General features: G+C 40.8%; 2 protein-coding genes, 1 non-coding gene and 2 pseudogenes across 9 annotated transcripts; 3 read left to right on the forward strand and 2 right to left on the reverse strand.

Annotated features, from left to right (window-relative positions):
- Nucleotides 1-24,045: 24,045 nt before the first annotated feature.
- Nucleotides 24,046-129,741, reverse strand: ZPBP (zona pellucida binding protein). 7 transcript variants are annotated; one of them, XR_015766720.1, is made up of 10 exons: nucleotides 129,532-129,722; nucleotides 127,492-127,572; nucleotides 117,155-117,280; nucleotides 108,596-108,745; nucleotides 97,411-97,629; nucleotides 83,031-83,107; nucleotides 61,224-61,401; nucleotides 40,965-41,079; nucleotides 40,142-40,203; nucleotides 25,960-26,047 (listed from the first exon to the last, which is right to left on the reverse strand). XR_015766720.1 is itself a non-coding variant. In XM_028108959.2 (8 exons), the coding sequence occupies exons 1-8, from the start codon at nucleotides 129,659-129,661 to the stop codon at nucleotides 25,953-25,955; spliced, it is 1,056 nt and encodes a 351-aa protein (XP_027964760.1). In that variant the 5' UTR covers nucleotides 129,662-129,741; the 3' UTR covers nucleotides 24,046-25,952. The 7 variants fall into 7 exon arrangements, 5 of the variants coding, with proteins under 5 accessions (XP_027964760.1, XP_027964762.1, XP_027964763.1 ...); XR_015766719.1 differs by lacking the exon at nucleotides 40,142-40,203 and having other exon boundaries at nucleotides 25,958-26,047; XM_028108959.2 differs by lacking the exons at nucleotides 40,142-40,203; nucleotides 40,965-41,079 and having other exon boundaries at nucleotides 24,046-26,047; nucleotides 129,532-129,741.
- A 2,714-nt stretch (nucleotides 129,742-132,455) lies between these two features.
- SPMIP7 (sperm microtubule inner protein 7) lies at nucleotides 132,456-202,002 on the forward strand. The gene is made up of 9 exons (XM_028108884.2): nucleotides 132,456-133,014; nucleotides 140,554-140,651; nucleotides 160,731-160,807; nucleotides 166,760-166,898; nucleotides 168,843-168,910; nucleotides 181,868-181,909; nucleotides 183,222-183,329; nucleotides 193,178-193,285; nucleotides 198,583-202,002. Exons 1-9 carry the CDS (start codon nucleotides 132,456-132,458, stop codon nucleotides 198,704-198,706), a joined length of 1,323 nt encoding a protein of 440 aa, XP_027964685.2. The 3' UTR covers nucleotides 198,707-202,002.
- On the forward strand, nucleotides 158,340-159,242 carry LOC114213639 (2-hydroxyacyl-CoA lyase 1-like; annotated as a pseudogene).
- LOC148162486 (uncharacterized) lies at nucleotides 195,577-198,062 on the reverse strand (annotated as a pseudogene).
- A 68,255-nt stretch (nucleotides 202,003-270,257) lies between the features above and the next one.
- Nucleotides 270,258-270,394, forward strand: LOC114213716 (small nucleolar RNA SNORA7). The gene has a single exon (XR_003610258.1). It is a non-coding gene; the product is annotated as a small nucleolar RNA SNORA7 (small nucleolar RNA).
- The last annotated feature ends 17,964 nt before the right edge of the window (nucleotides 270,395-288,358 follow it).

Consider the following 288,358-nt stretch of genomic DNA (forward strand, 5'->3'; position numbering starts at 1 on the left):
CGTAAGAGACAGAGTAGAATTTGAAAGATCGCCCTGTATTAGCCATCCTTCTGGAACAGAGTGAGCAGCATCCCAGCCAGTATGTGAACACAGACAGTGCCAAAACCCATGTGTGCTCGGCTACTTTTGTGTAGTTACCTGTCATCCCAAACGGATTTTATTTCCCCTCATTTGGACAGGGAATAAAAGAAGCCACTGCAAATCCTAATCCTTGAGCAATGCATATTAGAGAATATTTCTGCCTTTAGCAATCACATTGACTCCCGGCACACTGCTGAGAAAGGTAGTCAGTCTTAATAGGCGTACGGTGAAAAAATAATGATAGTCATTAACTGAATCTTTAAAGGTTCTTTCCCCATATTTTTATTTACTCCAAAATTTTGAATTAAGCACCTATTAGGCACAAATCATTTGATGACAAAAAAGGGAATAAAGCATGGTTTCTTGACTTCATGAGCTTTTGGCCCTACACCTAACACGAGTAAGAAATTACAGTGCATTGTGGCAGGAGGTCAATTCAAGGTTGACAAAGGGAAGTTCTTTCCTGAAAAGAGCAGAGAATACCAAAATATCATCCAGTATCTAAGAAATCATTCAAGCATTAAAGGTTGACTAATCAAGAAAAATTGATATATTTGTCATTATTGAAAACGTGAACCACTGTGTACCTTAATAAATGTACAGCCAGCACTAACTGAAGCCTCCAGAACTTTACATATGCTTACATTTAATTTGAATCTTGGTTATCAAGAACCACCTTGGGCCAAATGGGCTCCATGCACATAGATTTTCAAGAAAATGCTCAGGGAAAGTATTAGCTAGTTACTTTCCAAAACTTAACCTTTGGTACTAAAGGCTACTAGACATTGGCCATCATCACTCTATTATCCAAAGGGAGATTTTTTTTTTTTTTGAGACAAGGTTATATATGTTATGGTTTTGCCAACAGTGGGCTCGAATCCCCATGGGGAGGTGGGTCATTAGCTATCGCTAACAGTCCACAAAGCCGCCTCTTCTCTCCCCAGCAAACATGCTGCAGTGAGAGACTCAGAGGCCCAGAGTCTCCCTGCCTCCCTTGGTGATGTAAGTCCCTCCCTGCATGGGTGGTGAGCTCTGCAGTAATTGCAGTGGGACCTATGAGAATTTCAGGAAACCCGGGACTTTGGTCATATACAGAGAGAGTGAACAGGAGAGCATCTTGGGAAACAGACTTTCACTTGCTCTAAACGAGTGTGACCCATAACATACCCCAGGCACAGTCCGGAGCTGGAACACAAGGGCTGTTCTCACACTAAAGTAACTCCCTGTCCCTCTCTGGTTCCAAGCCTTCATTCCTCTTTCCACGTAAGAACACTATGTAAACCACACATATGGCCAAACTTGGGTTAAGGACACTGCATATCCTTAATGTAGAATGATGCTATTTGCACTTTTGTCTAAGAGAGACTTGTTCTTCTTCATGAAGAACTTGCCATGAATGTAGAGTTTCATGTCTATAAGGTTGTAGCACGTTGAAATTTTCATTTTCCTCTTCTTTTTTTCCCCATAGAGTATTTTGCAGAGATTTTTAACAACGAAACTGTTCTATTCATTCAGACTTAATAACTGCATTATAAAAAGAGGAAAATACATGTCCAAGTTATTCGATTGCAAAATATTCTGGTTTGGACAGAGTCCTGAAAAAGGAGCCTCAAAGTTCACATACAGACGTGTTTGGAGAGCCATAATTCTTAATCTTCCAATCGGTCTGCTCCATGAATCCCTATAATTGTTGCCACGTGACTTCTTCAGGTTGAAAAAGGAAATCATACTTACAGAGGTAGCACATGCACTTATTTCAAATATTCAACCTATAAATCTGCCCATACGAAGCAATGTGTATTAAGCAACAGGACGATTCTGGAAATTATCTAATCTGACGTTTTAGACTTTCAAGTGAGATTTGTTCCTTCAGTCACAGGATTATTTCCTGTGTCGTTGCGTGGATCTGTCAGTCCTTTTACATTTCACGGAAGTCTTCAGTAATTTCAAAACCTTGAGTTTTATTCCTGCACGCAGCACGCCTTAGATGTGTCCCCGCCATGCGCCACACGGAGCTGCAGCTCCAACCGATGCGGAGGTGAGAGCATCCTTGACAGCAAGGAGATTACATGCCTCGAAGCTATCTGACATCTCAGTATTTTTCTTTCAACTTTTTGATACTTTCAATTTCTTCATCTCCTTTGTACAGTAAAACAGGTTTAAGAGATAGTCTTACACATTTAAAAATTTTTAGCATCACGATTATGTTTAAGAAACTCTCCTCTCTCTTCCCCCAACACAAATGTTGTATGTTTACAATGTTTAAAAAAAATCCAAACAATTTCAGAGAATTCAGGTGTCTTCTATTTTGTTTTTTGTTTTGATTTTAAGCAGTGAAAGCAGTGAAAGTGAAAGATTTTAAAGTGAAAAGTTTAGTGCATCCATTATTTAAAATGTGCACAATATATTAACTAGCTCAACCGAAAATTGAAAACTATCCATTTTTTTAAATATAGATAGAAAACAGAATTATAGACACAAGCCAAATTTAACAAATATCAACAGTTTACTATATTTGCTTTTAGTATATGTGCTGCCGAAGCGAGCACTACTATATTTGCTTTAATAGGCAAGACATCAAGTCTGCTCTTACTGATTTTTAAAAAAATCAGATGCTTTTCTGCAATGCAGTGTAATAAGGAGAGGTGAGGGTTGCCTGGGTGGCTCAGTAGAGTGTGTGACTCTTGATCTCGGGGTCATGAGTTTGAGCCCCACGTTGGGGGTAGAGTTTACTTAAAAAACAATTAAGGAAAGGTGATTAGGTGCCATCTCATCCATGTAATGAGGCCAGACAGGCACCTATGGTTCTAGGATCTGGGCTTCGTTGACAACATATTGTCATTACTAGACTTACCCCCACAGTCCCGACTGTTCCCACTAGCAGCCTCTGTGGGTGGCTGGTGTGGTCACTCTTCCTGAGTACTCAGATTCAGAGAGAGCAATCACTTCTTCTGGAATAAACGAGGGTTTACAGCTCATATGTTCTATGAGCCAGAGGCCACTTCTCACTGTTCCACGTAGAGCTGGTTCATCCTTCCCATTCCCACCTGCCTCCCCAGTCTACCAGTTTAGTTTCCTGAACACAGATGGTGTCTTTGACTGAATGAATATGGGGCAAGGTCGAAGCCCACACCCTGCCCGGGTCTCCTATTGGCCATGACAGTCTCAGGCTTTGGGTGCCTCCGACCACGCTTTGAACGTGGTCTCTGCTTCCCAACTCCCTGCTTTTTCAGCACTTGGAGATATTCACCATTTTTCAATCTCCAGCTCAAGTGCCGTTGCTTCTGAGGAAGCTTCTTTAGTCCTATGTGGACTGTCGCGCTGGGCCCCTGCCATACTGTCCATTTGGTATTTTACGCTAGCATGATTTAGAGATCATATCATACTTGGCGTTACAGTTCAGTTTATCTGTTTGCTCTACTATTCATGCTAAAATCTCTTCATTTCAGGCTATGGAACATTCGGTCCCTAGAATATCTTCCAATACCTTTATGCTGAAGGCTTGTTGAATTGTATTCAATGTATTAATTCAGAGGTTTGTTTGGTTTTTTTTTTTTTTTTTTTTTTTGCTGTCCATGTTTAAGGCCAACGACCATCTTGAAGAGCAACTCAAAACTTCCATGACTGTTTGCCCGACCTGTTGTCTCCTGCTTTCTCAGCTGATTTGCAAACCTCAATGCCCAGGGTTCAGCAGCCCAAAACATAGCAAATCCCCACCACTGCAGAGTTTATAGCAAACAGCCCTTAGACAGGCACTGGCTATTTCTGATACAAGTCAGGAAACACATGGCTTTTGGTGTCAAATTTCTGATGCTGAAAATAATTTCTTATGTTGGGGAGACACTGGTTCTTAGTGATGATAAGACAAGTCAAGTTTATAGCTTTGGTCTTTACAGTATTTATTTACTTAGTTCTGACTTCAGAATATAAATTTCTTGTCTTAGATTTTCACAGACCAGTATGTATGCATGTTTTCATCTTTTTACATAACATAAGTACTCAATAGGTATCTAATAAAGTAATAAATCAATGAACTCAAGTCATTTCTGTAGGAACACACATTTCCACAGGCTGTTGGGAAAGTGTTAGAAGGTGGTGGTTGTCTACATTTCACCACATGTCCAAGTTCACTCTGAGTTTTGCAGAACACCTGGTTTTTGTTTTTTGGGTTTTTTTTTTTTTTTGCACCTGTTTTAACTTTAACACAAAAATATAGAGATTAAGTCCAAACACCTAATTTTTATTTTTTATTTTTTTACATTTCTATTTTAATTCCGGTTAGTTGGCATACACTATTATATTTGTTTCAGGAGTGCAATACAGCGATTTAACAATTCCATGTGCTCATAATGACAAATGTCATCCCCAACACCTGTTTCGCCCACCCCCTCCCCCCTCCCGCCTGGTCACCAGCAGTGTGTTCTCTAGAGTCGAGAGTCTGTTTCTTGGTTTGCCTCTCTCACCTTCTTCCCCCTTTGCTCATTTGCTTTGTTTCTTAAATTCCACATATGAGTGAGATCATATGGTATTAGTCTTTCTCCGACTTATTTCACTCAGCATTATACTGTCTAGGTCCATCCATGTTGTTGTAAATGGCAGGATTTCATTTTTTTTTTTAATGGCTGAGTAACATTTCATTGTTTATTTATACCACAATCCTCCTTATCTATCCATCAGTTGATGGGCACTTGGGCTGCTTCCATAATTTGGCTCTTGTACATAATGCTATTTTGATGTAGTCCTAGTGGTTTATTTTTGATTTTGTTTCCCTTGCCTCAAGAGACATATCTAGAAAAAAGTTGCTATGGTCGATGTTAAAGAAGTTACTGTGTTCTCTTCTAAGATTTTTATGTTCAGGGTTCGCATTAGGTCTTTAATCTATTTTGAATTTATTTTCATGTGTAGTGTAAGAAAGGGGTCCAGTTTCATTCTTTTGCATGTTGCCGTCCGGTTTTCCCAACACCATTTGTTGAAGAGACTCTCTTTTTTTTCTATTGGATATTCTTTCCTGCTTTGTCAAAGATTAATTGGCCATTTAGTTGTGGGTTTATTTCTGGATCTTCTATTGTATTGATCTATGTGTCCATATTTGTACCAGTAGCATAGTGTTTTTTTATTTGTTTGTATGTTTTTGTCAGTTTCAGGGGTAGAACTTTGTGATTCATGAGTGCTCATTACAGTACCACAATGTTTCGATCACCACAGCTTTGTAATATAACTTGAAGTCTGGAAATGTGATGCTTCCAACTTTGCTTTCCTTTTTCAAGATTGCTTTGGCTATTTGGGGTCTTTTGCGGTTCTATACAAATTTTAGGATTGTTTGTTCTGTGAAAAATGCTGTTGGTATTCTGATAGGGATTGCATTAAATGTGTAGATTGCTTTGGGTAATACAGACATTGTAACAATATTTGTTTTTCTGTTTCATGAGCATAGAATGTCTTTGCATTTCTTTGTGTCACCCTCAGTTTCTTTCATCAGTGTTTTACAGTGTTCAGAGTATAGCCCTTTTGCCTGTTTGGTTAGGTTTTATTGCTAGGTATCTTATTACTTTGGGTGTCAAATGCCTAATTTTTAAGGAAATAAATCCTGTTGAACATTAAGTCACGCTGACATTCATGCTAGGCATGCTCACCCAAAGTGTCAATAACATTAGGAAGATTTAAGTGAAAATGCACTCTAAATGCTTGACACATGGGCATTTGATGGTCCAAGAGATGAGTACTGTTTAACTCCTTCCGGTGAGTTCAGAGAAGTACACAAAACCTATGACTTACACGTTATACAGGTACAGAATTACCAACAATAATCAAAGCGTACACCTAAAGTCATTTTAGTACATCACTGACACATTCTGATGAGTTAAATCAATTGTAAATATTGCCTCCTTAGTTTCAAATTCAATTTTCAGGAAATAGAAACATTTCTCACTCTTATTTAAAATTTAATAATATTTAATGATTAACTTTCTTTGTTTTAAAAGATTGTTTATTTGGGGCGCCTGGGTGGCTCAGTCGTTAAGCATCTGACTTTGGCTCGGGTCATGATCCCGGGGTCCTGGAATCAAGCCCCGCATCGGGCTCCCTGCTCCGCAGGAAGCCTGCTTCTCCCTCTCCCACGCCCCCTGCTTGTGTTCCCGCTCTCGCTGTGTCTCTCTCTGTCAAATAAAAATAAATAAATAAATAAAAATATTTCTTATTTATTCATTTGAGAGAGAGAGCATACAAGTGAGGGCACAAGCGGGGGCGGGGAAAGGGCAGAGGGAGAAGGGGAAGCAGACCTCCCCCTGAGCAAGGTGCCCAACACAGGGCTCAATCCCAGGACCCTGGGATCATGACCTGAGCTGAAGGCAGATGCTTAACCGACTAAGCCACCCAGGAATCCTTGATTAATTATCTATTTTAAAAATTCCTGGAATTTAAATTTTAGGCAGAACTGTTTTCAAATACACTATGGGATTCCTTTTCCCATTTTCCTTTATTTATTATATTTACATTACCAAATGAATACAATTCTATTTTTATTTGATTTCAGGCTTTTTCCCTTCCTAAGCATGTATTTCTTACAATTAGAACTTTAAAAGTGAACAGTATCCAATAAGTAAAGTTCTTCTATAAATCTATTGATGTTTTATGTATGTATATATAAAACAAATGTATATATAAGTATTTATATACAAATTTAATAGTCTTAAAAAATCCACTGTTAGGCAATCAAGAAACGTGATTTCTAAGCCAAGAATTATGCTAGGTGCTTTCATTTATTTATTGATTTATTGATTTATTTATTTAAGCTTTACTTATTTATTTGAGAGAGAGAGTGAACAAGGGGAGGGCACAGGGAGGGGGAGGAGAGAAGCAGAGCAGACTCCCTGCAGAGCACAGATCCTGATGCAGGGCTCCAACTCAGGACCCTGAAATTATGACCTGAGCAAAAATCAAGAGTCAGAGGCTTAACCGACTAAGCCCCCCAGGTGCTCCATAAGTGCTTTCATTTATTATCTCATTTAGCCTCAGTGTCCCCAGGCAGTAGTTAATATCCTCTCCTTGTTTGCAGAAAAGTCAATGTGAGCTTGGGGAAGTTCAGAAATAGGCTTAAATTTCAGTCTAGTGAATGATGGGGTTAAGAACCAAACTCTGCTTTACACTAGAGCCTGGGATTTGAAGTCTAATCATTCACTTTTAGAGCAGGGGCCTCTAGATATAAGACCAGATTTTCAAAATGCTCTTGTGTTCTACTCCTCACAAATACCAGGAATGAACAGCCTCCTGAACCCCTAATTCAACTACGGTGATCTTGACATTTGTTAAAGTGAAAGGTAGCTCCTCACAAAATATTGTGACCTCCCTTGTCTAAATGTGTGTCATATATTTTGATTCCTAATTGAATGAACGATATCTAGATTTTTTGTTAAAATAGTATTCAAGCATCAATGATGTTTTTTATGTCTTTTTTTAGGTACGGTCCATCCACTGAGATTTACAAAATATGGCCAAATGTTATGACCCAGTCTTCCCGAAGCCAAGTGAAACTAACTGCCATTTATTGCGTGCCAATTATATGACAAGCATTCCAATAGGCATTTCAAATTCTTTCATTTGATTTCTTCCTTTTGTCAACTCTGATGTATCGATGAGGAAATTAACACATGGTAGGTAACTTGTTCAATGTCAGGGAGAGAAGTGAGGCCATCGCTCCATCTGGTTCCATTTTCCTGCATGGGGCATGGTCAGGGCTGGGACGGACCACACCACCTGCATCAGATATTCTTCCGTCAGAGTAGCTGCTGACCCTACCCGGTCATTTCTATCATTCTACAGATATTTACTGGGTGTATGCGGTGTCACGAATGGTTTAGGCCTCAGTGACTAGGAAATGTATGGCCTTGGGAACCATGCAGCTCTTGGTCAAGTATACTACAGAGGCGCAAAAATCAGCCAACACAGGGATGGCATCAAAGGCCAGTGTGAACTTGGGCATTGAAGTCATTAACTTGCATCAGTAACACCATTTATAATTTAAAACAAAATTTCGCTACCTCCTGCTACACATTAGCTAGTGATGGAATGATGAAGCTCATATTGTGTGGAACCAATGACTTTTATTTTTTTAATTTTCCACAGTGTGGCTTTATTGGTATTGAAATATTCGATGACCAACACTGGTCTTTTTTTTTTTATTATGTTATGTTAATCACCATACATTACATCATTAGTTCTTGATGTAGTGTTCCATGATTCATTGTTTGTGCATAAGACCCAGTGCTCCACGCAGAACGTGCCCTCTTGAATACCCGTCACCAGGCTCACCCATCCCCCCACCGCCCTCCCCTCTAGAACCCTCAGTTTGTTTTTCAGAGGGAACCAATGACTTTTAAAAAAATTAAGTGCCTTCTTAGGTTAGTTATCCTCTCTCTACAATACACTCTGCACACATTTTCTAGTTCAGCCTCACAAACTCCAGTTTAATTCAGATATACTATAAATTAATTATAAAGGACTCTGCTCACGTTACATAATGTTAAATCTGTGATTTCAAAGCACATGCTATTTCTCAAAACAATCCCAGAGGTGGTGGAAGTGGTTGGAGGAGAAGGTGCCCCCAGCTGCCGGCTGTGGACCGAGGGCCAGGTGGGCCCTCCCACTCCTGTTTCCTCTAGAAGAAAATAGTCCCATTTAAAAATAGACATCATTGCAATAAAGGGGCTTGCTATAAAAATATTTCCCATCTGTCTTTTTGTATGTTGTAGATGAATTATGGCATTGATACCATAAAAAAATAGAGATCTTACAAATAGCAACACTGAAATGAGAATCAGAATGTGCCCTTTACAAAATACTAAATGTCTTTAAAAGAAACACGATGGGTTTTTTTTTTTTAGTACAATAAACAGCATACCTACACTTCAAAGGACAAATAATTTTATATAATACAGGGAGTGATTAATTTGGACATGGAACTCAAAATGGAAAGGTTGAAATTTAGAGTAATACAAATTTTAAAAGATGTTTTATAAACCTTTCAAATACTGAGGTATTTCTTAAAAACTCAAAATTATATAATGAGCCCCTTTCTTAAGGAAGCAAAGAAAATAACAAGAGAAAAGTGGTCTATGGGTGAGATAATTTTCCTTCACTTTATTCCTCAAAAAAGCTGGAAGCTCTCTTTCTATACATGCATGCATACAAACGGATAAAGTTACCTTCTGAATTTACCAAGACCTAAAATATAAATATAAGTGGGATATGATGTAAACAAAAGACAAAAGAAGCGATGCATCATTGGCTTGACATTCCTTTTAAATCAGATATCAAAGCAAGCTGGGTTTAAGCAGTAACAGGTGCACTGGAGTAGACCAAGAGAGACTCTCTTCAGCCGATTGTGCCATTTGTCTGTGTAAATACAGCTACATAAAGCCTGTAACTATTTCTGCATAGCTATAAATATAAGCATGTGTATATACACGTATGTACTCAATGGTGTTATTTACTACTTCTAATTTGAATTTATCTTTTCAAAGAATTTTAAATTCTTTTTCTATGGACCCAGTATTTGAAAGTGAAAAAAGATTTTAAACAGCATCATTTGCAAATATATGTGATGCTTTACAAGGTACCAGATAATGAGAAGACCATGTCTTTGTGTTTTCATTTCTAACAGACTGTTGTGGGAAAAAATATACTAAAATGTTGCACTTATTACATTTATGAATTACAGACAGTTTTCTGTAGACTGAGAACAATGATATATTTTTATAGGTTCTTTAGTGAAAGTGAGTCTGCCAGTAAAATGTTCATGTTCTGGGTACAACAACATCAATTTTATCTACCAAGTGTGACAACGGAAGAATCCCCAACCACCATTTTTCCTGTTTATCTGACACATGAAGAATATCACAATCAGTGCTGGAGATAACCAAGGGGAATTCCAGTCAAGGATAAAGAGGGGAGGACCTTGATCCAAAGGGAATGCCCGTGACGCTTTTAGGGAACAAGGACTGGCACGTGCTGGTTGGAGGGCTGCAGGCATGTGGTTTCCACCCCTGACCTGGGCCTTCGTCCACATTGACAGAATCGCAATGGCTAAAATCCAAGGCCAAAGCATCCTTTTAACATTTACAAGTATCCTCAATAAAAAAGAATATTTGCAATCTCTCTGCTTTATGTAATTTAGCAGTAAGGCCTTTGGCCATTGGACGTCTGGTTCTGAACACTGTCCTACCATTTACTGAGTACTGATCAGGTACATGATACCCTACCTCTGCACTTCTGACTGCTCTTCAGTAAAGTGGGGACAGTAGTACCAAACCCTACGGTAATTACATGAGTTACTATTTGTAAAACACACAGGCTAGAAGAGATTAATAGTCATCAAGCACAAGGTCCATATAAAGGTGTTTATTACTTAATACATGGGAAATATGAGAATATTGAAATTAAAACATTTTGAAGATTCAAATTCAGTAAAAGTGAATGTCTAATTTGGGACTCATTTTATTCCTATGTTTGAATTAAAAACATAACTTACATGCTATCATAGCTTTTATCCCATTTATACATAATATTTTCCAGAAAATTGTTTTGTAATAACTTAATATTATGTGGAGCTGAATTTATATGGTTAGGCCCAATCTGTATGTGTTGTTGCATGGGTATGTGTGTTGAACTGATTTATAAAATAAACTATTTATTAAACTGGGTTTTGCCCTTCTAGACAGAGTCACATTTAAGAGAATACGTCTAAAATATTTCAGCCTTTTGAACTAAACAACAATAAAGTGTGTATCATTAAAAATACTCAAAATTCTATAATTATTTTGAGTTATTTGAATATAATCCTTGAGGCTTATTCAAATATATATTATGACTTTCACTTGTGTCATTTAAATGAAGGATGGACACTGCTTTACACTGAAGTAGTACCTACAATATAACCGTGTCCCATAGCATAGGTGTGATGATGGTACATTTTTATTTTGTCATTTCTAAAAGTGAATGTAATGCTCCTTAACAAAATAACTAGAAGTATGGACTAATGGTAAGTAAAATATCTTGAATTCAGATTCTTTTCATGGACCCTCACTAGAGTTTCCTTTGCTGTGGCATGAAGAAAGGCTTCTTCAAAAATTAATAAAAAACAGGGGCACCTGAGTGGCTCAGTTGGTTAAGCGGCTGCCTTCAGCTCAGGTCATGAGCCCAGGGTCCTGGGATCGAGCCCCACGTCCGGCTCCCTACTCAGTGGGGAGCCTGCTTCTCCCTCTCCCTCTGCCTGCCACTCTGCCTGCTTGTGCTGTCTATCTGTCGAATAAATAAATAAAATCTTAAAAAAATTAATAAAAAACAAAAATCTTTTTAAAGCTAAGAACTTCACTCGCATTCCTGAGTTGGCACATTTAGGTTAATTTGGAAAATTTTTCCAGCCAAAGTCAACAAAATAAACTGGACAGAATATATAATCCCTTCTGAAGCATTTGGAGGCCTAAAAACCTAGGAAAAACATCAGACCAAGAGCTGGAAAAACTCATATACAGAGTGTAGCCTGGCATTCTGAGCATTCCTGCCCCAGTATGACTCCTATTTGGAATACTGAGACACTGAACAGCACTTTTGAGATCTCATGGGGTGAGTATGTAGGGCAATATGTGGAGTCTGGGTGCACCAAAGACAGGGTTCCTGGTAACCTCCCTACACTTCAGTGTGTGACCTGACCCCAGTGGGCTGCATGCAAGGTGCACAGGTGATCTGAGGGTGAACAAGGTGCCATCTTAACTACCGCTCATCTCTGAATCATTGGATTACTCCAGAAAATCACAGCTGCTGAAACTGGGTTAAAGTGATCCTAGGTTATTGCAGTCTCTGGCTCCTCTCTGGGAGTCAGTGATATCATCTTTGCCCTAAACTATGATTACAAACATTTCCAAACACAAGGCATATGGTCAAAGCTACAGAGGCATACAGGGCTGAGAGAAAACATAAACACAGAGGAGCCGAAACCCAGAACAACCTGTGCCGATCCACAGGTTGTCTAATGATGGAATAATCAGATCCAGAATATAAAGTCAGTCTGTTGCACTCAAGCAGGCACAGGACAAAATTACAAATTTCAGCAGAGGATTAGAAACCTAATGTAGACCAAGCAAAACTAAAAAAAAAAAAAAAAAAAGTAAGAATTTTGGAACTGAAAAATTTAAAGATACAGTTGAATGGGTTTCACAGTGCATTAGACATAGTTTAAGAGAGAATAATGAATTGGAAGACAGAAGAAAAGAAGCACAGATAGAAAATGCCTGAAGAATACTCTTTGGTATTTCTTTTAGTGAATTTCTACTGGTGATAATTTTTTCAGTTTTCATTTGATTGAAAATATCTTTATGGCAACTGCATTCTTAAAGGATGAGCATATGGGGGGCACCTGGGTGGCTCAGTCGGTTAAGCATCTGCCTTTGGCTCAGGTCATGATCTTGGGGTCCTGGGATTGAGCCCTGCATCGGGCTCCCTGCTCAGCGGGGAGTATGCTTCTCCCTCTTGCTCTGCCCCTCCCCACACTTGTGCTTTCCTCCCATCCCACTCATGTTCTCTGTCTCTCAAATAAATAAATAAAATCTTTAAAGAAAAGGATGAGCATATAAAATGGTAAGAGGACCAATAAATATTAGGTCTTGATAAAAACAGCATAATCTACAGGGTAATATTTTTATATGTAACTGGTGGAATAAATAGGAGACATAAAAGATACAGATGACCTGGATACCATAATTAATAAAGCTGACCTACTGGACATGCACATAATTCTTCCTAAAAAGTTTACAGAATATATGTCTTTAAAAATACATGTGGAAAATTTAGAAACAATGATTTTAAACTGAGCCATAAAGTCTCAACATATTATAATCTGACATGCAGATTATAAATCCTGACAACAGTTCAATTAAACTATAAATCAATAAGAAATATTAAAACAAAAAGTCTCCAAATGTTGTAAGTCAAGAAACAGAATTCCAAGTATCCCATAGGACAAAGGAGATGTCACAATAGAAATTATAAATCTGATGTGACTGAGCAAGAACTAAAAGAAAGCATAAATAACCCATGTCAAGAATGGGAAAGGCAAACTCACCACAGATTCTGAAGACATTAATGAAGTTAAAATACAGGTTCTGTACTTGGTTCTGCCAAAAGGAAGTACCCGCAGTCCTCCAAGTTTCTCCCTCTTACTACTAAAAATCCTTGACACCACAAACAAGCTTAAGAAGTCTCGGGAAGCTGGAAAGGAGGAGAAGGCTGCCTAAGAACCTCAGGAGTTGAGGGATACCACTGCTGGAGTTCCCTGGTTTCCTTGCTGCCTCCCATATATCCTAGGCCCACCAACAAAGACAAAAGATTGGATGGGAAAAAGATGACGTAACAACAGAAGACCTCTCTGGCCATAAACCCGTCCTGCCAGGGACACAGCACTGCACCCCTGGTCTCAGTGGTCCCGGGTGGGGTAGCCCTCTCACCCACCCTCCACCCCACAGAGGCACAGGGCACTCCCATGCCCCTGCTGGGTGGTTTCGGGCCCATTCCTGCACCTCCTATCTGGTGAAGTGGTCCAAATCTTGGCGGGATGCTCTTCTGTGCAGGATTCCATGCCTGGGGGGGGGGGGGGGGCGGCGGTCAGGCCTTTGTTAGCCTGGGCAGCTGTGCTGTACATATAGTGGGTAGGCATATATCCCTGAAAGGATGAATCACCGGAAGGAGCTGGATAGCCTCGGTTGGCTACCACATGGATGGCTGGTGTCCTTGTGGAATAGTGCCCTATCAAGGACTCACTGTTGGCCTCTGTTCGGGATAGGTTTGACATTCAGAGGTGGCACTGGCTATAGGAGCCTGGGGAAGTGGAAGTCCATGCTATTGGGCCCATACGTAGCCCCACTGCTGTATCCTGGCCATTGCATTTCCGTGTCCATACGGAGTGCTAGTGCAGCTGATGAGGAAAGCTGGCTGAGACACTTGAGCTACTTGGTCATTCAGTAGTTCTTCTAAGGACACATGCTTTTTGCTGGATGCCAGTATGTGATTAAAAGTCTTCACACTGTTGGGGCGCCTGGGTGGCTCGGGCAGTTGGGCGTCTGACTCTTGATTTCAGCTGAGGTCATGATCTCAGGGTCGTGGGATGGAGCCCCGTGTTGGGCTCCGTGCTCAGCGCGGTGTCTGCTCGTCCCTCTCCCTTTGCTCACCACCCACCCCGCTCTCTCTTTCTCAAATAAAGTCTTCACTCTTTGTACCTCTGCCATATGTCCCTCCATAGGTCCCTGCCCCAGCCCTGCTTGTCTCCAACTCCCAGTCTCTTTTCTTCTAGACTCCTGGCTCCAGCCAGGCTATTGACCACTGGCTAGGAACACTCTATATTACTCTCTTCAGTCTTTCAGGGCCACCTCTGAAATAGGATAAGCACTCTCAAATTCTGGCTTGCAACCACTGGCAGACCCAATCCACTCAAAAATCAAGCTTGGGATTTTTTCTTATCCTTCAGCTGTTTGAACTGATGTGAGTTTAGGGCAGAGCAGTACACTTGGGATAGGTGATATGGAGGTCTGGATTACCCACTCATGCAGCTTACTGACTTGGCCCTCTGGTCCTGCCTGGACTCAGTTCTCAATGTACCATCTCCATCTAACAATGGATTGCCACTGGGTCAGTTAAGACCCAACATACCCATCAAAATGGACAGTTCTGGGTTCATGGCCACTTGGTGCCCCACAGTTAGGCATTCCATCAGTCCTGTATTACTTGTATGGCTCTGGCTACCTCTCCTCCCATTACGGGAAACCCACCAATACTCAGACCAGCACATCCCTGATGGCCCCGTGAATGGTGTGTCCTTGAGTTCTCTTGTGGAATATAAAGCTGTGTTGGGTTTTTGTTGTTGTTGTTGTTGTTGCTGTTGTTGTTTTAGCATTTTTTTTAGCACATGCAATTCCAGCATTTCTTCCTCTACCATCTGCTGGGGCAGCTCTGGCATTTCTATATTGCTCAGTGTGGCCCATCACTTTTTCCAGGCATCTAAAAACCCCAAGCAGTAAGTTTCCCCATAACCTAGGGGACTTGTCAGGGGGTTAAATATCATATCCCTCGAAAGTGTTACTAGTCAATTCTTACATAATCAGTTTTATATTCTAACTCCTTTGGTCAAACGTTCTCAAACTCCAATTCCCTGGTTCCTGCCAGTACAAGTAGTGGGGTCTTTCTGTAGGCTACCAGGGAGGCCCTTTGGCTCTCACACATGGTCTTCAACTGCTTGTGAAGACCTCCACTTCACATTCTTCTTTTCAAAGCATCAATCTGACTTGACAGTGACCTTTTGGCAACACTGTCCCCTTATCTTTTAAAGACCTTAATCATCACAACCTGAAGGATACGCCATTCAGTAGAGCACTCCCTCTGCCCACTGGGTGATCAGTGAGCAAGTCCCATCTTAATGCCTGTATTCTTAGACCAGCTCCGGGCATTACTTGGATTAGTTTGGATCTTCTGGGAAAGTTACAAAAATAGGACTGGATGTGTGAGATTAATCTGGGCATGTATCTGTGAGAGAAAAAGGAAAGGAAGAGAGAACATGTTAATGATGCAGGTCGGACCCCAGGAGGAGAGGAGGAGGGAAGGTCGTGGGTAGAGTTGTAGACTGTGTGAGTTGATGAGTGGTTCTCAAACCCCAGCTGCCCATCAGGAAACTCCCAAAGACCTAGATCATGGGCCTGCATGCTGACCCCGGCCATGCTCAGCCGCTGGTGGCAGCAGTCTGTGGGAAGCATGGCATCAGTGAGAGCAGAGGTGGATTCAGAGGGCAGCGGAGGGGCCGTCAGTCCGTTACTCCTGTCGGTAAAGACTGTCATGGCTGTCCATGCCTATACCGCCGGGCACACCTGTACTGGGTGCTGTAGTCTTCAGTTTACTTTTACCACAGGACAAGGAAGCACTCAGACCTGCTCTGGAGGACCACTAGCATCCCTCCCTGCTCCTTTGTGTTATGGCAATCCAATTCCCCCTTGATGATTCGGGTCAAACAGTCCACACCAGCACAGTCACCAGCTTTTTACCGTTGGTTCAAGAGCATGGGGTAGAAGTTCCAGCTTACAATTTAATAGAGGCATTCTTCCCTAGGTAAATAATACCTCTAAACTATCAGAATCCAGAATTGCAGAGGCAGGAAGCAGTGTTTTCCTAGCGGATAGACAAGGCATTCGTGAGAAGCCAGGCCCATCACCTACACCCAACACACCCACAACTCTGAGACCTATGAGTCTTAACTCTAGCGGTGACACCAATGATACATTAATGTCATATAGGCAGTTACAGTTCTAGAGTCTGCCACTATGCCGATCTTACAATACTCACTGCTAACTCCACAGGCACAGAATCAATGAGGGCGATGTGGCTAGCTGCTAATACTTGGTGATTTGGGGCATAAATCATCACACCCAGGAAGACATTACTCTAGCCCCAGTAAGTGATGTCACTCAGCTGGCAACATACAAGTCTTCAACTTTAGTCCAGATGGCTTTAAGGCCAGTGAATTACATGAGCATGAGCTCGTGGCCACACTTCATTTCCTACAAAATGAGTTCCCTGGTCAGCAGCAATGCTGTGAGGAATATGACAGCAATAAAAGCATTTGGTAAATCCACAGATGGTGGTTTGGGCAAAAATACTGTATGCAGGGAAGACAAATCTATAGCCAGTTCCAGTGTGAACCAAGTGTGGAGCCTTTCACGATGACCTTGGTCCAGTGTAACCAACCTATTAGGGTGGCTGACTGTCTCTCTGGTAAACGTTGCCACGTTGGGGGCTCATAGCTGGACTCTGCTGTTGGAAGGTCAGGAGCTCAGAGGTGGTTGTGGCCAGCTTGTTACTTAGTAGCCAGCCGACTCTCCATCTATGTCACCGTGACCACTTCGTTCATGAGCCTACTGGCAAAGAAGAGAGAAGCTGACCATTATCCATGGATGGATGGGTCTTCGTGCCATCCCACTGGATTATTAAGGTTCTCTGCTGATTTTCTCGTTAGTGTGCATTCCTTCACACTTTGTGCTCATTTGGAGAGATTATACACATTTTCCAACACTCTGTCACCAAATTTGCAATCTTGTTCCTTCCAAGTGTCTGATCAGTGAGCTAAACTGCTTTCTGCTGCTTAAAAATCTACACAGACCTATACGGCTAGTCATCTCCCATTCCTGACAAAGTGGAAAAATAGGTACACTGCTCAAAGTTCTACCTATGGAGAAGACCCCCCCTTTACCACTTCAGGATCACCCCTGTGAGTTAACTGTAGCTGTCCACTTTTGGATGCTGCCAAAATATGGTGCACGATAAATTAGGATCAAATTTCTTCTCCCCCAGCAAATTTGTGATGGAGAATACCACAGGAGGTCACAGGTGCAGGGTGAAGTGAGAAGGCAGGACTAGGAACCATGACAGTCTGAGCCACTCCCTCTGCAACTGAGCCCAGCCCACACACAGCTGTGCACCACTCCCACTGGCGGACAGAGTGCTGCTGTGCACGCCCAGCTTCCCAAAGGTTCACACTGTGATTCACCTCACCCCTAGAAACCTGCCCAAGATTGCACACACTACCTCATCTGCTGCAACATTCCCGGTGTGCTTGGACTGGCTAGGTCACGTTGCCCACACGGGGAGCAGCTTATGCGGTGGCTGCAATGGTTGTAGGGTTGTCTCTTGCTCTGAGCCTCCTTCAATACTGGTGGCCTCTCATGTTACTTAGTAAATGAGGAAAAACAACACTCAATTGAAATAAATGCTGTCTTCAAACCCCAGAAAACTCCCCTCTTAGGCAATGTGCTTCTTTATTTGTGGAAGAAGCCAGATAAAGAAATCCATCATCATACCCCAGATCACAGGACCCCTAGAATTTTTACCAGGGTGGCAGGCTCCTGAATTTTTGTGGGGGCTTATATCCAACCCTCTGACATGCATACGTCTCACAAAGTTGTGTGAAGAATTTTATAATTCCTGTGTACTGGATGCACTTATAATGGTGCCTTTAATGTGGTAGATCAGCATGGTGCACGACAAAATGGAAAAATGGTGAAATTACCCATAGCCAAGATTATGACAGAGGCTGGAATACAACACAGCCCTGCAGTAGCACAGTGAAAGTGTGCTTCTGGCCAGCCAGCAGAAAACAAACTGCTTCTGGTGGCCTCTACCTGAAGTATAGAGAAGAAACTATTCACCAGATCCGCAGCTGCATTCCATATACTGAGGACTCTTATTCTAGTAAATAAACAATATCTGTAAAAGAAGCTGTAAGTGGAATCCCACCTGGACAAGTTGGACGGTCATTCTCTGAGATCCATAGCTATCTTTTGCAGAGGCCAAAGAGACGGGATATACAGTGATGTGGTAGGAATCACTATCCTTTCCTCCTTCTAGCCTTTGAAAATGCCACTAGCCTCTGCAATCCCTCCAGAAATGCAATATTGCTATGGTTTACTGTTTTGGTAGGTAGGGATAGTTTTAGGGGCTTTCACTGAGCCTGTCTTACAATAGTCACAACTGCACAGTTCATAGAACCAAAAAGAGGAATATGTCCAGCTGCTATCCCAACTATGCATTCTGGAACTCACAGTGGGCCAGGAGGTCCATCCAACCCATAGTGAGATGACCCTGACCCTAAACTCCTTTATTAGTCTGTACCCTAAGCACAGAGGCATTTTGGTTCCCAGCAGCATCAGGTGAGAGCCAGAGTCCAGTAATCTCCAAAATATTTGCTAGTTTTCATAACCCTTTATGCAGTCCCCCTACCCGATGGCTGTGGGTCTCATTAGGGAAGGCCAGAAAGACTTGCAAGGATAAATATTTGGCAGAGTAGTGGATCCTTCCTCAAGAGTTGCCATGAACAGCCCTTGCTTCACCCTGTTCAAGGTATAAACATCTTTGGGCCTGTGATTCAATTCTCATAAAATTAGCTAAGAAGTCGTGACTCAACAGTCGTGACTTAAATCGGGCTCCTTTGAAACAGGCCTGGAACTCTATCAAATAAACTTAGATTCTAAAACAATGGTGGTTAGGATTGCCATCCATTTCTCTCAGTGCTAAGGACACCATGAACAACAGACCCATGCCGAAGATCCCTGTGGATTGAATTGTTCTGATTACTGCTTCAGCCCTGATGCCCACCTGTCTCTGATCTCCTGTTGACACAACTACTAGATGCCATCATCCCCATTAGACTGGTGCAGTCCATTTCAAAGACAGCATCCGAATTCCCATTACGGGATCACAGAGAGCTTCCATTATTAGATTTTGAGAAAGCCAGCACTCCACTCACCAAGAACTCCTCCAAGCTCTGGTGAAAGGAGTTCCTAGGCCTTTAGACCTATCAGGGGCCAGAAATAGGGGAACGGGCAAGCAGTTATTACATGGAAAATCCATTTCAGCATTCCAGTCTTCTCAGCCTTTGGATACCTTAATCAGCATGCCAAGTAATTACAGCCTCATCAATTCCATTGATGCATAATCCACTGCTGGATTCAGGTTGATCGATGGGTTCCAAAGTCAATCAGATGAGCAAACTCTTGTTAGTGCTGTTCTTAGCTGCTCAAGCTAATACACTGAATCCAGACCACTGATAATGCTATCCATTTCAGTTAATTCAGTCCAGTCCAACATTACTTTCCTTCCATTCCGAGTATCCCTGGGATCTACTCCCATATGAATCAGTTAAAGTTTTCTATTGCTGTGTAACAAATTACCACAAATGTTGTGACCTGAAACAACACCCATTCATTCTCTCAGTTTTCTGCAGGTGAGGAGTCTGAGCGTGGCTTAGCTGGGTCCTCTGTGTAGGACATCGCTTTCGTCAAGGTGTTAGCTGGGCTGGGTTCTGCTCTGAGTAGGGACACCTCTTCTAAGCTCATGTGGCTGTTGGCAGAGCTCAGTTCCCTGCACTTGTAAAACCGAGGCCCTCATGTGTGTTAGCTGACAGCAGGGGCTGCTCTCCATGTGCAGAGCTCCCCAGAGGTACTTGCCTCTTGGTCCTCTTACAGGTCCTGTCACAACATGGCAGCTCATTTCTCCGGTACCGGCCGGAGACTCTCTTGCTCCAGGCTGCTGATACAAAGTCTTATATAACGTAAGGGGATCACACAAGGGACCGTCGCACCTTTGACATCTTCTGTTGTCTGAAATCAAGTCAGGTGCTTCCCTCACTCCAGACAGAATTCCACAAGATACAACTCACTGGGGACAGGGTCCCCATAGGCTGTGTCTGACACAGCATGTATATCTCAGATATCTTCTGATATAAACTGGCTATTCACTGGGCACTGCAAGGATTCAAATTTAAGTATAGGTTGAGAAGCAATGAAAAATCATGATGGCTTTGGGAAGGAGGTGAGACAACTATTTTAGGAGAGACGAGAGGTTCTTCAGACAATGGGAAGACTAACCTCCTCAGGGGTGGGAGGGCTGATTCTACTGGCCAAAGCAGCCTAGTCCAGTGTTGGGTTTAATGTGCCCGGCTTCACTGGCATCTTCCCTAGGCCCTCATCTCAATTTTGATGGTCTTTCTCTTTCCCAATCCATGTCTTATCTCTAGCATGAGAAATATCATTAGGTTGTGATTCAAGTTGCTTGGTAAATCAGCCCACTGTCTGATTAGAACTTATCAGAAATCTGTATGGCCACAGGAGAAAAGAGCTACTTTCATGACAGTCATAGAGGCTTTCTGGTTCTCCAAAGCCCTCAACTCACCATTTTCTTTCACCCGGTCCTCAACACTTCATTGTCTTCGTTAAAATGTATTATTTCACCTGCTGCTTGGAGGCCAAAGCCTTGTCTTCTACAGGCACTTGACCCGGGGTATAATAAGTGTTAATTTAAATGGTATTCTGCCACTGAAAGCTGTGAACCACACCAACAACTGAATCCATCTTGTCTCTACATCTGCAAGAAGACAGATCTGTGGAAAGCGAGACGTCTGGGGAAGCGCCTCCTGTGTACACCGATCAGTGGGCGGCATGCCTGAGGTCACTGGTGGCTAGCAGAGCCAGCCATCCCAGGGCGAGACACAGGCAGAGCAGAGTGGGGACAAGCTGAGCCCTTGAGGCACCCCTGCATCTTGTCAACACACTTGACCATGATGACACAAACCCAAAAGAACTCAACACAATGGCCCCTTGGATACTGAAATCTGACCAGTGTCAGCCTGAGTGTCATGGGTCCCTGACTTCCAGTAGAGAGTGAACTGAAATCAGAAAGTGGAATATAATGCATAAGAAGGATAACCACAGGTTAGAACCAGAATCAAATCAAAGAATTTAAACCAGTTTGATGGTGGGAAGATCTCACTGTATCTTGTCCACCTGAATGGGTGACTGGGATATTTCTCTTTCCTCTCTTTTCTGAATGGATATTTTTAATTACCCACTTCCTTCTCACCCATTTTATATTGCGAAGGTTGGAGGCAAATGAACTGTCCAGACCCCAGGGGCCCTGGACCTCACGTAAGCTTCTATACATCACCCATGAGTGTGAACTTCAACCTGGTTGCAGTAACTGGATGAGAGCTCGAGGCCCTACTACCTGGGAAAGGGAATGAGCATATCACATATAGAACCAATAATGTGAAGGGTGCGTATTGATGCAGCCTAGTTAAAGGGATGATCTGTATGAGAAAAAGACACTGACCCACTAACACCCAAGTCCATGTCTTTTATTCCTTTTTTCTATTAATGAGAACAAAACCTGAATATTATCAGCCCACTATTGGGGTCCTTGTGACATTATTCCATTCAGTTTAATTTAGAAGTCTTGTATTGGGTTTTCATTTTCATCTTTTGTTTCTGAACGGAAGGTAAACTCAAGGCCTAGAAGCACATCAGCCCCCAGCAACCGTGAGGACAAAAGCTGCACTAAGGAGGGGGCGCACAAAGGATGAGTGGCCGGAGGGGACGACGGCACCATGCTGCCACTGCGGCAGCTCTGAGCTGACCTTGCTGGACTTGAGAGAGAAAAGAAACCACCAAGTCGGGACTCTCTGTGACTTGCAGCAGAACCCAATGAAAACTGGCACACATCTTCACACTTACCAGCTGGGTAAGCTGGGAAAGTTACAGAATTACTGTGACTCATTTTTCTCATACAGAAAACGAGAATAATAGTAATAAGCCACAGAGTTGGGAATATTAAATATGAAAATCTACATGAAGGATTTCAGAGAAAACCTCTCACATTGTGCGGAGTCGGTAAACAAGCGATTACCAGCAATAGCAGGACTACTCTATGAGGAAAGCCCTCACCCATGCTCAACATAACTAATATATGGGAAACTGTTCCATGTATCAAAATAATGATTTAAAAATTGCTGTCAGAGAGGGTGCAGTGAAGTGTGTACTTGGATATATTACTCGTGGGAGTATAAATTGGTACCTTCCTTTAGGAAGGAGACTGGCAAATGGTCCAGAGGATTAGAAATACCCAAATCTGGGGCGCCTGGGTGGCTCAGTTGGTTAAGAGACTGCCTTCGGCTCAGGTCATGATCCTGGAGTCCCGGGATCGAGTCCCACATCGGGCTCCCTGCTCAGCAGGGAGTCTGCTTCTCCCTCTGACCCTCTTCCCTCTCGTGTTCTCTATCTCTCATTCTCTCTAATAAATAAATAAAATCTTAAAAAAAAAAAAACTTAAAAAAAAAAAAAAAAAGAAATACCCAAATCTGGCATTCTACTTCTGGCTACTTAGCATAGAGAAGACTTCAAAATACCACAGAGTATTAAGAAAGAAAATGTTAGCTGTCATGCTGTATGTTAACAATGAAACTTTGGAAAGCAATAGAAAACATCCACAAATTAGAAATACTTAGCCATATTAATTTTGCTAAAGTGTACCAAATATTATAGTAATTATAATGATGTTAATGAAGTAAAAAAAAAATAGCATGGAAAAAACACCGTAATATTAAGGGAATACTGGTATCTGTAACATGCATAAAACACTCACCCCAAAACAGGAAATGTTAGCATCGCTGACATCTGGGTTCTGAAATTGTAAGTGGTATTCCCCGCTACTGCAATGAATACTCTATCAGTTAGGATCCTTGTGGCTGCAGGTTAACAGAAAACCTAGCTTGCTGTGACACAAGGCATGTTCTCATCTCACACAACTGGGCAAGTCCAGAGCAGGCCGGGGCTCAGACACAAGTCGGGCAGTGGTTCAACACCATCATCGAGGCCCTGATTCTTTGGATATCTCCACTCGGTGTCCTCAAGTCGGTCCGCGGTTTCAACATAGCAGTTGCCAGAAGGACTCTCTCTGGAGTAAACAAACTTGGTGCTCTGCTGGGAAGAAGGGCAGAAGCGAACTCATACTGGAGAGGTGAGCAATAATGTCTTCTGCCAACTGTGACTATTAGTTTTTCCAAGTATGTTTATTGCTTCCCAAGATTTTGAAAGTAACTTGTTTCTTTGTAGGAAATTTGAGAAACAGAGGATACCAAAAAAACCTCCCACATGATCCTGTTACATAAAACTACTGTTCATTTGATTCAAAACTCTTAAGGAATAGTACAGAACATTCTATCCTATGGAAATAGCACAATTTACTCAACCACTTCACTCTTGTAGGTCATCGATGTTAATTCCGTTTTCGTTGTTATATAGAATGTGGATGTCAATACCATTGGGCATAACATTCCACCTGATTTCTGATTTACTTTGATTTACTTTAAGATAGTTTCCAGTAAGTGACATTCCCGGATCAACCTTGTTAAGGCTCTTTTTACATATTACCAAATGAATACACATTTACACATTTATAGTAAGAAAAAGATCTGATGAATAAAATATAAAATGGGAATCAAATTTGCCCTAGCTTTGCAGGTTGATGTAAACATCACATTGTTTTAAAGTTAAAAAATGCTTTGTTAAAATTAAGGCATTATATAAATGTAAGATATTATCCTGATGCAAACAAAAATAACAAACACTTGAAACTGCATTATGACAATAATCTCTCTCAGGGATTAGTTTGTAATTTTTACCCTACGCACTGTCATCACTTAAAACAATTTCCAACAGTCTACGTTATATGTTAATAGAGGCAACAGTTATCTCAATTACTGAAGTATGTATTTATACTCCTAGGGCACTTCCATGCCTCACGCCCACGACTCCCCTATTGTTTGTCTACTCTTAACCCAGACCACCTTCTCTGCTGGACTGGATTCCGGTCTCCAGTATTGCACCACCATTATAACTCTGCTCTGCTTCCCCAGGCTGACTAGCTATTGAGCTGATATTTGTTCATCCCTAGGACAATGTTTCATAAGTTAAATTCCTCAGCATTTTTAAATACCAGGAAAAAAGTTAATCCAAACTCAGGCAGTACTAAAGAAAATGTATTTCAGTTCATCTTATTACACAATTAAGAAATCTGGAAAGCTTCAGAGGCTGCACTGCTTTTAGAGATGGAGACTTAGGAGGTCTTTTACTAGTTACAAAAGACATGTACTGTAAGAACCATAGCCCCCCCAAACAGTATAATGGCAAATATGTGACTTATTCCACTCCAGCAAAGAAAGATTTTTAAAGGAAAAAACCTCTAAAAACCGTATGAAAACAATTACATCATGATTATGAGTTACAAGGAATTTTTTTAAAAAGATCACCAAGGCTAACAAAGAAATGTCATTTCACTTCCCTTTGTACTTATGTGAGAATTCCAGGGTAATGTTTGTCCACAGCATGACCAAACGGGAGACTAACTTATTAACTGGTCAATTTTAAAAAGTCAAATAGATCCTAGATACAAGTAAACTTTTTCCCTGTCAATGCACAGTTGTGCCTAGATACCACCTGTGTATATTTGCCATTTACAAATGTTTATGTCTTAAGAAAGGAAATATGAAGGGAAAAAAACAGGGAATGTCCAAGAGAAGATAAAGTGTTACCAGTACAAATGAAACAATAAAAAAATTGAGAAACTACTCTTCTGTAAGTGGCTCATGTATTTTTCTGGTATTTAAACCCTTACATTATCAGTAATTTTTCATATTCAAATACAGCACCCCACTGTGAGAGAGGGTATGGTGGTGGTGGCAGAAGTATCTGTGATGTAACACTTTAATGATAAAGGAAATGCAATAAAAGATATGATGATCGTTTGATACTTTTCCCTAGAGGTGTCTTCGGGGCAAGAAATTGCCTAATTTCTCTCTCTCCACACTGTGAAAGTTCAAAGGTTAATTTAGGCACATACAATGGTTATTCCATTCTAAAATGTCAGAAAGGTAATTTAAAGGCCTCTAAACCAAAAAGGTGAAGACTGCCACCCTGAACTACATTAAAAACCCATCGAGTTGTTGGGACCTGGCCTTACACTGAAGTGGCTAAAAGTTGCAACCATAAGATGCAAAGGCTTTTTAAAAAGTGACCTTCAGCTATGAAAGGTCACACCAGAAAAAATAAAATCTCATAAAATTAAAGGAAGGAAACAAGCTGGAATTAAAATGACTATGGAAGAATATGGTGGCCTGAGACTAGTCAACATACTGTAAAGAGAATGGGCTGTTTTAATATAATCCTGAAAAATCTTTTGGGCTAACACCAATAGAGTATATTTGAAACCCTTTTTAAAAAACAGCGATCCAAGAAATATTCTGAAGTCAGATGTAGTTCTGGCATTAATGTATAAAGATCAGTGGATGGTCCATTCGTAAAGCATTTGGACATGTAATGTTTCAATTAAAATGATGACACCGTATTTTGTAAAATCTAATATATTTAATTTTGGCATAATAGTGATTTATTATGTATTAATATTTCAAAAATATACTTTTGTGTTTAACAAACCACTAGAGATCTCAAACTCATGGCCTATACGCATGCTTTTGCTCCAAACGCCAGGCTGCTATTGCATTGAAGGCAATGGGTTCCATCACGGGGGTTGTAAGACCCAGGGCTGCAGATCACTGTGAAGAAAGAATAAGTTAATAGGCAACAGTTTCCTCAACTGCCACATCAGTTAATTTTACATGGAGGATACATCTTCAAAAAAGACTCTTTTTCCTTTTTATAATCTGTTGTTAATCGTGGCAAAATATACATAAAATGTACCATCTTAACCATTCTTAAGTGTACAGTTCAACACTGTAAAGTATATTCACGTTGTTGTACAACTAACTTCCAGAACTTTCTCATCTGGGAAAAACTGCAAGTCTATATTCATTAAACACCTCTCCATTTCCCCCTCCCCTAATGCCTAGCAGCAACCCTTCTACTGTCTGTTCCTAAATACCTCATATAAGTGACAAGTTGTAACTTTTCACTCTGACACTGGCTTAGACCAAGACTGTGACCCCACACGGTTTTACTGATCACGTAACGTTGGGTTGAGAAAGTCAGCTGGATCCTGGTGGGCTGCAGCAGAAACCACAGCGCGAAAGAGGGCCCACGCTAAGAACCACACCTTTGATGCACAGATAGCCCTAGATATGGGAAGATCTTCCACTTTATTTCTAATAATCTCCTGACCTCACATCCTATTTCTGTCACTTGCTGAATGTTTAACTTTGGAAAAATTACTAACTTAACTCAGTTTGATCATCCCTAACGTATGGATAACTGTATATGAGTATGTTACCAGAGTGATCTCTGCCTGACAGAAAGTAAAGAAGGGCAGAAAGATTCCAAGGGCAAATACATCCTTAGTCATTGACTGACTTTGGGATTCAGGGTAAGTGATCAACTCTTAGTTCTAGCTTCCTCATTTGTAACACAGGTGCAGTAACAACCAAGTCTGTACTATTATGCGAGGACTGAAATCAGATGATTTAGATAAAAACGCATCCAGAATACCGCAAGCCTTCAATAAATGCTCTGTTGTCTGTGGAACCGCCTCCTGCCACGCATGAAGGCCACGTGACGCCAAGCTCTCTAACTGGGCTGGGGTCTCTGGTTACCCTGGTCCTCCTTTTCCTACTGCAAATGTAGTCAGCCAAGGCTTCACAGAGATGTTCGTTGCACATCTAAGGCATGGTTGTTATGGGCCATCAGAGAAGATTCTTTTTCTGGCACCATGATCAATAATATGTGCCACTGTTTGGATCTGGGTCATGGTACATTATTCAATTTCATATCACCCTTTCAAAAATATTCTTTCAAACTGGGAAATATTTTAACTGTTACTCAGAGAAGGTATTTTTCATTGTTTTCTTTTTTAAAGGATTTCTTTTTTTTTTTAAGATTTTATTTATTTATTCATGAGAGACAGAGGGAGAGAGAGGGAGACAGAGAGAGAGAGAAGTAGAGGGAGAAGCAGGCTCCCAAGGAGCAGGGAGCCCGATGTGGGACTCGATCCCAGGACCCCGGGATCATGACGTGAGCCGAAGGCAGACGCTTAACCATCTGAGCCACCCAGGCGCCCTTTCATTCTGGTTTTAATAGATATTTTGGGGAATAATGTTGCAGATAAAAAATACTGGTTAAACAAAGTTAAGTAGGTTTTTTGCTGCAGTAACAACAGTATTTAAAGTGGTGATGTATAGGGTAAGATTGTCATGATGTGACATTTTTCAAAGGTGTGTGACCATGGTACTCTTTCTTTCAAAACACATATTAATATTTCTTAAAGCACAAATATGGAAATGCTGAGAAAAGGTATCAGTGTTAAGTCAATACACAGGGAGAAGAGAAACATAAATCTGCAGGCAGTCCTTACACACATACTTTATACCGAGGATCACCAGCAGAGCTGACACTGGCATCTAAACCCAAGTTTAAATAAATATGATCTTCTAATAAATGTCCTTAGAATTCATAAATCTTTATAACACAGTATGTACAACACCTCAGAGTCCTTACCTATAGCACTCTCTCCTACGACATATCCTAAAATGTCATGTTCTCTTTTATGTGGAATGGAGGAAAAATTCTCAAATGTTATTTAAATTTAAAGTAGAGGATTAGCAAAATTATCTTCTAGTTTTTAGTCTCACTGAGCAGAATGGTTCCCAGCTGCAGTTTTGAGAGCAACCTGATTAAATCTTGGTAAGAGGAGCAGGAAGTACTGATGACTGATCAGTACTGACATACAAAGAAATGAAAAGCAGGCAGAGGAAAATATCTTCATGAATTTAGGATAGGGAATACTTCCTTAAAAAGGGAAATAACTAAGCATAATATAAAACATGTGATACATGTGGTATTAAAATTAAGAACTTAATTAAAAATGATAAAAGTAGGAATAGTCAAGCAACAAAACTGGGTCACAGTTGCAGCAATAACCAATAGAATACCATCCAGAATATACAAATAATTCCTATAAATCAATGAGGACAGAAAACCAATTTAAAAATAGAAATAAATGAGAAAAAAATGTCTGACTAATGTCGTTTTTATTGAGACACACACACACACACACACACACCAAAACCGCTCAAAGAAATTAAGAATTTGGGAAATGCAAATCAATAGCAAACTCTAATATACTGACAGTGACTTCAGCAAAAGGACAGCTCCAGGCCCCCATGGAAATATTAAATAAACAACTAGAGACTGGCTAAAATAACCTTGTAGGAGGTCTGAAAATTAGTTGAAGATCAACAGCAACCAAATGAACACAAAATCGAGAAGTCATGTTCCAAATGGTACAAAATTTGTGGCATTTTTTGCTCGACCTTGTCCCGGCTCCTCTCCAGGGCAGACCCACGGTTTCGGGGGCGGGGGGGTGGGTAGCAGCCCAGTGCTGGGTTCCATCCCACACACCAGAGAGCAGAGCAGATGGGATCGGCCACCTGTCCGATGGCCACCTGAGGGGTTGGTCTCAGTGTTGCTCCTTTCAGAACTCGTTCAAATCTCAGGCTAGGGGAAGTCCTGGGCATATTTCTGAGAACCACAAGGTGATGACAGACCCCCAGATACCTGGGGCCAGAGACTGGTGACTGAGGAATACGACAGAACACCAAAGGACCACAGAAGAATCAGCGCGCGGACTCTCAGGAAAATGAAGATATTAAAAAACAAGCAAAAAAAAAAAAAAAAAAAAAAGGCAGCCAAGTATACAGAGGAATCAGAAGAGAGCACAAAGGACCAAACATATGAGAAGGTTCTCAACGTCATTAATTATTAGGGAAGTACAAATCAAAACTAGAGTATGGTATCACTTCACACACATTAGAATGGACACTATCAAAAAAAAAAAGAAAAGAAAAGAAGTGTTGGTGACGATGTGAAGAAATTGGAGCCCTTATGCACGGTTGGTGGGAATGCAGGATGGTGCAACTGCTATAGGAAAAATATGGAGGTTCCTCAAAACATTAAAAATGGATGTACCATATGATCAAGCAGTTCCACTTCCAGATACAGAGACAAGAAAACTGAAAGCAGGATCCTGAAGGGACATCTCTAAACCTTTGTTCACTGCAGTGTTGGCGAAAAGAGCCCAAGAGTCCCTCAGTGGGTAAACGGATAAAGAAAATGCGGTATATATACACAGCAGCATATCGTTCAGCCTTAAGAAATAAAACCTGCAACGTGCTGTGTTATGGACGAAACTTGAGAATATTATGTTAAGTGAACTGAGGCCAGTTATAAAAAAAATAAATAGTACAAGAAGTATCTAAACAAATCCAACTCAGAGAAATAGAAAGAGCTGTGGTTTCTAGGAGCTGGAGGAGGAAGAAATGGAAGTTGTTGTTCAAGAGGTTATGGAAAACATAACATAATAATAAAAAGAAAAAAACAAAAAAACAAGAGGTTATGGAAAGTTTTAGATATCTGCTGTACAACAATGTCAAGTTAGGGCTACTGAACTGTATACTTAAAAATGGTCAAGGTAGATGATTTTATGTTATGAGCTTTCTAACTACTATTAAAAATTTTTTAAAAATACAACAAAACGTAAGATAACCAAAACCTTCCAACAAATAAGAGGCCAAGTCTATATGTCTTCACAGATGAATTCTACCAAATATTTAAAAAAAAAAAAAGAAAATCATTAACCCCAATACTTCTCAAACTCTTTTAAAAACTGAAGTGGAAGGAAAACTTCTGGACTCATTCGGTAAGGGCAGAATTGCCCTATTACTAAAGCCAAAGATAGTACATGAAAACAAACCTATGGACTAATAAACCTTCTGAATATTGATGGAAAAATCCTCCAAAAAATACTAAACCAATTTAACAGCATATTAAAAGGATTATATACCATGGTCACGGAGGGTTTATTCCTAAAATGCAAGGACAGTTTGATATATGAAAATCAAGGACAGTTCCTTATATCACATTAACAGAATGATGGGGGGAGGAATACCATACAATCATCTTAACTGCACAAAAAGCATTTGACAAAATTCAACATCATGTTACAGTAAAAACTCTAAGCAAATTTCAATTATATAATGGGGTATTATCAACCATAGTTACTATGTTAGATCGTTAGACTTTATCCATCTTATAGCCAAAAGTTTGCACCCTAAGAAAGAAGAACTTAAAGGTTCTCATTAAAGATAAAATCAAATCAAATCAAATCAAATCAAATCAAATAAAAAAATAAATATGTGAGGTGATGGGGGTGTTAATGAACCAGATGGGAGAAATCCTCCCACCATGCATACATATATCACGTCATCACAATGTACACCTTGAATATCTTACAATTTTGTTAATTATACCTCAATAGGTATGAAAGATACCACAGGAACATAAGTAAAGGAGCACAAGGCAAAGTAGTCAAATAAAAAGGAGAGGAGTTTTGTAGTGAGTCAAATTTGGTTTCAAATTCTAATTTTTCACTTAGTATCTTTATGAACACATGCAAGTACCATAAGATTGCCGAGATTCAAGTTCCTTGATTACAAAATTTGGATACTTCCTGCATCAAAATCTTTGGTGTTTAAGAAAACACTGGCCAAACTTTTAGCAAAGCTTCAGTTATTATTATAAAGAAATGAGTGAAATGTATATTTCTGTGGGGTAAGCAGAGCTTAATGCACTGACTGAAACATACGCAGCACTCAGGATACCATGACAAAACTCAATCTTGTGTTCTCCTTATTCTTGAGCTCCTATAGCAAATCTGTATCACCCATGTGGCCCTTACTACATTTAGTCATTAACTGCTACGTAAATTTTCATATGTTCAGATTTATATCCCATTAGATTACACATTCCCTAAAATTCCCACAAGCTAAAATTGTGTGTGTTTTTGATAATTCCCTCTCATATCACTTAAAACCATGTTTGGTAATGGATAATATAATAGATACTTATTTAATGTTAAGAAAAAACACTTAAAAGAGAGGAATAAAATGGATTTTCCTCAACCTGATAAAGGGCCTTCATGAAAACCCAGTCAGTATCATAACCATAAGAGACTATAAGCTTTTCCTCTAAGATGAGGAAAAAGACAAGGATGACTATTATCTCTGTTTCTTTTAATATAATATTGGAAGTCTTACCCAGGGCAAGGCAAAAAAAAAAAGAATTCAAATTAGAAAGAAGTAACGTTAGCCTGTCCACAGATAGTATGATCTTCTATGCAAAAAGCCCTAAAGAATCCACCAAAAAAAAAAAAACCCTAATTGACCTAATAAACAAATTAAGCCAAGTTACAAGACACAAAATTGACATGCAAAAATCATCTGTGTTTCTATACACTAACAATGAACAATCCAAAAAGAAAATTAAGAAAAACAGTTCTACTTACAAGAGCATCAAAATATACTATTTAGGGGTAAATAACCAACAAGGCATAATACCTGTATACCAAAAACTACTAAAAATTACTGAAAGAAATCAAAGACACAAATAAATGGAAAGACATCTCATGTTCATGGGTTGGGACATTTAATATTGTTAAGATGTCAATGCTACTGGAAACCATTCACAGATTCTCTGCAAATTCCACCAAAATCCCAGTGACAATGTTTTCAGAAAAAGAAAAATCCATCCTAAAATTCACTGAAACTAAAGGGATGAAGAAGAGCCAAAACAATTTTGAAAAACAAACCTGTAAATTTCATACTTGCTGATTTTAACACTACAAAGCTACAATGATAAAAATGGTCCGGTCCTGGCATAAAGATAGAGCTTGAGACAAACAGAATAAAATAGTCAAGAAATAAACTCTCAAATGATTTGGAACAAGGGTACCAAGATCATTCAAATGAGGCAAGGGCAGTCTTGTCAACAAATGGTAGTAGGTAAGGGGGATATCCACATGCAAATGTATGAGGCTGGACTCCTACGTTAAGCCGTATGTAAAAGTTAGCTCAAAAAGATCAAAGATACAAACAGAAGAGCTAAAACTGTAAAACTCTTGGAAGAAAATGTAAGATAAAAGATGCATGACATTACAATTTTCAATGGTTTGTTTAATATAACACCAAAAGCATATGCACAAAAACATAAATTATTTGCAAAGGAGGTTAATATGCAAAATAATAAAGAACTCTAATTCAACAACAAAAATTAAACAACCCAATTAAAAAGTAGGCAAAAGCTTTGAGTAGCCATTTCTCCAAACAAGACATACAAATAACCAATAAATACATGAAAAGATATTCAACATCACTAATCATCAAGGAAATGAGAATCAACAGCACAATGAGACCACTTCACACACATTAGGATGGCAAGTTATTAAAAGAAAAAAAAAAAAAGTAAAATAACAAGTGTTGGCCAAGATGCAGAGAAACTGTAAGCCTTGTGCTTTGTTGGTGGGGATGTAAAATGGTGCTGCCTCTGTGTATGGTGGCTCCTCCAAAAATTAAAAACTGAACTACCATATGATCCAGTGATTCTACTTCTGAGTATAAGTATATGGACTGAAGGTGTATGCCTCTCTAAAATGTGTATGTTGAAGACTTAACTCCCAGTGTGGCTCTCTCTATAGATGGGGCCTCTTAGGAAGTAATTACAGTTAAATGAGGTCCTAAGAGTGGAACTCTGATCTGATAGTATTAGTGCCCTTATAAGAAGGGAGAACAGAGTGCCAGCTCTCTCTCTCCTTCTGTACACATTAACCAAGACCATCTGAGGATATAATGAGAAGGTGGCAGGCTATGCCATCTGCAAGCCAAGAAGAAAGCACTCATGGGAAACCAAAACCTTGAACCTGGACTTCTAGACTCCAGAATTGTGGGGAAAAAAAATTGTACTGTTTAAGCCATCCAGTCTGGGATTTTGTAATGGAAGCCCAAACGGACTGATACAGTATTTATCCAAAAGATCTCAAAGCAGGATCTCAAAGAGATATTTGCACATCATGTTTGCTGCAGCATTATTCACAACAGCCTAGAGGTGGAAACAACCCCAATTTCCAATGACAGATGAATGGATAAAAATTAAATGTGGTACATGCATGTGGATAGAGAAGGTTTAGTACAAGTCACAGGAATAAAAGACACGGCATAGGGAATATAAGCACTGATACTGTAATAGCATTGTATGGGGACAGATGGTAGCTACACTTGTGGTAAACATAGCATTATGCATAAGCTTGTCAGATCACTATGTTGTACACCTGAAATTAATGTAACATTGTGTGTCAACTATACTCAAATAAAAAAAATTATAAAATAAAAGAAAGAAGATGTGGTATATACGTGTTAGGTGAACTAATGTGAAACAAATGTGAGAATGTGAAACTATGAAAAGTAATGTGGAATGAGTTGAAAATGTGTCATGGTAACCTACCACACATTTTAAAGAGAATGGGAATGTGGTCCATCCATACAATGGAATATTATTCAGTCTTAAAAAGAAAGGAATTCTGACATATGATACAAAAGAGATGCTAAGGGAAATAAGCCAAGCACAAAAGAACAAATACTGTAAATTTCTATTTATATGGGGTACCTGTAGTAGTCAAATTTACAGAGACAGAAGAGTGGTGATTGTCAGGGACTAAAGGAAGAGGGGACTGCAGACTATTTAATAGGTACAGAATTTCAATGAGGAAGATGGAAAAAGTTCTAGAGATGGATGGTGCTGATGGTTGTACAACAATGTATATGTGCTTAATGCCATAAAATTGTACACTTAAATATGCTTAAAACATTATTTTATGTATATTCTACCACAGTTTAAAAAAATGTGATGCATTACACAGGGTCATCAGATTGCAAATATGTAAAGTGTGATTGATTATGCCAAGAACTGCATACAGGATTTCTCCTATGTTGCTATTGTAGAAGTGTTAATTAATACACCAAATTTGGAAAGCATGCTGATATATTTTAATGAACTGCATGTCTTAAGACCCAGTGTTAGGTAAAGACGTTGAAGAATCTTGGAGACTAGGGTATATAAACAAAGATATTCATGGCAAAAAACCCCAGAAGTACGAAGCAATTTCAAACAATGAAACAGATATATACACCTTTATATATTCATGATAGAATATTATGTAGAAATAGAAATTTTTAAAGATAGTTTTATAACCACAAAAATATGAATGAATCTCACAAATACAGTCTACAATAATGTGAATCAGTTAAAATGGCCTACTATTAGATTCTCAGGCTGGATTTTTAAAAATCCAACTTTATGCTGTGAAAGCAAAAATGTAAATATTAACCCAATTAATTTATACCAGCAATACACTCAAATAAAATCTCAACCACAATTTTCTTTTATGTAACCTGACGAACAATTCAAAACTGGTAGCATTTAAAAAGTGTAAAGAAGGTGGTTTATCCCCTCTAGACATCAAGACACTTAATAAGTTTAGTAATTACCACAATCAGTAAAACAAAAAAGAGGACATTTTAAAAGACATATATATGGCATGTACCCTTATTTTAGATCTTAGGGTAAAGAAAATTTTGGTATTAGTGGAATAAATTACTAGAAAACCTTTTTTTCATAACTATGAGGCAGGTAAGCCTTTTCTAAAAAGAAAGAAAGAAGCAGTAAGACTCATACTACTATACAAACAAAAAATATGTACCAAAAACAAGTGGTAAGAACTCCAATTCTAACTTGTACCAAATTAATCCATCTGCAGTAAAAGTGATAAAATCTGGAAAAAGCAGTACACACGATTTCACAGCACTGAAGAGGTAGCAAAAGCAGGCAGATACCGAAGGCATGCTAACTCCTGAAAGGGGAACTTTACTGGGTAAAATCATTGTTTTATCACTGCAGTGGGCACTCACCTGTCTATGTGGCCCATGGGTGGGTAACACTGAAGCAGAAATTCAGTCTCACTGGTTACAAAAAATAAAAGGACAGACTTTTAGGCCACCAGAACAAATGGAAAGTGATGGGAAAAATTCAGTGAAACAGAATCAGGAGCTCATTTAATCTGCATATAAACTCCAACCCCAGATAACTGGCTAATGTATAACCTTCACATGTGTCAATGACGTTGCAAGCAGCTCAGCAAAAAGCAAGAGTTGGAAGGCTGAATAAACAGAGATGATACCTATGCTGGGGGAAAGAGTTTAGATTTTGAATCTGTCATATTATTAAAACATAAATCAACAATCTTCAGAAGAAAAATAAACCAGAAGACTCTACACAGTACTATCCATAAAGTTTAGTATATCATAAACATTATTAGATTTTCAAAGACACAGAAAACTGTGACTCATAGTCAAGAGGAAAAAGATCAGTAGAAACAGATCCAAAATAACACAGATGTGGTAATTAGCTATAAAGACTTTACAGCAGGTAGCATAAATGTATCCAAGGACATATATTACCATAATAAGTGAGCAGATTGGAAAATTGCATCAAAGAAATGGAAGCTCTAAAGCAAATAAAATTCTAGACCACAAAACTAAAATATTAAAAAAAAAAAAACCCTAGATCTGTTTAATAGCAAAATAATGACAAAAGTAGAATATGTCAGTAAATATGAAGATATACCAACAGGAATTGCCCATTCTGTAGAATAAAGAGAAACAAAAGTTTCAAAAAATGAATAGACAGTGATACCAGCAAAAACACTGGTAGCTCCAAAAGGCTGTCCCAACCAAAAAGATACGAAAAAAATCAAGCAAAACTCTCAGAGTTAACTCTGAAAGAACTCTGGAAAACAATCAACATACCAGAAATAATAATGTGGCAGAAATAAGTCTTTTCCTATCTGTAATTACTTCAACATAAATGGATTAAATTCCACTACCAGAAGTTGGAGATTGACAGAATGAATAAATAAAACATGATACAACTATATGCAATCTGTAGGAGACTCACTTTAGATCAAAAGAAACAAACAGGTTGAAAGTGAAAGAATGAAAAAAGATATTCCATGAAAATAGTAATGAAAAAAGAGCTGGGTTGCTGTACTAATAATATACACTAAAGAGAATAGTCAAAAACTGTTATTAAGAGGAAAAGAAAGAAACTACATACTTACAAAAGGGTCAATTCACCAAGATATAACAATTATAAAAATATGTACAACAAACAATAGGTACACAAAATATATAAAGCAAACTGACAGAATTAAGGGAGAAACTGACAAAGCTTTACGGTAATAGAGATTTCATTACCTCACTTCAAATAATGGATAGAGTTTTTATTTATTTTTTTAAAGATCTTATTTATTTGACAGAGAGAGAGCAGGCACAAGTAGGCAGAGTGGCAGGCAGAGGGAGAGGGAGAAGCAGGGTCCCTGCTCCCAGGACCTTGGGATCATGACCTGAGCCCAAGGCGGATGCTTAACCAACTGAGCCACTCAGGCGCCCCTGAATAGAGTCTTTAGACAGAAGATCAGTGGAGGGCTGACAACACAATAAACCAATTAAACGTAACAGACATTCATAAAACACTCCACCCACAGTGACGGAATACCCATTTTTCTCAAGTGCACATGGAATATATCCTGGGATAGAGAATATTTTGGGCCAAAATACAGACCCTAAAAGACTGGCATACAAATTATTTATAATCACAACACGATGAGGCTGGAAATCCATAAAATAAGAAAAAGTGGGAAGTTCACAAATATGTGCAAATTAATTTTCTCTTGAAAGATCAATAGGATAAAGAAAATATCAAAAGAGAAATTAGAAATGCAAAGTCGTTTCGACATTAGAAAATCAATCAATGCAAATTTCTATACTAACCTAATAAAGGACAAAAACCGTATGATTATTTCAAAAGTTGCAGATAAAGTATAGGACAAAATTCACTAACTATTCATGATTAAGGCTTCAGAAAACCCAAGAATGGCAGGGGACTGCTTCAAACTGGCAACAAGCATCTAAGAAGATCCTACTGTTGATACCATACTTGAAAGTAAAAAGTTATTTATCTCTAATATTGGGAACAGGGCAAGAATACCTGTTTTTATTTCTACTCAACACTGCATTGGAGGAGCTAGCAAATGCAATAAAACAAGTAAAAGAAATAAAAGGCACAATTATAAGACAAAGAAGTAAAACCGCTATTACTTACAGATGGTATGTTTACTCATGTAAGAAAAATATAGAGTACAAAAATAATTTTGAGATCTAGTCAGTGAATTAAACAGAGTCACATGATCCAGGTCAGTATTTCTGCCCATGAATGCCACTGAACAAGCATCATTAAAGTCTCCCCTTCCACTGCTGTCATGCCTAAGTCAAAGTCTCCCAAAGAGCCCAGGTAACTGTGGAAGCTCTTCATCGGAGGTTTGGTCTTTGAAACAGCTGATGAGAGTCTGAGGAGCCATTGTGAGGACTGGGGAATGTTCATGGACGTGTAGTACTGAGAGATCCAAACATGAAGCACTCGGGAGGTTTTGTTTGTCACGTATGCCACTGAAGAAGAGGTGGATGCAGCCATGAACGCAAGGTCACACAAGGTGGTTGGAAGAGTAGTGGAACCAAAGTGGGCTGTCTCAAGAGAACATCTGCAAAGACCTGGTGCCTATGTAACTGTGAAGAAGATTTTTGTTGATGGCATTAAAGAAGACACCAAAAAAACATCACCTAAGAGATTCGGAAAAGGATGGGAAAATTGAAGTGATTGAAATCATGACTAAGACAGTGGCCAGAGAGGCCTTGCTTTTGTAATGTTTGATAACCATGACTCCGTAGACAAGATTATCATTCAGAAATACCCTACTGTGAAGGCCACAACTGTGAAGTAAGAAAAGCCCTATCTAAGTGAAAGATGGCTAGTGCTACATCCAGCCGAAGAAGTCGATGTGGGTCTGGAAACTTTGGTGGTAGTTATGGAGGAACTTCAGTAAGTGAGATGGCTTTGGTGGCAGTCAAGGTGGTGGTGGATATGGAACCAGCAGGGATGGTTATCATAGACATGGTAATGATGGAAGCTATTCTGGAGGCGACGAAGGCTACAATGATTCTATTAACTACAACAATCACTCTTCTCATTTTGGACCCAAGAAACAGTGGAAATTTTGGAGGCAGAAGCTCTAGCCCCTAAGGTGGTAGAGGCCAATGTTCTACCAACCAACCACACAACAAAGGTGGCTGTGGTGGTTCCAGCAGAAACAGGAGTGGTGACAGTGGCAGAAGATTTTAATGAATGCCAGGAAAGAAAGCTGAGCAGGAGAGGAGAGCCAGAGAAGTGACAGGAGAGCTACCGATTACAAGAGATTTATGAACTCAGCCATGCACACTGGTGGCAGGTCCTAGCTGCCACAAAGAAGACACGTTTTAGACAATACTCACATGCATGGACAAAAACTCGAGGACTGTATTTGTGATGAACTGCATAACAGGTTAGTTTAGTTTCTATTCTATGGAGAGTGTAAAGCATTCCAATGACGGGTTTTAATGTGGATTTTTTTTTTTTTTTTTTTTTTGCTCCCATGCTATTGATTGCTAAATTTAAAGTCTGATCATGATGCTGAATGAATGTGTCTTTCTAAAAATGTAGCTTAAATTCAGTCTACTCTGAAGACATTCTGGTAAACTACCCCAACAATGTGAAGTTAGAATTCCTTCAAGATGATTCCAGGTTGCATCTGAAATTTATATACAACCTGCGTGGGCACAGGAGCCATTGTCTCCAGAAACACTGATATAGTTGAACTGACACCGTAAGTTCGTTGTGACCTGGAGTTCAACATTAAAAGATCACTCAAGCAAAGTCAAAGAGTTTATTTGGTTATTAATATGATTGTTGGCATAACCTTTATAACATATCTAAATTCAATTATATTATCAGATAAAATTATAAATGGGAATAAAGCCTGCGTATCATACAGTATCATGTGCAATCAATACATGATTTAATATCCTCTTCAAAAAAAATTAGCTGTACTCTTGGGGCGCCTGGGTGGCTCAGTCAGTTAAGCGTCTGCCTTCGGCTCAGGTCATGATCCCAGGGTCCTGGGATCAAGTCCCACATCGGGCTCCCTGCTCAGCGGGAAGCCTGCTTCTCCCTCCGCCCACTGTTTCCTCTGCTTGTGCTCGCTTGCTCTCTCTCACTCTCTGACAGATAAATAAAATCTTTGGAAAAAAATAAAAAAAAATAAAACACTTCAAAATTCTCCTTTAAAAAAATTAACTGCATTCTTATATGCTAACTGGAAAATTAAATCATTAAAAAGAATTCTATTTACATTCCAAATTATTAAAAACAAGAGCAAAAAACCCTATGCCATCCTTCAGAATAGTCCAAGAAGAATATGCAGACTACAAAACATCCTTGAGACAAATTTAAAATAATTTACACAGACGATGGATAACCATGTTCACCATCAGAACTATGTGTTTGGGATTACAATTATTATCAATTTTGTCTCTAGCATCAATGCAGTCTATTCAAACCGCAGCAGGCTTATTTGCAGAAATTGGCATGCTAATTCTAAACTGTATATGGTAATTCAAAAAGTAGAATAATCAAAGCAATTTTTTTTAATGCAGTGTAATAGTTACTATGAAGTTCCAGCAATCGACACTTCGGTATTGCTGAAATAAAAGATGTGGATGGATGGAGCAAAGTCAAGCCTACAAAAGGACAGTCCGCTGAATTTCGACAAGAGGTACCAGGACATTTTAATGGAGAAAGAGAAGTTTTCAACAAATCATGCTAGACCGCCAGGACAGGGTATCTGTATGGTGTAAAAAAAAATAAAAAAGATCATCAACCCTTACCTTGTACCAAGTAGAAAATTAACTCAAACGGACCACAGACCTCAGTGTACGACCCAAAAGTACTAAATGAAAATCACAGGAGAAAATCTTTGTGATCTTAGAATATGCAAAGGTTTATTAGAACACAAAAACACATGAACCACAGGATAAAAAATTAGTAAATTGGACTTCAATGTTTTCGTTTGAAAACAAAAAAGTAGGCCACAGTCTGGGAGAATACATTCACGCACATACAGGTTCTCCTCACTATCTGAAAGCAGAGCATTCCTAGGAAACATACTGGAAGCTGAAATGTTGCAAAGCAAAGAAGCAACTACCACTTCATAGAAGTGGAAATCCTCTCGGATTTTCTTTAGTTAATGAAAACTAAGGTAGGTCTTTCATAAAAGTAAAGTGACATGAAGTGAAACTTCAGACAGTGGGGAAAACCTGTATATTGGAAAGTGACTTCTGTCTATACTATATTAAGAACTCTTACAACTCAGTAAGACAAAGAACCACTTAAAAAATGGGAAAGATATTTAAACATATACTGTGCAAATGAAATACCAATATCCAATAGGAACCTGAAAATATCTTTTTAAAAGGAAATTTAAAATTAAAACCACAATGAGATATCACTACACACACACACACACACACACACACACACACACACACACTGAAAGTGCTAAAATTAAAAAAGAGTGACCATACTACGCTTTGGAAAGGATTTAGAGTAACTAGAACTCCCCAACTTTGCTGGTAGAACATGAAATTGTACAGCCTTAAGAAAATAATTTGGCTTTTTTTTTTTTTTTTATAAAGTTAAACATACACTTACCGTATGACCCAGCAATTGCAGTCATAGGTATTTTCCCAGGAGAACTGAAAACATATGTCCACACAAAGACTTGTACAGGAATGTTCATAGCAGCTTTATTTGTAATGGCCTAAAACTGGAAACAACCCAAATGTCCATCATCAGGTGAATGGATAAACAAAATGTGGTATATCCATACAATGGAATACTACTCAGCAATAAAGAACAAACTATTAATACATACAATAACACTGGTGAATCTCAAAATTATTCTGCTGAGTGAAAGTATTCAAACATTATATACTGCATGACTCCACTTATAGAAAGTTAAAAAATGCATGACACAAGGTATATCAGTATTTGTTTGGGAATGAATGTGGAAGTACTATCAATTACAAAAGGGCATAAGCAAAATTGAGCATTGTGGCAAAGATCTTTTTCTTGATTGTAGTGATAGTTTCATGGATATATGCATGTCCAAGCATTAAACTGTATAATTTTAAAATGAGAAGTTAATCGTAGGTCAATGTTGAGTCCAAACAAAGCAAATTACAGAAGTTAAGGAAGACAATGTGTATTCATGCAAATCAATACTGTCATTATTGATTACTGCAATAAAAAAGTTAAAAGTCAAACATCCTGACTTGGGATAAAAAATACCAAATTCTGATAACAGATATATCTGAGCCAAAAGGAAAGACAATGGACTGTGGAGGCCTAATTTATAGGAGGTTTCAGCTGTTTCGTATTTAAATTGCTTTAAATCTTAGAACATGAAGTGATAATATAAAATGTTTTGAATAGATGACATACTTGTTTATTTGCTGGAATGATATATGTACATACTTCTTTACAGTATCATTTTCTGTATTTCTAAATGTTTGAAATATACCATTTTAAAAAAGAGATTTGTTTCCAAACAGCCATAATAAATCTCTGCCACACACACACACACACACACACACACACACACACACACACACACACACACACACACACACACACCTTCCCCCCATTACCCCCAAAGCAAAACCAAACAAAAATAAATGTGTGGGTACAGATAGCGTCAACGAAGAATTAAACACTGGAGAAAATTATATAAATTTTACCCAAACTATTCAGAAAAAGCAAGAAGAGGGAGATTCATTTTTTAAACAGCAGTGCCCTAATACTAAAATTTTATAATTACAAAAGTACAGACTGAAGTCTCTCATGATTATAAATACAAAAATCCGTAACTGTTAGCATATAAAACCCAGTGATATATAGAAGTTATAAATGATGATCACTTGTAGTTTACATTAGCTTATGCAAGGTCAGTTCAACATTTGTGTATCCATCAATGCATCATAAAACATAACAGATAAAAATATATACGATTTTCTCAACAGTGTGTAAAAAACATGACAAAACTCAATCTCATTCATAATCAAAAATAAAAATAAATAGGGAATAGAAGACAATCTCCTTCATCAACCAATGGCACCTCTGAAAAGCCTCCAACAAGTATCACATCTAATTGGGAAAGCCCATGGGTCGTGACAAGGGGAAGAGGAAAAAGATGCCAACTCCCACCACTTCTGTTGAGCCCTTTTCTGAACGTGCCAGCCAGACCAATGGGGCAATAAAAACAAAGGGGATGGAAACTAATTTAAAAAGTGAGACTGTCTTTATTCCTATGTGACATGATTAAGTATGAAAAAGAACCCTAAAAATAAAAAACTCAGCACAATAACTGTGTTTATCAAGGCCACATTAGACAAAGTTAGTATTTCTAGAAGAAAATAGGAAAAATGCTTTATGAATTTGGGGTAAGCAGAAATTTCCTATTTAACACAATTTAACACAATATCTTTGGGCCATTAAGAAAAAAATTGAGAAACTTAGTTTTATCAAAATTAGAACTTCTGATATTTGAAAGATACCATTCAGAAAGTTGACAGAGAATATACATGGATTTATTTCCAGAAAATATAAATAAACCTTTCTAAGTCAATGTTTAGAAGAAAAATAACCTGATAAAAAGGGAAGAGGAAACTATCTGAACAACAATTCACAAAAGAATATGTATGAGTGCTCACAAAGAACGTAAGAAGATACTTGGTACCATTAGTTGTATGGTAACTGTAAATTATACTACAAATGAGATAGTACTATACTCTGATTGAGATAGTTAAAATGTGAAAAATGGGCAATATCAAGACTGCAAGAATGTGAAACAAGTAGAAATCTCATACATTGCTGGTGGGTGTGAAAATCACCCAACCAAAACTCTATAAACTTTGGGAGTTTCTTGACAGGTTACACTTACCTTACCATATTACCCTACACCTTAACTCTCATGTAATTTTACCCAAGAGAAAAATATATAACTCCACACAGAAACTCACACAGAAATGTTCATACAAGCTTTATTCACAATAGCCAAAACTAGAAACGACCCAAATGCCTATGAAGAGTTGAATGTACGAATAGTTACATTTATTAAGTAGCTGTGAGTCATTATGAAGTGGCATAAGGGAACAATCAGGGAAATAGAAATTTATTTATTTTCATAGTGGTATTGGTTAAATCATGAATAGACATGTCAGAACTCATTGGACTGTGCAATTAAAATGTTTACACTAAAATTAAAATGTGTGCATTTATGACACCTTAATAAAGTTGATTAAAAAATATTTTCCTGAGGCACCCAAGTGGCTCCATTTGTTAAGTGTCTGACTCTTGATTTGGGCTCAAGCCATGATCTCAGGGTTGTGAGATCGTGTCCTGCATCAGTCCCCACGCTGGGCATGGAGCCTGCTTGAGATTCTCTCTCTCCCTCTACCCCTCCCACCTGCTTGTGCACTCTCTCTCTCTCAAACATATATATATTCCCCACAAATAAAGCTCCCAGCCCAAATAGTTTCATTGGTGAATTCTATGAAATACTTGAGGAAAAAATACTATTATTACATATACATACATGAACATATGTATCATATATACACATTTATATACATAATACATATGTATCATATATATGTATACATATACATGATTTTTCAGAATACATAGAAAGAACATTGCCAATTTTTTTAATGGCTGGCATATTCATGATTGCTAAAACTGAGAAATTATAATAAGACACATAATATAAATAATACAATTCCTTAAAATATTAGCACATTAAATCAAACAATATGTAATGATGAAGTGGAGTTTGCCCAAGGAATGTAAAGTTCAATAAATATTTTTAAAGATTAAATATAATTCATTGTTTTATTTTAATGCAGAAAAGCAGTTGGCAAAATCCAACTCTCATCCATAATAACTCATAATCTAAGAATAAATAGGAATTTCTTAATCTGATAAAGGACATGTAAAAAACAAACCATACAGCTAGCATTATACTTCAAGGTGAAATGCTGCATATTTTCTTCCTAAGATTAGAAACAAGATAAGCATATTTACTCTCATAATTTATATTAAATATTTACTCAAGGCCCCTGCAACAGGAAAGAAGACACGGGGGGTACAAAGATTGACGGGAATAAGTAATACTTTATTTGCTAACCCAGATGATTGTTTACATAGCAAATCAGAGGGGTCTACAAATTATCTGCTATAAGTAAGTTTAGTAGGTCATAGGAAATAAATCCTACATACAAAATAAATTTATATTTGTTTTTTAACAAACAGCAATTGAAAATTAAATTAAAAAATCCAATTTAAAAGAGAGTAAAAAACGTGTAAGGCATTCTCACCAAAAATGACAAAATACTGATGAGAAATTTAAGAAGCCCTAAAGAATCAGATACCTTCACACTGGTTTCCATAATAGCTATAGCAATTCACATTCCTGCCAAGAGTACACAAGAGTCTCTTTTTTCCACATCCTCACCAACACTTGTTATCCCTTGTCTTCTTGTCTTATTGATAATAACGTGATGATATCTCATTGTGGTTTTGATTTTCATTTCCCTGGTGATTAGTGATTTTGAGTACCTTTCCACGTACCTGTTGGCCATGGGCATGTCTTCTGGAGAAATGTCTATTCAGGTCATTTGCCTGTTTTTTAATTGGATTACTTGTTTTTATGCTATTGAGTTGTAGGAGTTCCTTATATGTTTTGGGGATTAAGCCCTTATCAGACACATGGTTTGCAAATATTTAGTCAAAATATGGAAACAACCTAAATGCCCATCCACGAATAAAAGAATAAAGAAAATGTGATTTATATACACAATGGAATATTATCCAGCCTTAACAAAGAAGGAAATTCTGCCACTCATGTCAATGTGGATGAACCTGGAAGACATTATGCTAAGTGAAATAAGGCAGACACAGCAAGACAAATACTGCATGATTTCACTTACATGCAGAATCTAAAATAGTCAAACTCAAAGGAGCAGACGGTAGAATGGTGGTTGCCAGGGGCTGGTAGGAGGGAGAAATGATGACATATTATAGTTTCAGTTATGCAGGATGAATTAATTTCTAGAGAGCAAAATACAGCAATGTAACTATAATTAATAATATTAAATTGCATACTTGAAATTTACTGAAGGGATAGATAGTAAGTGATCTCACACACACACAAATGGTACCTATGTGAGATAATGGGAGGTGATGGATATGTTAATTAGCTTGACTGTGGCGGTTATTTCACAGTGTATACATATATTAAAACATCAAGTTGTATGTCTTATATATAATTTTGTCATTTATACCACAATAATGATGAAAAAATAAAATAGCTCATGAACACAAAGCCACATTCTCTCCAAGTCATAATTCTATCAGGCTTACTAAAAGTAGAAATTGGCCATGCTGATTCTAAAATGTATATGGAAATAAAAAGGACTTTTCCAAAGGTGGCAAACACAATATATCCTATCCTAAACATTCTTAAATTGCAAACTCAATGAGCAGTAGAGTCTGTGTCACCTCCCTTTGAACTTGAGTAGACCTTTGTGAGTATGGCAAAAGTGACACAAGGTGACTTCTAAGGCTAGTCATAAAACACACAGCTTTCCATTGTCTTTGTAGGACATGAGCTTTTAGATTCCATTGCCATACTATAAAGTAATAGTCCTCAGTGCTAATGTAGAGCTGGTTTTAGTGCATAGTACCATGAGTCAGGATGGAAACCCTCATGAATGATAGGCATATGGCCAGAGTCAAGAGACAATTGTTGCAATAGCAGGGAATAATTAGTCTAGACTGAACTCTGGTTCAGCCTAATAAACCTTACAAGCAAGATCAGAAATGGTCAGTTTCCAAACAACTTATCTGTGTGTGCCAGAACAAAATTCACTAACAAAAAAAAAAAAAACACAGAAATACAAAAATATTCAACAAGCAACAAGACATGTATAATGTCTGGCGTTCAGTGAAAAATCAACTATATGAGAGGCAAGAAAATAGGACTCATAATAAAAAGAAAAATAAATTAATTGCCATCTCCTCTGAACAACCATGTGAGAACCAGTAGAAAACAGCATTAAAACAATTAACATAACAATATTCCAAGAAGTTCAAAACTTAATACATGGAAGATTAAAAAGCACTTAAGTTATCTGGAGGTTAAAACCAAGATGTGTGGATGGGTTAGCCTGGTGATGGGTATTAAAGAGGGCACGTTTCATGGAGCACTGGGTGTTATATGCAAACAATGAATCATGGAACACTACATCAAAAACTAATAACGTAATGTATGCTGATTAACATAATAAAAACAAAAATAAAAACAAGATGTGTGAGATGAAAAAGTACACGGGGTAAGCTTAATGGTCTATGCAACTCTGCCAAAGAAAATACAAGTGTGAAGAGATGACAATAGGAACTCCAAGATAAAACACACAGAAAACTTTCTCTATGAAGAGATCAACAAAGAGCTGTGAGAACTTTAGCCATCAGGAAATGACAGATGTTGGTGAGGATGTGGAGAAAGGGGACTCCTCTTACTCCATTGGTGGGAATGAAACCTGGTGCAGCCACTCTGGAGAACAGTAAGGAGGTTCCTCAAGAAGTTAAAAATAGAGCTACCCTATGACCCAGCAATTGCACTACTAGGTATTTACCCCAAAGATACAAATGTAGTGATCTGAAAGGGGTACCTGCACCCCAATGTTCATAGCAGCAATGTCCACAATAGCCAAACTGTGGAAAGAACTCAACTGTCCACTGGCAGATGAACTGATAAAGAAGATGTGGTGTACACACACACACACACACACACACACACACACACACACACACACACACACAGGAATATTACTCAGCCATCAAAAAGAATGAAATCTTACCATCTGCAATGACATGGATGGAACTGGAGTGTATTATGCTAAGTGAAATAAGTCAGAGAAAGACAATTATCGTATGGTTTCATTCCTATGTGGAATTTAAAAAACAAAACAGAGGATCATGGGGAAGAGGGAGAATAAAATAAGACAAAATCACAGAGGGAGTCAAACCATAAGAGACTCTTTAACTCTAGGAAACAAACAGGATTGCTGGAGGGGAGGTTGGTGGGGGGATGTGGTAACTGGGTGATGGACATTAAGGAGGGCACGTGCTGTAATGAGCACTGGGTGTTATATGCAATTGATGAATAACTGAACTCTATATCTAAAACTAATGATATGCTATATGTTAATTATTTGAATTCAAATAAAATAAGATTAAAAAAGCTGTGAGAAAATGTCAGTCAAGCTCACAGGCTTTTAACTGGAATCTCTAAAGGAGAAGGGGTTAATAAAAACTATTTGAATAAATAAAGCAGAACAATTTTCTGAATTTGAAGAGCACCGAGTGTCCACAGATCCAACAACCTCAAAGCCAGACTCCAAGCACAAGAATCACGAAGAAAACTGCACCGAGGTCCATGACATGTACGTTCCTCACAAGCAGGGATAGAGAGAAACTCTTTAAAGGATCCTCAGAAAAACAGAGATGACAGCAGACTTCCCACTGGAAGCAATTCGAGTTAGAACACAAGGGGCAACAGTGGAAAATGTATAAAGAACAGAAAAACTGTCAACCTAAATTTCCATATTCAGTAAACAAAATAGCTCAAATGAAGAAAAAGAAAGATTTGTTTCGGAAATTAAGAAGATGAAGTGTTTTCAGTAGCAGAGTCACACCAGAATAAATAAATAAAATCCTTCAGGCCACTGGAAAACAACAGCAGATAGATGTGGGTCTACCCGAAGAATGAACACCACTAGAAATCGTAATTACATGGATAAATACATGAGATTTTCTTATTATTTACATCCCCATAAAAGATAATCAGCTAATAAAAATAATAACAGCGTGGTGTGAGATTTGTGATATACATTAAACTAAAGTGGATGTTGGGGCCCTGGGTGGCTCAGTCAGTTAAGCATCCAACTCTTGATTTTGGCTCAGGTCATTATCTCAGGGTCAGGAGATCGAACCTGCATCAGGCCCCATGCTCAGCAGGGCATCTGCTTAGGAATCTCTCTCTCCCTCTCCCTCTGCCCTGCCCTGTACACTGGGGCACGCGTGCTTACTCTCTCACACGTGCGCACACACACACTCTCTAAAATAAATAAATAAATCTATTTAAAAACAAAAAACAAAAAACACCTAAAATGGATGTCAAGAGTAGCACAAAGGTCAAGAGAAGAGAAATGGAACTATACTATGTAAGATGGTTACAGCTTATGTGAAATGGTATAGTATTAAAGGTGTACTGCAATAAATTAATGATATACATTACAAGCCTAAAGCAACCACTAAAATAAAAACACACAGACTTGTCCTTACTAAGTAAACAGCAAGATTAATGCAATCATAAACGATGTTCAATTGATTTAATCAAACGAAGAAAAATAGAAAAAAAAAGGAAAAATAATGATGGGAAAGAGAAAACAGTGAGATGATACGCTTAAACCTAACAATATCTACTGTCACATTAAATTGGGTTTGAAGATCCCAGTTAAAAGGTAGATATTGTCAGATTAAGACTTTTTTGTATGTTGCCTAAATAAATACATCTTAACTACAGAGACAAATTTAAAGTAAGGAAATAGGAAATGATATAGCATAGCCAGTGTAAGTAAGAAAGGTTTAGTAAGGTTTAGTAAGAAAGGTAAATACTCCTCTCTAAATAATTAATTAAAAAATAGAAAATCAGTAAGGATATAGGAAATTCAAATAACATCATCAACCAAACTGACGTATTTGATATTTAAAGAACATTCTATCCAATGAGGGAAAAATACGTATTTTTTTAAAGATTTATTCATTTGTGAGAGAGAGAATGAGTGAGAGAAAAAGAGAGAGAGAGAGAATGAGCAGGGGGAGAGGCAGAAGCAGACTCTCTGCTGAGCCCGATGCGCGGTTCAATCCCAGGACCCTGAGATCATGACCTGAGCTGAAGGCAGATGCTTAACCAATTGAGCCACCAAGGCATCCCATCTCATCATGTACACGAGATCCTACATATGACTATCAGCTTCTAAGCAGAAATTTTGTAGGCCAGAAGAAAGTGGCATGGTTAACACTTAAAGAGCTGAAAAAAAAAAATGTCACCTGAAAATGCTGTATCTGGTAATAATGCCCTTCAAAAATGAGGCAGAAATTAAGCTATTCCCAGATAAAGAAAAGCTGTGGGAGTTCATTAACACTACACCTGCCCTAAAGGAAATGTTAAAGGGATCCTGCTGGTAGAAATGAAAGAATGCTAGACAGTAACTCAAAGCCAGGTGACCATTCAAGATCTTTGGTAAAGGTAAATACATAAGGAGAATAAATGTGGGTATTATTACTATTTTGATTTGTAACCACTTTTTTATTTTCCAAAGGATTTAGGAGACAAATGTATAAAAATAATTATAATCTCTGTTTTGGGGCACACAATTTGGGACACAAATAATTTAAGGGGGGTGTAGAGCTTTTATAGTTGAACAAATTTAAGTTGGTACAAATTAAAACTAGACTGTTATAAATGTTAGGTTGTCATATGTCATCCCTATTGTAACCACAGAGAAAATAGCTTTGCTATACATACAAAGGAAATAAAGGCATCAAAAAGTGTCACTATAATAAATCGACTAAACAGAAAAGAAGGTATGAATAGAAGATAAAAGGAACAAAAAAGTTTTAAGAAATACAGAAAACAAATCTTAAAAAAACTGAAGTCCTTCCTTATAAGTAATAACTTTAAATGTAAGTGGATTAACCTCTTTAATCAAAAGATAGATACCGACAGAGTAGATAATAAAAAATGATGTGACTGCATGTTACCCATGAGAGACCCAAATGGACCGAAGATGCGGACAGGCTCAAAGTGAAAAAAAAAAACAGAAAAAGTAACAATGTGCAAATAATAACCAAAAGAAAGTCGGGGTGGATATCCTAGTATCAGACAAAATGGACTTTCAGACAAAAACTGTTACAAAATAAAAGGATGGGACATTAACATATTGATGAAAGACAATTCAGTTCATCATGAAGATACAATTATAAACAAATATGCACTGCACCTAACAAGAGAGTCCCAAGATATATAAAGCAAAATGACAGAATTGAAGGGAAAAAGTTATACAAAATAGTGACTTGAAAACCCCACTTTTAATAGTAACTAAACAAAACATCAATACAGGGCTTGAACAAAACTATAAACCAACAGGACTTAAGAAACATACATAGAAGCCTGCACCAGAAGAGTGAAATACACATTTTTATCAATTGCATATAGGACATTCTCCAAGACAGACCATATGTTGGATGACAAAAAAAGTCTTAATACATTTTAAAAGATTGAAATCAATGAAGTATCTTTTCTGATCCCAACAGAATAAAGCTAGAAATGAGTAAATTAAGAACACTGGAAAATTCACAAAAACCTGGAAATCAAACAATATATTATTAAACAATCAATGTATTGGTTAATAAACACAAAGGAAACAAATATGAGACAAATAAAAATGAAAACACAATATACTAAAACTTAGGGGATGCAGGAAAATACGTGCTAAGAGTGTTACTTATAACCCCTAACACATACAACGAAAAAGAAGCAAGATCTCAAATTAATAAACTAGCTTAAGGAACTAGGAAAAGTGGAACAAAACTGAACACAAAGCCAGCAGAACGAAGGAAATAATAAAGCTTAAAGGTGAGGTTAATACATATATTATATACATACTACATATTATACAATAGAGAAAAATCAACAAAAGATCCCCAAAATTGACCACTTCAGGTAGACTAAGATTAAATGAGAGAAGACTCAAAACACTAAAATCACATTAGTGCATGTAGGAACATTACTACTGATTTTACACATTATATAAGTCATATTATGAATAATATTACACCAACAAACTGAACAACCCAGATGAAATGGGAAAATTTCTAGAAACACATAATCCACTAAAAATGACACATAAAGAATTAAAAAATCCAAATAGACTTATAACTGGTAAAAGAGTGGATCAAAAACCTGCCCCTAAGGAACAGCCCAGGATCAGATGGCTTCACTGGTGGATTCTACCAAAGAAATAACACAAATTCTTTTTTCAAACTCATCCAAAAGTTTGCAGATGAGGGAAGACCTCCTAACTAATTCTATAAGGCTAGCATTACCCTGGTATCAAAGCCAGACAAAGACACTACAAGAAAAATACAGTCCAATATCCCTTATGAGTATAGATGCAAAAGTTCTCAACAAAATACAAGGAACCAAACTCAGCAACATATTAAAGGACTATACACCATGACCAAGTGGGTTTTATTCCCAGAATGCAAGAATGATTCAACAAATGAAAACTTGATCAATGTAATACACCAAATTAACAGAATAAAGGAAGAAAAAAACCCAACACATGCTCATTTCAACAGATACAGAAAAAAATATTTTCCCAATGTCAACATTCATTCATGACAAAAATAATCGACTATGAATGGAAGAAAAGTTCCTAAAACATGTTGAAGGCCATACATGAAAGACTCACGGCTAACATCATATTCAACAATGAAAGACTGAAGCTTCCCCCTCCCCAAGATCAAAATCAACACAGACATCCACATTTGCCATTAATACTCAACATACTGGAAGTTCTAGACACAGTAATCTGGTTAAGAAAAAGAAATAAAAGGAATCCAACTGAAAGTGAAGAATAAAATTATTTCTGTTCATAGATACGATCTTATGACTCTAAGAAAAAAAAACCCCTATGAATCCAATAAACAAATTCAGCAAAGTTGCACCATATTAAGTCAATATACTCAGTCACATTTCTAAAATCAGCAATGAACAATTCAAGAGGAAATTTTAAAAATCATTTATAATAGCATCAAAAAGAATAAAATGTTCAGAAATAAATTTAAGCAAGGAGGTAGAAGACCTGTACAATGACAACTACACAACATTGATAAAAGTAATTAAAGAAGACATAAATAATTGGAAAGACAACTGTATTATTGGACTAGATGACTTAATATCATTAAGGTAAAAATTCTAATACTACTCAAAGCAATCTATAGATTCAATGCAATCCCCATCAGATAAAATCCCAATTGTGTGGGTTTTTTTTTTTCAGAACAAAACAAAACAAAACAAAACAAAAAAAAAACACCATCCGAAAATCCATATAGAAACTCAAATATCTACAAGTCACTAGAAAATCTTGAAAAACAAAGAGGAAATTGGAGGAATCACACTTCCTGATTTCAAAACTTATTACAAAGTTGGGGCATCTGGGTGGCTCATTTGGTTAAGTGTCTGACTCTTGATTTGGGTTCGGGTCATGATCTCTGAGTTGTGGGATGGAGCCCCCTGTTAGGCTCCAACACTGGCACCTGCGCTGGGTGTGGAGCCTGCTTGGGAGTCTCTCCCTTAGCCCGTCCCCTGCTCTCTTTAAAAAAAAAACAAAAACAAACAAACAAATACCTTATTGCAAAGCTACAGTTATCAAAACAGGTGGCACAAACACAAACACACCAGACCAATGGAACAGAGGAGAAATCCCAGAAACAAACCTTCCCATACATGGTCAACTGATTTTAACAAGAAAGCCAAGACCATTCCATGATAAAGTACAGTTTTTTTAAACAAATGATTCTGGGAAACTGACTATCCACATGCAAGTGAGTGACACTGGACCCTCACCTTACACCATCTACAAAATCAATTCCCAGAGGCCCCACCACCAAATACCACCACACTGGGGATTAGGATTCAGCCTCTGAATTTTGGGGGGGGATACAAACATTCAGTCTATAGCAGTAAGTTTGGTGAACGGTACCCTGAAAAGCTCTGTATATTTTTCTAACTTTTCTGAAGTCAACTACTATATCAAAATAAAAAGTTCTAAAACTATCAAGCACCTAGATATAAACAGAAGTAAAATATTTATAAGACCTCTGAGAACAATTATAATTGGGACACATTTAAATAAAGACGTAAAGGAAGACTTTCTTAAATGAAGATGCACAAACACAAATCCATAAGCACACAGGCATGCACCCACGCACATTAATTAATTTGGAAGATACAATATTGGTAGTGCGGCCATTCTCCCAAATAGATTTACAGATTCAGTGAAGTCACAATCGAAATCCAATAGCCATGTCTATAGAACTTGACAAAGCGACTGAAAAATTTAAGTGGAGAGGCAATGGCCTCATAATGCACAAGGACTTGCCTTACCAGAAATCAAAACTTTTGAAGTTACACTAATTGGTGAAGAGATAGATCAGTATTATAATGAAAAGAGAGAGTGCTCAGAAACATATCTACCTATACAAATACAAGTGAGCACTGAGTAAAGCACGAACTTTTATGAATGGGCCTGAGAAACTGGGCATTCTATATGAAACAAAATCAGACTGCAACTTTACATAATACAAAACAATCCAACTGAGAGAAGTTATACCACCTACTCCTGCTTACACGTAAGTCACACTTCATTCCTCCTGTCCTCCTCAAGCTTTTACAACCCATGAATAATTTTTTTTCTTGTGTCTCTTAAACGTGCTAAATCTACCCATATTCTCTATGGCCATGGCCAGTAGTGAGTTATTAAGCATGCTATGCTCAGTCTGGCCTTTGTATGTGTTTTCTCTCTGCCAGGAAAACTCAGTTCACAGATCTCTGCATGACCTGCTTCTTACCACACAGGGCTCAACTCAAGAGTCACTTTTTGAGTGAAGGCTTCCTTGAAATCCAATTAATGTAGGCTTTTAGTCCTCTGTCCAAACCCTACTTACTCTCCCTGATGGTCAGTCTCATTTGAACCCACAGCCTGGTGCATTTCCCACCCTTCTCTGCCCTGTTCTACGTCTCTTAGAACTGACATCAATAGACTCCATCACACGGGTCCCCTCCCTTTGTATCTGGCCAAAGAGTGGTTCCATTAGAGGACCGCAGGGCAGGGCATCTGTTGCCCTGTTGCTTACTGCGGGTTCTCTGGAGTTACTGCCTCGTCATATGCCCACAGCCTGCACCAGGCAGCCCATCTCCTGCACCAGCCCTTATAAGCTTCTGCATCTTCTCATCCTTCAAGCCTGGGGATGGAAAATGCTTCAAGGTGTTGCAGTCCTAGCTGCCTCAACATACCTTATTGGCCTCCTTCACCCCGCCCAAACCTCTAATAATGGCACTTTCATTAAATGCTATTCAAAATACTAGTGAGTAGGCCTCTGTTTTCCGTTTGGACCTGACTGATACACTAGAGTATATGACATCACCTTGCTGAAAATTTTTACTGTGCCTATCACCATGTGCAATGATTTTATTCACTCCTGTTTGAGTTGTTTGACCTGATAAATTTAAATAACAGAGAAGCAACTTTTTACGTCAATTATCAATGCATCCCTAGGGCTTTACACTTAGTAATAAGTACCATATATATTTCTGGATTCTAACACATTTGTGGTTGGATACAACCTAAATGATGCCATTATTGTAATAAAGGTATTTATGAGTTGCTGAAAGCTAAGTAGGAATTGGCTCATCTAGGTCACAGCAAGTTATGCCATGAAGCCAGGGTTTTATCATTGAAGGTTTTGAAGTGAAGAAATGAAGGGATTACATGTGGAATTTAGAAGTACAACTGAAAGCAATTTGAGGTATGGACTGAAGAAGAGAAGAGGGAGAGCAGTTAGGAGGAGAATGTAATTGTTCTAGGCACACACAGAACATGGAATTCAAAGTAGATGATTATAACAGGAATAGAGATGAGGAAATAAATTTGGGAGAAAGACCCAAGAGTCTGTAGGGGGGCAGTGAGGGAGAAAGGAAGTAAAGAAAAGGGAGGAAAACCACATGGAGTGTTGTCTAGTTCAGGAGCCTCGAGTGGGAGGGTGTGAGCCCCCGCAGCATGCAATGACATGAGTGACACAGGCCATATATGGCTTTAAAAGTCTGCTTTTTACTGTTTGGGAAGTGATGCTCAGAGACCAATAAAAGAAGTTCCAACAAGTCTGTAATTACATCTCTACTGTGAGAGAGGTTAAGATAGGGTGAATATTTTAATCCAAAATAAAGTAACATATCAAAAAATACCCAAGTCAAAATGCTCACTTTTTAAAAAGTAGTAGCCACATTTCTGTAAATTTATATAAGGAAATAACAAAAAATAAAAGCTGATTAAGTATAATTGTAAATCACCTTTAATAAAGTAGTAAAAATAGGAAATAATCTAAAAGGTCAATATAGTTCTTATTGTTAGCTGTTTGAAATAAATAAAACTAGTACGAAGACAGCAGATTAATACAGAACTATGTTTATAACTTAATGGTTAACAGAAAATAAGTCATAATAATTTCATTATTCCCACTGAACCACTACTAATAGCTCTTTTAAAATTATAAATTTATGAAGACAAGGATCAAGTGACACTACACGGAAATGATGTTTGAATTATTAAAGAAAAAAAAAAACCCTTGTAAACTTTTTTTCTTCACAGTGCCTTTAACAATGCTGTTCAAGCTTTAGGGGAAAATTTAGTATTTTCACATTTTATTATGAAATATAACCCATGGAGAGAAAAAACAAGACATAAATATACAATATGATGAACATTTGCATAGAAACCTGTCTAGAAACAGTGTAGGCCATAACACAGAAAACTTGGCATTCCCCCAAAATTCCTCCCGTGCCCCCTCCAATCATACTCCCTTCCGCCCCTCCAGAAACCAACAGTCTTCTATTGTGTGCTACTCATTTCCTTGGATTGCATTATAGTTTTAGCACTCATGAATAAATCTAACAGAGGTTAGCTATGCCTCAATTACGTGGATTCTGTGGTGGTTCACTTCTTTCCCAGAAGCTGTGTTTATAAAATGTACCCATATGATTGTGATCCCTACTCATTCACTGTCATTCCTGTAAAGCATTCCATTGTATGAACAGATCACTGTTTCTTCATGTGTTTTACCATTAAAGGACATTTGGGTTGTCTCTGGTTTGGGGCTATTAGGAAATATGCAAAGATGAAATTTCCCTAAGAGTCAAATGCTAGTCACAGTGTGCACTGCACATTTACTGCACGGCCAAGCTGTGTTCCAAAGTGGCTGGATCTCCACTCAGGCAGGCAGGCTGTGGCTGGCTGCTCCCGGGGGGCTCTGCACCCTTTTCAACACCTAGTTGGTCATGACTGTTTACTTTCTGCCAATTTCACAGTTGTGCAGTAGGATCTCAGTCTGTTTTTAATTTCCATTTCTCCGATTACAAAAAGTTCGAACATATTTTTACCTATCCATTGATCGTCTGGAATTACTCTTTTGTGAAGTACACTTGTTCAAATCTTTTCCCAATTTTAAAAATTGTTTTGGCTTTTTTAAAAAATGTTTTTTACAGATTCTTTATATGTTCTGGATACTAGTCTTTTGTTGGTTATATCCACTACAAATAATTTTCTCATTCTGTGGATTATCTTTTCTCTGCATTGTCTTGATAAGCAGAAGTAATTAATTTAATAGAAAAAATATCAGTCATTTTTTATTAAAGTTAGTGATTTTTGTGTTTTGGGAAATGGTTTTTCTGATCCTAAAGACATGATGATATTTTCCCACATCATATTCTAAAATATTTACAGTTTTTCTTTATGCATTTATGTCTATAACACCTGGAGGTGATTTTTTTGACTGGGCCCAATTTCATTGTTTTTCTGTATGGCTTGGCATTCCAGTATTACCTCTCTGACAATGTTTGTTTTATGTATTTAAAACCTATGTTATTTGTTAAGTATTCACAAATTTAGTAATAATATGTACCTTCTTTTGTAGATTCGTCCTTTTATCATCATGTAATGCCCTCTGTGTATATGGTAAGACTTCTTGCTTTCAATTGTGTTTTGTCAGTATCAGCTTTTTTTAATCATTATTTTTCTTGGTTTTTGGATTTAAAATTAAAACAAAGGTTGAGGGTTTGCATGTCTGAGCAGAATAAATTTCAGAGTCTAAAAGATCTTATTAAAAACAACTCTATCTATTAAACAATTCACTTTCACTGCATAAAATATAAAGCTACACAAGGACTTTATTACTAAATTCACCTTATTAATAAAATCATCTCAAGATGTTTCAATACTCCAACCTGTAACCTAATGATTTCTGACCACTCACACAGACACTGTATCACTATCAAAGAGCTCCTTGCTTGAGTCTTCCTGGGATTCCCAAAAGTTTGAATGTACAACAGCAAATCTTAAGTATAAAGAAAGCAACAGAAATTAACAATATTGCATAAACTATTACTGAACTATAGATTCGATCCTCAACAATCCATGAAAAATAATGTTGCCGCAGTAGAAGGAAAGTTATCCTATCTAGGCACTGCCTTACCAATGCTACTATTCAAGCACTTCCCTGAGGTATTACCATACCAACACGAACAGGCAAGCATTTTACCAGCTATTGCCACACCGATGCTAACACTCAGGAATCTCTAACTTCCACATGCATCAGAATCACCTAGAAAGCTTGTGACAGATGTAGATGTCTGCTTCCCATACCTTGATTTGTTTTTGAAAAAAATCTTTGGGTAATTTTGGTACACATCAGAGTTTTAAAACCACTGCCATAATTTTAAGAGGAAGAAAAAGAAAGTGATGTGGGATATTATGTCAAAAAATGTTATTTAACATACAAGTGGGTTTTTTTTTTTTGAGGTGGTAAGAATAAAATGAAGATAAAAACCAAGACATACAGAGTTTTACAGAAATAACAGAAACTACAGAAATTACCAGGAAATCATATTTCAGAATCTGTGTTTTAAAAAAAATTCTATTAGAAAACAATATAATACTCTAGCTGGTCTTTGGTTTTGTATTATCTTTACGATATAATTTATGAAATTATGAGACATCTATAATTCACAATTTAATCAGAATCTTCTTTTTCAGGGCCAAAATGATTAATAAAATCATGCATATAATAAGCAATGCTAAATGTGAAATTAGAGTATTTTACAGTGAAAATTAATTTAAAATGCTAAACAAATTAGAAATGAGGAAGAACACAGGTAGAAATGTTGTCTCCACTAGTTGATAAGCAAGCAATCTTTACCTGTCATCTACAAGTAAAATTGCATGAGTAAAGAAAGACATCAAAAAGAAACACCCACTCCTCACCTTACTGACTCCTGAGAAAGTAAATAACCTTCTCTCATATAATGAACATTTATGTCCCAGTCAATCTCCTTTGTTAAACATAAACTCGTGGTGTCTTCGTTTTGGAAATAAGTGGTTTTACAAAGTACCTCATGTGTTTTATTTGCTTCTTTCTAGTATTCCATTTTATACTCAAATGAAGTTCATTTAATATGTTAATTTTGTCTTGTAACTAGTGTTATATTTTATTCTGCCTTCCAATTCAAAGAATGATTTAAATGTCTTTTTGAGTAGTATGTGCTCTCTCAAAATTCTGGAGTGATGGTCTTGTGTAATATAGACAAAAACCACCGTATAGGATGGTCACATTAGACTGAGTTCTGTTCAAAAAGCAAGCTCAGTCTCGCTTCGTTCGTCTAACAGATGGTAACAGCACAAAGGTAATTCTAAATTATTTACTGTATGATGGCATAAGATGAAATTTAGCAAATTTCTAGTTAATAAGTATATACTGAGCAATGATAATGATTCCATAAAATTCAAAAAATAAATTTATTTCTGTCCTCTGCTCAAAGATATGACTCTTGCTGCCACACTGAAGTTGAGCTATTCCACTTTGCTCTCTAAGCCCCGCTAAGCCCACAGCTCTTCTGATACTACTCCTCTAGCCCAGGTTATGCAAAACTCTCCCAGAAACCTGATGCTGCTTCCAGCCCCAGCTTGGAGAGTAACTGCTACCCCTGCATCTTCAAAGTCCTACCTCAAGTCCAACATCACCTCAAAGGCGGTATCTCAACCACGCCCCCTGAGACCCAAGCCATCTGTAACTCAGTTTCCTTAATATCATCTCCTTTTCACTCTCTTTCCTGTGGCTTATCAGACCTCTTGTTCCCTAACTGTTCCATGGATGCATCTCCCCTGTCTCTAAACTCTGTGGGCAGAGGCCATGTTTCGGGGAAAGTAAAATAGTAGGCAGAAAATATTTTTGAGATTTTTAAGTTTCATCACATACTCCCCATGGGGTCTGTTGTCAGGAGTTAAAATAACTGCTTAATAACTTCATCAAACAGTACAATGCATAACAAACTGAATGTTACAATTACATGGTAAAATGAGAGAATCTGACAACTGTATTATTATCCAAAATTTTATAAATGCAAAAACATTTTAGTACTAAAAGTTTTGTGCTTCTCAGAGATTGAACCCTTTCGTTTCACTTGAAAGAGCTATGCTTAACTATTTCAAAATTCTTGGAATTAATGAGATAGAAACATTTAAACTTTTTACTTTATCTTAGGTCTTTATTAAGTGAAAATATAAATTCATTTAATAGACAGCTAAACTACCAGGTTCTGGTTTCACTGTTTGGTTTTCCAGGCTTTCTTCATCATTAGCTGTGCTCTGAAGTAATCTACATAATCACAGATCATCAAAATAGTTACAAAGTTGACCTGTGTAAGTGTTTTGTTTGTTACATCTGTGTCATATTTCCTAAGTTTTCAAGTACATTTTGTCAAATTTCATAACCTTTAACAAAAACTAAGTCAGGAAAAAAACCCAAAAGTAAAATCTAGCCAATTAAATAAAGCAAAGCAAAAGAATATTTATTTATTTATTTTTTAAAGATTTTATTTATTTATTTGAGAGAGAGAATGAGACAGAGAGAGCACATGAGAGGAGGGAGGGTTAGAGGGAGAAGCAGACTCCCCGCTGAGCAGGGAGCCTGATATGGGACTTGATCCCGGGAATCCAGGATCATGACCTGAGCCAAAGGCAGTCGCTTAACCAACTGAGCCACCCAGGCGCCCAAAGCAAAAGAATATTTAGTGCTCTATTATATGAAAAGGATTTTTATCTAACTTAAGATTATAGAAAGAGAGAAGAAAAGAACAATCAGGAGAAGACTGAATGACAATGGTACTAATTTACTGATGTTGATATTAGAAAGCCCTTTAAAACTGAAGATTCGGGGGGGGGGGGAGATGGGGTAGCAGGGTGATGGGTATCAAGGAGGACAGGTGTTGTCATGAGCACTGGGTGTTATACGCAACTAATGAATCACTGAACACTGTATCAAAAATTAATGATGTACTATACAGTGGCTAACTGAACATAATAAAAAAATAAAACTGAAGATTATATGCCTCATTCAACTTTTGAAAATAGAAATTCAAAGACATTGAATCCATGAATTAACTCATCCTAAACAGCCTTAGAACTCTTCTGTTATAAGGAAAAGACGGATGAAAGCCAGAGAGTGCTCAGACCCCTTAGAGCTAGAATCAAGTCAGAAAAAACAACTGGTAATAAAATAATTCATATACTTAATTTACAAAAGGGTAAAACTATACCTAGTCTAGACTATACAAATGTAAAATCATCAATAACTGATTCAAAACAATACATCATTGGGCTCCTGTTAGGGTAAGTAGCTCTAACTGACTCACACCTGTTCTTTGCATTTCCTCCCAGAGGACTGCCTAACACTACAACCCCTTTACTGTAATATTAATACAAAGGCTGAAATTAAGCCAGCTTTTTTTCTTTTAGATCTTCAGATTCACATAGTCTTTTCACAGACTGCTTCAAATAAGCTAGAGATATATCTAAATAATAGTAAAAATAAATAATAGGCATTCACTTAGGTATCATGAAAAGAAGTGAATTTTCATAAATATAAAGCATGGAATTACAGTTCATTACATACCACAGCATTCAGGACATTTTGGATGTTTCAGGGTATTCATTCCATACCCTGGAAAGCAGCGATTAATCCAAACCATTTGAAGAGTACCTTCAATATAGTATATTTCAGGCAATGGCTCTGCACGTCTGCCTAGAACTTCTATTTGTTGATTAAAAAATCTCTCTATAAGATTTTTAGCCTAAAATTGAAATATGAGAAAATTATTATCAGAAATAAATGTAATTATGGAACAAGTAAGGGTGCTTATGTACTTAGAAGCAGCGAGAACAAATTTTTGAGGCCCTTATTCTTATATTCAATGGATATAAAACATGTAAAATTAAAAGATGTCACCTATAAACATCAAATTTCCAAATGTACTTCAAATACAACCCAGAGAAACCATTCAGATACATAACCAACATTTTGGTCCCTTTGGATTTTGATAATATATGGATGGGCATATGAGCAAAATCAAAATAGCTCTTTGAAATTAAACATACTCTAAGAAATGTATTCCATGTGCTTAAAAACATGTATTTTAAGTAACTTTAAAAGCATATCCCTTAAAAAGGCATACCCTCCACTCTTTCCACAAAGAAAAATTAGGTTTAAAAACGAGAGGAAATGGGGCGCCTGGGTGGCTCAATTATTAAGCGTCTGCCTTCGGCTCAGGTCATGATCCCAGGATCCTGGGACTGAGCCCCCATCAGGCTCCCTGCTCAGCGGGAAGCCTGCTTCTCCCTCTCCCACTCCCCCTGCTTGTGTTCCCTCTCTCGCTGTCTCTCTCTGTCAAATAAATAAATAAAATCTTTAAAAAATAATAAAAAATAAAAAAAAAAACAAGAGGAAATACAGCAAATGTTAAAATTTCCAGCTCCGTGCTCCCAAAATTAAATTTATAAAATAATTAAGGCATCATTCTGATCTATAACTAATTACCTTTCTACTTGTAATAATTATTCTGGCTTGACTCGTAAAATTAACAAGAGGCTTATGATTTTCAGTGTTAAAGCATGAGATAAGGCCACGAGTTCAAACCCTCTACAAGCCAGTTAGTTCTCCTCAGTTCTACCATTCTAACTTCTAATGCAGTGAGGAACATTAATGAATGGACTAATGCCGATCTGTAGCCACTAAAGGTATACTTCAACTTACTGATTTCTTCAAATGTCTTGCAAATTACATTCCTTGCATGAAAATTATAAGTAAATTGTAAGTACAAATGTTCTTCAAAATATTGCATTTAAAGTAAATATACTTTATCAGTGAATTACCACCTTTTTATAGTTTAAATGGTGTGCTTTTGCTTTTGATTAATCTTGGTAAATTTGTTGGGATTTATTTGGTCAAACATATAAATTTTGGTTAAGAAAGTACTTAATTAATTTGATATAAATCTGCTCTCTAATTAATCATATTTAAATACCAGGCCATAATTAAAAGTTTCAGGAGACATAATCATAATCACTTAGCTTCCAAATAAATAATTAATAAATAAATAAATCAACGATGCTGGATATGGGAAAACATGATAGGAACAAAAATGATCATATAAATCAGATTCCTGTTTCTTATTTTCCCTCTAAAAAGAATATGGATAGATCTCTTCTTTGACAAAAATAAAAAGGCAAAAAATTGCTAAATCATTCAAGTTTTTATATTTAGTATGTTCATGGTTGACATGGGGTTAATTATTTGTACCAAAGGGTGAAAATGACAAATTCTCTGAGTTGGGTAAGAATTATGGATTTTAATGTAAAACATTTTTGACCACTTTGGATGATATAAGAACAAATCATAATTATAGAAACTCTCCATAAATTAATTATCTGGCCTAAGATATAAAGAATTAATCTGACTGAATAAACATCAGAGTTCCTGGCCCATGATACTCCTTCCTTCACCACCCCCCAGAATACTTCAAAGAATGATTGAGCATCTATGGAAGGAATACATTCTGCAACGACTGGTCATTAATCAGAGGACTGGAACAAGAAGGCATTATTATTTCAACAATGAGCAGCCTGTAAAATATATGAATTCTGTAAGAGACAGGTTGAACAGCTTATTTTAAAATACCACAATCTGCTCCACTGATCATGCCACATTAGGTAATGAATAAAGGTGACCAGAAAGGCTTTTATATTTGTCGCACATTTGTCCAACAAGCTTAGAAGGTGATTAACTACTTAACATCATGGGAGCTCTACAACAGGCAACACATATCATATGCTATCCAAGACCACAGTCCAACCAGAGCTCCACTAACCACTGGGGGAGAGCTACTATCTACCAGGTAGGTGTTACAGATTATTACACCGGTAAGCAAGAGTCCTCTAGAAATCTTTAGTTAGCACCTATATTTGGAAATCTCTGGGGAAAATAACTATGGTCATCAAATGGGGATGGAATTAAGAAACAAAGAAGGAGACAGAAGCTCAAAGGTATCTTGGATGAAATGGAAAGAACTGTGAGTTTGCATAGAAAAGACCAGTGATACTGGTGCTCAGGGAGCAAAAGAAAGAAAGGATATCACATCTCATGAGAAGGTCCCCAAGGAGAACTATAAAAAAATGATTGAACAGAAACATAAAGCTGTCATTCTCGTGGTGGGAACACTGTAACATGGATACTATACACACATGCCAGTGAACTGGGCACAGAGCTATGAGATAAAGCTCAGTTTCTTTCTTTCTTTCCTTTTTTTCATTTCTTCTTCTTCTTTTTTTTTGGATAAAGCTCAGTTTCAAAGCAGAACCAAAGGCAAGAGGAGGAAAATAAAAGCTTATGTAACAGTTTAAATTCTATGGAAGTTAGAATCCATTTCAGAGGTACATACTGAATCCTAGCACTTCAGAACAGGAAAATTTAACTTTGCACTGTGGGGATTACTTCAATCCTGAGGCAAAAGACAAAAGAGTCTACTCTTCACTCAGGAATGTCTCTGCAGTGGTGGTTGTTCCACAAGAATTAAAACTTGCCCTAGAAAAATTAGGTTCTTAAGAAGGACTAAAGGCAAACTGTAATTTGTGTTTTGGAATTATTAGAGATTTAAACAGGTATATTAAAAAATTTTAAAGTAGCATATTTCTAATTGAAAAAAGCAAGCCACAGGCAGTGGGAGTACAAAAAGGACATTTAAAAATACAGGAAAAGATTTCCATTTCCAACCATATGGTATAGTAGGTATCCTGAAATATCATCCTGCTACAAATCACCTCACTGAACATAAGAGGATAAAGACTTTGGGTCGCTATATTTCAACAATGAGAGGGAATGAGAACAGAAAGGAAGACAGGAAGAGAGAGAGGAAGAAAGAGAGAGAGAGAGAGGGGGGGGGCTAAAAACAAGGATAGAACTACAAATATAATCATAGCTAAATTCCTGATTCATTTCACACCAATCCTAGTATTCCAGAATGTTCTAATTTACCAGCCTACAGAGATAAGGGGGAAAAGCCTTAAATCCGTTAAAAACAAACAAACAAACAAAAAACTCTAAGTAAAACAATGAACCAAGCAAAAAACTTCAGTCACAAAGGGGAAACAACAAGAAAGCTTCTCCATCAAAGCTGGGGAAGGAAAGGGGCTGGGAGGGGAAGATGGAGTGGAGGGCCTGGGAAAGCAAAGACTCCTCTGTAAATTCCTACACAATAATTTGCTTTCAAGAGGGAGGAAAATGGTGCTTATACCCACTGGTCTAAAATCTCAGGGCACTGCTTTAGGGAAAAGAGAAAGGTGACCCTTAGGGTAGCTGTCATGACTCTACAGGTGACATAGAAGGAGCAAAATCATAAAATACCTCTTTAGAAGAGAGGGAGAGAAGTGGAGCTGGCACACAAAGCCCTGGCAGTTCAGGGCACTGCCCTAGGGAAAAGGACTGAGTTACGTTTAACACTTGCTGTGGTTCTCAGCACCCAGCATGGCTCTATGGGATTGAGAGAAGGAATACAACTCTAAGACATTCCCCCACCCAGGAAAGAACTAGAGGAATTAAGCAAGTGCATCCACAGAGAAGGTTTGAGAGACTCCCCACCTCACACTGCAAAATCTCTACTCTGGTCATTCCCTCCTAAAGCAAGAGCATAAAGACTGGAAGAAGTGACAATTTCTTTAGATATGCAGACACCAATCAAGGGTACCAGGATCAAAAAGAAATCAGGGAAATATGACACCGGAAAGAAACAAACAAAAAAAGTTCCAAAAGCAGACTATAAGGATATAAATATCTGTGAATTGCCTAACAAAGAATTGAAAATAATCTTAAAGAAGCTCCATAAGCTACAAGAAAACAGAGAGATAATCAACAAAATCAGGAAAATAATACATGAACAAAATGAAAAGTCAAACAAAGAGATAAATACCATAAAAAAAGAACCAAACAAAAATCTGGTATGAAGAATATAATGATTGAACTGAAAAATTCAGTAGAGAGCTTCAAAGGCAGACTCAATCAAGCAGAAAAAAGATCTGTGAACTCAAAGACAGATCATTTGAAATTATCCAATCAGAGAAGAGAAAAGAAAAAAAGAGTAAAGAAAGCCTTACAGGTCTTATTGACATCAACTAAGTCAAAACATGCATTATGGAGGTCCCATAAATAAGAGAAACACAAAGAAATAGAAAGCTCATTTAAAGAATTAATACCAAAGAACTTCCTAAACTTGGGAAAAGAAACAGACATCCAGATTCATGAAGCTTAAAGAATCCCAAAGGAGTTGCACAAACGGGACTCCCAAGGACACCAAGAAACCTTCTAACTAAATTGTCAAAATTCACGAAGACTGAATTACGAAAGCAGCTGGAGAAAAGCAACCAATCAAACAGAGGGTACCCCCCTCCTTATGATACTATCAGTATATTTCTCAGTAGAAAGCTTGCAGGCCAGAAAAGTGTGTAATAATTCACTTAAAGTGCAGAAAGAAAAAGAAACTACCAACCAAGAATACTATATCCATCAAAACTGCCCTTTAAAAATGAAGATTAAACAAACAAACAAAAAAAATGGAGCGCTAAGAACTTTCCCTGGCAAACAAAAAAAAAAGGAGTTCAATACCACCAGAAGTCCCAACATCTGTGAGAACACTGCCTTGCAAAAAGTGTTAAAGAGAGTTCATCAAGATGAAATAAAAGGATGCTAAATAGCAACATTAAAAAAAATGAAAGTACAGGGATGCCTGGGTGGCGCAGACAGTTAAGCATGTGACTCTTGGTTTTGGCTCAGGTTGTGATCTCAGGGTCATGGGATCAAGCCCCACATAGGGCTCCGTGCTCAGCGCAGGGTGTACTTAAAAATTCTCTCTTCCGGGCCAGCTGGGGGGCTCAGTCGTTAAGCGTCTGCCTTCAGCTCAGGTCATGATCCCAGAGTGCTGGGATTGAGCCCTGCATCGGGCTCCTTGCTCAGCGGGAAGCCTGCTTCTCCCTCTCCCACTCCCCCTGCTTGTGTTCCCTCTCTCACTATGTCTCTCTCTGTCAAATAAATAAAATCTTTAAAAAAAAATTCTCTCTCCCTCTCCCTCCCCTATTCCCCCCTCATTCTCACCCGCTCACTCTCTCTCTAAAATAAATAAATAAATCTTTAAAAAAAAAATGGAAGTATAAATCTCACTGGTAAATGTAAATATATGTGCAAACACAAAATAATATAACACTAAGGGTGACACAGAAATCATTAATTAAAGCTAGTATAAAAGTTAAAGACGTAAGTATTAACAATAAATGTAACTATAATGGATGCACAGTATAAAAGATGTGAATTGTGAAATCAGTAACAAAGTGTGGGGGGGATATAAAAATGTAGATTTTTCATGTGCAGTTAAGTTATCCACTTAAAATAGACTGATAAATATAAGATTTATATATAAGCTTCATGATAACCAAAGGAAATAGCTAAAGAAAGGAATCAAAACATAGTAATACAAAAAAATCAGCAAATAACAAAGGAAGACAGCACCAGAGGAAGAGAGTAATGAACTACACAGCAGACAAAAATCAATTAACAAACTGGAATGAGTAAGCCCTTACATAACAATAATTACTTTAAATGTAAACAGATTAAAACCCCCTTGTCAAAAAACACAGAGTGGCTTAATGGATAAAACAAGACCCAACTCTATGCTGTGTACAGGAAAGTGACTTTGGATTTAAGGAAACTCATAGGCTGAAAGTGTAGGATGAAAAAAGATCTGCAGATGAAAACCAGAGCAAGGATGCTATACTTACATCTGGAAAAAATCACAACACAGTAAAAAAAACTGTCATAAAAAACAAAGAAAGTCATTATGTAATGATTAGAGTCAATTCAACAGAACGATATAATAATTATAAATATTATCTGCATCAAACATAGAGTATATAAACATATAATGCAAACACTGACAAAACTGAAGAAAAAAATGACATCAATATAATAATACTAGGACACATTAATACTCCAATTTCAATAATGGATAGACTATTTAGACATAAAATCAGTAAGGAACCACCAGACTTGAACAACACTATACACCAAATGGACTTAACAGATATACAGAACTTTCCACAAATAGTCATGTTTATAGACACATTATTCATAAGAGTCAAAAGGTGAAAAGTAACCCATTCTCTCTATCAATGGATGAATGGATAACAAAACTTGGCATTTATGTACATGGAATGTTATGCAGCCTTTTAAAAGGAAGAAAATTTTAAGACATGGTACAATATGAATGAACCTTGAGGACATTAAGTGAAATAAGCCAATTACAAAAAGACAATTACTATATGATTCCACTTATATGAGGTATGCAGATGAATCAAACTCAAAGAAGCAAAAAGTTGAATGGTGGTTGCCAGGACCTGGAAAATGAGGAAATGGGGAGTTAACATGCCCTACCCACAACTGGTGGAACGAATTACATATGAAATGAGAAAGACTGTAAAATAATGTAAACAATGTTATCACCTATAATAACCTACATACAAAAAAAGCTACCCAACAAAAATACACTTTTTTTTTTTCAAGTACTCAAACAATGATGACCAAGATAGACCATGTTCTGGACCTTCTAACATAGCTCAACAAATTTAAAAGAATTGAAATCAATGACATCCTTTGGTAGTGTGATTGCTGGATCATAGGGTAGTTCTATTTTTAACTTTTTGAGGAACCTCCATACTGTTTTTCCAGAGTGGCTGCACCAGTTTGCATTCCCAAACAACAGTTTAAGAGGGGTCCCCTTTCTTCACATCCTTGCCAACACCTGTTGGTTCCTGTGTTGTTAATTTTGGCCATTCTGACAGGTGTGAGGTGGTATCTCATAGTAGTTTTGATTTGCATTTTATTTGCATTTCCCTGTAGTCTGTTGATTACAAAGATGTTGAGCATCTTTTCATGTGTCTGTTTGCCATCTGTAGGTCTTCTTTGGAAAAATGTCTATTCATGTCTTCTGCCCATTTTTTAACTAGCTTATTTGTCTTCTGGGTGTTGAGTTTTGTTAAGTTTTTTATATATTTTGGATAGTAACTCTTTATCAGATATGTGATTTGCAAATATCTTCTCCCATTCTGTTGGTTGCCTTTTAGTTTTGTTGGTGTTTTCTTCACTGTGCAGAAGATTTTTATTTTGATGAAGTCCCAAAAGATCATTTTTTGCTTTGGTTTATCTTGCTTCAGGAGACATATCTAGTAAGAAGTTGCTATGGCCGATGTCAAAGAGGTTACTCTGCCTGTGTTGTCCTCTAGGATTTTAATGGTTTCCTGTCTCACATTTAGGTCTTTCATCCATTCTGAACTTATTTTTGTGTATTATGTGAGAAATTTCATTCTTTTGCAGGTTGCTGTCCAGTTTTCCCAACACCATTTATTGAAGGGACTGTCTTCTTCCATTGGATATTCTTTCCTGCTTTGTCGAGTATTAACTGACCATATAATTGTAGGTCCATTTCTGGTTTTTCTATTCTGTTCCATTGATCTGTGTCTGTTTTTAATGCCAGTACCACAGGTCTTGATCACTACAGCTTCGTAATATAACTTGAAGTCCAGAATTGTGATGCCTCCAGCTTTGCTTTTCTTTGCTTTGGCTGTTTGGGGTCTTTTGCAGTTCCATACAAATTTTAGGATTGTTTGTTCCAGCTCTGCGAAAAGTCCTGGTAGTATTCTGATAAGGATTGCATTAAATGTGTAGATTACTTTGAGTAATATAGATATCTTAACAATATTTGTTCTTCTAATCTATGAACATGGAATGTTTTTCCATTTATATCATCTCCAATTGCTTTCATCAGTGTTTTTCATCTTATTTAAATTCAAATAATTAAAATAGTGTATCATTAGTTTCAGATGTAGAGTTCAGTTATTCATCAACTGCATGTAACACCCAGTGCTCATTACATCATATGCTCTCCTTAATGTCCATCACCCAGTTTCTCCATCCCCCCCATGCACCACCCCTCCAGCAACCCTCAGTTTGTTTCCTAAGTTGAGATTCTCTTATGGTTTGTCTCCTTCTCTGATTTCCCTTATTTTTCTGATTTTCCCTATTTTTTCCTCCTTTCCCCTATGATCCCGTTTTCTTAAATTCCACATATAAGTGAAACTATATAATTGTCTTTCTCTGATTAACTTATTTCGCTTAACTTGCCACCCTCCAGTTCCACCCACATCATTGCAAATGGTAAGATTTCATCCTTTTTGATGGCTAATATTCCTGTGTGTGTGTACACACCACCTCTTCTTTAACCATTCATTTGTCGATGGTGGGCTCTTTCCATAGTTTGGCTATTGTGGACACTGCTGCTATAAACATTGGGGTGCAAGTGCCCTTTCGGATCCCTACATCTGTATCTTTGGGGTAAATACCTAGTAGTACAATTGCTGGGTCGTAGGGTAGCTCCATCGTCAACTTTTTGAGGAAGCTCCAGATTGTTTTCCAGGGTGGCTATACCAGCTTGCATTCCCACCAACAGTGTTTTATAGTTTTCAGAGTAGAGATCTTTAAACTCTTTGGTTAGGTTGATTCCTAAGTATCTTATGGTTTTGGGTACAACTAGAAATGGGACTGATTCCTTGATTTCTCTTTCTGCTGCTTCATTATTGGTGTAGAGAAATGTAACAGTTTTCTGTGTGTTGATTTCATACCCAGAGACTTTACTGGATTTAGGTATCAATTTTAGCAATTTTTTGGTGGCGTCTTTTGGGTTTTCTGTATAGATTATCTGTCATCTGCAAATAGTGAAAGGATAAAAAAATACTGATTTGAGGGGATACATGTACCCAGTGTTTACAGCAGCATTATCAACAATAGCCAAATTATGGAAACAGCCCAAATGTCCACTGACTGATGAATGGATAAAGAAGGTGTGAGACATATATATATATATATATATACATGTATATATACATATATATATACACACACATATATACATACACACACACACACACACACACACACACACCAGAATATTATTCAGCCATAAAAATGGATGAAATCTTGCCCTATGCAACAACATGGATGGAGCTAGAGAATATTATACTAGCAAAATAAGTCAGTCAGAGCAGACAAATACCATATGATTTCACTCAAATGTGGCATTTAAGAAACAAAACAGAGAGGGAGGCAAACCATAAGAGACTTTAACTACAGGAAACAAACTGATCAGTGCTGGAGGGGGAAGGAGGCAGTTGGGGGGATAGGTTAAATGGGTGATGGGGATTAAAGAGGGTGTGTATTATGATGAGCACTGGGTTATACGTAAGTGATAAATGACAATTCTACTCCAGAAACCAATACGACACTATACGTTAACTAACTACAATTTAAATAAAATCTTGGAAGAAAAAAAAGAAAAGAAATAAAACAAAGGAGCGAGAAAAAAAGAGAGAGAGAGGGAAGCCAAGACACAGACTCTTCACTACAGAGAACATACTGCTGGTCACCAGAGGGGAGGGGGGTGGGGAATAGGTGATGGGGAATCAGGAGTGCACTTGTCGTGATGAGCACCAGGTGATGTATCACTGATTGAGTCACTAAATTCTATACCTGAAACTAATATTACACTGTATGTGAACTAAGTGGAATTTAAATAAAAATTTAGAAAAATGAAATAAAATCAATGACATATGAAAATACATGAGATGCAGGTAAAGCAAAGCTGAGTGGAAATTTATAGCCCAAACCTTTATATGAGGCAAGAAAAAAAAAAAAAAATAACCAAAGTCCCTACCTCAAGAAACTATAAAAAGAACCAGAAGACAAAAAAAGAAGCAATTAGAAAAAAAGGAAATAAGTTGGAAGTGAAATTTAATGGAACTTAAAATAGGAAAACAATATAGTTAATGTCACACAAAGCTAGTTCTTCATAAAGATCAATAAAATTAATAAAGTTTTAGCAAGAGTGAGAAAAATAACAGAGAAGACCAAACAGAAGGATCAGCAATGAAATGGAGAGTATTACTAACAGGCATTGAAGGTTAATAACAGAAAACTCCACAGGATTTTATGTTCAAGCATATGACAACTTAGAAATGGACTAATTATTCAAACACCACCAACTATAGAAATTCAACTACAATAAAAATAAGTATCAGAATAGTTCTATAACTATTAAAGGAATTAAATATGTAAGAAAAAGCTCCCTAAATAAAAATATCCTGGTTTTCCAAGAAAATTCTACCAAACATTTCAAAAACTAATGCTGAATTTAAATAGTCTCCTCCAGAAAATAGAAGAGAATGTAAAACCTCCCACTTTGTGAAGCTAGTATTACCTAGATACCAAAACCAGACAGAGTCTGTATCAAAGAACTATGGACTAATATCTTTCATGAACTCAATATAATATGAACAAACTAAATCCAACCATGTCTACAACATTATACAGCATGACAATGTGGGATTTATTCCAGGTAGACAAGGTTGCTTCATTATTCTTAAAACCAATCAATGTAATCCACATATCCACAAATAAAAGAAGAAAAATCCTATGATCTCAAAAATTAACTCAGAAAAGCCTTGGACAACATCCAATACTTATTGTTAATAAAATCTCACCAAAACAAGATTACAGGGGAATTGTTTCAGAATTATTTACAAAAAACATCTACAAAAAACCTACATAGTACTTCATGTTGAAAGAATGAATGCTTTCTCCATAAACTCAGAAAAAGAAATGGTTATCTACTCTCACTACTCATATTAAACAAAGCACTGGATGCTTTAGTCACTGCAGTAAATCAAAAAATCAGTAAAGAGGCAAACATACAGATTGGAAAGGAAAAAATAAAACTGCCTCAATTAAGAAATGACATGACTGTCAGCAAAGAAAATCCCAAGGAATATAAAACACTCCACAATACAAAAAACCTCCTAGAGCCAATATCTAAGTTTAGCACATACCTCAGAAACAAGATGAATACATGCTGATAAAATGCATTACCATGCACTGACAATGAACATATAGAAACCAAAATTAAAATACAGTATTTCTTAAGGTTGTTCCATAGAAAAGGAAACACTTAGTATGAACTTATTAAAATGTATAGGTTATGTATGCTAAAACTTACAAAAAAGATGATAAAAAAATTGCAGAAGACCTAAAAAGATGTAGAGACATATCATGCGCATGGATTGGAAGAAAGAACACAGTAAAAGTGTAAGTTATTCCCAAATTTATACAGAGGCATACCTCAGAGATATTGTGGGTTTGGCTCCAATGACCATTCCAAAGCCAATATCACAATAAAGTGACTCAAATGAATTTTTTGGTTTCCCCAGGCATACAAAAATTGTATTTACACAATCTTCTAGTCTATTAAGTGTGCAATAGCAGCAGTATGTATAAACAAAACATTGTTCAGATCTTAACTAAAATATACTTTTTTGCTAAACAATGCTGGCCATCATCTGAGCTATCAGGAAGTCTTAAATCTTTTTGGCTGGTGGAGGTTCTACCTTGATGCTGATGGCTGCTGACCGATCAGGGTGGTGGTGGCTGAAGGATGGCATGGCTGTGGCCACTTCTTAATAAGACAACAATGAACTTTGCTACACTGATTGACTCTTGCTTTCACGAGTGCTTTCTCTGTAGCATGTGATGCTGTTTGATATTTACCCACAGAACTTCTTTCAAAGTGGGAGTCAGTCCTCTCAAACTCCACCACCGATGCTTTATCAGCTAAGTTTCTGCAAATTCAGTCCCATCTTCAGGCTCCACTTCTAGTTCCAGTTCTCTGCTGTTTCCACCACATCTGCAGTAACTTCCTCCACTGAAGTCTGGAACCTTCAGTTTGTAAAGAAATGCAGTAACTGTGAAGCGCAATAAAGCAAGGCACGATAAAACGAGGTATGGCTCGTGCAGGACTGATTAACATAATTCCTACCAACATCCCAAAGGTTTTTGTAGACATACACAAATTTTAGCTAAAATTTAATGATGCGCAGATCCTAAAGTAGAACAATCTTGCTAAGACAGAAATACAATGGGAAGAATAAAGGCCCATCATTAAGGCCCACAGTAGTTAAGACAGTGAGGTATTGAGAGAGGCATAAACACAAAGAAGGGAAAAGGATAAAGAACCCAGAAATAGAGCTACACAAGTACCTCAACTACAGTTTAACAAAGGAACCAAAGTATTCAATGGAGAGAGGACAGCAATTTTAACAAAGGATGCTGGAGAAATGTGACATCCACAGGCAAAACGGTACCAACAAAAACAGCCTTGCCCTAAATCTCATACATAAAGCAAAACTAACTCAAAATGATTGTAGATATCATTTGTAAAGCAACCAAAAAAAAATGCAAAATGTAAAAAAAATTTTTTTGAGAGGAAAATCATTAGAATGTAGGACTATACAAAAAGTTCTTAGATTTGATCCAAAAAAAGCACCCCCATAAAAGGAAAAATGGATACACCTGACTTCATAAATATTAAAAACTTCTTTCCTTAAAAACCAATGTGAAGAGGAAGAAAAGGCATGCTAAAATCTAGGAGAAAATATTTACAAACAAAATATGAGAAAAACACCAGATCTAGAATATATGAAGAACCCTTTTACTTTCAAAAAAGCAAACAATTCCAACAGAAAATGAGCAGCAGATAGTTCATCAAAAGGATGTGCAGGTGGCAAATAAGCATAACAAAAAATGACCAACATCATTAGCAATTAGGGAAATGCAAATTAAAACCATAATGGGATATTACTAAATAACTTCCATGGGGGATAAAACAAACAATAGTTACAATACCACATGCAGATAAGAACTTGGTACATGTACCACCTTGGACGAATCTGTAGGAAATTATACTGACTTAGAAAAGCCAATCCCGAAAGGTTACATTCTTTATGATTACTGAAACTTTAGAAACGGTGGGCAGAGTAGTGAATGTCAAGCGTTAAGGGAAAGGAGCGGGGGTTGGGGGGCGGGAGTCAGGAAAGATGTGGGCATGGATATAAAAAAGTAACACAGGATCCTTGTGGGACTGGAACTGTCTGTATCTGGACTATGGTGATGGATACATGACTCTGCACAAGAACTTAACACACAGAAATGAATAGGAGTAAACTGGCCGAAGCTAAATGAGAGCAGTGGATTGTAGCAATGTCAATAACCCTACTTGTGATATTGTTCTCTATCAGTATGTTTGCAAGACATTACCATTGGGAGAAACCGAGCAAAATGTACAAGGGATTTCCTTATAATATTCTTACATCTGTAAGTTTACTTAAAATTCTCCTCAGTATTTTCATGTAAAATAAAAAGATCTTAAAACAACTGATGTATGAGTGTCCCTTTATAATTGTTACAGTAATTTTAAAACAAGGCCACAAATTCTATGGCATTCATCTCATAAAGTAATGGTGTCTGAACCCCTTTCTTTAAATCAGGCAGACCTGTGAATGCTTTGACTAAGAAACTACAATACATAAGATGCCAAATAACTCCCAAAGCCGAGTCAGAAAAAGCCTACAGTTTATGCTTTCACTTCTCAGAACACTCATCCTTCTATGGCTTTCTTACAGGTGACCCCCTGCCTCAGAAACAAACCATTTGCTGTGAGAAGTAAACACCATGGATGTTTGAAAATATGGAGATGGTAGAGAACAGAGAGTGTAGGAGAGAAAAAAGAAAAAAGAAGAAATCATAGCAGTAATTTTCAAAGAAATTGATGGAAGACATGAAATCATAGGTTCAATAACGACAAGGCAATCTCACACAGAACACATACAAACAAGACCAAACCAAAGCAACCATAAATGAGATTGCTAAGAACTAAAGATACAGAAAAAAAATTATTGAAAGCAGAGGAAAAAAACAACACTTTAAATATGGAAAAACAACCACCTCTAGGGGCACCTGGGAGGCTCAGTCAATTAAGCATCCAACTCTTGGTTTCTGCTCAGGTCATGATCTCAGGGTCCTGAGATCAAGCCCTGCGTCAGGCTCTGCACTGGGTGTGGAGCCTGCTTAAGAGTCTCTCTCTCTCCCTCCGCTCTTCCCCCCCACATCCCCTGCTCGCTCTCTCTCTCTCTCAAATAAGTAAGTCTGAAAAACAAAAAACTTGTAAATAATGGACTTCTTATCAGAAGCAATAGAGGTTAAGAAGAGAATGAAAAAAATACTGAAAATGCTGAAAAAGTAGCCTACCAGACCAAAATTCTCTAACCAATGAAATATTCTTCATAAATAAAACAATAAAATGTATAGGTAAAAGGAAACTGAAAGAATCCTTTGTCAGATCATAACCACAACAAATGAAACAAGATTTTTCAGACTAAAGGGAAATAATATCAGATAAAACCTTTGATCCTCAGAAGAAAGGAAGAACACAGAAAATGGTACTCTACATGTGAAAGACTATTTGTTCTTTAAATATCTTTAAAATATGTATGACTGGGCACCTGGGTGGCTCAGTTGGTTAAGCGACTGCCTTTGGCTCAGGTCATGATCCTGGAGTCCTGGGATTGAGCCCCACATCGGGATCCCAGCTCAGCGGGGAGTCTGCTTCTCCCTCTGCCCCTCTGCCCTCTCGTGCTGTCTCTCTCTCAAATAAATAAATAAAATCTTTTAAAAAAAATAAAATATGTTTGACTGTTTACAGCAAATGCCTTTAAAAGTATTTTTATAGATTATAATATAGGTGGATAGAATGATAATGCATAAAGGATGAGGGTGGTTTAGAAACAAATGAAGCTATAAATGGCAATATTTCTGTATTTAGCAGGAAGGGGCAAAATATAAATTTTAAGTGTACTGTGAAATAATAAAAGATGCATATCACACTTTTTAGAGCAACCACTCAAACAAATAAGGCAAAGAGTATATAGCTATGAGAATAGCTAACTAAAAATAAAATTCTGAGAGACCCATTTGCTTATCTGTGGCAGCCTAAGGGGAAGGTTTCCAATCGGGGATTCAACGGGACAGTAGCAAAGAAACGCAGAGGCTTGTTGCAGAGGCAACAGACAGAAACTCCCATCTCTCCCTGTTCCTCTGAAGTAGGTACATGTGCATAATTTAAATGCCGCTTCCTGAGGACCTTCTAATCAGCCTACATATGAGTACTGAGGAGATCTTCCCTTTGGGACCCTGACAGATCTTGGCACACCGTCAACTAGGGGAAACCACAAAAAACAAAGAAGGTGGCTTGGAAAACCACAGAAGTATGAAGACAACCAAGAGTCAAAGCAGGGTTGAATGATATAAGAGACCATACCTTCAAGACTGGGAGAGGTGGTTGTTTTATCTAATACAGAAATCAACACAAAGTATTCAAGGAACATAAAGAAACAACAGAATATGTTCAAACAACAGAACAAGATAAAACCCCAGAAAAAGACCTAACTGAAATGGAGATAACTGATTTACCTGATAAAGATTTTAAAGTAATGGTCATAAAAATACTGAATGAGGTCAAGAGAACAATGCATGAACACAGTGAGAATTTCAACAAATATGAAAAGTATTAGTACCAAGCAAATCCCAGAACAACTGAGCAGAAAATTCGAGAGAGGGACTCATTGTAGACAAGATAAAGTAGAAGAAAGGATCAGCAACCCTGACAACAGAGCAATGAAGATCATCCAATCAAAAGAGTAAAAAGAAAAAAGACTGAAATAGAATGAAGACACATAAGGGACTTCAGAACAGCATCAAGTGGCCCAACATTCACATTATGGGAGTCCCAAAAAGAGAAGAGAAAGAAAAGGGGCAGAGAGCTATCTGAAGAAATAATGGCTGAAAACATCCCTAACCTTTAAGAAGGTAACAAATATCCAGATCTTGGAAACCCAAACAGCCCCGAACAAGAAGAATCCAAAGAAACCCACAGCATTTATTTATTTATGAAATTATCAAAAACTAAATACAGAAAAAGAATCTTACAAGCAGCAAAAGAAAAACAACTTGCTATATACAAGGAACTCCCACAGGAATACTAATGGGTTTTCAACAGTAACTCTACAGGCCAAAAGGGAATGGCACAATATTTTCAAGGAGCTAAAAGATAAAAACTGCCAAACATGGATCCTCTTACAGAGGAAGCTGTATAACAACTGAAAGGAGATAAGGAGTTCGGCATACATTCAGAAGTTGAAGGAGTTCCTTATGAAAAAATGTTAAAGGGAGTTCTTTAAGCTAAAAAAAGGAAAGCATGTTAAGTCGTAAAAAAAAAAATGTGAAAATACAAATTTCAAGGGAAAAGGTAAATCTACAGTGGAATTCTGAATAATCTAGTGTTAATAGTTTCATCACTTACAAATATAATATGAAGTTCAGAAGACAAAAGACAGAAATAACTACAACAAATACAATAATTTGTTAATGGATATACAAGATAAGATTTAAACAGGGACATAAAAACATAAAACATTAAGGGGAGTAAATGTATAAAGCTTCAGAATTCCTATGAATAAAATGTTATAACTCTAAAGTATTTTATGTGATTCTCATGGTAACCACAAAGCAAAAGCCTGCAGTAAGTACACACAAGATAAAGAGAAAAGAATCTAAACATCACTTTGCAGAAAGTGACCAAGAGAAAAAGAAAGGGAAAAGGAAATTTAAAAAAAGCCACAAAACAAATGACAAAATGCTGATAAATCCATACCTAATTACTTGAAAAGTGAAGGGACTAAAATTTCCAATCAAAAGGCATAGAGTGGTTGACTGGATACAAAACAAGACGTAACTGTATGCTGTCTGCACGAAACTCACTTCAGGTTTAAGGAAATACAAAGAAAGAAAGTGAAGGAACAGAAAATGCTATTCCATGTAAATGGAAACTAGAGGAAAGCTGGAAAAGCTATACTTATATAAGACAAAATAGATATTAAGGCAAAATATGTAGGAAGAGTCATTATATGTCCATCAACTGATGAACGGATAAGGAAAATGTGTATATACACACAGGAATATTACTCAGCCATCAAAAAGAATGAAATCTTGCCATCTGCAACATGTGGATGGAACTAGAGGGTATCATGCTGAGTGAAATAAGTCAGTCAGAGAAAGACAAACATCATATGATTTCACTCATAATGTGGAATTTAAGAAACAAAACAGATGAATATAAGGGAAAAGAAGGAAAAGTAAAAAAAGACAAAATCAGAGAGGGAGACAAACCATAAGAAACTCCTCTTAATTCTAGGAAACAATCTGAGGGTTGCTGGAGGGGATGGGGGTTGAGATGGGGTAACTGGGTGATGTGATGTAATGAGCACTGGCTGTTATATGCAACTAATGAATCACTAAACTCTAAGTCTGAAACTAATTAATACACTATCTGTTAATTGATTTTAAATAAAAAAAATTCAAAGAGCGTGTCAGCAATGAAAAAGAAACAAGTAATCAAAGGTAAAAACTTCCAGTTGTAGTAGCCACCCCCCCCAACCATGGAGGGTATGTCCCAAGACCCCCAGTGGATGCCTGAGAACTGTGACTATTACTCAACCTTATACATACCATGTTTTGTTCTATCCACACATACCTATGGTATAATTTAAATTATAAAAGTATACCACAGTAAGGGATTAACAACAGTAACAAAATAGAACAATTATAATAATGTATGATAATAAAAGTTATGTGATTGCAGTCTCTTTATCTCTGACTCTTAAAATACCTTATTGTACTGTACTCGCCCCCTTGTTTTACTTGTGTGATGATAAAAATGCCTACATGATGAGATGAAGTGTGGTGAATAACGCAGGCATTGTGACACAGCATTAGGTTAATACTGACCTACTGACGAAAGAAGGAAGATCATATTCTTCTGGACTGTAATTGACCATGGGTAACTGAAACCATGGGGGGTGGAGCTGCAGGTATGGTGGGAGAACTGTACAAGGTAAGTAAGTCTAAGCGATGTCAGGTACAGCATGGTCACTCTGGTCAACAACACTGTATTGTATATTTCAAAGTTGCTAAGAGAGTAGATCTTAAAATTCTCATCGCATACCAAAATGTGCAACTCTGTGTGTTTACAGATGTTAACTCAGTGTGGTAATAACATTGCAATATATACCTATATCAAATCATTATGTTGTATACCTAAAATTAACACATTGTATGTCTAAAACCAATACCGTGTTATATGTCAATTTTATCTCAAAATAAATAAATAAATGGGTAGAGAAAATGAAACTCTAAAAATACACTCAAAGGATGAAAAAGGGAAAAAAAATTAGGCGACAATAATAAAATAGTAGACATAAATCCAATTGTATCAATAATTACATTAAGTTTTATTGGAATAAATGCTCCAATTAAAGATTTTTTTTTTATTGAGAGAAGAAAGGGGTCAATTATATGTTGCTTACAAGAAACATGCATTTTAAATATAAAGAGAGAGATAATTCAAATTAAATGGTTAGGAACACATATCCCTTGCAAACAGTAAGCATAGGAATACTGAATTAATAACATTAATTTTAGATAAAATTTGAGAGCAAGAATTAAAGGGGACATTTCATAAGGATAAAGAACAAACTACAGCTTTTAATTTAAAGGTCTTGCATATTTTCTGCTAAATTTATAATGAAGACACATGTGGGTTTTTTCAATAAAGGCAAAATTAGTATTTGATACAAAAGAATGAACATCCATAGCATAATCTCTCAGAAAACTAGGAACAGAAGGGAACTTACTTGATCTGGTAAAAGATATGAAAATTTGGAGCTAACAGCATATTTAATAGTGGAAGCCTAAATGCTACCCCCCTAAGATCAGGAACAAGAAAAGAAAGGAAAGAAAGTATCAACTCTCACCACATCTATTCAACATCATACTGTAGATTCAAACAGGATCAGTAAAGAAATAAAAGGCATAAAAATCAGAAAAAAAAGAAACAGTCTCTTATTTGCATATGACATGATGATTTACATAAAAAATCCTAAGTAATCTTTAAAGTAACTACTTTAAGAAATGAATTTAACAAGTGGCTATAAATACAATATGCAAATATGCAACATGCAAGCACCTATTAAAGATTGAAACAACTGGCCAATGAATTTTTTAAATATCCATTTAAGACAGCACTAGGAAAAAAAATCCACAAAATACTTAGGAATAAATTGAGCAGAAAATGTGCAAGACCTTTAAACTAAAAACTGCCAAAAAACAAATAAATAAATAAAAAGGTGAAATTTTAAACCTAAATAAATGGGGAGAACTAACATGTTTAGGTATTGGAAAATTTAATATTATCAAAATATCACTTCTCACCAATTGACCTATAGATACATGGTAACTCCTATCAGAATCCAGGGCATTTTTTCTTTGTTTTTGGAAATCTGACATGGTGATTTTAAAATCTTCTGGAAATAAAAAGGACCTAGAACATCTAGAACAATCTTGAAAAGGAACCAAGATAAAATCGTTATACAACTTGACATGAGATTTGCTGTAAAGGTACAGGCATGAACAAAGTGTGGTGCTGGCATAAGGACTGACAAAGACATCACTGGAAGAGAAGAGTGGAAAAACAGTACATTTAAGAAGAAATAGAACATATTTGGATCAAATCTTCAAAGAGATGTATCTCCACAGGGACAAATATGCCAAAATAAGTTTGAATTTACCATAGTCGGGGGAACATTTCAAGTTACTTAGATCTTGCTAAAACCAGTTGGGGGAACAATTCCGCTTACTTAGATCTTGCTAAATTTAAAGTGTATTTAGCAATAAATAAGAGTTAATACAAAATGAAAAGACCCAAAAGTTGAAAACTGAATGAAATGAACAATAAAGCAGATAATATTAAATAATTTTTCAGGTTTGTAAATCAAAGTCCCCAGAATGCTTCTGTGAAAATAACTCTGCTCTGGAGATTTTGAATTCTTTTTATTATTATGCTATTATTACACTTCCATCAACCAGAAAAATACTTTATTTTAACATAATAGGCAAAAAGAGACCATTTTATGCCCGGAAGCCTAGAAAAGAGGAAGGGAAACAGGAAGGAGAGCAGAAGAGAAAAAGCAGATAAACAGATAGCAAAAAAAATTTCAAAAATGTATGTATCCAAATGACAGGAAAAATTACAGGCAGAATGTTCGTTAAGCAACCTAATACTTAAAGCATGTAACATTCTCAAGGAGTTAATAAAATTGCAGACCTTTGTTACTGCAAGTTTCATGGAATGCAGAATTTGATTTTTTTTTCTGTTTCTATATAAGAAGTACAAATAAAATTGATTCTCAATATTAAATGATATAAGGGAACTACAAATGGATACCAGCATGAGATCACCGTGAAGGAAAATAATAAAATGTCTCTGTTTCCTTCCTTACTCCTAATTCCTCTGCTTGAACACACATTCCCACATCACTAAGAAATTATATCAGCTGCAGGTCTATGACCATTTAAAAGTCTGAAAATTGGTAGAAGTCTAAAAGATGTGCCATTAATTAAAGACGATTAGCACAGTAACCATGGATTAAGAAATAGTAATCGAAAAATAAGACTGACTGCTCTCTGTTCCTGGTGCCCCAGAACATAACTTCTATTTCCAAAGTTAAAAAAAAATAAAAAAAAAAAAAAAATAAAAAACCTACCTCAGAGATGAAAGGTAAGTCCTAAGGAAAATTTTTAAATGGAAATACCTGATAACATATAGACTGATGATGCAGCTAAATTTTGGGAGGCTTACGGGGCACAAATAAAGAAATCATTCCCCTGTCAGTTTCACTGGGCAGAAGTAATGGGTGTGGACCCGAATACACAATACCTATACCTTTATAAGGAAATTTTGACAATTATCATAATGTAAGTAATCTCAAATTCCAAGTATTTAAAAATAACATTTTCTTAAAAAGTGCTTATCACTGAGGAGTAACCAGACACAGGACACAACGCTGCAGGAAGTTACTGAGTGTGAACACTATGTGAAGTATGACATGAGAGAAAACTACACTGGATTGCTGCTGGGAGCTTCAGCCTAATTTCTGCCTTAAACACAGACACAGGATGCTGGTTTCAGAGCAATATGAAAAGTTACAACATGACAGATCAAACTTATAATTTTAGGATGGGTAACAGTAACACTGAGAGAATTCTACTTGATTAATAATTATAAATTACCATGGAACAGCAAATAAGGCCAAAGAAAGAAAAATCATCTCTCTTAACACAGTTACAAGATGCTAAATTTTAAAGCATTTCATAAAAATATTAACTGCATTACCTTCCTGTCATTTGTTATTTGATGAAGTTTTACTTTTACTGTTGAATTTCCTAAATGTGGGGGGGTGGATTTGATGTGTTCAATAAATAGCTAAGATGCTTACTTACACACTGAGCATGTTCATTTTTTTCTTTTTTTAATTTCTCCAGCCTCACATAACATACCTTAGACAGTCTTTTGGAAGATTCACAACTATGGTCCGTACATGGCTTAGGTCCTTTTTCAGTGTCTAGAGATGAAACTGAAAAAATACATTATCTTTTATCAAGGGCCCAAAGTCTATATCACAATATTAAAATCGGTTTTGGAAAGATAAAACAGGTCATTTATCTAATATTTCTCTTCCACTAATAATTAAGCAATTTCCTAATGTTCAACTACACTATTCAGCTATAAATCTAAGCCAAAGATTTGTTTTATATAAATCAGGAAAACCTATTACAGTGCACCTAAGAATTAATAATAATGTTAGTAACAATAACAACAGTGCCTGATGATGAGAAGAAAGATTACAGCAGAAATACACGAAATAGAGAACAGAAAAATCATAGAAAAGCTTCACCAAACTAAGAGTTGCTTCTTTGAAAAGTAAAAAAAATTTATAACCCCTTAGTGAAACTAACCAAGGAAAAAAGAAAGGGCCCAAACCAACAAAATTATAAATAAAAAAGGAGACACAACAACCAATAACATGGAAATTCAAGGGATCATTAAGAGGCTACTAGGAATAACTATACACCACTTAACAGTACAATGTGGAAGGCATAAAAACTTGTAGAGACATAAAAGTCAAAGAGGAAATCAGAAAAAGATGACTTAAGGATTTCCATTAAATAATCTTTCTAAATTATTTCATCAACTTAATTACCAGTGTTCTAAAACCTTCAGTTACTTCCCACTATTGATCAAAATATATAAAAAGAAATCTGATTTCTATCCCTAGGTTTAGCACTGATAAACACAGGCATATTACTTAATATCTCTTTGAAACCCAGTCTCTGCTCTGTAAAACAAGAGGCTAAATATTATGATTTTGTCATTCTTTCTAGCTGTGAAAATATGATTTAAAATATAAATGTCAATCTTAACAATCTAAGCTCTCTATAACCACAATCATGACTATTTTACTTTCCACAAATTCTCTACATAAGAACATAGATCCTTGCTCATATTATCAACATTTGCCTGATATTATATAAAGTATGTTGGATGGATAAGCACTGATATGAAGATAATAAAATTGACCATAAAGTATTAATAATGCAGAATACACCTGTAGAATACTGGGAAATCTTCATTACTGCAATATTCTTTTTTATTATCTCCCCAAACCAGTACACATCATGAAATGTCCCTGTTGCCATCTGAACGGATATCATAAAGTATTATAAAATATCACAAAAAAGACAATATAGTACATCAGAGTGATTTTATAAAATCAAACAGAACAGATGTTAAGCTGAAGCAGACCTCCAAGGACTGTAGATTTGGAAAAAAGTATTTTTTTTTTTTTATGGACTACTTTCTAAATCCTTTAAAAATAAGACCATCATAAAAACAGACCCAGGAGGGGCGCCTGGGTGGCTCAGATGGTTCAGCGTCTGCCTTCAGCTCAGGTCATGATCCCAGGGTCCTGGGATCGAGCCCCGCATCGGGCTCCCTGCTTGGTGGGGAGCCTGCTTCTCCCTCTCCCTCTACTCTTCCCCCTGCTTGTGCTCTCTCTCTGTCAAATAAATAAATAAAATATTAAAAAAAAAAAAATAGACCCAGGAAATTTAAAATCTCTAGACCTGTGTATCAAAAATATACAATGGAGTTAAAGAAAGCATTTTCAAAATGTAGCCAAATATTTAAAATATTATTTACCTAAGCTAAAGCTTTTGAAACTACTGTTCATTATGAATTCAAAAGATGGTAGACCAGAGTCTACCAATTTATCATAGTATGATTATGAGATCAGATTATGAAGATACACAATTTTGTTTTTAATTTGAATCTGTATAAAAGTTTAAGGCAAATTTAAAAATCCATCAAAATCTACTATTTATTGGGGCACCTGGGTGGCTCAGTCGTTTAAGTGTCTGCCTTCAGCTCAGGTCATGACTGGGCTCCCTCTTCGGCAGGGAGTCTGCTTCTCCCTCTGCCCCTCACCCTGCTCATGTTAACTCTCTCTCTCAAATGAATAAGTAAAATCTTTAAAAAAAAATTACCATTTATTAAACTAAAGCAATATTGCTGTAAACAATAACAGAGAATCCACAGAAATTATCCAGACTCTAGAAGCAGTACAGACAGTGATTAATCAAGTCATTAACATCAAGAATGTTTACATTATAATTCAGTACTAAAGGTAGTAAGAGCCAACAGGCAGTATATTCCTGCTGCTGCTGCCCAGTACCATGTTAGGTAAACCATACAACACTTATGCTGTCTAGATCAGTCCACTCAATTAGCTCTATGGATCCGACAGAGCACAATTTCTTTCTGAACCCCTGCCTCCTTTGATATACCTGGCTTTACTTAGGCTAGACAGCCAAGCTACTCTTATATGAAATTATGTACTCTTTTTTTTATCTTTTTATATGAAACTTTCTACAAAATTTAAAAATGAAAAAGACAAAAATGACATCTCTAAAGTGGTGAAGTAGGATATTTCAAGCCACATCCTACCACAGAAATGCTGACAAAAATGACCCAAAACAGTCAAAATCAAGTTTGTTGAAACTCTGGAAATTCCTCATTTTTACATCAACGGAGAAAATGCTGAGTCAACAGAAGCTGACTTATGTACAGCACTTAAAGACCCTTTTATCAGAACACTAGCTAACATCAAGCTAAAGGACATGAGACATGAGAGATCACATACAACAAAGAATATAGTCTTTACAAAGGTAGTTTAGATAAGTCACTAAACAAACTACAACCCACATGAGCAACAAAAACACAAAAGAGGTGGAAGAATCTGACTTCATGATTACTACCTGTTAGAATATTCAAAATGTTCAGTTTTCAAAAAAAATTATAAGGAATGTGAAGAAAGAAGAGTATGAACCAACAGCCAAAAAAAAAACAAAACTATCCCTGTCAGAGGAAGCACAGAAACTGGAATTAAATAGACAAAGATTCTATATATCAACTGTATTAAATATACTCAAAAAACTAAAGGAAATAATGAACATAGAACAACAAAAAGGAAAATGATTTCTCAACAAACAGAACATATTAATAAAGTGAAAGATGACATAAAAAGAAACCAAAAAGAAATTCTGGAACTGAAGATTACAACAATGAAAATGAAAAACTCACTGCAGGCTTTCAATTCCAGATTTGATCTTGTGAAAGAATCAGTAAACTCGAGGATAGGTAAACTGAAATTATCAGTTAGAGGAGCAGAAAGAAAAATCAGGAAAAGAAATGAAAGCCTAGGAGACCTGTGACACATCAAGGGTACCAGCATATGCATAATGGGGGTCGAGGGGGAAAAAAAAAGAAATGAACTAAAAGAACATTTGAAAAATTAATGCCAGTAATGTCCCAATTTGATAAAAGACATGTATCTACATATCCAAAAAGACCAATGGAATTCAAGTAGGATAAAGGCAAGGAATTTAACAGTGAAACACATTATAACCAATCTGTCAAAAATCAAAGTCAAAGAAATTATCTTGAAAGCAGAAAAAGAGAGAGAGAGAAGAAAAAAAGGAAGTTGTCACTTTAAGTCCATAAAAAGATTAATAGATTTCTTGTAAAAACAAACAAACAAAAAAACACACGGAGGTCAAAGGCAGCGGGATAACATATTTAAAGTATTAAAAGAAAAAAGGTTCCAACCAAGAATCCTGTATCTGGAAAAGTATCCTTCAGAAATGAAGAAGAAAGTAAAATATTCCGACCACAATGTTTGCAACACTAGCTAGTAACAGGACGACAGTCAGTAATTCAATGCTATGCAAATAAATAAAGAATAGTGGTAAAGTCAACTCCACAGACATATGGCAATACTGTTGTATTTTTATTCTTTTAACTTCACTTTTTTCATGTATATGGTTAAAAAGAAATACATAAGATAAATCTATGTTAGTGGTAAACAATGGATAATAATGCAATTACTGAGAACATCATAGGCAGGAAGGAACAAACTATACTGGAGCAGAGTTTTGGTACACTGTTCAAACCAGGCTAGTATTCAAACTATACAGTTACATATTCAAGTTATTAACTGTAAAACTCAGGATAGCTGCCAAGAAAATAACTGGAATATATTCAGAAAAGGAAATGAGAATAAAATCAAAATGTTATTTTATAGTCAATTAAACACAAGAAAAATCAGTAACAGAACCATTAAGAAATAAAAAAGATAAAAGAGAACTTCTGGTTTATAGTCCAACATGAAAGGCACTTGGATGCTGTCACTCCTGCCCTCCCAGGAGAAGAGGTAAACAAACTGAGACTCACAAACTCCTCTTTGATTCACCCGACAACTGAGGTCTCAAGGAAAACTGCTGCCCCCACAACTGTAGAGAAAAAAGGTGGCTATGGAGAATTATTGCTTGCCAGGAGCACAAGCCCCAGAACAAGAGCCTGCCAGGCAAGCTAGTGCCAGGAGGAAAAAAACCTCAACTTAGAATCTGTTGAAGGCTTGCAGTGAGAAAGCTCAGATATTAAAATTCCAGCTCACAGAGACCTCCACACTTTCATGAGTTTTGCCTCCATCGGTCCCAAGAGGCTCTCGGGGGGGGGGGGGGGGATTGAAAACAAATCCCCTTGTGCTTCTAACATGAGGAAGAACAAAATAAACATTTAGAAATGCACCAAGAATACTCACTTGTCTTCAATAAAAGTTTGCCCTAAAGAGAAATATTTTACCGCAGCTTAAGCACCTTGAGGTTTACCGGAGTCTAAATGACCTTGCAGACAGAAATATCCAACTCCAACTACTTATAGGCTTCCAGTGCAAACCAAGGAAGAGGAGAAAAAACACTGCTGAAGGTTTCACACCAAAGGTCTAAGCTGTCTAAAACCTTGAGATCTGGTTGTGGGGCGATAGGATGCTTCTGCTACCTCTACAAATTACCACCACATCAACAGGGTATCTTATAAACCAGGAGATTACAACAGGAGGATTTTAAATCCCAACCTTATTTAATAAGAAGACTTTAGGGAAACAACAAAGGAGACAAACACAAGAGTATCACAGAAATTTTTAGCCTCTGAAACCCATAGTTCTCATAAAAAGTAAATAGAGCCCAAATCCTAAAGAGATAAACAATAATAAAACATACCTAACTCTGTTCTTACTATGAGGCACATCATGTCCAGTTTTCAATAAAAACTTCCAAGAAATACTCAAAGGCAAAAAAGTTTCAAGAAACACAGCAAGCAGGGTGTCTGGGTGGTACAGTCGGTTGGGCATCCAACTCTTGATTTCAGCTCAGGTCATGATCTCAGGGTCATGAGCTCGAGCCCTCTATCAGGCTCTGAGCCCAGTGTGCAGTCTGCTTGAAATTCTCTCTCTCCCTCTTGACCTCTGGCCTTCCCCCTTCCACTCTCACCCTCTCTCTCTAAAACAAAATAAGTAAATAAAATCCTAAAAAAAAAGAAAGAAAGAAAGAAAGAAAACAGAACAAGCATTATAATCATACTCAGAAATGGCAGAGACGTTGACATTATCAGACTGGAAATTTAAAATACCTATGACAATATACAAAGGGCTCTAATGGAAAAGTTAGACAACATGCAAGAACAGATGGGTAATATAAGGAGAGAAATTAAAACTCTAAGAATCAAAAGGAAATGCCAGAATTAAAAACACCATAAAAGAAATGAATGGCTTCCATAAGCTCATCAGGAGATTCGATGTGGCTGAGGAGAGAATCAGACTGGATTGAAGATTGAAATATGTCAGTGGTCACTTCCGAATCTGAAAAGCAAAGTGAAAAAATGATGGGAAAAAAACAAACAAAAGAATTTCTAAGAACTGCTGGACACTAACAAAAGTTACAATGTACATACAATATGAATGAAGGAAAAGAATGAATGAAATGACTCTTTTTAGCAATAGTGGATGAGAATTTTCCAGTTAATGACCGACAAAAGCAGAGCTCCAGGAAACTGACAGACAACATGCAAAATAAATACTGAAAAATCTTCACAGGGGTATACCACATTCAAACTATAGAAAATCAAACGAAAAGAAAATCTTGAAAGAAGCAAGAGGGGGGGGAAAAAACTTCTTACTTAGAGAAGGAAGGGTAAGATTTACATCAAGGATGACTCTGGGAAGGTGGCAGAGTAGAAGTCTCCCCTCAGACACAACAATTTCAGTGGAATAGTCTGTGCCATGTAACTGTTTTGGAATTCAGGAGTCTATGGAATTACGGCAATTTCCAAGAGAAGGCTTGGACAGCAAATTGTTAATTTCAGTCAATTTTGGCTCTTAGCACAGTAGTGGCTCCCCATCCAACATCCCAAGACCCATGGCAGGCAGCTGTGTGTGTATTCTTGAAATAGCTTGTACACAGCTTGTGGGAACCAAGATGGGGGAAATTAAAATAAAACAAAAACAAAAACAAAAACAATCCTGACCTCCAAATACGAGATGTGTGCTTGATTTGCTCATGCTTCTTTCACAGAGATGCAGGTAAGAGGCAGGTGGCCATTACTGTTGCACTTCCTTCCGTGTCACAAGCCCCTCTCACGCTAGCTGAGATGACTAACAGAAGACCAGAAAAGGCCGGTGCCCCTTTTTCACCTCATTTTTCTCCTCTTCCTTTTTGGGTAGCCAGGCATTAGGCAGTAGGGTATCCAAAAGCAACATTTATGGGAAAACTTAGGAAGTGACCATATATGCACAAAAAATGTAAAAGAAAAGACAAGACCGGAGAGAACTTAAGTTTGTATATCGCAAAGACTGTTGGCACGATTTAAAAAAATAAACAACAAAATAAACAAACCCTGGAAAAGGAGAAGAATCTGATTTCTACACTCACACTATTAGATTCGAGTGCCTGTGTTCAACAAATCATAAGACATATAAAGAAACAGTATGGTCCATTCAAAGGAAAAAAGTAAATCAATAGAAACTATCCCTGAAAAACACCTGATGTCAAGTTTACTGGACTAAGACTTTAAAACAACCTCCTGGGAGATGGGGAAAGAATTAGAGAAGATGTAGATAAACTCAAAATTATGTATGAACAAATGTAAATATTAATAAAGAGACAGGAAACCTAAAAAGAATTCTGGAGCTGCCAAGTAGAACTGAAGTGAAAAAATCACTACAGTGATCTGAAGGCAGATGTGATCAGGCAGAAGAAACAATCAGCCCACTTGAAAACAAAACATTAGAAATTCAAATCTGAGGAAAAGAAAAAGACTGAGGAAAAGTGAGCAGAACCTAAGAAAATTTTTGAACATCATCAAATGGACCAAAATATACAGTATGGGAGTCCCAGAAGGAAAGAGAGAAAGTATCAGAGCAATCATTTTAATAAACAGTGGCTGAAAACTTCTCAAATTTGATGAAATCATGAATATAAACATCTAAGAAGCTCAACAAATACCAAGTAAGGTGAACTCAAAGAGACTTGCAGGAAGATACACTATAATGAAGCTTTTGAAAGACAAAGAATCATGAAAGCAGGAAGAAAGAAGTAATCTGTCTAATACAAAGGATCCTCAGTAAGATTATGAGCTGATTTAGCATCAAAAAGTTTAGAGGCCAGATGTCATAGGCTGATATATTCAATGTGCCAAAAGTTGTTTGTTTGTTTGTCTTTTTAAGTATCAACCAGGAATCCTGTAACATGCAAAACTGTCTTTTTAGAGTAAGGAAGATTCCTAGATAAACAAAAGCTAAGGGAGTTTGTTACCACTAGACCTGCCCTCCAAGAAATGCTCAAGGGAGTCCTGCAGGTGAAAGGGAAGGACACAAGACAGTAACTTGAAGCCCTATGAATAAAGATCTGGATAAAGGTAAATATGTGAGTAATGCTAAAAGCTACTACTATTGTAAGATTGGATTCTAACAGCAATGTTTACATGATTTAAGAAGCTCTTTAAAAACAATTAGTCTAAAAGCTAGTATTACTATAACTTTGGTTTATAACTTCACACTTTACTTTCTGCATAATTTGAGACTAAATTCATTTAAAATAATTATATTGGGAGCAATTTATAAAGTCATAATTTTATGGCACTGACAATGGAAAAGTGTGGGAACAGAACTGTTAAAGCACACAAAAGACAAAGATACTGTAAGAAAAGAATATTCTAGATCCATATCACTAATAAACACTGATGTAAAACTCAACAAAATACTAGCAAACTAAATTCAGGAGCCTATTAACAGGATAATATACCATGAGTAAGTGGGATTTATTACCAGAATGCAAGGATAGATCAGCATATAAAAATCAATCATTGTAAGACACCACATTAACAGAATAAAGGGACCAAAAACCCACATGACCATCTCAATTGATGCAGAAAAGTCATTTTACAAAATTCAACACCCTTTCATGGAAAAAAATACTCAACAATGCAGAAACAGGAGGAAAATCCCACCATATAATGAAAGATACACACATATATATAATCAGTAGCCAATACCACATTCAGTGGTGAAAAGCTTTTCCTCCAAGACCAGGTTCAAAACAAGGATGTACACTTTTGCCATTTCTATTCAACGAAGTACTGGAAGTTCTAGCCAGTGCAGTAAGACAGGAAAGAGAAATAAAAAGTATCCAACTGGAAAAGAAGTAAAATTCTTTCTGTTCACAGATGATGTTACATTTTATGTAGGAATAAAGATTCCATAAATAAAACTGTACAAACAATTCAGAAGACTTGCCAGATACAAAGTCAGCTGTGTTTCTATATACTACAACCAACAGCATGAAAAGGAAAATATGAAAATAACTTCATTTATGATAGCATCAAAAAAAAAAAAAAACAACACCTAGGAATTACCTTAACCAAGGAGGTGAACTACTTATACCATGAAAATTACAAAGCATTGCTGAGAAAATAAAGAAGACATATATGAATGGAAATGTGCCCATGTTCACAGATTGGAAGACCTAATATGATTAAGGTGTTAATACTATCCGAAGCTATCTATGGATTCGATGCATTCCCTACCAAAATCCCAATGTCCTTATCTGGCAGAAATGGAAAACCAGATGCTAAAAACCAGGGAATTGCAACTGATTTCAAATAGGTAAAGCAACGCTGAAAGAAGAACAAAATGAAAGACTTACATTTCCAAATTTCAAATCTCACTTTACAAAGCTACTATCAAAACCTTCTGATCAAAGCAGTGTGATACTATAATAAGGACAGGTACACGGAAAAATGAAATAGAAGAGTCCAGAAATAAACCCATATGTCTGAGGCTAGCTGACTTTCAACAAGAGTGCCATTACAATTCAATGGGGGAGACCCCAGTCTCCAAAAAATGCAGCTGGGACAACTGAACATGCACACTTCAGTGAAGACTGGACCCATATTTCACAGTATTTAAAAATAAATTACCTTAAAATCAATCTTTGACCTAAATGCAGGGGGTAAAACTTGAAAATTCTTAAAAGAAAACAAAGAAGTATACAAAAAGATCAATGAAGTTTACACTTCAAGGAAAAAGAAAGAATAAAAAACAACAACAACACTTGTCCCAACATTAGAAGAAATAACAAAAGAACAGATGTCTTCTTTGAAAAAAAAAAGTCTGTTCATGCCTTCTGCCCGTTTTTTGGATTGGATTATTTTGGATTATTTGGTTTGGGGGTTCAGTTTTACAAGTTCTTTATATATTGTGGATACTAAACCTTTATCAGATCTATCATTTGCAATTATCTTCTCCCATTCCATAGGTTGTCTTTTAGTTTTGTTGATTGTTTCCGTTGCTGTGCAAATCTTTTTTAAGTCCCAGGAGTTTATTTTTGCTTCTGTTTCCCTTGCCTCAGGAGACCTATCCTGAAAGAAGTTGCGACAACCAATGTCAAAGAAGTTACTGCCTGGGTTCTCTTCTAGTACTTTATACTTTCAGGTCTCATATTTAGGTCTTTAATCCATTTTGATTTTATTTTTGTGTATGGTGTCAGAAAGTCGTCCAGTTTCATTCTTTTGCACATAGCTGTCCAGTTTTCCCAACACTATCTGTTGAAGAGATGAAGAGACTGTCTTTTTCCCATCGGATATTCTTTCTTGCTTTGTCGAAGATTCATTGATTGTATAGTTATGAGATCATTTCTGGGTTTTCTATTCTGTTCCATTGATCTGTGTCTATTTCTGTGCCAGTACCATACTGTTTGGATCACCACAGCTTTGGAATATAACTTGAAGTCCAGAATTGTGATGCCTCCAAGCTTTGCCTTTCCTTTTCAAGATTGTTTTGACTCTTCAGGGTCTTTTGTGGTTCCATACAAATGTTAGGATTGTTTGTTCTAGTTCTGTGAAAAATGTATTTTGGTATTTTGATAGGGATTGCATTAAATGTACAGACTGCTCTGGGTAGTATAGACATTTTAACAGTATTTGTTCTACCAATCCAGAGGGGGAGGTTGGTAGAGGGACTGGTTAAATGGGTGATTGGAATTAAGGAGTGCACTTGTCTTGATGAGCACAGGGTGATGTATGGAAGTGCTGAATTACTAGGATGTACACCTGTAACTAATATAACACTATATGTTAACTAGCTGGAGTTAAAAATCTTACAAAAATTAAAGCAGAAATAAATGAAATATGGAATAGGAAAAAATAGAAATTATTAACAAAAGCGACAGCTGGTTCTTTGAAAAGATAAAAAATTGGTAACTTTTAGCCAGATAAGCAAGAAAAAAGAGAGGCTCAAATAAGTAAAATTATAAGTGAATAAGGAGACATTACAACTGATCCACAGAAATACAAAGGCTCATTAGAGACTGCTATGAATAACACTATACCAAAAACTTGACAACCTGGAAGAAATGAGTACATTTTTTTTTTTAAAGATTTTATTTATTTATTTTAGAGAGAAAGAGAGTGAGGTGAGGGGAGGAGCAGGGGCAGAGGGGGAGAGAGAAAGAGAGAGAGACAGAGTCTCAAGCACACTTCACACTGGGTGCAGAGTTCAATATGGAACTCCATCTCATAATGCTAAGATCATGACCTGAGCCGAAATCAAGCTTAACTGACTGAACCACCCAGGCATCCCAGAAATGGGTACATTCTTAAAACACACAACCTACCAGGACTGAATCATGATAAAATAGAAAATATGAACAGATCAATAGCAAGTAGAGACTGAATTAGTCCCCAAAAGAAAAATCCCAGAACCAGGTATCTTCAGTGGTGAATTCTGCCAAATATTTTCAAAAAACTAATGTTAATCCTTCTCAAACTCTTCCAAATTACTGAAGAACAGGTAACATGCCCAAACTCATTGTGCTTGGCCTGATACCAAAGTCAGATAAGGACACTACAAGAAAACTACAGACCAATATCTCTAGAGACCTGTATCTCTACATACAGACCAACAGATAATGAATACAGAAGGAAAGATTCTCAACAAAATACTAGCAAACCAAATTCAGTAGCACATTAAAAGCTTCACACCCTATGATCAAACAGGATGCATCCCTGGGATGCAAGGATGGTTCAACAAATGCAAATCAACAACTGTGATGCATCCCATTAATAGAATGAAAAATAAAATCCCATGATCGTCTCAACTGATGCAAAAGTATTTGACAAAATTCAGTAGCAATTCACAATAAAAACTCCTAATAAATTTGCTTTAAAGGAAAGTACTCCAATATAATAAAAGCCATATACGACAAGCCCACAGCTAACACCATACTCAATGGTAAAAAGTTGAAAGATTTTCCTCTAAGATCAAGAACAAGATAAGGGTGCCTACACTCACCATTCCAATATAATAGTATTAAAAGTCCTAGCCTGAGCAATCAAGCAAGAGAAAGAAATAAAAGGCATTTGAATCAAACACAAATAAGTAAAACCGTCTCTGTCTGTAGACGACGTGATCTTACATATAGAAAACCCCAAAGACTCCACCAAAAAACTTGTCAGATCTTATAAATGAATCAAGTAATCTTGTGGGACATAAAATCAACATGCAAATATCAATTGCATTTCTATACAATAACGGCACATCACCTTAAAAGAAAGAAAACAATCCCACTTATAATAACATCAAAAATAATAATATACTTACGAATAAATTTAAACAATAAGGTAATAAGGTAAAAGATCTGTACACTGAAAACAGTAAGATACTGATAACGAAAACTGAAGACTCACAAATAAATGAAAAGATATCCCATGTTCATGAATTTAAAGAATCAACATTGTTAAAATGTCCATACAACCCAAAGCAATCTATGGATTCAATACAATCTCTATCAAGATTCCACCAGCATTTTTTACAGAAATTAAAAAAAAAAACTCAAATTTTTATGGGACCACAAAAGTCCCTGAATAGCCAATGTATTTCTGAGAAAGAGGAAAACTAGAAGCAGTACACTTCTAATTTCAATGTATATTACAAAGGTATAGTAATCAAAGCAGTATGGTACTGGCATAAAAACAGACACAGATCTATGGAAGAGAAATGAGAGCCCAGGAAATAAACCCATGCATATAAGGTCAAAGGAGCCAAGAATACTCAATGGAGAATAGGTAATCTCTACGATAAATTGTACTGGGAAAACCAAATAGTCAGTCACATGCAAAAGAATGAAACTGGACTCCAATCTCAAACCACTCACAAAAATTAATTTGAACTGGATTAAAGACTTAAATGTAAGACAAACCATAAAATTCCTAGAAGAAAACATACAAGAATGCTCTCTGACAGTGCACATGCCAATGACTTTATGAATAGGACACCCAAAGCACAAACAATGAAAACAAAAAAACATGTGGAACTACATCAAACTAGAAAAGTTCTTCACAGTAAAAGAAACAATTATGTGTGTGTGTGTGTGTGTGTGTGTGTGTGTGTGCATCCATACACAATGAAACAGTATTTAGCCATGAAAATGAAGGAAATTCTGCCATTTGCAACAAAGTGGTTCATGAACCTTGAGGGTACCATGCTAAGTGAAGTAAGTCAGACAGAGAAAAATAAATACTTATGATCTCACTTATACATGGAATAGACAAAAACCACTCACAGGAAGAGAGAACTGACTGGTGGTTGCAGGGTAGCAGGTGGGGCCTGAGGGAAATGGATAAAAGTAGACAAAGGGTATAAACTTTATATATATATTTATACATATATATATATATACACACACACACATATACACACACACACACACACGAAATCCTTACATCGTACTTCTTAAACTTACATACTGTTATATGCCAATTTATTTCGATAAAGCTGGAAAGAAAATAAAAATTGGGCAAAGGACTTGAATATACTTTTGTCCATAAAATATACACAAATGGCCAAGAAGTACACGAGATGTTCAACATCATTAGTCATTAGAAATATGCATATCAAGCTCACAATGCCTCATTTCTATTGTATATCGTATCTTTTCTCTTATGGGTTCAACTTTACGTTCAAGGTCTTCTAAGGACTATTAAATGCCTATTAATACCACCTATTAAACACATTGGGTACAAAGACCTCATAACTCTTACGAATGCTAATAGTGAGTCCTTGAAGAGCTAAAGAGTCTAACTGTGATACTTTGTCTCAGGGGCTACAGACTCACTTTCAAATTTTTTCTGAAGAGGGAGAAAAGTAGTAAAGAAGATAAAATACAGTGCAAATGGGGTTGAACTCTTTTTTTCCTGTAAAGCTTCACACCTCTCAGTTGTGTCTAAAAATTCAATCCTTGATGGCCAAAAAACCAAACCAAAAAAATCCCCCCCCCCAAAAAAAAACCCCAGAAAATTGGAGAAATGTGAGTACAATCAAACATCGGCAGCAGAGGAATCAAGGACAGAGTGAGGAGGAAAGGAAAACAGCAAGCAGTATCATTTGAGATGGACAGAGGATGGAGTCCTATTGCCAGGGGATCCAATAAAAACGTATGGATAGTTATTCCACAGTGTTTATTCATAAACAGGTCCTTTATAAATATACATATAGGTACAAAATCAATATCTTTGTTTTCCAGAAAACCTTGGGCCTCCACTCTGCGCTGTTATTAGGAAAAGCACAGTAAGCTGTTAAAATGGTCCCTCTGGTCTATAATATTAACTCATGTTATTAGAATTAGGTGCTTTTACAAATTAAATCTTTGTAACAGCTAAATATCAAGATAGGCATTTCTTTATACCAAATTCTATTCTCTAGTAAATTACCACAGCAAGGTTTAGTTATTTGAGATTGCCAACATTTCATTAAGTACGAGAATCGGTAGAATTTTATTTTGGGGCCTATCAGAACTAAGTCAAAGTAGAGAACATGAAACATATTCAGAGCTATAACGTTTACTTTCAAAAAATGCTGCAGGTAATTCACATGTCTTCAAAATTTGCTTTTTGTTTTCAATTCATTTTCTTTGAAGAATTATATATACTTACCTGAAAATGTAAAGAACAATTCATTTTGCAAACCAGCTCTTTGCATCTTAACACGATGGCATTCCGACTTCAGTAAAGAAACTTCACATGAAAGGTCAAGAACCAATTTGCTTAAAATCTGAAGAAGTTTCTTCTCAAAAGAAATATTATAGATGCTATTGCAGGGAGCTGCATGATATCGAGCTGTGAACTGGTAATAATAATGAGGCTCACGATAAGCTGTAAAAAATTAAGGAATAACACAAAAGTGGTTATTTAAACAATGAAAATATATTGCAACTACTAAAAAGAAATCATTACTTGGAATAAGTTCATAGTGTTCTTATATCCACCCTGAGGAAACTGAGGGTTACAGGGATTATGTCACATGTCCAATGTCTATGGAATAAAAACTAAGATTCTGGGTGCCTGGGTGGCTCAGTCGGTTAAGTGTCCAACTCTTGATTTCGGCTCAGGTCACAATCTCAGGGTTGTGAGGTTGAGCCCCTATCAGGCTCTGCGGTCAGCAGAGAATCTGCTTGAGAGTCTCTCCCTCTCCCTCTGCCCTCCCACCCCCCGCCACTTGCTCACGTTCACTCTCTCTCCCTCTCCCTCAAAAATAAGTAAATCTTTAAAAAAAAAAAAAAAATCAAAACTAAGACTCTAACCAAGAAGCCTGCCCCATACATAGTCTGTGCCCTTAACCAATACAATATTCTTCCTCAAACTTAGGAATGAAATTTCTAGAAGTTTAAATATTCATTTTAAAATAAACAACAGGGTGCCTGGGTGGCTCAGTCGGTTAAGCGTTTAGCCTTCGGCTCAGGTCATGATCCCGGGGTCCTTCATCAGGCTCCCTGCTCAGTGGGGAGTCTGCTTCTCCCTCTGCCTGCCACTCCCCCTGCTTGTGTTCTCTCTCTCTGTGTCAAATAAATAAAATCTTTAAAAAATAATAAATAAAATAAACAACAGTCCTGTAATTATCAACTACAGGCAAAAACTAGTATGTTTCTCATAAATCTACCAGTTTTACTGAGTTCCATTACAGTATCTGACACTGAGAACATTTTTTTCTAACCATTTTAAAATCTCACCGAAATGAAAGGAAAAATATAAAAATGATAAGAAATCCATAATAATTATATACATATTATGTCACCACATTTCTCTGATGCAATATCAAAATAAAAATCAACAATGAAAATCTGTCAAATATTTTAAAATAAAATACTACTAAATAACAAATGGCATATTCCATAAAGTGATGATGATTGAAAATATTATTAAAACTATAATAATGTGACATGACAGCTGGAGAAACGGTACAAGCCCACTTCCTAATGAAAGTGATGTCAATTACTTTTAGAAGACAACCATTTATAACCTCTGGAAATGGTCCTAATGTAAGCAGAAAGAGATAGGGGTTCCCAGAAAAAGAAAGACATAGCTTTCTGGGCATAAGAAAAGTGATTTCAGGCCCCAGCCATCTCAGGAAAGCATATAGGAATGAACAGCCTGTACTAAACCAGGAGACAGCCTAATCATACCAGGAACAATAAATTAGTGATAAAATTCCCAGTGCTAGTTAGTTATGACAACTATCTCAATTAATTATGAGCAGACAGCAGTTCACCACATTTTATTCTATCACTACTCTTTAGAAGAACCTGTGCTAAAACTTCAAAGCTGCAAAAAAGCTGAGAGATCTAGTCCAAGCCACTCACTTTGTGGACTTGCACACTATTGCTCAGGGAACGCAAAAGGATTTAAACACATTCTTTTGGGCGAGAGTAGTGGAAATGAGGCACCACCCAGGAGGTGAAATGACATTTGCCAGGAACACAATCCTTGACCACCCCACGGGCTGGTGGCTGAGGCCCTGGTTGGGGAGGAAGAAGTGTGTACAAACTAGGGAAGGCTAAATATTTTCTTGTAGTAACCAGAGCCAGCAAATGGTCATCAACTATTATTTACTACTTTTCTGATAACAGAAATAATCTTTGTGGAAAGACAAACAAAAAATTTGTTAAGCAAACAAGCAACCACACCAACTCCCAGTGCTGATTCAAAAGTGAGGTCTGGCCTGACACACACCTGTGAGTTACCTTCGTAGGATCTAAACCCCTCTGAGCACTCAAGACTCTGGACCCACCAGAGCCAGAGACCTGATGACGCCCACCCCCACTGGCCCTCGGGATGTTGACCTGGACTCTGCCACCCTCAGACGACTTTTTGCCCAACTCCAACCCGTATTCCCCCTTGAGCAAGCCCCTTCATAAATATGGATGCACCCTTAGTCAAAGCTTCCCCAATTTTATCGTTCTAGGAGACGCTGCTGTGGGAAAGATCCCTGATGTTCTCCTTACTCGTTCCAAGTAGAACCTTTCCTTTTCCTATTCTTTGGCTCGGCTGTATCTTTAGGCTCCACACCCACCAAGGGGAGAACTGAGTTTGGGGTAACACTAGGGCAAAGAAAAAAGGGAAAAAGCATTTGTTCCAAAAAATCTACTAAAAGTCAGTAAGATCTGAGGAGTTGAAGCCAAACCTCCCTCCCTCACTCCCTCCCCTCAGCTAGATGGAAACTCCACCACAGACTAGTACAGACAGGAATGCAGGGCGCCCTCTTAGCCCAGCTCCCAGACAGCAGCCTCCCAGGAGGGGCAGGAGGTCAGCATTTCCCCTGCTGACTGGAGCTACCTGCTGCTCAGGTGAACTTGCAGGTGATACAGTGGAGAAGGGATGACTCCCTTAGTCCACTCATCAGCACTTTGCGAGACAGAGGCTCAACACTGCCTGCAGCAATGCTGAAAATCCTAGGGGCCCTCACAGCCCTTGCCCAGTTTATGGTGTGAGTGGATCCACACCAGGAGCAGCAAATGGAGGAGTCCCAGGGATGCCGCTGCTCTCCCTCGACCAAGCGCTAAGCAACTAGAGTAGGGTGGCACTCAGCGGGAGCACACCACTGTCCCCACCCTCAGCCCAGGGGCTGCAGGTCAGACGATTTGCCAAAGGGGGGGAGCAGGCTGTAGAACAGAGAGCTCCAAATCTTTTCTCAAAGGAACAGACACTACTTGAGATCCAGTGCAGGGAAGCTTGAACCTCAGGGTAGTCTCAAAAACAGCAGAGGTCAGGGGCGCCTGGGTGGTTCAGCCTTTAAGCGTCTGCCTTCGGCTCAGGTCATGATCCCGGGGTCCTGGGATCGAGCCCCGCGTCTGGCTTCCTGCTCTGCAGAGATCCTGCTTCTCCCTTTCTCTGCAGAGAGCCTGCTTCTCCCTCTCTCTGCCGCTCTGCCTACTTGTGCTCTCCTATCTCTCTGTCAAATAAATAAAATCTTAAAAAAAAACAAAACAAAACAGCAGAGGTCTTGTGAAAGACAATTGGGAAAACTTTTATAGATTCATTGGATAAACAGGTGAATAAGAGCCTGCCTAGTTTGTCAGAGAGCAACATTGGAAAAGTCAGCTGGGAGGAGCTATCCCGGAGTCAGAAAAAAATCTCAAGCACTGACCTGGGGAATATCACTTCAAAGGAACCCAAATTTAACTGGGTCAGTCTTCAGAGGAATTTATGCCCAGGGCATTGTTAAAAACAAAAGATCCATCATACTGCTGTGGGTACACTCATGCTGCACCTTCCTAAAACAAACAAGGGTGGGCGGGGGGGGGGCGGTGGGCGTGGGGTGTCTTCGTGTTATGGTGGGTGAGGAGTGAACTTCACAGAAATGATGTAGGCACTTGCTCAGCAAATAAACATGAAATAATTATCACAAGCCTGGGGAGGGCAGGGGTGTGGGTCACTACCCAGAGTTCCTACACTATCTAAAAGGTCCAGTTTCTGGAAAAAATTTGAGTCAAGCAAGGAAACAGGAAACTATGACTCATGTACTGGAAAAGCTAGGGAATAGTAACCACTTGTGAGAATGATCAAATATGGGATTTAAAAGATAAGTGTTTCAAAGCATTCATCATAAATATGTTAAAACAGGCGCCTAGGTGGCTCAGTTAGTTGAGCATCTGCAGTTTTGGCTCATGTTGTGATCTCAGTGTCATGAGATCAAGGCTCACGTCAGGCTCCACACTGAGCATGGAGCCGGCGTGGGATTCTTTCTCTCTCTCCCCCTCTGCCCCTTCCCCTGGCTCGTGCACATAAAAAGAAAGAAAATGTTAAAATAACTAAAGGAAATTATGATTAAAGACGGTAGGCATAATGACAATCTCACATCAAATAGGGAATATCTATAAAGTAAGAATTATAAAAAATGAACCACGTGGACATACTGCAGTTGAAAAATGAAAACACTGAAAGCAGAAATGGACCAAGGGGCTCAGCAGATGTGATCTGGCCAAAAAATGAATCAGCTAAGAGAAGTTCTCCAGAATGAAAGAACATGACCTCAGTCAATAATGTGAATCCACACCAAAAGATAAAGTATAACTCAAAATATATAGTGAAAAATCATTAAAGAAATTAAAATGCCACATTAGAAAATGTGCATTTACTTCAAAAGAATTAATGAAAAATAGAGGAACATTCATGAAACAAGAAATACAACAATAGTGTATATCTAATTATATAAAAATAATGTTAAATGTGAATGAATGATACTATCTAATCAAAAGGCAGAAACCAAAACTGGATTGAAAAAGCAATATCAACTATTTGGTGTCTACATGAGCCACATATTACATTAAAAGATACAAATAAATTGAAAGTAATAAAATGAAAAATGATACACTATGCATACAGCAACCACAAGAAAGCAGAAGTGGCTATACAATTATCAGGCAAGACAGACTTTAAAAGAAAAAAAAATGTTCCTAGAAAGAGGAACATTTTATTAAGATAAAAAGGACAATCCCTCAATTATAAACACAGACACACCTTAAAACAAAGCATCAAAACGAAACAAAATCTGACAAATAAAAAAAGAAATCAACAGCTAAACACTATTAGTTAGAGACATCAATGCCATGCTTATGGCAATAGAACAAATAGAAGAAAATTAAGACCTAATTAAATGGAGGCATACCATGTTCATGAATTGAAACACTCATTATAGAAGAGGTGACAATTTTCCCCCAAACTTATCTATAGAGTAAATGTAATTCCCATAGAAATTCCAGCAGGACATTTTGTAGATACATTCAAGATTATTCTAAAATTCATATGGAAAGAGAATGGCCCAGAAAACATAAAAACAATCTTCATAAAAAAGAATAGTGGGAGGAACCACTCTACTTGGTATCGAATGTTTCCAGATAGCTATATTAACTAACAGTGTGGTACTGGCAGAGATATAGACCTATTGATCACTGGAAGAAATGAGAGAACCCAGAAATAGACCCCCACAAATATTCTCAACTGGTTTTTAACAAAGGTACAAAAACAATTCATCAAAGGGAAAACAGACTTTGCAAGAAATGAAGCTGGCATAACTATATGTCCATACATAAAAAGTTAAAACCTCATACCTTATAGAAAAATTAATTGAAAATGTGTGACATTAAAAGTAAAACTGAAAGACTTTAGAAAAAAAATAGGAGGATATCTTTGTCTATGGCTAGGCAAAGAATTCTTAGACTTGATACCAAAAGTATGATTAATAACCAAATTTGATAAACTAGACCTCATGAAATTGAAGAACTTTGGCTCTGCAAAACTACTACAAGTTATAAGACATTAAGGAGAGAAATTGAAGAAGACAAATAAATGGAAAGATAGTCCATGTACGTGTGTTGTAAGAATTAACATTGCTAAAATGTTCATACTACCCCAATCAATCTGATTCATTAAAATCCTTATCAGAATTCCAATGGCATTTTTTACAGAAATAAAACAATCCTAAAATTTGTATGGAACCACAAGACTCCAAATAGCGAAAGCAATCTTGAGAAAAGCTGGAGGCATCATGCTCCCTGATTTCAAACTCTATTATGAAGCTACAGTAATGAAAAAAGTATGGTATAGAGACAGATAAATGGAAGAGACTAGAGAACCCAGAAATAAATCCCCATATACACAGTCAGTTAATTTACAAAAAAGGAGTGAAGAACACGCAATGATGGAAAGGACAGTCTCTTCAATAAATGGTGCTGGGAAAACTGGACCACCCAAAGAAGAGAGTGAAACTGGACCACTATCTTACACCATACACAAGAATAGATTAAAGAACTGAATGTAAGACCTGAAACCATAAAACTCCTAGAAGAAAATATAGGTGACAAACTCCTTCGCAATTTTTCTAATCTGACACCAAGAATAAAAGCAACAAAAGTAAAAATAAACAAGTGGGACTACATGAAACTAAAAAGCTTCTGCACAGCAAAGGAAACAATCAACAAAATAAAAAAGCTAACTTACTAATAGAAGAAAACTTTTGCAAAACATGTATCTGATAAGCAGTTAATATCCAAAATATATGAAGACCTGAGACAACTCAACAGCAAAAAACACAATCCAATTAAAAATGGGCATAAGATTTATATAAACATTTTTCCAAAGAAACACAGCTGGCCAAGAGGTACATGAAAAAAATATTCAACGTCATCATCAGGGAAACGCAAATCAAAACCACAATGAGGATACCACCTCACACCTGTTAGAATGGCTAGTATCAAAGACAGAAACAACGTGTGTTGGTGAGGATGTGGAGAAAGGGAACCTCTGTGTACTGTTGGTGGGCATGCAAACTGGGGCAGCCACTGTGGAAAACAGTATGGAAGTTCTTCAAGAAATGAAAATTGAACTACCATATGACCCAGCAATTCCACTTCTGGATTTGTCCCCCATAAAAGCACTAATGCAAAAAGATATGTGCACCCCCATGTTCAATGCAGCACTACTTACAACAGCCAAGATAAGGAAGCGGTGCCCACTGACGGTTGAATTGGCTAATAAAATCTTGGGATTTGAGTGTATGTGCGCATGCATGTGCGCATAAATGTGGCAACATGGATGGACTGTGAAGGCATTATACCAAGTGAAATAAATCAGAGAAAGACAAATACTGTATGATTTCTCTTATATGTATCTTTAAAAAAAGAAAGGAAAGAAAAGCTCACAGATACAGAGAACAAACTGGTGGTTGCCCCAGGCAGGTAGTGAAGGGTAGAAAAAATAGATGAGGGCGTCAAGAGGTTAAAAAAATTAAAAATTAAAAAAATATACTCTGGATCCCCTCCCTTTGGAAAAAAAAAGAAAAAAAAATCTCAAGACACTGAAAAGATATAGACTAGAATGTTCGCAAATAACATAACCTACAAAAGTAGGTTATTTTTTAATGTATTTTTTAAAAAAGTATGTATTTTTTTAAAAAAAACTCAAAACACCAGTAACATATCAAACAAACCAATTAGAAAATGGGCAAAAGATATCAACAGACATTTCACCAAAGAGGGTGTAGAGATGGTAAATATGCTCATAAATTATGTTCAATGTCCATAGACATTAGATAAACACTAATGAAAACCACAATGAAATATCACTTCACAACCATTAAAATGGTTAAGATCAAAGATAACGACAACACCAAATACTGGAGAGGACATAGAGAAGCTGCTGGTCAGAATGTAAACTGGCACAGCCACTGTGGCAAAGAATTTGCCAATTTCTTGTAAAACTAATATGTAACTACCACACTTTGGGCATTTATCCCACAGATATAAAAACCTGTATCAACACAAAAAACTATACACACAAGGTTCATAGCAACTTTATATGTTATAGCCCCAAGCCTGAAACAATCCACACACTTCAGTGTGTGAGGGGTTAAACAGATGTGGCACATCTGTACTGCGAAATACAGCTCAGAATAAAGAGAATGAATGAGAAATGCACACAACAATGTAGAAGAATTTCCAGAGAATTAAGTCAAATGAAAAAAGCCAATCCCATGAAATTATATACTATATTCCTGTACTTATATCTGGGTGGTTAAGCATCTGCCTTTGGCTCAGATCATGATCCCAGTGTGCTGGGATGGAGCCCTGCATTGGGCTCCCTGCTCAGTGGGGAGTCTGCTTCTCCCTCCCCCTCTGCCCCTCCACCCCGGCTTGTGCTCTCTCTCTCTCCTGCTCACTCTCTCTGTCTCTCAAATAAATAAATAAAAGCTTTAAAAAAGAAAAAAAGAAAAGACAACCCAAAGTATACTTCTGTTCCTGGTGTTGCTATGTATCTTAACTGCAGCAGTGGATACAGGAGAACATACCTGTGATCAAACTTAAGAGAATTAAACACACACACACACACACACACACACACACACACACACACACACACACACACAAAGGAATACTATAAAATTGGAGGAATCTGATTAAGATTGGTGTACTAAATAAACTTAGCATCTTGGCCTGATTATGTACTATATGTTCACAAGATGTCACTATGGGGGAAAGCTGGGTAAAGTATACATGGGATCTCTGGATTGTATTTTGCAACTATACATGAATCTACAATTACCTTGAAATAAAAAGTTTAATTAAAAAAACACAGGCCATGGGTGGCTCAGTTGGTTAAGTGTCCGACTCTTGATTTTGGCTCAGGTCACGATCTCAGGGTCATGAGATCAAGCCCCACGTCAGGCTCCATGCTCAGCTCGGCGTCTGCTTGAGATTCTTTCTCTCTCTCTCTGCCCCTTCCCCCACTTGCCATAAATAAATAATAAACAATAAAATCTTTTAATAAAAAAATAAAAAAAACCCAGGCCAACCAAATAAATATAGGCAATCTTTTTTTATTTTCTACATATTAAGGAAAGATCTCAGAAAAAAATTAAACCGAAAAAAATCACAACTCAAAAACAGGTGGTAAATCTCACCATAACAACAATACTTGAAACTTCTGGAGCATAAACAACATCATAGTGAGAGAGGCAGAAGCTACAGCAATATGATAAAGAAAGGTTTGGTATGCAGACTGGTAAGACCCTATAAATTACTGAGAAAAAGGCAAACCAACCAAAAGGAAAATGGCATCAAAATTGAAAAGGCAATGTAATCTACTAGGTAACAAAAACACTTTTAAATGCTCAAATTTACTAATTAAGGACGGGCATATTAAAGGAATAAGTCACCACACATCCATGATCTTGCCATATTTAAATCTGATAGTAATTCTGGGTGTTATGTTATTTTTGATACTTTCTAAAATTTTAAACACTTCATATATAAAGATATAATGTAATTATAAGTGAATTCAGTTCTAATTCAGGGAAGCTTGCTCAGCACAAGCCAAACAGAAACCAACAAAAAAATATCTTATAGAAGATGAAGTTTTAGTATGGCAGGGATATAAATTGGTCCATTCTGTGTAGGGAAACTGGCAGAATCTATCAAAAATAACACTGCATATTCTGTAGAAGATTCTACCTTATAGAACTCTTCTTACAGAAATACTAACAATTTAATTTCCATTAATACAAAAATACGTGTGTATCTTGTGGTGAGCATAGCATAAAGTTTAAAGTCGTTGAATCACTATGTTGTACAGCTGAAACTAATGTAACATTGTGTCAGCTATACTAAAAAATAATAATAAAAATGCCATTTATATACCAAATGTATATACTAAAGCACTTATATTTAAAAAGATAAAAAAGGGATCTGATTGGCTTTTGTGCCTGTATAACATAAGTTAACTTTTAAGTAAGAACACCAACTCTGGGATCAGAATTGCTAGGCTCACATCTGGTCCGCCCGTATTCTCACAGCGTGGCCCTGACCGAGTCACGTAACCCCTCTGTGCCTCGGTGTTTGTACAGACAGAACAGAGCAGTATGTACTGCACAGTGTGCTGCGGGCATTAAATACACTGCATACAGATAAAGCACTTCTGACTATGCCTTGCAGAAGCACTAGGTGCGTTTTATGGTTATCAGAATTACGTGTAAAAACACAGATTAGCTGTGCTCATCGTTACTGGGCCCAGCATTCATTCTGGGCGTGGCTACAGTTGTCAGCCGATGTGACTACACCCCCTCAGAGGTGATATTCAGTACACACAAGACCTATGAAATACCAAGATGGAGAGAACTACTGAACAAAAGTGAAGTGTGACCGATTCAGAAGATTAAACAAATTTTTGCCTAAGAAAGTTAATATAATTTCTCATAAAAAAAATTATGTCTTTCTTTATATGGATATATGGGATAGTGTTTTTTCAGTGACCAAAAATTATCAGAAAACCACTAATAATTCTGCCATTTGTTCTGTAAGTCAGCTGTGACAAGGATGGTACATCAGTTTCCTATTGCTACTGTAACAAATCATCACAAATGTAGTGGCGTAAAATGGCACAAATTTATCATCCTGCCATTTTGGAAATCAGAAGTCCAAAGTGAATCTTACAAGGCTAGAATCAGGGAGCATTCCTTCTGGAAGCTCCAGGGGAAGCTCCATGTCTGCCATCTTCAGCTTCTAGAGGACTCCTGCACTTCCTGGCTTTATGGCCCCTCCTCCACCCTCAAAGAAAACCACTGAGACCTCTCCTTCCACCATAACGTGTCCTTTATCTGCTGCTGACCCTTGCGCCTCCTCTTTATAAGGACCCTTTTGATTGTCCTGGGCCTACTCCACTTCCTTAGGATAATCTCCTCTTGTCGAGATCCTTACCTTCTTGATATGTGCAGAGTCCCTTCTGCCATTGTGAGGTAGCACATTCACAGGTGCTGGAGATCAGACAGGTGCATGGGGGAGGGCCCCTACCCTCTCTGCCGCACGGGGCCGCCCCGGTGAGAGGGAACTTACAAGCCACCTTTGCTCAGGCTGTTCTCCTGGCCACTCCATTATCCACCCAGGTCTCCCAATCTCAAACTTCCAGAGATCAAATTGCTTTTAGAAAAGGATTTTACAGTGGCATTTCATGCTCCTGTCTGGGGGGAGGGCAGTGTGCCATCAAGCATGAAACTCAGAATTTAAAAGCAGTACAGGCTATAATATTGTAATAATTTGAAAACACGATTTCCATAACCCCCATTTTCATTCATCAGCTTAAAATTATGTGTTCCTGTCAACTTGCCCTTGAAAAAACAAGACCTGCCCTCACCACTAACACTTTACAGAGTACTTTGTAAAACACAGGCAAGCAGGAATTTTTCTTTAATTAGAAGACTAAAAATGACAAAGTGCCTTTAAAAGACAAACCTAAAGATATTAAAATATTTGAAAATATCAAGAAATGTTAAAATACAACTAAATGTACTTCTTACCATATATAACATATTTTAGTTGAAGATTTTTAACAATTTCTTCCACAGTCGGTTTATACTCCAGGAAACATGTGTACACTCCACTCATGCCCTCCTCAAAGTTCTGGAATATAAGACTTCCTGTGGTTGTTACTTGTGCAGTGCTGTTCTCTAATAAAGGAGTAAAATACAGTATTTAGTTGCTTAAATGACATGACACTGAGATAAAATGACAAAGTATTTTCTAAACAGAGCTAAACCACCAAAATTTACCTACAGAACCACTGAAAGGAGCTGGGGGCATCACCAGTCATTGTGTCAACTGTTGATAGCAGGTGCCAGGATGACCTTCTTAGTGTCTGATTTTTACTAACCAGAGTCACCAACTGTGTGGATGCCTAAGCAGTAAGAGACTAACAATTACACGTATTTAATGCCCTCCTGATCTCCTTGCATTAATGTGGGCACTACCAGATATTCACAGATGTATGAAAACAGTAGATATCTGCATACGCTATAAAGTAATTATGTATACATGTATTTTATGGATAAGCTATGCCTTCCATAAGCTTACAAACTACAAACTACATGCGAAAGGGAGGAATGCACCCAGAACAAAGGCTAACCCAAGATACTCACTAACAACTAGGTACTTCTAGTCATTACACATGAGAGCAGGCAAACGCTGGGTTACAACCTTAAGGGCTGCTCAAGAAAGAAAAGAGAAGATTAGATCACTGGACCTGTCCAAAGTCACACAAGCACAGAACTGCAGGTTGAGAGTTAGGACCAGATGTAAAAGCCCTTTTGACTTCCACGTGCTTCATTACTTCAGTATCACCCTGGGAGAAAGCTATGCTATGTAATGGGAGAAGAGTGTGGTGTCCAGGCTTCAGACATGGGTTTTAGACATGCCTTTCTTTCTCATGAACTGTGTAAACCTCAGGTAATCCCTTAATCCTTCCGAAGTCCAGTTCCTTGCTTCTCCCCCTCCCACTCCCTGTTTGTGTTCCCTCTCTCACTGTGTCTCTCTCTGTCAAATAAATGAAGATCCTTAAAAAAAAAAAGAATTCCCATTTCCATATCCTGGATGAAGCTGAAAAAAGGGTTATAAATTCAGACTATGTTTATACTGCAATCCCTATTTCTTCATGAATATTTTTTGATGAAAGATTACATATTTATCATAACATGTCTCTTTTCTAAAACAGATTAACAAGTTTTCAAGTGTTTGCTATATATTTCAGCAGAGACAAGCACTTGATAGTAAATATGGTAAAAGGTGTCCTTATAAGTCAGTCAAAGAAGAGATATGCCGGGGCGCCTGGGCGGCTCAGTCGTTAAGCGTCTGCCTTCAACTCAGGTCATGATCCCAGGGTCCTGGGATCGAGCCCCAGATTAGACTCCCTGCTCCACGGGAAGCCTGCTTCTCCCTCTCCCACTCCCCCTGCTTGTGTTCCCTCTCTCACTGTCTCTCTCTCTGTCAAATAAATAAATAAAATCTTTTAAAAAAATAATAAAAAGAAAAGAAGAAGAGATATGCCATAGGATTTCACTCATACGTGGAATTTAAGAAACAAATGAGTATAGGGGAGGGAGAGGGAGAGAGAGAGAGAGAAAGAGAGGGAGAGAGGGAGGCAGACCAAAAAAGAGATTCTTAACTCTACAGAACAAACTGATGGTCACCAGCAGGGAGGTAGGTGGGGAGATGGATGAAATGGGTGAGGAATTAAGGAGTGCACTTGTGATGAGCACTGGGTGTCGTATGGAAGTGATGAATCACTAAATTGTACACCTGAAACTAATACTACACTGTATGTTAACTAATTGGAATTTAAATAAAAACTTAAAAAAAATAATGAAGAGTTAATACCTATTCTTCTCAACCTATAAAGAAAAAAAAAGTGCCCACAGAATTTAAATACCATGTCGTCAATGAGGCTATATGCATTTTTGGCAATAATTTGTAATGAAATTTTCCCAATCCAGAAGTATCAGTTAATAAGTGCATTAATACATACTTGAATGCCTACTACAATGCTAAATACTAGGAGAGCCAGAAAAACAAGTAGCATATGATACATAATAAAACACCCTCTCACTTTCTTATTTTTAAAATATTAAAAGTGGCACACCTGAAAAGATACCCAGAGGATTTCACAGCCAAGAGAAAAAGCCATTCTATAACACCACTTAAAAAATGACTTTTAAGTAACTAAGTTTGAATGGAAATTTCAAGATGCCGAGGGATATTACTGTAACAACTCATACAACAGCAGACAGTCAATGAATTAGTACTTCTTTCTCTACAACTTAGCTTGATCATCTAAAAATTCAGAGTTGGACTGGATTGCCAGAAGTCCATGTCTTAGAGTTCTAAAATTACATGGCAAAATTTAAGTACAATTTCATTACAACTTATTATTTTTAAAAATAGGCTTACACTTTTGGTTTCTGCTCAGATATGGAAGTTGACTATGAGAACATCAATCCCACTATTACAATAAGGAAAAAGACAAACTGTCAATTAACAACTCTTCTTGAGCCTATCAAAAGATGACGGTGGGAAGGCAACCAACAAACCTGAAATCTGGGGACAGTGACCTATAAATAGAACAAGGACCCAAGCATTTAAGAACACTCAGCTAAAAGTCTGCAGTGAATTGCTAAAAGCCAAGTGTCAACCAGTGTGAACATGTGAAGCTTCTGAGGAACACACATATTAGGGTGGGAGAAGGTGGGGGTATTATACCCTCTTATAGGCTCTACCTTCAGCAACAACTGAGTGATCAAACGGAAGGTGAGGAAAATCTTGAGCAAGACTCCCATTGGGTTCTGGCTAGAGGAGAGGCCCCAGCAACCCTTTCAAAAGTCTACCCACACACCCCTTTCCCCCACTTTCTGGTAAGGAACAATGCTTTAATCTAGAGGGAGAGAAGGAACAAAAATAGTCACCTGGGGCACTGTGGAAACTTGGTACCACCAGGGAAGGAAACGGGAAGGGAAAAAAAAGAGCCTCATTCTTGAGGAAGAGTTAGGAAGAAGTACTAGGCCAACACTAAAGCTGGAGAAGGGGTTGGAGCATTTGTGAGGGCCACCCCCCCAACCACAAGACCCAGGGATGCCATACTTGCCAAAACTAAGCTTAACCAAACATCAGAGACTGTCCCTCTGCCTCAACTACCCATCAGTAATAAGAATCTAGTAAAAATGCAGTGCAATCAAATTAGAAGAACTGCAAGAGATTCTTTCCAGATAATTTTTTTTTTTTAAAGGGGAAACCAAAGCCAAGGAAAAATTAGACATTGGGGAAAAATAACTTCTCATGAATCAGCCTATACCAAAAACTATCTTTTAAGTTATCTGAAGCTTTCAATAACCACTACAACCACCAATATTAAACCCAGACAAATTCTTGACTAGATTAACACAAACTTGTAATACTAAAGACAAAATATTATTTAAAAATATATATTTTATTTATTTGCGAGAGAGAGAGAGAGAATACATGAGCAGGGGCAGAAGGAGAGGAGAAGCAGACTCCCCTGCTGAGCAGGGAGCCTGATGCAGGGCTCGATCCCAGGACCCTGGGATGACCTGAGCCGAAGGCAGACGCTTAACTGATTGAGCCACCCAGGCGCCCTGACATAACACTATTTTTAAAAAGGTGTTGATTTCAAAACATAAAAATACTTACTATCTACTGTCTTATTCAAGATGTCCAACTTTAACATAAAATTCGAAGGCATGTAGAAAAGAAGTGGCACATTTCCAAAATACCAAACAATATACAGAGGCAGACTCTTAAATGACAAAGATATCACAAATATTAGACAGTTATTTTAAAATAACAGTGACAGGGGCGATTGGGTGGCTCAGTCATTAAGCGTCTGCCTTCGGCCCGGGTCATGGTCCCAGGGTCCTGGGATCGAGCCCCGCATGGGGCTCCCTGCTCAGCAGGAGGCCTGCTTCTCCCTCTCCCACTCCCCCTGCTTGTGTTCCTTCTCTTGCTGTCGCTCTCTGTCAAATAAATAAAATCTTTAAAAAATAAAATAACAATGACAAATGTACCAAAAAATTTAATGGAAAACATAGATAATATGCAAGACCAGATAGGAGAGATTTCAGCAGAGACTGAAGCTATAAGAAAGAATTAAATGAAAATGCTAGAATAGTAAAACAAAATGAACAACAACACACACACACACACACACACAAAACCCACAATAACCCAGACGAAGTATTCCTTCTATGGGCTTGTAAAAAGCTTGACAGCTAAGGAAAAAAATCAATGAACCTGAAGACAGGTCAAAAGAAACAACCCAACCTGAATCACAAAGAGAAAAAAAATAAAACACCCGCCACCGCCACCACCAAGAAGAAAGAATCCAAGAGCTGTGGAACAATATCATGTAGTGTTAAATCTGTGTGACAGGAATCTCCGGAGAGGAGAGGCAGCATGGGGCAGAACAAATACTTGGAGACATCATGGCTAAGAATTTTCAAAAATTAATGGCAAATACCAAACTAAATGTTCAAGAAGCTTAGAGAACACTAAGCAGAATAAATATAAAAAACAAAAAAGAGGTATATAATCACTGAAAATAAAAGGCAAAGAAAAAATCTTCAAGTCCGTTAGAAAAATTGACACAATGTCTACAGAGGGTCTGGGGTAAGATTACAGCAGACTTCCCATTAGAAAACAGGCAAAAAGAACACAGAAGGGCATCTTTAGAATGCTGAAAGAAAAAACCTGTCAATCCAGAATTCACAACCAGCACAAGATAAGCAAACTTAACCCAAATCACACAGAAGAAAGAAAATAATAAAAACAAAAAGAGACCAATGAAATTGAAAACAAAAAATAAGAGAAAAATCAAACCAAGAGCTGGTCCTTTGAAAAGACTGATAAAATTGTTAAACCTGTATCCAGAGAGACCAAAATGAAGGGAAAAGATACAGCCAATATCAAGCAGAGAGGGGCACATCATCCAGATCCTGAATATATTAAAGAAAGTATCACAAACTACTTCATGCTCACAAAGTCAACAAGTTGAAAGAAGACTCTAAATTGGACAAATTCTTTTTTTTTAAGAATTTATTTTTTTTTAAGATTTTAATTTATTTGACAGAGAGACACAGCGAAAGAGGGAACACAAGCAGGGGGAGCGGGAGAGGGAGAGGGAGAAGCAGGCTTCCCGCGGAGCAGGGAGCCCGACGCGGGGCTCGATCCCAGGACCCCGGGACCATGACCTGAGCCGAAGGCAGACACTTAACTGACTGAGCCACCCAGGCGCCCCTAAATGGGACAAATTCTTTAAAAGATACAAAATACAAAAACTCACAAAATGGTGAGAAAGGAAAATCCTATTCCTACCTCATTTAGGTTATACCTGTGAACTCTGAAGCCAGACTTCAAGGCACATGATTTCAGCTAAGTACCTTCTTCTCTCAATGCCTCTGTTTTTTCACATATAAAATGGAGGAAATGACTGTACTTGCTGAAGAAGGCTGTCCAAAAAAATTAAATAACTAGTATGTGTATGTGTGGGTGTATTTAGGTACAGGACAAATACAAAAAGAAAAACTAGGGAAAAATACTGTAAAAGGTCAGGACACTGCTTACCTAACAGGGATTTGGGGAGAGAAGAATAGCATTTTTAAGCAACTTACTAAGAGGTGCAACAGTCTTGGTAATGGTAGATCTTGACTTGTAGGTTCTAGGATGTTTGTCTTATTGTGTGTCATAACTTGCATGTATCTTATATACATTTGTATATATGAACGGCTTCATTCCATAAAAAAATAGTAAGGCAGAATAAAATATAATCTATGATCTCATTAAAAATAAGAGTGTAGTTACAGGGTAAAATTCAACAGATATACATATACGTGTTTATATATGTTCAGAAAAGTGGGAAAGTCCACACACCAGAACGAGTTAAGTCATCAGAATGGAAGAAGGGCTGGGGTAAGAGGTATAGGTCTTTGTGCAAAAAATGCATTACATTTGTAAATAAAAAAAATATTGAAGGAGGGGCGCCTGGTGGCTCAGCCAGTTGAGCGTCCAAGTCTTGATTTTGGCTCAGGTCATGATCTCAGGGTCATGGGATTGAGCCCTCTGTCAGGCTACATGCTGAGCATGGAGCCTGCTTGGGATTCTCTCTCTCTCCCCATGCCCTCTGCCTCTCCCCTGCCCATGTGCTCTCTCTTTAAAATAAAGAGAGAGAGAAAGAAATCGGGGGGGGGGGGAGGGGAGTGGGGGCTGAGAGAGAAGGTGGGGAAAGGGAAGGAGAAAGAGACCAAATCTAAGATTGGTCCCTATATTTTACAACCCATCTAAACAAGCTGAGTATTTCTCTCCAGGAGAATGTGCAAGTAATTACATAATCACATGATTTCTTTTGTTCAATTTTAGGGAAACTAACTTTGGAATATTCATAAAAAGATAACTAGGTACAGTGCAGTTTAATCTAGATTCCAAAGAGATTCTCCACTTTTTAAGCTGTAGGAAAATTAGACAACAATTCCAGTTCTTTCTGAAATCATAATGATAGTGCAACAAATGAGCTTTAAAACTGGTAGACAGTGAATTATGGTGCGATCATGTACTGCAAACTAAATGTGATCATGATGTCAGAATACCAGAATTTCCTGAGAATAGTGTTTATAAATAAAAAAACATGGTATTAATATGATTTTATTATAACTACATTTCTGAACATCTTATCTTCCATTATGACAGTGAATACAATAAATTATTGCTCTTAGTTGAAGGTTTCAAAATTCAATCATAGACTATATTTTGCAAGATAAACTACAAGACTGGCATGGCATCTTAGAGAAGAAAATGTTCCAGATTTCAATCTCCAAATCAAAGGAGTAACATTTGTTACAATAGAACAATACTTAGATGCTTCTGTTTTTGAACTTACAGGGTTTTAACCACCAAATGTAAACATATTTAACATACATGTTTGCATGACATATGTGCTACTATTATAGAGCAGTAAAAATAAAATCCAATTACATTTTCAGTACTGCATGTTTTTATACCTGGCCCATTTCATGGATTTATATTAAGTGCACAATCTCTTAGGATCTCTGCTAATTCCCTCCTCCTGCATTACTACAGTCAGGCAGAGATACTAAGTTTGATCTTTGCATTTTGCAACAAGGGGAAGCGCAATGGCACCCACCAGGCGGGTCACTCACTGATTAAGGGCTGAGTAATTCACTCTGAAGAACCACCTCACCCAAAGAGAGGAGTACCTCTTTAAACCTTAAGCTACTTTAGAATCAGCATAAATATTATAGAAATATACAGCTGAGATCATTCAAGTATATAAAAATGTGAATTAACATATTACAAAATAAGTCTATTTCCAATGACTATTTCCTCAGCAAGTGTTGATATGAATATACTGCTTTCCCACAACCAACATAACAAAATAAACATGTAGGTTTTTGTCCACAGGCACTCTCTCAAAATACCAATAGGATTTAAAAAAGGAAGGAAGGAAGGAAGGAAGGAAGGAAGGAAGGAAGGAAGGAAGGAAGGAAATGTGGTGAATAGAGCAATAAAGAAAACTTCCTCAGAAAGGATGCAAAAATAATTAGGTGTTTCATTGAACAGATCTTCAGGATGAACATTCATTAAGTTGGGTATTTATCAAGGCTGAAAATAAGAACAGATAAGCTAATCTATATTTTTTAAACTACACTGCAAAAGCAAATCAGCTTTTAACAAAATAAAAATTAGAATAAAATTAAGATATACATTTCAAAACAACAAAAGAAGCTGAATAGAGAAAATGATCACATCAGTCATACCAACAGTAATCTCTATGTGGAAAAAAGTATCTTCCTGACAGTAAGATCTTGTTTTCTCAAAAATTTGTTGAAAACTGTAAGGTTACCACTCAGATGGGTTTCAAGTCTACCTTCTCCTCTGGATGAACACCTGAGTACTAAGTTCCCTCTTTTGTAAGCACAGCATCAGTAATATATTAATACAAAATCACTGTCAAACCATGCAGCATATTTAAAAGCGTGTTCTTAATACTAAAACACTCAATGTTAGTCTTTTTTTCCTTAATGGATAATAATATTTAATTCAAGTATAATCCAAATTGGTATGGATTTTAGTCAGAAAGAAATGTAAGACCAAAAAATGTAAAACTCTAACTACTAATAAAGTCTCAAGTTGTCCCAAAGTGGGGCTGCAGAAAAACAAACAAAACCATATTTGTGTATCTGTAGCTCGAAGGGTTCATTTGTATTTTTAACAAAAACCAGAATTATATCTGCTTCTTCATACACACTTGACTAAGAAAAGTGACTGAGGTAACCGAAATGACTTTATGAAGTTTAAAAAAAAAAAAAGTCACATTTTTGTGGAATATAGCTGCCTAGAGAACTTTACACACACACTGTGAGTCTCACTCCAAAGGGAAATCAAAGGAGGAAAAAAAAAACTTGAGAAAACAGATACATATATAAGAGATACGAATATTCTCTTTGTTCTGCATATATTTCAGATATATTAATGTAATTATGATAACTGCAACAAAAGCCTACCTGAAATAATTTTTCCTCTTGGCCCATGCCATTGGAATGATGGATCTATCATTTCCGAATTTCGCAGTCGTGGCGTTACACATAACACATGTGGACTCTTTTGATGAAGCATAACATATACTTTCACTGAAAATACAATATTAAAATGTTCCAATAATATTTTATATTCTTTCATGCTCTTTAATGCCTCACATTTTTGTAGTTCGGGCTGCATGTTTCATAACTTTTCTTTGGGTTATTGCAATTACTTGATGAAAACTAAATTTCTTTGCAATCCATGTAATAACTAACACTCAAAAATATATACATGTATTTTATTTGGGGGTGGGTGTGTGTGTGTGTGTGTCTCAATCTGAAAATAATGCACTGGTCTTGAAGAGTTCACTATACTAACTTATTCTCAGAACATTATTTTAATTACAAAGAATTAAGACAATTATAAATTACTGAGACTTTATCTTAGTTTTTCAACGATACCAAACCCAAAAGGAGTCAATAAAATTGTTTAGAGAAATAATAGATTATTCACAATGATGTGACACAAAGTATAGAACTTAAAAATTATGTAATTAAAAAGTCAGTAAATACATGCTATGATTTTAATTATTAAGCATTTTTCCCACTTTGCTTTATTTTTTTGAACATTTATTTATTTATTTGTGAGAGAGAGCATGAAGTCAGGGGAGGGACAGAGGGAGAGGTAGAAGCAGACACCCTGCTGAGCAGGGAGCCCCTGATGGGGCCTGATCCCAGAGTCCTGGGATCATGACCTAAGCCAAAGGCAGACACCTTCTGAGCCACCCAGGTAGCCCCCCCTCCCACTTTGCTTCAAAATTTAAAGAATACTGATCATTAAACAAGCAAAAATAGTATTCTTTAGGAGATACAAAAGGAATGCAGTAAAGATTCAATGATCTTGAATTTACTGATAAGTAAGCCTTCAGAAAAGGTTCTGGTAACTCCTCAGTAATTGCTTGCTGATCCCTCACTGATTCACCAAATACAGAGAATTTTTGTGATCCAGTAAAATAAAAATTGTACTTGAAAATCGAAATTTTTCTGAAGTTTAAAGAGACTGTCTCTCAAGTTTCACCATATAGCTTGCCGTTTACTGAATGTAGCTTTTAGACAGATACTCTTTCATAGGTTAAGAAAGTCCCCCTGTATTCTTGGTTATTTGTTTTTATCATTAACGGGTATTGAATTTTAACAAATTTTTTTCCTATACTGAATGAGGTGATCATTTTTTTTTCTTGAATATTTTAATGGAATGTTTGATAATAGTACTGCTTTTCTAGAACTGCTTTCCTGGAATAATTCTAACTGATCATGCTCTTTTATTTAAATACTGCTAAATTCAGGGGGTGCCTGGGTGGCTCAGTCAGTTAAGTGGTCTCAGCTCAGATCATGATCTCATGGGTCATGAGATCAAGCCCCACATGGGGCTTCCACTCAGCGGGGAGTCTGCTTGAGATTCTCTCCCTCTGCCTTTCCCCTCTCAGATGCACTCTCTCCCCCTCTGTTTCTCAAATAAATAAATCTTTTTTAAAAAATAAACAAATAGGGAGACGAACCATGAGAGACGATGGACTCTGAAAAACAAACTGAGGGTTCTAGAGGGGAGGGGGGTGGGGGGATGGGTTAGCCTGGTGATGGGTATTAAAGAGGGCACGTTCTACGTGGAGCACTGGGTGTTATGCACAAACAATGAATCATGGAACACTACATCAAAAACTAATGATGTAATATATGGTGATTAACATAACAATAACAAATTTAAAAAAATAAAAAATAAACAAATAAATAAATACAGTTGGATGCAATTTGCAAACATTATTCCTGGGATAGTTGTACCTATATTCAGAAATACAATTGTGTATAATTTTTATACCATCTTTGTCCTTTTCCAATTTCAGTATCAAAGTTATTTAGAATTTAGTATTATTAAGGAAGGTATCTAAAGTTGTAATAGCCACATAAAATGAACTGGGCAGATTTTCTTCTATAAATTTTCTCTGAAAGAATAAGGAAAGCGTTCTTTGTCCTTGGAAAACCGTTTAGCCTGGTACCTTTTTTTTTTTTAGCAATGGGGAAAAAGGTGGAAAACAAATTTTTGATTATCGATCAGGAAAATGTAATTCTTAGTCTAACAAGTAACTTATGTCTGCTTTAGAAATTCATATTTTATTACAGTTGTTCATTTAAAGCTTATTAGCATAAAATTATTCGAAGTATTAAGTTGTAATTTATAAAGTTCAGCATACTTTTATTTGTGCTTCCGTTACTCATGAAACATTTGTCAAAAGCTCATCTACCAACCAGTCCAAAGACAGCTTTTGGTTCCATTAAACCTACTGTTCTCTGATCTCTTTCATTAATTCCTCCTTTTATTTCTTTCCTACTCGCTTCAGTTAATTTCCACTTCTCTTTTCTAACTTCTTGGATACGTGTTTGTTTTATACAGTTGTCACTACTCAGCCTGACTTACTGGCTCTTCTGGCATGATCTGTCTTTTGCCTATCCCCTTACACCTCTTCTGACACTATTTGCCCTCGGAATGCCAAACTACTCAGACTGCTCTAAGGAGCACACTGAACCATTCTCCCATGGTTTTACTCAGGGAGGTATCTAAATGCCTTCTCATCTGTGGAAACTCAGCACAGGTATATCCTTCCTGCTCTGCCCTTCCTCTAGCCTCCACTAACCTCTGCACATATTTAAATCAAAGAAAATATAACTGAACCCAGAAGTTTCCTAATACAAGATCAACATACAGAAGTAAATAATGCCCCTGTACATCAATAATAATGCATTAAATCATGTAATAAAAAAGAAGATAACATTTAGGAGACAATAAACAGAAGTTAATTGATAATCAAACAAGGCCACTGTGGGGAATATGCTCAAACTCCAGCAAAAGATATACACAGTTAGACCACAATGCCATAATCATGGGAGTGTACACTATAATTTTTAAAAAATGCAATTTATCCTCATGTTGATGTATACAATTAATACAGTTAAAAGTAAACTCCCAGAACAGTCTTTTTTTTTTTTTTTTTGTAGTTCATGTTTATTTATTTATTTATTTTTAGTGACGTATACTCGATAACGTCACATCAGTTTCAGGTGCACAACATAGTGATCTGACCAGTCTCTACGCTACGCGGTGCTCAGCACAAGTGTAGCTCCCATCCATCACCATCCAGTGCTGGTACAATACCACCAAATATATTCCCTGTGCTGTGCCTTTCATCCCCATGAATAATTCATCCCATAACTGGAAGCCCGTATCTACTACTCCCCTTCACCCATTTTGCTCATTCCCCCCACTGTCCTCCCCTTTGGCACCTATCAGTTTGTTCTCTGTATTTACCATGGGTCTATTTTATAATTTAGGCTTAAAGGTTGTAGTTTGAAAACAAAAGCTGTGATATCAGTGAAAATGGCAGAGTAAGGAACTCTAAAAATTATCTCCCTCATAAAGGTAATGCAAAAACTGGCGGAAATGGTCAAGATCAACATTTTCAGAACTCTGGAAATTAATCAAAGACTTGCAGCAACCCGTGAAAAACTTACGCAAGAAAAACAACTGAATCTTGGCATGATGGGCTGAATTACGCCTCTCCCCAAATGCATCTATTTGAGCCCTAATCCCCATACCTCAGAATGTGAACATATTTGGACACAGAGTCTTTACAAAAGTACTCAACTTAAGATGAGTAATTAGGGTGAGCCCAAATCCAATGACTGGCGTCTTATGAAAGGGGAAAATCTGGACACATACAAATACAGAGGGTGCGTGATGTGAAGAAACATAGGATGACGATGGCCACCCATGAGCCAAGGAAGGAGAACTGGAACAGACCCTTCTTCCCTCACAGCCCTCAGGCAGAATCAACCCTGCCTCCGTGATTGAACTTCTGGCCTCCAGAATTGGGAGACAATAAATTTTGTTGTTTAACCCACTCAGTCTCTGGTAATTTGTTACAAGGGCCTGGTGGGCTCTAGCACTGTTAAGTTTCCCCACTCCCATCTCCCTCTTCCCCCCTCCCCCAGTCTGCCTTAGCTCTGATAACCACCATGCCAATCAATGTAAGAACCAGCAGGCTGGCAGCCACTAGAGGGGCAGACAGGGTTGGAGGGACTTCAATGCCTCCTTCCCAGAGAACTGTCATTATTTGACTTCTCTGGCCCTTTCCAAGAAGATACCACTCACAAGGCTCTCTTCACTTGATCTAACTCAGAGCACAACCACTGTACAAAACCTTTTCCCAAAGATTATTTTTCAAAAACAATTAGAGGCTTTCATTTAACTTTGTAAATGCCGATGCAGCAGGTAACACTTGGGATAAACAGGCTAAACAAAACGCTGAAGAGGAAAAGCTGGGAACACAAGTCCATAGGAGATTTGAAAAGTTCTAACACATTCCTGGGAAAATAGAAGGCCACGTGCATGCATAGGGTGGGGCACATGCCCAAGACTGAGCTCGCTTAGTCAAGACAGAACTTAAGTTCTTACCTCTGGCTGACACTGATGCTCTGCAGAGCAGACAGTGAAGGATAAAGTCATCAACTGCCTAGCTAAATGTTTAGAGTGTACCACAACAAGCACACAAAGACCCTCAGCAGAGACTAGGAGACTAGTTTCAGGTGGCCAAAAAACTCTCCACCCAATAATCAGCCTAGGCTAACTGAGCAGTGACTTCAGTGGCTGCATATGACAAACGATACAGGAATTAAAGAATTAGTTCAGAAAAATCATTAAACGTACCAACAGCAACAGACACTAACAACATTCATACCTGATTTCCAGAATTGCTACATTAAATTACTTTAAAAGTCCAGTTTTCAACCAAAAATAGGAAACATGCAAAAAAATCAAGAAAGTATTGTCATAGGTAGGAAAAAAAGAAAGCAACCAATAGAAATTGCCCCTGAGGAAGCCCAAATTTTGGACTTACTGAACAAATACTTTAAATCAGTTATTTTATTTTTTCAATTTGAATTCAATTAGCCAACACGTAGTACATCGTATGTCTCAGATGCAGTATTCAATAATTTATCAGTTGCATATAACACCCAATGCTCATCACATCACATGCCCTCCTTAATGCCCATCACCCAGTTACCCCATCCCCCCACCCACCTCCCCTCCAGCAACTGTTTGTTTCTTAGAGTTAAGAGTCTCTCATGGTTTTTCTCCCTCTCTGATGACTTCCCCTTCAGTTTTCCCCTCTTAACCTACGATCCTCTACACTGTTTATGTTCCACGTGAGTGAAACCATATAATTGTCTTTCTCTGATTTAACTTAGCCTAATCCCCTCCAGTCCCATCCATGTCGATGCAAATGGTAGGTATTCATCCTTTCTGAAGGCTGAGTAATATTCCATTGTATATATGAACCACACCTTCTTTATCCATTCGTCTGTTGAAGGGCATCTCGGCTCCTTCCACAGTTTGGCTATTGTGGACATTGCAGCTATGAACACTGGGGGGGTGCAGGTGCCCCTTCTTTTCACTACATCTGTATCTTTGGGGTAATACCCAGTAGTGCAATTGCTGGGTCATAGGGTAGCTCTATTTTTAACATCTTGAGGAACCGCCAGACTGTTTTCCAGAGTGGCTGTACCAGTTTGCATTCCCACCAACAGTGTAAGAGGGTTCTCCTTTCTCTGCATCCTCGTCAACATTTGTTTCTTGTCTTGTTAATGTTAGCCGTTCTGACCAGTGTAAGGTGGTATATCATTGTGGTTTTAATTTGTATTTCCCTGATGCCAAGTGATGTGGAGCATTTTTTCATGTGTCTGGTGGCCATTTGTATGTCTTTGGAGAAATGTCTGTTCATATCTTCTGCCCATTTCTTGACTGGATTATTTGTTTTTGGGGTGTTGAGTTTAATAAGTTTTTTATAGATACCATCGACATTTTTCACAGAGCTGGAACAAATAATCCTAAAATTTGTATGGAACCAGAAAAGACCCCAAATAGCCAGAAGAAGGTTGAAAAAGAAAACTAAATCAGTTATTTTAAATACGATCAAGAACATTATGTCTAAAGTACTAAAAAAAAAAAAAAGTATGAAAATAATTTCTCTCCAAAGAATATCAATAAAGAGAAGTTAAAAAAAAAAAACCCAAAAGAAATTCTGCATTAAAAAGTACAATAACTGAATTGAAAAACTCACTATAAGAATCAAAAGCAGACCTGAGCAGGCAGAAAAAAGAATCGGCAAACCTCAAGATAGATCAATTTGGGATTACCCAGTCTAAGAAAGAGGAAAAAAGAAAAATAAATGAACAGTACCCAAAGACCTGTGGGAAACCATCAAGCACGCCACTGTATACATGATACGAGTTACGTGGAAGAGTGGAAAGTATAAGAGCACAAAGAATATTAATATTTGAAGAAATAATGATAAAACTTCCCCAAACTGATGAAAAGCATCAATCTACACATCAAATAAGCTCAATGAACTCAAACTAGGAGAGATTCAAGAGATCCACACCTAGACACATCATAATCATCTGTTCAAGTCCAAAAAGACAGACTCTTGAAAGCAGCAAGAGAAGCAACTTGTTAATACACACGATCCAATTTTCAAATTAGTAGCTTATTTCTCATCAGAATCCATAATGAAAAACAAAGTCTGAATAGACCTAAAGCAAGTAAAGTGACTGAAGTAATAATTAAAAATCTTCCTACAAAGAAAAGCCCAGCACCAGGTGAATTCGCTGGTGAATTTCACCCAAGTAAAGTCGAATTAACAACACTTCACAAACTCTTAAAAAAAAAACAAGAGGAGGGAACATGTCCCAACTTGTTCTATGAAGCCACTATTACCCTAAAACCAAAATCAGACAAAGACAACACAAGAAAACTACAGAACAATTTCCTTTATGAATACAGAGCTAAAAATCCTCAGAATAGTAGCAGCCAATCCTGCAGCATGAAAAAGAATCAGGCATCATAATCAACCAAGATTGCACGACTTGTTCAAAATACAAAAATCAATCAATATAATACCAAATTATATCAATAGAACAAAGGACAGAAAACACAATCATCTCAATGTATGCAGAAAAAGGATCTGACAAAATCCAACACCTTTTCACAATAAAAGCACTCAACAAACTAGGAACAGAAGGGACTTTGTCAATCTGATAAAATTCACCTACAAAAACTCAAAAACTAATGACGTAATGTATGGTGATTAACGTAATAATAAAAAAATAACTATCTCCATTGTACTATGAAAAAAAATAAATAAAAAAATCCTGAAAAAACAAACAAACAAACAAACTCACAGCAAAGGTCTTATTTAAGAGCGAAAGACTGAAACCTTTCCTCCCCTGTAAGATCAGAAATAAGACTTAGCATGTGTGATGATACTGTTATCATCGGTACTGAACTGAAGGTCCTAGCTAGGGCAACCGGCAAGAAAAAAAAACAAAAGGCATCCAGACTGGAAAGGGAAAAATAAAACTATCTCTATTTGCAGATGACATGATCTTATATCTAGAGAATCCTAAGAAATAACTCCCCTACCAACTAAAAAAAAAAAAAAAAAAAAAATAGAGCTAATAAATGATTCAGGAAGGTGACAGAATACAACAACAATGTGAAAAATTCAATTGTTTTTCTATATAATAGAAATGAAAAATCCAAAACCTAAATAAAACCGTTCCATTTACAACAGCATCAAAAAGAACAAAATATTTAGGAATAAATTTAACAAAAGTGGTGCAAAACTTGTACATTGAAAGCTATAAAACATCACTGAGGGGAATTAAAGAAGATCTAAGTAGATGGAAAGATACTCCAAGTTCATGAATTGGAAAAGTTAATATGGTTAAGTTGGTACTACTCCCAAAACTGATCTACACTTCAATGCAATCCCTACTAAAATCCCAGTGGGCTTTTCTGCAGAAATGCACAACCTGATTCTAGCATTAATATGGAGTTGCAAGTGACCCAGCATAGAGCCAAAACAATCTTGAGAAAGACTGAATTTGAAGGACTCATATTTAATGATTTCTAAACTTACTTTAAAGCAACAGAAATCAAGACGGTGTGGTACTAGCATAAGCATAGATATAGAGATCAATGAAATAGAATTTAGAGTCCAGAAAAAAGCCCAAACATCTATGGCAAACTGCTTCTCGACAGGGCACCAAGAAAATTCAACAGGGAAAGAAAATATCCTGAACAAAATGATGCTGGAACAACTGAATATTCACATGCAGAAGAATGAGGTTTGACCTTGATCTTGTAAATTAATCCAAAATGGATCAAAGACCTAAACATAAGAGCTAAAACCATTAAATTCTTATAAAAAATACAGGAATAAAACTTTATGACTGCTGAATAGGCAATTGTTTCTGAGATACAACACCTAACACACCAGTCCCAAAGAACAAAATAGAAATTAGACTTTATCAGTTTAAAATGTGTGCTTTAAAGGACACTATCAAAAAAGTGAAAACACCTTTATTCATTTGTTTGGTTTCTTAAATTTCGCAGTGAAATCATACGGTGTTTGTCTTTCTCTGACTTATTTCACTTAGCATAATACACTCTAGCTCCATCCGTGTCGTTGCACATGGCAAGACTTCATTCTTCTTTTATGGCTGAGTAATATTCCATTGTATATATATATACCACATCTTCTTAATCCTTTCATCAAAAATGGGCATTTGGGCTGTTTACAAATGAACAAAGGAAAAAAAAAATAAGGGAGACAAAACAAGAAACAGACTCTTGACTCTAGAGAACAAACAGATGGTTACCAGAGGGGAGGGGGGTGGAGGGACGGGAGAAATAGATGAAGGGGATTAGAGCACACTTACCATGTGTGATGAGCACGAGGTAAGGTACAGAATTGTTGAATCACTGTATCATACACCTGAGACTAATATAACACTTCATGTTAACTATGCTAGAATTAAAATTTAAAAATTAAAAAAAAATTTTTTTCAAGTGAAAACACAATCCACAGAATTGGAGAAAATATTTGTAAATCAAATACCTAGTAAGGGTTTGGTATCCAGATGTATTAAAAATAACTTCCAATAATAATAAAACCCTCAATTAAAAAATGGGTAAAAGACTTGAACAGACATTTCTGCACAGAAGATACCCAAACGTCCATTAAACACATAAAAAGATCTTAAAAACATCATTAGACATTAGGGAAATGCAAATCAAAACCACCTGAAAATCCACTTCACACACACTAGGATGGCTATGATCAAAAAAAGATAAACAGTAACAAATGTTGGCAAGGATGCTGTAGAATTTTAATCCTCATACGCCACTGGTGTAAAAGTAAAATGATAAAGGCTCTTGAAAAAATAGTTTGGCAGTTCCTCAAAATGTTAAACCTAGAGTTACCCTATGTTCTGAAGTATATATTCAGGAGAACTGAAAACAGGTTCACACACAAACTTCTTCAGGAATGCTGGTGACAGCGTTGTTCATATAGCCAAAAAGTGTAAACTGCCCCCAAATCCGTCAATTGATGGATGCATAAAAAGGGGTATATCCATACAATGGATAATTATTCAGCCATCAAATGGAATTATGTGCCGATACACTCTATGACATGAATAAACCCAAAAACACTATACTAAGTGAAAGAAGCCAAATGCAAAGCACCACATCGTGTATGATTCCACTTACATAAACTATCCAGAACAGGGACATTAACAGGGAGAGAAAGTGTATTAGTGGTTTCCAGGGGCTGGAGAGTGACTGCTTACTGGGTATGATGTTTCTTTTTGGAGCTATCAAAATGCTGTGGGGTATTACACAGTGATCGTTGCAAAACCTTGTCAGTGTACGAAAAACTACTGGGATGTTCACTTCAGAGGAGGAATTCTAAGCATGCAAATTTACCCCAGGAAACAAAACAAAACAAAACCCCACCAAAAGAGTTTTAGTTGCTATGCCTCTCATATGAGTACAGCAAAAGCTTATGAATCCAAAACCCTTTTAATATAGATCTCATCTGAAAAAAATTTTAGCATATTTGAACTGCATATGATTAACATTATGGCTAATAATTACATAATAACAAGCAGAAACACTATAGACAACTTTAACTAGACAGCTTCTAGAAATACTTATTTTCACACACTTAGGCAGTTATAGCAAACAGAATCGGAGCTGGATGAATCCAACCCTATGGAAATAACTCTAACCCATCTCCACAGCAGGAAAAGGGCCTCAGGAGACTAGGATGTCTGGGGAACATCAGCCTTCTGGAGAAGACTCACAAAATTTAAACAAACGTTAAATACTTTCTTTAAAGTCCTGAACATCTATTTACTAATACCTGGAAAATTTGATGATCCCACTATTTTCACCGTATCTTGGGTCAAGTGAAAACTTCTTGGTAATCGAATCAAATATCCAACTATCAAAAACAAAAAGAAATGATGAGCGATCTGCCTCATGACAAATTCCAAGATATTCAAATAGTTGAGCGTCACAGCGCATCTGATCCCGGTTGAAGGAGGAGCAGTGAGTCAATCTCTTCCAGCACCTGGCCCCTCCCCTCTGACTCCACTCTCCCCTTAGGCGCCAGTGAAATTAACCTACTCACTGCTTCCCCTACCGCGCCTCATCTCAGGACTTTTCCTACGACCTCTTAGAAGATCTTTTTCAAAATCCGAACCCCCCACGCGTCAAGACCCAAATCTCAAGTCCCTCTTCCTGCAAACCTCGTCTGTCCCTATCACTTCTCATAGTCCCTTACTTCCATCATCAGCACCTCCTTCCTGAGTCTACATCGTACTGTGTCATAGTTCTTTATGCACATACATAATTTTTCGTTAGATTATAAGCTGTACTGATAGCAGGATCCATTGACAGGAGGATCCATGTTTATGTCAACTTACCAAGAATCAGTACCAAGCATCCCGCACCTAAGACAAACTAAATAATAATAGTTAAATACGATATATTCTGAGATTCTTCAGTCACTGTTGAACGAGCAAACGGACCGAAGAGCGTACACAGACCAAGCAGTAGGAGCAGTACAAAAAACAACAGAATACGGCATCCACCCAAAAAACATTTAACAGAGTGGGAGGGGGGTGTATTCAAAGTCACAAGACAACTTACTGGCCTTAGGAAAGCCACCTTCGACTCCAGCACCTCCGCCTCTCTCATCTGTACAATGAGACTGCACTTCGGATTTACAGCGTTACTGTAGGGACCGAACGGAAGGTGGTACAGATGCTACGTGACTACCATCTTTACTACCCGGCGCTTAAGAATTAAGGCACTGCCTATTTTAGGTCTTGCACCCTCCGGTCTCACGATCGGCTCCACAGGCAGCGCCCGCCACCCCGCCCCCGCCCGCCACCCTGCCCAGTACAGTAGCCTGGCCGAGGCCAAGCAGCCTCCCTCCCGCCGGCTCCTTAAGGCTGATCGGCGAGCCCCTCCTCCCAAGAGAACGAGTCCGGAGGCCCAGACGACGCGCTCAGCCCCCTTCGTCCCCTTCCTCATCCCAGGCCTTCCTCCACAATCCTTCCACGTCTACCTTCCTGGAGAAGCGCTCTCCTTTCTCGTCCTTTGCTCAGGTTTTAGGATTTCGACCAAATCTCTTTTTGAGTTTTTTTTATCCAACACCTTTATTTTTACAGTCTTTTGAGCACAAAATACTGCAGCCAAAACCTCCTCGGTTACACGACGGCGGCTGAAACCCTCCCTCCGGTGTGTCTTCGCGGCTACGTGAAACACGTTTGAAAGCAGGATGGAGGGGCGCCTGCCCTCGGCTCAGGCCGTGATCCCGCGGTCCTGGGGTCGGGCCCCGCCTCGGGCTCCCCGCTCCGCGAGGAGTCGGCTTCTCCCTCTCCCGCTCCCCCTGCTCCCGCGCCCTCTCTCGCTGTGTCTGTCAGGTAAATAAATAAAATCTTAAAAAAAAAAAAGAACACAGGATGGAACTTTTTGGGACACAAAGGAGGAAACAGACGACGGCAGAAAAACGTCTCAACCTGAGCATCCCGGTCCTCCCTGCATTTCAGAACTACGACCGACAGGGGGAGCTGCGGGAGCCAGGACGAGGGCGTGCGGGGCGGTCCACGCCGTCCGCGCCGCACGGACAGGGAGGCCCGGCCGTCCCGCGGGGGGCCGGCCCGGGGAGCTGGCTCACGGCCGGGCCAACGACGCCGCGCACGGAGGGCGCTCTCCAGTCACCCGGCGCCCCGCGCGAGCGCAGGGGCCTCCGCAGCGTTCATGCGAACACACCCCTCTCCGGCCGGTACCGGCGCTTCCCTTCGGTTCGGCGGGCGCACGTGACCCGGGGAGGCCAGCCCCGGGCGGGACGGGCGGCCCCGCGGAGCCCGTGGCGGCGGCGCCGACGCCTCACCTGACGGGGTCGCCCGCGCCACGAAGGCGGAAAGCAGGAGGACGACCGCGGCCCGGCTGAGCGGGGAGCCCGCGGCCGGGGCCCGCCGCCAGCCCCGCCGCCTCCGCCGGCCGAGGGCCGAGGCCTCCATCCACTCGCCGCCGCCGCCTGCCGACCGTCGGCGCAGAAGGCCGTTAGGCGGCGCGCGCCCACCTGCCGGCCGGAAGTCGGCGGGCGGCGGGCCGGAAGGAAGGCCGGAAGGCCGGGCCGCCACTTCCGTCGGGGCGGGGGCGGGGCGCGGCGGCCCGTCGCCTGGGCCGCGTCCGTCGACGCCGACTGAGGGCCGCCGCGCGCCGCCCTCCGTGCCATCCGTGAGCGGTCCTTCGGAGCCTGGGCGCCAGTCAGGGAGCCCTGCCGAAGGTTCTGGTGCGGGAGAAGAACCGCGGGCCCCGCAGCCCGCGCCCTTCCCCTTGCGCGCTCGTGGGCCGAGGGAGGCCGTTTCCGGAGCTGGCCGACCGAGCTTCCGCACGGGGGGCCAACCCCGAAGGGCGGGCGGCGGGAACCGCGTGCGCCCCGCCCCGCCCCGCCCCGCCCCGCCCTCGCGGGGGTCGCCGGGCCTCTGACGTCACTTGCCCGCACCTCGTGGAGGGATGGCACCGGAGGGGGCTCAGCGCACGCACGGCGGTGCGACTGGAAGGAGGCCGTGGGGGCCCCGGAGAGAAGCGTCGTGGGCGGGACGAGCCCGTCGACTTTCGTGCCTCGCTCGGCCTGGAAGATGGCCTCGTACGCCTAAGTTGGAAGAGTGCGTGGGGACAGCGGTCGGCGTTCACAGCCCGAACGCGTTGAGGGGGACCGTGCCCGCGGGCGCCGCCGCTGGGCTGTCCTTGCCGAGGCCGAGCGCCGACGCACGTCTCGTGCGCCTGAAGCAAAGGCACGGACGAGAGGAGTGACCCGGCGCTGGCTGTGCTGTGTGCGGGGCGAGGGCTGAAGCGCCCCGCCGCCGCTCGCGGTCGACAGCTGGCCCGCTGTCCGTGTTCTCGGACTCCTGGAGGGTGCATCTTGTCTGGCCACCATTTTAGCCGCAACTAAAAGAGAGTTCCTGGCGTACAGTGCGCACCCAAATCACCATAAATTAAAAAAGGAAGGAGGGAGGAAGGAAAGAAAGAGGAGAAGGAAATCAGGGCTCTTCCTGGACCAGGGCCGGGATCAGGATGTTCCTCGAGTTTTCTGGCTATTTTATGCGTATGTTAATTGTTCGGTAAACTGTATACAGTGCGGTTTATTCCACTGAGTCGATTTACATCTTTAGAGATGCTTACCTGTATAAGGTTCTGAATTAAACCTGTGCTCAAGGGGCGCCTGGGGGGCACAGGTGGTTAAGCCTCCGGCTCTGGGGTTCGGCTCAGGTCATGACCCCAGTGCGAGGGTCGGTGCCGGCGGGCACTGCGGGATTGGTGGGGTCGGCTTCAGATTCTCCCTCGGCCTCTGCCCCTTCTGTCTCTCTCGTCTCTCTCTAAAATAAATAAAATCTTTAAAAAATAAGCTTACGGTGCCCGAGCATGTGTTAGTATGATTTAGATCTAGCCAGCATTTTGGTCAAGACCTTGCAGGTTTCTTGAGCACCTCCAATACATCCGTCCATCCATATATATGTGTATGACTGAGTAGTGCCCGATCACCATGTCTAGGTATATACCCTGCTAAAGCTCCTCCTAATTTTTATAAACAGGTAAACCTGCAAAATACCAAATGGACTTTTGACTGTCATTGACTTGTGTTCTGCCATCAAGAATCTGCTTCAGTTCGTCAGTCCTTCCTACCTTCATCTCCTGTGTAAATTCCTAACGTTCAACCTGAGAGTAGGATGTTACATTGGAGATTTTAGTTCATTTATGCTGTGAATCTAAAGTTGGAAAGCCAGTTGCTGGAAATATGAAAGTAGGTTTCTCATTCATGTTTGCATGGGGGTTTTTTGTTTTTTTAGTTTTTTGTGTGTTTTTTTCGGGGGGCGGAGCGGTTTTGTTTTGTTTTACTCCAGAAGGGATGGTGTGATCCCCGTGCCCAAATTCCAATACTTGGAATTCCTGTGGTAGCAGTTTTCCTGCAAGTCCAAATTACCTCATTGAAATGAGCTTCTACATGACCAGTATAGAAATGGTATTCTTTATTTTTTCCTTACATGTGACCTCATCTCATACCATATTGTAGTTTTCTGAAATGAGTTCAAAAATCCCATTGGTCTTATTCTGTACATTGGTAGCCAAGAGGTAAGGTAATTTAGAGCATTTTAAAGATTAACCTGTACTTTGAATATTGATCACTTATTTCTCTTAGAAATTAACTGCACTGAATTAAGTGTGGTATAATACCTGTTCATTCTTTGCACTGCATTTAAATTTGCATTTATTTAGGTAATGAGTTTTGTAATTTATCATATCTTTATTTTAGTCAGATACATACTTTAAAAATATATTCTCACTTGACTAACTGCTTTACACTCTTTAGTGAATATCATTTACTTATAAAAAATCAACTTAGGGAAACGTTTAAAAATAAGTAACAAATGAACAGTGGGAAGGAAACTATCATGAAAATATTACTAACAAGACTATTTGTGTGTTTCCTGAGAATTAAATTATGACATATATAGTAAATGGTCCGATGTGTTAGAGTTCTAGCTGTTGCCAAGCAACGAGGACCCTTGTTTTGCTTTTTCTGTCCTGGTCCCTTACTGCCCTATTCTTCTTTTGGTAGAGAAAATATATTTACCTCAAAAAAAAAAAACAACAACAACAAACTATCAACATTTAGAAAACCAATTCAGTAACTTTATGTTAGATTAACCAATCCTCAGTTATTGGACATAGTAAGTTTTACAGTTAAATAGAAAGGAGTCGTCAGAGGCACTTAGTTTACAGTCATCCAAAATTCTAAAGAGAAAGGCCATGGATATGGATTCACAGTCCAAACCTGGAAAGATAAGTATCTCTGAAAGGGCCATCCTTGCAGGAAAAAAGGCTGTTGAAAATATAGATTACCCACACTACTATAATCTCTTAAGGAAAATGAACATGCCTTTTGTGAAAGGAGTTGAAGACAGACATAACTATGGCAGAATTGAAAAGAAAGGCAACCCTACTTTTCTTAAATTCCACCCTTACCCCCCTTCAGTCCTGCCAGACTACCATTTACACTACCCTTATCCCCCACCGTATGGGCGAGATTATCCATTATTTCCACTTCGGGATGATGTGCCCTTAGGTGATGCCTGTTCCGGGCTTTTGAGTCCCGGTGGCGATGCTGATTTAAAGCCTGGCTTTGGCAGAACCATACCAAGCCTGGTGGATTTCAGTGATGTGAAACCGCATCATCGAGTTCCCAGGCCAGACACAGGATTTCAAACAACACTGAAAAGGCAAAACATTTTATTAGAAGAACTAAAACAGGACAGGAGATGGAATTCCAGGGCAATACCAGACATTTCCATCAGAGCAAGACTTGGAGGTAAGTGAAAGGACATGGGCTTCATAATTTTTGAACCTTCAAGCAAGGGAGAAGAGGGTGGATGTCAGCCTGAGTATTTAGCAGTAAATTTCACATAAAATTATAAAGAGGTGAATAAGGAACTCTTATTTTTAAATTATAGATTGTAAGGAAAAACTAGTAAGAATGATTAGCCTTTTATAAACCTATTTGTAAAAAAAAAAAGTTTTTTAAAAAGTGCATTAATTAGGATAAGTGACCAACACAAAGTGTATATCGGATAATTTATTCTAGACATATGGATAACCTAATTTTTCCACAAGGGCATATATGTTTAGTTCTGATAATTGTGTAGCATCTTTCCATATCTGTCTGTCTCCCTTGAAAAGCCAAATCTGCTGGTGGTTATAAAGAGGTCAAAATGGGAAGGTACTTGAAAGTAGATTTGGGGGTCTGTTAGGAAGCAACCCTTCCATAGCCCTGGACACAGAATTGATGACCCCTTACTGAAAGCTATACCTTATGGTTTCTCTCTCTGAGAGCTCCCAGAGGGTGTCACAGGCCTGGTCCAGAAAGGGTGAGGAACACTTCCAAAGGAAAGCCACATGGCCTGTTTTTGTATGGAGGTGTTTCTGGCAAGCAGGAAGTACAAGGAGGTTAACATCTCTGAGCACGTGGAAAGGAAAAGACCACATGCTGTAGCAAGAGATGCTAAGCTTCGTCTATGCCAGAGGCTGCACCCCCCTCCACTGCTCTTTGGCATCTGGCCATAGACTAGAGGCCTGAGGAGACGGTATGTGAAGGAACAGTGACCCCACCATTTGTTGGAGCAGTGGGGTTTCATGGTCCCTGCCACTTCTCCATGGAGAGAGGCCATAGTCACGTGGGACCTGGAAGGGGGATAAGAGTAAAGGGAAAGGTAATAGAAATGAAGAACCCTTCTTCCCAGCCCCACCCTGCAGATACCCACTTTTGAACAGACAGAGCTATTTGGAGAGATACCAGCATATGATAGGAGTTATTCTTTTAATGTGCCCTTCAGCTGTGGACTTAGTACATAGGCTTCAGGAAATCCTTCAGTTTGGAATTTCCATATAAAGGATATGAATGAGGTTCAACAACCTATTTTAAATAAGTATTTTCTAATCTCTTGGAAATGCCATCTAGTGAAATACAGTATTACTGAAAGCTAATGTCATTCACATTGAACAATGGATGAGTTCAGGTCGGTCTTGCAGACACAGAACATCTTACTGATCCCAACTCTGCAGAAAAGAGCTTGAGCTCACTCTTTTGCTAATGTTTCAATGTAAACTAGTAGTCATTGTCAGGAATATGTCTTTAAAGGAATTGAAGTTGTTTTTTCTAGTAGTCCTAATTTAGACAAGTAGACCACTTTGCTTGTAAGCAGTAAACCCTAGCCTATGTAATTTTTAAGAACAATATTTTTGGTTTTTAAGTTTTTCTAAGATTGGACTCTCAAGACGTTATTACAACAAATTAGAGGCTGAAGAAATAATTAAAGCTAACGTACAATGAAAATAGGGTTAACAGACTGCACCAACAATTCAGAACCAAGCATAGAACTCACTACCTGGATCAGTACAACAGAATTTAGTACACTTTCTGGGCTTAAGTCTTGGTAGAAGGCTTACTTGCACTATGACCCAGGGCTCTTTATGCCTGTGTATCCATATTTGTAAATTTACGTACTAGTAATACTTCATAAGGTAAGTGAAGACTATAATTCACGTACAGAATGCACCAAAAAATGTTAGCTATTAGAAAGTCCAGAATTTTCAATTCCTTGGCAATAAGGGTACTTCTCTTATAAAACTGTTAAGGATTAAATGAATTAAGACATGTAAAGCACTTAACAAAATTCCTGGAACCTGGTTAAAGCATTCAATTAATAGTAGCTGTTAATATTAGCTATTATAGTTTCAAAGAGTAATACTGGCAGTCCATGGATTTGGTTCAATATAATTTGTCCTAGGTTTTCAATGATTTTGTAGATCTTGGAAATAATCATTAATTATAAATAATGAGTACTTTCGGTTTATAGCAAACCTAAATACACATAATTTCGAATACATTCTGAGAAGAATGTCTTTGTAAAATTAACTGTATCACACACGAACATGCTTTTCAGTGGGCTTTCACAAATACCAAAACGATATCACAAAAGATTATATTGCCAATTTCTTGCTTTATTCCAACTTTGTCTAGACAACTGGATTCAGTACTTCTTTGTTCCTAGTTGGCTTTCTTTCTCATATACTAATCAAGTCCTCTAAACTTATCCTAATTATATTCAAACCTTTCTTTGGTCTTATTGCCTCTCCTTACAGGAGATAACACATCTTCCTTATCACAGGAAAAACAGAGGTTGCCTATTATCACATCCTTGATTTTCCTGTATTCAAGCTTCCTAAGATCAATACTTATAACTCTTTGTGTATCTTCCTGCTTTTTTCTTTTTAGCTACTGTCTCAGCTCAAACTGCTAAAATAGAATACCATAGACTGGGTGGCTTAAGCAGCAGGCATTTATTTAGGTTGGGAGGTCCAAGATCAAGATACAGGCTAACTTGGTTCCTGGTGAGAGCCCTCTTTCTAGCTTGCAGAGGGCCCGCTTCTTGCTGTTTCCTCCCGGGGCAGAGAGAGAGAGAGAGACAGCTCTGGTCTCTCCTCCTCTTTTTATAAGGAAAGTAATCCTATCATGGAAGCCACACCCTCCACAACTTATCTGAACCTAACTCCCTCCTGAAGGCCCAACCTTCAAATACCATCACATTGGGGGTAAAAGTTTCAATATACAAATGGGGGGGGTACACAAACCTTTACTCCATAACAATCAACCATTTTTAAGTGTATGGTTCATTGGTATTAAGTGCAATCTTCACCACTGTTCATCTCCTTAACACTTTTCATCTAAAAAACAGAAACTGTACCGATTAAATACTAACTTCCTATCTCCTCCCCTTCTCCCTGGGCCCCTGGCAATCACCATTTTACTTTCTGTCTCAGAATTTGGCTACTCTGGAAACCTCATATAAGTGAAGTCATAAAGTATTGGTCTTTTGTGACTGGCTTATTTCATTTAGCATAATGTCCTCGTGAATTACAATGTTCATGTTGTAGCATGTATCAGAATTTCTTTTTAAGGCTGAATAATTTTCCTTTTCATGTATATGCCACGTTTTGTTTGTTTATCCATCGGTGGACACTTGGGTTGCTTCACCTTTTGGCTATTGTGAATAATACTGCTATGAACTTGGGGGTGTAAATCTCTTTAAGACCCAGCTTTCAGTTCTTTGGGATATGTACCCAAAAGTGGAATTGCTCAATTACATGGTAATTCCATGTTTAATGTTTTGAGAAACCACCATACTGTTTTCCATAGTGGCTACTCCATTTGAAATTGCCACCAACAATGCACAAATACAATTCCTTGCATTCAAGGAATAAACCTCACTTGGCCATGGTGTATAATACTTTCAATGTGCTGTTAAATTCTGTTTTTTAGCATTTTGAGGATTTTTGCATCAGTATTTATCAGGGATATTGATCTGTCGTTTTTTGTAGTGTCTTTGACTTTGGTATCAAGGTAATGTTGGCCTCAGAATGAGTTTGGGAGCCTCCCCTTCTCTTCAGTATTCTTGGAAGAGTTTGAGAAGGATTGGTATTAATTCTTTAAATGTTTTGTAGAAGTCACCAGTGAAGCCGTTTGGTCCTGAGCTTTTCTTTGTTGGGAAGTTTTTGATGACTGATTCTCCCTATTGGTTATAGATCTGTTCATATTTTCTGTTTCTAAATGATTCAGTCTTTATAGGTTGTGTGTTTCTAGGAATTTGTCTAGTTCATCTAGGTTATATAATTTGTTGGTGCACAGTTGTTCATAGTACATTCTTATCCTTTTTATTTCTGTAAATTTGTTAGTTTGCAACCTCAGGAGTTCTTTGGGTGAAATCCAAAACTGGCCCTCATACATGGAGGGCAGAGAGAGAACAAAGAAAGAGGCAGGTCACCCCAGATGGGTAGTGGCAGGTTTAATAAGAAAGAGAACTTACATACGAGGCTTGTCTCGGGTGGCTGCAAGACAAGTAGATCTCCACACCTGGCCTTCGGAATCCTAGAAGTCTGTATAAAGACCTTAACAGGGTTCAGTCATATTACCATCCAGATGGTCTCAACAACATCTTACTCTGGGCTACATTCTTGAAACAGCTCCTGCTGGGGGAATGGTGGGCAGAAGGTACATTTCTAGGACAGGGGAGTGGGTGAGAATCCTCCCATGCTAGAGTCCAGCCCCCAAGTAGTCACATCCTCTTGATGACCTCCTCCAACAAAAATTAGTTGTTCTGTCCCCTTTCTCATTAATGATTTTAGTTTATTTGAGTCTTCTTTCTTTTTTTTTTTTTCTGAGTCCATCTAGCTAAATGTTTGTCAATTTCTTTTTTATATTTTCAAAAAAACCAACTCTTGCTTTCATTGATTCTATTGTTTTTTTCTTCTCTATTTTGTGTATCTCTACTCTGATCTTTGTTTCCTTCTTTCTACTAGCTTTGGGTTTAGTTTCTTTCTTTCTTTTTTTTTTTTTTGGTACTTCCTTAAGTTATAAATTTAGGTTGTTCATTTGAGATCTTTTTCATTAAGATAAGTGTTTATACCAATAAACTTCCCTCTTAGTTCTACTTTTGTTGAATCCCATAACTTTTGTTGTATTGTGTTTTTGTTTTCATTTTTCTCAAAATAATTTCTAATTTTACATGTGCTTTCTTCTTTGGTTATTCAGGCGTGTGGTGTTTAATTTTCATGTATTGATTTGTAGTTTCATTCCATTTTGTCAATTTCTACTTTGATTCCATTGTGATCAGAAAATATACTTTGCATGATTGCAGTCTTTTAAAAATTATGAAGACCTGTTTCATGGCCTACAATATAATCTGTTCTATAGAATGTTCCATGTGCACTTGAGAAAAATATGTGTTCTGCTTGGGTATTCTGTTGGATAAAGTGTCCTGTATATGTCTTTTGTGACAAATTTTTGTTTGAGTCCTCTATTTCCTTATCGGTCTTTGTCTAGTTGTTCTATCCATTACTGAAAGTAAAGTATTGAGGTCTCCAATTACCAGTGTAGAGTTACTTCTTCCTTAAATTCTGTCAATATTTGCATCATATATTTTGAAGGTCTATGTTTGGTGCATATAGATAAAGTAGAGAACAGAAAAGTAGAAGAAATCAACTAAACCTGAACCTGGTTCTTTGAAAATAACAAAATTGACCTATCTTTAGCTATAGTGAGAAAGAAAACTCAGAGAAGACCACTAACGACGGTATTTTAGATGTTGAAAAAATGTATTTCTAACCATTAGAGGAGTGAAAACACATGAATAAGAAAATATACATAGAATAGTCCTTAAATCTTTCTGTTAAAGTTTTGTTTCTTTAACACATTATAGAAATGTTTTATAAGAAAAATAATAGGGCCTATGGAAAAATAGTGTTCATGGCAGACCCCTCCAAACTCACTCAGTTTCATGGGTTACACACAAAACCAACTTACGATGAAAATATCACAGTTTCAAACATGTTAAATCTCTAATAAGTGAAGAAATAGTACAGTGCTTCCCTTTACAAAGGACTTAATATTTGTTTGGTGGCATGAAAGTGGTGAGGTGAGATTGTGCATTATGAGGAGGAGGTGTGTAATAGCTGGTCCCAAAGGTGGCCCTTGGCAGCTCACTCCCTCCTGTGTGTGCCTGCCACCCTCCTACCATGAGGTGAGGTCCGTTTCCTTCCCACATTGATTCTGGGCTCTCGCCTGTATTAGCAACCATACTGCAAGTGGAGACTTTTTTTTTTTTTTTTGTACTTGCACATTGGGATTGGACCTCTTGGGATTTTCCTTTGGATTCTCAGTCACTATTTTGTGAAAAATTCAATAAAGGCCCATAGGGGGGAAAAAAGTAACAAAAAACAAGGCACTCGTCAGCAGACCCAGCTCAGCTCCCTGGTAACAGTCAACACCCACTTGCCAGCCAGTGAGTGAGATAATTTTGGACCTCTTGAGCAATCCCAGGCTACAGCACATGACATACAGCACCCAGACTAGCTTCAGAGTGCTGGGAGACAACAAATGGTTGTTTTAAGATGCTAGGCTTTGGCGTGTTTGTTTGGCAGCGGTAGGCACGGAAACAAGGTAAGTGAAATGACATCATCGTACTTAGGCATGAATGTCCTACCCTGAGGTGCATAGCTATAATTCAATGTCCTATTCCCGATCTCCTACTCTGGCTTAAAAATCAAATCTTAGGTTCTGTTGTTTTCCTATTTTCCTCCTTTTCCAAAGCCGCTGCTTCAATAGAACCACAAGGTGCCATCATGCTGCTGTTGGCACAATAGTCTTCTGAGGGTTTCCTTCAGTCAGCTGGGTCACAGATAGAATCATCCTTATTCTCAAACCTGAAATGATCATGGGATTCAGCACTGCCTTTCTCACTTTGCCTTCACCTCTTGCCTCTGCCTCTATATTTTCTCTTGCTGCTGTGACAAAGTACCACAGACTCAGCAGCCCAACACAAAACCCATTTATTAGCTCCCGGTTTTGTGAGAAGACTGGGCAGGCTCAACTGGTTTTCTACTCAGGATCTAACTGCCCAAACCTGCAGTGTCTGGGAAAAATCTACTTGAGGCTCATTCAGGTTGTACAGAACCCAGTTCCTTGCATTAGAGGTGTCAGCTTCCTTGTCTTGGACAGCGAGGGACACCCTCGTCCTGGACAGCCAGGGACACTCTGCTCCTGGAGGCTACCTGTTCTCCTTCTCACATGGCCTCCTCTGTTTTCCAAGTCAACAGTGGTGTATCGAGGCTTTCTCAGACTCTAGTCTTCCTGACTTCCCCCTTTGTCAAGGTTAGATCAAATATTATCTTCAGGAAGATGTTCTTAACTCCCCACAATCTGGCTGGGCTAGTATTCTTCCTCTGCTCTCCCACGGGACGCAGAGAACAAGTATTATTATGACCGTGAAGCTATCTACTAACATGAGTGTATTTTCCACTTGTTCATGAGCACCTCAAACCCAGGAACCCCCTCTTCTGTCTTTGTGTGCGTACACAAAGTAGATGCGTACGCATCTACTTCCATTTACAACACAGTAAATATTTGTTGCAGTCTGTGTGCATATTTGCTAGTCTCTTAGGACTTCTATCATTAGATAAGTTATCTGCATAGTAACCAGACTCCTGTGTTGCCACCATCCCTAATACATCTACATGCTCATCTGCGGATTCATAGTACTCAACAGACTTCTTCCAATAATGAGTAGTAACAAATAATTCTGCACTACTATCATTATCCTAACATGTAAATTCCAGAGCTATTCAGTTCTCACTGCTAAGAAAAGTGGTTATATAATCCATTGAAATGTCAGTTAACATCACACAGTGTGGCTTTCTCGTAGGAAATATTTCTGGTGGAAGAAAAAGAAACAAACCAAAATAAAAAAAAAACCTCTATCACATTTTTAACCCAAAGCACATACATTTTTGTTTTCAGGTTGGACAAGCCCACTCAAAGTGACTCCTTTACCACCTCGTCATGAAGCATGCTCAATAAATCACACGTACGCATTTGACGAAGAAGCAACATGTACAGTAAGATTTCCTGACTGGATGGTGTTATACAATATTTGTAATTAATTTCTTGTCCGTGTGTCTGATATTTTATGTCCTGCAAAAAAAATAGCTACCATTTATAAAGTAGTTCTTAGGTGCCAGGCACTGTGCAGACCTTCATTGTGATTGTACTGTGTCTCATCTTGGGCCTTCCTACAGCAAGACTATGGGGAGGAGTGAGTAGTAAGTGCTGGGAGTGCCCAACCCAGACGCCCTGTACTGGCAAGGGCATCTTCTTCCAGTAGCACCGAGTGGCGGCCACTCAATACAGACAGCCACCAGCCTGGAGGACGGCACCCTGCCACACTGTCCCCTTAGACTTTGGCCCACGGCTGACTGACTCCTTGAGGAAACAGATCTAAATCTAAGCTGGATCCTGCTGAGACCACGTTGTCTGCAGATTCATAGCCTAGTCTCTTGTCCTGAGTCTACCCTGCTCTTCACCTGGAGTGCTCCTACAGTGTACGACTTGAGCAAAAATCCTGTTTCCGTCCCTGTTTCTGGACAAAGCAGTGTTGTTTTCCCCACTTTATCTGAGAAAGCTAATGCCCAGTGACATTAGCTAATTGACTTTTAACCCCACAGTAAGTATGAAACCAAAATTTAAACCTAGGCATCTTTCTAAATTTAAGGATTGTGTTATTAACCATTTTTCTGTGTGGATTGTATAGTCTCTAAAGCCTGATATTTAAATGACTTGAAGACCCCGAGGGGTATACAGATATCTCAAGGTTTTTTCTTTCCTAAAAAAAAAAAAAAATGGCTTTATTGTGATATATTTCATACACACAAAAGTCATCCATTTAGAGTGTCCAGTGGTTGTTTTTTTTTTAAGATACAGAATTGAGCAATGTCACCACGATTCTATGTCACCAATGTTCTAATTCTAGAACATTTTCATCACCCCAAAAAGAAACCCCATACCCATTAGCAATAAAGATATGAACACTTCTAAGGAATCAGTTTCCATTTCTGTAAGCCCCTTCTGAAAATTGATCTGCCTGCGAACTTATCTGCGGTTGTAGCGTTAGATTTATTTCTACTTTCCCCATCTCTTCCTTCATGATTACCCATTCTAATTTTACCACAGAGGTAAATATTAGAGATATTAGAGATAGAATAGAGGAATATTAGTAAAGAGGTTCCCACTGAATCAGACTCCAAGAACACTAAAGATGAAGTCAAATAGCAAATTTAGTCCCTTCTTTATGAAATATTACTAAACATGTAGAAGTGACAGCCTATAAAGACTAATCAGGAAGTGGAAAAGATGGTGTATTGAAGAAAAATCCAGACACCAGTGAAAGATTATACTATGGTATCTATGATAAACCAAAATGATGATGAACAGTAATATGAACCACCAGAAAATGAGGAGGCATAAATTTCAGATACTGCTAGAGAAGATTTGGACACAGGTTCAGAAGAATTCATTGTCTCCCTGATGATGAACAGGAAGAACACACAGATTTCAGAATCTTTGTCTCTACAAGAGGAGGACTAATCTTATCCACACATTATCCAGCAACCATCTAAGTACAATACCCACAGGACACAGGTGAATGTGACAGATCTTGTGAATTGCTGAGAAGTTCACAATAAAAGATTTGTTGTCAATTCTAATTTAGTATACTTTTTAGAAGTGAAAAAAACAATGTGATTTTGTATTCCTATATCCCTTCTTTTTGACAGTAGATCCATTGGGGTTTTTTTGTTTTTCTTTATTATTATTATTATTATTAAAATATAATGTATTATTTGTTCCAGGAGTACAGGTCTGTGATTCATCAGTTTTACACAACACAGTGCTCACCACAACACATACCTTCCCGCATGTCTATCACCCAGCCACCCCATCCCTCCCACGCCCCACCACTCCAGCAACCCTCAGTTTGTTTCCTGAGATTAAGGGTCTCTTATGGTTTGTCTCCCTCTCTGGTTTCTTCTTGTTTCATTTTTTCCTCTCTTCCCCTATGATCCTTTGCCTTCTTTCTCAAATTCCACATATCAGTGAGATCATATGATAATTGTCTTTCTCTGGTTGATTTATTTCATTTAGCATAATACCCCCTGGTTCCATCCACTGCAAATGGTAAGATTTTATTTTTTTTATGGTCGCATAATATTCCATTGTATATATATACACCACATTTTCTTTATCCATTCATCTATTGATGGGCTCTTTCCATAGTTTGGCTATTGTGGACATTGCTGTTATAAACATTGGGGTGAAGGTGCCCTTTCAGATCACTACATTTGTATCTTTGGGGTAAATACCCAGTAGTGCAATTGCTGGACCGTATGGTAGCTCTATTTTCAACTGTTTGAGGAACCTCCATACTGTTTTCCAGAGGGGTTGCACCAGCTTGCATTCCCACCAACAGTGCAGGAGGGTTCCCCTTTCTCCACATCCCCGCCAACATCTGTCGTTTCCTGACTTGTTAATTTTAGCCATTCTGACTGGTGTGAGGTGGCATCTCATTGAGGTTTTGATCTGGATTTCCCTGATGCCGAGCGATGCTGAGCACTTTTTCATGTGTCTGTTGGCCATTTGGATGTCTTCTTTGGAAAAATGTCTATTCATGTCTTCTGCCCATTTCTTGATTGGATTATTTGTTCCTTCGTGTTGAGTTTGGTAATTCCTTTATAGATTTTGGAGACTAGCCCTTTATCTGATAAGACATTTGCAAGTATCTTCTCCCATTCTGTCGGTTGTCTTTTGGTTTTGCTGACTGTTTCCTTTAGCTGTGCAAAAGCTTTTTAACAGTAGATCCATTGGTTTTACTTGCTTGTTTGTTCTGTCTCTAACATAGCTCTTATTCTTACTTATGTTTACACGTGATTTCCAGAAAAGATACAGAAATCACACCAATCATGTAGCAGCAGTTGATTTGGCAAAGATTCAATACTTATTAGGATATAACATTAATAATGTTAGATGGATTTGAGTGACCTCTATGCTAAACATAGATTTTTTTTTTTTTTAATCTGTAAAGGCACTGAAATATCTGTTCATGACTCTTGCTGATAGGAGTCATTATAAACTGTGTGGCAATTAACCAGAGAACAGGATATTGGGGGATTTAGTATAGACAAAACTACATATAGTAGAATATGACAGCACAATTAACAAATTGACCTAATAGACATATATAAATATACATTTTTCCAAGGACCATTAATAAAAATGACCACATACTGTACCATAAAACAATGAGAAATTTTTCAAATATTTATTTTTAAAATTTTTTTGGCTTAGATATTTATTTATTCTTTTATTTTAATTTCAGTGTGATTAACATACAGTGTTATATTATTTTCAGATGTACAATATAGTGATTCATTAATTCTATACGTCTCTCAAATATTTTAAATCATACAGAGTATGTTTTTTGACCAGAAGACAATTATGACACATCAAAAAATCACGTATTTGGAAATGTAAAAATATATTTATGAATGAGTCATGGGCCAAAGAAAAATCATAAAGGAAACTAGAAAATATCTTGAACTGAATGATTATAGTAATATTGTAGCAAAATGTGTGGGAATGAGGTACAATAATGTCTAGAGGAAAATATGTAATCTTAAATGAATATGTTATAACAGAATGAAATCTTCTCTGCAGAGAAGGAATTAAAAAGCACCATGATTTGAGATGGCAGTCTTTGAACAGCACTGACTGTGTAAGAGAAGTTTAAAGGAAAGAGTCACCGTTTGGAGGTTGGGTGATGAAAAGAAAAAACTGAGGGCAAGAGGAACAATTAATATTCTGAAAGACAGAAGGAATGAATTGAGTGGAAGTTACACAACCCCTCTGGTAACAATCACCTGCCGTAAGAAAACAACTTTTATTAGAGAAAGTACTGTACTTTGCCACACTGACAGAAGGGGGCAGCATTGAACTAAAAATATTGCAAACCACACCAAATCCAACAAATGAATGGAAGAAAACCAAATAAATGTTTAAAGAAACTGTAACAAAACAGAAAATAAGAATCAAAATACTTTAATGAAAATAAGAGTCAAAAGAAAAATCAAAATAAGCACCAAAATACTTGAATAAGAATACAAAATACCAAAATCAACTATAAAACAGAAGAAAATCATTTGAGGATATGAAAAGCTGCCTTTATACAGAAATTTAAAATAAATACAAATAAAATTGACAGTGAAAAGATAAAAGAAATGGAAATTTCATTCAGAAAATAAGAATTACACTGTGCGAAATGGAAAAGAGATTTAAATAAAATTTTAAGAAGGAATAGTGGTGGGGCGCCTGGGTGGCTCAGTTGGTTAAGCGACTGCCTTCGGCTCAGGTCATGATCCTGGAGTCCCGGGATCGAGTCCCGCATCGGGCTCCCTGCTCAGCAGGGAGTCTGCTTCTCCCTCTGACCCGCCCCCCTCTCGTGCTCTCTATCTCTCATTCTCTCCTTCTCAAATAAATAAATAAAATCTTTAAAAAAAAAAAAAAAAGAAGGAACAGTGGTACCTGAATGGCTCAGTCGGTTAAGCCTCTGACTCTTGGTTTCGGCTCAGGTCATGATCTTGGGGTTGTGAGATCGAGCCCCACGTCGGGCTTCGCACTCTATGGGGAGTCTGCTGGAGAGTTTCTTTCTCCCTGCCCCTCTGCTCCCCACCCTCCGCTCACACACTTGCTCACCTTCTTTCGCTCTCTCTAAAATAAATCTTTTAAAAATTTTTAAGAAGGGACTTTGAGGAAAGGCAAGAAAGCATCCAACAGAAAAAAAGAGATGAAGAGTCAGTTAAAAATATCTCAGTGAAACTGGTTAAGATGGAAGAAGAAACAATATACATGTTTGCGGAATTCCTGAAGAAGAAAAGCCAATCAACGGGATGGAATTAGTAGGTTCAACCAGGGTTTGTCAGCCTTACAGCATTGACATTTTGGGTTGGATCAATTCTTTGCCATGGGAGACTGTTGTGTGCAATGTAGGATAACTGGCAGCATTCTGGCTTCTGCCCACTAGATGCTGGTAGCACCCTTCCTGGTGGATGAATGTTCCTTCTCCAAAGCTAGAAAACGAACAGCAAAGTAAACCAAAAGAAAGTACAAAAAGAAATTAAAAAAAAAAAAAAAAGACATTGATGAAGTAGAGGAGATAGAGTATTAGGTGCTCCATTTACTTTTCTGCCTTGAACATATAATAAATTGGACAAAATATGAGAAATGATGGTTTCCGGACACTGGACAAAAGGTAGTGAAGGACTGGAATGTCTAACAGAGTGAAAATAACCATGTGAACTTTACAATTTCACCAGCTTACTGCCTGGAGGCAGTTTCTGAGTTACAGTCCAGGGAAGTGAAGTCCATGCCTTCTTGAGTTGAGAAGACAGAGATTGGAGTTCTGGGTGTCCAAGGCATCCAGAGTTTGCAGACTAGGGTACCAGAGTGGAGGGAGTTGCAGAGAAAGGCTCTGGAGAGCTGGGCAAGAGAATGTGCACGTCTGTGAGCACTGATCTGGGCACTGACAAAATGAAACTATCAACTTCAGTAGTTCTCTAGAGCTAGATATTCTCTAGAGCACTGCAGGATCATGATCATCCTCTGAAGCTCAAACAGGGCAGGGGATGGTCAAGGTCCCCACTTGTAGAACACAGAATATCAGGCAGAATCTTCAGAAGGATATCACTTTTGTAGACAGTCTTAATTAGCCCTATGCTAATGATTCCTGTGCAGTTGCTTGAATAGGTTAAAAGCAGCCCCCAAAACACCCCACTGATTTTTAATTACTTAACTTTGTGCTGGAACAAAATCTAACACTATTTAAGAACAAAACAAGTTTTAGCAATCAATAACCTAAGATCCAAAATAGGGACTCAAAGAAAAGTAATTTCATGCCAAGAAGTAGGAAAATATCACCCATAGTCAGGAGGAACAATAAATCATTATTACCGGACCTGGAAGTGGTAGACACGAAGAGACAAGCAGACGAGGATGTGTGCAAACAGCTATTACAAATACCTTCCATATATTCAGGTGGCAGAGGAAACCACCACCATGGAGGTGGGGAAAACGTGTATGTAAACAAGACTCAAGAGGACATTGAGATATGAAAGACACAGAATCTAAAATGGCGCGTAAATGGATATAGTTTTAAGAGCAGGTCAGATACTGCAGGATAAAAGATGAGCGAAATTGAAAACATAACAACAATTATCCAAAATGAAATAGGAAATGAATAAATAAAATATCAGTTAGCTGTGGGATGATATCGAGCTGTTTAATACACATGTAACTGGAGTCCCAGAAAAAAGGGCAAGTGGGAAAAATGGGCAAACAATGGCCCGTGTTGTTCCTAACTGATTATAAATATACAGACCTAGGAAACTCAACAAATGCCAAGCTGTATAGAGATAAACTATGCACATAAATTATGGAAAACAGTGATAAAAAGAACATCTTAAAACAGCTAGAGGAAAAAATACATTAAATACAGAGGAACACATATAAGAATGATAGTAGGCTCTTGTCAGAATCTGTGCATGCCAGAAGAATATGGAGACGCATATTTTAAATATCAAAAAAAATTAAGAATACATTAACTAGTGGGGCGCCTGGGTGGCTCAGTCAGTTAAGCGTCCCACTCTTGGTTTTGGCTCAGGTCATGATCTCTGGGTCTTGAGATCGAGCCCCGCATTAGGCTCCATGCTTAGCAGGGAGTCTGCTTGAGATTCTCTCTCTCCCTCTCCTTGTGCCCCTCTCTTGCTTGGGCTCTCTCTCTCTCAATAAATAAATAAATCTTCTTTTAAAAAAAGCAGCATTAATAACTTTCAAAAAAGAAAGACAGAGTAGACATTTTCAGGAAAATAAAGTTGAGGGACATACTGCCAACAGACGTGAAGGAGGTTCTTTAGTCAAAAGAATATGGTATATGTGGAAATTTGAGTTTATACAATGGAATGAAAATGAGGTCAAGAAAAATGCTAAATATGTGCATAAATAGAAAACACTATTTTTCATTCTGAAAGTCTTTAAAATACCATTGAATCTTTAAACCAAAAATAGTAGCAATGTATTTTGGGGGTATAGCACATGCAGAACTAAGTTGTATAACAATAGTACAAGGGAGGTCAGGATGAAAATAGGCATATGCTATTGTAATTTTTTACACTATTCATGAAGTGGTGTGATATTATACTTTAAACCCTAGAATTAAAGGTGTATAAGTCTTAGAGTGACAGTAATAACAGAAGCCAATCAATCAATCAATCATAGGCAATAAGCTAATAGGGGAAGACAAAATGAAATTTAAAAAAGAAAAAAAAACATCTCAAATAATACAAAAGAAAGTCACATAAAAGGCAAAAGAACAGATGAAACAAACAGTAAATAAAGCTGTATTTAAACCAAATTATGTCAGGTATTATATTAAATACAATTTAACATAATGAAATTGAAAGCAATTTTGATGCTGGATAAAAAATCTATACCCGAATATATGCTGACTACAAGAAAACCATGTTAAATAGAAATAGAACTGTAAGATGGGAAAATCATCCCTATTTTCTTACTAAGTTGTTTTGTAGTTTCAGTGCAATCCAAATCAATATCTTAGCTGTATTTTTGTGGAATTTGACAAGTTCTTTATAAAATACATACAGAGAATCAAAGTATCAGAAATGACCAAGAGTATTATTAACAAAAGGGAGAAAATCAATGGCCGTTTATGATCAAAACTCTCAGCAAATTAGACTCGGAAGGGAACATCCTCAGTCTGATACAGAGCATCTGTGAAAAACCTGAGGCTAAAGTAAATAATGAAAAATATCGAATGTCTTTTCCTTAATATCAGGAAAAAAGACAAAAGTGCCTGCTATTACCACTATAATTTTCCACTTAGTGGAGGGGAAAGTTATTGCAGAAAGGCAAGAAAAAGAAATAGAAATCATAAATTTTGGAAAGGAAGATGTAAATCCCTCTCGTGTAGAGATGACATGCTGATATTTAGTTGTTTTTTTTTTTAAGATTTATTTATTTATTTATTTGAAAAAGAGAAAGAGAGCAAAAAAGCATGAGCGGGAGGGGCAGAGGGTGAGGGAGAAAGAATCTCAAGCAGACTCCACACTCAGCATGGAGCCTGATGTGGAGCTTGATCTCATGACCCTGAGTTAGGACTCTAGCCTAAATCAAGAGTCAGCTACTTAATCATCTGTGCCACATAGGTGCCCCTGATATGATGATATTTGCAAAAAACCCTCAGAAATCTTCAAAGCAACTGTTAGACGTAATCACTGAATTTATCACAGGCAAAGACATTGTTAATGTACGAAAATCAATTGTAATGTTACATATCAGAAGCAAACATACTGGAAAATGAAAGTTTAAAACATTTCATTGACAATAGTACCAAAAACTACATAGGATTTAATTAAAAAAATGCATTTTTTTTCATTGAAAACTTTGGTACATTACTGAATGAAATAAATTAACAAAGACATAAATAAACGGAAAATAAACCAGGTTCGTGGGCAGGAAGACTTGTTGATATATTAATACTTCTCCGATTGATCTGTAGATTCAGTGCAAACCCTATCAAAATCCTAAGAAGCTGTTTTGTGGAAATTTACAAGCTGATTATAAAATCTCTATGAAATGAAAAACAAAATGGCTAAAACAATTTTGAATAAAAAGAATAAAGTTAGAGGATTTGTGCTACCTGACTTTAAGTCTTACTATAAAGTTACAATAATCAGTACCAATTGGCAAAGTGATTAACAAATGAAGCAATGGAAAATAGAGTCCAGAAACAGAGCCATCTACCTACGTTGCCATTGATTTTCTTTTTTAAATGTGCTAAGACATTTCAATGGAGAAGAAAAGAAATTACTGAGACAGCTGGATATCCTTCTGGGAAAAAAGTCAAGTTTTATTACATTACCGTATACAAAAAAAATTAACTTGAAATGGATAATAGACCTCAACATAAAATTAATATTAGAAAACTCTTTGAAATAGTTGGATTTTTAAAAGACATCACTAAGAAAATGAAACAATGGGAAAAATATCCACAATCATACATCTAGAACGTATAAAGTTATCTTAAAGATAACAAGATGAACAACCCAGATGAAAGATGGTCAAAAGATCTGAACAGACACTTACATACACGCATGCACACACATACACACAAAATAGAAGAAGGGCAAATAAACAGTGAAAAAATACTTAACATGATGAGTTATCAGTAAATATAATTTAAAAGACAACATATCCTTACAATGGCTAAAATTAAAACAACTGAAAATTCCAAGTGTGACAGAGATACAGTACAGTGGGACTCTCACACACTGCTGCTGGGAATGCTAAATGGTATAACTAGTTTGGAAACTCTTGAACACCATTTGGATAGTTGTCATATACCTATGCCAGCCATATACAGCCATTCCACTGCTAGATATTTACCCAAAACAAATTTAAGTATATGTCCATGCAAAAACTCGGACATACATATTGAAAACAGCTTTATTCATAACAGTCTAAAAATGGAAACCAACTAAATGTTTATGTGCATGTGAAAGAATGAACAGATTGTGGCATATCCATACAATGGAATAGTAGTTAGCAATCAAACAGACCAAAATGATGATACATGCCACAAGATGAATGAAACTCAGAATCATTATACTCAATGAAAGTAGTCAGAAGCAAATTATTACATGCCATTGATTCTACTTAAATGAAATTCTAAAAATGCAAACCAATACAGATTGACAAAAAATGGATCACCTGATGCCCTAGCCTTGGAGGAGAGGGAGATGAGGATGGCAAAGGGATACATATGAGAAATCTTTTAGTGAAATGTAAATGCTCTGAATCTTGTCTGTTATGGTGGTTCCATGGTTGTATATAACTGCAAAATCTCATCAAATTGTATGAGTTAATAGATTACATTCATTGCAAGTACACTATACCTCAGTACAATGTATTTTTTGTTAAAAAGTGGTATTATAAACAACTTCATGCCAATGAAGTTGACAACTTAGATATAAGGAACAAATGACTTAAAATACAGCTTACCAAAACTGACACAAGGAGAAAACCTCAATAGACCTATATCTATGAAAATAGTTTTGTTGATTATCATAACACTTTTAATTGTGAAAAATAGAGAAAAACTCTAGACCGATATAGTTTTACTAAGGAATAAGATCAAATATTATTTAAGGGACAAATAATGTCGTCATATCCAAATAATACATTGAGGACAATAGAGCTCTGTCACCAAAATATATAAAATAAAAAATTACAGTCTAATATGCCTACAAACAAACAAAACAATCCTTAGGAAATTTTACTGAGTTAAATTTGGCAATATATAAAATGTATAATACATCATGATGAAATAGAGATTATCCCAGGATTGCAAGATTGGCTTAGCATTCAGAAATCAATGAGTGTGATTTACTTTATTTACAGAATTTTAATATATATATAAATTATTATCTCAGTCAATGACTGAAGGCCAAAATACAAAAAAAAATAACTTTTTTCTAGCGTCTAGAAATTGGAAAGTAAGATTATAAAAATACCACTACAATAACATTTTTAAAACTATAATATTAGGGAAAAATTTAGTAAAAGATGTTCAAAACTCTGTACTAAAAACTACCTCAAAATGCTGAGACAAATAAAAGAAGATCTAAATAAACTCAGTTATACATTATTTTCATGGAGTGGAAAAATCAGTATTTTTTAAGATACCAATATTCAAATTAAGCTCCAAACAGTTGCAGTGCTTTCCCTAACAGAATTCTTCTGTGCTTTTTTTGTGGAAAGTTGCTTTTGTCTCTGAAATTTACATTAATTTACATCCTGAAAAAAATAGTGCAGTAAGAAACTTATTCTACCTTATTTGAAGACCCACAGTAATGCTGCACAAAGACGGTATTGTTTTGGTGTAATAACAGAGAAATCAACTGAATAGAATTGAGAGTCCAGAAATAAACTGTTTTTACACAAAAGTAACAAGACGGTTCAATGGTTTCCACACAGTATTTTCAACAAATAGTCTCTGAACAGCTGGACATCCATGTGGAAGAGGAGTCTTTGTCCCTTTCTCATCCCATGACAAAAATTACTTTGTGCTGGTCATCGACCTAAACTGAAAAGCTAGCAAGAAGAAGCTTCTAAAACAAAATACAAGATAAAATATCTGCAACGTTGGTTGGCAGAGATTTCTTACAGAGGACGTCAAAATCACTATGTCTAGAAAAAAATTGATTCTGTTAACATTAAAGTCTTTTGCTCTTCGGACCACTGTTAAGAAAATAAAACTGTGAGTCACAAACTGGAAGAAAATGCTTGCAAATATCTGTGAAAGGTCCGTGAGCTAAGATATACAAAGAATTCCCACAACTTGATAACAAAAAGATTTTTAAGATCCCTCAAGACTGAAATAAATGTTTCACAAAAGAAGACATATCAATGTCCAATAGGCACATGAAAATGTGTTCAACATTTTCAGTTGTGAGGGAAGTGCAAATAAAAACCAAAATGGAATACTGCTGAATACCTACCAGAATGTCTAAAATTAAGATGCTTGAAAACCATCAAGGAGCTAGTATGATGTAAAAAGAGGCAAATTAGCAATTCTTTGCCTCAGTCTTTTTTTAATGTGTGTATAATTTGAAATAATTCTTTTTTTCAAAGAAAAGAGGAAGATGCTTGACAAACTCATATGTTGGTGAGGACAGGGAACAACTGGACTTCTCTTCCCTTTGGCATATCGTATAAAGTGACATATCTATACCATGGCCCGGTAATCTTATTTTTAAGTATTTACCCAATAAAATCAAAGTATGTGTCCACAAAAAGACTTGTACAGGAATGCTTATAGTAGCTTAATTCATATGTACACAAAAAATCAATAGAAAGGAAAATGGATTAATAGATCATAGAACGGAATTGTATTCAATAAAAAGAGTAAACCAGAACACGGGAGATATAGACCAGAACATGGGAGAATCTCAATAATATTAAAAGCCAACATTAAGGGGCATGTGGGTGGCTCAGTCAGTTAAGCGTCCGATTCTTGGTTTCGGCTCAGGTCATGATGTCAGGGTCATGAGGAGAGCCGGGCAACAGGCTCTGCACTGAGCAGGGGGTCTGCTTGAGATTTTTTCTGTCCCTCTCTCTCTACTCCTCCCCTCCCAATAAATAAATAAGTCTTTTTTTAAAAGGCAATATTAGTAAGCAAAAAAAGCCAGGCTCAAAAAAAATACATTCCTCCTGATTCCAATTACATGAAGATCAGGAGCAGGTAAAACTAAGTTTTAGCAATAGAAAATAGAATAGTGGCTGCCTATGGGGAGTAAGATTGACTAAAAGTAGAAATGAAGCATTTGGGGAGATGACAAAAATATTCTGTATTTTGCGTAGATATTGGTTATATGAGTTTCTAATTGAAGTCAAACTGATTGATTAAATTGTACAGTAGATATCTATAACTTTTCCTATATGTAAACGTCCTAATTCTGGAATTCAGGATTAAGAAGATTTCTTTCAGAATTGTCAAAGAATGAGCTTTTTCCACAAATCCTCTCTATTACGTCAGATATACTGAAACGCTACATATATTTTAAAATCAATACTTAGCTGAGCTCAAAAGCAAGAGAAGAGAGAGGAAAATCCAGTTTCCATAAAGCAAGAGAAAATTCAGTTCTAAAAATAGATGTGCAATTTAAATTACATTTTTCATGGGTATAGCTTTGGGTAATGGAGACCCAAATATGCTGTGGTTGGGACACTATGGAAGTTTAATTCTCTTTTACATAACAATCCAAAGGTCCTGGACTAGCCTGCAGTTCTAGTGTGTGATATTTTCCTAGACTCATTCTGTTGGGCTTCAGGATAGAAGTATAGAAGCAAGATCAAAGACAGATATCCTCCCCCTTTTAAGGACTTGTTCCAGAAAATGCACACAGCACTTTAAATTATGTTGGCAGAACTAAATATTACACTAGCTGCAAAGGAATTGTGAAATAATTATCTTTAAGGTCATGGGTCCAAATAAAAATGGGCTTCTCTTACTGTAGAAATGGGGAATGAAACCGGATTTGGCTGAAGCCAAAGAGTACATGGGCCAGGATTTTAATACCTACATAGGAATGGGAGTCTGAGATCTCACGGTGGATATTTGGAATTGAGTTTTCTGTGTAAATTCAGGTACCACAAAGGGCTATCTCAGCAATGAGTAGAAATTTGAATAAATCTTTACACACAGGAGGGAAGTTGGCCACCTGACCAAGACAATAAATTGGAAAATACAATATATTACCCACGAGGAAACAGAAACTTTGGTCTGTACCACGTGGATACATGGATCATGATTTCTTAGTACACATGTAGTATGGGAATACCACATCCTAAAATTTAAAAAAAAGAAGAAAAGCTTTTGTACCCAGAAACAGTAAGGAATACTCCGAGGGAACACTTCCACAAAGTGGCATTGACAGGTAGCACCCCAAAGAAAATAGCTATCCCTAGATGAAACCACCATCAAAATCATACTCTGCATGTGAAAAGGGTTGCTTGTGAGAGGATATCAGCAGGCACAACAGAAGGGGGACATCTCTCCCAAGGAGCCTCAGATAATAGAGCCATCTGAATATACATTAATTTTCAAGAAATTAAATTTCTAAGGAAAGAACAGGACTTACGGAGAAGAACAGGCAGACACGAAAAGGAAACAAATCACATTCTTTAAAATCAATTACTTATCGTAAAAAACATCATTAAACATTTTTGTTTCCTCTGTGGCAGAGTAAGCTCCTAATAGCCTAACCTTCCCACCAGTAACAACCCCAGACTCTGACAAAATACAAATCCATCGGGTCAAGACCTCTGGTGATGGAAAAAATCAGGCAAATTTCAGAGTTGAAACTTAGAGGATGAACTCGGGGTGATTTTCCCCTTGTGGCCTGAAGGTTGGCTACGTTCGGGAAACTGGAGTGGTTAAAATTTCAATAGAAATCTCTGTCTTTCTGACCTGAAGAGGTGAAAGAATGGAGCATGCCCCAAGAATTAAAAGAAAGAATCCAAAACGGGCGGCAGCTGGGGAGGGAGCCATAGTGCCACGTATGAACTCAGCCCAAGTCTTTGCCTGATCCCTGGACTGTCTTTGCTCAAAATAGACTCTAAGCAGGTCTATCAAAGGCAAATAAGGTACTGATCTAAGATCTACTATTCTCCAAAACACACTCAGGAGTAATGCAGAATCCAGGGTCTCCTCAATATAAAATGTATAATATCCAACATACAATCCAAAATCACTCAACACACAAAGACCATGGAAAATGGGATAAGCTCACATGGGAACATGCTAGATGCTAGAATTATCAGACAGGGATTTTAATACGGCTGTTGTAACTGTGCTCAGTGACATAATGGAGAATATATTCATAATCACAAGACAGGAAATTTCATCAAAGAAATAGGATGTGTAAAAAAGAGCCAAAGAGAAAAAAATTTCAAAATCTTTTTTTTAAGATTTATTATTTATTTGACAGAGAGAGACACAGTTTGAGAGGGAACACAAGCAGGGGGAGCGGGAGAGGGAGAAGCAGGCTTCCCGCGGAGCAGGGAGCCCCATTCGGGGCTCTATCCCAGGACCCTGGGATCACGACCTGAGCCGAAGGCAGACGCTTAACGACTGAGCCACCCAGGCGCCCCTAAAATTTCAAAATCTTAAAATAGAAATTATATGGGCTTAATAGAAAGAATATGACAGGGAAAGTATGAAGGATTTAAAAGTAGAACTTGGAGAGGGTGAAAAAAAGAGAATTAAAAATAAATGAACAGAGTCTCAGGGACCCATGGAACAATATGAAAAAGTTAAATACACTAATTATAGTCCAAGAACAAAAAGGGAAGTAAAATGTAACAGAAAATAATATTTGAAGAACTAATTACTGAAACTTCCCCAGATTTGATGAAAGACATACATTTTTCAAGTTTTCAAGAGGCTTACTGAATTCCAAACAGAACAAAAATTTTTCAAAAAGCCCAGGCATCAGGTATTCAGATACAAAAGATACAAAGTAAATTTTGAGAGCAGCAAGAGAAAAGTAAGTTGAAATATCACAGGCTTCTCATCAGATAAGAAGACAGTGGAGCAGGGGAGTGACATATTTACAGTCTGTTAGAAAAAACGCGTCACACCAAAATGCTACATCTAGAAACTCAAACCTTCAAAGATGAAGGCTGTGTTGGCCTTCTACTGCTGTGATAAGAAATTAACATAAATTTAGTGACTTAGACAATACAAACTTATCATCTTATACTTCTGGAGGTCAGAGGCAAAAATGGGTCTCACTGAGCTAAAATCAAGGTGTTGGCAAGGTGGCATTTCTTCTAGAGGCTCTCGAGTAAAATTGATTTTCTTGCCACCTGCATCCTTTGGCTCATGGGCCTTGTCTTCATCTTCAAAGCCAGCAATGGTAGGTTGAGTTCTTCCTTCATCAGACAGAATCACTCTGACCTAGGCAGAATCACTTCTGCCTTGACCTTCTAATTTTAGGGTCCCTAGGATTACATTGTGCCCATCTGAATGTCTAGGACAGTTTTCCTATTTTAAATTCCCCTGATTAGCAACTTTAAATCCATCTGCAACCTGAATTACCCTTTTCCATGTAAGCTAACATACGCAGTTTCCAGGGATTAGGACATGGATATATCTGGGGGCCTGATTATATTGAATATATTAAAAGGCTATGTAAAGAAATTTGCAAGAAAAGAAAAACAGAGGAAGTAAATTGCCAATGGACATGCACTACAAGAATTATTAGGCATTTAAGATTATTTTTTCCTTTTAACTTCTTTAAAGTACATATAGCTGTTTAAAACAGAAGTCTAACATTGTTATCTGAAGCGTATTATGAATGTAGATATAGCCCCATGTGATAACTATAGAATAAGGAATGACAGGGTGTGGTAAACGGACTTGTGGTTGTAATGTTTGTACATTATATGTGAAGTGGTACCATGTTAACTCCAAGTGAACTGTGGAAAGTTAAAGACATCTAATGTAATCTCTAAAGCAACACTGAAATGTACTATAATGAGGTATTGTTAAAGAGCCAATTAATGACATAATTCGTCTTCTAAAAAATCCCCACTCATTTAAATAATCTAACGAAGGCAGAAAAGGGGAACAGAAGAGCAGGAACATAGGGGCAAACAGACAACTATAATAAAATGGTACATATAATCCTAATATATCAATCGTTACATTAAATAGTAATATACTAAACATTTCAACAGAAAGGCAGAGATTATCAGAATGGATAAAAAAGCGAGATACAACTATATGTGATTTACAAGAGGTAACTTTCAATATGAAAATGCAAATAGGCTGAAAGTAAATGAACAGAAAGCATATCAAATGCACATGACATATTCACCATAATCATATGCTGGAGCATAAAACAAGTCTTCATATATTTAAATGTATTGAAAAATTCCACCTGTGTTCTTAAACCGCCACAGAGTTAAGTTAAAGATAAATAACTACTAGATGTTTAGAAAAACATCAAGTACTTTTAAATTAAAAATCATACTTCTAAATAATCCATGGATCAAAGACAAAATCATAAGAAAAATTAGAAAATGTTTTAAACTGAACAACGATGAAAATATAACCTATCAAATCTTGTATGATGCAGCTAAAAGACTGCTGAAAAGAAAAAAAAATTAGCCTTTTATGCTGACACTAGGAAACAGGGAAGTTCTGAAAATTAAAGATTAATGATTAAGAAACTAGAAGAATGGTTAAACAAAAAGAAGAAAGAGGATTAAAAAGATAAGAACAGAAACCAATAAAAAAAGAGAAAAGATACACAAGAGAGAAAACTTAAAGCCAAAAGCTGTTTCTTTAAAAAGATCAATGAAAGTGATAGATATTTTATTAGTATGATCAAGAAAGAGAGAGAACACATATTACCAACATAGAAAATTAAAGAGTTTATTTCTGCTGATCCTAAAAACAAAAAAGAAAATATTATAAACTATGTATGCCAGTTCATTTAGCGTCTTAAATGAACAAACTCCTTTAAAAATGCAGCTTACTAAAATTGATACTAATGAAATAGAACACACGAATGCCCCCTATTTATTAAAGAAATTTAATTTTTCTGATCAAAAATCTTTCCACACTGAAAACTCTAGGATCAGATGATTTTACTGCTGAATTTCGTCAAACATTCTCGGAAGAAATCACACCAATCTAATATAAGTTATTTCAGAAAATAGAAGAAGGAACACTTTCTGACCAGTTTTTGAAGTCCAACTTAACCTAATATTCCTGAACCAGACACACACATTACAAAAAAAAAAAAAAGAGTAAATTACAGAAATTACATTCTTCATGTACAGAGACACAAAAATTATTGCAAAGAGTTAGTAAATCAAAACCAGTAATTTATAAGAAGGACAATATATTATGTTCAAGTGAGGTTTATCCCAGGACTGAAAATGTAACCTTACCTTTCAAAAATCAATCAGCACAATTCATCCTACTGGTAACCGTCAGTGTGTTCACTACAGTTAAGAGTCTGTTTCTTGGTTTGTGTCTCTCTCTCTCTCTCTTTTTTTTTCCCTTTTCTTGTTTGTTTTGTTTCTTAAATTCCACATATGAGTGAAATCACATGACTGATATCTGTGCAGAATTGGGGAATAATGTAAGGCCTGCTGTGACTTTGGTAGGAGATGTAAATGCTATCCCTAAGCGCTTTTAGGACAATTTGATAAGACCATGGCAGCGTCCTCCAGAGAGCAAGTGGTAGAAAACTCTCGAGGAATCATGGTAGTTTAAGATGGAAGGAACTTGCCTCTCTTCTCTGGTGTACGAGTATCGGAGGGTGCCGACTCCATCTTGCGGGTCATCTCCAATGGGCCAAAATAGCACAGGAATCAGCTTCCCCCAAATCCCTGCCTATGAATTATTACACAGCATTTGACCATGTTCAAGAACAACTACCCAGAGGTGGTTTAGTGGTAAGTGAAGGAGCAAATCCTATGGATATTGGATGCACTGTGCTTCAGAACGAACTTCCTCATCACAGGCTTGACGCTGATACTTTTGGAACAATGGGAGTCGGGTTGGGATTTGCCAGTGCGGCCTCTATAGCGGCTAAAGACAGAAACCCAGGGCAGCGGTCATCTGTGTGGAAGGAGACAGTGCATTTGGATTTTCTGGCGTGGAAACAGGAACTATCTGCTGGTAGAACATGCCAATCGTACTTTTGGTGATGATGAATGATGGAATTTACCAAGGTCTCAACGTAGACACTTGGAACGAGATGTTGAAATTTGGAGGTGCTACTAAAGTGGTCTCTCCAGTCTGTCTTCTGTCAAACTCCCAGCAGGAGCAGGTTACGACTGCATTTGGAGGCAAAGAGTAGCTTGTACGAAACCAGAAGAATTCCAAAATCACCAAGACAGAATGTGGCAGACACACAACTAAACTCTCTCTTATCAATATCATGACTGAACCACGAGCCACATGGAAGGCCCAGGATTTTCACTGGCTGACCCGCTCTGATACGTAAGTAAAATACCAGGGAGTGTTCTTGAGGAGTTTTCTCTTTTTTGTAAGTCGGAATTTCATTTTCCACAGCAAAATTACTAAACTGTCAAAATTATTGTACCAATAAAAAATTAAAAACACTCTTTTGTAAAAGATTTTATTTATTTATTTGACAGAGAGAGACACAGCAAGAGAGGAAACACAAGCAGGGGGAGTGGGAGAGGGAGAAGCAGGCTTCCCGCGGAGAAGAGAGCCTGATGCGGGGCTCGATCCCAGGACCCTGGGATCATGACCTGAGCCGAAGGCAGATGCTTAACCAACTGAGCCACCGAGGCGCCCTTAAAAACACTTCTAAATAAAATATATATATATACTAGAACCAGGAGAAGAAGGAAGTGTCAACTGGAAAGTGCAAAGCGGTGCAATGGAAGTTAAGGATGAAGAGATGCAGAAGTTAGGACACTAAGCAGACAGAACAAGAAAGTCTAGTATTTGTCTATGGGAACTTCATAAGAGAATAAAGTGAATCCTCTGACAGTAAGGAGGACAATGGAGAGTTGTCCAAATTGGTGAAAGTTAGGCATTCTCAGATTAGAGAAGCATAACACATCTTCAGCCAGATGAAAAAAATAGATCTTCTCCTAAACAAATTTTCTTCGTGGGAAAACCAAGACAAATATCCTAAATATTGCCAGAGGATGAGGGTGGGGGGACACAGAATACCTGCAGACCATCATTATCCGTGTCCTTGCAAAGTAACGATAACAGGCCAGAGGTCAATGGAATGTATTTAGGTTACTAAGTAAACATACTCCTTAAATTAGAATTCTAAATTCATCTGGAACAGCATTGAAAGGTGAGGATGAGTTAGTTAAAAAATGGAGCTAGAAGAAGTTCATATCCTTGAAAGAATGATTGAAAATAGAACTTCAGCCAAAGAGAATGGAACCAGGAATACAGGGTTAAAACAAAACAAAACAAAACAAAAAACCAAATAGAATACAAGAAGCAAAAGCAGGCAAAGAACCACTGATAAAATATTGTGGAAAATTTAAATAAAGAGTCCTTAAAGATAGTGATGGCAACAGTTATAATAAGTCATTTTAATGAAATAAGATGAAAGATAGGAAGGGGGAAATATTGCAGAGCTAATGTCCTTCTATCATTAGAAGACAAGAGAGACAAGACTTTTTAAGATGTTTGAATGGCATGGTGCTGAAAACTTCATTTGCCATCATTTAAAATTCAAGGGCTTTCTCCTAAAGAATTGATTTTCCGTTAACTTGAATATACATTTTGTCAACTTTAACTTAATCACTAGGAGATTATACAGAGAATGTAAATTTTCAAGACAACTGAAGGAAGTAGGGGAGCGTTAAACCTGGTCCACCCAGGGGTGCTATGACAGGAGAAAAGTAGGGACAGAGAAAACAAGAAACCACGTGCGTAGAACGCATGAGCACTTCCCATGTTATCTGATGTCCTTTAACTTATTATTCACACCTTCTAGGAGGATGGAGAACCGCTTTTACAACCAAACAGGAAATACAGTGCAAAGGACTCATTTTACAAGTCCTCGACTCAAAAGTAAGCATTTTTCCCAGTAGAACTGTGATTTAAAATGTACCTCTAGGGGAGCCTGGGTGGCTCAGTCGGTTAAGCAGCCGACTCTTGGTTTCGACTCAGGTCATGATCTCAGGGTCCTGAGATCAAGCCCGGTGTGTAGCTCTGCACTCAGCGGAAGCTTGAGCTTCTCCCTCTCCTCCCTTTTCTCCCTCTGCCCCTCCCCCTCCACATATATAAATGAGTCTTTAAAAAAATTTTAAAAACCTGAAATAAAGTATTTCTGTGTCATCTTTCATGACACATCCCCTTTGTGTCCACAGTGTTGGGGCTTCAGTGAGTCATTCAGAGAGCATCAGACGCAGATACTTACTCACTCACATTGATGGCTAAAATAAAGAGGTCAAGGGAGAGTCTTAAAGAAAATCTATGTTTAATAGAAGAATAAAACCAAAGCAGAAAGGAAATGGTTAGAGAGAGGAGAAGAGTAGAGCATCACAGAAAACCAAAGCAGAGAAAGCCTGAAGGAGTTCATTTACTCAGTCAAAAACCATATTCAACTCTTGCTGTGTGTCTGTGCCCCAGGCTATGAGGTTCATCAGGGAGGAAGGCAGACAAAGATCTCGGTTCTCCAAGGGCTCTCATTCTAAAGGGAGATGGACGATAAGCACAAAAGTAACACGTAAATAGCTCATATCTTAGAAGGTAATGAGTCTATGGAAACATAAAAAAAGATGGAACAGGATGAGAGCATCAGGGGTGTCCTGTGTAAGGGTAGGAGGTTTCAGTAGTGAAGGAGGTCTGGGCGGGGGGTCCTCCTCCAGTGATGGGATTTCAGAGAAGCTCAGAAGGCATAGGGGAGTGACTTGCAGATCTCTGGAGTGACCATTTTCCAGGCAGAGGGAATGCAGAACCATGCAGAAGACCTGTGTCAGAAGTATGCATAGGGTCAGGGATGCACTACGGGCCAAAGTATCTAGAGCAGAGTACTAGAGGGGAATTAGGAAGAGAAGATGGGAAAAGCAGGTGGTGTCTGGAACCAGACGTCCAGGGGCCTTTTAAGCAGCTGTAAACACCAGGGCTTTTTCTCTGAGGGAAGTGAAGGTTTAGCAGAGAAGTGGCAAGATCAGACTTGCAGAAAGCAATGTGGTGGCCTCTGTGTTCCCAGCCAACCAGATGAGGCAGAAGGGGGAGGCCAGGGTACCACTGGCATCTATAGGGGTCAGGTAAGGACGGTTTGGGGGAGGCTGGTAGGAAGGTGTCAGCCACGGTTGGCTTCTGGATATATTTTGAAAGTAGAGCCAACACAATTTCCACTTTACAGGTAATGAGGAAATAGGAGTCAAGAACAATCCAAGGGTTTGGGCTAAGCAGCCAGATGGCCTGCAGTTGCCATTACTTTGACACAGGGGAGTGAGTTTGGAGGGAACGGTCAGAAGTCCATTTTATACCTGCTGAATGTAAAGATGTTCATTAGATATCCACGTGGCTATGTCAAGTAGGTCACGGGGTGTATGGGTCTGGGGTTTGGAAGAGCGGTCTGAGCTAGAGAAATTAAGTGTAGGGGTCATGGCTTAGCAACAAGTGTGAATTGGCAGACACACATTAAGGGTGTTCGGGGAGGAGGGAGTGAAACTGTGCAAACGGTCAAGGACAATCAGCCCCGAGAAGAGATGATTGCAGTTGCCCAGTGGGCTTTGAAGTCAGCAGAAACACGGAGAGTGGAGAAGAGCGGGGGTCCAGGGGTGGCTGCCATGAGCACAAGGAACTGACAATGTGTGTGGGTGCCGCAAAGCACTTCATTCCCTCCAAAGTCCTTCCCTCCACAGGGGCTGAACCCAGCAGATGCGCCTCACATTTCAGCTTCACCCACCACCAGTTTCATGAAACATACTTAAGAGTAGATATTTTCTCAGAAGGTTTATAAAAATATAAAGAATATATGTGAAATGTGTGATTAAAATCAGAAGTCATGCTTTCTCTCTCTCTTTTCTCTCTCTCTCCCTTTTTCTCTGCAAGTCTCCTTAGGAGAAGAAATCAGCATTGGGATACTTGTTGACCCAAATGATGCCAATTTGTTAATGAAAATGTCACCTAGTAGCCCTTTATGTGTTTTGTGTATAAGAAATGTTCTGTGAAATATCCTGCCATTCTGTAAGCTTCGGTTTCAATCATCTGTACTTAGTTTTCAGGAAGTTGAAAACTGAGGCATTTTAAAAAGATGTTATTTATTTATTTGAGAGAGAGAGCACAAGCAGGGAGGAGGGGCAGAGGGAGAGGGAGAAGCAGACTCCCCACTGAGCAGGGAGCCCAACAGAGGGGCTCGATCCCAGGACCCTGGGATCATGACCTGAGCAGAAGGAAGACCCTTAACGACTGAGCCACCCAGGTGCCCCAAATTAAGGCATTTTTTTAAAGATTTTATTTATTTATTTGAGAGAGAGAGAATGAGAGATAGAGAGCACGAGAGGGAAGAGGGTCAGAGGGAGAAGCAGACTCCCCGCTGAGCAGGGAGCCCGATGTGGGACTCGATCCCGGGACTCCAGGATCATGACCTGAGCCGAAGGCAGTCGCTTAACGAACTGAGCCACCCAGGCGCCCCAAATTAAGGCATTTTAAAGAATTGTACTTCTTGCCCATTTTGTGGCTGAGATGGGGGAGGAGGCAAATTCTATTTCAATATATACTTGGAGATTCTAATGCAAAATCATACAGCCTTTTTTCTGTAAACAGTGTCATTTTTTAATGAGGGATTATTTTTGTTCTAACCCATATTTCAAAAGAAAAGATAACCGGTCAACCAAAGGCATTATTAGGGTTACAGTGCCCCGTTGTCTGAAGTTCACGTCCCTTGGACAGAACCCTCTGTATAGACCACAAGTGTTACAAGTCTGGATGGCAAGTTTGTAGCAAGATCGTGTGCCTTATCTCCTCCTTGTAAAACGACTGGGAAAGTATAGCGACGATCATTTTTACACAGTTCTTTTTGTTGGTGTGTTGGCAACAGCTTCTTGTTTTCCTTAGGAAGAGTGTTGTTCATGTGTGAGCCTTCATTAACTCCAAGTGAAGTGGTGAAAATATTTATCCCTTTAGAACAGTCTGCATCTTTTTAGCAACTCATGAAAAAACAAAAGACTGTACTAATTTACACTATTTACCAAGCTGCAATGCTTCAGGAGCACTACTTAAAAAGCAAAATAAAATTCATTTATATTAAAAGAAAGAAAGAAAGAAAGAAAGAAAGAAAGAAAGAAAGAAAGAAAGAAAGAAAGAAAGAAAGAAAGAAAGAAAGAAAGAAAAAGAAAGAAAAAGAAAGAAGGAAAGACAGACAGACAGACAGACAGACATGGTATGGAGCTGTGTTTCAGAGTCTTAGAGCAAGTTGAGAAAAGAGCTCTATAGAAAGCATCTGCAGTCTGGGGGCCGGTAGTGAGACCCCCAATTCTCACCTTTCTCATCTTAAAAATGAAGGATTTTAATGAAATGGCCTATAATTTCCTCTCTGGTTTTTGATTTCATTCCCTATCATATTCTTATCTTGGTGTCTCTCAGAAAAAATTCCAGTGGTCATCTTGGAAAAAGTTACTGATTTGGCTAAAATCGTGATGCTTTGCTCAGAATATAAGGATTTTTATTTGCAACGACGTGGATGGAACTGGAGGGTGTTATGCTGAGTGAAATAAGTCAATCAGAGAAAGACATGTATCATATGACCTCACTGATATGAGGAATTCTTAATCTCAGGAAACAAACTGAGTGTTGCTGGAGTGGTGGAGGGATGGGGTGGCTGGGTGATAGACATTGGGGGGGTATGTGCTGTGGTGAGCGCTGTGAATTGTGCAAGACTGTTGAATCACAGATCTGTACCTCTGAAACAAATAATGCAACATATGTTAAGAAAAAAAAAAAGAAGAAGATAGCAGGAGGGGAAGAATGAAGGGGGGAATTGGAGGGGGAGATGAACCATGAGAGACGATGGACTCTGAAAAACAAACTGAGGGTTCTAGAGGGGAGGGGGGTGGGGGATGGGTTAGCCTGGTGATGGGTATTAAAGAGGGCACGTTCTGCGTGGAGCACTGGGTGTTATGCACAAACAATGAATCATGGAACAGTACATCAAAAACTAATGATGTAATGTATGGTGATTAACATAACAATAAAAAATTTTTTAAAAAAGAAAGAAAAATGAACCGTTTAAGCTTTCGCTACAATTAAAAGTATTTCATAAGAGTTAGCTTTTCTTTAGGACACAGTGATTTCAGACTGAGTGAGTTGGAAACATATACACAACAGTGAACACACTGTGGAGCCATCACCGTGGTATTTAAGGTCACAAATATTAATTTAATGAATCATCACATCAGTCCTATGTGGTAAATAAAATGTTTATGTTGTTTCTTATCCAGGCTTTTATCCCAAACCCCTAGCACAGTGCTTGAAATACAGTAATCGCTGAATAGATATTTGTTGAGGGAATGAGGATCACTGGTAATTGTTTGCCAACTGAGAGGAGTGGAATTATTTGGAAGGAGAAGGCTGGCTGACGGGGTAGGACGGAGCGTTCAGCTTTTGCACCAAGGCTGGGCGGGGGTGGGGCAGGATGCTGGACACCAGGGCTGGCCATCTATCCTTCTATCCTGTCAGGATGCCATCATGGGAATGAGGGCTCTTTGGTTTTCCGTCAGGATCAAATTGGAGTCTGTTTAGCTGCATCTGTCCATGTGTGTCTGTCTGAAACAATAGAACTTTGAAAACTTGAAATCCAAGACGGTACCTTTAGATCTGAATCCGGTGTATATAACGCTTGCTTTTGCTAAGATGGCTGGACTCCTGGTACCACGGTCCAGACTTTGATAATCAGGATCATTGGTGTGGGGCAGTGGGAATGTGGCTCACTCTTCAGGGGCGGAGAATCTGCATCTGCATCCTGACTTCAACCACCAGTAGCTGAGCAACCTTAAGCAAACAAATTTCATTCTCTAAGCCAGAGTTTGTTTATTTGTAAGTTAATGAATGGTCTTTCTGCTCTGCTGTGAAGGTCAAATGCATTTTTGTGTGTGTGAACTGTAAGATGCATATAATTAAATGCATTGGTTTTCTACTGCCATGCAACAGATGACCACAGTTTATCAGCTTTAAACCACATGACTGCAGTCAGAAGTCCAGGTGTGCCCCAAATGGGTTCAATACTCAGAGTTTCTCAGGCTGGAATCAGAGTGTCAGCTGGGGCTGGGTTCTTGTCCTCCAGGAGCAATTGGATTCTCGGCAGAATTCAGTTCATTAAAGCTGGGGGGCTCATGAGGTGTTTCTTTTTCTTTTTCTTCCTTTCTTTCTTTCTTTTTTCTTTCTTTCTTTCTTTCTTTCTTTCTTTCTTTCTTTCTTTCTTTCTTTCTTTCTTTCTTTAAGATTTTACTTATTTATTTGAGAGAAAGAGAGCACAAACAAGGGGAGGGGCAGAGGGAGAGGGAGAAGCAAACTCCCTGCTGAGTGCAGAGCCCAACATGGGGCTCGATTCCAGGACCCTGGGATCGCGAGCCGAGCCGAAATCAAGAGTTGGACATTTCACCGACTGAGCCACCCAGGCACCCCTCATGAGGTGTTTCTTTAAGGACAGCTGCAGAGTGTCTACTGTATATTTATCTCTTTTTAGGGCTCACCTGTTTGCGTCAGACCTACTTAGGAGAATCCACCTTTTGATTAACTCAAATTCAACTGATTAGGGACCTTGAATATATAGGCACAATCCCTTGGCCATATAAAGTTGACATACAAAGTATCACAGGAGTGTTATCTTGTCATACTCATTTGCTCTGCCCACACCAGAGGGGAGGTGGTTATATATGACATGTACACTAGGGGGCAGGAGTCGTCGGGGACACCTTCAAATTCTGCCTGCCACAATGTTTGATACTGCTAGGACTCATACCATTTGAATATGTATTTTCCATACTATGTCCTTATTTAATAATTTCACAGAGCTTATGAAGTTGTTCCTTGGGACAAGATGCTACCACCAAAACCCGATCCAGAAGAAACAACAGTGGAAAAAGCTGCTGACCTGATTTCACAGTGTTTTACACTGAAAAGATATGAAGAGGCCCCATCAATAACCCAGGTCAGTGATTAGGGACCTCAATTACATGTGCATAATGCCTTTTCCCATATATAACATTACATTTTTGCAACAGTGCATTTATTTCTAAACTGAAGCCCAAAACTTGAATACTCATTTTATTGTAAGAAACATGGAAAGAACATGTAAACGTATTTATTTATGGACTTGAAAATGCCATAATCAAAAAAGTCATCAATGACCTCAAATACTTCGATGTTACCTGTATTGCACTTTTTAAAATTTTATTTAAAGACTACCTCTGTCTCAAAAGTCCTTTGCAATGACTGTGTTTATTTTAAAACTGCACAAGGAGGACTGAGGGATGGAGAAATAATTATGCTTCCATCAGAGAACCTGTGTTGGGAACAGTTCTTGAAATTGAACCTAACCTCCGCACTCTGAGACAGAATGGGAAAACCCATGAATCAATCACAGAGCTCTTATTTCTAGCAAAACAAAGCATGGTTGGTTGTCTCCAGAGACGTATGTTTTCATATTTTATTTTATTTTATTTTATTTTATTTTATTTTATTTTATTTATTTTATTAAGAGAGAGAGGGCGGGGAGGGGCAGAGGGAGAGAGAGAATCTTAAGCAGGTCTACGCTCAGCACAGAGCCTGACATGGGGCTCGATCTCATGACCCAGAGATAATGACCAGAGCCAAAATCAAGAGTTGGACACTTAACCGACTGAGCCTCCCAGGCGCCCCTCTGTGTTCATTTCCGAACATCAAGAATTCAGCAGGTAATTTGCTGTATCCACACCACAGCCAGGGTACTTCTCCTACAGTGTGAATTGCTTCATACCACTCTTCTGATTAAAACCCCTCATTTTTGAGAAAGTGAAATCCATGCTCTTTGACAGGACATGTCCCCAGTCTTGTTCTTTGCCCATGACCCCTCCTCACTGTGACCCTTACCTTCCTGTTCCTCTTGCTTCTCAACCCCATCATCCGAACAAACAGTATCCCACGCCCTTCAGCGTTCCGTGTTTTCCAGGCTAAGTCCCATGAGTCCTTTGGGTCTTATGTCGGACCTCACCTTTGCCCTCCCAACCCTGGCTCTGTGCTTGCAAAGCGCCTCCTACTTTTGAATCTCTCATCCTTTCGCTGTGTTCCTCATCCCTGGGAAGTCTGACTAGCCCGGGGACCACCTCCCCTAACAAAGCTCTTTCCTATGTAAAACACATAGCACTAAAGAGGAAAATAATTATATATAAATATGGTGATAAACACGGACTTCTAAGAGGTTCAGAACCACAGGGTAAGAAGCCCACATTATTTTGAAAATTTTTGTTAGCTTTTACAGAGCAAGATGGCAGCAAGAGAGAAAAACGTGGCTGTAATATAAAGTCTTGGCACAGGATTTGCCCATAGAAACTAAACTAAGTCGGAGGACAGAAAATGTGCCTGGATTCTTACAGCTGTTTTTAAGGATCTCTCAACTACTTAAAAATATTTTTGTATCTTTTGAAAATTGGTCATTTTTAAACATATTCTTTGGTATCTAATTATGCCAGAACCCAAAGTCCTTCCCGGCAACATGAGGTTCAAAGCTCAGGGTCTGGATGGGACTGGAAAGGGGAGACGAGCCTGGGGCTGCAGAGGGTAGACAAAAACAGAGCCAAGTGACCACAGGTTCTGAGATGAAAACCAAAATCAGACCTTTCACAGGGCTTCAGTCCAAAAGAGGGAGATGATGAGGCAGATTCCAGCTGTGTGAAAACTAATGGAAACTAAGGGTCTGAGGGAGGGCAGAGCAGAGACCAGGAGGGGCTCTGGGGCAAAGCCCTCAGTTGCTAAGCAGGTTTGGGGAGTGCTTTCCATTGGGAGCCTGGGGCTTGCCTATGATGTGTTGGGGACAGTTAAGAGCTCAGGAGCTTATAGACAAGACATGATGTGACTTGTTCATTAAATATGTCATTCATTTTGTTGCTGATTTTAGATGGTTGGTGGACTCTGGGACAGATTTCAAACAAGATCTTTCTTGACACCGGTCAAGCCAGTTACTTTGTAAGTTTTATCCCCCTGTGTTCTCATCAGTAAATTTTTCACTATCACAGATCTTTCACTGATATGTCTGGTGCTCCCGTCCATGGCTTACAGAGGGGGTGAGGGGCATATCCTCTGGACAACATTCCAGAGACCTCAGACTTCCATCCCTGTGATGGGAAAGAGAACCCAAGTCCCGTTCACTTGCTCAGTGTTGCCTGCTTTCTCATGTTTTCTCTTAACCCTCCTTACAATTTAGACTATGAATTGTAGTCTGGGTGGGCATCTGGGTGGCTCAGTCAGTTAAGCGTCCGACTGTTGATTTTGGCTCAGGTTTTGATCTCTGGGTCCTGATATTGAACCCTGCATCAGGTTCCTGCTGAGCGTGGAGCCTGCTTGAGATTCTCTCTCTCCCTCTGCCCTCCCCCCACATTCTCTCTCTCAAAAAAAAAACCCACAAAAATGTAAAACCATTTAAAAATAAGGAGTGCTTTATGAATAAGTTGATATGAAGATTTATAATGTTGTGGAATCCATGGACTTCAAGGGATTGTAACATTTCTATCAACTTTTGCATCAAGCAGTTATTTTGTGTTTTATTTTATGCTAGAAACTATGGTTTTATTATTAATCGTTCCATGTAAGTGATTTTGTGCCTTTAGTCTAAAAAAGCCTGATGTTTCTGTCTTTGAAAATGTCACTATTTCTTCCTATTTTTTGTTCTTACTACAACCCAGAATCCAGGTTATCATCTGTTTTTATTTTTTAAATTTATTTTTGAATAAATAATTGAAATTTAATATAAACAAAACATACAAATAAGAATATGATACAATTTGTGTAGTATTTCCCAGTTTTAGAAATAGAGCATTACCAACATGATGGAGAGCTTCTCTGTTCTTCCTTAGGGATCACTATTATTCTGGATTTGATGTTTCATATTTCATACATTCCTACAATCCTTTAAAACACATGTATTCTTGGGCGCCTGGGTGGCTCAGATGGTTAAGCGTCTGCCTTCGGCTCAGGTCATGATCCCAGGGTCCTGGGATCGAGTCCCGCATTGGGCTCCCTGCTCCTTGGGAGCCTGCTTCTCCCTCTGCTTCTCTCTCTCTCTCTCTCCCTCTGTCTCTCATGAATAAATAAATAAAATCTTTAAAAAAAAATAAAATAAAACACATGTATTCTTTTTAACCAAGATATGGCATTGTGTTCCATGGTTCTAAACTCAATATAAGTGGCATTATATATATATACAACTTGAACATTTTTGTTCAATATTGTGTTTGTGAGATTTATACAAGTTGGCATTTAGATCTCTAGGAGCTCACTTTTCTTGCTGGATAGTCTTGCATTGTATGGATACACCACAGTTTATTTATCCATTCTTGTAATTTAATTATTTTTATGATTTTATTGCAGTTGGAAACAATGTCCCCATTTCTTCATGTACTCAAGCGCAAAAATATTTCTAGATTTTATATACATATTTATCTCTACAATTGCTGCATCAAGAGGGTGCACTTCCTTATAATCTAGATATTGGCACATTCTTCTCCAGATGACTTGTATCCATGGGCTAAACCATTGGCAATGCTTGAGTTCCCATTACTGCACATCATGGCCAGCATTTGGAATTTCAAATTTAAAGAAATTCTTATCTTATGAGTATGAAATTGTATTTCATTATCATTTTCACTTACACTTACCTGATAGCCAATAATCATTTTTTTGTAGGTTACGACTCACTTGGTTGTTCGCATCTGTAACTTACCTGTTCATATATTTTGCCCCATTTGCAATTGGGTTCCTTGTCTTTTATGTATTAATTGTACAAATGTTTATGTTTACTATTCTGGAAAAAAATTTTTTATTGGTAATATGCATCAAAGTATCTCCTTTTAGTCTGTGACTTTTCTGTTTTATACTGCTCTTTGCTGAACTGAAGTTTTGAGGGTTTTTTTTTTTAAAGATTTATTTATTTATTTGAGAGAGCAAGAATGAGAGAGAGAGAGAGAGAGTACATGAGAGGGGGGAGGGTTAGAGGGAGAAGCAGGCTCCTCACTGAGCAGGGAACCTGATGCGGGATTCAATCCAGGGACTCCAGGATCATGACCGGAGCCAAAGGGGCAGCCGCTTAACCAACTGAGCCACCAGGCTCCCTGAAGTTTTGAATTTTAATATAACTGAATTCATCAATATTTTCTTCCATGTCTTATTATTTTTATGGACTTTTTAATAGATCTTTCCCTACCCGGAAATAATATATTATTATTCTTAACTTTTTTCTAAAAAACACTTTGCTTTTCACATTTATTTCTTTAAACCACTTGAAATCAACTCAGGTTTAGGGTGTGAATGAGGGATCCATGTCTCCACATGACTGAACATTTACCCTACTGCAGGTTAATGAGTAGACTCTACTAAGTAGTTTAATGAGTGAAGTGTAGCCTGTTGGTTGCAACCCATTGGTGGTGCATCACAACCACCATTTTGTAAAATTAAATAGAATAGAAAATATAAGAATGAATCATATGGAGCTCTAGACAGATCTGTGTATTTTGCAAAAAATACTGCAGATGTTTATAAAGAATCATGTAAGACAGAGATGATGCATAAGAAAAGCACATGTCCACAGTGAGATTATTCTATCTTTTCTTTCCTAGAGATACGATCATCACCTCAATGGGAAGGTTAATCTTGTACATTTAGTTTTATATTTACCTAATCCACAATTAATTGCTAAGTCCAGGAGATTTGTAACTGTAGTAGGCAAAATTGAGAGTTCCCGATAAATTTCAGTTATGGAAAAATAATGTCAAAGACAACATTTTTCAAATGTTTGTACTATGTCAATAAAACCAGCATATATTGCCCTTTAGAAATGAATTTTTATAACAGTAAAAGAAAAAAGAATATTGAAGTGAAAATAAGCAAAATCATAATCACGTTTAACTGTTGTGTCTAGTATTGCAAATGGTGAAAATATTGAGAAGAATGTTGTCTTGTCAGCAAACGTAGATTCTTCTCAAGCCATATTCTAAAAATAATGTGTAAACTTTTTGATAAAGATTATTTAAAATGTTTTGCCAAATGTGGAAAACATCCCAATATAAAAAATAGATTCCAAGGTATAAGTTGAAAGGTAGTAATTTTTTAAAGGTTAAGACACTCACAAAATATAAGACTCATAAACACAGCAAGCTGAGACTGTTGGTGGTCACAATCAAATATCTTTGAAAAGAACAGAGATGCAATGGGTGTTATACACAAACAATGAATAATGGAAGACTACATCAAGAAAAAATAAATAAGTAAATAAATTTTTTTTAAAAGTACATTTATCTAACTAAAAAATAAATAAATAAAAGAACCAACATGCAAATCATTGGTGCCAACCCTTACATTATGCAAGTACTAATAAGAACACTTTATCAGCATCTTTTTATTTATATATCGTGTGGTGAAATAGCAAATAGTTCACCCAGATGATAAAATTTGTATTCCCATTTATATGAATCCATTGCCTTTTTAATTTTTTTTAATTTTTAATTTTAATTTGTTTTTTAGAGAGAGAGGGGGGAGGGGCAGAGGGAAATGGAGAGAGAGAATCTCAAGCAGGCTCCATGCCCAGCATAGAGCATGATGCGGGGCTCGATCTCATGAGCCGGAGATCATGACTTGACTTGAGCTGAAATCAAGAGTCAGATGCTTAACCGACTGAGATACCCAGGTGCCCCCCATTGCACTTTTTAAATAGGAAATCATTTGGTCAGTGAAAAGCTATATGTCTTAGTCAGTATTGCCATGTCTCCAAGCTTTTGAGAGTGCCGCTCACCCTGACCCTTCCTCTATGCAAATGTGGCTCCCAGGAGCCCACACTAAAACCTATAATTGAATGTCTATGTGGCTCAACTCGTAATGCCCAAACCTAGAAACCACCAAGATACCTTTCAACAGGCCAGTGGGAAAGTACATACCTGATGAACATACTAGAGCATACCCATGCAATGACATACTACTCAGCAATGAAGAAACCAAATGCAACACACAACAGTGTGTGTGAATCTTAACTGCATTTTACTCAGTGAAAGCAGCCAGACCCAAAGGGTCACATATTATATGACTCCATTTATATGACATTTAGAAAAAGCAAAACTACCGGGATGGGAATAGAACAATGGCAGCCAGGAGTTGGGAAGGGGGAAAGGGATGAATACAGAGAGCCTATAAAGGGAACATTTAGGGTAGTGAACTGCTCTATATGGTTACTTGACTCTGTATTTGTGAAACCAATAGAACTATTCACTAAAAAGAACAAACTTTACTGGGCGCCTGGGTGGCTCAGTCGGTTAAGCATCTGCCTTCAGCTCAGGTCATGATCTCGGGGTCCTGGGATCGAGTCCCGCATCAGGCTCCCTGATCAGTGGAGAGTCTGCTTCTCCCTCTCCCCTTGTTCCTCCCCCCGCTCATGCTCTCTCTCTTTCTCTCTGTCAAATAAATAAATACAATCTTGAAATAAAAAAGGAACAAATTTTACTGAATGCAAAGTGAAATAAATACATGCATATATACACCCCTACCTGCCAGATGTTGGGGGAATCCAGGATGGAATGCAGATGGTGACAAAAGAATCTATGTTTCAAATCAGTGACGTAACTACTCTTTAGTGGATGGTCCTAAATAAGTTTGGAAGCATTATTTTGACTGAATAATGTAAAGCTAAAGATGAAATGAATTGTATATAAGCACTGTGCTCAAGATGGTGCATGTGTCTCCCCAGGGAAATGGGTTGGTGATTCTAACACTGCTTACATGTATGGGTTTGAACAAAACGAAATGTTTGGTCGATAACAGGAAGCAGGTTTCACACTGTCAGGAGGAAATACGAATAAGTAAGGAAGAAAGGCTATGCATGAACCCTGTGGCACTGGATTTGATCAGGGGGGATCCTATGAAATCAGGTTTACTGTAATTTATATACGGATAGCAGATACAGAAATACACATACATATGTGGGTCTATACATGTTCTTACACTCATGTCCATCCCTAGCTCTGTCCACTCAGAGGACCCAGGAACAGGGACACCTACCCCAGCAGCCATGAGCATAACTAACACCCAGATGTTGGCTTTTATTTTTTACTTTTTTAAAGATTTTATTTATTTATGGGAGACAGAGAGAGGAGATGGGCAGAGGGAGAAGCAGGCTCCCCCTGAGCGGGGAGCCAGACTCGGGTCTCCATCCCAGGACTGCAAGATCATGACCTGAGCCCAAGGCAGACGCTTCACCGACTGAGCCACTCAGGTGCCCCCAGATATTGACTATTATTTTTTTATTTTTTTTAATTTTTTATTGTTATGTTAATCACCGTATATTACATCATTAGTTTTTGATGTAGTGTTCCATGATTCATTGTTTGTGCATAAGACCCAGTGCTCCACGCAGAATGTGCCCTCTTTAATACCCATCACCAGGCTAACCCATCCCCCCACCGCCCTCCCCTCTAGAACCCTCAGTTTGTATTTCAGAGTCCATAGTCTCTCATAGTTCGTCTCCCCCTCCGATTTACTCCCCTTCATTCTTGCCCTCCTGCTATCATCTTCTTTTCCTTTTTTTGTAACATATGTTGCATTATTTGTTTCAGAAGTACAGATCTGTGATTCAACAGTCTTGCACAATTCACAGCGCTCACCATAGCACATACCCTCCCCAATGTCTGTCACCCAGCCACCCCATCCCTCCCACCCCCCACCACTCCAGCAACCCTCAGTTTGTTTCCTGAGATGAAGAATGCCTCATATCACTGAGGTCATATGATACATGTCTTTCTCTGATTGACTTATTTCACTCAGCATAACACCCTCCAGTTCCATCCACGTCGTTGCAAATGGCAAGATTTCATTCCTCTTGATGGCTGCATAATATTCCATTGTGTATATATACCACCTCTTCTTTATCCATTCATCTGTCGATGGACATCTTGGCTCTTTCCACAGTTTGGCTATTGTGGACATTGCTGCTATAAACATTGGGGTGCACGTACCCCTTCGGATCCCTACATTTGTATCTTTGGGGTAAATACCCAGCAGTGCAATTGCTGGATCGTATGGTAGCTCTATTTTTCAACTGTTTGAGGAACCTCCATACTGTTTTCCAGAGTGCTTGCACCAGCTTGCATTCCCACCAACAGTGTAGGAGGGTTCCCCTTTCTCCGCATCCCCACCAACACCTGTCGTTTCCTGACTTGTTCATTTTAGCCATTCTGACGGGTGTGAGGTGGCATCTCATTGAGGTTTTGATTTGGATTTCCCTGATGCCGAGTGATGTTGAGCACTTTTTCATGTGTCTGTTGGCCATTTGGATGTCTTCTTTGGAAAAATGTCTGTTCATGTCTTCTGCCCATTTCTTGATTGGATTATTTGTTCTTTGGGTGTTGAGTTGGATAAGTTCTTTATAGATTTTGGATCCTAGCCCTTTATCTGATATGTCATTTGCAAATATTTTCTCCCATTCTGTCGGTTGTCTTTTGGTTTTGTGGACTGTTTCTTTTGCTGTGCAAAAGCTTTTGATCTTGATGAAATCCCAATACTTCATTTTTGCCCTTGCTTCCCTTGCCTTTGGCGATGTTTCTAGGAAGAATTTGCTGTGGCTGAGGTCGAAGAGGTTGCTACCTGTGTTCTCCTTTAGGATGTTGATGGACTCCTGTCTCACGTTTAGGTCTTTCAACCATTTGGAGTCTATTTTTGTGTGTGGTGTAAGGAAATGGTCCAGTTTCATTCTTCTGCATGTGGCTGTCCAATTTTCCCAACACCATTTGTTGAAGAGACTGTCTTTTTGCCATTGGACATTCTTTCCTGCTTTGTCAAAGATGAGTTGACCATAGAGTTGAGGGTCCATTTCTGGGCTCTCTATTCTGTTCCATTGATCTATGTGTCTGTTTTTGTGCCAGTACCACACTGTCTTGATGATGACAGCTTTGTAATAGAGCTGGAAGTCCGGAATTGTGATGCCGTCAGCTTTGTTTTTCTTTTTCAATATTCCTGTGGCTATTCAGGGTCTCTTCTGGTTCCAAACAAATTTTAGGATTATTTGTTCCATTTCTTTGAAAAATCCCCATGTATTTTGATGGGGATTGCATTGAATGTGTAGATTGCTCTAGGTAGCATTGACATCTTCACAATGTTGGTTCTTCCAATCCATGAGCATGGAATATTTTTCCATTTCTTTGTGTCTTCTTCAATTTCTTTCATGAGTATTTTATAGTTTTCTGAGTACAGATCCTTTGCCTCTTTGATTAAATTTATTCCTAGGTATCTTATGGTTTTGGGTGCAATTGGAAATGGGATCGACTCCTTGATTTGTCTCTCTTCTGTCTTGTTGTTGGTGTATAGGAATGCCACTGATTTCTGTGCATTGATTTTATAGCCTGCTACTTGACTGAATTGCTGTATGAGTTCTAGCAGTTTTGGGGTGGAGTCTTTTGGGTTTTCCACATACAGTATCATATCATCTGCAAAGAGTGAGAGTTTGACTTCCTCTTTGCCAATTTGGATGCCTCTGATTTCTTTTTGTTGTCTGATTGCTGTGGCTAGGACTTCTACTACTATGTTGAATAGCAGTGGTGATAGTGGACATCCCTGCCACGTTCCTGACCTTAGGGGAAAAGCTCTCAGCTTTTCCCCATTCAGAATGATATTCGCTGTAGGTTTTTCATAGATGGCTTTTATGATATTGAGGTATGTACCCTCTATCCCTATACTCTGAAGAGTTTTGATCAAGAAAGGATGCTGTACTTTGTCAAATGCTTTTTCTGCATCTGTTGGGAGGATCATATGATTCTTGTTCTTTCTTTTGTTAATGTATTGTATCACATTGATTGATTTGTGGATATTGAACCAACCTTGCAGCCCAGGGATAAATCCCACTTGGTTGTGGTGAATAATCCTGTTAATGTACTGTTGGATCCTATTGGCTAGGATTTTGGTGAGAATTTTTGCATCCATGTTCATCAAGGATATTGGTCGGTAATTCTCCTTTTTGATGGGGTTTTTGTCTGGTTTTGGGATCAAGGTAATGTTGGCCTCATAAAATGAGTTTGGAAGTTTTCCTTCCATTTCTATTTTTTGGAACAGTTTCAGGAGAATAGGTATTAATTCTTCTTTAAATGTCTGAAAGCATTCCCCTGGGAAGCCATCTGGCCCTGGGCTTTTGTTTCTTGGGAGATTTTTGATGACTGCTTCAATTTTCTTAGTGGTTATAGGTCTGTTCAGGTTTTCTATTTCTTCCTGGTTCAATTTTGGTAGTTGATACATCTCTAGGAATGCACCCATTTCTTCCAGGTTATCTAATTTGCTGGCATAGAGTTGCTCATAATATGTTCTTATAATTGTTTGTATTTCTTTGGTGTGGGTTGTGATCTCTCCTCTTTCATTCATGATTTTGTCGATTTGGGTCATTTCTCTTTTCTTTTTGATAATTCTGGCCAGGGGTTTATCAATCTTGTTAATTCTTTCAAAGAACCAGCTCCTAGTTTCATTGATCTCTTCTACTGTTCTTTTGGTTTCTAGTTCATTGATTCCTGCTCTGATCTTTATGATTTCTCTTCTCCTGCAGGGTTTAGGCTTTATTTGCTGTTCTTTCTCCATCTCCTTTCAGTGTAGGGTTAGGTTGTGTATTTGAGACCTCTCTTGTTTCTTGAGAAAGGCTTGTATTGCTATATACTTTCCTCTCAGGACTGCGTTTGCTGTATCCCAAAGATTTTGAACAGTTGTGTTTTCATTTTCATTGGTTTCCATGAATTTTTTTTAATTCTTCTTTAATTTCCTGGTTGACCCATTCATTCTTTAATAGGATGCTCTTTAGCCTCCATGTATTTGAGTTCTTTCCAACTTTCCTCTTGTGATTGAGTTCTAGTTTCAAAGCATTGTGGTCTGAAAATATGCAGGGAATGATCCCAGTCTTTGGTACCAGTTGAGACCTGATTTGTGACCTAGGATGTGATCAATTCTGGAGAATGTTCTATGGGCACTAGAGAAGAATGTGTATTCCGTTGCTTTGGGATGGAATGTTCTGAATATGTCTGTGAAGTCCATTGGGTCCAGTGTGTCATTTAAAGTCTTTATTTCCTTGTTGACCTTTTGCTTAGATGATCTGTCCTTTTCAGTCAGGGGGGTGTTAAAGTCCCCCACTATTATTGTATTGTTGTCAATGTGTTTCTTTACTTTTGTTATTAAGTGCCTTATAAAATTGGCTGCTCCCATGTTAGGGGCATAGATATTTACAATTGTTAGATCTTCTTGTTGGATAGACCCTTTAAGTAGGATATAGTGTCCTTCTTCATCTCTTATTACAGTCTTTGTTTTAATCTCTAATTTGTCCGACATAAGGATTGCCACCCCAGCTTTCTTTTGGTGTCCATTAACATGGTAAATGGTTTTCCGCCCCCTCACTTTCAATCTGGGCGTGTCTTTGGGTCTAAAATGAGTCTCTTGCAGACAGCATATGGATGGGTCTTGTTTTTTAATCCAATCTGATAGCCTGTGTCTTTTGATTGGGACATTTAGCCCATTTACATTCAGAGTAACTATTGAAAGGTATGAATTTAGTGCCATTGTATTGCCTGTAAGGTGACTGTTACTGTATATTGTCTGTGTTCCTTTCTGATCTATGCTGCTTTTAGGCTCTCTTTTTGCTTAGAGGACCCCTTTCAATGTTTCATGTTTGCAAATTCCTTTAGTTTTTGTTTGTCTTGGAAGCTTTTTATCTCTCCTTCTATTTTCAATGACAGCCTAGCTGCATATAGTATTCTTGGCTGCATATTTTTCTCGTTTAGTGCTCTGAAGATATCATGCCAGTCCTTTCTGGCCTGCCAGGTCTCTGTGGATAGGTCTGTTGCCAATATAATATTTCTACCATTGTAGGTTACATATTTCCCCTCTTGAGCTGCTTTCAGGATTTTCTCTTTGTCTCTGAGACTCTTAAGTTTTACTATTAGATGTCGGGCTGTTGACCTATTATTATTTATTTTGAGAGGGGTTCTCTCTGCCTCCTGGATTTTGATGCCTGTTTCCTTGCTCATGTTAGGGAAGTTCTCTGCTATTATTTGCTCCAGTATACCTTCTGCCCCTCTCTGTCTTTCTTCTTCTTCTGGGATCCCAATTATTCTAATGTTGTTTCATCTTATCGTATTGCTTATCTCTCGAATTCTGCCCTCGTGATCCCGTAGTTCTTTCTCTCTTTTTCTCAGCCTCTTTATTTTCCATCATTTGCTCTTCTATATCGCTGATTCTCTCTTCTGCCTCATTTATCCTAGCAGTTAGTGCCCCCATTTTTGATTGCACCTCATCAATAGCCTTTTTGATTTCGACTTGGTTAGATTTTAGTTCTTTTATTTCTCCAGAAAGGGTTTCTTTAATAACTTCCATGCTTTTTTCACGCCCAGCTAGTATCTTTAAAGTCATGTTTCTGAAATCTAGGTCTGACATCGTACTAACATCCATATTGAGTAGGTCCCTGGCAGACGGTACTACCTCTTGTTCTTTTTGCTGAGGTGATTTTTTTCATCTTGTCATTTTGTCTAGAGGAGAATAGATAAATGAGAGAACAAAATGCTAACAGGTTAACAATGTCCCCAGCAAATATACTGTATGCAAATCAGAAAAGACCTGAAACCAGAGGAAAAGAAAGGGAAAGAATGAAAAAAAAAAGATAAAAACAAAAAACGGAACAATACAAAAAAAGCAGAATATGATCAAATATGATCAGGCTAGTGCATAGATCAGTGCCACACACTAGATTTTGGGCGTATTTTGGTCTGTTAGAAAAAAGTGCCTCCTAAAATTTTAAAGGAAGAAATACATATATGTACCAAATAATGGTTGATGCAATGAAGGGATGGAAGATGACTGTAAAGATGAAAATTATAAAAGATTGTATAAAAGGAATTGATAAGATAAGAAGTTGTTTGAAAAAAGAAAGAAGAAGATTTAAAAAAAAAAGAAAGAAAGAAAAGGAGAGAATGTGATCAGGCAGGAGACTTGAACAAAGCCATACACTAGTGATTTAGGGTATATTTTGATCTGTGAGAAGAAACTGTATCTCAAAATTTTAAAGAGAGAACAACTTATATATATATGCCAAAAATAAGGGTAACTATTATGAAGGGATAAAATATGACTCTAAAAATGAAAGATAAAAAATGTTTTTTTTAAAAAAGGGATTGATAAGATGTTGGTTGAAAAAGGGAAAAAGAAAAATTAAAAAAAAACAGTTAAGAAAAATTAACTTTGATGAACTAATGAATCATGGTAAAAAAAAAAAAAAAAAAGCCATGAATTCTATGTGCCATATTCCCCTAGCGCTGGAGTTCTCCCGTTCTCCTTGATCGGTAAACTTGGTCTTGGCTTGCTGGCTGTTCGGGCTGATATTCTGGGGGAGGGGCCTGTTGCCGTGGTTCCCAAATGTCTTTGCCGGAGGCGGAATTGCCCCGCCCTTGTCGTCCGGGCTAAGCAAGCTGCTCGGGTTTGCTCTCGGGAGATTTTGTTCCCTGTAAGCTCTCGGTACAGCTTTGGAGGATGAGAGTGAAAATGGTGGCCTCCCAATCTCCACCCGGAGGAGCCGAGAACTTGGGGCCCCGCTCCTCAGTGCGCCCCCAGAGAAAAGCAGTCACTCCCGTGTCCCCGGTCTCCGGCCGCTCTCCGTGCTCACCCGGCCTGTGACCGAGCGTTTCTATCTCTGGCACCCGACCCCGTGTGGAGTCTGCAAACCCAGCAGATCCCTGCGGTCTGCTCCCGCGCCGCTCCTCCCAGGGGTGGAAGGGGAGTCTCCCCAACTCTGCCGCTTGTTGGGTCCCTGCTGGAGGCGCAGTGGCCCGACTGGGCCGCGGATCACAGTTTATGGCCACCCCGAGCTGAGAGCCCGCGCCTCGGCTCCGTCTCTGCAGCCGGCTTCCCCGCTCCGATCCCTGGGAGCTCTGCCGCACTCAGGAACCCCCGGTCTTTCTGTGACCCCGAGGGTCCTGAGACCACACTGTCCCGTGAGGGTTCCACCCCCCGCTTAGCCACTGGAGCGACATCCCTCAGCGGAGCCGACTTCTAAAAGGTCCGATTTTGTGCTCCGCGGCTCTAGCACTTGCCAGAAGCGGCCCACGGAGGCCCCCTCCCCCGCCGTCTATCCTCCGAATATCGCCTTGGATTCACTTTTCCACACGTCCTACCTTCCAGTAAGTGGTCGCTTCTCTGTTCAGAGAGTTGTTGCTACTCTCCTCTTCGATCTCCTGTTGAGTTCTTAGGTGTTCAGAATGGTTTGATCCCCATTCAGCTGAATTCTTTTAGACCAGACGAAATCCAGGTCTCCTACTCCTCCGCCATCTTGCTCCGCCCCCCCAGATGTTGACTTTTAATCACCACTCTCCAATAAAAGAAATTTAGAGACCCCCAAAGAAATGGCTGATTCTGGGGCTGGAGCAGGGAAAATACGAAATAAATCCGGGGCTCCTTGTGATGCTATAAAGAACTGTGATCTCATGTGAGTCACAGAACTCCGTGCCCTGGGCTGCTTCGTCTATACCATGGAGAGTTAGACTGGGTGGTCAGTAGGAGACATTCAATATAAAAATTCCGTGTGTCTAAGAAAATCGGGGGCCCAACTTTGCCAGATAGTGCCCTTCTTGTCCCAAAGGAAGCATACAGCAAAAGGGAAAGCCAAGAGGAAAGGCTCTAAATTAATGCTACAGAGAGCAAACCAAGAGAAAACCCGACTCCTTGAGAGCTGGAGTCAATTTGTTCTGTTTTTGATTTTCACTTAAAACTACATCTTTAAATCACCTCAGTTTAAAATTACAAATTCTTAGAGGTTAATTCCCATGAGATATCTTAACACTTTGCTTTTCTTAATAAGAGAAACACTGTAATAATTTGATGTTTATTAAGTTAATGTCAATAACTCCACTGTCCTTATTTTCTCTTTTTTCTAAGCGTGAGTCCAAGTTCTAGAAGCAAATACATTCCTCTTTATACGTAAGTGAGAGTGTTTCTTAATGTCTTAAAAATTACTAGATTTACATCTAAATTGTAGCTGCCTTCAGCTCACTCATGTTTGTAATTCACTGTTTAAGACAACTTATACTTTCGAACAGATTTCTAATGTTTTGCCAGCACACAGCCTGCTTAATGTCAGGACTTCCATCACAGATCTGTTAACAATTTTGATAAAAGAAAGAAAGGGGGAGTGGTATTTTTCTGTTTCCCCAAATTGGTTATTTTACAAAGTAAAATACGCTGGGTGCTACTAATATTGGATGTTGTCAACCAGAAAGGCTCTGACACTTGATGCGGAAGATGCAATGTGCTCGCTAACACTGAAGTACAGGAAATGTCTCACTTTCCTAAATTTAAATTTGGCTTTCCATAGTTGGCAAAGACCTGCACTGTCTACCGTGTGGGGGTCCTCTCTGCTTTGGGTTGAGGAATAACCCTGTGTTTGAGTCTGTTGGGCTGCTACCCCGAAATGTCACCGACTGGGTGGCTTATAAACAACAGACGTTTTTTCTAACAGTTCTTGAGCCTGGAAGCCCAAGATCTGGGTGTCAGCCTGGCGGGGAGAGGACTCTCTCCTGAGTCCCAGACTTCTCCACCTGTCCTTCCAGGGGGGAAGGGGCAAGAGAGCTCTGTGTTCTTAGAAGAACACTAATCCCGCTCAGGAGGGCTCCACCTCCATGATCCAAGCTCCTCCCACCTCCTGCTCCCTCCACGTCCTCCTACCATCATCTTTGGGCATTAGAATTTCAACATAGGAATATGGGAGGAACATCAATATTCAGATCATAGGGCGATGGAAGAAAGTGAATCCAAGAAGATGGGTCTTTCATCTTTGCCCTCCCCCTCCCTCATTACTGCTCCATGATGGAGGTGACCAGTCTTTCCAGCTAAGTTCCTGTCCCCAGCGGGAGCCCTAGTGGCTCTGGCAGATGCCGGTCTCTGCCCTACCCCAGGCTTGATCCCCTTCTCCAGTGAGGGAGCCAACCCAGGGCTACAGAGACAGCCTGATTCTTGGCACCAAAAAACACAACCCACCTGTTACTCCCACTCTGGCCCAAACTCAAGATCATGTTACTCTGAAAACGGGAAAATCTTTTGCCTTTATTTTTTTTAAGGCAAATTTTTCCATCATCGTGATTATTATTATTATTATTATTAATTTATTTTGCTTTTTCAGTTTTTTATCTATTTTAGCAAATAAGATTTCCTTTGGATGTTAGGACCCTGTTGATCTTTTTGTCCATTTTTCTTATAAAGAAACCCACGTTTTCTTTCCCTGTCATGTAAACAGTGGTTACGTGCAGTCCACAAATGCCGATGACGTGGACAACCCCTTCGGAGACATCACATCTGTCGCCAAGCCTCGGACCTCTAAAATGCTCTATACAAAAACAAGTCGGTGAGTTCCACTCATAATGACTCCCCTTATGTTACCGTTAAGGATGGAACATGGTGATGGGCTTTATCATAAGTGAGAAAGAAAAGACGGCCTCCAGGGACATAGCTTCAGAAGAAAGACAACAGCTCTCTGAAAGCACTTGTCACAAACGAGATCACAATTTTGTGCACTGACTAACCTGGGTGCCTGGATATACATGCATGTGATATATTTTATATTCCACGTTTTATAGATATATAAAATATATTCACATAATCTATATAAAATATATTTTATATATTATAAAATTGTATAATAATATACTTATATATATTTACACATTTCTATAATCTTATATAATATATAATATAAATATAGCACATATATTTTTATAATATACAAATAATATATGCAGTAATATATAATACATTATTATAATATGCTTATAATATAACATAACTTAAAATACATTATATATAAAATATATAATATAAAACATAATATAAAGTTATATAACTATATAACATAAGCTATAATATAATATATATAAAATATGTACTATATGATATATAAAAGTATATAATACACACTATATATCATATATGAATATAAAATATATTTAACATATAATATGTTAAGCTATATAAATATATGTGGCATGTTTATATATAATATGTATATATATTTGCTTTTACCAATGGGAACAGTAGGGCTCAGAAGTTACTTCCCTAGGATCCACCAGACACTGCTGGACGTTGAAATCCTGTGCTCCTTTCATTATGTCACTGAGTCGCTGAATGTCATGGATATTCTCCCGTCAGTTTCTGTGATGACTGACAAACTTGCACATTTCATGCAAGGCCAAACTGTGAATCATGACAGTATTTTCGATGCTAGTTGATTCCTATTTTTTTCTAAATGTCAGTTGTGCCCACGAGACAAACAAGCTGCATTTCTCTGTTGCAGGTTAGATGCAGTGCTCTGTCCTACGATAATCTCACATTTCCCCATGTCTATTCTGACTATGTAATTCTTTTGACTGCTTGGCCGAACTATAAAATGTGTTTCGAATCTAACTTCAGTTTTAAAATATAGTTATGTAACTTATCTCACTTAAATCTCTAGATAAGGCACACAAAGGAAAAGACAAAAGAGCCTATAAAATTCTCCAGGTACCGTGTTAAGACCTGGTAACATAAAGATAAAAAAGACAGAGACTTTGCCCTGGCGTAACTTAAGAAAGAGCTGTACACAAATAATTATGATATAAAGCAGGATGAAATAAGTCCCCGAAAAAGTTAGCTTCGTGTTTTCGAAGCTCAGGTGCACAGAGAGATACTTTCACCCATGGGACCCGAAGGCTGCCTGTGACGTCTGAGCTAAGTCTTGAAGGATTCATTAGTGTGATTCTTCCTCAAAATTTGCAAGGAAATTAGTGCTATTAAATGTAGTAATTCTAAAGATTTTAAAAGAAGGACATGGGGATGAAACCAATTTAAAAATATCCTACAGGCATAAAAATTTAATACAGTTTTTATTTTGAAATATATCTTTAATTTTTGAAACATTTTATGAAACATTCTTGCCAAAGAGTAGAAACATACTCTCTTGGGTCGTTCTTCAAAGACAGTGAAGATCAGCCTGGCAGCATTTTAAAGAATTTGATGTAAAACATACCGTCTAACCTGAATAACTTTGGGACCGTGCCACTCTCCCTGGTCTTGCTGTTGATTTCTGTTTTTAAGGAAATGAAAAGTATGAGTGGATCGCGGAAAAGGATTGAAGACATTAATTGTACCTGTGCGATTTGGGCACTAGAGGGCCACCAACCTCGCAAAGTTTCTTTCCATCAGCTTTCAGCTTTTCATGTCATCTTAACCTTTTAACACAAAGAAACGTTTTGCACTTTTATTATGAAATATTGACAGATACTAAAATATGTAGTGTCCTATGTAACATAGAGAGTAAAATAACACATAAATGCATGTGTTTTCCTGCCTAGATAAAGAGACAATATTTTACTAATATCTTTTAAGCCACTTGTTTGTACCTCCTAACTTCATCACCTGGGTCCCCTTCCCAACACAGAAGTCATCACCATCAGACTGCATGCTTATCCTTCACTTAACTTTGCTTGGTAGTTTTACTACATACATACAGATCTCTAAACAAAATCCTTTGTTGTTTTTACAAAACCGCATTGAGCTAAAAGACAACACCGTATGATTCCATTTGCATAAAATCCCAACCCAGGAACACATGAACTTAACTACCTTTGTGCCAAGTTCAGAATATAGAGTGCCGTCCTATTCCAAAGCAAATATGACTCTTCCCTTATTTCTTCCTCTTAAACTTTCTTAAAGGAAAATGTCTTCATGATATTATCTTCAGGACTCTCCCCATAATTTGTGAGACTTAATCATGGTGGGCGAGCCCTGTGGCTCCCCACTCCTTCAACAGAAGCCAGATTTCAGATGCTCAAGGCCTCTGCCTCTTCGTTCAGGTGGTTCCATTGTTGGGATCACCAGTCTTCCAAAAGAGTGACTGTCTTTCAAATTGCCTTCCTTAATTTCAGATTTTGTTTTCTGGTTACCAAGTCATCTGACGTGGCCAGGGTTTTTAAAATTGCTGGTGATTGTACTAATTGTTTAAAAAAGCTTAAAAAATTATTGTAGAACTGAATCTGATCATTATGGAAAAAAAGTACAGAGAAATTGGTCATAAATATAACCACACTCTCACACAAACCATTATTAAGATTTTGACATAGTCCCATCAGTCATATGAGCTTTTAGGCTTGCTTTCATATGTTTATTAGCTAGGGTCAAATTACATTTAAAATTTTTACCACCTTAACATTCCAACAGCATCATAGTTACATTTATTATGCACTCATTATAATTTTTATTTGTGTAGATGTGTTTGTCATTGACTAGTTCACTTGACTAGGTGACATATGCAAATTCTTTGCTTTTTTTAATGATAAATAATGCCATCAAGCACTTTGTTAGGTGACTCATTTTATGAGTTGGGATCTTTACTTAAGGGAGACTCCTCGAAGTGAATTCTGCAGTCAAAACACAGGAACATCCTTAAGCATGTTGCAAACTCATTCTTCGGGAAATTTCATATAAATTTACAGAACGAGCATTTGTTCTTAGTATTTGTGCTCTCCTTTGATGCTAGTGTTAAAGCTCACCAGACATCTTTTTTTTAAATCTCTCAAATCTTTTTCACTGTAAAAATAATTCAGATATTTTTAAAGTGCATAAAGTAAAATGTCTCTTCCATTTTCAACCCCAAAATTAAAAGCTCGATATATTTTTTACTCTCCCCCACACACGCATGAGTGTCTGAAAAGTATAGGTCCCTGTGTATTGTTGTGTGCATACATGTGTGTGTAAAGTTGAAATACGCAATGCACATTCTCCCTGACACTATGCAGGACTATTAAAATTTTTTAATGGCTGCCTGATATTCAAACAAGGCTATATTATAGTTTACAGAGGCCAAGGACTCAGTACACATTTTTCCTATTGTAAACAATGTAACAATAAATACCTTCACATACACCTTTGCACAATTATGCATGCATTTATGTAGAATAAATCCCTAAAAACAGTGTTTTCTTATTAAAATTGAAATATCTTCAGTTTGTGGGAGTGCCCGGTTATTACAAAACATTTACAGTTAAGGAACTCAAAATATTAATGCAGTTTACATTGTAGTTCCTCACTTGTAACTTGAGAATAGTTTAGGACCTAAGTGAATCCACAATATCCATTGGGTTCAACGGGATATCTTAAAGCTCAGGAAAAATGGCTTTTTCATCCCTTCAACAAACATGTACTGTTTACTGGATCAGGGTACTCTTCAGGAATTAAAAAAAAATACAAAGTCACTCCTCACTTAGAATCTGTGTCAAGCAAAAAAAAAAATAAGGCAAAAACTAACATAAGGAAACCCCCTCTCCCCCCCAAATCTGATTTTTTTACCCTTCTCTTGAATGTAAGAGCTATATTCTTTGCAAGAGCTTAATGAGCAAGATTGACAAGAAGTCTGTTTCCTTTTAGTAATTATCTGTGATTCCATGTCGTTACAAAATGCTTTGCGTTCATGAGTCATCGGTGCAAAGCACCTAACTGTGGGAATGATATGGAACAGCATATCTGTGCAAAGTCAGGATCCAAAGGCATGAAATTCTGCTCTTTCCTAAGGAAATGCTGGAAGTGGGTTTTCTTTTGCCAACGACCAGCTGTTGGAGCTACAGACCTGGGGTCTTAGGTAGTGCCTCTCACCTGGCCCAGCCCCTGGTTTTACCAGCAGAGAAACAGGCTCAGAGAAGGAGAGGTGCCCGCCCAGGTGACACAGCCCAGTGAAGTGGAAGCCGGCCATGAACCCGTGCCTCCCGCCCCCACACCTGGTGCTTTCCAGACACCACTGGCCTGTTTTCCCAAACCTGCCAGGCCCCCCTTTCCCCCCACCGGGCTGTCTTCCACGAGGTTGTAATCCTTCATTTCAAGACTATACATGGTTTCATATTCACTGTGTCTCCACCTCAATCATCTCTGCGATGAAGCATTTGCAGATAACCACTGATTGTCCAAAATGGATCCTCAGGCAGGTGCGGGGCCAAGGTCTGAGATGGAAGAAGGCGGGGTCTTCCTGTCAGTCACTGTGGCGTGCTGCACCTTTAAAAACAGACACACACACACACACACACACACACACACACACACACACACACACAACCTTACCACAACCCAGGTTCAAGAATGAGGCTATGAATAGTAGTTCCTTACCTTAGCTGACACTTCTGCCTTTTCAGAGGACTTTCACATCTACTCCTTCATTTGTTTGTCAAAATAGTGTGATGAGGCCAGAGGCGCGGGAACAGGTACGGTCCCCATTTTACAGATGAGGAGGCTGAGGCCGGAGGGCATGATGTAAAGAGCCCCAGAGCACTCATTTCAGGAGAGGCTGAGAGACGGGCCGCCTAACCCCCCAGGGCGAGCTCATGCCCTGCCCATAAGGACACACCTTTGCATCTGGGGAAGCCTCCATCCAGCCCTGTTGGCATTCGAAGCCTCTGGGTTATTTCTGTGTCCCCTTCCCTTCAGGGAGATTCTAAGAACAGAGGAAAAGCAAGTGTAGGCACTCAGCGAGGGTAATAAAACTGTAATTCCTGAACAAATCTTGGGGCCCAAATATCTTCCATTCTGAGAAACACAACCCAATGTCCAAAATGATGGTGGTCTTACTTAGATTTCTCGCCCAACAGTCAAAACAAGTACATCCAAGCTCGAGGCCTCTCCTTCTTTTTCCCCTCTAGGTGTGGGCACCCCAAGAATGTTCTGCAGCCCCCTTCTCTTGGGCCTCCCCGAAAGCCCAGCCTTGCCCTTGTCCCACCCGCCTTGCCCTGGGCCAGTCCTGACCCCTCCTCCTGCCCTGCCCCCTCCAGGGGAGGCACAGTCCCCTGACCAGAACACAGCGTGGCTCCCGGAGCTTCAGTTCTGTTGTCTAAGGTCCCATGGCTGGTAGGGGCAGCCCCAGGGTTCAATAGCAGCCTCTCTGCCCTCTGCCCTCCGACCCCATACCTCTTTCTTTCTGTATCCCTCTCATTCGCCCCCTCCCACCCTCCCCGTTACTTTGCATTGGCGGTCTTCACCCCACTTGGGTTCTTCAAACCTCTACATGTGCATTTAAAAATGTTCTCATTAGGTGAAAGGTGTCAGGAGCAGGCCTGGCTGATTTCTGCCTGGACACGTACCTGACACCGAACAGCTCTCAATGAAAGGTCGTCGAATTGACTTGAACTAACACGTGCACCCACTCGGAGGTAGCAGGGCTCTCCTGCCCCTGCTGGGGGCCCTGGGTGTGAGGGCAGGAGGGGCATCTCCCGGCAAGGATGGCACCCGTTACATCCGGCCTTCTGGGTGGGGGCGGTTCTGCCCCCCGCCAGCTCGAATGGCTCGGGACACATTCCTTAGACTGCCTCTAAAACCTCAGTTCCTGCATCTGCATGAAGGCATGATGTCTTACCCCGCACCCACAGCAAAGAGAACCCCGCTTTACTCTGGGAATCGGAGTACACCGGAAGGTGTTCAAAGGCCTAAAAGTTATGGAGCAAAGACAAACAATGAAGACTTATCTTATTTTTAAATGAGTTCCAGCTTCTCTCTGCTCTCCTTAAGAGGAGGAGGGGGGTCCTTGAACATGGAACCGATCTGGAAATACATTTAAAAGCCCATGCATTTTAGCGCCTTTCATAGATTTGTCTCCTCCCTGTAGAAAACCACGTCACCCCTCAGCAGCAAGGCTGTAGAATGTCCCCCAGAGACTATTCTCTTCTTGACAGAAGGTCAACGTGTTGCACTGAAGATGGAAAAACCTCCCCCCGTGATGTCCCTGCAAAGGGGGGTGGATGGTGGATAAATGGAATAGGTTTAGAAGCGGCGTGGGTGAGGACTTTCGCTTTCAGATATTTGGCCAAATTTCAAAATTGGTTTATTATGCAACTGAATTCATTTCTTAAGCCTAAGCGGCTTCTCTTTAATGTCGTCTCCTGGCTCGTGGTTTGTTGTTATTGGATGTGAGGTAATATAACATCGTATCATCATTATAACATACCACTTCGCAGCAATAACCTGTGTGCCGTGAGGCACGCAGAGCTGTATGATGTTCTCCGTCAAGCTCTCCTCCTGGTTGACAGGCCGCTCGCCTCCATCTTGGACTTAACTGCTCTCATGGAAGGCCATGACTTTAGAGGCATTTTAATTCTGCAGGTGTTTCAGAGGCAGTGGAAAAAAACATCTCACGCAGAGGAAGGGGATTTCCTCTGTAACATGCATGGAAGCTTTATAGAATGTTTGGGGGAAAGACAGACACATGAATAATTTTGCCCTGTTTTTGGTTACCTCTCTGACATACAGCCACACTTCTTCAAGAAAATTCCAGGAAATCCTAAAGGGCACTGCCTAGAATTTGGCAAAGCTGATTTGATCACCCAGGTCCCTCCAACAAACCTGAAAATGTAGCTCTGACATGGGGATTTCCAAACTTCGATGCACTGCTTATCTAGAATTATCTCGAAAGCTTTTGAAGACCCCAATTCCCAGGTCACACCCCCCCTTACCAGTTAAATCAGAATGTCTGGGGGCTGAGAGTCAGGCATGGGTACCTTTGAAAAATCCCCATGAGTTATTCAGTGTGACATTTGGAAGCCACTGTCTGAATATCTTTTTGGCTGCTTGCGCTGGATAAACTTCACATTCTCTACCTATTAGGCTCCTATTTTGTAAATTTCTCATTAAAATCTTAAATTCTTAAAATCTTGAGTTTCAACTACAATTAGTTGAGCCCCTACTAAGTGCTGAAGATTTGCTGGCTGCCTTCACATTCATTGAACCCCCTTCCACCCTGGATGAGCCTTGAAGAGGTGGATGGGCTTTTCTCCCTGCGGCAGGGGACTGGGCTGGGGTCCAGAGGGCTTCCATCCCTGGAGGAAGAACGCACAGTTGGTTAAGGGGCAAGTCAGGCATGGAAGAGAGACCCGGCTCCCCATGCGGTGGGCTTCCCTGCTCTTTCCCTACCTCATTTTCCTAGTCTCCCAAGATCCAATAAGGTGTACAGTTTCTTCTGCGATTACCACTGATGCATGTTCCCTTCTCTCTGTTAACATCAGGTATCCCCGTTTTGCTGCCTGGAAGCCGGTACATCATCACCTATAGTCACAGCAAGGCTATGACTTGTCACTTGCAAGACACAGATGGGGTTTATTAGTACAACTCCTGCCTGGTACATAATTTTTTCTCCAACACTCCAATACTAACAGATAACCAGGCATGGAGGGACACCGAGGGACTGTGCCACAATCCACATGTGGGGGGCACGGAGGGGCTGTGTCAGGAGGCCTTTCCATGTGTAAAAGGACCCATGAGTAAAGGTCTGTGCCACGATCCATGGTCCATGAGTGGGGAGCAGGGCACCAAGGGGCTGTGCCTTGATCCGCGCCTGGGCATACACCGAGGGTCTGCGCCACAATCCACGTGTGGAGGGAACACCAAGGTCTGTGCTACAATCCACGATCCAGCACGGAGGGACCCCGAGGGGCTGCCCCAGGAACAGGTACCTTTTCCCCACCAAAGATGATCAGGCCTTGAGTTTGCTGTCTTTACCCCCTTGCATGGCTGAGGCAGTAAGGCTCTGAGAGATTACAAGTCTGTGGCACAGTCCTGCGAGCTGATGAGCGGAGTCATGGGGTTCGAATCGGAGCCCTGACCCTTGAGCCCACACCCACATCCCCACCCCACTCTCCTCCATCTGCCTCCTCACCTGCTGCTGTAAGAACCGACTCCCCTGAAGCCTCCTATTTCAAAACGTTCTCCTAAGGCAAATGGATCCTGGACGTTTTCTTTGGCTTATTGTGTGTTGGGGGGTGGGAAGGCAGCGGGTGGAAGCAGGAGACCCACAGAGGAACCGGTCGTCGTTTGCCCTGGACAGAGGTTTGCTTGCTGCCGCTGTCATTGTATTGCATTTTGTCTGCGCATCCATCTCGAAGGAGGACCAGCGCCAGAGAAATGTCACGCTCCCAAAGAAAAGGCCCAGGGATGGGAAGTGCCAACCACTGACTGAGCAGAAGTGGCAGCCCGTTGTCTTGGCCCTTTCCTCGCTGCTGGCTTATGAACGATGGTGGCGGTCATCCTTGTTCTCCGCAAACACATACGATGAGCTGAGGTTCTAGCACCCACAGGATGCTAGGAGTTCGAGTCCACAAAGATCATGTACTAGCTCAGTGAGCATCAGGATTTGCACGTAGTGGGTTCTCGCTCCTTGAAATACAGCTTAATTCCCTACCATCCCTGGCTCCGGGGAGGCCACGGCCACAGGTCGTAAGCAGCACTGGGGACCGAGCCCCCACAGCCCTGCCCCGGAGCTCAGCCCCACCTCTCCCTCAGCAAAGAATGCACTTCAAACATTTGTGTGCTATGAAAATGGCAAAAAATATTAGCAGGATTCATACGCCTCTGAACTGCCTATTATAATACTTCTTTGGAATATTTGCTTCCCTTTCTAGAGAGGGAGTTTATATCTACCGTGAAGAACCTTCCCCTGTGTTCCCGTGCTGTCTTTCCTCCCCTCTCACTGGCGGGAGAAGGACAGGAAAGGCAGAAGAGTAAGTGGGGGTTGCACCGAACAAGCCCATGCTTGTGTAAGTCTGTGCAATTTCAAGAAATTACGTGAAATCAGGAATGCAGTACAACAATGGTGATAAGAAAATATTATGTTAAAAACAATGTTGTGTGGGGCGCCTGGGTGGCTCAGTTGATTGTGTCTGCCTTCGGCTCAGGTCATGATCTCAGGGTCCTGGGATCGAGCCCCTCATCGGGCTCCCTGCTCAGCAGGGAGGGAGTCTCCTTCTCCCTCTCCCTCTGCCTGCTGCTCCCCGTTTGTACTTGCTCTCTTGCTCTCTCTCTCTCTCTCTCAATATCTTAAAAAAAAGTCCACACGGTTGTGTGTCGACTAGGACTGGAGTCAGCATGACAGGGTCATGTGTGGAGGACAGGTAAAGACCCCGTGTCCTCCTTCATTAGGAAACAGCTTGATGGTGAATCATGTATGTAAAATACTTGCAAATTCAAATAATAGGAAAAACACGGGCTGGAAATGAGTTTCTTCAGTCCTAGGGTAGAGCGGCTATGTGTGCATTTCTGAGTCACTGTGCCCCTGCCTGCACCCTTTCCGGTTTGCCAACCCGATTTCCAGAGTCGCCCTTTGCACTTTCGTGTGTGGGTGCTGGTGACCCAGACTATTTCACAAATGCCTCTTTTCATTTCCTCTCTCCCCTCTCTTTTAACTCTTTCCTTCAGCTCTGCCAATATCCCAGGATACACCGGGAAGGTTCATTTTGCAGCCAGCCACCCGGCAAATTCTGATATTCCATCAACAACCCCATCACCAGACTCAGAAGTGCACCGGTAAGTCTGAGTCCTATTACTCAACGTGCTCAGATACACTGGAGGCAGGCGGGGGTGGGGGGAGGGATCATCATTATGGTTATTCCATTAAAGAACAATTACATACGAAGAGTAAATTTACATCATTTTTAAAAATGGGGTGTCAAGTCCAAAAGACAGAAGCGTTCATTTTCCCGCTGTTGCTAAAGGAGCGTATGAAGATACTTAAAGTGTGTTAGGTGAGCAGCATCTTTTCCTCTTGGACTTACAGCTTTGCACCTGTATCACCCTTCTGCGTAACCAGCAGAACACGGGTGGATGCCAGGAACACATCACATGAGCCACATATTTACTCCCTGTGAATCACCGCCTTAGTTTTCATAAGAGACAACATTCTGTTGAAAGTCACATGTATTTTTAAACACCATTTTACGAATGGAAAACTGGAGACCTCAGAAGGAAGGCTCTTGTGGACTCCGTTATTTGGAGCTGCCAGAGAGAAGCAGCACATTATTATTCATTATAACTCAAATCTGAAAATGTTTGTTGGAGGTCCTGGGCCTGCAAATAAGATGACACAGTCTTGAAAATGTAAATGTGGTCTTAACCAGGTCCAGTGGCTGGCTCCTGCAAATAAATAAAACTATCCCAGGAGGTCCCTGTGCGTCTTGGAGGAGGATGGAGGGGTTCTCCCCCAAAGGGTGCCTTTTCTCCTTTTGGTAGAGAATCCATTCATTTATCCAACATTTATTGAGCATCCACTCTGGGCCAGGCACCATTCGAGGCCCTGAGCACATGGGCTGAACAGACGCGATCCCAGCTCTCAGGAGCTTACGTTCTGGTGTGACAGCAGAAACGCACACAAGTAATTGAAGAAATAAAATGATTTGAGAGAGTGCTATGTGCTGCCCAGGAGAAAAGGCAGGGAGGTATAGTAGGTAGGGCCTGGACAGGGTGCTGAGTTAGCGTGGCAGTCTGGGAGGGCTTTCCGAGGAGGTGACCTTCAGGTGGAGTCCAAGCCATCCCCCTGGATTTCTTACATGTTCTGAAAGGGGGCAACTGGGGAGAGCCTCGTGGGCCCTGGTGGTCAGTTCATACGGGCTATTTATTTTCTCGTTCACTCACACCTTTACTGGTTCATTTGTATGTGCTTTCACTGGGTCAACAGAGTTCGTGGTTCTCCAGGAATTCACAAGAACTAGACCCAGTTTGCAAGGAGCTCAGAGTCTAGCCGTGAGCAAGAAACACACAACCATAGTAGAGGATGATGCATATCACCCTAATACTGTCACTTACATGGGTGAGTGCTTCGTCTATACCAGGCTATCCAAGTGCTTTGTACTTACTAAGTCATCTCACCAAACCAGAAACCCTGTGAGGGCTGTGCACTTGTTTCCCCACTTTACAGATCAGGACAGTGAGGCAAACAGAAGATTTCAGGGGATCCGCGTGGATCCATGTGGGGGGCACTAAGGAAGGCTTCACAGAGGAAGGGGTTCATGCCGCGACCCTTGGTCTCATAGATATCTGCGGGCCAGGCTGTGTGTGGAGGGGTTGGCTTTTTCCAGGGATCCCACATGCGAAGCCCCTCAGCACACAACCATGGAACCGTAAGAGGGCTGCGTGGGGCGCCCAGATCATTGCACACCCTGTATGCAGGACCTGGTTCCTCAGGCAGTGACTGGGTGCAGGGAGATGCCTGCTGACAGAGGGCTTCGTCAACTGATCTAAATTCTGGGTTCACTGATTGCCTAGAACCTCTGGGCCACCTGATAAGAAACATTTTAAAGGAGGACATTGGCTTTCGAGGATACTATTTTGCATTGAATCAGTTTTCTCTCAGGGTACGTTTTCCAAAGTCACAGATCCATTTGCAAAGGCAGGACTGATGGAAATTTAGACAATTAATGGATTTTATTTCGTTGATGGGCCTAAGGAAACAATGGCAAAATTAAAAGCATTCTGATGTCTGTTGTTTAGACGTAGTGTCCACAAAGATGGAATCATACACTGTGTCTGGGTGGTTACTGACAGGGGACAGTCCCAGTGATGTGATCCCAGGGCAAATGTGAACATTCCTGATCCCTGGCCTTCTTCCTTCATGATCCATCTTCTCTCCCCATACGTCTCAGTCCTCAGCTCTGATACCTGGTGGGTCTAGCACGTTTCCCTGGGCACGTGATCTAGCTGTTCCATGTACTACTATATTTCAAAGAAATCTGTATTTCCAAGCGGAAAACCATCTTTCACTGTTACTGAACTGTTGCTACTGCTATAATGTTGCTGGTGCTGTTCCTGCTGTTCCTAATTTGCTACTGCTGTTCCTGCTGTTCCTATTGCTGTTCCTGCTGTTCCTAATGTTCCTGGTGCTGTTCCTGCTGTTCCTGGTGCTGTTCCTGCTGTTCCTAATGTTGTTCCTGCTGTTCCTGCTGTTCCTGCTGTTCCTGGTGCTGTTCCTGCTGTTCCTAATGTTGTTCCTGCTGTTCCTGCTGTTCCTAATGTTCCTGGTGCTGTTCCTGCTGTTCCTAATGTTGTTCCTGCTGTTCCTGCTGTTCCTATTGCTGTTCTTGCTGTTCCTAATGTTCCTGGTGCTGTTCCTGCTGTTCCTAATGTTGTTCCTGCTGTTCCTGCTGTTCCTGCTGTTCCTATTGCTGTTCTTGCTGTTCCTGCTGTTCCTGGTGCTGTTCCTGCTGTTCCTAATGTTGTTCCTGCTGTTCCTGCTGTTCCTGCTGTTCCTGGTGCTGTTCCTGCTGTTCCTAATGTTGTTCCTGCTGTTCCTGCTGTTCCTAATGTTCCTGGTGCTGTTCCTGCTGTTCCTAATGTTGTTCCTGCTGTTCCTGCTGTTCCTATTGCTGTTCTTGCTGTTCCTAATGTTCCTGGTGCTGTTCCTGCTGTTCCTAATGTTGTTCCTGCTGTTCCTGCTGTTCCTGCTGTTCCTATTGCTGTTCTTGCTGTTCCTGCTGTTCCTGGTGCTGTTCCTGCTGTTCCTAATGTTGTTCCTGCTGTTCCTGCTGTTCCTGCTGTTCCTATTGCTGTTCCTGCTGTTCCTAATGTTGTTCCTGCTGTTCCTAATGTTCCTGGTGCTGTTCCTAATGTTGCAACTGCTGTTCCTGCTGTTCCTAATGTTCCTACTTCCGTTCCTGCTGTTCCTAATGTTCCTACTGCTGTTACTTCCTGGGAAAAGGACTCAAGTCTTTTGGCCACACCCTCAAGCCCAGGTTTAGGCCCATTGCTGACCCCCGGTGAGCCCCACACTTGGCATCCCCCACACACTGCGCACAGCTCTGTCATCTTGTCTCAGAGTGGGGACCAAGGACCCTCTGGTGGCTTCTCTGGGGTTCTTATTCTTGGGGTGCACATAGGCTCAGGAAACACAGACAGTGGCAGCAACCCAAGGGTCACTCACAAAGAAGCGACCAAGCTCTGTTGGGCCAGGTGTCCAGACCCCTATCCCTGCACCCACCCCTAATGGCGGCACGCCACAGACCTGGGGCTTGGCAGCGAGAAAACACAGTGGGGTGGTCAGACTTTAAAAAGCTCTCTCTAACACGAGGAGTCCCCCTGGCCCTTGAGATCAGAGAACATCGGGCCTTTGAGGTTCTCCTTCATGAAGTATCACCTCTCAAATTTTGTGATGCTATATTTAATGTATTTTTGCTGAAAATTCCCTGCGAAAGTGGGAGTCGAGGTCTCTCTCTGATGAGTATCATGAGAACCTCATGAGCTGACTTCCTCTTGATGGTGTCTGACTGATCTGCTGCGTTTTTCCTGTCGTTTCTGAGAGGCTGTCTGCACACGGGCATGCCCTGGGTGCTCCTGAACGCAGGCGCTGGTACCTGATGAGCCCTGGTGCTAGGGGCTCGCACTGCCCCACGGGGGCCAGCAGGCGGCTTGTGCCTGCAGCCCACCTCCAGGCGTTCTGGGGGTTCTCCCCTCCTGCCCCCAGCAGCAGAAGCTCTCCCCCCACCACCTCTTCTGTCTCCTTTCCCCCGGAGAGGAGGTCTTGCGCTTCCACAAGTGCATCCTTCCATCTGAGCACTGGGGCCTCTCCAACCCTGCTCCCTCCCTCTTGCTCGGGAAGAAACCCAGCGCCTCCCGCCCCAGGCTCCTCCCGCCCCAGGCTCCTCCCTGCTGCAGAAGTCACAGGTGTGCCGTTTGAGCAGCCGTTCCCTTCTCTGCCCTCCCCTCCCTCTCACTCCTAAGCTTCTTTCAGAGGCGAACACCCAGCCTCCCTTCCCCCGTCTGCCTCCACGCCCTCCCAGCCCGCCCTCTGTCCACCTCCCGTGGTCCGCATTCTGACATTGCCGGTCAACAGTGCTCCTGCCCCCACCAGAGGTCGGCTGGTAAGACCACCGGGAGAGGCTGAGCACTAAAGACCGTTGGCATGCAGGGGGTGGGCTGGTGCACTTGCCATGGGTCTTTGTGCCTGGGAGGCGGCAGTGGTGGTCTGGATTAAGGAGTTAAGGCCTTGAACGTCAACGCCAAGGGGTTGTGGTCCATGTGGTCCCAGGAACACATTTTGAGCAAGGTGTACAAAACACCAGCTGGGCCTAAGATTGATATTGAGATGAGACACAGTATAGCAAGTAAAGAGATCAGTGGATGAGGTGGAAGTGAGGGGCAGGGGTGCCGGAGGTGGGGGAGACCGATGTTGTGACTCTCCCACTTTGAGAGCGAGGGAATGCACACGGGGGTTTCTCCTCATTCCTATTTCCAGGACAGTCCGGAGTTTCCTGTGCATCCCCTCACACCAGAACGCCACCTGAACAGAAGCTTGAGTTTGTACTTCAACAGCCATTTTCCACCACATAACAAAATATTATGGCATCATGATAATCATAGCATTAAAAAGGTGCGCCTGGGTGGCTCAGTCAGTCAAGTGTCTGCCTTCGGCTCAGGTTGTGATCCTGGGGTCCTGGGATCGAGCCCTCTACCTCCCTGGGCCTCTTGCCCCAGGCTTGCCCATATAGGGACTTTGTGTTGTAACGTTTGAGTACCTCCTTTTACCTTTATTTTCTATTCTATCTATTCTTAGCACCCACTGTAACTCTAGGCACAGAGTAGATTTTCAGTCAATGAAACCGATTACAACATAATGCATGTAATGCAATAAATGAGACGCGACGCAAATAAAAGAAATAAATGAAACAATGCACACAAGGATTAATCATTCCCAGTCTCTCTGTTACGTGCTCTCCTGACCCTCATTCACTCTCCTGAACATGTGTATCATTAGTTGGAAAACAGATGAGGTTATATATTTTTATGTATATTTTATGGGTCATTTTTTTTCTTTTTTTTCTCCACCCCCTTTATAGCATCTTACGGAAAGAAATGGAAGTTGATGTCTTCCGTCACCAGGCACCGCTGTCCCGAATGGTCACAACTGTAAAACCCTACAATCCTTTCAATAAGAAACAACAGAAAACTGTAGGACATTGACAAAGGCCTACCCTCCCAGTGGGACTCATAAACCTCAGCCTTGGGGAAGCACCGCACATGGTGCAATGGGGAATAAAAGACCCAGGCATGTTCGGGTGTGTCTGTAGAGGTCGGATGAGGTCTGCTGCTCTTTTCTGCCTTAGGCAGAGTATCCTGGACCCCAACCTCAGTCACTCGTCTGACCTGGCCCTGGAGAGCCACTATTCCATGATGGCAGCCAAGATTTTCTGGAAGTCTTCAGTAGCAGCCATTGTATTTCCAGAAGATTCCTCTTTAGAGTTGGAAGGCCAGGTCTACCTAGAGGTTTCATGTGTTGGCCATGTTAATGCAGTGATTATAACTGCAGAGGGTAGATCATAGATTTTGTGACCACAGACTATCCAATCAAAACCCCATATGTTCTTAATGGGAAGACTGAGTGGCTAAGAGAGAAAGTGGTGGTGTTCTTTCCACATATGGCATCATACAGGGACAACATCTATGATAACAAAGGACAAAATCATCCCTTGCCTGGCCGTAATATTTCCCTTTCAGAAAAAGAAGCATCCCCAGGCTCCATGAGGCTCAAGGGGCAGCAGTGACCAGTCATGTCCGCTTTAGCATCCGTGTGTGGCCCGCCTGGGCCTTGGCCAAACACAGCACCATTTCCAGAATCACTCAAGAGTGAATGTGGGCTGTGCGGGATCCCTCTGGTCCCGCAAATGTAGTTTTACTTGCATACACATGAAGTTTATTTCTATTTGTGTACACCTATCTATAGATCCCGTCAGAGTTTACAAGTGCTTTCACGAACTTTAGCTCATTTGATCCTGCAAACCCATAGCAAGCATTTCACAGGTACCTTGCTACTTTATGAACAGCCAGACTAAGGCAAGGAGAAGTGAAGTATTTATCTCAGGTCATGCTACTAATAATTAGTAGGGTTAGGACTAGAACCCAGGCTTTCCAAATTTAGATACTGTGCCTCCATTTCTCTATAGATTGGATAACCGAAACAGAAAAAAGACAAAAAAAAAAAAAATTCTCCCTATGTTCCTAGACTTTTTAGAAGTATTTCTCAGGGTTTTTCTCCTGCACTCTTCTTCCAAGAGGTTCTGAATGAGAGAGTGATCCTACAGAACTTCAAGCAAATGTGTAAGCCCTGCTTATCCCTTCGAAAGGCAAAATCGGCTGTGTTTGTTTGGGGATTGGGTACTGCCTCAGTTGACAGCTGTAGATCTGGATTTTGGCTCTTCGGACCCTCTCTATGAGCTGCCTCTCTGCTAGAAAGAGCAGGAAGGCACGTGCCCATTCATCCTGGGAAGCTGACTTGCCTTCACGGAAAAGGAATGGCTTCACCTAAACCCAATCTTGTGGCCTAATTATTTTCAGAACAAGCAATTCTGTTAAAAAAAATAGAACTCAGACCATAACAAAAATCTTCATCTCTGGAAGATTCTCACCCAAACACAAACGGGAAGGATTAGTCCTGTCCAGGAAGTAGATTAATGCAGGTGCCAGAGATTACATTTTGTGGTAAACATCCCTGGCAGGCCACTTTGTCAGGAGGTGTTACTGCTCAAAATCAGAGGCACCTGCTTATTGTTCCGGGCCTTTCTATGGCAGAGCACTAGTAGCACCTGATCTTGACTTTCTGCAGCCTAAGATAATTATTTCCATCCTCGATAATGCAGGTAACTGGACACCTCTCAAAGCTGAGAGGTGAGCACCTTCAAAGCTGCTTCTAGAAGAATGTTGGCTTTGCCTGCAGCATCCCCAGGCCACGTCCAGCAGAAGAAAGATGGCAGCTCTCCGTTTGAACCGTACCTAGTTCTGACTTGTTTCCTGTGAAGAGAAAAGCAAATCCTGCTCACCACAGATCTCGAATCCAAGGCCAACATAGAAGTACCAACCCAGTTGTAGTATTCGGGTTTCCTTGGTTAGCAGTTCCGATGAAAATTGTAAAAATCAAGGAGGATCTCCTGAGGGACATGCCTCTGCTCTTCAAGATCTGAAGTCTGATCTTGGGTCATTCTGATGCACTGGGAGCTGACATACCTGTGCCTCCTTGGATTAGCCACTTGCCCGTTGCTTTCTCTCCCCAGAGCATGGGCTGCCCTACAGCTTTACTCTTTGGGCTTTTGTTTATCCCTAAGGATGACCCAAACGCAGAGAACCTCTGCAGTTTCCATAAAACTTACGTGGAAGATAGTGTTCGAAAGTCTTAGAGAGTTCGCCTGTAAGAGAAAATGCAAGCCAAAGGGCTTATTCTAGAAGATAAGGATAATATTGTAAATATGTTACTCAAACTCAATAATATGAAAGTATGATACTCCTGACAGAGGAGAGGAAATCTAGAAATAAACAGATAAAGAAATTATGTCAAACCCCTGAGTACAGGATAGATTTGTTTCAATAAGTGATATGGAAACAACTGTTTGGAAACAAAACATCCAGGTCTCTCCCATAAATCAAAAGGAATAGAGCTTTAAATGGATAACTGACAGCCTTAGGCAGGTTACCTGGAAATTCAGGAGAATTGGTTTATTAGGTGGGGGAAAAATTTTCCAGATGCACCCGAAGCCAGAAATTATGAAGAAAAAAATTAACTATTAACTTAAAAAATACCACCGAAATTTTTTAAAGAAAAACCTGTTGGCAAAATATGTCAGACAAAAATTCATATCCTCACTCTAAAAGCAGTCCATGATGAGAGGGAAAAAAAAGGTTACACCAATAGAAACAAGGCAAAGGATATTAATAAATACACTCAAAAATAAGAAATATAAGGGGCCAAAGACCAGATGATATAGTGACACCTGAGGAGTATTAGAGATGTGACTGTTGTAGTTCATGTTCCACCTGCCGATTGGTGCCGGTAAGAAAAGATCCACAGCTTTGTTTTCCGGGAGTAAGACCTGACACTGTTAACACCTTTCCAGAGGGCACTTGGCACTGTTTCCAGAACTTTTCCAGGTGGCAAAGGTTCAAACTTAGTAATTTTACTTTTAGGATTTTGTCAAGCAAAGGATTACACCAGTGAGCAAATGCGTTTATATAAAGAAACTGAAGGTATGGCAATTTATGACAGAGAAAAATTAGAAACAACTTAATGCCCATCGAGAGAAAATTTAATAAATTGCAGTACATGAATATACTAAATGCAATATATGTGTTAAAAAGACAATGGAGGTCTTATCAGGAAAAATGCACATGCAATTATTGGTAAGTGTAAAAAGCAGATTTTTACAACAGTATGTATTTAATTATCCTATTTTAATTTTAAATGGGTATACACAGAATACTGTGGGGAGATATAAAACACATTAATGGTAATTGCATATTTTTATACTGTAATAGTGACATGTATTTCTTTAAAATTGGAAAACTTGAAAAGTTATAAAAAGCCTATATCCCTAAACTATCAGATTTTTTTTTCTTTAATGAATTCAGTACCAAGGAAACATTTGCCTCTCCTGAAGAACTGGTGTGTGAGTGTGAGAATTATGTAAGCCACCCACCTCAATCTTTTCTAAAATTCGGTGGTTTGTAATATAGATAGGTGTGAAATTACATAGGTGCCCCAAGTGGAAAATGTTAAAATGGAAAGTGCTTCCATTTTCCCATGCCTGCCAGGAAGCTCAAGGCTGAATTAAATCAGTACATGAACTTAGAGATGCTAACAAACTTGACTCGAGGTTCCACATTCAAAACCGATACCCAATGAAGTCTCTTGAGTCATTCTGGGACGTGGCATGTCTGAGAACCACTGGTTCTCTACCCGCTTTTTCCCCTTTCCACATAGTTTCAGATTTTTCTGTTTCGATTTTAAGATCCTCGTGATAGGAGATGCCCAACTGGTGGGGTAAATCAGTAGGTCAAAGATCACATTAGAAATGTTTAACGTGTTTCTTGTTAGTGTTTCACGCACCAGATGGAGCGCTGACCCGCCGTAGGGAAACCCGAGCCTGGACAGTATAGTGCAAATGGGATGGGTCTTCATGGTCGGTCACCTTCCTGCCCTGAAGGTGTCGCCGGAAGCAGGTGGTTGGGGGTAGAGGCGCCAATGATCTGGTAGCAGGAACAACCTGACCACCTGGGACCATGTTCTGATAAATGAGAATTTTCTAAATTACACCCGCTCATTCCACGAAACCCAGGCAGACTGGATTATTTTCATCTCTAGCAATCATGGAGTTCTGCATTACAATCTATAAACTGCTAAAGAAGAAACATGCCAAATAGCTACAATTAACTGAGGAAAATATATAGCTTCAGGATCAATTTTTTAAAATATCCTCTTTGAAGGTGGTGTTTTCTTTCTCATGACCAATCTCGTGTAACCCCCAGGAGGCAAGGAGGCATTCTGGCTAGGGACAGGGGTTTCAGAATCGCTCTGAATGGACTCCAAGTCTCCAGGTTCACTGCTTCACTGCTCTGAGCCGCAGCTTCTGGGAGAAAAATAACACTGGCCTGATAGAATGATGGAAATGATGGTGTGATTACAATTCTAAACCCAGGTATAACAGTAGCCCCGAGAGTATGCAGAATCTCATTACCTGACATAACATGTGAAGGTGATCCACACTCTTCCTGGGCGCGCTCAGTCCTTCAACAAGTACCCCGAGACATAGCAGTGTGCGCCAGGCCTGCAGTCAGGAGCCCTTGGGGTTCTCACCAATATCGTGGGGTCTGGGTCAACAAGCCAATGGGAGCAGTCCATAAAGTCGTTAAACACTGATTGCAGTGAGGAGGCTAGAGAGTACTGGCATGGATAATCTCTGACACAAATGCACAGATTAAATCCCTCGTGTGGTCAATGGAATGATTTCGCTTCAAAACTTTATGCTGCATTAAAAAAAATAAGCAGCATTTTTCAAAATAAAGAATATGACTTCCTATCGTAAGAGGGGTGTACTTCTGTGCGCGCGCACACACACATACATTTAAGGAATGATTCGGTAGAATTAATTCTATATCTTTACCATAAAAGACCTTGGTTTACTCAAATTCATAGTCCTTCTGAAAATGGGAATTATTTCATTACATTGGGGTGCGGAAACAGCCACTGCTAATCCGTAAGGCGCTGGGCATCTAGTAGGCGCACCTGAAGAACCCAAATTGGCATGTTGGGTAACTACCCCCCTCCCAGAATTTACTGGTTTAGGGCCACTCGTCTATGCTCAATTGGGTAAGATGACAAAGGCAACAAAGGTCTTCTTTATAAACCTGCATAAGAAGTCAAGTGTTCTGATCCGGGCCCCACAGTCTCAGAGCTTTTTTTCTGACTTTGAATCACAGCAGGTCCTTGGGCTTTCTCTCCAAATGGTATTCAGATGCTCTACTGCAGTTTTCTTAAAGCACTTGTGTGTGCTGATGATGGTTGGTTTTGAACGCACTCACAAGGGCTGTCATCAGAGCACTTCCCATCCCTCAAACCTAGTTCCTCACACACGGGCGAACACCGACATTGAAAGGTCACGCTGCCCTGCTCATTACACCTGCTGATCATGATGCACAGGAAGATCTCCTGAGTGCCACCCCCACACACAGTCACCCAGAGTAGGTTTCCAGGGCAAACCCCACTGGTTCTACCTTGTGAACGGTAAGCGAAAACAGCTTTACTTCCTTGCTTTCACAGTTTGGACATAAAGCGATAAAGCGTCAGTAGAAATCTGTTTTTCCAGTGTTGGCAGACCGTTTTTATGTGCCTGTTGTGGGCAGAGCCACGAGATACCACATAGAGGAGACTTGGCAATGTAGTGGCGAGGACAGAGGGTCAGGTGCGGGATCCCTGGGTAGTAGGGTCCTTGGCAGGGAGAGTCCAGGGGATCTGTATGAAGGACTGAGGTGGGGTGGGATGGTCCAGTTCCAAGGCCAGCGCTGGGCCCCCATGTGGGATTGTGAGCTTCAGGGCAGGTCAAAGCAGAGTCAAGGGAAACCCCCGTCAGAGAGACTGGAAAGAGGGGGTCCTGGAACCATGTGGTCTAATTTCTGCAGGTGAGAGGGTCCAAACCCAAATTGGCATGTTGGGTAAATACCCCAGCATTTACTGGTTTAGGATCACTCGTCTATGCTCAATTAGGTAAGATGACAAAGGCAACAAAAGTCTTCCCTGAGAGGGTCCCTGCGTGGTCTCATTTTCAGCCAGGTGTCTTGTGTGTCCTTCGTGAGATGGTGCTGAAACCACTGTGAGCAATTGCAGATGCCACATTCAAACACTGAAGCAAGACAAAAATGGCAGGATCACAGCCACTTTAGTTGCTGGGGAGGATGCAGGCTGGTTTCTAAGGGAACGTTGGCCCTTCTGTCCTCTCTGTTCACCATGACTCTGGGTGGTGTGGCCTCCACTCGGGCTCAGCTCTTGGGGCTTCTGTCCACCTTACACTGAACTCTGCACACAACATGGACATGGTGGGAGAAAACACTGGCACTCAGCCACTTGGACCCACCAAAGAGGAGGCTCTTGGCTTCAAAATAAATCCAGGTCTTGAGGGCAGGTTTGGCCTACAAGGTACTGACCACCATGACCAAACACCGATGCCGATGGAGGGGCATTCAGCCTCATAGCTGGTGACATGCTTCATGGCAATGCAGCTGCCTGGCACTCTCACAGATGGCTTTCTGCTCTCACCTTTATTGTCATCGTCATCCAGATACAGACGAAATGTGTAATCAAGTAAATTACCTAAGATATAGTATGGAACTCAAAAGTATATAAAATGCTACCGCATATCCAGAAGATGAATCTGAATCCATGTCTGATAATATTAGTATCTACCTATCTTTCTATCCATCCATCCGTTTATCTATTTATCTATCTCTCTCTCTATCCGTCTGTCCATCCATCCATCATCCATCCATCCATCCATCCATCCATTTGTTCGTCTATCTGTCCGTCCAACCATCCGTCCATCCATCTATCTATCTATCCATCTGTCTGTCTCTCTGTTCATCTATCTATCTATCTATCTATCCGTCCATCCATCCATCTACCCATCCATCTGTCCATCTATCTGTCCATCTATCTGTTCATCTATCTATCTATCTATCTATCTATCTATCTATCTATCTATCTACCTACCTACCTACCTACCTATCCATCCATCCATTCATGTATCTACAGTCATTCTACTTCAACCTTACAAGTCCTCTTGACTTTCTCTTTCCTTTAGGAAAAGACTTATCTCGCCTAATTTGCTCATCAAACTAGGGTCAGTAATAGGTATTTTAAGTTATTGGTTTTCTTGGTTTTGTTATTTAAAAGACTATGTCTCGACTGCCATCCAGTAAAGGTCACAGAAATATTAATATACTTCTAAAACAGAGGACCAAAAGGCTCAGCTTTCAGCACAAGTTAAAGTGTGGTGTTGCAAATTGCAGAAAATCAGTGGCCTGTATCTCTCCAAGAATTATTTCATAATGAATTTACCAGTTGAGAAATAAAAGGACCTCTCTGGAGTCAGCATTATACATAAAGCGGTGAAATATACACAGAGACTGTGGATTTTCAAGGAGGCCTTCTGAGAACACGGGGACAGGTGAGTGATGCCCGCAGGCCCTGCGTGGGCGGATGGGAAGGACCCGAATGATCTGGGCCTCAGTCATGGCTCCGGGAAATAGTACAAACTCGTTTCTTGAAGGAGTGTTTTTCCTTGAGGAGGAAAAACCTGCAGGGTACATGGTGGGAGAGCAGGTGTGGGGTGTGCCCTGCTCCCTAGGTTCCTGAGGGACAGTCCAGTGCAAACATCCCCCACATGTGATTCCTGTTGGCAGACACAGATAGGGTTCCATACCACCCAGGGAGTTCTGGCTCCTGCCTGTGTGGGTAGCTCTGATCTTTTGTGCAGCGAAGTCAGCTCTTGGCTCCACAGACCAGTGGAGGAGCCCTCCAGTCCTCTAGTTGGAGCCCGGCTTCTGTAAAGGCCAGTGCAGGGGGCTGTGCCATGCCCAAGAATGGTGGCTGGACAACCACACCCTGTTGTAGGGTGGGTGCTGGGCTGCCCCTGGAGAAGGCTCCCAAAAGCTCAGACATGGATATCATCCTACCAGGGAGGTGAGAGCTCCTGGTAATTCTCCAAAGCACAGGGACAGTTGCAAAACCCTTGACCTCTTCTGCTTAAAAGGTGAGGTTAGCTAAGGTGGGGAGTGATATTGTTCATGTTGGCTGTGGTTTGACCGTAGTTCCTTTGAATTCTTTATGGTTTGTCCTTGAGGGTGCCTGGGCTCCTGAAAGAAGGTTCTGTTCTTCAGAAAAAGCTTCAGCCCCCTTCCTTTCTCACAGGCCCTACAAAGAGGTGTCCTTTCCATTAGAAGCACCTCTTGTGAGGGAGTTGCTCACTTTCACTTCCTGCCTGAGAAGAAAGCGTTGTGTACTGAAGTGGAGGGGGGCAGGGAGGGGCGAGACAGGCCTTCACAGGGGTCAAGAGGGGAGAAACCATTCTGTGTACAGAGGGACCCCGAATCCTCACTGCTGCCCTTCCTGGAGTCTGGCCACTGAATGTGGGATTTGATATCTGATTACTCTTGGTCAAAACTTTCTCCTGATTCAGAATTTTTATCTTCCTCATTCTCTAACTTTCTAAATGTTCACATGGATATCCCATGAAGACTATGATTCCTTCCCTTAGAAAGGGGCTGTGCGCTTAGGCCCTACCCTTGCGACCTACTCGCAGGCCCATGTCAAAGTCAGGGTCCCCTCCGTGCAGGCTGGGCAGATGCACAGGCTCTGGTACTTTCCTTGATTTATGGCAAGAAATTTATGTCCTTGACGCTCACATTTCGTATTAGAAAAATGCTGGGTTGTTGAGGACGTTCAAGGAGAGAACATACATAAGTACCGGGCACATTAGAGACATTCAACACAAATAACATTGTTATTATGAAAAATAACTCTCCTCTGAAACAGATCATGGCTCCCCTTCTTGTGCTGTATATGCTGTCCATGCAACAAGCATCCCTTCTCCCACCCCGCATAGCACCAGCGGTCCATGTTCTATGGCCTCTGACCCTGCTCAATCTCAGCAACCCCGATGAGCCAGTGACACCATGACTCACCCATGTGCCAAAGCCAGAAGCTGAGAGTCGCCCTACCTCTAATTTGGATTCTACTTTGTCTCTCTTTTAATAGAGCTGTCAAATAAGTCTCCTTATTTCTGTGACTCGTCATATTGCCTTACTTCGGTTTTGTATGTAAAATATAGCAATTATCTCCTTGTAATGAACAGACCCATTTATGTATTTTTCTTTCCCATTCTTTGAAGTCTGGGACCATGTTTTATTTATCTTGGTATCAACCAGGGCCCTGCACCTAGCCAGGCATGTATTAGGTAGTACTTGAAAATATCTGTGTAATAAAGGAATGGAAGGACGGATAGATGGGTGGATGGATGGATGGATGGATGGATGGATGGATGGATGGATGGATGGATGGACATATGGATGGATAGATGGATGGATGGATGAATGAATGGACACATGGATGGCTGGCTGGCTGGATGGATGGGTGGACACACGGATGGGTGGATGGATGATGGTTCACCAGGACTCTGAGCAGTCTCCACGTGCACACGCATTTTACTGGGACACAGAACACATCAAGTTCTTCTACTAAGGGCTAAATTGTATAGTGGAGATTGTACATATTTTAGAGCCTCAGAGAAAAGAAAGAAACTTGTAGGTCAGGGCAGCTGGGAAAGACTGTATAAGATGAAGACATGGAGTTAAAACTTGAATGAAAATAGAAAAGGATCTCAAAACTCAATTTTTAAAGATTTTCTTTTCATATCCAGAACAATCTCACTGATTTGGACCCAATGCTCAGGATTCTTGAATAATTTTAGTATACCTCCTCTGAATTTGCCAAGTGAGATGCAAACAACATCACAAGCAGCTCACAAATTGGGGTTTGCAATTTCAATGAGGGGCTGGGCAGCAGAAGGGAAGGGAAGTGAGGATGCCAAAATCTTTTTAATGCCCCTGTACTCCAGGTCAAAGTAATATTTCATTTAACTGCTCCAACTACCCAATAGGGTGTGTATTCTTTCATAGAGTCCACAGATGAGGACCTGGAATTCAGACAGGTGTCCAGGGTAGCACATTAATTCATGGTGGAATGAGGAGTCTCCCCGAGGGGGGCTTCCTCAGAACACTTGGCTTCTGTGGTTGGCTGCCTCCAACCAGGCTCAGACAACTGATATTCTGACTGCAAATTATTTTGAACTCTATTTAATCCAGCACCACTCATTTTAAATCTGACTGAAAGAGAAGAAACCACTTCTTTGAAAATACCCGACAATTCTGATTTCACCTAAGTCAGGTGGAACTGCCAAATTCCTTCAAAACAGTGACCTCTGACTCTGTGTGTGTTCCCTTTCAGGAAAAGTGACTGTCCTCAGCCTGCTTATCTGGCAGGAAGCCCCACCGGCCCGAATTTATGAACATCTTCCATCACTGTCTTTAATAGAACCCCTGAATACACCTCAGGCCTTAGCACAGATCTGAGGGCACGGTTGGTTACTCAGTCAACACACCTTTGGGGGGCTCACTCCAGTGCAGCTAGGTTCCCAGGGGGGTGTGATGTGATGTGTTCCAGCTGCAGAGATAAACAGTGTAAGGTGAGACGGGGTTCTGGGTGCCGCAGGTATAACAAAGGACCTCTACCAGAGGACAGAATAGACAGTGCTTCCTGGGGCTCATGACCTTGAGCTGAGCCCTGAATAATGCCACGACATTCACTAAGGGGAGGGGAGGGGAGAACCTTCCAGGCAACATAGGATCCGGAGCAAAGGAAGAACATGTGTGGATGGACTGGCGACCCAAATGGATGACTTCCTCCATCATGTGGGGTGGCGGTTCTCCAGAAGGAGAGTCTCAGGACTCCTTGACATTCCTGAAAATGACTAAGGTTCTGAATTTGTTCATGTGGCTCATACCATTGATATTTACTATATTAGAAGTTAGAACTGACAAATTTAAAAATCTTTATTAATCCATTTTAAAACCATAGAAATAAAGTCATTGTGCGTTAACACAACCCATTCTTTATGAAAAATACCTACATTTTGCAAAACACCAAGAAAGTCTAGTGAATTTTGTTTTAATTTTAACAAATCTCATTATGTCTGGCTTACTAAAAGGCAGCTGGATTCTTGCATCTGCTTCTGCATTGCAAAACTGCGGCAATAGCTGTCTTTGGTTGATGTAGGGGAAAAATGTGAAGATAGATCATTGGTAAGGAGAGGTGTGTTTTAACAACCAAAAAAGGCTGTGATGTTTTTCTTTGATTCTATATTGAAAACCAACAAGTGGTAGTTTCTTCAAGATTAGGTGCAGTGTAGAAGTAGAACCACGTTCCCCTGAAAATCAACTGGTCCATCTCCCATTTTGTGAACACCACTCCCAGAATCTCCATTCTAGGATGAGTCCCCTCAGAATGAGCTTTAAGGGAAATTTTCTCCCCCGAGTTAGAGGCAGAAGGGAGGTGATGACCACTTTGCCATCATTCTGTAGCACTGTCTTCCAGTTATTCAAATACTAGTCAACCAAATACTACCCATGGAGGCCCTCCGGCCCAGGTCTTCCTCTGTCTCTCTGACTCCTGGGCTACGTGTGTGTAGTTACCTGAGGAAGGGCCTTCCCCAGGACACCCAGACCCCCAGGATCAGAGACAGCAAGAACAGATACAGGTTTCAGTGTGTCTTTCCTAGTAAGGCTCCAGCTCTAGCCTGTGGGTTCTGGCCTCCCCCTCATCTTCCTTCCCGATGGCCTGCTGGTGGACTGGGGGCTCCAGCAGCCTCAGATCGGGGACAGCCTGGGTCAGGCTGCTTGGCCGGCCCCCTTCTGTAGTAAGTTCACCAAAAAATGGTGTGTGTGAGTGGAGCACCCAGGTGGCTCAGTCATTTAAGAGTCTTACTCTTGATTTTGGCTCAGGTCATGATCTCAGGGTCTGTGAGATCGAGCCCAGAGTCGGGCTCCCTGCTGAGCATGGAACCTGCTTAAGATTCTCTCTCTCGCTCTCCCTCTGCCCTTCCCCTCTCACTCACACACACACACACACACACTCTCTCTCTCTCTCAAAATAAAATAAAATAAAAAATAAAAAAGCTGTGTGTGTACATATACATTAACATCTGTATATATACATATATGTGTATGTATGTCACTGGTTCTGCTTTTCTCGTTGAATCCTTCAACCAGATCCACACTCCAAATGGATCTTCTGTCCATCCATGATTTTACCTCATGTGTACCAAAAGAATATCGGGTACCCCAAGGTCACCCAGACAACTCTTAGAGAACTGCCGGTGGAGGGTCTCTGTAAGAAATAATAGGAGTCAGCCTAGCGCAAGATTTTAAAGGATGACTGCATGCCAGCATAAGGACTTGGGACTTTTCCCCGTATCAGGGATTAAATGAAGATTGTGAACAACTGTGTTATAACATTACCTTGATTGGGGTACAGGACATTTTGAATAGAGAGACTGACCACAGGGCAGCAGGTACGACCCACCCTCCTGGCATGCCTTCAACTGCTGTCTGTTTGCCTGTGACCCACAAACAGGTGAGATGCGCGCCGCGGATCCAATCCTCTGGTCAGGACCCGGAGTCTCTCTCCTGACCTTAGCTGGACAGCTCCGCTTGGCTTGTCATGCATGCGACTCAACTCTGCATATTCACATCCGATGCCTTCCCGCTGCCCCCTGTTCTCAAGCCAGCTTCTGTCCCTGACTTTACAGGTGTATTTGCTGTTCCAACGTGCACGGTTGTTGTTGATTTAGAGGATTTTCTAAGTCCTTTCCCACCTCTCTCTTGAGGATACCGCGAGTAACTAGAACCTTCCTGACCATACCAGCCAACTATGAAGCACCTGTAAGAATGATGTCATACTTCAGGTGCCTGATGGGCTTACTGATACGTGTGGCCAATGATTACTTCGACGTCTGTGTGTTTTTTCTGATTATCCGTCTACTTCCCCAAACAGAATCTTGCAGGAGGAGTTCATATGCCCTGTGCTGGCTACAAAGCCGGGCCACGGAGTTCCACTGAACGTGGACGTCAGTTCATACATTCTCGGGGTGTAGGCCACGCTCTTAAGGGTGCCCAAGCCCCACCCAGTGGGTCACTGAGTGGGGCATTGGGGGGCGGGGGCGGGATAGCAGAGAGAAAAGTGACCCAAGCGTATTCAGTTGGCTTCGGCTGTGTTTATAAGTCAGGCGTTCTCAAGAACCCATGGCCAGACCTGGAGCCCAGCTTGGTCGGGTCTCTACTCCCTGGGGCTGCCCCTTCCTTCTTTCCCAGCACCCAAGGGCTTGGTGCACATTGGCCTCTTAGACAGGTGCCCACGAGAACGCAGGGTTAGTGGGTTTTATGGCAGTCATCACACAACCACTCCTCCTGTCCTGATGGGCTCCTAGGTCTTCACAGCTCCCCACTCTCAGGCTTCTTCCTGTTTGTGGTCTCACTCCTATGCATTGAGCTAGCAACTTAAAAGAATTCTTCAGGCTCAAGGATCTTGGCTTAGGTTTACTGAGTCTGGCCACCCATTTCAGACCTTCCTGAAAAGGGCACTTCCCGTCATGCCTCAACCCCACAAGGGTAATGGGAGTGTTCACCGGCAGAAGTGCCTATGACAGAGCAAGATTCTGGTCTAAATACAAGGCATTCGAGCTGAGTAGACTGTGGCGCAAACCCATTGCATGCATTTGTCTGTATCCGCATATGGATCTGTGCTCAATTTACAAAGATTTGTTTAGCTGGGTGTCGTGGATGCCAATATGGCAGGGTGAGACTGTCTCTGTCCCTCAGGACATTCTTCTTGTCTTTCAACTTCCCTCTCCTTTAAGGGGAAGGTGTGTCTTGTAAACGAAAAAAAATTAAAGACGAAAACTTGTCAGGACAAAACTGCTATGAACAAAGTTGAACCCTGACTTTACATCATATTAAAAAGGTGCCTCAAAGTGGATAACAACGTAAATATAAGACCTAAACTAGAAAGCTTTTAAAAGAAAACACCTGATGACATTGGATTTGGCAATGATTTCTTAGACCAAACACGAAAAGCACAGGCAAAAAAATTTAAAAAAGGATACACGGGACCATATCAATTTAAAAACGTCTGTGCCTCAAAAGACACAATTAACAGTGAAAAAGGCAACCTACAGAATGGGAGAAGATGTTGGCAAATCACGTATCTACTAAGTAGTTAATATCCAGGTTTTATAACTAACTCTTACAACTCAACACCACAAAATAAATAACTCAATTAAAAAAATGGGCAAAGGACTTGAATAGATATTTCTCTAAATAAGAAATACAAATGGTCAACAAGCACATAAAAACATGCTCAATATCTCTAACCCTTTGGGAAATATAAATCAAAACCGCAGTAAGATGTTACCACACACCCATTAGGATGACTACTATCAAAAAAAAAAAAAAAAAAACAAAAAGTATTGGTGAGGATGTTGGAGAAATCAGAACTCTTGTGCTTTATTGTGGAATGTAAAGTGGACTGGCAGCTATGGAAAACAGTATGGCGGTTCCTCAAGAAATTAAAAATTTGATTCAGCAATTCCAGTTCTGGGTATATATCCAAAAGAATTGAAAGAAGTTCTCGAAAAGATATCAGTACGCCCATGTTTGTGTCGGCATTGTTCACAATAATCAAAAAGGGGAAGCAGCCTGAGTGTCTACCCAAGGATGAATGGATAACAAAATGTTGTATATACATAGCCTGGAATATTATTCAACCTTAAAAAGCAATCACATTCTGACACCTGCTACAACATGGAGGAACCTTGAGGACGTGACTCTAAGTGAAATAAGCCAGTCACACAAGGAAAAATGCTCTGTGACTCCATCGCACGAGGTACCTAGAGAAGCCAGATTCATAGAGACAGAATTACAGAGTGGTGGCTGCCAGGAGCTGGGGAGCATGTGAGAAGGGGAGCTGGTATTTAGGGACAGAGCTTCAGTGTTGCAAGGCTAGTGAGGAATGAGTAGATGCCCTGGGTGCCAGGGTTAAGACGGAAGGAGGCTTGCTCAATCGGACAGGTACACACCTGGTGGACAGGTGCACCATCGCTTGGATGCCTGGTATATTCATGGTCACCTGAGAGTACACTGATTTTCTCTTGGATGCCGGTTTATACTGGGCCAGGCTTCCAGAACATTTGGGCATAAATGGAGAATAGAAAATATGCCCTGTGCTGTTCATTTCCCTAGCTAGCTACCTGGGGAGACAGGCACATACCCGATTAGCTGGCACTATAATTTCGTCAGTCAGTGCCCTCATGGAACTATTACCCAAGTTCAGTGAAAGCAGTTCCTTTTCCCCGAGCACATCAGAGAAGGCATCATGGAGAAAGTCAGCTTCAGAATGAGCAGGAAATCTTTCAGATACAGAAAGGTGCTAACTGAGGCAGGGCATGGAACAATCCATGGAAACGTTGAACTGGATGCTCTCTTTAGAGGGGGCTAGAGCAGGCTCAGAGAGATGAAGCCCTGCCAGGGGTCCCCCAAAGAAGGCCGCCTTGGCTCCCAGGGCTCCACCTCAGGAATTGCTATGTGTGTCTCTGACAAACAAAATGAGCTGGGTTCCCAACATGATCCAGGGGAAATCACCTCCCACAACGCTACCCTTGCTAGTCAGGAGAGCCAATTTCGAGGGCCAGACACTCGAGAAAGGCATACACCGGATCCTCGAGGGCATTCAACATGCAGGTAAACTGAGGCTTCAAAATGAGAATACATCGCCCCTGATTTTCACTCAAGACGAGGAAGATGTCAAATCCTTCACGTTGTCAGTGGACAATCACTTAAAGCACTGACTACCTGTCAGTGTTTGTATCTGGTGCCAGGGATACAATGAAAAACAAAACTCATTCTTCGCTCAGGGCCCTTGTGGGAGGATGGGCAGGATGACAGGCCACAGAGCCAAGCGAGGCCATGGTTTGTCACCAACCCCATCTGGGGTCTGTAGAGCCCACCGCGCACCACGCCTGGTGCTCCCTTAATGTGCACGGCCAACCCAAGAGGCTGTGTTGTGCTAACAATCCCCTTTTACAGATCAGAAAACTGAGGCCCCGGGAAGTTGGGTAAGTTGCAGAAAATCCTGCAGAAGACAGCCGTGCGGAGCTGGGAAGCAACAATTCCCGTCACAAAGAGGGAAGAGAGCGTCCTTTGACATGGACGGGCAGAAGGAGAAGCCCAGACAAAGGCCTGAGCGGGGGCTGGCAGAGAAAGGAATCTGGAGGGAGGGGAGGGGAGGCCGGAGGTGACCGGGTAGTAGCCGCTCCAGGGCCTTGAACGCCAAGTCATGCTTTTTTTTTTTTTTTTACGCCTGGAGATCGAGCAGCTCTCCTTGGGATTCCATGGGGATTTTGCTTTTTCCTTCGTCTTTGAGTTAATTAAACTAATGTGCTGGCTGTGATAGTCGAGCAATTATATTCCCTGAGTGCTTTCACACATGGCTGGCTTTACCACCAGTGGATTAACGACGCGGCACAGCCAGTGTGAGTCCGGCCCCAAACTGAGGCTCTCTGTGTCCGAAGCAGGGGCTCCTGAGACATCGAGGCTAGAGAGCCCGGGGGCGGGGGTCCCCGGGAGGCCAGCATGCTCTGCAGCCGCAGGTGAGTTCCAGCCTCTGAACCCGCAAAACCCCCCGGGGGACCTGGCAGAGCCCGCCGGACCCCAGGTGCCGCCCCCTGTCGTCCAACTTTCCCCAGGACGGGAATCCTGCCAACTCCAGCAAGTTCCTCCTCTCTCCAGACACTTCCGTTAGAAATGCGTTTTTGTGTATAATAAATTGCTTCTACTTGGCGGAAAATCATTTCTGGTTGTTATCTTTGTGATCGGTTACTTCTCCTGTCCTTTAATGGACTTCCCTGATTATACGGCTAGTCATTAAAAGCTTAGTCCCCAGCACAATGGTATCTTATGTAGAGTGATCCACGAGAGCTTTATAGAGGCTTACCAGCCGCGGCCTTAATTTTACTCATTCGTCTTAATTTTTTGTAATCATTTTTTGTAAAGAGGGTATAATGTCAGGCTTGCTTCCCTGCCTCTGACAGATCCAATCTAGCAGATAATTACCATAAGGAAATTGATGCTTTAGTGTGCGGGAGAGAATTTAATTTACTCAGACATCCTACAGTACAATGCATTCCAGAAGATATGAGGATTTAAGTTTTTAAGAAATTAAATTTTACTATTTAACATGATTACTTATGTTGAACATCATTAACTAGCTTTTTTAACTGTTTGAAATAATTACAAGCACACTTGCTGTGTCTAAAATCCAGAGTCTGCATTAAATATGGGTTAAGGATCCATGAAATGAAAAGAAAATCCCGGACTCTTTCTTTCTCTCCGGTCTTCCCAAATCTGCTCTTTTAAAACCCGGGGAGGAGGCCGAGAAGGTGCCCACTTTGAAAGCTGTATATTCTCTGAGTGCCGTTGTAACGCTTACTTTTTATAGGATTATTTTCTTAACTGGCCAGGCCTGGTTTTTTTATTTCCACCGGCCTGGCGCTGGGTGGGTGAGGGGAGGGGGGAGGGCGGTGGGGGAGGAGGTTTTGGGTGGAAAGCGCTGGAAGAATCAAGAAAGCCTTTGGGGCATTTGGAGATGGTGCCTTCTGCCCAGCCCAGGGCGTGCAAGCAGAGAGGGGCCACTTCCCTGTTTCTTTCTTTTTTAGAAGCCCTGGGTGGGGGTGGGGGGTGGGGGGAGACCACGCCAAGGGCACGGCAGGACTACCACAAAGCTGAGGCGCAAAGACGAGATGTGAAGCCACGGGTCCCTCTGGAAGCCGGGTCCTGCCTCCTCTGTGCTGGCTGGTGGGAGGCCCCGAGGCCCGGAGGCCCCGGGAGGGAGACTTGGGTGTAGAATTTCTTTTCAGCCCGTCTAACCTTGTTAACTAGATTCCCAAGAGTTCCTCAATCCTTTCCTAAACGTGAAGTGAAACACTCGACAGGAAATTTCTGGACAAAGCCAGCCCAGAAGTTCCCTTTATCCAGTACCTCTGCCCCTTCACATTTCCTCTGAGGACAAGCTTTCAGAGAAGGCCTCGCGTCCTGTGTCCGCGGCAGGCCCTGTGACTGTTTGGGTAACAGCCGGGGGATTGCCCAAGGGTCCTGCCGGAAATCCCCCCTCTCCCTCTGCGGAGGAAGCTGGGGGCCCCACGGGGCCTCTGCGGTAGTCCCGCCTGAGAAAGTTCTGGAATTCCATGCTGGCTTCATCCTCCCCTGCGGCTCAGGGTGGACACCGAACGCCCCGATTCCCGGCAACGTCAGGTTGTTTCGCCGGGACTTCGGAAGCCCCTGGGATGGAGGGCCACTCCATAAACGGGGAAGATAAAGGCCAAACATTTAAAAATGACCGTTATTAGATGGGAGGATGGTGCGTTTGGTCCTTGCTAAACGGTCACCTCTCTCTGGGAATCGCTCAATTATTTGAACTCTTACATATAATTTTATTTGAGAACCTACTTGCACTGGTGTGTATTTATTTTTAAGCTGTGAGGGACAAAATGGAAGCAGAAATGCAGGCGATATGGAATTGTAAATGGTGGTCTCTGTCGCAAACAGGCAAGCGATGGGCACAAAGGGAGATTTTGTGCCAGATCGCGGCAGCCACAGTATGTCAGTTATTTATTCCAGCCCTTTTGTGGAGTGCATATGCCTATCCACTCATTACAGAAATTTGGGACTTAGGTTATATAAGTGTGCAAATACAGCTCCCATTACAACTAACAATGACGGCAGCTAATAGCTTCAGAGACCTTACCCCGTGCTTACATGGTTCTAAGCAACTCACGTACATTGATTCCTTTCACGTATGTGCTCACGCACGCGTGCACTCGCACACACACACCATACCGTTAGTACCCCATTTTACAGTTGGGGAAACCCAAGCATGGAGAATAAAGTAACACGCTCAAAGAGCTCACAGTTAGCAAGTGGCTGAGCTGGGATTTGAACCCGGGACAGCCAGTAGTACCAGGGTCCATGTTCTCAGCTGCCAGGCTGTGCTGACGGGAGGCCTAGATCCGTCTACACTGTCCCGAAGCCAGCTGGAACAACTGGTATTGCTTCGTTAATTCCTATCGCAGTCCGGGTTCTAGGATTTACTGGATCATTCCATCAGCCAGGCAGACATTGACTCACACACGGTTACTGACACCAGCTATGGACCAGACGCTGTGCTAGGTACCAAGGATGCTTCGGGATGCCAGATAAAAATCATCTCGCGTAACACTCTCCATGCGTTATCTGCAGGAGACACACGCATCACGCGGAGCCGCGTTAACACGTCTAGTCTCTCAAATCACTTCATTTTTCATTGACGATATTACTGACTCCCCCAAGTCCTGGCCGCTGCTTTCCCGGCTGTCCAGGCCCTGCCCTGCCCCCTGACCACACAGGCACAAGGCCGAGCTTCCTCTTTCCATCATGCAGGTCTTCTAGAGTGTGGCTCCTGACTTCTGCCCCACAGAAATGCATATGGCTCGGCAGTCCAGGTTAACCATGTCCCTGCTGGATTTATTCGGGACAATCTAGTTTGTTACCATTGGGTTTCCTGATTGTAAGAAGCCTCAGTTCTTTCTTTTTCTTTTCTAAAGATTTTATTTATTTATTTATTTATTTGAGAGAGAGAGCGCACGTATGAGCAGGGGGGAGGGGCGAAAGGAAAGGGAGGAGCAGACTCTCTGCTGAGCAGGGAGCCTGATGCAAGACTCAATCCCAGGACCCTGAGATCATGACCTGAGCCGAAGGCAGATGCTTAACCAGCTGAGCCACCCAGGTGCCCCAGAAGGCTCAGTTCTATGTTCTCCTCAGCACAGTGCTCGGAGCAGGTGGATCCCCATTTCTCACTACGGTTTCATAATTGCCGTCGAAGAAACAGTGGGCTGAAGAAAGAGCTCCAGTTAAGACCCAAGTTTTCCCAGCCCCACTCGTGCCTTCTGAAATGCCCAATACTGAAGTGTGAGAGCTGAGGGTCGTGAGAATTCCTTGGCACCTGAAGTGCCCCGGGGTATAGCACATGGAAACCATCCCTAAGTCCAGAATTGCCAATGAAAAATGTTTAGGAATTTAGGACCTAAGGAGATTCCAGGAAGCTTGCAAGGAGGTGATAGCATCCCGGATCCATGTGACTGCATTTTCCTTCTGTGGTTAGGCTCATTTATGGACAGGTACTTCTGAAGCATTAAGTTCCATGAGGGGATGGGTCCTTGTCTAATCTGTCGCCATGGATGTAGTCCCCAGAACAGACCCTGGCCCATAGCGGGTGCTTGGAAGATGGGAGCTGAATGAATGAGTACATGTTGGAAGAAGATCCCTTTTAGGTTTTCCTGCCAATCAGTTCTCAACCCTTGTTGCTCAGCCTATGACCTGGGGAACTTCCTAAGAACCTGACTTATGGAATCAGAGGCTGAGGAGGTGGGACTTGGAACTGAAGTATTTGCTGAAATTTCTAAGGACATCGACACTCAGATTTGAGTGGTTTGGCCCAAAAGCACACAACTAGGAACTGTCGGGGCTGGTCTAAGACCCCAGGCTCATTGACTGCAGGTTTGCTGCATGCGTATTCCTCTATGCCTCGGCCCCGCACATCACACCCCTGATTCCGGTCGTTCCCTCAGTCCTACGGCTCTCACAATTCCTGGATTCAGGATACTCCATAGTCACCAACCAGAGAGCTGATGCTCCCCGGTGCCCGGAAGAGCTGTGACATACACTTAATCAACACTGAGAACTTCTGCCATAGATGAACTTCCTTTTAAATTGTGTGTGTGTGTGTGTGTGTGTGTGGAGGGTGAGGGGGGAGGTAATTCTGGAGACTGGTTTGTATTTTACAGGCAGAGATAATATTCATGTGCTCTAAATCTTAAATATTTTTTCTTGTTGGAAAGTAGGCTGTTTGTCTTGCTTTAAGCTCGTCTTGCTCTTTCCTACAGGGAAAGCCTGGATCCCAGTGCTGGAGGACCCTCGGCTGGACTCGGTCAAATGTTCTACTGCGTCTGATATGATGCTGGGCTGTCCATGACCTCCCTCTTTCTTGGAGACCTGTATCTGTCCGTGCGAACGGCACATAGCCCTGCAAGAGCTTGCTCACATTTGGAGGCAGAGAGAGTCCAGGCGGAATGGAGCTTCAAGTGCAGTCCGGAGCAAGACTGGAGAGCCATCCTCCATCCTTACCCTCCAGCTCTGTCCGCCTGAGGTGGGGATTTCAATTCTTCCTATCTCTGAACTGTGCTAACCAACAGTCTTCAGATGTACTCCCTTTTTGGCTCGAGTTAGTTGGCTTCTGCATGGCACCTCAGTCAGACCCCCGCCACACACGCGCACGCACTCATTTTCCAGGTACTGAGCATTCTGCCCGAGAAATAGCCCTTATGAGTCAACCCTCTTCTCTCTTGCCACTGCCTCGAAGTCCTCATTCTGCCCCACCTGGGCCAGCGCAGGAGCCACGTAATTGGTCCCCACACCCAGGCGTCTTGTCTCTACAGCCCACCCCACTCCCGCTGCATGCTCACACGGCACAGCGACCCTCCTCACATGCAGATTTGATCACCCTGCTTCTGAGGTCCCACCTTCTTCAGGGCTGCCATGGTCAGCAGGACCAAACCTCCAGGCTCTGCAGAGCCCACAAGGGCCTTTGTGACCTGACCCCCCACCATCAGCTTTGCCACTTCCTCTTCGCTCCCTGTCTTACTGCCCCACCCTCACCAGGAAGTTCACTTGAGTAACACCACATGAGGTTCCCAAAACATGAGATGACCTTGATATTCAGGTTTTGGTGCATACTATTTCTTCAACTGGGAATTTTCGTCTGTTCTTATTTACTTGGCAAGTTCTTACTCAAGCTTTAAGGTTCCAATCAAATGCTGCCTCCTCCATGCAGCCCTCTCTGGCTTTCCTTTTGTCCCTACCTTCTGTCCTTTATCCACCGTGGAGCTGTGTGAAGCAGTGATTGAAGACTCATGCTCTGCGGTCAGACTAAGGAGACACACATCCAGACCCTATCACCTGTGGCCAAATGATATTAAGGAAGTCAGTTTACCTGTGTAGACCTCAATTTCCCCACATTTAAGATGGTACAGTAATATTACCTATTTCATAGGGTTCCCTGTGAGGATGGATTGAGATCATGCATTCGATACCTACCACATAGTGCTCGATAAAAATGAAATATTATGATCACAGTAATTCTCTTATAGCTTTGTATGTTTATACCTGCATTTCTGCTCTACACTGTAGGCAACTCCTTCATATCAGATGCTGAGTTTTCCATGAACACGTGCCCAGGGCTGGGAGCCATGGTATATAACACGCTCTTGAAAGACGTCAGTCCCATGGGCAGTTGAAGCCAGGCTTGACTAGCACACATGGGAGGCCCTGAATACATTGCCACCTCAATCCACCAGAAGGAGAAGACACCAGGGGGTGAGCTTTAGAAATCCAGTCATTGTGGCCTTTGCCATCAGAAGAGACTTTCAAAGACACTATCTAGGACAGAGAAGTCTTGACACTGGAGTCCTCAGGAATCCTTCCGAATTTTGCCCATGAGCCTGATGGCAGAGTTGGGACCTCCCATGACCTTGATGACAGTGAGGAAGCCGTGGGGAGTCAATTCAGGGAAATGGTCACAGTGTGGGGCTTTGAGCCCCTCAGGCAAAGGAGGCCCAAGGCAAAAGGAAGTGGGAAGGGCAGTGGTTGTCCCACAGAGCACTTTCCTCTTCTGAAACCCATGGAGCATCGGGTACACTAATCAGAGGCAGAAACTGGCGCAGCGTCCCCGGGAATCCTTCCTGGAGCCGGGCAGTGTCACTGGTGAGAACATGGGCTACAGGGTCAGATGAAATTTCAGCTCGGCCACTTAATGGCACCTCATGTGAATTTGGGGACTTTTTAGCATCTTCAAACCTCCATGTCGAAGTGCACCACAGAGATTATACTCAAGAATACTGTAATAACTTTGTACCATGACACCTACCATGATGAGCATTTAGTAACAGACAGAAGTATCCAAGCACCAGGCATCACACCTGTAACTAATATAACACTGTGTGTCAAGTATACTTCAATTTAAAAACACGGGAGTCCCGGGTGGCTCAGTCAGTTAAGCATCTGACTCTTGATTTAGGCTCAGGTCCTGATCTCAGGGTGGTGAGATGGAGCTCCGTGTCGGGCTGTGTGCTCAGCACAGTCCGCTTGTCCCCCTCCCTCTGCTCCTCCTCTCGCTCTCTAAAATAAATAAATAAAATCTTAAAAAAAAAAAAATCCCGATAGACAATCTCAGTGTCCTCATATGTAAAAAGGCATAATGATACCTAATCTGTGGGGTTGCAGGGAGGACGGATGCTCTGCTGGGTAAGATGCGTGAGCACCTGTCATGTACAGAACATTCCATAGCTTGTGCAATTAATACGTATCCTAAGACATTTTGTGTCATATATATTCTAGATCCAGTGGGAAAAGAAAAATAAATATAATGTTTGGAAAAGAGCTGTAAAAGTTACAATCCACTTAGAAACGGAAGCTGTTTATTGAGTGCTTTTTGCCTTCCAGGCTCCATGCCTGGCACTTTGTGTGTTTTCTTGTTTATTTCTTCAGCATCCCGGGGTTAGACACCAAAGTATTTAGATGGTTCCTTCTCCTTCCGGAAATTTTCGGGATTGGAGATACTAGACTGTGCATCCAATCACACTGGACAAGCATGTGTGTTTGAACATCTCGGTACATTGATCAGCAATAACGGGGTTAACGATGCTCTTATTCAAAGAGTCTCAAATTATGTTTCAACATTAACACCCATTAAGATGAATGACAATGCATTATAAGTAGTGTTTCAATTTGAAATTGAAATTGTATCAATTAGCCTTTAAACTAGCCTAAATAAATTCTTTTTGGTAGCTCAAAAATTATTCACATGCCACAATTTTGAATAAGAGGTTTTAGAAGTTTTCATTCTATTCTAAAGATTCATACTAATACTAATTGTATCTGCATCTATAATCTCTTATCTTAAGAGGGAAGAAGACCAGGGACCATCAGCTGGTAAAGCCTCACGGCCTGACTGGGAATGCGTAGCCATAATGAGAGTGATGGTTTCCCTTCCGATGGTTGTGGAGAGAGAGAATTCTTAAAATCTAGGAGGAGTGGGGTCTAAGCGTACAACGGGTCTATAATGCCCGGAGACATTCAGAGACTAAGACCTTCAGGGGGTCCTCCACTCCCAGCCGTCAGCTGGTGGGGCCGTGGCCTAGAAGCTAGAACAGTATTCCTATTCTCAGTTCCTCCCTGGCCCATGCTGCCTCACACACTTACCCTCTTGTCTACACACACACCTACCTCCTATTTGAGAGTAGGCACCACTGAAGGCAACAAGTTGACCTTGCTCATCTCTCGAGACCCTCCCTCTCCCATTACCCAGTAAACTGCTTGTCCTAATACTCTATCCTTTTAGGGGCGCCTGGGTGGCTCAGTGGGTTAAGTCCGACTCTTGATTTCAGTTCGGATCTCGATCTCAGGGTCATGAGTTCAAGCCCCTCGTTGGGCTCCATGTTGGGCATGGACCCTTTTTTCTTTTTTTTTTAAAGCAAAAACACAGAACAAAACAAAACAAAACCGCTTCTATCCTTTTCGACAATGTGCCTTCTCACTGATGTGCCAGACCCACCCGGACACATGCTCTGTTTGCCTCTTAGGGAACCTAAGATGAGGAATGTTTCCCTCTGCAGTGCTCGGACCAGACCTTCCACGTCTGCACTCAACCTGTGGGGTGGACATTGTGAAAATGCAGCTAACATCCAGGGCTCCTGCAAGACAATTGTGAGATCGGGCATCGTGAGGGTTCGGCACAGTGTCCAATGTAAGGAGCCACAATGAGAAAATGCTCAGAAAACACTAGCCACCACCCCTACCCCCGAGTGCTCCCACTGTGTGGCATTCGTGGGCTGCTGTGGTTGGTGGGAACTCAGGTCTACTCCCGGCCCTGTAACCATTGGGGCAGCCAGGCAATCACCTTCCTTGTCAATCACCTTCCTTGTCTTCTTCGAGGCTGCTCTCAGCTCAGTACGGCTCCTCCTGACACACCCACCAACAGCCAACCCATGTTGTTAACACAACAGGGGTGGACGGGCGCCATCTGTCTTAGTCGTGCCCTGAGGCCGGAGCGATCCTTCAGAACAAAACTTAGATCACATCACCCACCCTTTGAGACCATTTCGGTGACCAGCCCCTCCACCACGTTCCTCAGCACACAGCCCTCAGTGACCAACCAGCCCTGGCCCCACTCACCGCACTCACATTCTCTTCCCTGGAAGGCAGCGCTGGCGGGCCAATAGGCCAACCATTTATCTCCACCCTGTGCAACTTCTTACAGCTGTATAAAACTGCTTCCTATCCCAAATCTCATAAGCCGGACGCTGCTCGAATGTTCTGGGAGGCCAGAAATCCTGTTGGCCTTGCTATCTTTAAGACAAATGCCACCTCTTTTTTTCTGGACTTCTCATCTGTCTGGTGAACAGGCTGCACGGGTCAGATCTCGGCTCTACCTCCTCCTGGCCTTTTGCCCTTGAGCATGATTTTTAACCCTTCAAAGTCTTGGTTTCCTGCTCCATGAAAGGGGAGCATTAATAATACACATCTTGGGAAGTAAAGAATATGATCCAGGAAAATAGTACATTCTCAACAAACATAAGCTAATACTTCATGGCCATGATCTGAGTCTCTGTCCCACTGCCACGTGGCCGTAGCTCAGAGACAGCTGTGGTAGAACAGTGGGCTAGAGACAGAGAACCCTCTTCCCAACACAGAGATACCGGTTATACCTCTTGAACAAATAATTTCCTCCCAAAGAGTGAGAGGTGACTTCTCCCAAATGTCTTCCATCCCCCACTCTCCGACGGTAAGGTGGGACCATCACTCGCCGCAGACTCTGCGCAAGCCGCTGTTTGCTGTATGCACCCGGGGAGGACTCAACCTCTCCGTGTTCATGCTTATTTGTAAACTGGGGACACAGCTCCCCACTCTGTTAAGGGCTGCGGTGGAGCCGAATACACTATCTGGCTCACGGGTCTGGCGTGTAGCGGGTGCTCAGGAAAGAGATGTGATACATGAATCGGGATCGTACATAAAATCACCCCTGAAATCTGTGAAGCGCCTCCATGGCGCTGTTTGTTTTGTGATGGCATTAATATGGCATCCTTTGGTCAAGAGGCAAAATGAGAACAAAGAACTATGAGCGCCTCCTCCTGGGGAAGACCTAAACCATTGCTCTCCCCCCTCCCCAAGCTGTCACCCACCGTGATGCAGAGCACACGGCTCACTTCACAGACCCTGTGTTGGGGAATTGTGATGGATTTATTTGCAAAGAAGTCTCACTAATGTCTGGGAAAACACGTGCATGAAATGGTGAGCAGTCCAAGAGGTTAGTAAACTCAAGAAGTGCTCTGGAATTGTCCTCCCTCGCTTAACAGTGGGGTGGGCTTTGGGGGCCTCAGTTTTCTCCCTGGTAAAATGGGGCCCTCAGCAATGACTCCTAGAGTTCCAGGAGGACTAGATAGGTGAGCTGGTGTGCATGAAAGCACTTTGTAAACTGGAAAGCCCTTATGCAAAGGTGATCAAGCGTTATTGGTCCAACCTGGAAAAGATTCAACAATGCTGGTCGTCCTTGATCTTCCTATAGCCTGGAGGGAGTTACCATTTTGGAGAAGAGAATTGCCTGATTGTGTGTGAGCCCTCCTGATGGGTAATGAGTAGCTCTGACAGCCCCTCGCCTGGTAACAGCGCTGTCCAACACCTGCTGTGTCCTGGCTCCCACCTGTAGGCCACCTGCCCATTCTGGCCACCACTAGTGGCCCGCTTCCCGTTGAGGTTGTTGACAGCACCTGCCTCCGCCTGCCTCCCTCTGGAGCTGCTGGGAATCCAGGCTGGTTCTCTGGAACAGCGGGCTCTCTCGGAAGATGATTTGGTGACCCCCATCCACTCCAGGGCTCAGTGGAGTTCCACGTGACTTGCCGAGAAGACAGACCCAGGGGGGACCAGCCTGTGCCAAGGCGTTTCCATCCTTGTCCCCACTCTGGAGGCAGCGGTCCAGTGGAAACAGCGGAGCTTAGGTGTTAGAAGCCGTGGGCTCAAATACCAGCTCATCAGTGGCTTCTGGGTGAATCTGCACAGATAAGTTAAACTCCCTAGCCCCACTGTGGCCACCTGTGAAATTGGGTTACTAACACCAACTCCATTGCACATGCAGCCAGAGTTATGCCAAACGGCTGGGCAGAAATGTCCCCTGACAAAGAGTGGCCGGAGTCGATGGCAGTGAGTATTATTAACCTGGTACTTCACTGCATTTCTGAGTTTGCTTTGTCCACAAGCTGATGGAGACTCTGTCTATGCACTCCTTTCCCTTGATATTTTAAATCGGTAATAAAAAAAAATCTGATTCTTTTTAACATTCTTTCTGATTTTATTTTTTCTCCTCTCTTCCCTGGAGCCTTAATTGACCCTGTATTATTCTCCTGCTCCCTCCTCTTCCATTTCCAATATAGTTCCGGACGGGTAACTCTAAAGGCACTGCGCGAACCTGTCTAACCATAAATACAATTTGACAAACTATTTCCAAGCAGTCCGTAATGTGAGAAGGGAGGCGATCCTGGCTTCTCGTCTCATTGAGCCTCACGCATCCCTTCCACATAAACGGCGGAGCCCGGTGAAACAATATAATTTCGCTGAGATTTCAGACAATAAAAACTGTGATCATCAACCTGGGGACCGCTGTTCAGGCCTGCCTCCTCTCTTTGTTGATAGAAAAGTCATGGCCATTACAAGGTGGATGGTGCAGGCACAGGACAAAGACCCCAGAACACGTGCCTAATTTGTCCGGTGGAGGACAGGCTTGTCGGCACCGCACTCCGAGGACCAGAAGGGTCACGACTGGATTTCAAGCCACCAAGTGAGTGGAGGAGGGGTGTCCTCAGGGGAAAGAAAGCACACAGTAGTAGCTCAGTTCGGTCCTTGCTCAACATTTTTACAAGGCCCACGGGTAATTCCCTCACACAACATAGAAAATTTATGAATACACCCCTCTACCCCTAGGTTGTCAGTGACAAGGGTCCATTAGCTGTGTCTGAAGAAGCAAAGCTATTTGTACATATTGGAGGAGAAAATAATTTCTTTTTTTTTTTTTGATATCTGAATATGACCAGTTTTATCCAGCTTGGGGTACAAATTAAGTCACTTTCCTATGAATTGCGTGAGCCCCCCACCTGCTCTTATCAGCAAGAAGATCCATGTTTCCCCACTGCGGCTGACCTGGTCCAAGGGGCCAGTCTCACATCCATGTTCCAAGCAGAGGGGTGGAAAATGGGATCCCTGGCCAGTCCTTCAGGTACCATCACTTAGACACCAGTTCTGCCCGGGCTGAGGGCTGCCATCACTCTGTCCTGACTCCTGGGCTGCTCTAGGCACCGGCACAGGCCGGGGCGGGGGTGTCCACCGGGGTCCCCTGATCATGCCTCCCTTGGCTCATGTGCTTGAAGTCAAATAAAAAGTCACACTAAATGCTCCCGCATTCTAACAGATTTTGCTCAGATGCCTCCTGATTTCACCAAGATCTTTTCCATGGTGGATTCCTGCCTCTGCCACATGAAATTGGGGCAGGAAGTAATGAAATAAATAAAATTTAAACATCGGTGAGACATTATTTAGACACTACTGCCCCACCAAATACAAGAGCAGAATCTTACATTATCTCACATACCTAAATCTCATAGCATATGTGCGGGAAAGATGGTTGAGAATCTTCTTGGCTTCCCCAGCATCCCCCGGTCCAGCCCATCTAGAGTCACGTCCTATCCTCCCTGTGAAATGGCCCTGTGATGCCCCAGTTACATTCCTGTGAGCCTCACCTGCGTTGGGATGGCAGCTCCGTACCTGGTCGCTCACCTGGCTTCTTTGACCATCCTTCACTGCCACCACGCCAGTCTTCCCGGGCAGAAAGCATAGCGCCGGTCCACCTCCCCGCAACCCAGAACGTTCCATGAGGGCAACTTCCCCATCAGCTCAGCAATTCCTTCCAAGCCCTCCATTGCTAGACCTGAAGCAAGACCTTTTTTTTTTTTAAAGATTTTATTTATTTATTTGAGAGAGAGAGGATGAGAGATAGAGAGCACGAGAGGGAAGAGGGTCAGAGGTAGAAGCAGACTCCCTGCTGAGCAGGGAGTCCGATGCGGGACTCGATCCCGGGACTCCAGGATCATGACCTGAGCCGAAGGCAGTCGCTTAACCAACTGAGCCACCCAGGCGCCCTGAAGTAAGACCTTTTGATGGGGACTTTTTGTGGTGGCCGGTGGGCGGAATCTATTTTATGTGGCCTTCCAGGAAAAACTCCAAATAGGACTCTTTTCATTTGTGTGACGGTCACACGTGAAGTCGGGGTGTGAGATGGGGGACAGGGCTGGACGAAGATAAGGCACGATGTTGCGGGGGAAGCCAGATGATGAGGTAAGATGCAAGATGGGGAAGGCATCAGGGAGAGAGCCACAAATGAACGTCCACGTGTCCCCACTGGTAAGGTTGTCAACATGGTGGTCGTGGTGGCCACACCTCTCGGGGAGCAGCCGCCAAAGTTAGGCAGCGGGATAGCACTAGTGTCCTGTGCTTTATCCGAACTGTGGGAGCCAAACCCTGTGGAAGCGTGAACAATGTCTCATGCCCCTTCTGTCCACAGCTACCGAACTGCACTCCAGCCTTCCAGCACCTGCTCAAATGCCAAGTCCCAGAAGAAGCTGCCACTGGATTTTAGATGACTTAACCCTAAGTACCAGTCAGCATGAATGCATTTAGCTTACAAGCCTCAAAGTTACTTTAAAGCAAAGATCGTGCCTTAGTCATTTCCTTTATTCGGAGTACCAACAAAATGACCTGCCCAGAGGAGGTATTCAAGAGACATCGCTGGCTGGTTAACCGTGTCCTGTGCGTGAATATTTCCACAACTTGGGCGGCGGGGATTGGAACAGGAAGGCATTGCCCACTGTCTTAGCTCAGTCAAGAGAATGCCAGAGAGCAGGGGGCTTAAACAACAGACGTTTATTTCTCACAGTTCTGGAGGCTGGACGTCCAAGATCAAGGTGCCGGAAGGTTTGCTGTTTGCTGAGGGTCTGCTTTCTGGTGCATGGACGGCCACCTTCTTGCTATGCTCTTACATGGCAGGAAGACAGCCAGGACCCTTTCTGGGGTCTCTTTTATAAGGGCACTGATCCTGTTCAGGAGGGCTCCCCACTCATGTCTTAAGCACCTCCCCAAAGCCTTACCTCCTAACACCATGGCGTTGAGGATTAGGATTTTAACGTAGGAATTCTGGCGGCGGTGGGGAGGGGCACACATTCAGTTCATACACTGCTGGTGGGAACGTAAAGTGGGGCAAACATTTTGCTAAACTGTGTGGCTGTTCCTCAGATGGGTAAGCAAGGGATCAGGACACGAACCAGAGACGCCACTCCTCAGTATGTAGCCCGAGAAATGAGAACACGTGTGCCACAAAGTTTGTAACACCGATACTCAGCCAAATTCACAGGCGCCAAAAAGTACAAAAATCCCACATGTCCATCAACCAGTGTATAGATGAACAAAACATGGAAGCCGCAGGATGGGGTATTATTTGGCAACAGAAGGAATAAAGCGCCATTACACACACACCACCAATGAGCCTCTGAAATATGCTGCTAAGTGAAAGAAGCCAGACAAGAAAGGCCACATATTACAGGAGTCCACTTTTATAAAATGTGCGGAACAGGTAAAGCTGTAGAAACATAAAGAGGACGACTGGTTGCTGGGGGGCTGGGGGAGGGGAGCAGGGGTGGGAGGTATGGCGAGGGCTCACAAGTAGGTACAAAGTTTCTTTTTGGGGTGATGAAAATATTTTATTTTATTTAAAGATTTTGTTTATTTATTTGACAGAGAGAGGCACAGCGAGAGAGGGAACACGAGCAGGGGGAGGGGCAGAGGGAGAAGCAGGCTTCCCGCCTGAGCAGGGAGCCCGATGCGGGGCTCGATCCCAGGACCCCGGGACCATGACCCGAGCCGAAGGCAGATGCTTAACGACTGAGGCACCCAGGCGCCCCGGAGTGATGAAAATATTTTAAATTTAGATTGTGTTGACGGTTGCACGGCTCTGTGGGTATACTAAAAAACAAAAACAAAAACAAAACACTGAATTGTGCAATTTAAATAATTGAGTTTTAGGGTATGGATTCATATCTCGATAAAGCCGTTGCAAATTCAAGGAGAGAAAGGAATTATACTTATTTATGGCCCTGGCGACTCGGTGAATCTGTTTCTCGAGACAGGAAGGTCCATTTCCTGCAGGTGAGAGCTGAGAGCTTCATCCTTACCACGATAAGTGGTGAAGCCCAGGACACATCCCTACAGATATGCCAGGTGTTGGGGGCAGGGGGCAGAGCGGGCAGAGTTGGGATTCCCCCCCCCCCCCCCCGGAGGGCCCAGATCTGGACAATCAGAATGGGAGCATGAGCACCAACATGGTGTTTGGATCCATGGAGCTGGGTGAGGTTCGGGTGAGAGCACGTCAGGAAGAGAGAGACCTGGATCAGAGGTGCGGCGCCCAGCGACATTTCCACATCAAGCAGGGAGACTGGAAAGGGATCTGAGATAGGAGGGAAAGTGTGGGCGTCAGGGCCCACAGAGGCCTGCACCAGAAGCCCTTTCAAAATGGAAATGGTGCTGAGGAGGTCTGTCGACACAATATTGTGTCAAGAGGTTTAATTAGATAAGCACAGAACGTGCCCTTTGGGTTGTGGCTGGAGATCCTCGAACCCTGGGGAGAGCCCTCACGGGGAAGGGGGGCTGGGCAGTCAACTGGAGGGACTATAGGACGGAGTCCACTCTGGTCTTTGCTCAGGTGTCCCTAAGGCCAAAATCAGGGTGTCAGTTGAGCTGGGCGCTCCAGAGGCTCTGGGGGGCAAGGGGAATTTGCGTTCAACTCATTCAGATTGTTGGCAGAGTTCGGTTTCTCTGGTTGTAGGATGGAGGTTCCCAGTTCCTTGATGGCTGTCAGTGGGGCCAGGCTTTGTTCCTAGATGCTGCCTGATTCCTGCTTAGGATTTCCAGGAGCCTCCCTGCACAAGGGTCGAGGCCCCCGCATACGTCAACTCACTCGACTTCCCCTTCTGTGGCATCTCCGGCCTCTGCCCAGAAAACATTCTCTGCTCTTAAGGGTTGGCATGATTAAATCTGGGATACTCTCCCTATTTAAGATCACTGATTAACAGCCACTGTTATGCCCTAAAAGTTCTTTTGCCTTGTAATGGATCGTGGCCAAGGTTCCAGGGATGAGTATTCAGCCATCTTTGGGGGCGAGTCTATTATGACAGGAGGAGGGCATGTATGTGTGCGTCCCTCAAGAATTATATAATTACCATCACAGCTTTTAAGATATTGCCTCTTAACGTTTCTTATTGCCATCAGTTTAAATTCTCATTCATTCAATGTATTCAAGACCAAAATTTCAAAATAGCATGAGTTAACTCTGCACATGTGCACACACACACGCACATTACTGAAAGTTTCATTCTCCTGGAACATAATGAATATCACTGGATCCTCTCATGGTAGGAAATGGCTGTTTCTATTTCTTCAGATTAATTATTCCAATGATTCCAATGTGATGAGAACACCGGATATTCTCCCCAGGAAAGTTTGGAAACAACACAAAATTTCCTACCCAGTTTCTAACATTCCAACCTACACTGGCTGACCACCTCTGATTTGGTCCAGGCATCTCATTTTATAGATAAAATGAGTCTTGGAGTATCGGTATGCCCCAGGCCATGTGGTTCAAGCTTAGAGCCCCCATCCCCCATAACTTTGCCTATGCTAGGTGGATCACGCTCCGTGAAAGGGTGTCCAAACATGGTGGATGCATAGGGAAGGGGACAGGGAGTGTCTTAAGGATAAGTAAAGGAAGACAAGGAGAGACCAAGATTGAGAAAAGTGCAATCAAAGGCACAAGGGCCAGACCAAGGAAAGTAACAGATACCGGGTCTATTAGCCAGTGTTCTCTGCAGAAACAAGACCGGTAGAATGCGTATATTCAGAGAGAGATTTATTCTAAGGAAGTGGCTCATGTGAATTTAGGGGTTGGCATGTTTGAAATCAATAGGGCCGGTAAGTAAGCTTGTGACCCAGAGAGGAGCTGATGTTGCACTTGAAGCCCGAATACAGTCTGGAGGGAGAATTCCCTCTTCCTTGAGGCCTCTCAGTGTTTACTCTTCAGACCTTCAACTGATTGGATGAGGCCCACCCACATACGGATGGAGGGTAATCTTTACTAAAAGTCTCCCGGTTTAAACGCTAATCTCATCTAAAAACAAAACAGAACAAAGCACCTTCACAGAAGTGCCCGGAGGGGTGTGTAACCCCAAAACTGGCTACAGCAACCTAGTGAAGTTGATGCATGTAGTTAACGGTCACATTGAGTAAAGAGGTGGACACTCTATTTCTATGGTAGGTCTGGGTGGTTAACTTAGATGGAAAGGTAAGTTTGCTGAGGTCATATAGTTATATTTAAATGTGGGTTAATTCCAGCCCCAGACGGTCTGCAGGGCTGTGGACTGGCCCTTCTTTCCCCAGTGGTCCTCGGCCACACGCGCCTGCCCTTCTGCTCTCAGGGCTCCTCTCAGCCCTCTGGGCGTGTCTGCTTTTCTGGTTGAACTGACCTTCAAAGGATGTGCTCTCAAGCTTGCTTCTTCACCAGCCTTGCATATGAGTGGACCTTAAACTTAAGACATGTTGACCCCTGATCTATGATGAACTTCCTCTAGAACTGCACCAAGATGAGGAGGATTAGTATAACCTGCCCACCCCCAGGAATCCCCACCTTTTCCACCAGCCCCTGAGCCAGCACCAGGTTGGCCCCAGCCTCCAAGCCTTCGCTTCCCTGGGACCCACCCTGACAGGGGCTGTGGGCTCTTGTCACCCCTCCACATTTCCAGAAGTCTCTTGTCCGCTTTCCATGCAATCGCCGTCAAAGTGCATCCCTTTTAGCTTCGAGGCGCAGCTAAACTTGAGCCTGTCATTTCTAACGACTGTCCTCAGGTCTGCAGGTAACATAAGAGGATTACAACGGAGAGAGGGAAACTCAAAGCTGGTGTCAGCCATTCCCACTCCTGGCCGGGCTCAGCCTCATCCCTGTGGCTCTCTCTCAATCCCAACACGGCCGCCAGGTTGCTGGGCTCACTCCTTCATCCTCAGGATTCCCAAGCCCTGTCCCCACCTTGGCTCCGCATCCAAAGTCACAGAATAAGGGGGGGACAGGTCACTTTTCATCGTCACCATCTCCTGGGCAGAAACGCCCTCTGCCTCCAGGAAAGTAGATGTCTCTGTTACCAAACTCTGACTGTCTTGTTGCAAGTACCGACACCACTGGAAAGTTTATCAAACCGTTTTGGCCCCAGAACAGAGAAAGAGCCTGCCCCCAAGACTGACTTAGACCTCCAGAAACTGATCGCCGTTGAAAACTAGCTCATTCGTCCCTGACCCAGAGAGATGAGAAGGTCTGTGGGTTGTGCTCTGTGAAGGCGGGAGAAGCCCAGGGTCTGGGAACGGAGCGACAGGAAGGTCTCGCCCCACCGAGGAGGGCCCACGGAGGCTTCCAGGGGCTGGCCCCGGGGTGATTCACACTGGCCAGCCAGACTCAGGTGGGTGACAGGATCAGAGCCTCTCTGACTCACCGCCCACCCTCTGCGGGCACCCGGCACCTATGTCCTGCCGGGTGGGCGTATGAAATTGGGCCATGAGTAATGGAGAGACTGCCACCAGCCTTGGTACCTTGTTTTCCAGAGACAAGTGATGTTTTGATTCTACTTTCTTTTTTTAGCTCAAAATGCTTCTGGATATGTAAATTGGGTTTGAAAACCTTACATACAATTTCCAGAAAGCCGAGAACATATTTGATTCACAAAATAAGAAGAGATGCCAAGCGTCGCTTCTACCTTTGCAATAAAGAGCATCCCGGGAGCAATCAAAAGAGTTTTCCATGTGAATTTTTCAAAGGACTAGGATTGGATTAATCTGTCGTGGGGGACAGGTCTTAGTGATTAAAATTGATTTCAAGGAGGAAAAACCGAGCTGGAATTTTAGCCATCAGTCTTCTGCTCTTACCCAGTGCCCATCCGCAAATGTGGTGACTGCTTTGCAGCCACTCAGGTTAAGTCAGTGGGACATCGTTGTCTAGGATCGAATGACTAATCCATTTGTTCAGATCTGCTCATTGCTAGGCATCTGTTCGCAATGGATGTCAAGGAAAAAGACAGTGGTCTTGATTTTGATCCTTCTGGTTCAACTGTTTGTTCTATGAAAGCAGAACCCCGTCTGTCTGTTATTCACCAAACGTGGTACACACTCAAAAAGATTTATTGCATAAATGAATGAGCAATGGCTGATTTTAAGGTGGTAAGCGGGATGACATACACTTCCCTTCTTTGCTCTCTGTTTTATGAAGGAATGCCAAGTGACTCCCTAAAGACAGCGAGGGTTTGCAGTCTGTCCACTGCGTGCATCTGGTCCTGCAGGAACCACTGCCTTCCCTAGGGGCGGGGGCGGGGCAGGAAGAGGGAAAGGGTGGCCTCCTTCTCACTTCCAGACCGCCCACCTCTTCTTCCCAATTCCATCACTCTTGCCTCCCATGGTTACCCGGCCTCAAATCTCAAGCATCCAAATCTTAATTTCTAAAGCTGACTCATTTTCCGCTTGAGGCTCGCATTTTTTTCCCCCTAAATTTGCATAGATCTTTTCCATTCATTGTTTCACTCATAATTCATGGAATCCTCTCCTAAATGCCCGGACGAGTCATCACTGTGCTGGGTGTTCTGTGTGCATACCCTCTCTTAGCTCAGATGAGATATGGGGGCAGCTCCCAGGGAGAGGAGCAGAAGGTCTGACTCACGAGCTGTGGGTACTGGAAAGGAGGAAGGAGAATGGCTTCTTTGATGATCTGTTGGGCAGGGTCTCGAAAGGTCAGGAGGAGGTGGGCATGTGAAGGAACAGCTTGAGGAAAGGTGGGGGAAGCAGGGGTGTGTGGGTTTGTCTGAGAGCAGAGAGGACCAGGTGTGGCTGCAGGTGGATGCGATCTCCCGGCAGCCCCTGGGCCCGGCACGGTGACCCGAGTTGGGACTTAATGTCACGTGTACATTTTCTGTTTGATGGTGGAATCTGAACTTCCACCTCTTGTAGTATGAACTCACACCTCCTTCAAAGAGAGGAATGATTTGTGACACTTCTGGAACAGAGAGGGGTAAGGAATAAGGTGCCATCTTGCCAACTTCACGTGTTGACCATTTTCTTCGCAGGGGTGACGTTGGATAAACTAACTCACCTTCTTTGAGTCTCAAGATCTTCTGGGATGACGTACAAATACTAACACGCACTCCATTGGGCAATGTATGGCCGAGAGGGGGGTATTTGCAAGAGCCCGCCGAATGCCCGACTCTCTCCCCGCCCAGCCCCTGCAGGGCGCAGGTCCCCAGGCTATGCCACCCGAAGCCGAATTGCACCGGGAAAGAACACAAGGCTTAGCCCAGATAAGCCAGTAGGGAGGGCCAGATGTCATTTCTGAGGTTTTTTAACTGAGTGGAACTTTTTTTGCAGGAAAACAAGGTAAAAATTTCCCGAGGGGTTTCTGCGAGATTTCCAGCACTTCCTAAATTAGCCCTGACCAGTAAAACCACGAGAGCAGACTTCCTGGCAGGGCCTGGCGCTTCCATTTCCAGTCCCAACCGAAAGCAGGAAGCATTGAGACAAGTAATAATTCAACTCTTCAGTTGGCTTCCAAAATTATCCACATTCAGGTCCCTTGGCATTTGCACCAAAGGTCAGGAGTTATTCTGATTTTTATCTGTTCCAGGTTATCGACTCCTTTTTGACCGAACCCATTGCAGACTCACAGGCAGCTGATGGAGGTATTTTTATGTGTTCCTCACCACCCCGATGCATGCGAAGCGGAGCTCCCTGCGATGAGCGGGAGCCCCTGTAAGCCTGAGCTTAGGTGCTGTTAACCTGGCAAGAAAACAAAAGAAAATCCCACACTTGGGATTCAGACTACCTTAATACAGTTCCCAGCTCTGCCGCTGATTAGCTGTGCCACCTGAAGCAAACTGCTTAAATTTGCTAAGTCTCGGTTTTCTGTTCCATAAAACAAAGAAGCTCCACACTCATTAGGGTGGCTACCATAAAAAACAAAAACAAAAACAAAAAAACGTAAAAATACATAAAAATAAAATAAGTGTTAGCAAGGACTGGGAGAAATCAGAATCTTTTCCTTGCTGGTGGGAACGTAAAATATTGCAGCCGCTGGGGAACACAGTGGGGCAGTTCCTCTAAAAAATTAAACATAGAATTCCTATAGGATCAAGGACATCCACTTCTGGATGTATACTCCAAAGAATTGCAAGGAGAGTCTGAAAGGTATATTTGCACACCTATGTTCACAGCACCGTGATCCACAACCGCCAAAGGGCGGAAACAACCCAGATGTTCATCAATGAATGAACAGATAAACAAATGTGATCTATAACCACAATGGAAATATGATTCAGCCTTAGAAAGGAAGGGCAGGGCACCTGGGTGGCTCAGTCGGTTAAGCGTCTGACTCTTGATGTCATCTCAGGTCATGATCTTTGGGGTCCTGAGATGGAGCTCTGCGTTGGCCTTCACGCTCAGCTCGGAGCCCGCTTGTCCCCCTCCCTCTGCTCCTTATGCTCATGAGCGCTCTCTCTCAAATAAATAAATAAAAGCTAAAAAAAAAAAAAAAAAGAGGAAGAACGTCCTGACACCTGCCACAACATGGACGAAACTTGGGGACATTTTTAGTGAAATAATCCAATTGCAGAGAGACAAACACTGCGTGGTTCCATCATATGAGGTACTCAAAGTGGTCACATTCCTAGAGACAGAGGAGGGTGGCAGGTGCCAGGGACAGCAGGAAGGGGGAGAGGGGAGGTAGAGTTTAATGGCGACAGGTTTTCAGTTTGGGAAAAAAGTCCCAGAGGTAGTTGGTGGTGGTGATTGCCCAACAATGCAAATGTGCTTAATGCCACAGAAACGTACACTGAAAAATGGTTAAAATAGTAATTTCATGTTATGTGTATTTTAAGACAATTAATTTTTTTTAACAAGGAAGCTCTTTATTTTCATCTGCAGTGTTTAACCACGACTGTGCTCCTGTATCCGAAATTCTGTTATAATTCAATCTTAGATTCTAGGCAAAGCACATCCATCCATACTAGGTGGTCCCAGGACGTGTCATCTTGCCGGAAACTCAGGCTCTGCCATTAAGGACACGAAGCTTCTTTGGCAGGTGTCCAGCGGTAGTGACCCAGTGCCCTACCATCATTCTCTCCTCGGGACACTTGGCTGCTCTGTGAATGGTCCTCAGGCCTGGGGACCGAGATCCTCCTCTGTGCTGAGCCCTCCTGGGAGAGCCTAGAGCGCGCAGCCTTGTCCAGAACACACAGGCCGACAGATCTTGACGCCAGCAGTAGGTTGGTCTCAACGGCTTTCTTCAGCTCATCTCTCATATTGTGCCACCCTTTCTCCCCCTCTTTTTCTGCTCTGCTTGGCTTTATCTGAAGAATTCTGCCTCCCGCAATGCTTTGATCACAGATCCACAGGTGAAGTGGGGCATGTTTGCCCTTTAACAAAAAGATTTACTTAGGGTAGCAGAGGGTGCAGGACAAGGCTAGGAGCATGATCTGGACCCCTGGAGGATGGGTGGATGTGGTCCTGGTGAAGGAAGGGGCAGTCCCGGAGAGGCAACACCTTTGTGAAGAAAGACTTGAGATTATAGAATTGCCAGATCATTGATGTTCAATCTTGACTTACTTCCCTTTGGAAAGAGCTGAATCCTTTGAGGCTGGCAGAGTCATAGACATTTAGAAACGTGTGGAAATTATCCATTGTGTCATTTAACAAGGTCAAATGGTCTTTTTTCTTTTGCTTTGAATTATCAGATAAACCTCCACTTGTGTTTGTTCTCCACAGGCAGAGGTACCTCTTCAGAAAGCCTATAAATCCTCACTGTGCATCGGTCACAAGTAGCGATGCCATCCAAGCCCTCTGATGGGGGCAGAGACCATCAGACTTCCCGAAAGCCTTTGGAATACCTTTGCTGACATCCTCCTCCCATGAAGGAATGGGCACGTTGGTGTGGCTGATGCACAGGGGGCTCTTAGGAGCCGTTCCAGAAACCCCAGTGCACCCCCTCCTGCGTGCCCACCTATGCCCCTGCCCCACATCACAGCGGGCAGGCCTGGTCTGTGATCAGCAGCATAACGCGAGGTACAGTGCTTCCAAGATGAAGTCTAAAAGATGCTGACTTTCCTTCCTCCTCCAGGCCCCCTCATGTCCTCCCTTCTCTCCCAAGCCCAGAAAGGCAAGCTGCCATGTCGTGAGCCACCCAATGATGGATGGAAGCCTCCTGCCACCAGCCACATGCAGGGGAAGTGCATGCTCCCACCCTGGCTGTCAACCTCCCTGCCGTTTCAAGCTTCCCTTAGATGTCTGCCCAGTTTGGGGATAGTTGTTACATGGCAGATACATAACTAATACAAACCACACCAGTGCTTTTCTGAATGGTGCTGGCACCCCCAGGTTATACCAGCTTTGTGGGTCTCAGTCACAATAGCCTTTGACTCCCGTGCGCCCACTCAATAAAGCCAACTTACGAGTCTAAGTCCATCCCTTCTTCTGCAGTGTCCTGAGGACCCCTGTGTTTTTCCTTGACTCCTCACTTCTGACCTTTATTCTGTGATCAGAAGAATTTAGGGCACCTACAGATTGGGACTGGAGCCTCTGCTTCTGGCACGATGACGTGCTGTCCTGACCCCATCTCCGTGGCTTATGACAAGTGAGTGAAGTGTGGGGAGAGTAGCCTCCAGGGCCACACAGACATGAGTGCAAACACTAACTCTAGCCACTTAATGGCTTGGCAGCCTCTCTGTGACGCTCTGTGTTCTTATCTGTAAAGGGGGAAAAGAATAACCTGCAGGGTCATTGTGGGGATTGAAAAAGATGACAAGGGAGAGTCCTGGAAGTGATGTCTTAGTGGCTTACTGACGCATAACAAACCACTCTAGAATTAGTGGCTTTAGACAACCTCACGGCTATGCTGCTCGGCCTCAGCTCATCTGTGCAGCTTCTTTGAGCTGCAAGGTCAGCGGAGCTGGGGGTCACATGTCCGGCAGTTGGTGTCGGCCTCGGTTTTTCTCCATGTGACCGTACATCCTCCGGAGGATGAGCCAGGCATTCTTACTCGGTGGTCTCAGAGCAGAGTTTCAAGAGGTCAAAGCAAAAATCACAAGATCTCCCAGGGCTTAGTGTCTGGGGCTTGCAAAATCCCACTTCCAATCGTCTCACTATGGGTTACGATCACAGTCCCTCACAGGATGCTCTGGCTTCCAGAGGTGGGAAATAGACACCACAGAGTCACATTGCAAGGGGACACATACACGCACACCCTGCATTAGAAGGAATCCGTGTCCGTGTTTCGCAATCCCCCACGAGCAGGCAGCAATCTGTGTCTGTAGCACTTTTTCCCCTTGAGGTTACCAGAGTAGCCATCAGAACACAACTCTGGAGCCTGCATGACCTCAGCTTACATCCCCACTTTGAAGAGCTATCTGTGTGATCTCAAGACGGTTACTGAGCCCCTCTGAGGTTTACTCTATATGAAACTTCTTTCACGCCCCCACACATGGAGCTGCTTCCTTCAGCTCTTGGACTCTCCCCTCTGGCACCCTCTGTTCTCACACACGGTCTTCAAAATGAAAATAGAGCAGGTGGAGATTGGCCACGTCCATGAATGACTCCTGAATCTCTGACCCAGACCCTTGCAAGCTTCCCACAGAAGTAACCCTCCGCGAGGAGCCCCGTATGCCACGTTGGCCTCGAGACTGTGAGGAATGGCTCTGAGAGCACCAGGTGCCTACAACCAAAGGGAGCACGGGCAATAAGCCACTTTCTGAGTTTGGGTTCTCCAGCCTAGACCTAAAACATCATTCTTACCTCTGTGAGGAGAAGGGGGATAACATTCAGCAAGGAGAAACAAGTACAGAACACAAAACCAGAGCGAAAGAACAGAAGGGCGGGAGGGTGGGGGAGGGCAACATGTGTTTACATTGTATCTTGCTTCCTAATGCTTACCAGAAAAAAAAAAAAATAGCTCATCAGATATCCCTGGACTTGAGCTATCCAAAAGCATTCCCACCCACCCCAGGGATAAAGGGAGGTGAAGGAAAACTCAGGAGTACCTGGGAGCATCCCTCCACTGGGGGATCTGCCCAAGCTTCGGGCAGAGGACCTTCTCATTCACTCACTCGACAAACTCTTAGTGAGTGCCTATTGCATCCCAGACCCCATTCGAGGTGGTTAGCGCTGTTGGTGAGGGGACCCTGTGTTGCCTGTATGATTCTCCACGAGATCAGATGGCCTGCCTCGCAGTGGATGCAGCTGTCTGTCATGCTCCCCTGAGGAAGAAAGTACCCAGTGCTTACTGTGCCATCCCCCACCTCAACCCAGGTCCTTGGGGATCAGGTGGGGGACACCCAGTCTAGCACCACCTGCTCCAGCTCACTCGGCCTTCTTTCAGATCCTCAAAGAAGCCTCCCTCCTTCTGCCTCGGGAACTTAGAGCCTCTGTTCCTTCTGTCGGGTGCATTCTCCCCCTCTCCACCGAGTTAACTCTCACCCATCCTTCCGTTCTCAGTGCAAAGGTCCCTTCCTTGGGAGGCCTGGTGGACGCCTGGCCGCATAAAGTTCCTTTGTTTTGTGCTCTCGTGTAAGAAGTCATTTTCCTTGGTAGCACTCTCAATATAATTATGCAATCATTTATGTGATGTTTAGATTAATTTTCTGTCTCATGAGGATCTACGCTCTTTGAGAACAGGAACTGGGTGGTCTTGTCTCAACTTCCTATGGTCAGCACCTGGCATTGTCCTTGGCACTGAGTAATTACCTGATAAGTAAGTGAATGAATGAATGAATGAATGAATCTCCCTTAGTGGTCTGCAGAGACATCCCCTGAGCCTGCCCTGCAAGTGGCAAAGTGGGGTCCCAGGACAAGACTTCACCTCGGAGTAATGCCCCTTCCTGGGAGGCTTGGGCCCATCTTTGATTCCCCTTTTCCTTCGTGGCTTCAACCTGGAGCCCAGTGGCTTTGCAAATTCTGTTCCAGGAGTCCCTCCGGCATTGTCTCCCAGGAAGACCAGGGAATGCTCGTCTAAGCCACTGTGCCGACTGCCTCAGATGTCCCTAAATGCCGGGTTTAGGGCCATCCAAGCCTTGCTACAATTTGGAGACAGAGAGCACATACAAGGCTTGGCATCGGGCAGCAATTCCACATTGTCGTAGCTGACCATTTCAAAGGCATCTGGTGGTAGTGTGTATGCACCAAGAAGGACACGAGGGAAAAGCAAGAGTGCAAAGCTGAGTCAGAGTCAGGAGCGTTTCCTGGTAAAGATGCACCCTCTTCTGGGGGACGCACACACCAGATACGACTTCCTGTCGGCTGCTCATCCAGACAGTCTGCCCAGGCTGCCTGCAGGGCGCTGGTTTTTGAGGGGAACTTGATTCCTGCATTTGAGGGCCTAGATCAAGCATGTTGCCAGCTGGGCTTGCTTTTATCAGATGCATTTGGACAATGTCTTCATTTTGGCTCAAATAAAACCAAATGCAGCTGACGGTTTGGAGCTAGCCCAGGACGGATGGTGCTGCCCCTACCTAACCCCAGCTGTTCTGGACCGTGGGGCCCAGGCTCTGGCAGCTGTGAGGGCTGCCAGCGAGTGTCCCTGCTCCTCCGGGGGATTTTTAAATATGGACAACGGGCCGGTGCCGCTAGCACCCCAAAAAATAGGCGCTGGTCCTGCCAGGAGCTGTTGCTCCAGAAAGTGAAGAACTTGGGGTGGCAGCGTGGGAGAGGAAATCGTGGGGAGGAAATTTTCTCCCCACACCCTAGTTAATTCTTCTTACTCTAAGATGGGGGAAAGAGTGGGGATTGCACCAACCTAAAAATAGGAAAAGACGGTGCAGGAGCTCAGCCTGCCAGAGGGGTAGACGGCCAGCAGGTGGCAGCAGTGACTGGGTTCTTGCCCCTGCCAGTCCCAGCCCTGTGGACAAACTGCACAGGCCTGGTGGGGAAACCGAGGCCTGGCACTGGATGAGTGAGTGCCAGGGTCAGCCGGTGAGCAGGGCTGCAGTCCTGCGTCTCCTCTCCTCTGGGGCGGGGCTGTCGCGGGGGACTTAGCTCCCGCTTGCCGTGGTGAGTGTGTCCCACTCATGCAGTGGGTGGGGAGACCTGGGGCCCCCTGCGGGACCTCGGGCATTCCTGCTCAAGGCGGGGGCGGGCGGGCCAGGAAGAGGGGGCACTGTTCAAAGAAGGGTGACATTTGGGCCGTGTTTGAAGTCGGTGTGACTAACACCTGCTTGCCGGGGAGGAAGGTGAGGTTCTTCCAGGCAGAGAAGCGGCCTGTGGCAGAAGCCTCTGTGGTGGCCCGTGTGTGGGGAGGGAGGGCAGGTGAGAAATAGACATGGGGCTGCCTGTGCAGGGCCACCTCAGCGACAGGTGGGCAACTGTGCCCGTCTGCATGTGCTCCCACAGGACAGGGCGGCAGCTCCAAGCCGTCTGTCTACACACACGGGTCGTCAGGGCTGGGCTTCGGGCGGAGGCCAGGGCCCCCTCCTGTGCATGGGGAGCTGGATGGAGCCTGCAGCCTTGGACAGAAGGCAGGGATGCACAGAGGGACCTGGGACAACCCGCCCACCCTCTGACCCCCAGGTCTGAGCCAGGGCCCCTCCGCTCTCCCTCCGTGGCATCTCTCTCCTCACATTAGTGCCACGCTTAGCCATCTGTCCCCTGGATCACACCGCGAACCCTGGAACCTACCAGAAATGTGTTGCAGTTTGTGTTTCTGGGTTCAGGACCGTGTCATCCATGTGGGAAGCCGGCCTCCAGCATGCACCCTGAAGAGTGGGGCACAGGTGGACGAGGGGCACAGAGAAGCAGAGCCGAGGTGCTCGGAGTGCCCAGGGTGGCCCGCCCGTGGGCAGTGAGGGTGCCCGGGTCCACGAGGGCAAGGAGGAAGGCTGGCGGGCCAGGCCATGACAGCGGCAGCCAGGCCGCAGGGACCTTTGCACCCTAAAGGAAGGAGTCCCCGCAGCATGTTGTGTCTCCCAGAAGAGCTCAGGAGCCTGGTCAGAGCCCAGGAGAGGCCTGGCCACAAGCCCCGGGGTGCCTGGTGGAAGCCGAGGTCAGGAACGGGAGGGTTCAGCTGATCACGCGCCACCATCAGCCCTGATGGAGCAGCACCCTGAAGCTGACACTGCTCTGAGCACTGGGGTACACCTGGGGGACTCTGGACCCAATCTGCACGGGAGCTCGGGTTCTATTCAGAGCAGGTGGATGGGGAGAGAAGAGCGGGCACTGAAGAAGGGAACACAGCTCTTTTCTCTGCCCCAGACTCAGAGAGGCTGGAGGGGCAGAGGGCTGGCACCCCCCAGGTGGTCGCCTCTTTGAGGGACTGCCTCTAAGGAAGTGATGTTTGAGTAAGACCTGAGTGACAGAGCCCCCATTCCAGGCACTGGGAACAGCAGTGCGGAGCCTCGGGCTGGGGGCCAACGGCAAGGATGTGGGAGCCAGCAGGGACCTCAGCTGGTGCTCCTGGGCCGTCTGGGGCTGAGGGTACACTCTGAGAATGGGGTGGCCGAGGGCTGTAGGTAGGCCTGACACGACCACACGACCGAGAGGCATGCCTGGCCCCTACTTTGCTCACTGTGTGGAGATGTGATTGCAGGGCCAAAATGCGAGTGGGGGAACCAGGTCGAAGGCTGCAGTCGTGGTCCAGGGAGAGAGGACGGGGGTTTGTAGGAGTGGGGAGATGTGGAGGCTCGGGTCGTTGCTGGAAGCGAGGGTCAGGCTGTGAGAACCCACTGGTGGATTAGATGGGTTGGGGCGGGGGAGGGGCGGTAGAAGGGGAACTGTCCTGAAATGCCCCGGGGAAGATCAATTGCACGAAGTCGGGGCCACGCAGCTGGAGATGGTCCCACGACGTCATCCAAGACCTTTGGCAGCTCACACTGAGGTTTCTGGCAAAAGCCATGTTTCAGTTCATGAATGTCAAATGAGAAGTATGGACGCACAGCAAGGACCCCTCTGTCACTGGTACATAGGCAAACCTGCCTGGTCCCCGCCCGGTCCCCACCCGGTCCCCGGCGCAGATCGCTCCTCCCCTCCAGGGACGCCCTGATGGAAGAAACCCCTCTGCTTTCCACCGGCCGGCAGCCTCTCTCCACTGTGGCCATGGGTTCTTTCCTGATGTCCCTGGCACTAACGAAAGCCAGACCTCACATCTCTTTACTAACCGAGATGCCACCAACATGTCCCTGGTCCCTTCTGACAATGGCAGGTGGAATGAGGCCCCCAGTGACCCTACAACTCTTGCCGGATCAGAAGCTGTGCTCTTTTCCATCTTCAGGACGAGAGACGTGGCAGGACAGATAGCAGTTCCTCCTGCTGCTGATGGCTGATCGTGGGGCCCTAACCAGAGCTGAGGTGTGCCTCCTCGATAGGCAACTGTCTGAATTTGACTGTCTATTTTTCAGAAGACACTGGCCTCTTAAAGGGCTAGTGCTATTTCTCAGGAACCAAATCTGTTTGAATAGAGTCACAGAATCTTAGAAAGGACGTAAAACAGAAATTAGAGGTGGTTTCCTAAGAAAAGGGGGGAAAAGCAAAGTCGTAAAAGCAAGGTCTTTGTTTCCATCTCAGTAACATATGGTTGAAACGACAGAACACTTTATACATTGTTGCGTTTTTAACTATCCTCCCTAACCTGGTTGTTACAAAGTAACCGGCAGGCATTTCACTGAGGAGGAAACTGAAGTGCTCGTCCCAGAGTACAGGCCTACAAATGGTGACCAGGCAGCGTCTCCTATCATTCCCTCGGTCTCCCTGCTCTGTCCCCGCTGCGTAGACATTCTGTGGCTCCTCTGAGGTCAGCTCAGACCCTACCACACATTGTTCTCCCGCACGCTGACTGTGGACCAGACCCTGCCGGAGGGATGGCAGTGGTGGGGGGACTTTGTTCAAAGGACGCCCGCGAGGTAAGGTGAGCTCCTGCCCGGAGGCAGTCATGCCTTCCTCTTACTAACAAGAGATGTTGCCAGAAATAATGATGTCAGTCACACTTCACACTGAAGAAGCAAATAAACGAAATGATTCTCAACAGAGTGCAAGGGGTTGGTCTTGGTCTTGGTCTCAAGGCCTTGTCCGATGGCCGTGCGTCCCAACACCACCCTGCATTCCCATGGCCATGGGGCAGAGTATCAACGGTTTGCCCTTGCAGGGCTCTTCCATTTGGCATTCGTCACCTTATTTCCCTTCCGCGGCACCCACTGAAATACGTACCTTTGGGATAACAGATAACACATGGGCATACGTGGAACCGATGCTCAGAGATGGGAAGTCACTTGCCTGCAGTCACACAGAACATGGCGGAGCTGTGCCTGGGGTCTTTGTGCCTCTGGAACATGTCATTCTAACCATTGTCCCTTCCGCTGATCAACCCAGAACCTTACCTGACTGTCCCTAGGAGTTGCACCTTACCACTCGGCCACCCGGCCACTGAGCTCGCAGGAGGTGGAGGGGCCATTGCTTTTGGCTGAATTCTGCTGTCGGTGAGTGATTTCGTGACCTGAGACCCGGGTCAAGTTGGAATGTGTGCAAACTAATGGAGGAACTAGGCAAATCTCCCCTATCTGTGTGGCGTCTGCTCTGCAATAACTCTGTGCCCAGCATAAGCCAGCAAAGACCTTGCACAATGGCCTGCGGCATCCAGAACTCTCTTACCCAAGGCCACTTCGGCACTGCTCTTGTCAAACGCTGGAAGGCAGCATGGCCAGCGAGTGGTGGCGCCGGGGGGAGACCCGTCCAGCCGGAGAGGCGTTCTGATCCTCCTTTGGACGCTCACCAGGTGTGGGCGGGGTAACGCGTCGCACCCCTGGGCCTCAGTTTACCCTCTTTAAAATGTCCTAATAAATACCTGGCTGTCTTCTTTCATAAGCTGGGGTCGGATGAGGAGAAGTCACTAAGTTACTGTGACAGATGCAGAGCGATTATTCCTAATCGTGCCACATCACAGGGTGTATCAGAGATCAAGAGAGACTGTGGATTATAAACACTTACATTGTAAAGGGGGAGCCAAGTACTATGAATTGTGTTCAATCGCCAACAGTAACTAAAAAAAAAAAAACTTATCTGTTTGATTTTTTTAGTACCATTAATGAGTTTGGGCATAGTATTTGAGCTTAGTATTTTTTTAATGCTAGAATTGCTATTTCGCGATGTTAAAAAAAGGACTGGTATTAATATTTATAAAAGAAAATTGCAAACCTAAGTAATGGTATCTGATTAAGGAGGACTATAATTAATAAAGTGAATACTTATTATCAGGCAGTGTCTGTGTTTGAAATCTAGAAGGCCGGTCATGTGTGTAGGACGGAGAAGAAACGCACGGTCTGCGGTAAAGACGAACGTGAATGTGCTCATTACCCCCCCGCACCCCGTGGGTCCCCCTTCTACCATCGAGCCGTGTGCACCCCTAGCTAATATAGTCAAGAAAGTGTAGAAGTTGGCCTCTCTTTCGTTCACGTGATAAACGTGATTGAGTGTGTACCATGTGGCAAATACTCTGCTTGGTATGATGACTTTTTTTTTAAGATTTTATTTATTTACTTGAGAGAGAGAGAGAGACAGAGAGTGAGCACGAACAGGGGGAGGGACAGAGGCAGAGGGAGAGGAGAGGAGGGAGCTCAACGCGGGACTCGATCCCAGGACTCAGGGATCATGACCTGAGCTGAAGGCAGATGCTTCACTGACCAAGCCACCCAGGCGCCCACCACCCAGGCGCCCTCGATGACTTTTTTTTTTTTTAATGACTCAGCCCGAGGTCCTGTACTAACAGCATGCACGATGTGGACACGTGGGGTCCATACGCTATCACATCACTTTAATGCCCATGACAGCCCCTGGGATGGAGGGTGGCAAATGCCGTGGGCATCCGAGCTGGGTCATTTGCACTCCACTCCTCCTTCCAGTGGCCTGGTTGGTGGGGCACTCTCACTTCAGGACAGACTAAGCTGGATGCGGTCACACTCAAGGAGAGATGTGAAGTCGGCAAGGTTTGCTCCAGACCCCGTTCCACCGAGGGAACAAGGTGGGACCCGGGGGCCCCCCACAGCTTAGCACAAAGCATGGCGGGTGTCAGCAGGACTCACTGCCACACACACACGTTCTGTGGTCTCAGCAACAGTGAGTTGCCACCACCCACCTCCAGGGGCTGGGGTCACTTCAAAGGCCAGGGCCGGGGAGGGGGGCGCAGTTTGCTGTCCCCAGGGGAGATGTGCCGGCCCCCACCTTCTTGCATCTCCTTCCCTTCTGCCTTACCTTCCCCTCCAGGCCCACACATGTGCTCTCCTGCTGGCTCATCCTTGCTCCTGTATTGGGGACCATACCCTCCAGCCTGCATTTCTCAGGATTTCGGAAAGCATTTTCATGGTTCCGTGTCCTGGGGAGGATACATCTGCGCTACGGTAGAAAATGCACGTACCACCCAGAGGTGCGTGTCTGATCTGGCTTCCTGTGTACCGGGACCCAGTGGAAGGAAGGACAGTCCGTGCGCTTGCTGCTGGCTCTCAGAGGTGGGCATGGAGGGTTCTAGTATTTCGAGTTCACAGCAAAAGCTCTTGTGAGGTGGGCTGGCGATGACACAACTAAGAGAGATGGTGTTGTCTTTGAGGGGACACTGTACCGGGAGGGAGACACAGGTGCATAAAGAGAAGGTGCCAGTCAGAGGAAGGGGTGTGAGGATAGAGGGCCCAGAGCGGGCCCCTGAGGCCAGGCCGGAGCGGGGACCCGTGGAGCCCAGCTCAGAGGGAGGCCAAGGTGAGCCCCGCCCCGCCCCATGGCTCAGGAATGACAAGCAAGTGCAGGCGACCAAGGGTGCCAGCAAAGAGGACTCAAGGAGGATGTGGAAGAAATGAGGCTGGGGAAAGTCAGGGCCCAGCTCCACTGCACCTGTGCCCCTCAGGCTGAGCACCTCCATTGCTAATCCAGGGACTCTCCCCGTGCACGGAGAGCCAGCGCCCTCATGCTGGCAGTGACAGCAAGAGGTCTCTGTCTGGGGTCCCTGCACAGGCTCTGGCCAGCCGGGCTCAGCGGGGCAGGTGCTCCGAGCCAGACTGGAGGCCACAGCTTGACACAGAGATGGAGAGGGAGGCAGAGGAGGGAGGACACCAGGGAACCTGCCTGGGCCGCTGGGAGGAGCAAGGATCTGCCCCCCCGGGCACCCCTCCCGCCTTCCCTCCAGTTCCAGCCCAGGGCTTATCTCTAAATCAAGCACACATGAGGCCAGGATACACATCTTCTGGGGCCTCCAGAGAGTTGGAAACCACATCCGTACCTTGGCTTCTACATGAGGGGAACTGCCCAGCGCTGGGGGACGCCTGGGCTCCACCACCTGCCTCCGTTTCCTCCCAGCAGCCTCTGCTTAACACGGCGGGATCTGGGCTCTCCTCCCTGGCTGAGGGCACAGCCCGTCTGCTATTCTTGGCTTGCCCACATGTGCCTGCTTTGTCCCACCTCATTCCTTGTCCCTGTTCCTCGACGTTTCAGGGTCCACGTGAATTCAGCACCACCCCCACACCCCAGGGCCGCATACACAGCCAGCCCTTTGGTCTACACAGGGTGCAGAGCATGGCACCGGCGCCTTCTCTATACCTGTGCCCGGTCTCAGCTGGGCTCTTTCCTCCTTCCAGCGCATCCCCTCTATCTGTCCCGCATGCAAGCTGCCCTCGTCCGCCAGCATCAAGCCCAGAAAGGGCTGTAGAGAGTGAATCTGCTCAGGAGTGGGACATCGGGTCCCAGGGGCTGGGGGAGAGTCCCCAGAGACCATGCTCTAGGATGTGGCCTCAGTTTCCCTATCTGTAAACAGGGAGCTCTACTAGGTTTGGCAGATGAAATTAAGAAATTTTCTCACTTTTCCTGGCTCACAGCGGCCACGAAGTCAATGTGAGCTACTTTTACTGACTCAGGACATGGCCTCACTGGGCTGGGTCAGGGGAGGGAGTGGCTCATCTCCTGTCATCTGCTGGAGACCAAGGTCAGGCAGAGCCTTCATCTTCAAGTCCAAGGAGGCCTAGTGAGCACCCTGGGGAAGGCGCTCGGGGGGTGTGCCAGTGAGGAGGACCACAGAGCACAGACTGACCGGTGCTCAGCTACTGGAATTGGGTTGAAGACGGAAGGGACATGCTATCAAGTGGTCAAGGTGCTTGTCGGGGTGATGTGTCTCCTGGAAGGACGCTCTGGCCCACTGCCATCCAAGTGTCTGGACAGCAGCCCACCCCTGTGCTCTCTGGGGTCCCCCAAGCTCCTCTTAGCGCAAAGGGGAGCTGGGGAGACGGGCCAGTCTCTGAGAAGTGCCCCGTGGCACCTGACTCACACATATCATCTTTACCACAAAGACAACAGAAGAGGACCTTGCCCATCACCGGATGGGTGATGGGTGTGCTTCTGCCCCTATATTTTTTTCCCTTGAGGCTTGTCTTTTCCCAGATATTAGGAGTCACAAAACTCCCCCTATCTTTCCCTGTGGTTCCCCATTTCTCCCCTGGGTCCCTCTGAGATCATCTGTCACAGGCTCTGTATGAAGGCTGGCTCAGAACAGCAAGGACATCAACCCCACTTATGCGAACATCTCAGCCCCTCCACGACCTTCTAATGACCTCAAACACTGCTTCCTGCCATTTCAGACCCTGGCACAGACCTCCTGGGGCCTTAGTAACAGCAGTTAGAATGAAGAGACGTGGCCATGTGTCATTTAATCACTAAAACTGCAACCAAGTTCTGGGTGAGCAAACACTCACAATACCCCCATCTGAATCCGACCTGCAGGGCGAGATGGATAGATGGTTGTCCCCTTATGACTCAGGGTCATCTCACTCACTGATGGACCCAGTTGCTGAAACCGGATTGAGCGGCCATGGATGCCAGGACGTCAGGAGCAAGCACCTCTTCTGCAGGGCAGGGGACATGCAGTCTGGGGTGGATGCCACTGCCGGTGCTGGCTCCAGCTCTCAGGGGGCTGGGCAGGACCAGGGAGCAGGCAGGAGGGAAGACACAGCCAGCTCTTGTGGGGCTTCCTGGCTCCGTGTCAGATGTGAGCCTCCACCCTGGGCGAGGGGGAAGCCATGGGGGTCCATGGTAGGGTTCAAACAAGGGAGGACAAAGTTTGATCTGCACTTTAGAAAGACAGATGGACCCAGGGACACCTGGGTGGCTAAGCTGGTTAGGCGTCTGCCTCATGGTTTCAGCTCAGGTCATGATCTCAGGATCATGAGGTCGAGCCCCACTTTGGACTCCGTGCTCAGTGCAGAGTCTGCTTGAGATTCTCACTCTACCTCTGCTCCTCTCCCTGCTCTCTCTCTCTCTCTCTCACACCAAAGGCAGAGCAAGGACTACGGAAGAGGTTGCTGGAACAGGGCAGGTCACTTCAAAGCTTCAGGCTAGGATGCCTAACGGCACCAGCTTGCTTTCTGACCACGCAGGGGAAACAGGCTGACTCCTGGGTCCTCAGTTCACATGCCTTGTTCCCCGCCCCCCCACCCCCACCCCCCGGGCTTCAGGGAGTATGAACTTCAAAGCTTGTGTTCTAGGTGGAGCCCGAGGTTATTTTGAGACAAAGGCACACAGTGTGTAAGAAAAGAGGTCCCTTCCCCCTTCCCCGGACACCACACACCCCACACTGGCTTGCCCCAGGCTCCCCACGGCAAAGAGGGAACCCCACAGCTATTAGCGTGGGAACAGCTGTGGGGAGGGCAGGGCGGCCCTGAGGCTCCTGTCAGGGCCCCGAGCACAGCAGGCAGGGCTGAGCAGGGACATGGCCACATCCCTGCTTTCCTCCTCCAGGCCCCAGGCTCCTATCAGGTGAGTGGGGAAGACAGAGACATGGGGCCAGGGAGGACACAGACTTGGTGAGGCTGCCTTGGGTGTGGGGGAAGGACACAGACCCCCACACACAGCAACACCTACTGATGTGTCTGCTGGGTTCATTTATAATTTTCTCCTCTCGGCTTCCAGGCTCCTCAACTACAACTTCCCTTGTCCCATTTTCTGGATGATGTCCCTTCCAGACCTCCCACAACCACAGGTGAGAATCAGGGACTGACACCTCTGAACTGGGCCTCTGTTTGGAGTTAGCATCAGGAGAGTTTGCGGGTGCTAGGGTTTAAGAAATATTCAGCCATGGAGCTCCTGCGTGGCTCAGCCGGTGAAGCGTCAGCCTTGGGCTCAGGTCATGATCCCAGGGTCCTGGGATTGAGCCCCAAGTTGGGCTCCCTGCTCTGAGGGGAGCCTACTTCTCTCTCTGCCTGCCGCTCCCCCGACTCGTTGCTCTCTTGCTCTCAAAAACAAATAAAAATCTTAAAAAAATGCCTATAACAAATTTTTAAAAAATAAAATAAAAAAAGAAGGAAAAGAAATATTCGGCCATGGCAGTGGTCTATGGGGGACAAAGGGTCAGAGATGAACAGAAATGTGCTCGCACAGGTGTGTGTTTTGTGTAAGAGAATGACAGAACTGAAGTAGCTTCCTCTAAGTTCGGAGAGAGATGCCCATGTACCCCGTAACAGCTGTCCTGTTGTGCTCCAGCTAGCTAGAGGTGATCTCCGGTACTGGCCGTCAGTCTCTTCCAGCTAACATCCCCAGACCACTGTTCTCACTACCATTTAAGGCATCATGGGGAGTGTGTGTGGGCCCAGCGTCCAGAAACCCTGAGTCCTCACCCTGGCTCGCCCAGTGATGCTCTGAGTGACACTGGGGAAACCACTTCGCACTTTGACCCAAACTGCCCCTTCTCTGACTTGAAGGCTGGGCATACCCCAGGCCCAGTTCAGCCCTCAGGCCTCTATAGCTCTGTTGTCAAGAGCCCAGGTCTGAGCTTTTGAGTTTCATTGCCAAGCCTTTTGAGTTTCATTGCCAAGCAGGGGCTCACTCCATCAATTTGTATTTTGCTTGAGACCCTGTGACTGTGAGGTGGGTGGCTTGGGCCAGATCACAGCTGTTTCCAAGCACAGTCAATGTGCCCACCCTATGGGTTGTGCACTGCAGAATTCCAGAAGATGCTGGCCCCATAGACCACTCTGTGAACGGCAGCCTCAGAACTGGGCACCTGGGAGGCCTCACTCCCATCTCCCCACTGGGTACCCCACTTTATAACAGCCGTGAGAGCAGAGGAGGGGCCGGTTGGAGGTGTGATGTCAGGGTTCCTGCTGCACCACCCACTGGACTGTGGGTCAGGAGCCTTTGTTCCAACTTGGTTTTCAACTTGTACAGTCAAGGACCTTCCCTCTCTGAGACCCATGTTCTAAAGCTGCAAAATGAGGAGGTGATCTTCATGGCACTTGCCAGCATGGATTCTATAGTAATGACTGCTCAGAATGGACCTCATGTGAGTATAGTCGTATGTTCTCAGGAGATTCATGGTACAGTTGCTTCTCCAATGTCTGGCGAGAAATTAGGCACAATGTACTCACCAGAAATCCTACCAGCAGTCCTCAGGCTGGGATATCCAGGGAACAAGCCAGGCATGATGGGTAAAGTGCTCCCAAACTCTTTAGGGAGCTGAGCTGTAACCCATTCACCGGGAAGACGTTTTTACAATGGCCTCTCCATACCCACTGGCTGTGAAAGCTGACTGTTTGAAGCCCAAGTCCATTAAGACTAATATGCAGGGACTTCCCCGTGACTCGCACCAGCCCCCAGAGCTCGTGGTGCTTCAGACACGGACACTCACAGGTCAGCTTGGATCCCTTGAGGTGCTTTCTATCTTAAAGGATGCTGTGGGGATATTTTACTAGCACTTTGTGGCATTAGCTTCCAATAACAATAGTGACAACTGGGCAAATCTCTTTGCTCATTTCACCGATGGATATTAGAGACCGAGTTTCAACGCCCCAGAGAAGAGCCATCTGTGAGGACGGATTGAGCAGCTGTGATGCAAACTTGCTTATCGAGGTTGCACTGTGTGCTTGGCATCTGTTTCAACCTTCCATTTCCTACTTATAATGTAATGGCCAGCCTTTTCCTGTTACCCAAGGGTAGCAATTTCCACCTTAGACAACATATTTCTTACATATCCTTTGGTAATCATGGACAACTTGATGATTTCCCCTTGTTCTCTATACAAGAGCATCCTGTGCTCTCTCAAATAGAAATGCCAGACTCTAGTTTCTTCCCCGTACACAGGAAACCTGTGGCCAAAGCTCTGCTCAGCAATCTGGGATTGCACATCTCACGTGGCAATGAAATTGGGTTAGTCTTTAAATGCTAGAAAGGAACCACCTCCCAGGGTGTCCCTGGGTCACTCCGTTTTTGGAAAAAAAAGGCAGGCCACTAACCAATTTCTCAGAGGGGTAGATCACCCAAGGAAGGAAATGTACTCCCAAAATAACATAAACCCTATTTAGTTTGGAAGCCAGACTTTCTCACTATCTCCAGATAACAGCCTTGTGGTGGTCGGAGAAAGGTATTGTCTGCCTTCTTCCAATGATGTCACAAAGATAAGGCACCTTTCAATAGTATTTGTATGTGCTGAGGGTTCAAGCCAGCTGTGCTCAGAATTCCCAGGCTCAGGAAGAGCCCAGGTATTGGGAACTGTGATCCAGGGGTTAGAGGAAGGGTGACTCCCACTAAGAACAGGAGCAGGCAACAAGCCAACGGGTTACCTGGTGACTGAGCAGACTGAAGGCTTTTGAGAAAACCCTAGGGACAGCTGAACCATGTCCTTCTGTGGGGTCATCCAGATATGGAAGCCAGAGATTGGCTGGAAGGAAGTGACAGACACTATCAAAGGCATTAAACATTCATGACCTCCATCCTCACAAGAGCCTGAGAAGTAGGGAGCATTCCTGCTCTGTAGACACAAAACTGAGACTCAAGGAGTTGAAAGGACTTGCCCAAGGGCACAAAGCTGACAATGGAGGAAACTGAAGTAATCACCCAGGAGAGTGAGTCTCCAAACCACTAGACCCTTGTCACTCAAGGTCTGCTGACAAGTGGCACCTCTGTCACTTGGGAGCTGGTTAGAAATGCAGATCTTCAAGCCCCACTTCAGACCTCAGACCGATTCAGAATCTGCATTCTGTTAAGATTCCCAGGAGATGGGTCTGCCTTGTTGTCAATGGTCCTTGTGCAGTTTCAGGTCAAGTCTCTGCAGCCTGCTTGGGCGGCCACATATTCCCAGGTCAGGAAGGGTCTGTGGAATCTCTGGAGTGGAAACCAGATAATGCAAAATAAGCTATTTTGCCTTGAGGAATTCCTGTTCTAATGTGATAATAAAGCACACAAATACAGTGAAGACAAAATGAGAGTTCATGAAAGTCAAAACCATTAGTAGGTGTTGCATCACCTCAGGATTTTAACTTCATGAGCTTTTTGTCCATCTCTCCATCTGGCCATTGCCATTCATCAAAATTATTGAGGATAGAAAGTCTCCAAAGGATACAGGTTATGTCAGACTGTTGTCTCATTTTGCCTACCTGGTCAATGCAGAGGAGTTAAAATAGCACACCCTCAGACTGAAGCTGAGCTCCAAGTTTACATTATCGGAATTCTGACTTAATGGAGATGACTGCTCTGTGGGAGTCTTCAGGAGATGTGGCATCCATAAAGCACAACAAGACAGAGCAAGGCCATGCAGGAATCAAATGAAGGGTCAGTAGTCCAACCAATGTTAGTGACATACCAGAGAAGATGATTTATAAAAGAGAGGAGGGGGCCAGATGTGAGTGGGTGCTTGTTAGCAGTGCCCGGATAGAAGGGATGGGCAGACGTTCACATTCAAGAGACTTACATGGTACCAAGAGCTGACCTGAGGGTTTTCCCAGGGTCCTCAAATATCATCCCATGCCCTAATCATATCCCAATGGCTACTAATTTAGGTAGCATGCATGAATATCACTAGAAAGAAATACTTTGTATTATAAATTAACAAAAAAAACCCACCTATTCTTAGATTAAGATTTGGTATGAGTTTGAATATCATGAATTTGTTTCTGAGAATGTGGTCACTTTGAGATGCATTGACAACATCGATCCTCTCCAAACTGAAAAATCGGAGGCCTTCACCCTTGACCTGGAAATGATGTCAAAGGACAGAGTGGCCAAACCTGGTGATCGGTGAGCTTCCTTTCCTGACACAATGCTGTATCTTTCCCAATACTTTCTTAAGAGTCACTTAAATAATCACCTGTACCCAAATGCACACTCCCTAGCTCATCCTTAGTTCCTAAATTAGTACTGAGCTACCCAGTACTCAAAGTTCTGCAACCACTTCCTTCTCCCCACCCACGCAGGCAGGACTTAGTATCATCCCTCTCTTCACTGGGCTGAACGGAGAGCTCCTGTTCAGGTCACCAGTGGCTTCCTCCCCTGCCCTATGCTCACCCGTCTGGGGACAGAGACAATGGGTCCCACTGAGTCCCATGCTGTCCTCCAAACCCCTTGTTTATATCAGAGCTCACGCTTCTGGACTTTGAAGCCTAGCCTCTGAACACCTCACAAGGTGGCTAAACCTAGTCTCTGGAAACCAAATTTCTGGCTGTTTCCATTCCTCCTGGTTCATGGTCTACACCCTATCTACACCCTCCAGCTTATCCCACTCTGAAGGGTGACAGTGTTTTTAAAATCCTGACTGAGACGTGACCTTGGACATTCCTGTCCAGCTCCCTCCCGCCCCAGACCACATCCTCAGCACTGTAGTTTCCTCCAATTTGCTTACCCTAGTGGCAGACTAAGCACCATGTATGCCCAACTCTCTACCTCCCTACATGAGGAAAGTGGATTAGTGACAGCTTCATGCAGAAAAGTTTGACACACGTCATGAAGACGAATTAAGAAAGGGTAGAGGAGTACCTCCAAATAGAGGAAGTGGGGTAACACTGGCAGGGACTAGGCAATCACGAAGCTCAGCAGGAAATGGAAAGGAGATTAGTTTGTGGGGAGGAACCCGGATGGAAAGTGGGGAGGGGTGTGGCCGCCTGAACAGTGAGACTCTCACTGGGAGCTCAGGGCCCCTTCCTCAGCAGGAGGAGTGGTGGAGGGACCCTTCCTCCAGTTCTGCACCAAAGTACCAACAACAAACATTCATCTGTAGCTTGTATAAGGATAATCAAACAGCCAATGTCAAGATGTCTGGTTTCAAATCTATGTCAGAAATGCTATGAAACTGGCAAACAAGCAACCTGAGCAATTGGTTTCCATGTAGTATTTCCCTTTTTCACCCAGTGCAACAATGTTGACTATAGACCTGAGCCAACCAGATGATCTCTGTGAACCATTTCATAATTCAAAAGTAGAATTTAGTTTAATCACAAACACACACAGATACATTTACATGTGTATATGTAGTGTGCGTGTGTGTACACAATTTGCAATGGAGAAATTAAGTGAATAATAGCATGTGGTTACAAATTCAGAAATGTTGACAGTGCGAACATTTTGCTTCTCAGTCACTAATTCCAGTTAAAGTGGTGATTAGAAAAGGAATCCTGTCACTTACTGGAATCTGACTTCGGCAAACAAAATGAGGCAGGCTCATTTTGTTTGTAAAAGGCTTTTCATAGGTCCTTTCTTAAATACAAAGGAACAAAGTGGATGTGAGTTCTAAAATCCCTTTGTCACCAAACAAAGAAAACAGACTAATATCTCTTATAAATATAGATGCAAAAATCTTTAACAAAATATCAACAAACCCAATCTAGCAACATATTAAATAGATTATGAATCATGTGTATATACTCCAAGCGGGATTTATCCCAGGAATGCAAGGTTGGTTTAACTTCTGAAAATCAATTAATGTAATAAAAACATAACAATAAAATAAAAGATAAAAAATATATGAGCATCTACACTGGTACAGAAAAAGCATTTGACAAAAATTCAACCCCCTTCATGATTAAAAGGAACCCTAAAAAAACCCTGACAATAAGTGGTATCTTGGTCTGCTAGGGCTGCTATAACCAAATACCAAGGACTAGGTTGCTTAAACAATAGACATTTATTTTCTTACAGTTCCTGGATCTGGAAGTTCAAGATCAAGTTGTCATCATGGTTGATTCTGGTGAGGCTTCTCTTTCTGGCTTGCAGATGGCCACCTTCTTGTGTTCTTATGTGACCTTTCCTCTGTGTGTGCATGGAGTGAAAGAGAGAGAGAGAGAGAGAGAGAGAACTGTGGTGTCTCTTCTTCTTAGAAGATCACCAGTCCTACTGGATTAACCTACTCTTATGACTTCATTTAACTTTAATTATCTCCTAAAAGGCCCTATCTCCAAATGTAGTCATGTTCAACATATGAATTTGGGATAAACACAATTCAGTCCATAACAAATGGGAACTTCCTGAGCCTAATAAAAGGCAGCTGTGGAAAACCCACAGACAACAACTTACTTAATAGAAAGAAGACTACATCTTTCTCCCTAAGATCAGGAACAGGATAAGGGTATCCACTCTTACCACTTCTATTCAATCGTGAGTTCTCAGGTAGAGCAATTAAGTAAGAAGAGGAAATAAAAGGTATTCAGTTTGGAAAGGAAGAAGTAAATATTTGCAGATGACATGATCCTATATATAGAATATCCTGAAGAATCCACAAACAAATATCAGAATTAATAAATGAGTCCAGCTAATTTGCAAGAAACAACATCAATGCACAAAAATCAGTTGTGAATCTATATGCTATAATCCAAGAAGGAAATTTGGAAAGCAATTCCATTTACACTAGTACAATAGTATCCAAAAGAATACAATACTTAAGAATAAATTTACTGAAAGAGGGGCAATACTTGTACACTGAAAACTATAAAACGTTGCAGAAAGGTATTAAGGAGACATAAATGGAAAGATATATCATGTTCATGGATCGGCTGATTTAATATTATGAAGATAGCAGTGCTTGCTCCCCAAGGGGATCTGCAGAATCAATGCAATCCCTATCAAAATCCTAACAGTCTTTTCTGCAGAAATGGAAATGTGGATCCCAAATTTCATATAACATGGCAAGAGACCTTGAATGCCAAAACAATCTTGAAAAGGAAGAATGAATTTGGAACATTGACACTTCCCAATTTCAAGGCTTACTACAAATTTTCAGTATGATATTGGCATAAGGATAGACTTATAGATAAATGCAACAGGAATGAGAATCCAGAAATAAACCCATATATCTATGGTTAATTGGTATTTAATGAGGATGCCAAACCCATTTATGGATAAAGAACTGTCTTTCACAAATGGTATTGGGACTACTGGAAATGCACATGCAAAAGAATGACTTTGAACCCTTACCTCACAAAATACACATATGTTAACTCAAAATGTATCAACGACCTTAGCATTACAGCTAAAATAATGAAGCATTTAGAAGAATAAATAGGAGTAAATATTCATGACGATGGACTTGGCAGATTTCTTAGACATGACAAAGAACAAAGAACAAATGGGCATACTGGATTTCATCAAAATTAAAAACTTTCACGCATCAAAGAATATTATCAAGACGGGGAAAAAAACTCACAGGATGACAGAAAATATTTGTGACTCACATTTCTGATAAGGATCTATTGTATCTGGATTATATAAAGAACTCTTACAACCTAACAGCAAAAAGACAAACAACCCAATTTAAAAATGGGCAAAGAATTTGAAAAGCTATTTCTCCGAAAAATGATATACTCATGGCCAGCAGGCACATAAAAAGGTGCTCAACATCCTTAGTCATTAGGGAAACTCAAATCAAAACCACAATGAGATGGCACTTCACACTCACTAGGACGGTCATAATGACAACAGTGGGAGACAGCAAGTGTCGGCAAGGATATTAGAGAAAGTGGAACCGTCATGTCCTGCTGGTGGGAACAGCAAATGGTGTGATCACTGTGGAGCACAGTTTGATTGTTACTCAATAGTTTGAACATGGAGTTACCGTATGACCCAGCACTTACACTCCTACTTCTATACCCCCAAAGAATTCAGAACAGGTAGGCAAACAAAAACTTATGCACAAATGTTCACAGTGGCACTGTGCATGAGTGCCAAAAGGTGGAAAGAACCCAAATGTCCATCAACAGACGGATGGATAAACAAAACGGGGTCTATCCACACAGCAAGGAATAGGGAGTGATGACTTCATGGGTCTGGGTTTCCATGTGGGCTGAGAAAAAAACTCTGAACTAAAGAGTAGTGAGGATTCCAAACATTTTTCCTATGCCACAATTTAAAAAAATGTAATAACCAACATTTGTGTTGTGCTTAAACTCTGTAAGGTGTTTGCACATACCTGAAAGTTCTACTTCATAACAAATATTTGGAACTCAAGAAAGTAATATCCTTACCCTTTCAGAGAGTAAAAAAAGGACACAAGTGCAGTGTTTACTTAGGACCGGAACTTGAAAGATGAGTGAGTGAGTGGGTGGGTGTGAATGTATGAACAAACAAGCAAAGGAATCAATCAATCAATCACACTGAGATTCAGAAAGCTGAATTGAGTCTCCCAAGTTTACAGAACTGGTGGGCGGGAGCTGACATGTATTGCGAGCTCACTGCAGTGAATGGGTTTGTTCACTTGGAGGGAGTCGAGCTAGAGCTGGAGCCAGCCCCTTCAGTCTCTGCCTGTCACATCCATCCCACTGGATCATGCCGTCTGCCAGAAATATATTCCCTGCATTGTTTTTTTCTGTACTTCAAGGAATTGTTAATAATTTAGGAAAACAAGTGATGCACATCCATCACTCTACCAACTCTTCCAGAAAAAAGCCAGTGTTTCACAAGGCTAAAAGGCAAGGTTCTCCCAAGTGAACTTGTGGTAAACTAACAAGGGGAGGATTTCCTCCAAAGCCAACCATGTACACAGCCCTACACCCAGCCTGTTATTGTCAGGGTTCTGGGGTGTCCTGGAGCTCAACCATAAGGCTCCCACCTTGTCATAATCTCATGTGATAGAGCAGAAATAGTTACAACAGGGGGGTCGTTGCCTGTCCCTCGGGCTTTGCCCTCAGGAAGTTTAACGTTCGTCAGCGAGGATTTCCTCAGGGCCCCAAACCTCTGCTCCAAAATAAAAAGATGCTTTCAATTGTCAAAAGATTAGTTTACTTGACACAAAATACGAATATATGTATGGCTTCCTGGGTTAAAAAACTTGTTTAATGTGGATGTTGGATCATAGGTATACATATTTACGTACAACGACTTGGCATTGAATATTTAGATAAGTAAATGACATCATTCAGGATACAGCCCTAAGACCAAGAGCTCAGCATCTGGATGTGAATGCCAGCGCCATCCGCCCAGCTGCATCACCTCGACTGAGGCTCCCTGTGTTTCCTTTTCTTTTATCTGTTAAGTGGGTTAATGACAATACCAAACTCAGAGTCTCAGTATGAGAATTAAAATACAGAACCCATGGAAAGCACTCAGAATAGTGCCAGGCAAAGAGTGATCTCTCAAAAATACAAGCTGTTATGGGGGTGCCTGGGTGGCTTAGCTGCTTAAGTGTCCAACTTGATTTTGGCTCAGGTCATGATCTCAGGGTTGTGAGATCGAGCCCTGCGTCGGGCTCCATGCTGGATGTGGACCCTGCTCAAGATTCTCTCTCTCCCTGTCCCTCTGCCCCTCCCCACCAAAATACAAGCTTTTATAAAAACCCATGATGCTATGGTTATGTTAGTTGTTAAGTCACATTAAGAAAATTGTTGAAAACAACAGTAAAAACAATGGCTTGGTCCTCAAATGCAACAAACTTACAAATTTTTCTCTACAACAGTTTCCTAGGTACTGTCATGTCAATATGAAGAAAAGACAAAGAGCCGCATCTCCTGGCCTAAGACTCTCAAAAGGAAGTATGTTCGAGGACTCGGGTAATGCCCAGAAATGCTGGGGTTGAAATTTTTGAAGAGCACGCACAAGTTGGAAAGGTCAGATAATCCAGGACAAGACCAGGAGCTGACGCCTGGCCTCTGGAATGAGATGAGGCTTGTGGAACACAACACGGCCGCCATGCCTCTTCAAGCAGTGTTCAGATACGAGTGGCCCAGCGGTGGTGGCAGGAAGTGGGAAGAACTCCTGACAGAAGGAAAACGAAGCCCAAGATAGATGGGGACAAGAGAGCGCCAGGCTGTGCCGAATCAATTCAAATCCTGCAAAAGCAGATCCAGGCAAAGGTGCGGATTGACAAGTTCCTCACTCAGTGGCTGTGGATGGCACTGTGGCTGGACACGCAGACCGAGGGATCGAGGTCCTGCTCTGCTTGCTTGACTTTGGGCCAATCTTCTCTCTCCAAGCCTCATCTGTTCATCTATATGAGGAGAATGGTAGCATTAGATGGAAACATATATAAGAGGCAATACTGGACCATTTTTACCTTCAGAATTAACAATTTAATATGGTTCACCCTAACACTGAGTTTGCATAGGCGTTGATGGTGGCAGGAAATGACATGTAAGTTGACTGGACCGGGTCCAAGGCACAGGTTAGCCCTTGTCCACCTATGCTGGAAGGTTTGACAGAGAGTTGGAAAGTACCAGAAAATGTCCTGATTTTACACAAGTAGAATACTAGTACTTCAAAAATTAGAGTACTCCAAATAAATCACTTAAATTTCCTGATAATAATGTCATACATATCGTAATGTCTAGGGCACTTTTTGTATCTTTGTGTTATTTGGATTCTTAAAACAGTCTTTTAAGCTGTATGACTAGTGTTGGTCCCCTAGCCACACTCTTAGAAAGTAAGTGATTGGTCCAAGGACGTAGATGGTAGAGAGCAGATGTCTTCCCAGCAAAGGCTTTAATTCCAAATTAGGAGTTATTTCCACTGCTCCATTCTTTCATCTTCCTTTTTTTTTTGGTGAATTTCTAAAATTTTGAATTCCAGTATAGTTAGATACAGTGTAATATTAGTTCCACAAGAGAGTGACTCAACACTTCCCTACATCACCCGGTGCTCACCACAGGTGCGCTCCTTCCTCCGTATCACCTGTTTCCCCATCCCCCACCCACCTCCCCTCTGGTGACCAGCAGTGTGTTCTCGAGAGTTAGCAGCATGTCTCTTGGTTTTTCTCTCTCTCTTTTTTCTTTCGCTTTGCTTTTTATTTTGTTTTCTTAAATTCCACCTATGAGTGAAATCATATGGGATTTGTCTTTCTCTGACTGACTTATTTCATTTCGCATTATACTCTTCATAATCCCTTTTATATTTATAAGAGAAGACACCTAGAAATGGATCTTCAGACCTAAAGCAAAGCAAGCCCTTGTCTGTGAGGTCCCAATCCCCCAGTGTCCGTGGAAGAGGGAGATCTGGGTTACTTGATAACTGGGATGGGGGAAGCAGAGCAGGGTTTCTCTCTCTTTGTTTAAGTGGGTGGTAAGTACCAAATATTTTTCTGTATGGAACTAAGGTTTCCAATTTTGGGGGATTCTCTCAAAACAGCCAACATATCTGAGCTGCTATTAATACAGAGGAACTCCCTGCGTCATTATCTAGTGGAGGGAATCAGGATTGGGGTTTCAAACTGGAAGTTCTTAGAATTATTTTCCTATTTGCAACTAAAGGTCACCTTCCCCATTTTGTTCTTTCCATCGTAGATCATAACACGTCTTGACTTGCTTGTTTTAAAGGTGGGAAGGGAGGAGGAAAAATCCACTATTTATGTAAGCACTGAGCACTGTTGTACGAGGTACGTGTGGTTTCACTGCAACGGTTAGCATCAAAATCAACCTATCTTTCCCATTTTGCTGCGTGTCTGAAATAATGTCATTACAAGTCAGATCTGTAAGAATAACTGTTGGAGTACATCACATTGGGTCCCTGTTGCCCTAACGTGTGTGGCTGCTGGTGTGAAGGAGTAACTTCACAAGCGCCTTCAACCCGAGAGCTTTGAGTCCTCCATCACGCGACCACTTCAGTGAGTAGGAACTGGACAGCATGCACTACAGCCAAAATGGAAATTCTTTTCAGCAAAGGTTAATGGCTGACAATCCTGAAATTCATTTATTTCAAAGAAGAAAATAACTGTATGCTGCGGGCAAATGCCTCCTCCTGTAATGACTCATTCCCCTCTTACCCCAATCTCATCTCCAGACAGGACCCAGGACGTGTTTGGGTGTTTATTTATAGTTAAACAGAAATTGATTTTATCTTTTTAAATAGTTCATTTTAAATTTCCACTAAAATTACTCTTATTAAATGAGAAAAGCAACACAAACCTTTTCCACTTACAAGTGTTCCTCTTTTCTCTAGATCTTCAGCAGTATTTTAGGGTTTAAAGGAAGCAAGTCTCGTCCTAAATATAAATATAGATCTCCCATTGGCTCCAGACATGGCTCTGCCTTGTGGCTGAATTTTGCAAACAGTCACAAACAGAGTGGTCCTTCTGCATTACTCAAGGTCTCAAATCACTCTGTTAGACAGTCAATCATTCAAACATTAATTTATATGTATCACCAAGACAGGGCTTACCATGAGGCAAATGCATCTCTTTTCTTCCTTCCAGGATGCCATGAATATAAACCTACCATAGCTTTCATCGAATTTGTAAGCATTCAAGGTGAGGAACAAGTACAGATTACCTACGTGTTAAAGTTTCTGATTTAGAATGCATCATATGGGGGCATGTGGGTGGCTCAGTCGGTTAAGTGCTCGACTCTTGATTTCAGCTCAGGTCATGATCTCAGGGTTGTGAGATCGAGCCCTGCATTGGGCTCTGTGCCGGGTGTGGAGCCTGCTGAAGAGTCTCTCTCTCTCTCTCCCTCTCTCTCTGCGGCCCCTTCTCCCTCCCCTGCCCTCTCTAAAAAAACAAAAACAAGCAAGCAAACGAAAATGCACCATATGATCAAAATATACATATAAACCTCATATAGTTTATAAAATGCATGCCAATACCAGGAATGGGAACATAAGGGAGTACATGGGTCTTAGTCTTAAGAAGCTCAGTGTTTGCTTTCACATTTTTTTGCTTGTTTATTCAGTGTTGCCCCCTTACCCCAACCCAGTCTGTGTTACTGATTAAATTGTAAAACTCATATCCTTTCCCACTGGAGCAAATTTCGATATTGATTTCTGAAAGTTGGACTGGGCACCCCAGGACCTGGTAAATGGGAGAGCATGGAAATGGGTGAGGGTGGTAAAAAAAAAAAAAAAAAAGACTAAGCCTGTTTAGGGGGACTATTTGGGAAGAATGCGGATTCCATCGAGGGTGGAAAATCATAAAGTCCAGTGTAGAGAATTCAGAGAAGTTTTTGCTTGATTAGCAGTTTTTAGAGTTAAGGGTCAGAAGTTACCTGTGGAGAAAACTTTTCTACATAAAAGATTAATAAAGTGACTCTGGGAAAAACCCAATCATCCTGGGATCACCTGGTTGCAAAGAAGATAATTTGTACTGAAAACAGGGGTCATTATTTAGACCCCACAATAAAGAATCCAGGATAGAGAGAAACAAATTACCTTGCTTTAGAGAGATATCAGAGGCATGTGAATGAAAGATCATTGGGTCAATTTGAGCAAGGCTCTATTTGATGAATTATCTGAGTGTGCATAAATAATCCACCAGGACCACGTTGCACTCGAAACTATTGGCTGAATATTTTTATCCAACATCCTTTCTCACTTACCCTTTGTGAATTTCCTTAACTTGCACAACCAGAAACCTGAGCATCACTGCCCCTCCCTCCCCTCTCTCTCTCACAGAGGCCCATCTGCAGTCAGTCAATGAGCCCTGCTGCTTAGCCCCTGCCTATCTCCCATCCCTGCCTCTTCCTTCCACTCTCCCAGTGGAGGAGTCTAGGTTTAGGCCCTGATGACTTCCTGCGAGGGCTGTTCTGATCATCTTGTGATATGCTTCCTTGTCTCCAAGCTCTATTTAATGCATCCTTTTAGGGAAACCCCGCTGCAAGTGGATGATTGGATATTTCAGAGGTGAGGCTGCTCATCGATCTCAAACACAGCACTCCTCCATGGAAGAAATAAGATACACACCAGAGGGACATGAGCCCCTCACCATGACATGTCTGTCACCCAAGGGAAGAATTCAGGACCCAAATTTACCTTGAAGCCAGCGTCTCATCATGAAAGAGCTAAGCGTGCAATTAGAGCCACCCACTCCCAGCTGCACTGGTGTTGAGTCACAGTTGGGCAGTGGCTTATCACAGAGGAGATCTGCATCACAGTCGGTGTGGAGCACGTGCTGGGGCATTGTCACAGAGACTGCCAGTCAGTAATTCAAATCTCACTAAAATTTTAAAGACTTATTTATTTATTCTAGAGATTGAGAGAGAGAGAGAGAGGTGGAGGAGCAGAGGGAGAGAGAGAACCTCAAGCAGTCTCCGCACTAAGTGCGGAGCCCAGCATGGGGTTCCATCCCACTACCCTGAGGTCATGACCTGAGCCAAAATCGCTCAACCAACTGAGCCACCCAGGTACCCCTCAAATCGCTACATTTTTGAAGAATTCCTCAAGATATTTTTCCTAGGTGAAAAATAATAACCCATGCTTTTTACAAGTATTTGAAAAAAAAAGCAGAAAATATCTTAAAATCACCTTTAATATCACCTCTCAGAATTCATCACATTACCTATACCTTGTAGTCCTTTTCCTTTGTATATGTATCTTCATAACTATCATATATGTATGTATGCAGCATACACATGCATGGGCATGTACACACATTTACATATACATATTCATATACATTTATACATACGCATGCATGGATATGCATGTATTCATTCACCATTTTACCCCCATGCCTAATGAAGTGCCTGGTGCATGGCACATTAATACAAGCATCAGCTAAAAGAATTAATAATTGAATACACTGGTAGGTAAGGAAACACAGAGGCTTACAAAGAAAGAAAGAAAAATCTGCTCAAGGGTAAAAAATCAGTAACAGATTCTTTTGGCCTCCTTGTGACATCAGGCCCCGGCTACTTTTCTACAGATCTTTATCTTCATTGGGCCTCTGAAGCAGGATGGACTCAAGGCAAAATGTGCACTTATTGGTTTGAGAGGGTGGTCTTTGGTTTTTGAACCTACAGCCTGATGGCACATCTTCCCGAGATGGGACACAAATGCTCACCTTATTAAGTGGAAAGGCAACACTACCACACACAGGTAATAACCGCTAGGTTAGAGCCTGAATCCTCAGCGGGGCTCCTGGTTCCCTCCCCCAGGTCAGGAAGACAGGAAGGTGGAGAGAACCTCTCCACGGTTGGAGCTCGAACCTTCCAAAGGCCAGACTGTACTGCCCTGTGCACGCGGACGTGCAGGGTCAAGGATGAGACGTGAAGCGCTGCATCGGGACGAGTCTGAGCTCAGGAGAGACGTGCCGCTTTTGCCTTTCCTGTTGGATCCTGATTGGCTGCGTCCATTCACTGAAGCACTTCCCTTGTGTCCAATAAGAAATTTCTGCAGCGTTCTTGTCGTGTTCTCATGTGTTTATTACAACATAGTTTATGCTTCTGGTTGCCCTGTTGTTGTCCTGTTCGTGGGATTGTCTAAGAATATCTTCCAGCTATCTATTGCTAGCATTAAAGAAAGTCCTTTGTGTCTACCCAATCTACCAAATTCTCTTATTGGTGCTAACATTTGTACTCAATATTCTCATATTCTCTAGGCGTAAGTAGTATCATCGACAAATAATGAGAATTTTGTCTATTCTCCAATATTTGGGTCCCGTATTAATGCTTCATTCCTTGGTTTATTGGCTGAGAATAATGTAAAATGATGGGTAGAGTCATCTTTTTATTTTGTTAATGGGGTAACCACCGTGGATTACTCTTAAATATGAAATGGCTGTTGCCATTATGTGTATGTGTCCGTGTGTGTGTGTGTGTGTGTGTGTGTGTGTGTGTGTGTACATATATTTCCATTACATATACAAATACATTATAAATATATATGCATATATATGTATATAAATTTCATGTTAAAATATCCTATACTTAATGTATCAAGATTTTTAAAAGTTAGGTATTAAAGCTCTATTGTATATCACTTCTTAAGTTCTTATTTGACTGAGTGATGCATTTACTACATGGTATCAGAGGATCCCCTGACATCAAGCCATTCCTAGGTTTCTGTGAGAGAAACACTGCATGTGGTGTTTCTTCTATTTAAAGAAGCTGATTAAAGTTTTTGCACTTGTATTTAAAAGTGATATTGGTTTACACATAATTGTTTGTGCTTTATGTATATATTATTATCTTACCATCCTGGTTTTCAGCTTTTTCTTTGTCCTAAAACATAATAGGTGATATTGGAATGAAAAGTTCCTTTAAAATTTGAAAAAAATTTGGGTGCCTGGGTGGCTCAGTCAGTTAAGCATCTGCCTTCGGCTCAGGTCATGATCTCAGGGTCCTGGGATCGAGCCCCGCATCGGGCTCCCTGCTCAGCGGGAAGTCTGCTTCTCCCTCTCCCTCTGCCCCTCCCCCCACTCATGTTTATTCTCCCTCTCCTCTCTCAAATAAATAAATAACATCTTTAAAAATAAATAAATAATAAAATTTGAAAAAATTTACCTGCAATGTCAAGGATATCTATGACCAGGTTTTTGGTGGAAATTCTTTGACAAAATTCCCCATTTCTTCCTTGACTATTGATTTATTTGACATTTCTACTACTTATTCAGTTAAAGTTAATAACAAAGTTTCTTAGCATGTTATCCTCACGACGACATTTCTTATTCATGAATGTGTGTGTATAACATTCTTATAATTTTTAAATTTCTCAGTACCTCCTTTATATCTGGTTTTTCATTTATAATTTTCTTTTGTGTGTTTTTCTATTTTTCTCTTAATTTATTTTTTCTGAAATGTTCAATTTTGTTCTATTTTCAGAGAATCAGTTATTGAATTTATTAATATACTGCTTTCTGCTGGGTTTATTCAAAAAAATGGTTTTCTGCTTTGACCTTTATTTGAATCCTCTCATTTTAACAAACTATAATGTAACAAATGACCCTCAAGAACTGATAGATTAAGCAGTGAAAAAATAAGTAGCGCTATAAAAGTCCTAAACAATACAATTGATATTCTCCAACTATTAGATTTATATAGGATTTTACACTGAAGAAACATAGAATAAGCATTTTTCTCAAGCACATGTAAGATATTCTAAAAATAGAGCATGCATTATGCCATAAAAGTAGCCCTGATAAATTTCAAAGCTTATGAAGTTGGCATGTGGCCAACTAGTATTCTCTGCCGTGCTTGTGACTGTGGCTACCCAGAACTCTAAGCACATGCTTCTTCGCCCCCACGGAACACGTGTGCCCCCTCCCTAAGTGCGGCAACCGGAAGACCTCTCCAGTTCCTACATTCAGCTTCAAGTCAGAACGCTTCCTTGTGTCATGGGCTGTTTCCTCCATCATGCTCCTCTTGTCTGCAAAACATAGATGTGAGGGCTGTCCTTGCTAGTGACTGTCTTCCCTGCCTCTCATTCGGTAAAATCAATTTAGATTTTTCATTTGCTTATTGAAGAACTACCGTTATTGATAGTTGCATTAAAATAAGTGACGAGGGGATTTGTAGACATCTATTTGTCATGGTCCCATCTGGATGTGTAACACAAGCAGCGAGCAGACCAGGTTGAACTTTAAATGTGAAAGTGAACCAGTGATGATCTATCCATTTCCATGAGCGTCATGCACATGTATGCACGTATAGCTCTATACAAGCCTATCATGTGTGTGGCTTTATGTGACTATCACCATAATTAGTATACAGAACTGTGTCATCACTACTAGGATTTCTTCTGCCTGTAAAGCCACACCCACGCTCCCTCATCCCTAGACCACTAATTTGTCTTAACACCCTTAGTTATGTTATTCCACAAATGCTATACATTTGTGAAATGCTTTTTGAATTTTATAATAAAGCATTTAGACAAGAATGACTTTTTAAAAGTAAACATTTAATGAAAAATTAAATAATTAGCTTGCATTTCTCAATAAACATAAAGATGACTATATATTGCACAAAATATTTGTTAACATTTGCCAACCACCACATGAGCTGTAATGTCATGAGACACCATGAGAAAACCAGAGGATAAAAATCTGATGAAGCACCAACATCTACTTCAAGATTTAAGAATTATTCCAAGAAGATGAAAAATCAAGATGTGTAAGTGCATTTCATATCACTCAGTGAAACATGACTTTCCATTTGGATCAAATGACCCTTTTGGAATTTATTCCAATTATCTGCAGTTTAATTACAGATAAGACAAACTTGTCTGTAATTAAAAGTAAAGTCTTAGGTTTTCAGTGTTTTGGCCCCTTAGTAGAAGTACTGTGCCTACATATAACTGATGTGAGCTTTACCTCAATGGCATCATATGAATCAAATAGAAAAGTATTTAAATTATTTAAATTCAAATAATGGTTCAATTTTTTAAACTAGAATCAAAGTAAAATTTTTGAAATTCAATTTGTCAAAAACGAAATATCTGTCATTATGGTAAATTTTACACAAATCCTGTTCAAGTATTCAATAGTGAAGACAAAACTAACAGGTCTGCAGCAGTATTTGGGGTTTTTTTTAATTTAATTTAACTTTATTATGTTACGTTAGTCACCATACAGTACATCATTAGTTTTTGATGCTGTGTTCCATGATTCATTGTTTTCGTATAACACATCTACAGCAATATTCTGAATGCGAATTCTGATAAAGTAAAATGCTAAGCAGAGCAAGGCTCATGAAGTTTATGAACCAGAGCTGTCCTTGGAATTGGTTGTGGAATGTAAGTAGTCAATAAATACAACTCTAAGAAGTTAAGAAATTGGTTTATACACATTTAAAATATTCACTGTCATTGTAAGTCAACTACAAAATCATGACATTGATTTGCATACAAAAGGAAAAACTCCTGGGCAGGACAGTGCTTTTTATCTTTGGTGCCACCATTACTCACATTACGGAAATGATTTAAGGTTAAGGAATGGCTATGAATCAAACTAAGGGGACTACAATAGTGCCATTCAGTTTGTCACCAAGTAAATTTGGGTTATATTTCATTCAAGATAAATTGGAAATCTGTAACCAAAAATATTCAACAGTGGATTGTTAAAAATCTGTAGCATTGTATATTTTAACACATGGAATTTTTGGAAATGAAGCTGATACAATGTAATCACCGATCCAGCAACTGTATCTTACTTAACATGGAAAGCAAAGCAAAGACCTGGACAATTACATTAGGAGAGTCCAAACAACAGACTAGCCTTAATTTTGAATATCTAAAATTGTATTTTGTATTACCTAGATACATAGAAGCAATATTGCAATAGAGCTCTTATTTTTATTTTGGATACATTCATATTTTCTACCAGAATGGAATGAAAGGGGGAAGTTCCACAATGTGAACCATCTCAGAACATTCAAAAGAATCCTGAGAAGGTGACCTCCCAGGCTGGCGCCTGGAGGGTGGCTAGCATTCTGCCAGCTTTGGGGATGGGAGGGGAAGCAAGCCTGGCAGGAGTCCCATTCCATTCCCAGCTTGCTCAGTCGCTTGTAACTGGAAGACGTCGCAACAATGTTCAAGCTCCGAGCAGGAAAGCCCCCCTCCAAGACTCTCCAGACACCATCTCAGCCTCTTTCTTTTTTTTTTTTTAAGATTTATTTATTATTTATTTTGAGAGAGTGAGAATGAGAGAGAGAGAGAGAGCACATGAGAGGGGGGAGGGTCAGAGGGAGAAGCAGACTCCCCGCCGAGCAGGGAGCCCGATGTGGGACTCGATCCCAGGACTCCAGGATCATGACCTGAGCTGAAGGCAGTCGCTTAACCAACTGAGCCACCCAGGCGCCCTCAGCCTCTTTCTTGAAGGCATCGTGGTCGCCCTCAGACCTCTGGTGAAACCCAAGACCATTAAAAAGAGGACCAAGAAGTTCACCCAGCACCAGTCAGACCAATGTGTCAAAATTAAGTGCAACTGGAAGAAACCCAGAGGCATCAACAATAGGAAGCACAGAAGATTCAAGGGCTAGATTTTGATGCCCAACATTGGTTATGGGAGCAATAAAAATGCAAAGCACATGCTTCCCAGTGGTTTCTGGAAGTTCCCAGTCCACAACATCGAGGAGCTTGAAATGTTGCTGCTGTGTAACAAATCTCACTGTGCAGAGATTGCTCCCACTGTCTCTTCCAAGAACCACAAAGCCATTGTGAAAAGAGCAGCCTAGCTGGCCATCAGAGTTACCAATCCCAATGCCATTGCATAGCAAAGAAAATGACTAGACAGACAGCTTGTGTGCACATCATTATTTGTGTTAATAAAACCATAGAACTACCAAAAAAGAAGACTCATAAAAAGAGATGATTTATTTAGAGTTCTGTTTTACAAATATTTGCTAAAGGAAAGTACTAGAGACTAAAGGCAAGAGGATAATGCCTAAAAAAAAAAAATTTAGGCTTAAATATGTACCATTTTTAACACAAAAATATTAGAATATTCTCCACTTAGCAGAACATACTCTGACCTACCAAAGATTTTTCTCAATTAAAATATGTTCTATAGAGAAAAATCAATCAAAGATGTTACCTCGCACCTATCAGAATGGCTAAAATCAACAACACAAGAGGCAGGCATTCCTGAGGATGTGCAGAAAGGGGAACCCTCATGCACTGTTGGTGGGAATGCAAACTGGTGCAGCTGCTCTGGAAAACAGTACAGAGGTTCATCAGAAAGTTACAAATAGAGCTACCCTAGGATCCAGCAATTGCACTAGGAGGTAATTACTCAAAGAATACAAAAACACTAATTCAAAGGGATATATACACCCTTGTTTATAGCAGCATTATCTACATTAGCCAAATTATGGAAACAGCCAAAATGTCCACTGACTGATGAATGGATAAAAGAAATAAAATGGACTATTATTCAGCCATCAAAAAGAATGAAATCTTGGGGCACCTGCATGGCTCAGCTGTTAAGCAGCTGGTTCTTGATTTCAGCTTGGGTCATGATCTCAGAGTTGTGATATCCAGCCCCACGCTGGGCTCCGTGCTGAGCCTGCTTAAGATTCTCTCTCTTTTTCTCACTCTGCCCCTCCCCCAGCTTGCATGCTCTCTCTTTCTCTAAAAAAATAAATTAAAGAAAAAGGAATGGGCGCCTGGGTGGCTCAGTTGGTTAAGCGACTGCCTTCGGCTCAGGTCATGATCCTGGAGTCTCGGGATCGAGTCCCACATCGGGCTCCCTGCTCAGCGGGGGGTCTGCTTCTCCCTCTGACCCTCTTCCCTCTCGTGCTCTCTGTCTCTCATTCTTTCTCTCTCAAATAAATAAATAAAATCTTTAAAAAAAAAGAATAACATCTTGCCATCTGCAAGGACATGGATGGAGCTAAAGTGTATTATGTTAAGCCAAATAAGTCAGAGAAAGATATATACCATATGATTTCACTCCTACATGGAATTTAAGAAACAAAACAAACAAACATAGGGTGAGAAAAGAGAAAGGGACAAACCAGGACACAGACTCTTAACTCTAGAGAACACACTGCTGGTCACCGGAGGGGAGGAGGTGGAGGGATGAGGAGAGTTGGTGATGGGGAGGAAGGAGGGCACCGGTCGTGATGAGCAACAGGTGATGTATTGAAGTGTTGAACCAATATATGGTACACCTGAAATAATATTACATTGCATATGAGCTAACTGGAACTTAAATAAAAACTTGAAAAAACACTGTTTGTAGGAAAGCAAGTTGCTAAGAGGAACATTTTAGAATGTTCAGGAACAACCAGAACTAATATCAACAACTTTGACATCGATAGCTGCTACCAACTGCTTTTGCCCTACACCATCTCTTATTACGTTTGATATGGTTGGCTTATGAATTTGGATTTGGGTCACATCTACCATTCTCTGAACAGATAATTGTTCCAGACTTAAAAAAAAAAAGGCCCCCATCCATTTTATGAAGTTAGTGTGTTCTTGGTTCCCAAAGCAAACAAGATTCATGCAAATAAGGAAACATTCATAGGTCGTTTCACTTGTGAATATAGTGCAAACAGTGTAAATAAAATGTGGGTCACCAAATTCAATAGCATGTTTAAAATATTATCATAAAAATGACAGGAACACAAGTGTAGCTAATATCAGAAAATCTATAATACAATCTGCAATGTTAATATATTAAGGAAACATACATTATGATTATTTAAATAAAGACAAAAATTAACCTGGAGACAGACAGAACCTCATCAATTTGATAAAGAATAGATCAAAAGCTTGTAGCAAACACTCACATGATGAAGGAAATGTGGATGCATTCTATTTAAGTTGGCAACAAAGAATAATAGTCATGATCACCACCTCATTCAACCCAGTGTTGATGAAGGATCTGGAGGTAAGACAGAGAACCATGCTTGTTTGCATATGACAGGATCAGCGATGCAGGAAAAGCATCAGACTCACCACATAAGCTATGAAAACCAAGAGTGTTCAGCCACTTTGGTGTACATAGGCTTAGTCTACGAAATTCCATAGCATTTCAACACAATAGCAAAAATCAATTACCTATACATTCAAGTGCCATTATTCACAATTGTGTTCTATAAAGTCCTCACAAGTACTAGATTAGCAAATAGCGAACCATTGTTTGTAGGGAAAATACAGGGTTAAGCTTCAGCAAGCCTCTGGTTCCAACATTTCATTAGTCAATCAATTCATAACCTTGTTTTATGGTGCATCTCTTTAAAGGCATCTTGTTTACTATATATCATTGATTCGCTGACATTGAACTCACAGCCCACAGCGCTGTTAACTCAGAAACTGATGCCTGAACAGAGCTCTTCCAACGGATACCCAGGTTTTCCCCACAGGGCAAATCACAGCCTTCCTGCAGGAATTCTAGACAGCACTTTAGCACTATCCTTGTGGGTCATTTTAAATAGCAAAATCACCAACAAAAATGTGAAAAAAAATGTGTCACAAACAGACTGCAAAGAGAACACTTGTTTACAGTACAAGAGCTGAGGTTGAGATAAGAAGGTAGAAGGTGCCCTGTATGAACTCAGCCAGGAAGATGTGCAGGGCCATTCAAATTCTTTGCCACTCTGCATATGTCTGTGAGTAACAGAGACACTAGGAGTGTTGGTCTGGAGTTATAAATAAACTTTAGCCAAGTGGTGAATTTGCATATGTGGAATCCGTGAATAATAAGATCAACTGTGTGGGCACACATAAATAAAAGAAGAAACCCTACTACAATAGGAGCAAAAACACCGACGTGTCTAGAAAACAACTAAGACACCTACCAAGAAAATACGAGAACGCTACATAGAAATTGATCTGAATAAATAGAGAAATGTTCCACATAAACTCTACAAAGACATGTGTGTAGGGTGCCTGGGTGGCTCAGTTGGTTAAGCTCAAAGACATGTGTGTAAAATAGTGCAGAACACAAGAAAACTAGGTCAATGGAGCAGAAGAGATTCAGAGGAACATTGATGTATATATCGCCAATAAAAGTGGCATATCAGATGAATGGGGAACTTTTTGGAAGACGGTTTTGGGTAAATTGACTCATGACATGGAGAAAAATTAAGTAGCCCCCTACAATGAGGGCTTTAGATCAGTTCTACCCAATAGCCGCAAGCCCCATAACATGGCACATAGATGCAATTTAAAATTTTCTAGTTGCCACATTAAAAAGCAAACATATTACCTTTGATAATATACTTTATTTAACTCAATGTGTCCAAAATATTATCATTTCAACATGTAATCAGTCTGTAGAAAATTACTGACACATTTTACTACCTTTTTTCTAAGTCTTCAAAATAGAGTATATTCTGCACTTAGATAAGTTTTAATTCTCCCTATAAATTTCACTACAAATAGTTTATCTATAGTCAGATTTTAGAAAATTTATGGTTAAAGAAGTCAATTCATATGACCAGGTTGTTTTCAACATACAATAATTTTTTGACAACTGAATTTTGCATGAAAAAATCATTTTAGTTTAATACTTGTATCTGCTTTGACAAACCGGCTTCACTTATCTTATAAGGACTGATTTTACTTTGAAGCAAGCACATTAGTACCACTACTGTCTTTCCAAAGTAGGTAAACTCACTAACTCATGTATCAATTCAGCATCATTTACATAGAATTGAAAGGAGTATTGTATAGGAGAGCGTGGGTGGTTCAGTGGGTTAAGGATCCAACTCTTGATTTCGGCTCAGGTCATGATCTTGGGGTCTTGAGATCAAGCCCTGCGTTGGGCTTCATGCTCAGCAGGGAGTCTGCTTGAGGATTTCTCTCCCTTTCCCTCTGCCCCTCCACCTGCTCATGCACGCATGTGGTTTCTCTCTCAAATAAATAAATAAGTTTTTTTTAAAAAAAAAGAATTGAAAGGGGAGCCTGGGTGGCTCAGTCGTTAAGCGAGACGCCTTTGGCTCAGGTCATGATTCCAGGGTCCTGGGATCGAGCCCCGCATCGGGCTCCCTGCTCCACGGGAAACCTGCTTCTCCCTCTCCCACTCCCCCTGCTTGTGTTCCCTCTCTCACTATGTCTCTCTCTGTCAAATAAATAAAATCTTTAAAAAAAAAAAAGAATTGAAAGGAGTACTGTATAATTTGAAAAGCAACAATATATTCATCAATATCCATGAAGCTTATTTCAAATTTCTCATGTAGTTTTTGCAGCCAATTTAAATTATGTAGTAGATAGTAACTAAAAACTTGTTTATATTGATTCATGTTGGAAAGTACGTAAGATTGCTATTATCAATTCAAATGATGGAAAGCATCTATTTTAACTTAAATTCTCATTCCTTTCTAGCTAAGTCACAAAAACGCCTTTCTTTTCATTGGAGCTTTAGATTTAGATTGCTCAGATGTAGTGAAACGTCAGTAAGAAAATGTGTCCTAGCTGGCCAGTTTTTGTCTTTGATTATTGAATATTTGGCAAGCATTGCTTTTGTTTCAAGAAATCTTGAGTTGTAGTTAACAATAAAGAAAATCTTTCCAAAATACTTCTACCACTCAACCAACAGGCACTGACGAATAACAAAGATTATTGATTTATTCATCTGCATTTATATACTGAGGGATAGTAACAAATACATTTGTGATACTTTGAATAAAAGTATAAAAGCTTCAGAAAACTGAGCAAAAACTTGTTTCAGTATTTATCATGCTGTGGAAATGAAGCAAATAGGGGAAATATCAATCTTTTACTTTAAAATCTAGTGAATCTGGATTTTTTCACCTAGCATAACTGGAGCATTGTCTGTCATAATAGGAGCTAAATTTTTTCATGTGTGTCTAAAATTATTCTTTGAAAAATGTAAAAGATTCAATAGTATCCAAGCCACAAGGTCAAAGTTGTAGATTGCCAATTGACAAACTGTCTAAGTTAATGTGGAAATCCTTGGGGACAAAAATCACCAAAGGTATTAGTGGAATAGCATCTCCCATCAGGTGACTCATCTACAGCTAAAAAATGTGCTTACCATTATTCAAATGTTGAATCAACTGATCCTTGATATTCTTAGAAAACCATTGTATTTTATGGACAATTGTTTGGTGGCTTAACTGCAGATTTTCCACTGTTTGGTCTTCCTCTTACATCTAACAAAATTTCTGTAACTTAATAATTTCTTTTACCATATTTCTGTCTAAAACTTTTTTTCTGTGCAGGAATTTAAGCTATTCTATGTCCAGTCTATTGAATGTCATCGGAAATTTTTGTGTTGCTCATTTAATGCTGATTTCAGGTGATTAATTCTTGTCAACTCCTTTTTGAGTGATGCCTTATCAAATTTACTATTTCTTTGCCTAAAATATGTTTTAATATTATACACGATATGTTTAAATTTTTTGTTATGTTTAAAATTTACTTTCCCCCACTAGAACGATTTGCAATTGCCATTTATCGTAAACTTTGTGATATAAGTTTTTCTGATCTCTGTCTTTTTTTTTTTTTTTATGGTTCTACATGTAGTATATGCATCTTTACCTTCACCTGTTTCTGCATCAGTAGTTTGGCTTCATTGTAAGTGCAAAAATCTGGCAATACTTACTTGTAGACTAGAAAAATAATCCAAAAACATTAATTAGTAATAATTTAAAAATATGAATTAATAATTGTAGTTTATACAAGTATCACTCTACCTCCTGCTGTTTTATAACATGTTCAAATAAACATGGTACAGTGTTACATCAGTGCAAAGAAAAATTATTTGAACTAAATCAGTTGGTTGACATCAAACAGATCAGTGATATGTTTATATATAATAATAGAAGTAATGCGTGTGCCCAAGCTACACACCACATACTCCAGTATGTGTATGCATACATTTTATTTTATCTTATCTTATTTTATTTTATTTTATTTTATTTTATTTTATTTTGCTTGAGATTGTCTGGGCCACCAAAATCTAATGAGAGGTGCCTTACAATCAGTTCTAGAAGATCCTCAGCCCTTGCCATGTAAGATATTGCCTATATTAAGTCTTTACATCTAGACTCTGAACAAATGTGTGTTAAACCGTTACAGTCTAATATTTCATGTCTCTTAACACATCTTTATATTTAGCATCTAGTTTTCTTTCTGTGTGCCAACCTTACATGGTACAATAGTTAAATATATACCTATCAAAATAATACGTTAAATATGATGGAAAATATCTTACTCTGCTTCAGTTTTAAATCTAATTTAATCAAAACCAAATAAAATTAAAATTCAGTTCCTCAGATGTCACTGTTCTAGTGTTGAATAGCAACATCCAGCAGGACCCTTAGATGAATTAAAAATTTAAATGTGAAATAGAAAACTATAAGGTTAATTGAGAAAAATGTGGTGCCCTGCCTTTGTGATTTGGAAGAGTAGCAAAAGCATAAATCTTACGTAAAAAAAAAAAAAAACAGACCCAAACCTGTTATTAGATCATATCCAAATCGAGCATTTCTGTGCAATGACAAAAACCATGGACAAAGTTAATAGATAAAATTAGAAAGCAAGATAAAGTCAAGCATCAGTAGAGATGGAAGATGTGTATCTTCTCCTGTGATGCTGGGAGCAGTGTAGACAGATTTTAATGGTTAATGAAGGTAATCTTGCACTAATGGTCAAGAATAATCACTCCCCAGTTATAACGCAGCAGTTCTGAAGGGCACACAAGAGAGGATGCTCCTCACAGTATTCCCTATTGAGGCAAGGAGCTGAAAGCCACAGGAGAATTTGTCCTAGAATAGCAGAGAGGTAAAATGTGTAAGATATCTGTCGTGTACATAAACTGTTATTTAATAGTTAAAAGAAACAAGTTCAATGTACCGAGTGAAACACAGAGAAATCTTCTCAAGTGGCGCTTAATGGGGAAAAGGGGGAGAAATAAACAGATTATTATACCATGTGGATAGATTAAAATATACGCGCACAAGATACTAATACACAGTTTGAAAGAAAACTCCCCAAATCCATATTCACCGCATCAGAATGATTGTTTGCAGGGTGAGAGCAGTGACAGGGAGGTAGACTAATGATTATAATATGTCATGAAGTAGGGAGTCTGATTAATTAAATCTTCTATTTTTGAAGTCCAAGGAAATTGTTTTCAAATAAACTGGACTTCATTTCTGGCAGTATGACAGGATGTCCTGAAATTTGCTTCCACAAAAAAATAGTATAAAACATCTTTAAAAATATATTTTAATGTATTGCTCAGAAGCAAAAGTGAAGTAGAAAAAGAATCCAAGAATGTAAGCAAGCCCTCAAGCTTTTTTTCCCCCCCAGAAGCATCAATGCAACCCTTTTGAAATGGAGGTTTGGGTTTGATATCCACACATGAAGCACAAGGAACAAGTGATAAGTCTAATTCTTTCCCAAGTTGGGGCACCAACAAGAAGCTTACTTAAAATCAAAAGCCAAAAAGATAAGGTGATTTAGAAACAAAGGGGAAGCTTGCCTGCCTCAGCTCTAGCATGATATAAAAGCGGAAAATTTCATCATCCTTACTTGGCTTGCACGTGCATTTTCAACTTATAGTCCAGATACCTCTACAGTATGAAAAGTCTCAAGGCAGGAATCCAGACAGGCCCAGGTTGGTAGTATCCATACTTTCCCAGAAGGAAAGACAAGTCATATCCAGGAAACTCAATTCTCACCCAATTCTCAAAGAATTCCCACTGATAAATTTCAAAGGAGAATCATAAACCAGAAAGGGAAATAAGATATCGTGCGTAAAAACTAGTTGACAAAAAAATATGACCAGGCATATTATAAAAAAGAAAGGGAAACACATTGAACTTCTGGAAGATATTTTAATTTTAAAGTACTAAGATTTAAAATACAATTAAAAATAAAATGGGGATGCCTGGGTGGCTCAGTCGATTAAGCACTTGCCTTTGGCTCATGTCATGATCCCAGAGTCCTGGGATCAAGTCCCACATCAGGCTCCCTGCTCAGCGGGGAGACTGTTTCTCCCTCTGCCTGTTCTTCCTGCTGCTCCCCCTGCTTGTGTTCTCTCTCTCTCAAATAAATAAAATATTTTTAAAGATTATTTATTTATTTATTTGACAGAGACAGAGACAGCGAGAGAAGGAATACAAGCAGGGGGAGTGGGAGAGGGAGAAGCAGGCTTCCTTCTGAGCAGGGAGCCCGATGTGGGGCTCAATCCCAGGACCCTGGGATCATGACCTGAGCCGAAGGCAGACGCCCAACGACTGAGCCACCCAGTCGCCCCAATGAATAAAATCCTAAAATAAGTAAATAAAATAAAATAATAGCCAGCAGATTAGATAGAGCTGAAGACAAAATTATTTATCTGATAATCAAATTTGAAGAAATTATTGAGATTAGCACACAGAAAGAAAACTGGATGCTAAATATAAAGATGTGTTAAGAGACATGAAATATTAGACTGTAATGGTTTAACACACATTTGTTCAGAGTCTAGATGTAAAGATAAAGACTTAATATAGGCAATACCTTACGTGGCAAGGGCTGAGAATCTTCTAGAACTGATTATAAGGCACCTCTCATTAGATTTCGGTGGCCCAGACAATCTCAAGCAAAATAAAATAAAATGTACACTGAGACACAAATGCTGTTTCAGAACACCAAAGATAAGGGTCTGAAAACTAGATAAAAGCCTAACACCTAAAAATAAGTGACAATCCCACTGATAGCTGACGTGTCAATGTGGCAACAATTGAGAAAAAAGTGGAACACTGGAGAACGATATCATCGAGGTGCTGGCAAAATCAAGTCAACGTGAAATTGTATGTCCAGGGAAACTCCCTTTAAAGAACAAGAGAAAAATAGAGGTTTTTCTCTAAGAAATAAAAAAACAAAAAAAACAAAAGCTGATCTACTGACACCCACTAAAGAACACTCTAAAGAACTGTCTTTTAAAAGAAGGAATGTGACCTCAGATGGATAATTTGACCTGCAGGAAGAAATAATGGGCAAATGTCTTGGTAAATCTGACAGATAAGTCTAAATAACAACGGACTGTTTGACAAAATAAGAATATAACAACCACAACATTTAATTTTAGGGGCTTGATAAAAGCACAGTTAATCTAAAATACCGAACCCAAAATCAAAAGTATATTAACCTTAGATCTTTGCATTGTTTAGGAGGAAGGCAGATAGATTAGTGAACTATATACTATGTTCATTATTCCTTTTAAAATATCTAAGGTCATCACTAAAAATAAACATAAAGTATGTAAGTTCTGAAAGAATCAGGGAAGAAAGAAAAAGAATGAGAAATTTGAAAGAAGACCAAATAGAGGACAAGAGGAGGAAAATATTAAAAGCATACAGTGAGATAGTAGAAATACATCCAACTACAGTAAAATAAAAATAAAAGTAAACGGATTAACGTCACAGGTGAGGTTCCAAGAAGTAGATCTGAGATAGAGATTTGCATGCAGGAAATTCACTAGCAAGTGCTCTAAGAACTAGCTCTTGGCGGGATGAAAGAAACAGAATGGGGCAGAAAATATTTAGCTGTGAAACACAAGGAAAGCCATAGCCCAAACCACAGCAATCTCTGGGACCGGGATGACCCTTCAAAGATGTCACAATAGAAGCATGGAGAAATTGGATTTTCATGGTCCTGTGGTGATCAGGCATTGGATGGGGGTTACCTTTGGAAAATGTGACCCTGGTTGAGGAGCTTTATGTAGCTGAGAGCAAATCTTGAACAAGAACAGAACGAGTGCTAGAAGCCACCAACACGCCCAATAGCTTTGGGAATCTAGACTACGCACCAAGCAGTCGATACAACTAAGCATTCCATTAAAACATGAAAGATTATCAGGATATATAATGAAAAAATCCAGCGATGTGATGTTTACAAGAGAACTACCTAAAATATAAAGACATCAAAAATAAAAGAATGGGAGAAGAAATACAGAACAACACAAAAATGGTCCTAGCTATATTAAAAGGATAAAAAAGAAAAGAAAACTGGTCTAGCTATATTAATGGCAGACAAAATATAGATTAAATAGAAAAAAAAGGATTATTAAGCACAAAGAGAGTCAATAAAGCTCAATTCACCAGGAAGATGTAACAGCTAAATCCATACGTATCTAATAGCATGGATTCAACTCTACAAAGTTCAACCTGACATCAATGCAAGGAGAAAATGTGAAATCAATCTTCATAATGGTGGTATATTTGTAACACAACTTAAATATTAATAGATCAGGCCAGAATATTCATGAAAATTTAGGAGATTTCAGTAACATAAGTAACATGACCTAATCATGTAAAACATTGTATCTAACAGCTAGAGAATACATATTCTTTTCCTCCACAAAGGAAACTTTGCAAAAAGTACCTAAACACTAGGGCAGAAAGCAATTTTTAATAAATGCTGACATCAATGCAATTTATAACAAAAAGATAACTTTGAGCTTTATATGGCTTATGGCATTTAAATCACAATTTCAAGTAACTCCTCTAGAGTTATCTGGAGTTTTGGGATATTATTAAAATTTTTTGAACCGAACATTATTAAAAATGCTATCTACCAAAACACATAGGCATCTCATATCCATTTGGATGGTTACTATTTAAAAAAGAGAATTCAACAGGTATTATTATGGCGATTGGAGAAATCAGAACCCGTGTGTACTGTTAACAGAGATGTAAAATGGTACAGCCTCTGGAGAAAACAGTATGGCAGTTCTTCAGAAAGTTCAAAATCGAATTACCACACGATTCAGCCACTCTACATTTGGGTCTGTACTCAAAAGAATTGAAACAGAGTCTCAAAGAATATTTGTTCACCTACATTCATAGTAGTACCATTCACCATGGCCAAAACGTGGAAGAAACCCATGTGTCCATCAGAGGATGCATGGGTAATCAAAATGTGGTATATACATACAATGGAATATTATTCGGCCTTAAAAAATAAGGACATTCTGACACTTGCTACAGCACTGATGAACCTTGAGGACATGATGCTGAGGGAAATAAGCCAGTGACAAAAACACAAAGACGGTATGATTGCAGTTAAAGAAGTTATTTAGGGTAGTCAAAATCATAGAGACCAAAAGTAGCAGGTTGGTTCCCAGGGTCTGGGCAGGGGCAGGAAGAATGGAAAGTTAGTGTTTAATGGAGACAAAATTTTAGTTTTGCAAGAGGAAGAGTCCTGGAGATGGATGGTGGTGATGGCTGCCCAACAATATGAATGTACTTAATGCCACTGAACTGTGCACTCAGAAATAATTAAGACCGGGGTGCCCAGGTGGCTCACTCTGTTAGGCGGCCGACTATTGATTTTGGCTCAGATCATGATCTCGGGGTGGTGAGATTAAGCCCTGCGTCAGGCTCCACTCTGGGCATGGAGCCTGCTTAAGATTCTCTCACCCTCTCCCTCTGCCCCTACTCCCATGCACTGTGTGCTGTCTCTCTCTCTCTCTCTCAAAAAAAAGACACTTTCTATTTAAAAAAAGAAAAGTTAGACTGTAAATTTTATATTATGTGTATTTTACCACAATAAAAAAATTGGAAAATAGACCACATAGCATGGCACCTAAAATGATACATAATAGGAAATTTATAGACTTAAAAGCTGAAAAAAATGAAATAATACTCTTCTTTCAGTTGGGGAAATAACAGAATAAACCCAAAGAAAGTAGGCAGAAAAGAAATTATAATAAAAAGAAATTATGAAGTCATGAAAGAGAAAGCTAACATCTGACACATGAGAACAACACAGAGGTAGGTTGATTCCTTCAAGTCTCACGAATTTAAGAAATATTTAGTGAAATTTTTCACATTTGAAAAAGAGAAAGCACAGAAGCAACTTTTGAAGGAGAAATGGAGCCCAACGATGGATGCTGCAAACAATAAAAAGCAGAAGATGTTAAGTACAACTTGATTCCAATATATTATGTAAACCAAAATATGGTGGACACATTTCTAGAAAAAAGTAACTTCACAAAATTACTCAAGAGGAGCTTAAAAAAATGAACTAGTCCCATAACCATTAAGTAAATTGAATCAGTGGCTTAAAATATTTTTTTAAAAGAACACATCATACCTGATAATTGTGCCAGTGAATTTCAGCTGAAATTGAAAGAACAAAGAATTCTAATTTCACACCAACTCTTTCAGAATGGAAAAAAAAGAGTACTACTCAACTCGTTAATGAAGGCAACTTCCCCTAAATACCAAAACCAGACAACACAGAAAAGGGAAAAGAAAAGTACAGGCCCATCTCACTCATCTATATAGATTCAATAATTCTAAAAATAGAGAGAGACAGAGACAGAGAGTCAGAGAGAAAACCAAATCTAACAGTGCATAAAATGTTAATGTTATAGCTAAGTAGAAAGTAATCTTAGGAATATAAGGCTTGGCATCAGAAGACTCATTGGTGGAAAAAATCTTAATAGATAAGTAGGTAAAAATAAGAACAATAAAATTTAACATTCATGAACATATGGCTTGGAATAGTAGAAAATTAAGAAGTCAAACTGAAAAAGTGTGGCTACTAAAAACCTAGAGAAAACATTGTATTTAATCATGGGCTGTTAAAATGAATAAGAAGACAACCATCCCTAATATCACACTGCCCTTCAAAGTATACTTGAGGCTGTATCCAGCTAGAAAAGATAAGAAAAGGAAACAAAAAGCAGAGAATGTTAATGGGCAGAACAAAACTGTCATTATTTGTAGATAATATAATGAATCAATAGGAAACCCAATGGAATCTGTGGATGAATTGTAAGAGTTAATAACAGTATTGTACAAGAACATTGGATACAAATTAAGCAAAAGACAGTCAATTGCATTTGTATATCCCAATCAAATGTATAGACCTATGTACCTTTGCCTGGAAATGTAATGTCAAATAGGCCAACGTAACATCAAATAATATATAAATAGGTTTCTATATACAATGGAAACAAAAATTGTAGAATACCCAGGAATATATACAATAGAAGATGCATAAATGTAGAAGGCCCACACAAAGAAAATGAGATACGTGAATGGGAAGACAAAATAAGAAAGATGTTAGGGGCACAGTCAGTTAAGTGTCTGCCTTCAGCTCAGGTCATGATCTCAGGGTCCTGGGATCGATCCCCGTGTCAGGCTCCCGGCTCACGGGAGAGTCGCTTGTCCCTCTCCCTCTGCCTCTCCCCTCCCCCTGTTCGTGCTCCCTCTGTCTCTCTCTCAAATAAATAAAATCTTTAAGACAAAAAAAAAAAGATGTTAGTTCACCTTAGATTGATCTGTGTGTTCCATGCAAATGCAAACAAACCTCCTAACTGTCTTAGCAACTGTCAAGACACCTTGTAAACACTATGACTAAGACAGGTTTCCTTGGTGCAGAGATAACAGAGAGACTGACGGAACAGAAGGCAGGACTCAGAGACAGACTTAGACAAAGCTCAAACCTGATTCCAGTGGACACTGGAGATTGATGGAAAATGGTGCAGAAAAATACTTTTATAAATAGGGAAGAAAATGAACTAGCACCCCTATCTCACATGATACACTAAAATCTTTTCAAGGAAAATTTTAAAAGCTAAACTATAAAACTTTAGGATAACTTGGGAATACTATGACCTAGACAGGGGAGAGCCCCTTAAAGAGGCTGAAAGCACATTCCACTGAGGAAGTGGTCGGCCAGCTGGCCTTAAAATTAGGTACGATGATGTGAAAAGATAATACACATTGGGATCAGAGATTTGCAACACACATCACTGAGCAAATATTTTTCCTAAAACAGGTAAACATACTCCCAATATATAAGTCACAAAAATGACAGATGATCCAACAGAAAAGTGGGAAAATTCTTTCAATGGCACTTTGAGAGAAAAATATATCAAAGTGTTTAAAGTCTCACTTTTAATAAAAGAATTTCCAATTGAAATTACAATAATGCTAGTTTTACCACTGGATTGGCATTAACTCTGAGGCCTGACGATATCAAGAGTCAGCAACATTGTGGAATGGGGGTCCAGGGGGTACTTTCTATGCCTGAAAAGCAGGAGGACACCTGTGTACTAACACCATGATAAAGGGGGCGTGTCTCTGGTGTGTAGAGGCAAGGTCAGCTGGGGGAGAAAGAAGCCCCAAGTGGTTCTAAACTCTTGAGTCACTCCAGTCAAGGCAAAATCAGCCACACTTACTGTATTTTTCATGTATTCATTCAGTGGGCCTGAAATTCATGACCAAAATTCAGTATCTGAAATTATATTAAGGCAAATCACAGAATCACAGAAATGTGCGAACCAACTACCACTTCTTTTTGCCATCATGGGAAGAGCTACATATTTATGAAACTACAAAATATTGTCTTTAATGTCATTGTTAAAGCCACTAAGCTGATGACTATAAAGTAGCCAGTATTTATGAAATGCTTTATTATGATCTGCAAGTCACAAACAAGTTTATGAAATGTTACGGGTAGTATTTAAAAACGTACGCCAGGGGATTTTTTTTTTTTTGTCTTTTTGTTTTGGGGGAGTGTTTTGGGTATCTTTTTTACATTCTGTGACATGATGGGTTCATGAAAGAGACAGAACACTATTGAGATGGGTAACCAAGGCTTTGTTGTTTTGTTCAACAAAATTCAATAGCCCCTTCTGAGCTTTAATATATATTTTCTGGCAAATTTGCCCCACTTTTTTGGGTTTCAATTTCTCAACTGGTTAAAGAAAAAAAAAGGAATAAACTGGCAACAAAATCCAGCTAGTCTTGAAGTTCTAAAATTCTGGAAGACACCATTGATCGCGGCAAGATGACAAGGTTTCTCAGTTACCTACTGAACTTTACAATTCTAACTATGTTATAGAAGGAATATGTTCCCTCATGCTTCTTCTGCCATCCCTCTACATATTTTTTTGCTTTTCAGCAAATCTGAGCCAAGTGTTAGTGGCGTAAATTCTAGGGCTTCAGAATCAGGTAGTGCTAAATTTCCCATGTAAACAAGTTACTGTAGTTCTCTCAGCCTTGGGTTTATTATCTGTAAACTTGGTCTAGATAGTATCCTTCCAGTAGACTTGTTGCAGGGATTAAGCACACAATGTCTCTAAAGTGCGCGGCCAGTTCCTGGAACAGAGAAGCCCTCAGTGTGTTCCTGACCAGCCTGTCTCCACTGGAGCAGGTCGCACATCATCCCACCACTGGTGGCTCTGCAACTGGCCTGCACTCCCTCTCCCTTCCTTGTCCCGTGTGGGCCGTCCAGAGGCTTGACTCTTGTCAGCCAGCCTCACCTCTGCTCCCCAGAATTGGATGTACGTCTCTGCCCTCGGGCACCTACCTCCATGGAATGCCATTAGACACCTGCTACCTTGGCCCTTGCTGGCATGCCCCCAAGACCTCCCGCAAATATCACAAGCACAGTAGACACCAAACTCTCCCCCATTCAGATTGTCCCAATCACAGGCTCTCGGCTTCATTTCTGTCTGACTGGTGATGTGCTTGCCTGAGGCGGTAGAACAGCTCTCTACATTTGTGCAATAGAATTTTGCTTCTCTGAATTATTTAGGAATGAACATATTTCAGGCAAGTGAAGGTAAGAACAACTCAAGATTGTTGTCATTATGTCTAACAAAGGTTCCACTTGTTTATCTCCCTGTGTTCCTCATTCCACTACAGGTTCGCTTCCACTCAACCATTCCTCTCCACCTTCTCTGGCTGGGTTCTAATGGCACTGGCCACTGAACACATGGCCTTGAGCTTGGTTCCCTGAGTTCTGATCTGACAGCCTGTCAGTTGCCTCATGGATGGTCACTCTCTCTCTTGAATGGGTCTCAGCCTTCTTCATTAAATCCTTTGCTAAGCTATGGGAATGGTGATACGCTCTCCCCTAAAATCCTAAAACATCTAAGGGATGGATCATTTGGTCCTTTGTGATTTGGCTCTTGCTTCACCCCCACTATTTCTGCAAATGTAGCTGATTTTCCAAATGTATTGACATATTTGCAATTTTCTAAATTGACCATCTTCTTTCTTTTTAAAAATATGGGTATTTTTTAAAAACTTTTCAAATTAGAGAATTTTTTCAAGATAATTTTAGAAAACTCCCCCCGTAATCCTATGATACATTTTTTTTTTGGAAAAAAAATCAAATTGGAGAACATTTTCAAGAAAATTTTAGGAAACTCCCTCCATAATCATATGATACTAGGTTGCTGACATGGTGCTCCATCAACTGTGAAATGTTTCAGAGCGTATTTTCTATAAACAAAGAAATTACCCTATAATCTTCTCTATAAGACCATCAAAATGAGAAATAAGCATTGATATATTACTATCATTCAATCCACAAACCCGATTCAATTATTACCAACTTGACCCCAAAATGTCCTTACAGCCAGTGGATCAAGTGTAGAATCATGGTTCACATTTAGTTATAATTTCCTTTCATCTCTTTTAACCTGGAAAACATACTCAGTAATTCCCTGTCAGGTTCTTGACATGTTTGAAGAGTAAGGCCTTGTTATTCTAGGAATTTCTCCCAATGGGTGTTTGCCTAGCATCTCCTAATAATTCATGTGCTGTGGATGGTCCACCCTGTGAAACATAACCTTGATTTGTCCCATTACTGGTGATGTTCACTCTGATTGTTTCATTGAGGTGGCATCTGCCAGTTTCTCCACTGTAAAATTATTTATTCTTTTCCCCTTTTTAAATTAACAATCATTTTCTGTGTAACAGTCATTTTCATACTTTGAAACTATGTAAATATCCCATGCTTTAGGGGCGCCTGGGTGGCTCAATCGGTTAAGCATCTGCCTTCGGTTCAGGTCATGATCCCAGAGCCCTGGGATCCAGTCCTGCATCAGACGCCCAGCTCAGCAGGGAATCTGCTTCTCCCTCAGCCTGCAACTCCCCCTGCTTGTTCTCACTCTCTCTCTCTCTCTGGCAAATAAATAATATCTGAAAAATATGTATCCCATGTTTTATCAAAGTTGTAATTTATTCATCTATTTATCATTTACAACAGTATGGGCTCATGGCTTCCTTTTCAATTCAATGGATTGTAATCTATTACAATCCTCATTTACTTTGATACTCA

Source organism: Eumetopias jubatus, unplaced genomic scaffold (assembly GCF_037043125.1).
Source record: "Eumetopias jubatus isolate StellerSeaLion01/CBP00866 unplaced genomic scaffold, mEumJub1_p1.0 scaffold_14, whole genome shotgun sequence".
In the NCBI taxonomy this organism is placed as follows: domain Eukaryota; kingdom Metazoa; phylum Chordata; class Mammalia; order Carnivora; family Otariidae; genus Eumetopias; species Eumetopias jubatus.

What these genes read in the sequence shown, in the direction of transcription:
- ZPBP (XM_028108959.2), bottom strand. Translation starts at nt 129,661, where the DNA reads ATGGAGGCCTCGGCCCTCGGCCGGCGGAGGCGGCGGGGCTGGCGGCGG. An exon ending in ACTAAAATATGTTATATATG is followed by an intron (nt 97,630 to 108,595) that starts GTAAGAAGTACA and finishes AATTTTTTACAG; the next exon opens with CTTATCGTGAGCCTCATTAT. An exon ending in AAAATGTCCTGAATGCTGTG is followed by an intron (nt 26,048 to 61,223) that starts GTATGTAATGAA and finishes CTTTCTTCACAG; the next exon opens with TGATCTGCAGCCCTGGGTCT.
- SPMIP7 (XM_028108884.2), top strand. Translation starts at nt 132,456, where the DNA reads ATGGATATGGATTCACAGTCCAAACCTGGAAAGATAAGTATCTCTGAA. An exon ending in AGGCCCCATCAATAACCCAG is followed by an intron (nt 166,899 to 168,842) that starts GTCAGTGATTAG and finishes TGCTGATTTTAG; the next exon opens with ATGGTTGGTGGACTCTGGGA. An exon ending in AAATACATTCCTCTTTATAC is followed by an intron (nt 181,910 to 183,221) that starts GTAAGTGAGAGT and finishes TCATGTAAACAG; the next exon opens with TGGTTACGTGCAGTCCACAA.